The sequence below is a fragment of the Syngnathus leptorhynchus genome, chromosome 11 (genome assembly GCF_054491065.1).
Source record: "Syngnathus leptorhynchus isolate UIUO chromosome 11, UIUO_Slep, whole genome shotgun sequence".
Classification (NCBI taxonomy): domain Eukaryota; kingdom Metazoa; phylum Chordata; class Actinopteri; order Syngnathiformes; family Syngnathidae; genus Syngnathus; species Syngnathus leptorhynchus.
Window position 1 is genome coordinate 6,264,823 of NC_141205.1, and position 262,213 is coordinate 6,527,035.

The window sequence follows — 262,213 nt, forward strand, 5'->3', positions numbered from 1 at the left end:
TGGCATTCAAGTGTGTGTGTGTGTGTGTGTGTATGTGTATATATATATATATATATATATATATATATATATATATATATATATATATAAAATGTGTGTGTGTGTGTGTGTGTGTGTGTGTGTGTGTGCGCGTGTGTGTGTGTGTGTGTGTGTGTGTGTGTGTGTGTGTGAATGTGTGTGTGTGAATGTGTGTGTGTGTGCGTGTGTGTGTGTGAATGTGTGTGTGTGTGCGTGTGTGTGTGTGTTTGTGGCGTAGGGCTGGGTGTGAGGGTGTGTCCTTCCCCCAAGCCACAGCCAGGTGTAAAAACTCTCTGAACCAAAAACATAAAAAGTTTATTTCTATCAAGGCAGGGAGGCAATACTTTTACAAGCCACTGACAAGAACTGACTTTTTTTTCTCTTGAATCACCAACACGCCTTTGTGTGTACATTTGTCTTCCTGTGAGTGTGTGTGTACGTGTGTTCATGTGCACATGACAGACGGTGTCTGTTTACGTATAAGTGTGCTTTCAGTCTGTCTCCTGAGCCAGGTCTTGGCAGTTTCTTGCATGTGTTATTAGTTTAATTTTTTACTCTCTCCTTTTGGTTATTAATAATAACAGTTAAACAGCTTCCATATGTTCGGCCCGGTTGCCAGGCTGGAAGTATGCTCATCGTGGCTCGGCCTGCACAGCCTCTTGTAGGGGAGGAGCGCTTTCAACTCTGGAGGTCAACCAAATAAGAGCAAAGTGGCCTTTTCGGCCCTGGAGCATGACCAAGCTACTAAACTGTCCTAGCTTATACACGATGAGGGTGAACTAATACAAAGCTCAAAGTATGGCTGTGTGTGTGTGTGTTTGAGTGTGTGTGTTCTGCTGTGGGCTGAGTCTGTGGAGTGAGACCTTCCTGTCATGCCAAACGAGCTGTTTTGGAAACCACAGGGAAACTGCATATGTCCATATAATGTAGGACGCGCGCGTGTGTGTGTCTGTGTGTAGGCCTATTTGCCTTCAATTAGCCGCTTGGACTGCAATGAAGCTCAGAGTACAGTGGAAACCCCTTTTATATTGTCAGGAAGGGAGTTTCTCTATTTCTGGCCCTTCTCACCTCATTGGAGTCTGTAAATGCTGAGAAACCATTTGGAGTTACTACGTCTTATCATTTGACATGTGATTGTGATGCTAAATTATGTAATGATATAAAGCAGTCCTGGGTATTCAGTCATCGAGCATTTATGACTCGGTCTATACCCTTGCGAATTAATAGAAACGTTAGACGAGTGTTGGGAAGGGGAGGTTTTCTCATTCCACCGCACGGTTTTGCACTGAAGAGAACCATCTGGAAAACAACGTCCTTCCTGGGTTTTCTAACAGGTCGCTTTTGTGAAAAATAGGATGAGGAGAAAAAAAAAGAAATCTCAAATCGGCAAGCATTACAGCATATTTTGATGTTCCTTTTGGAGTTTGTGAGTTTTTATTGCCTTGGCTCTAGAGCACGGTCTTTCCTCTCTTTAATGGTCAGTCTGGGCCCAAAGGCACGGCCATTTTAAAACCTCAGCTCTCTAACTGAGACTTTATATTGCGGAAACATCACATTAAAAAAAAATGTTGCTCGTGCTTGGTTGATGTCGGTGTCCCAGATAGCAAGAGATTGAGGTGCCACTCTCGGGCAACCGGTTTGAAGTCGCTCTGAGTGGAAACAAATGGTTGCAAAGCCGGTGAGGGAGATGATTAATTCCAGAGAAAGCAAACCCCTGTGTGATGACGACTCAGACGAACGGGGCAAAGACTTGGCGCGGCATCGCCTGTTTGTAACTCGCTGTAAAATTGGGAGGCTTTAGCAAGATTTGACTCCGTCTGCACCCCACTTATGTTTACCTCCAGGAAACGATGATCCACTCGCCGTTTCCCGAGGCGTCTGCGCTACAGCAATAATAACAATACAAAATGCAACTTGAATAGTCATGGCCTGTCAATCAAAGTAAAATGGATTTGATTTGAAGGCGCACAAGTGATGATGCCTAGTGGACAGGGGAGAGCCGGGATCACTGTGGTGACCCAGGAGGAAGAGCAGCTTTGACCAGCTTTAGCTTGGCTTTCAGCTTCAATAACAGCCCCCTGAAAAAGATTGTGTAGAAAATAAGCCCCGCCCCTCCCCTGTGAAGCTGTGTCTCCTGCCGATCCAAAATCAGAAAGCATGCAGGCCTGTAGAGAAGCAGCTGGGTGTGACGGGCTTTTCTCTGCATCTTCACCCGCTGTACCCATCCCCTTTTGCCTCCGTCCCCCCTGGGGGAGGAGGAGGAGATATGGATAAAAGTACGTTTCAGCCCCTTTTCCCTTCAACCTTACTGTACTTGCGGTGCGATTTGCGCACTTTCTCACTTTAGCTGGGTCATGAAACAACAGGCCTCTCACTTCTTGTTTTCCCCGCAAATTCCTCTTAGTCAAAGTGAAGAAATGTGATCCCACCTGCCTCCTCCTTCTCCCCATAGGACAGAACCCCGTGCTCGCCCCGGGGACTGTTTACCGATGAAGGAGGGAGGGGTGAGGAGTGGATGGTTGGGGAGGTGAGGGGGCGAGGGGGGACGTTTGTTTCGTTTTGGCCATCAACAATGGACCTCAGTCAGTGCTGATGGATTACTCCAACATATGGTACCCACCTGTCTTTTCCCTCCCTATTCTAGACTTCACTTTGTTTAGATTACTTTGCTTCTCTCTCCCTGTCTCACCCAAACACACTGGATGGATTAGAGACCAGATTCATCACACACATGCACACACGCACACACGCACACACACGTGCACGTGCACACCCAGACCTGTTTGCTTTAGCAACCTGAACCAGACGCACACGGACACCACACGCACACACAGTCTAATGGAGTGAAAAAGAGATCACCCGAGGATTTTTCTCGTGCGTGATGGCCAAAATATTCACATAAACGCTATAAAGGAGCAATGTCAAATTCTTGGCCTCACAGGTTGTTATAGTTCACAAAAGGTAACAAAATAACTAACAGTAAAATTGAAATAATAGTTTTATTAGTATTGCTAAAATGCTAAAACATAAAAAAAACTTGCTTTAAAAACAACTTTAAACTAACTGAATTAAAAAAAACAAGTCAAAACAAAATGAAAACTGATGAAAAATCCCAAACTCCAGTCATTGACTTGACACGCACACACGTGCACTGCTAAATGAAACGTCTCCTTTTCTCAAAATGGATCTTTACAGACCCTCTTTCACGCCCTCGTTAAGAACAAACTTAGTTGTCAGCCGTTTTTCCCGAAACCTTGTTGCAAGGTGCGACTGGTCCTCGCCATAGCCATGTGCATGTGTATGTGGGTGACCCTGCTAAATTAAAAAAATGCACTGTTATTAAAGGCTGTGTCAGAGGCGATGATTTACAGAAGGGAGCGATGACAAGTCAGAAGAACACACGCACGCGCACACACACACACACACTCGGGCTGTGTGCTCTCAGGCCTCCAAGCTGAGCGCTGACCTCGTCACCCCTCCTTCCCCTTCCTCCTCCTCCTCCTCCTCCTACCTCTCGCACGCTCATAAAACCTGTCTGACACCATTGATGTGTGTGTGTGAGTGAGTGTGTGTGTGTGTGTGTGTGTGTGTGTGTGTGTGTGTGTGTGTGTGTGTGTGTGTGTGTGTGTGTGCGTGCGTGCGTGCGTGCGTGCGTGCGTGCGTGCGTGCGTGCGTGCGTGCGTGCGTGCGTGCGTGCGTGTGTGTGTGTGTGCGTGCATGCTCCTCGGCAGCACAAAGACTCTGTTGTTGGGCCTCCCTCTTAGGCCTCTCTCATATTTTCTTTAAAGGTGCAGTGCGCCCCCAGGAATGCCACAGGGGGAACAGAGAGTTCGGTTTGGGGGTGGGGGTGAGGGGTTGGGCGTTTAGGAGGAGCTGGTTGTGTGTGTCTGTGCGTGTGCGTATGCGTTACAATGCTCCAGCTCACCCAAGTCACAGAGAGAAAAAGAGAGGGTGAAGATGAGAGATGATGAATGAGTGAGGAGGCCCAACAATGAGGAAGGTATTTTGCTTGGAAAGTGTAGCTGTATTCAAAGTTGTTTAGGGTCTTGAAATTTTAGCATGATTATATGTAGCATGATTTTCACTAAGGGTACAAAAACAAACAAAACATGTCTTGTACTAAAACGTCCTAAAGGTTAAAAAGACATTGCATTTGTGTGTATGCAATCGGCCCCATCCATGGCCTCTTAATAAGTCACCGAGCAGTGCGTCATTGTACTGTTTGCCAACACTAAAAGTGTAGACATATCCACTATAGAACTACAGCCAACTTGTGTTTACTCTTAACACCTACACAACTGTGGAATTTGGCAAATACAGACTCTATCTTCAAAAAATGTGTCATCTTTACTTCCTATTTTGTGTGGATATGTGAGTCAAGCAATACTTTATCTGGCAAATAATTATGGAAAGTATTATTTGTTTTTAATAATAATAATAATAATAATAATAATAATAATAATAATAGATTTTATAAATACCTCAATGCCCACAGTGGTGGTAAAATAGGACTTTAACTCACTTGACTTTTTTGTCTTGTGTTGCCTATCAAACTTTGACTTGTGAATAAGCGTCAGATATACGACCGCTTGAGTGAAATGAAAAGAAAATGAACAACTTCAGGCGCAACATACAAAAACTATAAAAGTATTTTTTTTATATAACACAATGCTATTTTTTTTCATTATTAAGAACATTTTGGGCCTGTGAAGTGAAAAGAAAATGAACAACTTCAGGTGTAACATACAAAAACTATAAAAGTATTATTGTATATAACACAATGCTATTTTTTTTCATTATTAAGCAACAGTTTGGGCCTGCTGGAACAGATTCATACCATGTCACTTCATTTCAATAGGGTAAATTGATTTGATATAGCTACAAGAAAAATTAGTCTGATATATTATTTTTATTTGATGTTTTTATTACCTAGTCACGGAATAAATGACACTTGTAAATCAAGGCAGCGCTACATTTAAGTTGCGGGGCATTTACATCAACCTCTACATAAATCCACTCTACCTTAATGCTGTTTGAATATCCAATTTTTTTTGGGTTGTAATCATCACATGCTTTCTAGAAAGGCACCCATGAATAGAGGCGTAGAAGAGGAGACAGGCATCAGCTCTGCTCTGTTCGAGCGTTTATGAAAGCCATAAATGCTTCTTTAATATAGTGGTAATCAGGGTGGTAATTTGGGTGGAATTGTCCTTTATTGTTGCCAGACATGGCTTCCCAACTCCTGCCAACACACACGCATAGACACACATCGAGACAAAAAGCGCACAGCCGCTCTCGGGCAGACATGGTGTTCAAGGCCTAATTCACACCACATGCCAACAAACTGGGCGGTTGTGTGTATATGTGTCTGTGTGTCTGTGCTTGTTTTAATGCTGAGGTCAAACCAGTAAATGGGAGGGGGTTCCCGAGATTTTGCTTCAAGTGTTAAAATTCATGCGTGTGTGTACGTATACAGGCGCGTCCACGGCCACATCTGTGTATGTGTGTTTTAATTGCGGTCTCAGCAAAAGTCGCAAGTGCGCTCCATCCAGATGGTTTCCATCATGGTGACTGCACAGAGCATTTCTGTCTCTTTCAGCTTGCCTCTAATCTCTCACTCTGTTTTTGCAATTAGACCTTACTTAATGTGCCAGAGTGTCTAATTTGACAATTCATTAAATAGGTGACATTATACAGTAACTCTCTGCTGCACTCTTTCACCAAAACATTCTTCTCCCTCTCGTTGTCAAATTGGAACTCATTTTTGGCCGCGGGCGCTTTGCCTACGCCGAAGAACATCCCGAATCGCCGCGGCGGTTAATTTGCGGCGTCGGCGCGTGCACACGCAGACTTTCATAAATCAATATTTACTAAGCAACCTTTCCCCTTTGAGTCAGAGGAAGCAAATGTGCATCCTGCTGTCTCCCCTAGCTAACCCTCCATCACGAGGTTTGTTTGTGTCTGTGTGTGTGCGCGCAGCTCTCGTGTTTTGAAATGGGTGTTTTCTTGTTTTGTTTTCTGCACGGTTCAGACATTCCTGCAAAAAGACCTTTGCCTCTGGAACAGATTTATCTTGACAATAGCACGTTATAGGAAAATTTGAACACTACAAATGGCCACATTTATGATAATGTGAATACTTGCTTGTGGACAAATAGGTTGGGGAAAAGAAGTTGGTGTTTGGAGGTTTGACTGGACATCACTGCAGGGCAGGGAGGTGGAAGAGGAGGAATCGTGGCGAGTCGCATGGCTCTTCAATGTGCATCGGGGTCGCCTTACATCACTCTGACATATAAACACTTTGCAAGTGACACACATGACCATATCCTGACACACTTCTGCCTCAGAGGATGTGGACAACCCAATTGGAACAGCGAGACACCAGAAGAGGAGGAGGGGGGGGGTGCAAGAGAGAGTGAGACAGTCCCAAATATTGGAAATAGGACATTTGTAATGAGTTTGGAGGATATAAGCCACTTCAAGACAGAGTCGACTGCGTCATAGAACGGACCCGTTGGTATTAGATTGCATTTTCTTATGGCGGAGGTTTTGGTTTGTATACATGGATACGCTTTAAAAAATACTAGATTACAACATCACGTGCGAATGAATTACAAAAGCCGAATGGTATGCCCTTAAAACATTCAACCTTTATGCGCCACCATTTATTCCCATGTGTACATGTTGCCATCATGTCTGCTCTCCTTCTTGCAGGCTCTTCAGGCAGCCAGACAGTTCCTCCTCCAGCAGGCCTCTGGACTCAACTCCCCCGGCAGCAACGAGGTCAAACAGAGCCCCGTGCAGGTCAGAACATACTTGGACACACTCACTAGCACACAGATGTGCAGAGGTCTGTGTCCATGTCAACTACACAGTGTGATATAGGCGCATATCTTTCCTTCCTTATTGCTCGGGCTTCCTCCTTTTTATCACCTTTGTCACATTGGGGCAGTTTGATTTGTAGCCATCATTCACATTAAGTGAAGAGACAGCAGTTAAAAGTAGGAAAATGTCATAGAAAAAAGTATAAAAATTGAAAGAAAAAAACCCATTATCATCAAACTTAAATGCATTTGAATTTCATATCGTAAATGTTTGTCATTGTTTTTCCGCAAATTAATCCACATGATGATATTAAATGAAATCCTCGTCAGGTAAAAGTATCAATACAATAAAATACACAGAGCCAATCATGCTTTGTATCTGAATCAGAACATGAAAATAATGTTATTCAAAATATAATATTTTCTGTCGTTCAGTCACAAAAGGGATGTCAATAACCTGAAATGACACTTTTGGATAAAAAAACATTGATGGAACCCACGTTGACTTGACCTGCCTCATGTGCACATTCTGATGTGGGGTGTTACCTTCCACTTCCTTCCCTCGCTTTTTCTCCTAACACACACACACACACACACACACACACACACACACACACACACACACACACACACACACACACACACACACACACACACACACACACACACACACTAAAATCCCCTCCTCCCCTCCTCCCCTCTCTCCATCTCTGTCTTGTTTGTCTTGTTTGTTGGTGCCTGGCCTGTTAGCCTCCCTGCACTATCCAGGGCACCCGAGCTACATCTCTGTTGTCTCAGCTGTCAGCTCAAATGGTCACACACATCCTGCCAATGCACTCTAGGATGTGTGTTGGCAGGGTATGTGTGTGTGTGTATGTGTGTATCCTTAGTGAGCAAAAACAAGGTACATAAAAAAATGGCGCTATTTACTAGGCACCACAGCAAACTGGACTTCCAAGGTTGTAATTTGTTTGAGGCGTGGTTTTTGTAAACAGACAAACCCTGGGAAAAATGTTTTTTTTTTGCATTCAGCCATCCGGTAAGTTTGAATGTACTTGCAAATACATTCAAACGTATTTACCAGTCAAACAATTGCAGTTCCACACTTGCGTCAAATGCCTGTAAATTAAATTGTATCAGGGTGGCCAGGCACAAAATGGCCGCCCTCACGTTGTTCCTGGGGTGCTCTCTCACATGCAAATGAGTGTCAGACAATAATTAGATCTTTAGGAGCCTGATAATTAGATCCCCCCCCTTCTCTCAGAGGGACAGAGAAAGGGGGGAAGACTTCTTGTGTCTTGACTTCTCTGAAGTCGTGGTTTATGCTGACAACAACTCTAATATAAGCCCCCCACCCCTTAGATGTGGCCCCCACCCATTCTTCATCACATTTCTCCTCTTTTTCTTCATTTGTAATGGAAGGGAGGACCTGGACTGCAAGCGAAAGAAACTCACAAAGATCCTATCTGCTCTATGATTGGTTGTTCTGAGATGGTCTTTGTGTTTGACTGCTTGTGTGAGATATTATCAATCCACTCGGCGCGTGCGTGCGTGCACGCGCGTGTCACTGTCTTGTGTCACAGCCACGAGGAACTTGACAATAGCTTACGTCTCTCGACAGGCAATTGCGAGAACAATTGATGGTGTCCGACGGAAGTGCGGTCCAAGTACAATAGTGTGATTTCAGGTTTGAAGAGGATTAGATTAAATTAATAATACAATCAACGCATTGTATGATTGTGCTGCCAGTTTGGATGCAGACTTTGCTCTATTAGTCATCATTTAAGACACTTGTAGTCATTGTGTTAAGAAATGACAAGTTTGAAATGCTGACGCAGCTTAATAACATATCACGGCATTGTGGTTGGACTTAAGTGTCGCTGTTATCGTAATTGCCGGTGGCACGGGCCCAATTGGCCGACACAGTAGCAACTGGCGGCATGATGCTTGGCGCTCGCTCATATGGCGGGTGCACATATACCCACTTGGCACGGCTCGCCGGGGCACACTTAACACGCCGCCACTTGGCATGCACACATACAGATTAGCGCGTGTGTTTGGCGGCGGCCCATACGTGTGTAATTGAATAGCGAGGTGTCCTGTTTTCATGTATTATTTAATTAGGAGAAAATGTGAAAACACTCATTAGAGGAATGTTAATGAATTGTGCTCTGAAGAGGCCTGGAACCAGCACAGCAGGTTGTGAGGAAGTGAATCATGTTTGTCCAAAGCTAAGATTTAACTTTTTTTCTGATCATCTGTGATGCTCCCGCTTCGCACCGATGCACATGTGTGAGAAACTCAAGCACACATTGTTGGATAGTCTTTATAGTAACCAACAAAAGTATGTGAAAAGATGAGTGCTTTGCCTCTCAGAGTGGGACTCAAGCAGCCCTTCTTTCCCTTCTTTCCCATTATTTCCTTTTAAAGTGTTTTTCCCAAAGCACTCCTTTTGTCCACTCACTGAAAGTGTTTAGTCGACAGTTTCTCTCATTTGATGTTCGGGGGGAATTGCAAGGGTGTGCGTCTGCGTCAGACAGGCGGGGACAGAACAAAGCTGGGGGTGTGCGGGGTCCTGACAGTTTGTGGGAAGAAGTTGGGATCGGACTCGGCTCTGGCCGGGATGAAGTTGAAGGGTCTGCTTGTGAGCGCTGGAGTGTGAAACTCTTATTTTGTGATTTGAAACATGAGTGAAATCAATAATGAAATATGGTCAATAACAGCCACTCCTCACACTTCCCAACCAAGCGGCCCAAGTGTGTGTGTTTGCCTGTGTGTGTTTCTGGAGCTGTGTTGTCATTTTTATTCTGAGGCACTGGGGCGTTAGATGGACGGTAGGGGAGGGGAAGGGAGGGAGGGGGAGTGGCTCGATTTTCCACTTGAACTTGATGCTCTGTCACTATCCTCTGAAGTTTCTTTGATTTTCATTTTGCCCGTGCCGTGTCAAGGAGACTATTTGGCACGAGTGCGTGTCTACATGTGTACGACCAGAGCGTAGCGTTCACCTCCCAGCTCGTTAATAGGCCGCTGGAGCTCCTTGCACCCCTCCCCTATCTGTTCATCCATGTGATCTACTCATCCACCATCTTCAAGTTCTTTGTTGCTCTCAGTGGTCTTCCTATAGAAAGTCTTTCACACCTGTGTGTCTTTTAATAGTGACAGATGCGGCATATTTTATTAGGACTATGTGAAAGCTAAATAATAACTCACATGACATCGTGTGACACATACCTGCTACCTATGAGCAATATGCCAATTCAAGAGAACTATCGCCAACATGTAAAAGTTTCTCGGGATATTTCTTCTAACCCCCCGACATAATATGCACAATTTTATGCACTTTGAACTATCATTATTACTTATCCTAATTAAACAGTATCCTCCTTGGGGATACTTATTTGGCTTTCCGCCAGTATGAGTTGTGTCCTCCTGAGGGAAATACAATTTCGGTATCCGAGGAGGCGGGATGATCAGAACATCCGTGACTCTGCTCACCTTAACTTTGCTCATCAGTCTCCCCCTCCCCAGACTAATGTGGCCCCTGGCCCCAGTGTGGATTAGTGAGTAGGGGTACTCACCGCACACAATGGAAGGCTTTTTAATTCCAGCAGCGGTCTGACCCTGAGCTCCAAACACTCTTTACACAGTAGGAACTACTTCAGTTACTTCTCCCCCCCTCATCGCCTTTCTACTTCAGTCCGCTCTTGTAGAGCCCTTTTTGCTTTCAAAAAGCTTGTCACCCCTCCACACCCTCCTCTTATAACCTAGCGAGAGGGGTGGGGGGACAGGTTGTTTACCTGGGGAAGGATAGCTTTTGTAGAAACAAGTCCAAGTTCAAAAAGAAACATGGAGCTTCAGCACACAGCTTTGTGTGGAGACTTGATTTGGAACAGGGGCAACCCCCCCCCTTCCCTTGCGAGTATCCCCTCCGTGACAGAGGAGGGTCATGCATGCATGCAAACAACACAAGATTCCATGTTGTATGCACAAGTCAGGCTTTCAGGGACATCAAGGTTTGTGTGTGACAGCGAGAGTAACAGAGAGGGGAGAGGTGGTAATGCTCGGTGACAGGGATAAACAGCATTGCTGGGGGGCAGGGTGGGGAGGGGGGGACTCCTAGCAGGGGAGCAAGAGGGGAAGGAGGAGGTGTGTGTCAGCCTCTTTCTTCCTCCCCCCCTTGTCATTTTTTCAATTATCCCTCTCTCCTATGTGCCCCTGTAGACCCAGAGGCAAGGTGCACATCATTTAGAGTGAGCGCCTGTTTGGATGGTGATTATGGCACCTCTACTTGCTTGACTCAGATTTCCCTCTTATTATTATTTCTTTTTGCATTTTGATGCATTCAATAGCTGCGATGTAGACAACCGTCTAATTGAATAGATAACTTTTATTACATTTGCCTCACTTTTGGTGCAAGCAGCAGAAAGTTCAGTTCACATGAATGACCACAAATTTGTGCCCTGACTGACTTGCAACAAGTCCAGAGTGCAAGAAGGCTAGGATAGGCTCAGTGGACCCATTTGGCAGAGTTGAGCTTTTGGGTGTTTGTTAATACGTCCAAGAAACCGCAATTAGATGAAAGGTGAAGACGATATCCAAAGTTCAGCCCTTCCTAGGAGATATTGCAGCCTGTCTGTATATAAACACTGCTTTTTAATATCAGACGGTCGTCCTCGCCAACTTCCGAGGTTTCATCTGAGATGTAAAGCGGGGCTTTCCCTCATTCTTGTTTGAATGGAAAGTCATCAAGGGAGAAGAGGAGAGAAGGATGGATCCCTCATTGAAATGCAAGCAACATCCCCCCTTTTCTCCTCTCTCCTCTGGGGACTCCCTGCCTTTCTCCTCCTTTCTGTTTCCCATCTTTCAGACGCTCCCTCTCTTCCTTTGTTAATCAGTTAAACTCCCTCTTCAAACAACCCCTCTAATTACTCCTCCACTCTCTGTAAACGACAGGGCTGTCTCTTGCATCTCGTCTCCATCTCTCCCTCGCTGCCCCCCCCGCCCCTTCCCCAGCTCCCGCTCGCTACGGCAGGGGTTGACCTCTGTCAGCCACCAGTCGGCCCTCAGCCGTGTGCTCCTGTGCACGTGGATGACTGATTCCTGCATGTTAATGAAAGGCGCAAATCACTATGGTGTTTTTATCTCTGTGTTGGCACAGTCACATGACTACAATTTACCGTTGGGGGAAAAAAAGCTCGTCTCTAACATATAATCAAACTAAATGAAAAAAAAAGATAAGATGATGTTCCTCATTGAGTGCCTGTTGGTTGCACTTTGTTTTACTTGATGAGGGATTTCTTCATTTTTCAGCCCTCATTTTGTCCCACTGCCACCCAGCCCCACCTTTCTGGCACTAATCTACACACACATCTCCCTCTTTTAAATTAACACACAACAAGAAAAAGGCAGGGGGGCAGAAAGGGGGGAAAATTAAATGCATTTAATAAACGGCTGACTTCAAATCGCCCAGCTTTTCAGCCTCCCCCTATTCAACAGCCCCAATGAAAGGGAAGAAATCATTCAGTGGGAGAGACAAAGCCGAATGAAAATATAATTCTGCATTGTGAGGCGCTTTTGTCCCGGCCCGTCAAATTGTTAATGGCAGGGCTTTTGTTTTGAGTCGTCGCTTACCGCCTGGCGGTGTCGTATGGCGGTGGCATCGCGTGGCCCCGTAATCACCACGCTTTGTGATATTAGATTATAGGGGCAATTAATGGCATCAAACCGTAACTGCTCAGCATTCAGGTTGTCACACACGCATTCAGTCTTCTGTACATCATCACACATGACTTTCGTATATCAGTACCATTAGCCAGCATGGGGAAAAGGTGCAATAATTATTATGAAAAAGTCAATGGCGGTGTGTATAAAATACAATGTAGGAGTTGTCAACATGAAAGAAAAGGATGCGCAAGAGCAATTAATTACAGCTTTTCATTTGGCAGCCTCCAATGACAAGACCCGGCGGAGGAGGCGCGCTGGCATGATGCCAAGTGGCGGCCAACATGGCTTCTACCTTGCTCCCCCCCACCTCTCCTTCTGCGCATTTTACTTTTCCAACTGCCACCGCCCCCAGCCCTCCGTTATTAATGCCGCCTGCCTCTGAGCTCAATCACAAATTTCCCAACACAGCTTATTCATGATTCCACCAAGATGAGTTCAGCTCTGCATGTGACCTACAGGAACAAACCAAAAAAAAAAAAAACTGCCCATACTGGTGAGTTAAGGCTCCCAAGAAATGGGTTGATAGGTTAATTAATGCTGGTACTTCATGTCAGGCTGAGTATGTAATGTCATGCAAGTGTAAAAAGAAGTCAAACACAGGAAGGGTTAAAAAAAAAAAAAAGGCAAAATAAACTCTCCCTTAACTTGAATGTCACATCACACTTTATGGGGTCACATAATGTTATGATTCTATTATGATTCTATCCAAAAAGTCCAAAGCAGCTCTTCACCGATCTGGCATTCTCGTGACCGATGAACTGTTTGACTGTGATGGTGACAAATAATTCTCCGCGGAGTGGATGTAGATAAATGGCCAGTTTGTGAGGCGATAAGTCATGCTTGTATTTCTCTATTAAAGCGCCTTCACTGCTTAACAGGCAGGATTATTTGTATTGCTAAGGCAGCAGTATAGTTTATTGACGTGTAGGCAGTGAAGAAAACGTGATTCATCCCTCAGCCTGTTAGGAGAGACTCGACATCCATTTTGGCAGTCACTAAAATCTGATTTGTCTTTATTTCCCTTAATTGTTTCCGCTATCATCTGTCTTTTCATTTAATATGTAAAGCTGTTTTTTTACACGTTAATTTAGCATCTCTGCTCAGCCCTCATGTCTGACTGAATTATGTGATTAGTTTTTTTTTTCAGTTGTAATCAGATCAGCAACTCTGCCTATTTCTGTGTACATTTGCACGCTGCTTTTTCTCCTTGCTGTGTCTGTCTGATGAGATACGCATCTCACGATGACAACTGAGATGTTGTTGCATGTCTTTCCACAGCCAAGCTTGAATATGCGGGAAGTAAATTGCAAGCAACCGTAATCATGTGTTTATGGCAGGAGATAAGATGTATTTATTATTTTGGAGATGAAGATTGCCTATCGGAGCATGTATATCTGCTGCTGTCCCATGAATTGTCTCAATTATTTTCAACAACGTCAGCGCAGTGAAGGAACGTGTCAAGAAAATATGCGTGAAGTGATGACTTTATTAGACTTTGTGTTATCTAGAACCCACCTTTTGTATTTTTTCTTCCTGTCTCAATTTAGAATATTTATTTTATATTTCATACTAAGTGTTGTTCTTTATTGTCTGACACGCTGACTAGCATATTTTTTGTTTTTACTGGCGTATGGGGCAGTTACGGTTCAGCCCCGTAAACTCTGCCCAGCAACAAGTCTAAATTGTGTTTTACTCGTAAATGTTGTCATAAATGAATTATTTCTGTTTTTGTTTTACTTATTACACTTCCATTAAAGGTGACATTGGAGTACCTTTTTTAAAACTTTAAGTACATTTTAGCAAATTAGCTTGTTAGCTTATAAGACAGACAGACATCCTATGAGGAAAATTTAATAATGATTTAGGATCACGTAAAATTATAGCTTTGATTGTGTTGTCCTACTTTGATAAAATAATCAACTTTTGAATGTGTTTATTATGTTCCTGTAGGTCCCTGTATCCATGGCTATGATGAGCCCCCAGATGATCACTCCGCAGCAGATGCAACAGATCTTGTCGCCCCCTCAGCTCCAGGCCCTGCTGCAGCAACAGCAGGCCCTCATGCTTCAGCAGGTGAAACACATGCGCCAAAGTGCACAAACACACACACACGCACAGGTGGTGTCTGGTTGGACTCACCCCCACAGCAACATGTTTAGATGTGTCTGATGTTTCATTGTGCACTGAGACAAACTTGGTGTGCTTGCATCTCATTTCATGCTGTGAGATCATGGAGGGTAAACAAAGGCAAACATTCTGACTCATGCACATTTTTTTTCAAGTTGCTCCTCTTTAATATTATTACTACTGTGGATGATGTTATTATAACTAAGCATGACCCCACCTGTAGGCACACACATGCAGTAACTATTTTAAGAATGCCTCATGTATTCAGTGCTGCCATGACAACAGCCAGCAAACAAATAAACACTACTCATCTGCAAAAGATCTCTCAAAAATTCAGACACAAGATGTGAGTTGTGATTCAGAAGTGTTTGTGCCAATGGAGCGGCGCAGTAAGCCCTCCATTTACAATCTTATCGGATCGTTCACTGTAATATCCTTCATCTGCATCATTTTCAGTTGCTAAAGGACATCTACAAATCACATGATTTGTGAGCATAATGGTGGCCAAGAACCTTCTCCCCTCGTCTCTGACAGAGAAGTCAGGCTAATAAAACCATCACGTTTAACATCATTTTCCCCCTTAATTAACCGCAGCATGGACTTGCTTCGAATCTATATCTGCAAGCTAGCACTTTGGCGCCGACTGACACACACACACAGAACGAGACAATCAGCTGACATATCACTCAACAGAGCGTTAAATTTCATAACCCCGTGGCAATACAGCAATGTATAAAAGTGGTTTACGGTCCACTACCACATCATATTTGTGTGTATATGTGTGTAAATTAACCTTTAAATTTCTACATCGCTACAACTGCTCTGCTGGTTTGTTCACGAAGGCAAGGTCATGGTAATAGTCTGAAGAGGTGAGTGCCTCACTTCCATACTCTTAATGCATAGAGCCACTGAATCAAATCATTAAAATACCTTAATTATCACTTAATTATTCCCTCAACTCACCATTCGGCAGTCGAGTGAGTGCGTGCGTGCGTGCGCTTGCGTGTGCATTTGCATGTGTGACGAGGAGAGGCATCAGGACTAGTGAGGCAGAAAAGAGATATTAACCCTGCCTGAGGAACAATAAAAGAGCGGCAAGAAAGAAAGAATGAAAAGTACTGCGTCTTCCAAGCAAGCAAATTAAAGATAAGAACGTACGTCATTGTTGAAATGCAAAGTAAATTATGCTAAATTCAAGCTATGGCCGGGATAAGACCCAAACTGGGAAATGTAAAAATGGCGTATTGCACACAAAAGGAGAATTACGGTTAGTATGTGCACCGGTGTCTAGTCGGCCGCATGGTGGGTCAGACGTATGAGAGACGGACGGCGGCAACTGCCGCTCTGTGAAGTCATTCTCTTGTGAGAAGCCTCTTTGAACATTTGATGCACCATGAAACAAAGACAAACTGCAGAGGCGATCTCAAGAGGATAACCTCCCTTGCACACTTAAGCGCACACTGTGGTCAGACTTTCTCTGCTCGCCTGGTGTGCGAGATTGTAATCTTAATGGAGCGGCCTGCCTAAATGACTGATTACTAACACAAATGCACAGACAGGCTGTGGTCAGTCAGGGGAGACAATGCTTGGGTGTTTGCAAAGTGTATTTTTTAAATGAAAGGATGGTCCCAGCGGAGGGGTCTGTGCTGGTGATAGTGCCAAACAGAGCTGACTTTTGTGCAGCTGGCGCAAGATCAATTCCCACTCAGGGTCGTCTGGATGTTTTCAGTGGACTGCATCATATACTTTTTTTTATTATCTCTCCATTTCGCTTCTGTGCAGTAAATGTGACACTTTGGTGCCGTGAGTGACAAAACAAGTAAATGCCCCACTCACAAGTTTTAATTGATTGTTTGACAACAAGGTGTTGTATTTTTTTTTTACTGCCGCAAATGAGTTGTTTTGCTTTTTTGTGTTATCCTTTAGATTCAAAAAGTGTTAATTTAAATAATAAAAGATACAAAAAAATACCCAGCAATATACAAAAGAACAATCTCAAAACTAAATTATTAAAGGAGAACAAATTCAAGTTCAGTAGCAACAATTCTTTAGCTAATGTAAAATATCCTGCAGCAAATAGGAAAGTTGAGGATGAGATATGTCTCTGATAATGTGCTTTGCCTTGGTGACACTGAAATAAAATGCAGTTAAATTTCATTTCATCAATTTGTTGCATGCCTCTGGATCCAAATGCTTATATTTTTGCCACCAAATAAAATTGCGTAATTTCAACACATATGAAGAGCTAGTTCCCCTATCTAAAGAATGAATTATTTTAAACGAGGAGCAGGGTTGACACTCCATCTTTCTCCAGTAGGAACTTGAAGTTCAGTGCTTAAGTAAACATGTGGTGGAGTCCCACCTCTCAGCAGTGTCATCTGGGATCACCCGCAACCCCCTGCGATGATCTCATGAATAAGTGGTGTAGATAATGACTATCTGTGTGTAATACCCTCAGAGGGATGTGGCCCTGCTCACTGTTATAGACCCTCTGGATGTATGTAGAAAAATGAATGAAAGACATCTGCCACCTTCAAAACGTTTTGCCCTCACAGTGGCGTGCGTGCAGATGCATTTTCCGCCACCGCTGGATCCTCGGATGCAATGTTTAATAATTGCCTTGCAACAAGTCAACACACGTTATTTTATAGCAGCTCTGCCATGTATGCAGTTTGTCGTTAGACCACACACTGCCACGATAATTAACGAAAACAACCTTGGCATGCCGATGATTCTTGGATTGTTGACGTTTGGAGTTTTGATCGTCTCGTCTTTGATCTTCTCCTTGCAGCTACAGGAGTACTACAAGAAGCAGCAGGAACAGTTGCATCTGCAGCTCCTGACTCAGCAACAGCAGCAGCAGCAACAACAACAACAACAGCAGCAGCAGCAACAGCAGGCCGGAAAGCAAGCAGCAAAAGAGGTGAACACAAAGTGCACACTCATTTCATTCAAGTGCACTTTGAAATATACAAGTGGCCTTAAATGCATCAAAAAGTGGTTGACACGAGAGCTTGCAGAAAGGAAAAAAAAATCCATCAAGTGTCCAACGTATTGACTGTACGGTAGGCTACATATGTTGGCCCATCGTCATCTTCTTTCCTCGTCTTCCTTTGTGGTTTGCGGTCAGCTCATCTCCAGGCAAGCATTAGCGAGCGCACGCTGTCATTTTCTCCGCCATGTCGGAGCGGCGTAGGAGTGCCGTGCCAAAGCCCTCATTTACATGCATTCGACGGTGGGCCCGAGGTGAAATCTCCATGTAGGAGGGGTCTTCCTCGCTTTTAATTGTCAATTAACCCCGTCAAACGCCGGAGGCCTCGCCTGCTTTCTCGCTCTTCTTCCTTTTGCTTAGATAAATACAAACCCGCTGCTTTAACCACAGCTGCAAATCACTTCTGAGGATCATGTCACGCCTGATCAAAAAGATTTCCTCTTCATGGGACTAGATTGCATTGAACTGCGCTCTTTGTCTATTTTTCCAGCTTCAAAAAAAGTAAAAACATGCCAAATATTTTGGAGAGAAAAATGATACATTCATGCAAAAATCCAGAGACTGAACTTAGTGCCACATACTTCATCTGCTCTTTTTGTGCCACATACCAGAAAAGCAGCAGTGACTCCAAAGAGGAAAAAATGTCATCAGGATCATAGAAGCAATAATGTAGCATATTCAAAAAGTGGTACATTCATGCTTATTCTGGCCGCTCGATATAATAAGCTAAATTGGCAATAAGTCCCTAACGATAATAGCAGAAGAGAAACAGAATGCACATCGGAAAGTATTCACCATCCACGCTGTAATCTTCCCTCGCTCTTGTCACATTTCATTGAAGTTATGGCTTTAATATTTCGAGCTGTGGTTAACTTCTTTTAAAATACATCCTTCCTGACATCATCTGAGCATTTTTCTTTTTCCCCATACAAGACAGGAACACATTTTACTAGTCCCTGACTAACAGCGGTGAAATTTGTCGACTTAAATCAAAATTGTGCCTGCGTATTAAATAATGTAAAATGTTATACGAGAGCTAAAGTTTATGGATTATGAAAAAAACAAAACACATAATCCACATTTTGACTAAGAGGTTCAAACTGAATGTTGGATTTTAGAAGTTGAAGAGGAGTTGACGAACTAAGAAGCAGCATGCAAATCATCAACTTGCCCCTCAATTTGCTAATTTAACAAACCTGAAAACAAGTGGCAGCAAAGAGGCACAAATTAACCTGAGACTTTCTGACAAAACCCCAAGAAGACACGTCCTACATTCCATTTCTTCTCCCAAAGGACTCAAACCGGCACACCTCGCCGACAGCGGCCAATCACGTGGAGCGTGACCAAAGCAAAGCAGTTGTGCTCAACTGCCATGTTTGCTCTTACATTCTCCCCCCTCTTCCCAGCCACTGTCCCACTTTTCACTTTTATGTTGTTGTCCTGTAACTACTCGACAATCACTGGTCGTCCACGTATACACTTGATGCACAAATACATCTACTGGCGCCCAGCAGCACTGCGTGCACTTTAGGTTGCAAGTAACAACAAGCATTTACTTCAACAGATCATGGCCTATGTGTGGAAAAGGAATTTTTAAAGGCTAACAAGAAGATAGTAGGAGGCGGAGAAGTTCGAGCAGAGGGAGGATAAAACCTTTAATCACTGGAGCTCAAGTGGCGTTGACTTCTTGACCTTTTCCCTATTTTCTCCTCGCCTTTTTTGCGCATGGAAGTGGTGCATTCCAAGACTATGAAAGTGTCAGTGTTTTTGTGCGTGCGCACATTTGGGACTGGTCGGGAGTCAGCTTAATGAAGTGACTCTGAGCATCGCAAGAGATGTGTGCGTCTGTCGGTGACCGTCCATTTGTGTGTGCGTGTGTGTGTGTTTGTGTGTGCATCTGTGTGACTGGCAGGCTCAGACAGTGTGTGATGTGCTCATAAATCACACTGACAGCCTGTTACAGCGCTAGCTTTGGCCACTCAGCCACAGCTAATGTAAACAGAACACAGACACACACACACGTGCACACAAATGCACACACGCAACGTGCGCTTTAAAGAAGGACATATCTCAGGAGAGAGTGAGGGACAGAGGGGGGCAGAGGAGCAAATGAAATGGACAGACGTGGAAAAAAAAAGAGGGGCAGTAGAGCTGGGCAGAAAAGAAAAGAGCGGAAGGAGTTTGCTTATGGAAAAAACATGCCGCCATCGAATATAGGAAGTAAATGTATTTATTACAAAACAAAAGTTGCACTTTTCCTGTTGTCCTTCCATAACTTCACATGCAGTCAACGCTGCCACCACACATTCCCTCGCCAGGCTCCAGTCTGAAAGGAAGTGACCTAGCTGCCCTTCCTGTGAGTTGCACTCTGTTCATGCTGCCAACTCACTCTCTGCCCCCCCCCCACACACACACACACGGGGCACACAATAAGCAGGTCCTCAAGCCATATATATATTTTTTTTCTTCCTGCAAGTTATCTGTGAGAGATAAAGCTCATCACTCTGGGCTTGGCCTGCAGGGACTTCAAACGGCTCAGCACAGTGCCGCTCAAGTCTAGCCTGGGAGAGCAGGAAGGAGGACATTTATCACTTTAACACACACACACACACACACATGACCTTTGCCTCAGTCTTTTTTTCCCCTCTTCATTATGGCCATTTGATGACATGACAAAATAAAATCTCTTTGCCTAATATGCCTTTCCTTGAATTGAGTCCCAAAAGCAGGAAACTGGAGTTTTAATATATTTTTTCTTTCTTCCTCTTCCCCCGGCGTGCAACAGCTCAGCAGTAAGCAGCTGGCCTTCCAGCAGCAGCTGATCCAGATGCAGCAGCTTCAGCAGCAGCACATCCTTAACCTCCAGAGACAAGGCCTGGTTCCCCTGCAGCCCACCGCCGCCATGCAGTCTCTGCAGCAAGGTACGCCGACGCAACCCTTGTGAAGCCTGCTAAGTTCATCAGGCTGTAAAAGATCAAAAGCCTATTGGTGGCTTTTGGGAAGGTCCTCATAATAGGGCAGATATGCTACTAATTCCCCAGTGCGAGGTGTGCGCACTTGTCATTAGCCAAGGATATCATCAGAATGCTATTTTTATCCCACAGTTCCTTCAATTTGTCTGCTGATAAAAGTCGGCTGCTCCGCCCACATGGACCACATTCATTCATTCATATATTGCTCATAAATTAGAAATTTTTTACCTTTTATTTTACCCACAATTTCCTGCTCAATTTTTATTGCATGTTACAACTTAAATGAAAAAATAAAACTTGGTGTTCTTTTATATACAATTACTAGGAGCAATTAGGATGATATAAAAGACACTTTGCACTTAAGAGGGTCTTTTTTTACAACACTGCATTTTGGTATCTCCCTCTTGTGCTTTCCCTCTGTATCCAAAGTGGAATTTCCCTGCAGTGTGAAAGAGCCGGCCCATTGTGACGGCTCAGCCAGGCGTGAACCGAAGCATTCCTCGGACCAGCCATGCCACACAAACACACACACACACACACACACACACACACACACACACACACACACACACACACATGTATACACGCGCACAAACGCTTGAGCACAAACGCGAATAATTAAACACTCACACACAAATGAACACACTAGTGGACTGCCTCAAAAGGCTGTTGTGTCCGGCTGGTAAATGGGGCGGGGGGCGCAAGAGGGCATCTCAAGAGCTGTAATAAGATAGAAAAGCTGCTCAGATAGCTCATCGACGTAACTGTACAAGAAAAAAACACTCATCACATTGTGGTTAAGCCAGCAAAGAAACTGGAATTGAATATAAGAGGCATAAATTGCAGGTTGTCTGGGATTTAAAAAAATATTTTCATATTTTGAAGCATATGTCTTATCTTCAACATGAATGTCTCAGTTCAGTGAGTATGTTGAAGCCAAGCGACTAAATAATTGAAGTGACTTACTACACCCTGCCAAGTATTTCTGTTTTAAATATACTGTGGCAGTGGAGGGGATATATTTAATAATCATAAATAATCCTAAAAATTATGAACAGCAGCAATGAGGTTAGAATTTTGCTGTTCCTGCCCCTACTGGAAGGCAGATGCATTTCTGATCTTATATGTGTATTCATTCTTACTATTTTTTTCTACAAATGTCTTAAGTGCTCAGCTATGAATGTGTTAACGTGCTCTTCACTCATCAATAGCTCACTTGCCGTGTTTTCTGTTTTCACAAAGCGGTTGTTTAAAGTTTTTGGGCCGGCCCGATAAGTTAAAAAGAAGGAAACGCTCTGCATTTTTTTACAGTGAGGGTGTATCCATAGATTGATCGGGTTTCTCGGGGTAATAAGTGCTCACACTGAGAACTCTATACCAACAAGAGGCCTCATTCCTCAACAGTGAGAACTTTTGTTTTGGCGGGAGCGCTGGAGAATGCATTCAAAGCAGACATAATATTTGTATTGGTGGAAGGTCGCTTGCTCTGCGTGTATGTGCCGACGCGTATGTGTGCGCCGGGTTACATTGGAGTGAACTGTGGCATTATAAGCATCTCTCTTGCTTTGAAATTGAAGCAGAAATAACAAATCTGTGCGCAAAGGGTACCTCGACCCAGTTGAGACAAATAGTGCCAGCGACGAGCTCGAATCGCCATTAGCGCTGGGAATGCATGTATAAATTAGCTTTTGGTTAGCTTGGGCTGCCGCTATTGTCCTCTCGCAATAAATCTCAGGGGCCCAAACGGCCGCATTGTGATTTTAATGAGTAGAAATTAGAAAGGGCTGTCTCGCTCTCTCATCAATATCATATTAACCGCATTTCTTCTCAATTCAGGTCTCTCAATTGCATACATTTCATTAAATAACGTCATTGTGATCGTCTTCATTGTCTCCGTTGGGCAGCCATGTGTCCGTCGGACCTCCAGCAGCTGTGGAAGGAGGTGTCGGGCGTGCCGAGCAGCGACGAGGCCTTGAAGCAAGCCGAGGGCCTGGACTTGAGTACCAACAGCTCTAATTCTACCTCAGCCTTCCCCAAAGCGGCCGGTGCTCACATGCCACTGCACAGCCTGCCCAATGGACAGAGCCACACCCCAAAGAGAGACAGGTACAAGATGCGTTGACGTTTCACGCTGACCAGACACAAGATTAGGTACACCTGCACAATGAAACTGTTGTTTATTATTTTAAACACATCTGATGGAAGAATAACAATTGTATGTATCGAAAAAAGTAGCGGTATCGGTACTTGGTATCGGTATTGGTAACTACTCAAGTTATGCTTTGTGTAGAGGTAATATATCTCTCTTTTGATTGACAGCTTCAAAGTCGTATTCATTTCACAACATCTTGATTATTGCGCTTGAAGCCATCCAAAATTAGATTCGGTGGGTGTACCCAATGTCGTGGCTGGTCAGTGTTAGTGTCCTTCCACTGTGTGACCTGTCGTCTTTCTAATTCACACACTCCCTATATTTCAATTTCCTGCCTTCCTTTTCACTTTTTAGCCATTCTTCCCTTGCGACACACGCAACACACCACACGGCACCAGCGTGTTAACTCATTTGATAGAGAGTGTGGCTTAAGTTATGTATGTAGTGTCGGTATGCCGTCAACCACATGCTAATAGAGGAGAGGATGAACGGAAGCAAGGAAAGACGGCGCAAAGATTGAGATTGATAGAAGGATCTATTTCTGCTGGCAGTTTGTCGACGAATGAACACACACGCACTGCATTCAATGATATCAGGGTGATGTGGTCCCATGGCTTGCTCATGCGCTTGTCTCCGTTTTTAAGAGCCAGACTGTTTGAGTGGATATCCTCCTTCACCAAGGCAGACAGTGGCGATGACCATGCCGCCCCATACTCCAAAAGCAGCCAACCCCCCATCAGCCAGTGAGTAGCATGCACGCAACACACGCACACGGCCCACACCCAGGAAGTCACTTTGGATGGAAGATGAGTGAGCTGCGGGGAAATGCTCTCATTGTCAAAGTCAAGTCAAAGTCAAAGTCCGCTTTATTGTCAATTTCTTCACATGCCAGGCACACAAAGAGATCGAAATTACGTTTCCCACCGTCCCACGGTGACTAGACAGTACACAACACGCACATCAAACAGCACAAAGAGTAAAAACGAACAGACAAGAGCAACAAATAAGTAATAAGCAAATAACCCAAATAATAAACAATAAATAAATAAATAGACAAATAAGAGCAGCAAAATGGAGCAAGCGCGCTAATATCTGTTGTATCCAAACAGTGGATGCAGAAGCAGGCAGCATTTGTCGGTTAGCCTGCTAAGCTAATGCATGGCTGATGTGGAGGAAAATGTGGTTGCCAGCAGTTTGTCACGGCTGCTGTCTGAGCAGCTTCTGAGTTGACTCAACCACAGCCAACACACACACACACACACATACACACACACACACCGCCCCAACCCCTGCATGCACATTAGATCAGGAAGAGGTGAAAAAGAAAAAAGAGAGAAGGACGGAGACATGTTTCCATCTGCGAAACAAATGGTTTTTGTTAGACGACCTCATGATGTTGATTTGGTCGGATCTTCATTCCAGTCCTCACACACACACACACACACACACATGCACGCACACATACACAATCCTCATGTACGTATATGCATAGATGACAGTTGCCAGAGAAAGTTTAGATCCACATCTGCTCCACACCAATATGCACACACATTCTACTCTACAGTATGTCGTGTTTGTTTTACTACCACACGCTAAAGCCAAGCTGGCCCAGTTACAGCAAGCACACGAGCGCTTACCAGAATAACCATCGTTCGATGGCGGCCGCTGCTAATCAGTCTCAGAACGAGTTGGGCCCGTGCCGACTCTGCGTCAAGACCTGAAACACAAGAGCCGACAGCAAAACGAACACACTCACGCACACACGTGCGCCGCATGCACGCCAAGGACAAACAAGATCATGGATTTGAAAATATGCTTCTGAGGTTGCTGGAGCAATCGCCTTCTTCTTCGCCTGGCTTCTGTAACTGACCCCACTCTGCTCTATCACGCTTTTCGCCGCACTTGGCTCGGCGAGCGGCACAAGCTAACCACACTCAGATGGCGGTGTTGTTGCTACTGCCGCAAACAGTTATTCATGTGTGGTCGATTGACACTTTCCTGCTCTCCATTCTCGCCTTTATTGAGCCCGTGTTGAGTCGCGAGACCTAACCGAGCTCTCTACCCGCAGCCACGAGGAGCATGCCGGCTCCCATCCTCTCTACGGCCATGGAGAGTGTAAGTGGCCCGGCTGTGAAGCACTGTGTGAGGACATGGGACAGTTCATCAAGTAAGTGTCTAGAAGTTCTTCTTCAGCCATATCAGGCGCCAGTATTGATGTTGATTTAGATTTCAGGCACTAATGTCTCCTTCCAACTATTCTTGGTTGTTATCTTCCAATTTAGCAGTTGCTCATTTCTTTTCTCATTAACCACAAACTTTGGACCACATCAAAACAGTCTTCCATTCTATCTTGAATTGCAACACGTTGGCTGTCATTTACAAAGGACTCGATTTGATCCCATGTATTAAAAGAAACATGACTTCTCATCAGATTGAGATTGTAGAAAGATGAAATAAAGCCCCAGTGGAATGTTGGACGTCACTCACTGATGTATTCTAGCACCTCTCAGTCTTCAGTTGCCATTGATTGCATCATATTCAATGTTAGTCTAACATAAGTCGTACACGTGTATACATTGACACCATAAAACTTGACTCAATTAACTAGCAGTAAGAAAAAAAAAGTGGGTGGTGGGGGTAGCAAATGTGAGCTCGTAGATGACTCCAATACTCTCTTTTGAAATTGCTCATGCTGTCCAGATAATTCCATCTCTTTTAATGCCATAAAAGGGACCACATAAAGTTGTCATTCATTTTCTGATCACAAGAATATTAATGGAGGCCAAAGCAGACCAAAAAATAACCCCAACAGATAACAATCGTGTTGATGTTGATATTGACAATTTTTATTTCTATAGCTACAAGTAAAGCTCCATTTTTTCCATCAGTGTTGTGGTCCAGTCCCTCCTGTTGCTTGTTATTAGCCAGTATGAAGTCAATTGAGGGTGCTGAGTCCGGCCTTGACACGCTGTTACTTCCTCCTCACACAGCGGACTTCCCATAGCACTAACAAGCTCTTAACAAAGCCCCCTCCCAAAACAAACTCGCCCTCATTATGTTTTTATGGAACTATTAAGCTATTTGAAAAAAGCGTGAGGGATGATATAAATCAGCCAAGGTGATGAAATCGGCCTTATCGTTAAAGTGTGATCGCGATGGCATCGGACAAGCAGATCAAAGCTCGCAGGCAGGCTGGGAAAGTTCGAAGAGGAAAGCTGTTGTTTGGTGTCTCATTTCACGTAGCCTCGGGCAGATGGGAGGAAAGGGAGGAGAGGGGGGGGAGGCTGAGTGAAAGTGTGCAAGAGAGAGAGTTGAAGATGAGAAAAAAGAGGCGGTGACAGATAATGCCCGTAAGTCCGACAATGCTCCCCCCTTCCAGCCAGTCTTTGTCATCGCCCCATGAGGGTAGCGGCAAGAGCAGAGGAGGAAGACGCTCCCCTATTTATCCCCCCCCTTGTCAAAGTTCTCTGGTCTAGCATTCAAAGTGTGGTTGATGGGCTTGGGTATGAAGTGGGTTAAAGTCTCGTCTGCCGGGAGTAAACAGAGCCTCTTTGTGGGCCACATCCAAAAAGAAAATCTGCTACTGTTTATGTCCCATGGACAGACAGAAGGGATTTTTTTTTTCTTAGAATTAGAGTGAATCATTGGCATTTAGGAAGACGTGGGAGGGGGGGAGAGTGGACGGAAGAGTGAGGAGAGTAAAAAAAAAGGGGGGAGAGAAGTGAGATCATGTTTTTTGTTATTATTATCGTGCACTTGTGTTGAGCCTTGGATTAGCCATGCCATGACATCATTGTTTTTGTTTCATTTCAAGCCTCACTCTGATATTGCCTAACTTTCCGAGGTCTAAGTCAGAGACTCCACACGCACGCACATGATCATTTACCCAAAAACAGTGAGAGGAGTGCTTCCTTCGGATTAACACCACATGATATCATAAAAAGTCCCTCTGGAACACGGGCACACACACTTGACGGATATGCGCTGGCACAAACACGCAGTGGGCGGGCGGCAGCAACCTGTGAATAACCTTGGTGATGACAGAGGAGAGAAAGGGATGGAGGAAGGGAGACAGGGAGGGGTGCAATGGGAAAGATCAGAAGGTCCCAGGTCCTCCCACAGCGGAGGAAACAAACAGCACCGTCACTCAGCTCAGTCACATCCGAAAAGGCATTCATATGAAGTGGAGTGAAGTTTAGCAAGAAGCGCGTCTGAAGATAAGCTTTCGGCCGATAACGCATGAGCTCATATCCAGGTGGTCGTCTCGGAACACGGCTCACTTAGCACCAGTCGAGTATACGCACACACAACACAGCTGCCGCGTCTTTCGGCAGACAAAATAAACCACCAGAGCGTTTCGGAGACAGTTCGTAACGCTTAGCTAAATAAATCGTGATAGCTCTCCAAAGTCTTTGCCGATGAAGAGCGGCTTTTGCTTTCGTTCCAGATATGACCTAACCCCATCCAATCTTCTTTAGGCACTTGAACAACGAGCACGCCCTGGATGACCGCAGCACCGCTCAGTGCCGAGTCCAGATGCAGGTGGTCCAGCAACTGGAGATACAGGTGGGCCTCTTGCTCGCTCTCACGCACGCATGCGTTTCATTGTCACCGCTTCCCAAACAAAAGCCCGACCCGACTCTTTCCGAGCTGGTCGATGCCGCTAACTCGTCTGAGCCCGAGAAGCCGTGTTTATGGAGAGAAGCGAAGCTTGTAATTTAAAAGGAGCAGTCGGCGGGGAAGCTGCCATCGGCCGCTCCAATTATAAAGCTGCTCTGGTCACCGGCGAGAGCGAGCAAGGCGATGAAGGAGCGGAAGGAAAAGCAGAAAAGAGAGGGAAAAAAACACATGAACGAGAAAGCAAAGGGGCATGTAGCATGGCCTCTCTTCACCTCCAAATGGTTCATTCATGCCACAATCTTGACACCACTGAATGCACCAGCAAAGTCTGACACAATTTAAAAAAAACAAAATCATGTTCATATGTGCTGTCTGAACAAAAATACTTGGACACGTGGCCTTCATGAAATAAAAACGACAGAAGTTGCAGCCCCCTGTAAATATATATGGACAAAAAATGTCTTTGTTTAGTTTTCAATATATTATCAGACACGACTGAGAATGTAACTCCTGCAATATTAGTTACATTTCATTACTGAGAAGATTGCATTACACACACACACACATGCAAACACACACACACACACACACACTCACTCACACAAACAGTGACTCCCAACACTGGCGGTAAACATTCTTTCTTTGAGCCACTGAGACCTTCACTGGGGAATACAATGTGACAGAGGAGCAGGCGGCGTCACATCACATTGGAATGTCCATCTTTATCTCACTGACATGTCACTTCATCCCTCGACAGTCTCACACACGTGCACACACACTTGGGCCCAATGTAGACATTTGAAATATTCAGTTTATGTGTTAATAGTGCTAAAAGTACATCAAGGAGCAACACTTGGAAGTCAGCCCCCCACACACACACACACGCACACTAAAAGAATATCCAGAGGCTATAATGGTACCCATTTAAAGGCAGTCAACAATGTCAAAAGGGAACAAGTGTTTCTGCAGGCTAGTGGAAAGCATGAGAGTGCTCCGCTTGCTCTCGCGCTTCTCGGCCCAGGTTGTACTTCCATCCGAAATATTGTGTCAATAAAGCTTTGTATTTATTTGTGAGTAAAAGTGCATAACCTGCATGGTGTTTCTCACAGCTGGCAAAAGAGAGCGAGCGACTCCAAGCCATGATGACCCACCTGCACATGCGCCCATCAGAGCCAAAGCCTTTTAACCAACCCGTGAGTTCACACCTGCACACATGGATTATTATGATGACATTTTCCTTCACCATCTTTCATTCACCAATTTACATCAAATGGGGTATTTGATCTATGAAGCTTTCTAGGATACCAAAATGGTGACATGTAGCTCGCCATTTGCGCCCTCTGTTGACCAGTGAGGGTCAATGATCAGTCCGGTACTCCTCAGTTTTGTTCTTTTTTTTAACTTCTTCATTATTTTTATGCAATATTTAAATATGGTCTGAGAGAGAAATAGCAAAGCAGGTTGATGAGACCTCAAAATTAGATATGTGTGTGTGCAGTGTGTGTGCAGTGTGTGTGCGCGTTTGACCATAGTGCTTGGCGCACTTATTAGTCATCTGTCTAATGAATATTTAATTATTCAGATTTACGAAGAGTCCTATTAAAATATGAAGATGTTGAAATTAATTGTCAATTAGAGGAAGAGTGTCATAATTTGACTTGATGTAAATGGTGCAGCTGAGTGGCGCACAGCTGTGTGTTTGTGTGTGTGCGCGTGTGTGTGTGTGTCTGACGGGTTGTTGGCAGGGGGGATCAGCCGCCATTATCATCTAATGGGAAATCAGGAAGAGGCGTGTTCTGTCGCCGCTGGAGTCGAGCCTCCGGGTCAGGGATTGGAGAAGGAGGGGCAAGGGCGGGACGTCGGGAATGGAAACAGAGCTTGGCCTCAATTAACAGGGTTCGACTGTTGCCGTGGTGATTTGGAAGGGTTGGAGCGTTAATGAAGTACCTGTTAAACAGTCCCGCCCCCCTCGAGTCGTCTTAAATGGTGGCGAGAGGGAACAGAGGAAAGCTGAGGAAATTCACCCCCCCACACACACACACATCCATGCAGAGGTTTTAATTAGTCCTAAACTAGTCGTCCTAACCTCTGTCCCAGAGAGACGCGGATGTGGTTTTATATATATATGTGTGCGTGCACACAAGGCCCTAATTGGACTGTATTCCTCCGTGAAGACTTGGCCACCGCAGCGCTGTTTCTGTTTGTGTTCTTTACAAACATGCTGGTGTGTGGTTTTGTTTTTGCAAGTAGGGTTAATTGCAGGAGTGTTTTATGAATAAATGTGACTGTGGCTTGTGTGTGTGCATGTGTGTGTGTGTGTGTGTGGGAGGCCAGGGATTTCAAACTAGTCGAGGAAGCTGCTGTGTGACACTCAACTTATATGATGGCTTCCTTCTTTGACGGATTTGAGGTCAGGGTTCTGCGCAGGTTCTTTCACAACAAACGCCTTGCTTGATTTACTGAACTGCAAAGAATGCAGGAATCCAAGATGGTTGATTTCTGAATCGATTCTGTCGAGCGGTTTACATAAGTGACCTAACCTCCATCTTTGCAGTTGAACCTGGCTTCCAGCGGCTCTCTTCTAAAGCGTGACAGCGACGTCTACCCGGACGGTCTTCCTCACCCCCCCACTTCAGCGGCAACCCCCATCACTCCACTGCGCCAGGGACCCTCGGTGATCAGCTCCTCCAGCCTTCACACACACTCCCACGCGCACGGCGTCGGGCCCATCCGCAGGCGCAACTCCGACAAATACTGCACCCCTATCGCCTCGGGTAGGCTGACGACCTCCGCTCATGATTTTATTTGGAGACAATTTCTAATGTCTCTCGACCGTGTTACTAATCCCAACCCAGAGCTGGCTCAGAACTGTGAGTTCTACAAGAACGCCGATGTCAGGCCTCCCTTCACTTACGCCTCTCTTATACGTCATGTAAGTCTCCTCGCTTCTCTTCTTCCTCTTATCCGTATTCCATCTTAATCTTCAACCGTCTTTCCGGGCCTACAGGCCATTCTGGAGTCACCCGACAGACAGTTGACTCTGAACGAGATCTACAACTGGTTTACACGAAAGTTCGCCTACTTCAGGAGAAACACAGCCACGTGGAAGGTAAACCTTTTCCGACTAAATGTAGTAAGGAATTTGAATGGCAGCTCCTCCAGAGAGAGTGAGAATGTGACCGTGAAGTAGGGGGCATCTAGAGACCCTGACCTGCTCCCTCACAGTCCCAAAACCGAGGCGAGAAGGTGCAAGCGATAAGGGTAAAGAGATGGAATATCATCTTTAAATGTAGCCTTCATAAATATATAGACCTTAAAATTTGACTCCTCTTTGGCTTTATGGATTTATACAGCAGCTCGGTGAGTCAAACAGGGCGGCCAAGATGTATGTCCCTTAATAAGCCGTTAAATTTCATGAGGGGAGCAGCAGTGTCAAGTGAGTGGAAGTCATTGATCAGAGGAAAGAAGGACCAGAGAAAGAGCAAGGAGGGAAAGTGAGTGAGAGAAATAAGGGGAAAAAAGCTTTTATCCCATAATTGTTACATTTGGGGCACAATTCAGAATGACTCAGAAAAAAACAAATCCTGTCTGGTTACATCTTATTAAATTCAACACAAGACTCAGACATGGAAAGGAGAAGGTTTTTGTATTATACACAATTGAATGGTTTTTTTTTTCTTGTTGTTTTTTTTTTTTTTTTTTTTTTTTTTAATTAGGCGTCCCAAGCCTGATGGATGAGTGACATGAGTGTTGTGACCCGCTCTAAATGACTTCTAATATTTTAACTGGGAGAATCAGGCTTTCATCACGGAGACAAATGCAAATAACGCCTTTATAGCACCGTGTGTGTGTGTTTGTGTGAGTGTGCGTGGGTCTGTGTTTTCCCGTGTGTGTGTGTGTTTGAGTGAGAGTGCGTCGTCAGGGTGGCAGGCGGAGATTGGGGTCAGACTCATTTACAAAACTTAGCATGGTGGCTCAGGGGTTGAAGGGATGCGGGGGAGAGCGGGTTCCTGCGCTGATTATGGCTTGTGTAATTATGTGTGTTTGTGTGAATGTGTGTGTGAATGTGTGTGTAATTACGGCAACGAGTGATGCACGCCTGGCCTGTCCCTCCCTCTCGGCTTAGAACAGCATGTCAGAGAGAATATGCAGGATTTAATTATAGACGAATTAAAATTGGTAATGAAATTGGGCATGAACACACTACAAATGGCAGATGAAAAGGGAGGCCTGTCCCTGGGGGGGCGGACCCAGATAGCCGCGTGTCTGCTCCAGTGTGTGTGTGTGTGTGTGTGTGTGTGTGTGTGTGTGTGTGTGTGTGTGTGTGTGTGTGTGTGTGTGTGTGTGTGCTGATGCTTGATGATGACGGATAAGAAAACTCTAAGATAAAATAATGCTGCCTCGCACACATTATTCCGAGCACGCTGCTAGTTTGTGTATAAAAAGAGATTTTCAAAATGATCTCATGTTCTCGCATGTAACTGAGAATATAATATTGACATTTGTATTTAATCGTTGTGAACTGTTGTGATTTTGTTCATTAGTAACATAATATGACTTTATTTTATAATGATAATGTGATGGTGATGATAATATATTCTAAGGAACACAATGTCACACAACACAGATTTTCTTTCACATAATTCACCTCTATTTTATTCATGTGGATATTTTTATTTTTATAAACCATATGTACATCAATATGAGGAAAGTTACTTTGAAAAAATAAAAATATAAATGGCCTGCACTTGAAAACATTTCATTTCAAATATTGTGTATGATTTTCTTGTAAATATAGAAACAGTTTAAATTAAAAAATCCTTCAAAACATTTTAAATGAAATACAGTAAAATCTGTTTTCTCTTTCCTCCTTTCCCAGAATGCTGTGCGCCACAACCTGAGTCTGCACAAATGTTTTGTTCGTGTAGAGAACGTGAAAGGAGCCGTGTGGACCGTGGACGAAGTTGAATACCAAAAGAGGAGACCACCAAAGATGACCGGGCAAGTACACACGTGAGCATACACACACACACACACACACACACACACACGAACACACGTGCTCTCGTACACGTTTTCCTTGGCACACTCGAGGTTGATGTGAGCATGAGCTTATGGGTGCTGGCGTGATGATTGCCTAAATGGAACTACATTTACTGTATGTGCATGTGTGTGTTCCTTGTTAGTCAACACCATTAGCAAGCAGCTGCATGTGTGAGATGCACGGGAGTAACAAACCTTGTTAGTGAATGCAAACAGATGTTCTCTCCAATTGCCAGAAAAACTGGGGTTAATTAAATGCGCAAACACAAACACACACCTGCACATCAGCTAGCAGACAGTCTGCTATTGTGTGTGTTTAAGCATCTGTTTACAGTGTGTGTATGTTTCTACTGAGATTGATTCTAAGCTTTGCATGAGGTGGTGACATTTCCACATATGTGCCCAATCTGGCATCCTCATGGTTCTTTTTTTTTTCTTCCCTGAATGTGTGTGTGCGTGTGTTTAGGAGTCCCACTCTGGTGAAAAACATGATTTCAGGCCTGGGCTTTGGATCCCTCAATGCGAGCTACCAGGTAAGGAATGCCCTCCCACTCCATCTTTCTCTTGCTGTGCCGCATGCACCCACACACACGCGTACCAGCCAATCAAAATCAAGGACACTAATATCAATTCCCTTTTATAATTAGCAGATTCCCTAACGACATTCGCACCACCTCCCTCGTCTCCCTCATGAACCTCACCTCCCACCCTCCCTCGCTCACACAGGCGCCACCCCCACTTCCACGCACACACAGCACAGCAGTTTTGCACAAGGCGTCAAGTAGTAGTCAATTAAGGTTACTGCATAAAATTATGGCCCATGGCAGCAGCAAAAAAAAACAAAAAAAAAAACATCCCGAAGCTGATGAGAGTTGCCCACATCTTTTGTGTATGCGTTGCCGGGTGGATGTGAGGTCCGAGTTGTCTTCTCCAGCAGTAGCTGGATGATGATGATGCCAGTGTGGGCTGACAGACGCTGCCCTCTGTTGGGGGCACTTGTTCCCGCTCTCTGAAGTTGACGCTTCACGTGTTTGTGCGTGTGTTTATGTTGAGGTTGTGGCTCAGTCTGCCTCAACATGCCTGTTGAGACTCTCGGGTTAAACTCGCAGACTTTTGACAGCCTTCTCCGTGCACTTCGTGTGGAATGTACTGTGTCGAAGTGCCCCCTAGTGGTTTGCCAAAGCATCATTTAGAGATGATCCAACACACGGGTATCTAAGTTGTTACTTCAAGGGCTACATTTGGAAAATAAAAGTTGAAGGTCCACAATTTTTACCTTTGATTCATTTAAACAAACCCATCCCGATGAAGCAAAAAGTCAAGGATTTTCTGTGGGAACACCAAATTGAGCATTTTAATTGTTTCCAATGAAGTGAAGCTATGAGGATGATACATAAGCTTTTTTTTTTTTTTTTTTGTGGGTGCAGGCGGCCCTGGCAGAGAGCAGCCTGGCTCTGCTCAACAGCCCTCCCCTGGTGACCCCTCCATCTGCAGCCAGCCTCAACATGCTGCACGTGGGCCATGATGATGTCAGCTCCACAGTGGAGCAGGTCAACAGCAACGGCAGCTGCAGTCCCACCCTCAGCCCTCAGCAGTACAGGTACACACACAGTAACACTCCAACGTGATCAATAATGAGCGTGTAGCTGTCAATTGCTAACATGCCCCCACACCGGCAGCCACGCGGTGCACGTGAAGGAGGAGCCCACCGAGATCGAGGAGGACTGTCGGCCCGTCTCCCTCCTGGCCGGCATCACACACAACATGCCCTTGCCGAGCGACGACCGTGACCTGGAGGACGACCTTCCCGCCGACGACCTGGAGTAAGATGGCTCCGCCGGACGGGATCGAAGGGGCGTGGCTTAGTCAGAAGAAACGATACCAAGAAGAGAAAAAAAAAGAAAACGAGAATGTTTTTTATTTTTATTTGTCGTTCTGGGCAAGCAAACCGCGGATGACATTGAGAAACTCCAAACAGGGTTTGAAGACCTCCGTTACTTTAAGTCTGTGGAGCACTGCTTTAACTTCACATCTCTTTCCACAAACACACACCTACACACACACACACACACACACACACACACACACACACACACACGTATACACCTACACACTGGCGCACTCCTTCACTAGTGGAAGCCTCCTTCAGCTTCGTGGAGACCCCAAGAGCTCTTTTTCCTCCTCACTCAGGCGGCCCGGCTAGTCGCGCAGGCCCACAACTGTACATGCGCGTGCGACCATGTGTATATATACGTAGATCCGGAGCATTCGCCAAGGGAGGAGAGTGCAGTATACCTCTCCATCTACCAAACACACTTTGGAGTCAATCTTTCATCAGATCCAAAGGCAAACGTTTGGCTTTCAGGATGGGAAGTGAGGAAAGATGCTTTCAAAGAAGAATACCTCGAACTGTGCCAACCCAACTCACCGTCTCGACATTTGTGACCGGGGGGGGGGGCGTGGCCCCTCTTTGCTTGTGAGATATTAAAAAAATAAAGAAGAATAAGAAAACATTGTCCCAGCCACCCAAAAAGACTGCAAGAAAAGGAACATCCATTGCCGTCTCTTCTCCTTTGTTTGGGATGTCGAGATGAGTTTGGAACACTCATAGAAGAAAATAGCCGGGAAGTGTCTATAGAAATATTGTGACTTAAAAAAAAGGAACCTGTCAATGACATGGAAAAAAACATGTGGTAGCTTTATCATTTCCTTTTTTTATTGATGTTATTAGTTGTCTTTATTTTTGAGGAGCATTATTCCCATGGTGGTGTTTCTTTTTCCGTGTATCTTTTCTGCCAATGCTGGTTTATTTTTGTATTGATTTTGTGTTCGATTTGTTTTTCACACCATTTCCAAAATGTATGGGGAAGAAAAAAAAAGAGAACCCACAGTATTGTGCCCCCCTCCCTCCTTTTCACTCCCAAGTGTAGCAGGCTAGAAATTTGGAAATAGCACTTAAAAGTTACCATTATCCAAACTAATTATTTAACAGCATTTTTTTTGTTGTTTTATTATTTTGCATTCTGTCTCATTCATTTATTTTTGGTTGTGTATTTAGTTGAGAGATAATGCTTTAAGAAAAAAAGATCTATAAAAATATATATTAATGCAGTTAGAGAATACCTCATTCTACAAAGGTTCCAATTTGATGAAGAAACAAGGGGGGGACTTCTTTGCGCGGGAAACCAAAACGTGGCTCCATTCAAAGTTCTGTGCTGGTGATTCGTTACTGTGTCGATGCTGATTCAATGTGTGACGATGTGTTAAAGGAATATCACGTGAGATTTTTTTTTTTTTGTATTTGCAGCATTGCTTTCTCCATAGTGCCATACCAAATTTAACATTTGTCATTTTTCAAATCTATTACCTGCTTCTTACTCCCGTCTTATTTTTGTTACAGGTAACCAAAGAAATGTTTAGAAAACCAAAAACCCTGTAGTTTGTTTCACCCCCCACCCCTTTTTTTTTATTATTATTATTATTATTTCAGCCTCCTTTTTGTTCTTAAAAAAACTGGCCAAAAGACAACAAACCAGGAGTTTGAGCTATTTCGTTTATTTTTTTGTTTGATGTATTGTTTGACGGTTAAACAGGATTTACAGTGCTTACCATTCCCGCAAACCAAAGTGTGAGAAGCAAACTACGAATTTGAAGTAAAAGCTTTTTTTTCCCAGTTACAAATTGCTCCTATTAGGTATGAGGCCAAATATACAAAGGAGTATTAAAGCCACACCAAAAAGAAAAAAATACCAGAGGGGAAAAAAAGTCCCATTTTTGTTTTGTGTGTAATTTTTAAATTTTAACATTAGTTAATATTGTTAAATTACTTCTGGTTCACAACAGAACAAAAATGACTTTTCCCCAAAAAAGACTTAAACATTTCACAGTAAACTGTCTTGATATCCTGATGATGTGACAAGTCATTTACGTCAACATTCTAATTGTTACGTTTTCCTCTTAACATTCTCCTATTTTATTTTCCTTAATTTCTAGTGTGGCCTTAATACTCCTCGGTACAAATACATAAGTATTAACATGCACAGTTCCTCTTACTAAGGCAAAAAAAAAAAAAAGCACTTAGAGGTGACAGCGTGACTCTGCCATGCTCAGGCTAACGTGTGTTCCAAACACAATCGCAGGACTAAGTCATTCCAAAAATGTGTAGCGAGGAATCTTTCCATAAAGAGGGAACAAATAACACTAAAACGATTCCAACGTAAGAGGACAACAACCAAGGGACGTCATCTATAAAAAAAAAAAAAAAAAATCACATTTTCATTCTTAACTTTTGCACTTGACACCATTTTCTTATTTAATTGAAGAAGCAACTTATTTCTTACAAAAAAAAAGACAGACCAAAAAGAACACTACCTCCTTTTGGAACTCTCGTCTAGTCCCCCCCCCCTCCCCTCCCCTGACATTATTCCTCACTAATAACAACATGTGGACTCCCCTGTCACATACATGTGCTTCAGCCCAAAAACAAACAAGACGGACTGTAAAGACTACCTCGCCTTAGCTGCGACCTGAAGCGCTCTCTGCAGCTCCTACGTGTCACTGGCATGATGGAGAACCCTCTGATTGGGCCAATGTACTGTTGCAGGGAAACTGTTATCAGATGTGATGATAGGCAGAATTTAACACACACGCACGCACACACATGGGTGGCACAGAAGCAGGGCTACATGGGTTTGTGCAAACAGCGGCTCTGACCAAATATCCAAAGACCTCCCCCCACCAAAAAAAAAAAAAAAAAAGCAGTAACCACTCCACAAGAGGACACACAAATACACACGCATCATGGCTCCTTCAGTCCAAACAAGAGGAACTGCTGCATTCAGTGGAATATATAGATGATCTTGTGCTTTAAGGTACACCTGTAAACAAGGCGCTTTTATAAAGATTGTTGACAGGTCACCGCGTAACATTTCTTGGCATAACACAATGTATTCTTGTATATTAATGATTGACTTATCTCTCCGGGGCATTCTTTCCTTTTTGTTTGCGCTTGTTCATTTTCGGTGTGTGTTTCCTGCACCTGTTTAGCTATTGTAAAGCTTGCAGCTCTGGTTCCTATACTGTACTGCTAATGCTGAACTATATGTATTTATCATATTAAGTACTGCAGGTATCTTGGTTTTGATAGTTTTCTTTCTGTTTTCATGTTTTCAGATCTTCATAAAAACGTCTGGAACGATGATTTAGTTTTTTTTAAATGTATTATCGCGAAAAAAAAGGTTAAAAGAGTCAAAGTTAGAGCAGTGGTTTTAGGTAAGATCTGTTTGTATATTTATCTTAGCTAGGTCTATTTTGATACTTTTTTTGTCTCTGTACTGCATTTATGCGTTTTTAAGGAAAAAAAAACACAAATGGATGAACTAAAAAATTTACGTTATGATGTATTGATACCTCAGAAGGACTTCTTTTTTTTCTCAATGACAGGACCAAAACTTTTGAAAAGAAAATGAGTGTAAGAATATTTAGCCTCTCTCCTGCTTTACACAAATGTGGACTGTCCGTTGGTCCTTTCAGGTGCCAATATTGTGTCCCTCTGACCCCTGACCCTTGTCATTCCTTAGCTGACCTCTGCCCTCCAGAGCTGTCAATCATTCGCGGGCGGGAGGGGGGGGTGCCAAGTCACACACTTCCTCTTTTAATCCCGCAATGGGTTAGGGTTGCTTGCATTGTTGATGCTCATCCTCCTTTTTTTTTTTTTTTTTTTGGGCGTGGTCACGGTACCATAATGTAGACCGGCGCTCCAAGATGCAGCTCTCCGTCTGACTACCAAAGTCCAAAACTCCTGAACTGTAACCAAACTGATACCTTAACCAAACCGAAAGCGAGCTACTTCCAAAAGTCTCTATCGACGTCACAGATCACCTTCACTGATAGCTGTTCTCTCTCGTACGTGTGTGATGTCGGCCTCGGTGGCTTAAGCGGAGCCCCAATTTGTCACGTGTGATTGGACGCTTCTCAGTCTTTTAAAAGGAAGGGGGGGAGGGGACGGGTTGGGTTGGGTGAGGTGGACTGTCCAAGTGGAGTATACTAAACAAGTCCGAATGACCACTTCAGCTCTCCTCTGGTTAAACCTTAGGAATGTGTGTACATTTTCAGCAGTGACTCTTCAGTGTGTTGTGATTTAATTTACTTTATTGCTTTGCTTAATTTTGTTGCTATTTTTATTTTTATTTTTGCAAGTGTCACCAGACTTAGAGGCGGGGGCTGGGTGCAGGTGGCTTTAAGACATAGTGAAGCCTCCATGCCGGGTAGCCATGTCGATGCCAGTCACTGCCCTTTCTTTCATGCTGTATAAAACACACACACACACACACACACACACATGCATATATCTGTGTATTTGTAACCTGAATCTTCTTGTGTCTGTCCATGCAGACAATAAAAAACTGTACAGTAGGTCTAGTTGCATGTAATCTGTACTAATTATTGACAATGGCATTATAAAATGCAATAAAATACTTATTACACTGTCCCATTTGGAGTCTTTGTTACTTTAGGGATTAATAATTAATCATATAGATAAACTAAAAGTATCAGGTAATTATATTTGATCCAATATTTATTTAATTAATCACTGTAATTAATTTTTTTATTCTAGGCAACAACTGCTTTTCTTTGTTATCTTGGTCATAGCTGTGTCTAAATCATTCTCATTTATGATTTACACACAGCAGTATTAATTTCCTTATAATGTAGATTATACATTAAAGGTAATTTTTTGATTTACCGCATCAAGAAATTTACCCAGTTTAGTGAGTCATACAAGTAAAAACATGCCTTGAGATGAGTCGATACCAAACGCTGAGTCAAGGAGAGTGTGTTGTGATACAAAGAGCAGCCGCCAGGAGGAGTAAACAAACCGGACAACACAAGCAGCATGTCACAAACATGCAGCCAGCTACAAACAGCCACTGACAGCATCCTGCCAACAGGGTGAGCCAGAGAGTTCACAAGTGCATGTGAGCGAGCTGGCAAGGTGAGCTCCTGCACACTTTGGGACAATGCTGGGAAAATTCAGTTCACCAATTTTAAAACGAACTTGGTCAGTTCATTGTTCATGATTTATGAACTAAGTTTATCATTCCAAAAATGAAGAGCTCATAGTTCTTTTCTTCTCACAATTTAAAACACAAACATTTTTTGGTATTTTGGCTGTAGGGATAGGGCCAGGGTTGGTTGATTAAATAAATTAAAATAAATAATTGTAAATTAAATAAAAATGAAATTACTAAAACAACAGAAACAATCTCATTGAATAATTTGTGGAACATTTCTAAAATTCCCAAATTCTCAAGGGACGATACCTAATCATTGCCATTAGTCTTCCCCAAGGACATGTGACTCGGTTTAAGCTGGGTTTGAACCGCCTACCTTCCGGTTTCTGAACAGCCTGAGCCATTTGTGATTGGAGTTGCCAAATCCTTTTCCCCCGCCATCTCGTTTACAGTGTGTTTAGCAAGGTTTTAGTTTGAAGTCTAAGAAGAAAAGCTGGCATCCTTGAACCAAAATGAACTGCCATTCAAAACCGTTCATTTGTCCAAATAATAAACGTGTTCATGAACTTTCATTGAACGCGTTCAGGTACAACACTGCTTTGCGATGGAGTAACAGTGACAAGCAGGTGAGATGGTATGATGGAGGTGTTCATGTTTCAATCTACTGTAGTTCTCATCACCTTGCTATTGACTTCCTTACTTTCCTTGTGCTTTCTCTTGCTGCAAGTTTGGCACATGCCCTCTAGCTTATCTTTGAACCTCGGCACCGCACTCTGCATACATTGCCACAGGGAGAAGGGGGATAAAATGGCTGCATGTTTTTTTTTTGGGTTAAGTTGAAACTTTGTTTTACTTTTAGGAACTTCTTTAAGTCATCTGGGAGGAAATCCACTCAATCCTGGCACGGAAATGCAGGCAACTTTGACTTTTGGGAGAAGTCTGTTGGAGACGTGCGTGCAAACACGTATACGGGACACCGTGAGGATATATTCTTGCACAAGGTGAGCCAGGGTGCAAAGCAACATAAAGAGGTTGTTCTTAGCATGTCACGCTGATGTTTGGCCGTGTTGCTCTGGCTTTCTTTCGGAACGCTCATCTGGACTGAGTAAATATTAGGTGCGAGGGTATGGCTGTTGCATTTTAGATGCATTTCAGCCATGATGCGGGGCCCAGCATCACGCAGAGCACTGAGGTCCAGGCAGACCCGATGAGTCACTAAATACATTGAGTGTAGTGTACATAGAGGCGTGCTGACATCTTTTCTCTCTCTTTTTACTCACCCTGTCATCCACTCCTTTCCCCTTCTCTCCGTGTCTGTGGTGTGCCACAGAGGGCTGGCCTCCAAACATGTTGACTCACTAAAAACAACACAACATAGCGAGTTGAACTACAACTGCAGGCGTCCGCACGTCTCTCTCTCTCTCTCTAATAAACTCCATTCAATAGACTGTATATAAAAGGAAGGTTTGACGTTCACATATTCACCTGTTCAACCAAGTGTGGCATTTTTTTAATTTATTTTTTACCAATATATTGTTTTTCGGAAAAAGACACAACTAAATCAAAAGAGAACAAAATCAGCTGAGGGTTACAACAAAGAAAGTATTTAGAAATAATTGTGTTCCTTGTTTTGTCCTTTGTTGAATTTAGTAGCAAGGTACAGCCTTCTTGGTTAGAGGCTATCATTTGAGGATACACAATCATTTCAAATCCACTGTCTTCATACAATGCCTTTCATGAATGACATTCAGAACACTCAGACGCTATTAATAACATCTCCACCTCTCAGTCTATTTAACAATGTTGTGCGAAAAGAAATAAAATAGTAACAATGCAAATGTATGTTATTCAGATTTACAGTCAAAGAGACACAAAGAAATGAAAAGGACAGATAGACCTCTAATATGGTGTGAACCCAATGTTTTAATAAGCGTTTGCGAGCTGCCCTCTGCTCATGTGATGTCATTTTCAGTCGACAGCAAATGGTAAAGTGTGTTTTTAAATGTCTTACATGTACATACAAGATAATGATGTTATCAGTTAACTGCTAATGTTTTACTGCTCAAAATGATGAAATCCGTGCACTTTCCACAAAAAAAAAAGCCTAAACGTAATGCTTGGATTTTTTTCCTAGGTGTTCCAAGCATATTTCTGGGGGTGGCAGTGCCCCCGCGGCCCCCCCATCTAGCTCCGCCAATGTGTATATGGTAAAAAAATAAAATAAAAAAAAGCTCATTTATAAATCTGTGCTAAAGCAGGGGTTTGAAAAAACACTTCATTGGTTCTCGTAAAGGTTTTGATGCAAAAAAAAAAGGCACATCATAGGAAGGGTCAAGAAATGGAGAAGACAGATTCATGCAAATACACATTGACCATTTTAGAGAGGGAGAGAGAGAACAAAAGCATCTTTGTGAGTGATTGGAACCACATTTTCAACCTCCTCCTCCTTCTTCTCCTCCTCTCTTCCATCCGACCGCTCTAAACGACTGTTACAATCCACGTCTAAAGTTTATAATCATTCTGCGTGCACCCATGTGGCTGCAGTTTGACTTGTTTGCACACAAACAAACCTTGTGTCAGTCAGTTCTTGCGCTAGTGTAGCAGTAGGGCAGTGGAGCAGCTCAGTCCACCTCCCGGTGAGGTGAACTTCCTTTCTCCCACTCTGTTGCCCTGCTGGCTTTTAGCACAGTGGAAAGCCTCAGCAGAAGCGTCGCAGGCCCAAGCCAAACAACGAGCACATCTGCATCTCGTGTGAAAGGTAGAATGGCTTTAAATATACCCGAGCGTGGCACGGCTCCCTTTGTGAGGACAACGTGCCCTTGTACGCAACGCAGTAGGGAGCAAACCATCTTCTCTTTTATATGCATCTGTGCTTAAGAGCCACTAAGAAATGCGAATTTAAGTTTAAATTGTAGGTTAATTTTAGAATAAACAAGATTTGGACAACATTACAAGCCATCATGTGACTTTGAATCTATATGCTAACTATACGTTAAATGAGTGTTTTCATGTAAATTGTTTTGAACTCACAGGATTTTGTGTACTAAAGACGCACTTGTGTAAATAAAAACATGCTTACTGTGACAGCAGTCGGTGCTGATTCATAATTGCAGGCTGATTTGATAGAAGTAATAGAGGTGAGGAATGTGGAACGATACTGTCATATTTGCCTGCTTGGTGCGCTCGGCTGCTGACTGCTTCGGCCCTGTTCACCCCCCAGAAGCACACCACCTCTGCATTTAATTGTTCTGCCTGTCACTACTTTGCTAGCATATACTGTAGAGTTGGCGCTAAATATTTTTTAGACAAATATCGTGACAGTGGATCATTTAACCTCAGCACACCAAATCTTGCACAAAACTCAAAAGACAAAATGGTTGGGTATGGTTATACAAAACAAACCAGTAAACACCTCGTTGTGAAAAGCTTTACAGGCTCAAACGAGTGACTGAGAGGCCAAATTAAAAAGGAAGCCAACAGGTTAAGAAAAATGGAAGCTGTCTGAAAGGCCTCCAAAGACTTGCTGCAGCAGATTACCCTCCCCTCCCTTCGCACATCAATCCAACAATGCAGGCTCATCATGTCAGGCGTTGACATGAGCCGACTATCCCACGACTTGCTTGTTTGTTTAATCTCCTGTGCGGGCCTGTGCTGCAAATATGTGCAACAAATTGTCCTGCAAAACAAATCAAAGAACACGTCTAGCTGTTGTTCTCATCTTATACAAACTTGTATGCGTGATGTCACAATATATCACAGCTGTCATGTTTTTGTCAGCTCTCAACAAACTGTTGACTTTTAATAATACGCTGTAAGTCAACTTGACAGCTGTTTTTCTGTTTTTAAATCACATCAAAATGGAAAACATAGTAAGATTTATTCTACTTGTGTTTTTGGTACAGAGCATGTCAGCGCTGACCATTAGTAACACGTACCAAGGATGACTAAGCGCTGGCAAATGCTTAGTGATGCTGTGAAACCAGCTATTGTTTATGACCTTTTACTGGAATGAGCGAGGAAGATTCCCAAAGGGAATTGCAACAGATTGTGATCTTAAAAGAGCAACGATGTGTCTTTGGTATCTTTGCTATACGACTTCACTCCAGCAAAGTGTACAAACCAGTTGAACGTGTCTAACTTTTTAGATTTGAGGGGAAAAACTAAATATCTCAGCAATGACATACTATCACTTTTGTTGACTACCGTGGACACAAAGCTATTGCTGAGTTGTATCGCTGTATTGCTGTACCTGTGTTGTTGCCATCAGTGCCAAGGTCTATTATTAATGTGAAAACATGTGGTTACCGGCCTCGTAATTCTCTGGCATGAAAGCTAACCCGTAGTGCGAGCTGTCTGCTTCGGGTTAAGAGGTAATTATATGACGGGGTAGTAGAGCTCAGCCCAAGCACTTTGTAGCCTGGAGGAAGCACAATCACTGCTGCTGACTCCACAGCAGTTTCCTGCCCCCAAAAGCTGCGCGGCACACTGGGACCGTGAAAGTAGCGCATGGGACAGACACGAATAGTCCGACTTTCACTCGCGTGAGAGCAAGAAAAACTGCAGTCACAACTTTTTCTCTCTCTCTCTCTCTCTCTCTCTCTCTCTCTCTCTCTCTCTCTCTCTCTCTCTCTCTCTCTCTCTCTCTCTCTCTCTCACTCCACTTTTTTTTTCGCAAAAGCGTCGCAACATCTGGAGGACGAGGAGCGAGAAGGAGAAACTTTTCAGGGAGGCGGAGAGCAAGAGGGGAATCTCGAGCGGAGAAAAATGCACTGAAAGTTTTTTTTTGGGAAGGGGGGTGTGCACGTACCCGGCGTGCAGTGGATAAGATCCGTGGAAGTGTATAGATAAGAGTGGAGGGGGAGGCGAGGAGGGGGGGAAGGAGGTCTCGGTGGGTGAGAGAAGTCCACCTGGAGAGGATAGAGAATGAATTAGCCGAAAGCTCGGCTATTCCGCAACCCATCCGCACACAAGGTGAGTGAGTTTGTGGTTGTCGTCTTTGTTGTCGCAGTTGTGCAAAAAAGTTGTGCTGATGAAAAGTTCTTCCCTGTCAAGTCCTCCGCGTGCAGGGACTCGTTAAGGGAAGCAGACGCGTGTAATTAAATGAAAAGCAGCACAGTGTTTACCTCGCAACTATCGTGATAACACGGCAAAAGTTGCTCGACTTTCAAAGTTTTCTCTGTGACTGAAGTCTTTTGTGGGCTTGAAACTTTGAGAAACGGTTTCAGTTTCCCCATTGAACTTTATGGTGAACTTTTGTGTGCATACTCTGAATGCGATCACGTTTGTTCGGCTGTTTTGGGGCAAAAAGTTGTCAAGGTAGTGAAACAGCGGGAGCGCGCAAACAGCTGGCCAGATGAGCGGCACGCGCGCGCTCCAAGCGCACTGGCACGTGATTGAACGTGATCTAAAAAACGTGATCGAACGCTATCTGTCAGATCAGTCTGCAAAAAACAACAACATTATTTTGCCCTCATAACTGTTCTTGAAGAAACTCAATTTATAAGTCATCTATGTTTGCTCAGTCAATGTTTGCACTCACTTGAAATATTTTCAATAAATATTTGACCTACTTGTTTGAAATGACTGATAGTGACATATTAAGCGACTAAAAGTTAACATGATGAATGAGTAATCTGATGAGTCAAATGTGCTGACCCAGCATTCTCTCCTTATCATTGTCAAAACACCACATGTTGGAATGTCCTATTGACTCAAAACCTGTTTGTCATCTGTTGAGATTCCTTTCTCCAAAGTGTTCAATAGCTTATGTGCTATTTTAATGAACAATCTCATTTTATTTTTCATTTGAACGAGCCTCTAAACAATCTTTTCAGAAATGCTGCTCATCTCAGATTTATAGATTTTAGAAACAAGTGTTTTATATGATATCTTTGACTATCTCCAGGCGAGCTCCTGGGCCCCTCCACCTCCTCGGAAAAGAGCCAGGCCTACGCCCATGGATGAGGAGAGGAGCGCTCCTACCATCTCCCCAGAGCCACCCGATGATGGGGACCCCAGTCCCGCAGCCTACCTGCCCAGTTTACATGTAAATGCTAACGTAGAGATTGAAAATAGAACTTTCATCCCAGCAACAAGTCGAGGTAAGGGAAAGAACACTTCCATTTGACAAGTTTGAGTATAAGCGGATTTTTCACGAATGTATAAACATTATAAGGCATCACAGATTATTTGTGGTTAGCACATCTGCCTCACATAAAAATCAAGTTGTGGCCATGATAGGGTTTTTTTTTTGTTTTTGGTGGGGGGGAGTAGTAGCTACTCCTCATAGATGACAGTCAGCGGCAACAGTAGCTTCCAGATGGGTCCGTGCTTCCTTGGCTGGCATGTAGGTTCTCGGAACACAGAAGGTCGCTGATGGGGAAATTTGCGAGTGACTTTTGCCTTCTGTGTGATTGGTCCTGGGGTGGCTATGCTGGGGGGGGGCGTGGTTGGTGATGTCTCCTCAGATTGAGTTGTTGTGCATCAACAGGTCGAAAAGTTAAGATTTAAATGTCATGTTGCCATGACATCCCACAACAAAACTATTCATTGAAAGGCTTTTTTTTTTTTTACTCTCACATTATCATTCCTATTTGCTCATCTTGTACTGGCTCCTTTCTGTCTCATATTCTTACTGTGGGATTAGGGAGATTATAATCTTTGATGATAATACCTCATGGAAGTTCTTTTAAAATTATTTAAAAGAAAAAAGTAGGAGGGTTGCCTCAACATGTTCTTGGAATTAAGCCGCCTTCAACTGTGCAAACTCAGGAATCCAACGCAAAGTAGAACTGGGCTTCTTCTATTGAAGTCGGTCTGCCGGTCTGCCTGACTGCTTGTGTGCATGTGTGAGTTGAGGGCACGTAGGTGAGCCAGGGCGGGGTGGAGACGACTGGTCAGGCTACCACAGAGGCCAACAAGGGCCTGCTTTCACTAAACCCCACCCCTCCCATCTGGAGAACGCTGGACTCTGGGGCAAGACAACATGCACGACTACATTGAAAAACACATCTGACAGCGCACACCAGCAATTTTTTTTTTGGGGTGTTTGCGTGAACAGCTCATGGCACATGACAGTGCGTCTCTTTGACTTCCTAAGCGGTGAAATATTTGTTCACCCGTTGCACTGATGTCATGCTCATAGATGCAAATATAACAAGGTCAAGAATCGGTCTTATTTTAATGCCACACAATTTGAGAACTGAAATGAGACATTTTAAACCAAAGTGTCCACATCTTAATGACAAATGTGACCAAGCATGCACGACAGAGTGCAGAGAGATCTCTTTGAGCCATCTAGTCGTCCGCGAATTGTAAGTCAAGCTCCCCTCAGCAGCTCCAAGGCCACGCAACGGTGCTGTGTTTTGACAGATGTGTGCTCCTCACTGTTGGGAATCTTGCTCTGCCTCAGACATGAAGATGCAATGAGGCTATCTGTTTATGTAGGAAAGCCTCAGCCCCATATGCTAAGCCATCATTCTTTTTTTTAACCACTGGCATCTCTTTTTCTTTTTTGCCTCCTCTTCAGTGTTTTTGACCCACTTTTCTCAAGTCAGTTTATCTTTATCCGAACCCACTAATGACTTGATTTGTGTATATATAGCCGATGAGCGTGTTGTTTTCAATATAAAGGAAGTCCAACTGCGTCATTCTTTTAGGAGTCAGCACCAGTGAATTTTATTGCTTCCTCTTCTTGTTTGTAGATGAGTGGTTAATATGCTCAGATTTCACAGTTTGTAAGAATTTTGGTAAACTTTTTAGAAAAAAAAACCTAACCAGCAGACACTGATCACAGCAACCACCTTGGCCTAAATCATAGGAGTCAAACTCCAGGCCCGGGGGCCATATACAGCCCGCCACATCATTTCATGTGGCCCACGACGACAAATTGTGCATCGACTAAAATTACAAATTGGCTTCACTTTTAAAAATAATTGAGATATTGCTTGCAATTTTTATTACCATTCGTCTTGTTAAAATATTTGAAGTTTTACCAGTAATCTCTGATTTCAAAACAAGTTATTCATCAGATTGTTTTGTATGCTGAGAAACTCAATTACTTGCCTGTATTCCATCATAACATGACAACGTACAGTAATCGTGACAATAAATAATTTCCTTACTGGCATTTGATCTTGTTTGGCCATTCACCGCGGTCTACCCGGTGTTCTGTAAACAAGAGCAGATTTGGAAACAGCTTTTGCACTAGTCTGTTGTGGAGTCATCAACATTTAGGTAGTGTTCCATTGATAATATTTATTCAGCTATTATTTAGTATTTGTCTTTCCAGAAACAAGCTGCAGTTTAAATATTATATTATTATATAGTATATTTTGTTTGATCGACTCGTGTTTGTTCCAAATCACAGTTTGTCTCTCCTGTCCTGTGTTGGAATGCAACTATGTGCCCGCTCGTCTCATTTTAGTCACAGAGGTTCATTGAGGCCAATGTCTAATTTAGTTTCCCACTGAGATTGAAATAACCAAGGTGCAATTTGGGGCATTTTTACAGGATATTTGAAGTACAGTCCCCCCCCCCCCCATCTCCTCACCACCTCGCAAACGTTTGCAAAAGTGTTGCTCACATTCACAAGGACACGAACACACATTTACCGATGACTGACTGTGTCAACAGGGTGTGAAAGGCCAAAAGCCAGCCTTTCATGTAAAAAGCACTCGCTGCAAGAATTTGAATTCCTTTTCACTGAAGCAAATAAGATTTGAATGTGAAGGTGAATCCAATCAAAAGTTGTGGAAGCCCGGGAAAAAATAATTGTCAGGTCAAAACATGAATGGAAGTTTTCCACGTTGAATCAAGGATGTGTGCTAGTTTATAAAAAAATTTCAAATGCCCTTTACTCGCCCCCCCCCCCCCCCAAAAAAAAAACTATATCTAAATTTCCATTTAAGGCTGTCCTTTAAAACATTCAAGAAATGTTACGGGAAAACAGTGGTCAAGGTGCTGGTTGGTTGTGTCTCCTTGTGATAGTCATTCCGTTTCTTCTATTCTTTTATGTGCTATACTTGTAAAGCCATTTTGTGTAGCCCTATCAAATTGACTAGGTCCTAGTGGGAGTTGTGTTTTTCGTTTTTTTTTTCTCATCTTGATGCCACGTCTCTAACGACTTGTCGAAATGAGCAAAAATATCTTAAATGTAATGAGGTCAATCAAGTGCGACAGTGTAACGCTTATTAGAGTGTAGGAAAGAGACAAATCTCTGGGACACTGTAACACAATTAACGTTTAAGAGCAGACAGTTTTTGTTTTTAATGAGCTACTATCAGTGTCATTCTTTTAAGGTGTAGTCTTTCCTTTTGGACATATTCCAGTTATTTGCGTGTGCGTGTGTGTGTCTGTGTGTGTCTGTGTGTGTCTGTGTGTGTCTGTGTGTGTCAGCCAGATTGCACTTAAACAATTAGTTCCACTTTTCTATTCATTGTGCATGTGCTCCTGCATGGATCTGTTTTGTTTGTTGTTGGATGGAGATAAAACCATCCCCGCCAGAGTTGTGTGTTGCCTCTTGTTACGCTTCTTCTGGTCAAAAGGCCCAGACTTTGTGTGTGGTTTCAATCAGTTCCAGTTGTTACCGCCGGCCAGGCAGATTCTACATTGCTACTAAACATCTCTGCTTTGATACTCTCCACCTCTTTCCAGTATCTTTGAGTCTTCTCTCTTGCACTTTATTTTTTTGTAGCTGTTAAAATGCACAGCAAGCTGATCATTTAAAATAGCATTAGCTCAGTAGCCTCTGTGTGTGCGTGTGTGTGTGTATATGTATATGTATATGTATATGTATATGTGTAAGTGTCATCCATATGCTTTTGCTTTTGTCGCTGTGTTTACCAGAAAAGCAAAATTCCTCTGCGTTGCCCTTCAGGGACACACACGCAAGTGCATTGTAAGCGCACACATAAACACAATATGCGAACAAACAAATGTCCATAATATTCCCCAAAACACATGTAAGCACACAAGCCGGGTCTCTTCAGACCTTCTTGATTGCTCTGGTCTGATTCAAATTAGAGGCTCATCATTCTTAGATCTCACTAATGGCTCTGAGGTCGGGCGGTTTGGCGGTTTGATGCCGGTGCCAATGAATAATTGGTTGAGGGCCTGCTTGGATGGCACTAAGGGCTTTGGTGGGAATGTGTTTAGTTGTCAGGAACTCCAAAACAAAGCCTGCACACTTTTAACCCCTAATACTCTTTTGGCGGCACGACTCGAAATGAATCAGTAGGCTGGCTGCACACGCTCGCAATGGATCGGCTGACCAGATGATTGACATACATGATAAACTGTAATGTCCAGATGTTATTCTGATATTCAGAAAGCAGGTGTATACACTCACTGGTCGAGTCATTAAGATGAGAGCTTATGTCACCGTTTGGCAATGTTGAAGACCCGAGTGCAGGAAAACGGCGAAAAAAAAGGGAATTGAATTTCAAAGGAAGTGCAACTGTCGGACTGCTTCAGCGAGTGTTGATTCTAGCTACAGTGGGTCTGACATGGGCAACTAGCAACCCATGGGCCGTATCCTTACCGTGGTAGTGGTGGTGGTGGGGGTCCAATGTGAATGTGATCCAACTTGTAATGATTCAAATCACTGATTTGGACATGCTTAACAGCTACCACAGCTGAGGGGCAGGATACCATTTTGGCAGGCATTCAATTTTCACAAACTGTTTTGTTGGCCTAGAGTGACTCTTAGTCCTATTGTTTTAAACAAGGCTAACCTCCACGTTATATCCGATCCGCACGTTTACTTGTCAGATTTTTACCCGCATTTGGAAGAGGCCTGCTCTAGATCTGAGAATATCCGGTACAATGACCCACATTCAAATTGTGCCACTTGGGACCCAAAAAACTGGAAGGAGTTTGTTTGTCATTTTACATCATGTCTTTTCTAGCACGTCTCTTTTACAGCTCAAACTGAGACGCCTTTGCAAAGATTCGACAGAAGTCTGAACTTATTTTTAAGGCCATGCCAACTATTAGAGGGACTGTATTTAAAGTCAGTATGGAGGGAATGTGAATATGCGGGTCAGAGGCCGGGGACAGAGACGGGAAAACAGATAGAAAAGTGAACGAGAATTGCTAAAATAAATAAACAGCACCGGGAAGTGTTGAGTCCATGCACAGGACGTGGTTTGGCTTGTGTGCGTATATATGCATGCGTGTATGTGTGTCTATCAAACCCAGCTGGCAGCCATTTGCCTCGGAATGAATCCGCACCTCTTGGAGGCCCAAGCTTGCCCTGCTTTGAAGGCCTCTGTGTGTTATACACATATATGTGCATGTATATGTGTATGGGTGTGTACATAATAACAGCTTCATTAAAGCAGCCTGTGGTGTCAGAGAACTCATAAAAAACCCAGAAGTTCTGTGTTTATTTATTTATTTTATATTACATGTCTATTATATGCTCCTCTCTTAAATGTTTTTGACGCATATATACTCTCACGCGCATACTTAGAGAGCCACAAGATTTCAGGTTACGCAAGCGTGCACATAGACCCCCGAAAAGTCCCAGGGGGGCTGAGTATAACGACTTCCAGATGCAGGTTGAGCACAAAAAACACACCAACGCAGACACACAGACAAATCTTCTGCTTTGTTGAAGTCAGCAGAACTCCTTTTGAAATTAATGAAGTGCGTGTGGATGTGAACAACAACGAGAGTTGACATGTTTACACAGAGGGATTATGGCTTGGTCAAATATTCATACAGGAAATGATGGAGTGGAAATTCATTTCAAAATAAAGTTCACCGTGTGGTCGCCGATTATATATTTTTTAATGTTATCTAAAGCGCTTGTGTCTGTTTTTTTTTCCAGATGTGGCTAACACCTACACTGAGCCCCTCATATTGAGGTCAGATGTCATCCCTGAGAGGACGCAAGATGACGACGGAGGCCAAAGCCAAAGCAACCTCTCGCACGCTGAGCTCACAACAATCAGCAGGAATATCACATGTGAGTAAATAGCACACTCTCACGCACACGTTCGCACACGGACGCACAAACGCAGGGAGAATCGTGTTTCCATTACATATCACCAGGTCGGATGAGTCACATTGTCCTGACCTTTAACAGGCCTACAAAAAAAAATCCAAATTTTCAGCCAAGTAGGTTGCGTTCTTGATTTTTGAACACAAGCAAGCCCAGGTCAAAAAAAGCTGAGTTTAAATTCTCTCTTCTGCTTCTTGTCATGATGAGAAAATGAGTGTTGTTGTTACCTTGACGACGGCGGACGAGTGTGGCTGCGACTGAGAAATTTGCTTCCATTTGTCAATCTCATTTAATTGTTCACGGTTCACGGGACATGATGTTATCAGTCAAATCAATATGAATACTAATAAAATATTAGATTTAATCAGTTGAAAGCCACACGGTCTCGTGTCACATTCTCTGCAAGCAACCTCTAAAACTTTTATTTTCAACCTTTCTAAAGAAGACTCTGTGACGATGCATGCTGCTTTCCTTGTTAATTTGAATGGCGCATATGTTTTAGCTAAAAAGAAAAAAAACATTCTTTTTGAGCCGTGCTCGGGACTTTCCTTAGTTGTCTGGACTAAAACAATGAGAGGAAAAAATAAACTGTGATATCAGAAAGATTTGTTGAATATCAAACACTGGACAACTCGTGTGAACAAATGGGAATGAACTAAAAAACCTGTCTTTTCCATTGCAGGAATTTTAGCGCGCTTTCCCACCTACCTTGTTTGGTTCGAACCAAAATAGCCGGTGTGAAAAGTGTCTGAGACAGCATGTCTGGACCAAAGAGCCAAAATTTGATCCGACTAAAAGAAGTGGTTTGGGGTTGGATCAAATTGTGTTACAGTTCGGTCAGCTTCTTCTGCAATTGAATAACAAGTCTTTCTGAACAATTCGGGCTTTAATGGCTTCATCCACACACATCTTAGCTACATCCTTGAAATTGATACTTGTTCTATTCTGGGTCCTTCCACTAGCACCTCTCCACTTCTGCCCGTCCATAACACCTGGAAATCCCTTTTCTTGAGTCATATCGTTATCAGCCGACACCACCCACTTCCCTCCCTCATATTTTATGTCCGACGTGTCAGCCAGAGTCTGTCTCTCAGTCTTTTTGTCTGGAGCTCAATTACGCCCCAACTGTAACAAAGCCAAAGTTGCACAATTATACCACCATAAATTTGTGACAGTTTGAAACAAGGCAAACATTAACCCGATTGTGCCATTTAGAAAGTTGTGGAGCCACAAAGTCTCCCGATGATCGCACTTGTGCTAGCTTCACATTGTCTAAAATCGACATTTCCTGACGTTTCGTAACAATGACCAAAAAAAGCAAATGAAGAGTGGGAAGACCATTGAGCAAATTGTCATACGAGCTTGTGTTAGAGAACTTGGAGCGTTTGTTTCCTGGAATCCAGTAACGGGTGACGTGCACATGCAAACCTGCCCATTGCTAATAGCTACTTTGTGGCAACGGACTGACCCGCAGCTCAGTTCGAAAGCAGAGAAGTAGGTGAATGGTGAGTGGGTGAGTGGGTGTGTGAACGTCTGCCGTGTCTGTCTGTGGTTTTGATTCTCTATCTGTTCTGTCTGCCATATTTGTGTGTCGGTTTTAAGGCCCACAAAGGTGCTAGTTTGAATCATGTGCTTTCTTCCTCACCCTGTTGGGTTTTATATGGCTGTAAAATCTATGGAACCTGCTGACTCCATATGGTAGGCAGAGAGTTATGCAACATGGGTTTAGTTGGAAGCTTTTACCATTCTTCACACGTCACTGTCTTTAATACTCTTAGGTTGTTCAACTATGACACAAATACAAATTAGGGGCCTGGTACTCACATGCAGTCATTCAGGATGGTTTTTGGACCAATTTTGAGGAAGCCGCGGGAAATAAAACAAATATGTCACTTACTAATATTTTTAGAATCAATTATTGATTACACCGTCAATTCATTTCATAATCAGATACATTTTTGGGCGTAAAAGTATATTAAAAACATATTTCCCTTGATTACTGCTCAATATAAATTTATTATTTTGTTTATTTGGTATGATTCAGTGATTTAAAAAAAACTGTTAAGCAATACCACATAAGTAGGATTGATGCTCATTGTTTTCTAGAGTAAAAGCAGATTTTTGCAAAAATCTTATTTTAATTAAATCAGTCCTCTTTCATGGAGGGCTAGAGAAACCAAAACCAATACTAATGAAACCAGAGCCTGGAATCAGAAGATTTAGTCTTTAGTTTAAAATTGTCTCTTCAAGATGACTTCAAACACATGGCGATTAATCTCAAAATCGGTTTGTTGTTGCGTAATTAATCAATTATGTTGTCGATTAATTAAGATTGCCAAGAATTGCAAATGATACAATATGATCATAAACTGTCCTAAATTCAAACAACGTTTAAGATTTGAGAACTTCTGTGTGCACCAGGCCTAAAACACATAAAATGACTCAAGATGTGTGCTGAGCTCATGTCTTTGTGAGATCCGCTTATTCGTGTGTGTTTGTGTGTTATTTGCCCAGAGTGTGAAGAAACAGAAGCCAAAACAGAAGGTTTCTCAACCCTGACATGATGACATTGTAGCACAAGCATGCGCCTGGCGCTGGGCCTATGACGAGCCGTCTGAGCACAAGACGTCGCGAGAGCTGTTAATGTGTGTGTGCTTAATTGCGAGTTAGACTAACTCTTCATCAATGATGTCATAAACCTGCCGCTGTCTTTGACGTCAGGGTCGCAGCGGGATCTGCTTCCTTAACGGCCATGCCTCACCAAACACTTGGCATTCATCAGAGACTGTGTTTACGACGCAACTTCATAATGTTCGGTTTTGGTTCCGCTTCGATTTTGGTTCCTCCCTGACTCATGTTGTACTTTTGCAAGATGTTTTTGTGCACTTGTTTTGACAGCCCAACAAACAGATGGCCCTGGAAGTATGATGTTTTGAACAAAGATGACATCAAGTTATCTTTTGTTTTATGCATCTTGTCATCACGGGGTGTGCAATGTGTCATTATTGGTGAGAGATTTAGCAGTACAGTGATAAAGCGCACTCAAGGGAGCAGCAATCGCTCAATTTAATGAGTTCCAATACAAGAACATTCTGCCTTTTCAAAAGATGAGCTGGTTTGCGCCTACCTTATTTATCTTGCATTATTTGGTATTGAATTAATATGTTACCCTTTCACTATGATGTCCTCACTGTTAAAATCTCTCTTACTGTATGATTTTAAAATCACTTGATTAATAGCTAATAAATGCATCGCAAAACCAAGAATGAGATCTCACAATTGTGTGTTCAGGTTATTTGGAATACTTAAACTGTTCGTTCAAAAACCTGATTTAACTATGTATTGATAGTTTTTTGGGTCACTTACAAATATTATCATAAACAATCAAATCTTTCATCAGATTCTTTCATCAAAGCTGTAGCAGTGAAGAGGAGACCTGGTGGCTCACACTATCAGAGGAAAGTAGAAAGGAGGTGGAAGTTGTGGGTGAGGAGGGGATCGGCTGTGACTCATATTTAATTGCACATTTGACTTAATAATATGCGTCATATGATATGTGCATCTTTTGGAGGACTGGGAACGACAAACACTGCAGTTTCCCAGTCTCAACGTGTCAACGCCACACATTGCCTCGATTTTGCTGTTATATTTAACCAGTGCTGAATCATTGCGTGGATGAGTCACCTCCACGCAAGTTCCTCCTGCTCCAAATATCTAACGTACAAATGCCGACCCACTTCTTTTGCTTTCCTCCCTTCTCACGTTCACCTCATCCCATTTCTTTACATTCTCAAGCTCAGACAAAGAAACCTTGTCTATTTTTTTTTTTCGGGCCTTCACGTGTTCATGCATGCATGCATATATTTGTGTACACAAGTGGGTCTAACCTCAAGCTCTCTTTGGAGACAGTCCGGACTCCTGAGCTCAGAGTTTGCCTGTTTGCGTGCCAGATTCTGCTATAATCATGCTCTCCTAAACACATGCACTAACTCGGGAAAACTGCAATCCTTCGAGGACAATGCAAACCTCCACCCAGCAACATCTTGGTCAACGTGTGGTGTTAAAAGCACTATTTTAAAAAATGCTTAAACAGGACAGACACAGAGAAGTGATGTTGGCGGGGACGCTAGATGGACCGTGGAGGGGGTGTTGAAAGCGGAAAGGACGAGTCGAGCGGTCCTTGCTGACTTTCGCAATCGTTTATAGACGCTAACGTTCCTTCTAGAAGGCTACATGCACATACTGGCTGTGTGACTTGCCAAACATCTGGAGCAAAGTTAGAAAACGCTGAATGAAAAGAATCTTAAATAACAGCGGATTGGTTGTGCGACGTCGGACGTGGGCCAATTCAAACAGTCCTTGTTGGGTTATCTGTCTGGGAGTGGTTATCGAACAGACGCTTTTATTGCTGGTCGTGTTCCTTAGCCAGAGTTTAAGACCACACTCTCAGCGTGTGTGCATGTATGTGTGTGTGAGGTGCAGAGCAATACTTTGATTTCACTTTCTCTCTTAGTCTGCCGCTGTGTCTCTTCAGGCCTCACCATGTCTTTAGACAACATCTGCTTTATGGTCAAGAAAATATTTAAACCTTTAAAAGGCGCTATGAAACGCTGCCATTAAACCGAAGATTCGACTTGATTCTTCTTTTTCGCTTGTGTTTGGCTTGGCAGCAAAGGTGTGTTTTCTCACCTCCTTGCCGCTTCAGCATAGACTCCAGAGATGAAACAGACCACGTTATAAAAATCCTAATTGGAAAAAGTTGGCGCAGAATGTTACGTTTAATCAAAACAGTGATTAGTACTTTCGATTTTACTGTTGTTGTAGTTATATGCAGACAGTCCTTGTGGACTTGCATTGATGTTTTTGTGGTGTGTTAGCATCAGTTAGCACCAAAGTAAGATGGGGTAGGCTCCAGCCCACCCGCAATCCTAGTGACGCTAAGTGCTATAGAAAAACCAATGGATCCCGTTGTTCCAGTTGTTGACATTGGTCCTTGTTTTGCAATGAAGGTTACAAAAAACTGTACAACTCCAAAGAAAAAATACAAAGAGTTCATCCTGGCTACACTGAGCTCTCAGGTTTTGCTGATGTAACAAGTAACGTCATTCATGACTGTGGTTTAGTTTAGTGTGGCTTTAGAGACCTATTTCTCATGAATATTTACGACGAAATCTGAATTGTCCACTTCAGATGTGTCTCACTATATACTTATTTCTTCATCTCTTATTTTTCTTTCATCAAAAGCATGTCAACAGTTTTTAATTCACCTTAAAAGTAAAGTACACTACTCAAGGGAGAGCTTCTAAAAAAAAAGGGAGAAATGAATTGTGTGACTTGAGACAAAATACAATCTTGACCGGGGAGAGGTCGGGACTGCTGTCCAGCAAACTCTTCTCCCGTAACCACACATTGGACCAACGCACACAGTGTGGTTTTGTATTGTTGAAATATTCATGGCCACTTGTACCTTTTGGCATTAATGGAGTCATCGCAGATGGTCCAAGTTACTGACACAGTCTTACGACACGACAGAAGTTTGGCTTTTGACTATGTAGCTGACTAGAAGCCACAGTGTCCACACCGAAATCAACTGACCACAACACATAGTTCTACCGCACGATGGTCCAGCCCAGTTGCTTGACGTTACTTCTTGACTCGGTTCAAATTTGACTTCCTTTTGGAGCTGAGGAGTTTTATTTGGCAAAGGATATAAGTATGTATTGTTCTCTTTGATAAAGTGTTGCCAAAGTAATCTGGGAGGCCCATGCGCTTCTATTGGCAATTGATGAATAACTGCTCTTGATGAAGTGAAGTGGTGTCTTAAGGACCGTACATCACGAGCGTTCTGTTAAAGCTCGACTCCTTTGCCTTTATACATTGAAATTATCTACGTTCAATGAATCGCTTAATTTAATTATGCACAATAGAGCGGGGCACATTCAAAGCCCATCTTACATTTCTTTGGATGAACATTAGAATCAGTCTAATTTAATAGAATGCATTTTTCAGAAAACTGCTGATCCTTTGCTGCTAAAGGACAAGATTTGTTTCTGCGATGTTTGACACCTGTTTTGTCAAGTGAAGTCGTTAACATTAAAGCTAGATAATTGTTCAACAGACGAGTCAAGGTTTGTCTTATGCTGAAGTAGAAGCGTACTCATAAACAAATAAGATGTTCAGCTACTGAAGTAAAATCACTGTTGCCTTTGTGCTTGATTTTAAACTAACTTGAGAGACACTACCCATGTGCACATATTCTAAGACCAAATAAAACAATTGGAACGCACATACACAATCCAAATATTAAAATCACATGCCTGTAATAACAGCAAAGAAGTCGTTATCTCGTAGCTTCATGATATGAGGTCAGTATCAGCTAACAGTAACTCTTTTGTTTCTTTACAGGTCAACCAGCAGCCAGATCCACACCCATCCACCCCACCCAGCCATGTCGGACGCAACCCGGCAGCCAACTACGCAACGGAACCAAACCCCACGTTCACACACACTCCCCTCAGTGTACGCATCCCACGCCTCACACACACTCACTCCAGTCTGGCGGGGACAGGAACGGGTGCCCTCATCCAAAACTGGGCTCCCTCCCAAGAGGAGGCTCATCCACCTCCTCCTCCTCTTCGGCAGGGGCTAGGAACAGCAAGAAGTTGCAGTCTAACCCTTCCATCACCTCCCAGAGCAGCAAGAGGAGCAAAGGCAGCTCCAAAAGTAGCTCAAAGAGCAACAGCTCCCAGATTCCCACAGAAGCACAGGATGGTAAGATGCACACACCAGCGAGAATCTTAATCATAATAATAATAATACATGCAGCAACATGATTCTGAGTTGTACCACCCTTTGGCCATGACAACTTTTAATAGTTGAGAATTAACTCAGTGCATATGCAACATTTACGTAATGACAAACTGCAGGACTATGGCATTTATCATCATAACATAAAGGAAGAACGTTGCATTTTCTTGGCAGTGCAGCATGCCAGTGGTTAGCGTTGTGGCCTGACAGCAATATGTTTCTCAGTCTTTTATTAAGACTATGCATTGACTTCATGGGTACTACATGACTTAATACAAGAATAATAAAAGGTATCTTGAATACATTGACAACTTAAACCGTCTCGTGAATGGTGAAGAATAAACTATTGTGGTTAGTCTGACATGTTCCAAGTTAGTTCAAGATGTGACTAAATCGTACCATGTAAAATTTTGTCTTGTGGTCAGAAATGAATTCATGACTTGTTCAGTTTGTTCTTGGGCACCTAAGAACAGACTGAAGTAGGACGGTCTGTGTTTTCTAACCCTCAAACCATGACTTGGTTGTAGATTACAAGAAATGTTGTCTGGCTTGGTTCAATGCACTCTGTACAAATTGTACTGAGCGTTTACACTGTCCAGCTCTTCGCCATGCTAGCAGATTAGCACCAGGTAGATTTTTTTTAACTCACTTTTTGGAGGTATTTGACATAATACAGTAGGTCAACTGGAAAAATCCCAATGTTATTGTTTGCCACGGTACAGCGGTGATTGCTAAAACGTGATCTGGTTTGTTTTATTGCAGGGCGTGAAGGTGGAGAGGGAGATAGCATCAGCTACATAAATACTGTGACGTCATAGAAGCGAGACGTAATGCATACAGTGTTATTATCCAATTAATGCAGGAAGGAAATATAAACACCAAACAGCACACTGCTGCTTAGTAACATTATCCATAAATAAGCAGACACCCCTCTGTTGCAATCGACAATATTTAAACATTGTTTTTTTGTTTTTTACAGTCCACTGATAATGCTGAAATATTTCTCTTTCCACCGATTAATGGACAACAGTTTGTTTAGCTTCTCCCCGCTCAAAAGATATAGGCATTGTGCCAGATTTAAAGGGAGTGAGAGAAACAGATGATTCAAATCAGCCGTGTTCACGCCCACAGAGGCGCAGACCTCCCTCTTTTGAATAGGCCTGAAAAATTACCAGTCACTGCCCATTGTACCAAATTTACGTAAGAAAGACCTCACATGAACTAATATAAATTAATGTAATCTTAGAGTAATTAGAAACCTTCTAATAACGGCTAACACATTTGGAGCAGCATCACATACAATCATTGCAAACAATAACCTCATTCAGATATTCTCTGTTATCTGTGGCAACAACAATTTCACTTTCTTCCCTCTCCAACTTGCACTTAATTACGCTCCATCTTTTCCAATAGACCTCATTCTTGCCCCTCAAAATGATTCTAAAAGATGAACTTTGTTTCTCCTCAGACTGCTGCGTGCACTGCATCCTGGCCTGCCTCTTTTGTGAATTCCTGACGCTGTGTAACATCGTGCTGGACTGCGCCACCTGTGGCTCGTGCGCCGGCGACGATTCGTGTTTCTGCTGCTGCTGCGCGTCCGAGGAGTGCGGCGATTGTGAACTGCCGTGCGACATGGACTGCGGTATCATCGACGCCTGCTGTGAGTCCGCAGACTGTTTGGAGATCTGCATGGAGTGCTGCAGCCTTTGCTTCTCCTCCTGAGGTCACGACGCCCAGGGGGCGGCGCGACATACTCGTCTCCATCTTATCACCGTAGGAGCGACTTCAATCAGCGTCTTGTCAAAGCTGCAAAGTGCTGCATTCAGTCTTTGTTGTCAAAGCTTGGCCAGGACTCTGCGGCTCTCACTATATTGGCTCCATCATACAATAAGTCTCTAACAAAAGACTCTGAGAGCAGTCAATGGTGAATTCCTCCCTTTTTTATGGATCAAACCAGACAACAGCAGCCCCTCCTGCTTTGTGCTGGCCGTTGGGCCGGAATTTCAGCCGTCATCCACTAGCGTGCGTAAGACTGGATAGTTCCGACGGAGCCCCTCTTGTGGTCTAAGCGACGGGAGTTCTCCGAGCATGAAAAATGACCTCCAAAGGCAAATGAGAAAATGGATCCATTTAACCGGATTTTAGTGTTTCTGTTGATAAGAGCGACGGCGTAATGGAAAAATTGAAGCTCAGCTCTCTGTAGAACCGTCTGAGTCTGTCCTTGGCAAGGTTAACGTCTTCCAGTTTGATTGCCTGCCGTGGCCTTTGCGACACGCGCGGCCCGAGAGGCTGATGTTGGATCCATTGATGTCTTTGTCCACGGAGAAAAGTAGAAAACAGAGAATAATGGTGGCTTGTGGCAATATTACAGACGCCTTTCCTTTGTTCGTAAAGTGTCTCATTTAACGGACGTAATCGGCGAGGAATCATGAGAGAGTCATTCATCAGCTTGCAGATGGAGCGAATCAAATCAGGAGCATTAGCGATGGACATCAGCGGGCAACGCTTGATGGCATTTCTAATGGTCACATTCTCTGCTTAACATGTGAAGGGAGAGTTGGCAATCAAACGTCTCTCTTCATTTCAGAGTTCACATCGTGTTTACTTTTACATTGATTTGAGGAGCTTCGGCTTTGTCCGCTGAAGTCTTCCTCGTCCAAAAATCGAGTCGATGAAATAATGGGCAAAATCTTTCTTGAATACATTTCACGTGAACAAATGCCCTTCTCGGCTTAGCTCACCGCCTGCGTTTCCGAGTAGATTCCAAATCTCTATTAATCCTTTAAAAAAAAATTTAGAGGGGAGGAGGGGGTAGATTTTAGTTAAGATATTTGCATTTCTCCTCCAATGTGAAAATCACATTTCTGTGTTATCAGGTTTGGCCAAGCTAGCTGTAGAGCTGGAACTGCCGAACATCTAATTGAATTCCGCCAGTGACAATCTCATACGGCATTATGCTAAGTTGGATCCACCCGTCTGTAGTATGAATGGTACGCTTTTGATAACAGGCCCCAACTCTCAGACCATCACACATACACACTTTTGCTCGAGCCAATATTTTGTGCTTTATAAATGACGTTATCCATATCTCTCTCTGTCACGTAGCCTCATATTTTGTGCAATTTTGTTCCATAAAAATATCAAAGTTTATTTTGACTGGAACGTAGTTTCTTGATTTCTAAACGTGTATGTATGTAAATAGACGGGTTGGTTTTATGTTTCATTATGTTGGATTCAAACCCTATTTTAGGGGCTGAGTTTGTTACGACTACACAAAAGTGAGGAAAATCGAGTTAATAGCGGCAACGCATGAATGCAAGTTACTGGAAATGAACAAGTGGAACTGGGGAAGATTTTATCACAAAGAGTGTCTCAAATTTTCCGACATGTTGAAAATGATAATCCTGGAAAGAGATTTATGAAGGGACAACTGGATCGTAGAATACTACAGACAAATGGATTACAATCTCATAGTTGGGGTAAAACAAAAATATGAAAGCACTTTAATTGGGAACGGTTGCTCTGTCGCCAAACCAACCATATCACAAGAACTGTTTACGGACAGCGCAAAAATCAAAGGAAAATAAATATCAGTCTTCTTTTTTCTATCAATTCTGTTAAGACTGGTTGGTTGGTCTGGAAATAGAGAAGTCAACCTGGAAGTGGATAACAACAACAAAAATGTCATATGGATAAACATATATTCTTGCTATTATTACTGGAAAGAGATTTTATGTACCATATCATTTTTTTATTCTCTGGTCCATGTTCCATCATTCCCATTTTTTTGCCAAACATTGTGTAATTTTGTGGATTTGTAATTATGCGATACATTTTTTTTCTAAAGTGATTTATATATGAGCTTCCCCTCTCTGCTAAGTAGTTATAAGCCTATCACAGTTCAGATGAAACGTTACTTGACTGTTATCCACAATAATGTCAATTTGTTTACAACAAAGCAACTTTATGTTCATTTCAATTGCTGTCTTGGAAGTCGCATTCAACTTTTTTGTTATTACTGAATAAACAATGTGAACTCCAGAAAATATGGAACTTATTTTACTTTCATAACACCAAAATAGCCATCCAACCATCTCCTCACATGCAAACAGTAATGTTGCTCAATGCTCATCCTTTTCCTAGCTCTTTCTCTCTCTCTCTCTCTCTCTCTCTCTCTCTCTCTCTCTCTCTCTCTCTCTCTCTCTCTCTCTCTCTCTCTCTCTCTCTCTCTCTCTCTCTTTCAAAAACATATTTTAGTATCTGGAGGTTTTCCCGTAACCTCGGCAGATTAGTTGTCTCTTCAGCTGACAGAAAGAGGAGAAAAATGTCAGATATACGAGAAACGCCGCAACAACTGGCCTCGTGCGGAACCGAATCCTTTAATGTGTTGTTTTTTAACGGCTTGCCAAAGTCGTTGAGGAGGAATGTGTGCTCAGGCCAAGATATTAATGTGTGTGGATAAGTTCAGGGGACATTGGTTTTTACAGCTTTTTTTTTTTTTTGCCTTAATCCTTCCTTCATTTAACTGTGGTCTGTTGCATCCCGTCAGGAGCCAGCAGTTGTGTCTGGTGAAAAAAAAAAAGCACACTGTGCTCTATGCGCGTGTGTTGATGTGTGTGTGTGTGTGTGTGTGTTCGTGTGTGCGTGTGTGTGTGTGCGTGTGTGTGCGTGCGTGTGTGTGTGTGTGTGTGTGTGTGTGTGTGTGTGTGTGTGTGTGTGTGTGTGTGTGTGTGTGTGTGTGCAGACCTTTTGCTGTGCATTAATATGAGGCGTTGGAACATCATCACTTCGAAAAGATCTTTTGTAAGGCTCAGGATAGAAATGATGGAAAGTGGTCTGCTACTGTTTATTGATGTTTGTGTATTTGTGTGTGTAGACAAAAGTGTAACTAAGGCAATGACACAGAAGAGGAATGAAGTCAAATCAATGGCAATAGAGATGCAGAGGACATCTTTGGACATCTGCAAATGTTTTGCAGGAAGCCGTGCTGCAGTCAGCCCTCATTTCCTTTTCCATGTACACACACGCACACACACACACACAATCTAAAAAATGATACACATCCCATGCCGAAATTTCACATGCACAAAGCGGGCACAGGGGACAAGTGGCTATTGAATATTAACCATGAAATTACAAAAGCTGCATTCTAATGAAGGTGATGAGGTCAGACACTGGGATGGGAATCATAAATTAATACTCCTCTCATGACAAGTCACTCGCCCTTGGCTCACACCAAATACCCCCGCTCGTCTTACTCCTTCGCTGGATTCGAAAAAAGACACCTCGAGGAAGAAATGGCCGATTCATTATTAATATCAGGTCACGGCGGCCATCGAATATCCCTGATAGTGGTCACACGTGACTCTTGTATGTGATGACAACAATGTCACCCAGCTTTGTTTTGAGGGACCTCTATTAGAGTGTCAACTATTTTGCAAGCTTCTTAATTCATTCGTCTGCGCTATCGTTGCTTTGCTGACATAGTGAAGATGATTGGAAGCGACTTTTGAGGCCCATGTACATACGTACGTACGCTGTGTGGTAACTCATGTGGTGACTGATGCGAACCATATGTTTGACGATTAATATGGTATATACAGCCATGCCTTGAGATAGGAGATATTTTTATACTTGTCTGAGACGAATGTTAATTAAATTAAAACACAACCTGTTAAGGTTTTATCGTGAATATTTTCAAATGAACACATTACGTATTTGACCTTAAAAGCATGTTGCGTCAATTGGATAACGCCAATTCGAGGTCAGAATAATGATGTTCATTTGACCCCAAAATGTTTGCAAATGTTTAATTGCATGCTAGTCAGAGTTTGGCGTGCCAGACTATGAGTCAGCCCTTACAAAGAAACACTTCTTCCTCTTTCATGGCTTCATGTCAGCCAGAGGAAACAGGAGATTGTGGTTGCAAACTACACTTTATCATTACTTTTGTAGTTCACATCCAAATCTGTATGCCAAACAAAGGATGTATTCAGATAATCATTTTGTTTGGGTTAGATCTCATGAAATGCATTTTCCTTTATGTTAACACAATACAATCAACTTTTTGACACATTTTGCCTTCCCGATGATGCTCGATGGCTTTTTACAAGCCGAAGCGGAACTAAATCACGGCTAGCAGACAAGCTTGGATGGATGACAAAAATGTGTGTTTACTGTATCGAGTTACTGCTGCTGCAGAGCTACTGAGGCAACCGCAAGCCAGTGGCTTTTCATGAAAAGCACACACATACACAAAGTGTACAGACGCACGGGCAGTGGGCCCGAGAGTGGGCGGAGCGACCCAGATGACCGTTTGCGTGTGTAAGTAAAAAGTATCAAATGGCATCTGATGTGCGTTTGACGCAGGAAGAAAGAAAAAGCTTTCTACAGCTGGCTGTGGAGGAGAAATTTTGTATATTTTGATGAGGGAGTAGCTCCTCCCTCCAATTATGTTGCAAATATCCGATCCCGGCAAGGTTGAACAAAAACCTTACGAGACAGTGACCGATAGATTCATGCCGATTCTGTGAGAGCATCTGTTAGATAATGAATCAGTGATAAAAGATTTTCCAGAATAAAGTCATTTTAATATCCAGGCTTCGGAGGTAGCAGAGAATTTTGTGATGCTGATCTCGGGTCAGTTGGTTCATTTCCCTGCAGGTGTTGCTTTATCTCACATTATAGGAAATAAAAACTGTATCTGTGGTCATAGAAGCTATCTGAATTGTATCTGGAAGGTGAAAAGAGCTTTCGGGGTCATAGTAAACGTCACCGATGTGAATGATATGGTTAAAAAAAACAAAATTCCGACTCCAGTATGTCTTTGTGACAAACTGAAGCGGAACTTTATCCAATTCAAAGCTGAGTGAAACCATCACTAGAATGCTTGATCCATCCCAGACGCTTGACAATGCCAAACAGAAAGGCGACCAAGGCAAACAATAAAAAGCAGAAAGTGAACGATGTTGAGGGCTAACTCTTCCTCGACTCTATAATGACAAACACACACACACACACACACACATATATGTCAGACTTGGGAGCTGCACACTGAGCAGACACTGCCACTTAAGAATTGACTTTCATCTGTGTGGGTGGGAGATGCCAAACACACCGAGTCCGCCAGAGCACTGCCCAAAGTCTGCATTCTGCGTGTGCTGAGGCTGCGAGTTGAGTATTTTTGAACAGATGACTCACACATGGACTTGCAAGTTGCAAATCTACTGCTTCAAGAACTACCAATGCTGGTGCTGTCTATTGGTAAATGGCCATGTTGATTTTAAAGACATTCAAATTAATTATTATAAGCGCACTCAAAAACAAATTTCAAATCAAATCACTCGACAATATTACCCTTTATAAAAGAATACAGTAGTCTTATGGTTAAAGAGAATTAAAAAGTATAAGACATATGAAGATGGCTCAGCTCATAAGTACAGCACTAATTTTAGTTTTTCTTCCCAGGGGATGACTATTACTGTACATACTGTTATCTTACCGTTCTAAATGTGCTTCTGAATACTTTTTGTTGCTTAAAGATATCAACAAAGATACTATTTGTTAGCCAGTCGATGGAGTATCTCCATGATTTACGGTGTATTGATTTAGCGGCTTTTGAGACAAAGTGATGTTGTTGTGTTAATTAAATGAGTGAACTTGGTTATCATTGAAGGTACAGCACTAAAAAAGGTAAAGATTTAATCAACATGGAGGTGAGAAACATTTGGAATGACATGACCTCACGGTTGGTCTTAAGGGCCCAGTTATGCATCTGGCAGTCATCCAAACCCTGGTGGAGGCTCATGAGCGTAGTGTATCAAGGATAGCAACTCAGAGTAACTACTGAGTATCAACTGGGACCCACTTTTATCCATGGTCATGACATCACGACCCCCTTTTAATAGAAGTCAAACCAAGCACATCCATTTGAAAAATGGATATTCTTCAACAACTCTTTAGCTTCTTGTGACTTCAACAATCGATTGCACTTTATATCCCGGATACAAGCTCATTCCACGTGCTAAGGCGTATCGCTGTGCTGTTGACTTTTGTACAGGATGCTTGAAAACCCCAATTCAAATCTAAAATATAAACGTAAACAGAATGTATTTACTTTGGCTGGAAACGGGAGATCAGAGAATGACAGAGGCAAAAATGCTGCTTGCAATCATCGGGGGAATCAAAAGGCAGTTTAGCTCGGTACAGAGATGTTGACTTGTGGCTGTGTGTGTGCGCATTTGTGTGTGCATGTGTGCATGTGTGTGTGTCCGACAGGCTGTTGGCGGGTCACACAAAAACAGAGCCCCTGTTTTTGATTCAAGCTGACTCATGCCACCTTGACCAAACAGGGAGCACAGACCAGAGCCTTGTCCACACACACACTATCACACACATACACGCGCACACACACACATACTTCTTCTGCATTTCAATTTGGCAAAAATGGAGACCCTTTGCAAGCCACCAGTTTGACACTTTAGCAGAACCTAAAATTGTGCAAGAAAAAATAAACATGTCCCAATTATAGTGAAACTGCCCAACAAAACTTCATTGTTCCTAGATTGCCAGTAAACGTGGGGGAACGGAGTGACATATTTTGAGGCTTTGAGAAAAGGACTATTTTTTTATGCTATTTACAGTCAGCCCTTAAAACCGACAAAGAACCTGAGTGCTGGCACAGGAAGAGGCGCCCTGTCCATATAAATACTTGCATCCTGTCCCGTGTCTGACCGAGCGCCCGTGACCCTTGTGTGTATCATACATGTGAGCATGAGCGCAAGCCTCAGAGGAAACACAAAGCGGCATGGCGGTTTCACTTCAAAAGGACATTGTCCAAGTGACCTAAACGTCTGACCTGCAACCCAGCGAGGCAGCGGGCGGCCAGCAGGAGTCCTATTATGGGCCCCGCCCCTATTAAAGCGCTCTTGTTACCATGACAACCTCAAAAGCTATTTCCTGTCAGTGCCTTTCACCCTTGTGTGGTTTTCCACCTGCATGTGGAACTGTGAGGAAAACGCAGCACATCAGTAATTCATATAACCCCCTCCTAGAACCATGGTGGGGTGTCAGCAAAGATTGCTGCGGCCGATGTGCCGGCAGACAAGTGGATGATGTCCTTTCACACACATCAGTCTGCAGGTAATGGCTGCTGAGCGGCCGCAGCGTCGTATGAGGTGGAGCAGAATAATTGGCGCAACAACCGACGGCCTTGCCTCGTCATCTCCTTCTGATTCTTGGCCGGCGCGCTCATCTCACTGTAGCGTGTCGCTCATTTCACACTGTGGTTCTTTCTCCGCTATCCAGACCTGCTAGCTGCCAGATTGAGTTGAAAAGAATAGGATCCAATTTTTTTTTTCCAGATGTGATGAGAAGTTGTAGGATTGGATATGTTTGTCTCTGCTCTTTGCAATGGCGTCACTTTAAATCAAACTTGAAACAATAGCAGTCATGGCGGCATAATTAGGATGACTACGTCCTCTTTTCAAAGGACATCTTATTTTCAGCAAAAAAAAAAAAAAAAAAGGACGGCAGCTAGGATTTTTAACTGATAACGACTCTCCACCTGTCATTGTTCTTAAGTGTGCACAGAGGTGCCATGTCAGCTGCTTCATGCATGAGGAAATTTTGCAGGCCTGAGAGGCATATCGCTCAATTACACAGCTCCGCTACTCATGTACTACTAACCACAGATTGACTGCTCGGATGGAGATATTTTAAATGTTCACACGCACACACATACATGCACTTTGCTTTGCACATCAAGACTTTGGTTCAACCTGTCTGCCTCTTTGTCGTGGAGTGTTTGTGTGTGTGTGTGTGTGTGTGTGTGTGTGTGTGTGTGTGTGTGTGTGTGTGTGTGTGTGTTCCCTCAGTTTGGCCTCACAGTGGCCAGTGCTGACCCGCTAAGGAGGAGAGAGGAAGCGAGAGAGAGTGGGTAAAGCCAATTAAAAGAAAGATCACTTGTGTGTCTGCTGGAGTGTCTCTGAGAGACTCTCACGGTTAACCTTTCCAGCTACTGGAGTGAACAAACGAGTGAGAGGATGGAGAGGAAAGGCGGCTGGGGAGATCAGGCGTTTCGACTTTAATGGTCCCTCAGTGTTGGAGTGAGGCGGCTTAATTTGCCTCCCTTCTTATGGTGCTTCCAGGCTTTTTTTTTTTTGCTTCTGTCAGATCGGCATTCTGCAAGAAACTTACGCATGAATAATAGAGGCCACTTCTTGGATGGGGTGTGTGTATTAGCAAGACATATTCAGGGAGAAAACTGCTTTCTTTTGCAGTTGGCAAATTTCGTTTGAAACTTTTACCTGTTAGATGACACGTTTTGGGGGGAATGACGTCAAATCACGCACGGGTTGTGTGAGTTGGTTGTGAATGTGTGTGTGCACGCGCCTTACGTGCCGTGCATCAGAGCAGGCTGAGACAATACAAATTGGGCTAAATTAATGGATATGTGCGAATGTGTGCGCATGTGATTGCGGGGGCAGGGTGGCGACTGACAGTGTGTGGCGGCATAAATTGGGGTTAGATTAATGCAATGCAGATCTGCCTCTGTGCTCTGACCCTCATCAGGGCAGAGATGAGCTTTGTGTCTCAATTAACCTTGGCAGAACACGCACGCATACAAATACACACACGCACACGCGCATCAAGATGCTGCATTTAACACAGTACAGTACAAATGCAGAGAATGGGATGCAATCAAGGAAGATCCTGATGGGCATCAAGGGAAAGCTTCAAAAAGTGCGGGTGTGTACGTGCCTATATTTGGGGGTGTGCTGTGTATGAGATAATATAAGATAGAAAATTATTCTCGCTCCTCTCCTGCGTGGATGCTGTGTGTTCTATCATCCTCCCATATTTCAAAAATATGCATGTTAGGTCAATTGAAGACAATAAATTGTCCTTAAGTGTGAAGAGTTGTGTATTTTTACGTCAAATATGTCTAATATCTTCAATAATAAAGTGCTGATTTCACATTACGGGGCTTTGCATCGTGATCGCAAGGGAGACAAGTGACGCAATGATCATGGATGTCTGAACACGTGTGTGGCCGGCCTCCTGACTGGCCCAGCTGTTTGGCTAATTAACACAAGTCTCATCTAGGTGATTAAATAATCAAGTAATTAATTCATTAAACAGGAGCTTTGCACCGACCGCCTCTTATGATCTTGTCAGTGAGGGAGGGGTGAGGGGGGGGGGGGGCAGCAGAACAGACTGCAGACACACAAGAGAGACTTTGAAGAAGACAGAGCATTGGTGCGCATTTTATCCATCATCCCCATTGTCCCAGGGCTTAAATGGCTTCATCGACCCGATGAAACAAGGAAGCGATGATCATAACTCCAAAATCCCAAAGGTGGGCCTTCTGTATTTATATGTTTCATTATCTGAGAGGGCAGATGGAATTAAAAGTGCAGCGGAAGGAAAACCTGTGTTCAAAGCAGTGATAAAGTCCAAAGAGATGAAGTATGGTACAGGTGTCAAAGTCAAGGCTCGGGGGCCAGATCTGGCCTGACACATCATTCTACGTGGCCCGTGAAAGCAAACTCTGTCCGTCAACTTCCATGACCCTGTACTAGAATGTAGCAGCGCTTGGATGTTGCCTACCACGTAGCTCCGACCTATGAAGCAGGAATTGTTAACACATGTACTAAACAGCCAGTACTTTCCAGAAATTACTACAAGCCCTTAAATGTTTCAGTCAGCCTCTTGGAAGCCTCCTTGACCAGTTTGCTTCTCGTCTTTTCAGCAATTTTTGGAGGGACATCTGGTTGTTGTTGTTAAGTTTTGCCATATTTTCTTCTCCACTTGTGACTGTCCTCACTGTGCTGCATGTTGTCCACGGATTCCTTTGAACCAGTGAGAGTGCTCTGATGCTACTGAAGCTCTCTGCACACCATGGCTTGTGCTGTACGATTTGACTACCGCATTATTTATTTTTACTCACATTCCGAATAAATGTATTTACGTATGTATCTATTTACTCATTGAACTGGGCTGTCCCATTAATAGTGGACAAAAGTTTTGGAATTATTTTCATTGACCTCAAATTTGTACGTCACAAAAAAAAAACTAGCATTTGAACAGGGGTGTGAAAACTTTTTTTTATGAATATTATATTTTATATTTATTTTTACTCCCCCATCCGAATAACCTTATTTTTTTTAATCCGTTTTTTCTCATTAATAGTGGACAAAAGTTTTGGAATTATTTTCCTCTGCCTCAAATTTTTACATCACAAAAAAACCTAGCCTTTGAACAGGGGTGTGCAGACTTTTCATATCCATTATACATCTTACAAATGCACGCACACACACATAAGGCCAGCCTTCCGCAGCCCTCATTTTAAACAGTCCTTTAGCCATAATCATTTTCATATAATTCACTTTCATACAATTCCTTCTCCTAATCATTATCAGGCCCACTAACGTCTTAATGACTTCATAAATTTAAGCTATAAAAAGTAATGGAGAAAGACAAATGAGATAATTAGGAATAAATCTTAGTGGAAAGCCATTTATCAAAACATGGAGAGGCCCGGAATATTCCCCACCATTAGCCGCTGCTGTAATTAACACGAGCTCTCAGTTATGAAGGAAACCTGGTAGCAGAGATATTAAGATCCAAAAGCCTCACTGTTATTAAATTGACCGATGAATCTGCGACGTATAATATGATGTGGATTATTAGGATCCTTTTTAATTAAAAAGAGCGTTACCATTTTTTTAATACATATATATATTTAATTTTTTAACGCTTTAATGGTGGCTTGAACTCATCATCTCTGTGGTTATGCTCCAATGAGACGGAGAGAGTTGAAGAAATAAGCAAAGAGAAAGAAAAGGAGCGACCGAGTGTGTGAATGTGTGTGTGTGTGGTTTTTTTTTTTTTTTTTCCTGGAAATTGTATTCTGATTCAGCCATCAAATGCATACACCGAATAGATATTATTAATTCTAATTATCGTGTAAAATGTGATGTAATGCTTTGCTCTGATTAGTAAGAGTCCTATTCAGCATTTTAGAGTTTTCATTATTAAGAATGTACTGTACTTTTGAAAACGCACACACAGACACACACACACGCATGCACATATTCACACATCTTCTCCTTTGTCCTCCAAGAACACTAAGCCTCCACACGTTCAAAAGGATGTCATCAAAAAGTCCGAGATTTTCTATTATATTTCTTGACCTTCAATCTGGTTCTGGTTCAGCAACAATGGCTGCCTTTAAGACTCATCAGGTCTCCATTCGATGTTCATTTTCATCTGTTCAAACTGCGACTTACTCGAGAATGATAATAAGAATGTGCCACACTTGAGAGAATAAAATGCGTTCACTGTGTTTGGCCCATTCAAAATGAAGACAGATTTTTAATATATGAGGTTCCCCACCTAACTTTTTTTAATTTTTTTTTTATACCTGAATTCCAAATGCATGAATGGTTCCATTTTTAAAGGATGCTCATGTTGAAGGACTTTAAGGGAAATTAAAACGACGACGTCTTAGCTTGTAATGGCGATTGTGTGAGATGCTTTTGAGGTGGATGTAAATGGAAATTATATTCCTATAAATGACATGCCAACCTCCAATCGGTGACCAATTAATGACCTTGGGGGGGCATCTTGTGACACATCAGCTGCACTAATTTATACTTGACAGCTCCCCTGGTGCGTGGCGCCATATGTATGTGTGCATATGAGTGTGTAAGGTCCCCCTGCAACAGTTGAGCTCATTACCATGGAAACCAGAAGTGTGGGTGTTTGTCACCGGGGGCCTCGTCACGACACGCTAGAGGTGTGTTCCTAATTCCGCTATCACTCTTTACATTTTGTTTGGGGGTTTACTGTAATGCCCATGCTCATCCCTGAGTGCACTTTTGTCTCCACAAGCTTTTAGAACTCATCTGTCACTCTCTGTGCAACGTTTGTGTGCGTGTTTTCAGACTCACTCACCACTAGCTCTAGTTAAGCCATTAATTGAAAAAAAAAAAAAGAGAGTAATTAATCCTGAGAGGAAGGACTACAGGACTGCGTGGCCTGAAAGAAAGCAGCACAGTTGTGGACCAAGGGCTGTCTGTTTAATGTGACCCAATACTGCCCCCTGTTGATGCTTTACTAACTATGAATCAAGCCATCATCCTGCAGAATGTACATTCGGTCAAAACTCGGTCAATAATATTATTCCATATGTCATTTTTCCACTGTACGAACCAGCAATTAGATGTTTTAAATACAATAAATTAAATGAAATCTATACAATAATATATACAGAAAGATAATGTTGCCACCTGAACTGAATGTTATTTTAGTTTGCGCTTTCTTACAGATTTGCGATTATGTTAAATAAATAACAAAATAAATAGAATTAACAATATTGATCATCATAACCTGATGACATATACTACTATAAATGCAAACACATATCCTCAATCAAAATGCTTTCGCCTATTTTTGTGATTTTTATTTAATTGATTCCTTTTCAAAGAGACTTTTGTGATTTCAGAAGCTCAGAAAGTAATTTAAAATTTTAAAGAAGGTGAAGAAGCATACTAAAATCAGAAAAGGTAGGGGGCCTGGCTCTGCTCCCATGGTGCCCCCTGTGGCGAAAAGGACAATGAAGATAGGCGCCGGGCCCACTCTATTATTCTAATCCGTGGTTGTGTCTCGGTGACCTTTACAGGGATGATTGTTTCTCATTTAGAAGTGTAAGGTGTGATCTTCCCACCCGTTTGATCCCACTCACCTGACCTTTGTAAATTGCCTGTTAAGCATATCACGCCTTGACCCTCATGTCTCACACATTGCCTATTAATACACACTGGCCTCAGAAGTATTTAGACACTTTGAAACACTCATACACACTGCCCACGCCTGCACACATACTTCAAGTGTTTGCCGTTGGGATTCAAATTGAGGTGCGTATATGTATTTATTGTTTTTATTGATATTTGTGTGTTTTTCGATGGGACATTTAGACACAATTAGTTACACTTGAAAAACCTTATACTGTTTATTGTGACGCTCCATCATATTAAAGTGTCTTCATTATTTTGCTTATTTTTTTTATTATTACAAATAGTTTATTGATATGAAAAGTAAGCATTTCATTCGTAAATCATTTTTTAAAATGATTATGACCCAATCTCATTGAATGTGCAAGTGTTCACCGAAGTGCATGCGGCACAGCATATGGTTCCAGATTGATGGGCACACATAATCTTGCCTTCATAAAGAAAAATGGGGGTGAAAGGAATGGCAGAAAAAAAAGAATATGTAATTGTCCATTGTGCCCAGTACCTTTGTAGGCTTGCTTTTAATGAGGGCCAGAGCTGAATGCAGCAAGGTTGATGAGAAGAGAATTAAACGCCCTCAGCTTGGTGTCTGCAGCACCATTACACAAAGAAGGTCTAAATTCATTTGGCCTGGCCACCATTCTAATTAACAAGTCAATGCCAAATAGGAAGAGGGAGCGGGAGCATAGCGTGGTTTCAGCCTAGTGGAAAAATGTCAAAAAGATTGGGCAAATTCATCTTTAATCACACAGCGTGGCGTGCAATTTGCAGCTGCTCCTTTTCCCCTTTCGCAGTCTTTGTGTTTGTGCCTTCCTTCTCCCAGAACTTCTCCCGGCCCGTGTTGCCAGCCGCCGCCGCCGCCGCCGCCGCCGCCGCTGCCGTGTCCCGCGGCTCTCTAAAGCTGTGGGCTTACCAGGGACATTTCCCCTGGATTAAAAAGATGATTTCATTAGCCTCCTCTGGTGTCAGGTTTCATTCCAGGGATTAAATTCTGCAGATTAGAAACCGAGGCTATTCTCCGGCATCTCATTAATATCTAATAGTGTAGAAAATGTCATTTGGAAAGCCGGCCTTTCTGATTACTAAGCAAATGTATGCTTTGCCATTTAAAAGCATCAGTTGAGCCGAGATCAGTGCGTGTGCACAGGGGTCGGCTCACATCCCCGGAAAGAAGCACAGAGGGAGCACGAGTCTCCAAAGTATGTGCTCCAACTTTTAGCTCCCTGCAGCCATTCATTGTCTTAAAAGAGATAGCAATTTAAAAAAAAACGACAAAATTGCCCACCTTTATGTTTCACCTGATCATCAGGGAAACAACCCCACACCCCCCTTCTCCTGTCACATGGACAACACGACGAACCTCGTCACACCGGGCAGGGTCGGGTCGGTCCCCACAGAGGATCGCTCGGAGCGCTTGTGCACCTCCCGTCAGTCACCGTGGCCCTCAGCTGCCTCCTTCCCTGATGGAGTGTGGACAATGGGAACAAGGTGGGCGCGAGGGGAGGCCGCTGACTTAATGAGACAATTTCTCAGATAATAAGATTGCTAGATATGCTAATATTTCTACCTTAAGGAGATAATTATGATGTAGAAGATAGAATATTTTATCTTAAAGGGACAGTGCGGTGGTCCCAAAACTATGCAGATTTTTTTTTTCCAAATGCATGGTATGAGTGGAGGGGGGGGGGGGGGGGGTGAGGCGGAGTGATGATCAGTTTTGGAGCTGTGGGACAGTAGCAAAACAATGCCAGCAGAGCTTGAAATGCTTTCAGTGTGTTTTTGGGGCTGAGGCTTTGATCATGCTGAGCATTTGACACAAGCAGGAGAGGCAGGGGACTTTCAGCCTTCATAAATATTTATCTCATTACTGCGGGCCAAAAATCACAGAAGAAAGGATGAGTGATCTTTATTGTTAATTGAGCCAATAGTGTACTCATTTGACGTTTTTTTTTTTAATGGGAACAACAAAAACATTGTCCCGTGTCTCTTGTGTCTTGCAAACTTGGTCTTTCCTCCTCGGGGTCTTGTAATAATAGTTCGGATTAGAATCATTTTGTTTTGGTCTTTGGAACGTTGTTATTGACAAGCCTGCAGTTCCTCAAATGCAACACGTGCTGCCATCTTGCTTTCAATAACTGGAGATGAAATGATAAAAATGTGCTCTTGAAGAATAAGCCTGGTGATTGTGGACTCGACTCAACAGCCGGGGGCCAATTGAAGGGGGGGGGGATTTGGGCGGGGGCGGGGGCGGGGGAGGGGTAGGGCAGCGAAAGACCTTAAGAGGAAGATTGCCCAAAGTCTGTCACTTTCTTTCCTTGATTGCTCTCGTTCTCTCGTTTGCTCACTTTCTCTCTCTCTCTCTGCACTACGTTTTACCACTTTAATTAGGCCAGAGCGAGCTCAATCATGTAATTAAGAGCTCAGATGGACCAGAAAACAAGTCAGCCATTAGCGACGACCAACCCAGATTATCCAGAGCAGCTGCTAAGCACACACACATGCACACGCAAACACACGCGAGAACACACCTGTCACCAAAATAAAAAAAGAATTCTTTTTATCCATAAATCTTAACTTTCTCAACTGAAGGAAAATGTCCTCGATCTCACTTGTGTTTTGGGGGAGAAATTTCAATGTCAGCAGCAGTGACAGGGGTATCCTTGATGTTTTTACTTCTAAAAAGTCAAAAAGAGAGCGTGACAGAGTAGCACTTTTATTTGTGTGCAGATCCATAACTTACTAATCTCTTCATCAAATCACGTTTTCATTGTGTGCAAAGCAGCCTTTGCCTTTGTGTGGGACACAGATTTCAAACATCTACAGTGGAAAAAATTAATGTTACAAGCAACTATTTGGAAAATAAACAAAGTGTTCCGAAATTTGGAATTCAGAATGTAATGAAGCTTCAGTTCTGTGAGCGTCTAATTCCACAAGTGGCAAAGATGAACAGAGAGACAATTTTAACATGCACATGCTAAAATGCTATTTGGGGTATTCACACAAGACTCTTGGGTTATTTTTAGTTTAGTTTAGTATCAGTTAAAGTTTTTTGTCATTTATTTATTTATTTTCAATATATGAAACATTTTTTTCAAGTATGGATGGGTCAGAAATTAATTCCTACCATAGTAGTGAATGAAAAATAAAATAATTTATGCTCACTGATGACTTGGGGGACTTGGGATGTTCAACTGCATCTGTAAAGATTCTTGCATCCCATAACTGCATGTGCGCAATCTGCCTCATATCCCCTCTTCAAATGCAGTTGATTTAGTTAGAGCCCATTCAGAGCCTCTCGTGTAAGCTATCATGTTGCACTGGCGTGTGAACAACTATTTCATATTCACAGAAGGCCTGTCTGCGGGGAGTTGTCAATTGCACTCTGGCTGCACGCCACATTACAATGCAAACAAGGTTAGTTTTCAACTGGCTCATTTGAATACGCTCAACAAGGAAACATATCAGGTGGTGCTGCTTCAATGGACTTTGTATTGCTTCCAGGAGAGGCGAGGGGAATGGAGACGCGGGGAGGCGGGCGGCTTGACGCGATACCGGAGGCCGATAGCGGCGGAGGAATGGCAGTTCATTTGAATATGGCACCCCGAGCCACAATGATTATTATCATCACCAAATCAGGCAGATAAATGAGAAGAGGGGCTCCAAAAATAGCGTTGAGAGCCTTTTGTGCATAGCAGGTAGGCCCAGTGGGGAAGGGGAGGGGGTGGGAGCGCTAGCTCATTATCCAGGGCTGGGCAGAGGGAACGGAGGGATCGAAAAAGAAATTGCATTAATGTGACCATGGACAGTCTTGTCATAAGCGCACACACATACGCACACACATTCTATATGTCTCCTATATGGGCCGTTTAATTTGACTAGCAGCGGGAGGTAATTTAGCCGCACCGCTGTCACCCGCGACGAGGCCACAGATAGAGGCGGCAATGGTGAGAACAGATTGAAACTAGTGAGGCTTGAGACCTTTCCCACCATTCTAACCCTGCACACCTTCGTCTTGTCACGTCTCTCCTTCCTCGATTTGCTCACCGGCACAAAGTAGAGGCACCTTTTTCTCTCTTAACTGTCACACATCCTGCATCCATCTCATGTCTTCCTACTTTTGTTACTGACTTGGAGCCTTTGCTCTCAAGTTTGCTGCTGCTGGTGGTGAGTCATCCCCGCCACTCATTCGATTCATGCAGCTCCAGGCTCTCGTCTCCCCGGAGAAATTACCAGTCATTTTAATCGGACCTACGTCTCTAATTCATTACACAACTGCTGTCCTGACACACACGCACACACCTGCACATAGTCACCTCCATTTTTGGTGTCAAATGCCACTTAACATGGCTGTCATTCACAGGGAGTCAGAGGAGAGCTGAAGGAGAGAATGAGAGGGCTAAATGAAGGCTATTTAGCCTCCAAGTAATATCTCATCACTTTAGCACACCAACTATTCGTTCTCCACTCTGTCTGTGGACCTCCCCGCTTCACTACTGCTCTCGTCTCAAGTATAGAATAACATTCAGGTTCTTTCTTCAAACCAGGGGTCAGCAACCTTTTTGAATCTGAGAGCTACTTCATGCGAAGGGTTGATACACACTTTTGAAATTACGCCTTTGCTCCAAATGTCGTTAATTGTGCGATTATTCATGATTGATGATTGATGGTCAATAGCAAATTTTATTCAAAAGTGGATTTATATGTAGATAAAGTTTTTTTGTCGCGGATGTCTTTTTGTTTTTAAGTTTGACCTATAAAAGCTTGTGCAGTACAAATTTGTAATTTATAGACCTTTGTGGTCTTTTCTGAACTTAACCCTAGTTGATAAATACTATTATTATTATTATTATTATTATTATTATTCATAATAATAAAATCTGATGTGTCATAAAAACAATCTCAGATTTGAAATCAGTGCTAAAAAACCTCCAAATGTTTACATGCAGTGTGGATAAAAAAATACCAACATTATTTGGCCAGTGTTATCAACAATGACATAAAAAAAGATGAAATAAAAAAACATCACAATAGAACATTATAAACTCTGCAAGTATTCACATCTTCAATTATCGCATTACAAAGGAAATAAATGAACATCAACATCGTGCAGGTAAACACGACAGTACTCAACAGGACATAACTTTTCCTCACGATAACTTAGCACGTTGGTAATGGGACCTAACACAGGTCACTGAGTTCACCACGGCAAATTTTAATTTCCAGACACTTTGCCAGCTGTTTGAGTCTAGACTCCTTTTTATTAGAATACCATTAGAGTACACTATTTTGCAGAACAAACACTCTTTTTAGTTCACTACTCTTAAAAAACTCAAACCAAAAATCCATCCTTCCACCTTCTTGTTTAAAGATTCCTTAAGAGCAAAGCAAGGTACAGCATTGACAGCAGGCTCTAGTGATTAAGTGCTTTCATTGGTTAATTAGCCCCTACAGCGAGGCAAACAACCACTGACTCACCAAGTGATCAAAGACACAGCCTGTCAAGAGGCTCCAACTCTTGCAGTACCTGTGGGACACTCGCATACATAAACTTGCACCTGTGGGACGGCTTCTCTGCCGCACACAAGCGCAGTCCTGTCTTTTTACCTGTGGGAGATTCCCCCTGTGCCTCCTCCTGCACAGTCGCACGCAGGGTGACACACTTAAAGACAGACATGCGATGTTGGGGAGTTCACACCAACACAGAACTTGTGAAGGGAAGGAGACAACAAAAACAGAATCAAAGAGGGAGGTTTGCCAATTGGGAGATTGCATGGCCTCTTTAAAGCAGGCTGAGCATGTGAGGTTCACCACAGTGCTTGCAAAGGGCACCAAATAAATATTTTTAAATTAGTCATGAATTTGGCCTTAGCACCATAATGTCATTTTCCACCAAAGATAGCTTCTGTACAAAATTCTGCAACAGGCAAATTTACAAGTGCCAGACAGCAAGATGAGCTCCTATTTCTTAAAGTAGCACATTGGCTAAGCTTTATTCTTTTTACTTTTTTTTAATTATTTGTCCTCTTGGTGCTTGCCAGTATGGCGGATCTGGTGGACAAAAAAATAAAATAAATAAATATTACTGATTATACAACCAAAAGGGGAGGTAGGAAATGACAAAGATGATGTCTATGGAAACCTGGAAGATTGAGACAAATCTGGGTCAAGTCTAGACTCCCAAAGTCCTGAGATCCTAACGTGACAGCATCCAAAGTACAAAAAAAAAATGTAAGAAAATGATCAATTAACTTTGACAACAGCAAAAAAGTCAAAACGCCCCCCCCAAAAAAAAAAGTAAAATAATTTCTAGGACTTGTTGTGTGGGCATATTGTATTTGAGCAAAAATTAAACACGTGAATCAACTTTGTGTAAGATGCCAGTGGTTACATCAACGTCACCTGTGACAAATTAATGGTTAAAATTTCAAGCCTGTTGATGGACACATAAAAGCGTAGCCATGTGAGCGCCCGTCGCTGGTCAGTACCACTAAAGAGCAAAAATGGTTCTAATTCCAATAAAGATAAAATCCAAGGTCACACTGTGAACTTCCTCGCCATCAAAAGACCACAAAGACTGTATGGGAGAGTGCATAATATCCTCACAGCTATTTTTACCCTCAAATTAAAATCTATGACATGTTGAAATGAGTGCAGTGAGCAAAAGGGGTATTCAAAGCAGACACTAATGGCGCTTATTAATGGCATGAATGAAGTCTTGACAGGTCGTGTGTCATTCTGCAGGCAATGCTCCACTGGCATAATGGCTAATGTAAGTGGGGATAATTATATATATTATACCCTGTCTTGTGGTATTTTGGCAGGAGTATGAGGAGCCAGGCAGTTAGAGAGGAAGAGTGAAAGTACTTGCTCTTTTTAAGATATGCACGCGTGTTTGTGGATAGGCTTCAGCTTCATTCAGCCAGGTCATGAATAATTGTGAGACAACAGCACCAAACTGTGGCTGAACGTAATGCTTACAATGCCAACGGAAAAAAAAAACATTGTGCTTAATGGGGAAGACATTATAGCACATTATAGGGCGAGATTAAAATGAATAAAGAAATAAATTTGAGATATTTTGAGATTAAAATTAGAAGATTAAAATGAATAAAGAAATAGATTTTAGATGTTTAACACCTTCACGTGTGGGAAATGTATGTTGGCTGTGTGCATGTGTAGATTTGCTTCGGCTTCCTCCAGAAACTTGCATGTTAAATGAATTCTAAATTGTCAATAGGTGTGAATTTGAACGGTTGTTAATCTAAATACACCCTGCAATTGCGAGCTGCCAAAAAATCGGATTTATCCAAAAAGTTACTTGAGAAAACGTAAAGAAGCAAGTGGCCGTAGTGGTGGTTGTCACTGTGGGGATGGTAGAGGTGATGTTAATGGTGGGTGTGTTGGTGGGGGGGCCTAGAGTAGGCATGCCTGGGTGGATTTTGAAGTCTCCTGTCTCCGCTTTTGGCAGCGCAGAGGCGACTAATTGGAGGCCCGGTGGTAAAATATGTTCATTAATGCCTCTGCCTTCAAATACCTTCCTTCATTTATCTGCGTATTTATCCACTTTCCCCCCAACGCCACCACAGGACATGGGAGCAGGTTCCACACCAAATAAGAGTAAGACTGAGAGCCATGGGGGGGGGGGGGGGGGGGGCTAACGTATGCTCAGTGGGAATTAACAAAGCACGGAGTAATTAAATCTAAATTGACATTCAGGTAATTAGCCCCTTGATTAGGAGCAATAAGACAATTAGCCAACTAGTCTTTGCTAATTGTTAATTAGTATAAGCAAAGTTATTGTGTTAGTGCAAGAGGGAGGCATGTAAAAGAACAAATGTTAATCTGTCTCTCTTTCAACAGCCTTTCTGGCTATTGAGCTGGCAGGCAGCTTCATTGTCTTTGTCTCCATTCACAGGCAAGCGCTGGTTAATTAACTGAAAGTCTTATCCAGGATGTGATCAGAGAGCAGGCTGGCACATCTCCACTTCTACTTCTACCCGCACGTCTGTCCCGCGCCCGAGTCCGCCGATGTATCACACGGAGGCCGTTTGTTCCGAAGTGATGACGATGTGATGTGGATTAACTACAATCAGAAAGGCAAGCGGAGGGAGCCACCGTGCTGCGGATCAATCTGAAGGAGATGTAATTCATCTAAAAAGGCTTTAGTTGATGAGGGAGAGGAACAGAGTGACTTATTAAAGGACGCAGGGAACTAGATGGAGGGATATTAAAGACACGGCAGGAAGTTAGATTTACTTTGGCCACAGGTGAGATATGGCCATGTTTTTTCACAAAAATGGCTCAGCAAGGTATTAAACTCATGAAAGGAATGAGGCAATTTGACCAAAGTAAGAATTGAAATATATCTGATCAACTCTGCATATTAAACAGAAAACTAAGGACGATAGTACACTTTAAATAGAAGTTGTCATGTTTAATTGGAACCTCTGCTTCTTTTTAACCAGAAAAACAAATTCAGGTGTTGTCTCTAAAAGCTTTCTTTTAAATAAATGTTCTCATTATTATTACAATACTGTACCACTCTTGTAAAAAGATGACTTTGAATACAGATACAGTACCTCCACTCCGTTAGGCAGCATTACTTCCAATCGGATTAACTGCTCCCTTTGTTGGCTGTGGCCAAGATTTGCATTTTGCTCCCATTTTGCCTTCAGTAACTGGGAACCAAACATAGCATTAGTAATACAAACATGAAACATTTCCAGCAAGAAATTCTTCCGATTGGGCCAACTGCGAGAAAAAGCTAGAGGGCAAAACTAGGCGCTTCCCAAAAAGGAACCAATAACATTATTGTGGAAGATTAGACATAAACTCAAATGGGAGTGTGTACATTCAAACTCTCAATTTCTTCCTTAATGAAATTTTTTGAACGAACATAAAAATGACCAAATGTGACAGTGTGTGTATGTGTGTAGGTGTTATAAAGCCTGTCTTGTGGTGGCTCCTGCCGTGTCCCACCCAGTGTGCCTCTAATTGGATCCTTATTACCAGGCCAGCCTCCATCTGAGGAATGATGGATTCATACCACGCAGAATTCCATTAATCATTCCTTTTTCTCAGTCCACTCGGAGAAGAGGGCAAATTCATTTCTTTGCCTCGCCGAGCGGGTCGGCATAATGAATATTCATGAAAGGAAATTTGGGGTCATGCCTAATAAGGGAGGTAATTTGTAATTTGTCCTGTTCCCGCTCGGGTCTTGTTCGGGAGGTTAACCTAAGGAATAGTCACAGCCATGCAAATAGGTGCTGTTGGAAAAATCCCTACATATTTTTGCTCTGCCACTTTACAGTGTGCACAACAGGCGGCTGTTTACTCTTGTATTTTTTTCAAATACCATATTATTAGCAAGACTTTGTGATGGATGTCAACATTCAAAATACAAAAATGTCTTGTAACCATTTTCATCCCAGCCCAATGAAGCCACTGTCCACATTCAAATCATAGTCATCAGCTCTTCCTCGATGAATCATGTCGCAAACCAAAACAGTAGCACCTACCGTGACACCTAAAACATGTTTCAGATTAACTAAACCAACAAGTCTTACCGCATGTTGTAATTAGTTTCTTGTGCAGTATTAAGGTGGATTTCAAGGCTCACCTTTTTCCTGGGTTTGCTCATGTGAAGTTCACAAGCTGATCCCGAAGGCACTGTGATTTTAGTCGACAGCAAGTGGCAGTGCAAGACAAAATGGCCGCCGCCTGTCAAAGATAAGAACAGTCGTATTTTTCTGCTGAATTCATGTTCCACAAAACAACATTTTAATTGGAACACGGTATGCAGAGTCCATAAAACTTGTGATGAAGATTTTTAGACTTGGCCCCTTTAAGGCATAATTTTTTAAAAAGGGGGACAAAATCAGACCTGTGAGACACTCTTAAACACTCAAGTGTCATGGCATCACCCCTGAAAAATCATTACTTAAAGCATCACTTAAAGTCACTTAATTAATAATTAATCAGTATATTTGGAGTGATTAAAATTCATGACTTGGAAGTGAATCATGCCCCCAGTACCCTCAGGGTGTCCAATCAGTGCACGGTGTGCGTTAGATCTGGAATGAATTCTTAATTGTACCTGGACGCTTAGAGAGGTCAGGTAACTCCTCTGGTGTGTGTGCAGGTTAAGTGAGGTGGCTCGTGCGCACACACTTTCTGTCAGCCAGTCATAATTTGTCTGTCACCCTGTCATCACCTCCTTGTCATCGCTGCCCTTCCTCTTTGTCTCCATCATCCACCTTTGCTGGAGACACAAAGAATCATTAAGTCATCATGATTGAGACGTCGTGTCCAAGCTCTGTCAGTCAGTCAGTCACACACACACACAATCAGTCTGCCATGTATGTTCAAAGAAAGAAAATTATAATTAATTCATATAGCGACACATCACTCGTACATGCATCGTATGAACTCCAATTGATGCTGATTTTAATGCCACATAATTAAGTATAAAATGCTCCAAACGTTTATTGTTATTCAAATGTGTTAGAGACAATTAAATGATTAATCAGTTGTGCACAATTGTTTTGTTGTATTTACTTGAAATGTATGAGGTCAGGCAACATTAACTTCATATTGTGTTGAAATAATACAACATAATTGCATGCAAATAGGGCAGCATGAAAAGTTAATACTCATGGAATAAAAATAATCAACATGCTGTTCTATTCTTTTTTGGATCACTTTTTTTGTATAATTGTTATTTAAATCACAAAACCAATGCCACAATGAAATGTGTGTATAATAGTTCCCGATATAATCCCTGTAAAAGTAACTATAACAGGATAATGGGATTTATCAATTTAAAGATGTATTATTTATGTTAAAGCTTGGCCCTGCACGGATGACCTAAACATTAAAACGCTTCATCATCAATAATTTAACGGTCCTTGAGAAGGACTAGTCTCCATAATGCATGTTTTCACTTAATGTAATGCTGCCCCAAGCACAGGTTAGTAGTGTTAACTCCTATTTTTGTTACACGTTGAGAATTGGGATACAAAAGCTGCAAAAACAAACTGTGTGCATGTTACAGGATGCACCAACCTGTATCTACAGACACCAGAGATGTAATATGACCCCCAACCCACCCACCAAGGTCTAAACACGGACCACAATGCGGAGGTGAGCAAAGTGGCCAGCGGTGCTCTGTCCTCTCATGTATTAAACATCTCTCTTTGTGCCCCCCTCCCTCAAGGTTCACAAGCACCCCCAGAGACCAGCGCACTCTTTTAAAGATATGTGCTCACTTAATCACTGAAGAAAAGGGCCCCAGAGCTAGCCTAATATTATAATTAATTAATTCGATCAAAAAGGGGGTATTAAATTTCCTGCCTCTTAGGATAGCGTGTTGAATACATTGACCTTTGTAGAAAAGCCTCTCACTCAAATCACGCTCACACACACACACAACTTGTTTCCTTTACTTCCATTTCCATGTCAGTCCATCAAGCTACCGTACACTCAACAGTAAAATTTTTTTTTTCTGCGTCTGACTTTTGTTACCTTTTTGAAACCCATTTTAGGTGCACATTGTGTATCAAATATGCAATTCAGTAAAATAACAATGATATGACTAACACCTGATTTTGCTACATGTAAATCCAATATGCAAGAGAAACTGACCCGGGACACAGGAATTTCTACAATTCATTGCAGCTTGGAACTTGTCACAAACCAATCACAATTGTATAGACAACTATTTATATTCACATAGAGACTTACGACTAATTTAGAATAATTATTAAACCTAACATTTTGGGAATGGAAAAAAAGAAACGCCAACTCCGATCAGAAGGGCCCAAGCCAAAATCTGAACAGGTGTCCCAATACCACAAAATGTTTATGTGAACCGGTGTAAAGGTGTGTGTGATCTCCATACGCACACAAGAAAGTTTTCTTATTAGTGGAGAAAGTGGGGAAATAGCAGTCAGCTAAGTCGGCGTCTATCTCAACTCCCCAGTGTACTCTCAGTCTTCACTAACTCTGACTGAAGTTCAGAGGGGTTAGGTGGTATACTCAGGAGGGGGGGAGACAAAAGGGAGGAGGCGGAAGGAGGGGGGTTAAGTAGGATTGGAACAGTGGCAGTTTTAAAACACAACTTTAAATCTCCACCTACGAGAGGATGGGATGCGGGGGGGGGGGACAATGGCGTCATATGGCTCGTCGTTATCTTCGGGGAGACGGCGGTATGAGACTAAAGAAGAAGCTTGAAGAAGGGCATAAATGTGATAACAGCTGTAGGCTGTATAAACTTCTTCTCATGGAGTGATGCGTATATAAAAAAAAAAAATCTAATCTTTGCGACCTTCACATCATAAATTCACTGAGACGTACTCTTATTCACAATCTCAACATTGCAATTGAATTTGCAAGATGGATGAATGAGTGGCTGGCGCAGAGAAACAAACAGCAACAGAACAAATAGATGTTAATAAGGAGCTTACAGGCCAGAATAAATCCTGTGTGCCACACCATTAGCTTGCACTCTTCCATCAAGGACAATGAAATTAGCCATCATTTAGCCAGTCTTTGTCCCATACATAAATTTATCGCTGGAAGAAGGCTGCAATCAGGAAAAGGTGCGGTAAGAATACATCTTTCTCAACAGCCAGAGAAAAGATGGAGTCTGTAACCTTCAAAAGGAGACAAATTCTGCCAGATGCATTATTTATCTTCATAATGACGAGCTGAAATTAGCAGCCGGCACAAAACTAAAATGATGGCGGCATATTTGTGTTCCCTCATTGATCATTCGAACAAATCAAGCTGGATGAATACAATGACTTGCTTTTACAGATGACAGACTTTTCTTCCCAGCAACATATATTAACATGCAAGTATTTTGTAACCTTTACTGAGCCAAGGCACATATTTTACAGAAGAAGAAGAATCTCAAGACACAACAATAAAAGTCAAAACGTTTTTTTCTACCATCTTGTAAAAGTGCATTAAATTTTTCTGCTTTTTACTGTTATGTTGCTGGCATAGATAGATAAACAAATTATATAGATGGGGAAAAAATAGGTCAAACTGGATTATTTGCTTTGCTACACATTTTCATCATTCCCTGCACAGTAATTTACCAAAGGATCAAGAGGCCTCCACAGATTCTTCCAAACAAAACTCATCTAAGCAGGCCTTGCTTGAGGTTCTGGGACACAAAACGGACTTCACTAAATTGCTCCCAAAGAACTGTCCAAAGCATTTTTGGGAATGATAAAGATTTAGATTCTCAAGAGGACGGACTAATTGTAAATGTTTGTCCATTGCTGTCACAACAACCACAACGTTAATCAGGCCTTGTTTATCATCTCCTCAATGGGTTTGGCTTCAGTTGTGGAGCACTAACGTCCCCTACTGGGTATAAAGAGTAAAACACAATGGCACTAACTCGAAAATGCATGGACTTCATTTTGGTGCAAAAAAATTCTATGCAGAGAGTAGATATATATTTGCTTCCATTTTCAGCACCGGATAGCTCCCTTATGATGCCAGCACACGTCAGCTCTCTAAACAAGGAGAAGAGACTGACTCTGACCACTGACCACTTTCAGAACGGCTCATCTCATCACCTGCACACACATGAAAAGAGCAACCCCTTCCTTAGGCACTTTTAATGACGGGGACATTATTCATCTCTCCAGCCAATTTGAGTTCCTTTTTCTTTCAGGAATGGAAGCACCGGAGGTTGAGGGGAGTCAGTGAAGAGTATTAAATATGTAGAAGAAGATGGACAAAAGGAGCGGCAGAATAAAGAGGGCAGCGGAGGTGGGAATGAAGAAGGACGGGAGGTGTGCGGCGTTGGTGTCGAGGTAGTTACAGTGAGAGAATGTCAAGACGGCAGAAAGAAAAGAGAAGACGCTTCGCCTCGGTGACGGGTGGCTTCATGTGCTCTCAGTTTTGACCTTTCAAAAAAGGACACTTCTTCTTCCACATTTAAATGTAGAGCCAAAGAAGCTCAAACGAGGAGGGCTCAAAAGTGACAATGTCAAATATGGAACCTCCCATACAAGAAATTCACGTAAAAAAAATCAAACATTTTGTGTCAAGGAACTGATTGAGCTCAGAGTTTCATTTGGACAAAAATAGTGCTTTGATGACTTTTTTGCAGCATCTTAGTGTCAAGGAACTATGTTGATGTGAGTTGAAGAGTTTCATTCAGACAAAAATAACAATTTGTTGTCATCTGGTGGTACCTGCAGGCAATTCTAAAGTTTTTTAGCAATTTGAAAGATTCGTTAACTAAACGTGCAGATTGTGCCATGTCATGGATGATGGCAGTTTGACCTAGGAGGTTTCACGCCACTTCATTTCATTTTAAAACCTCTGCAGCAATTAACCAACCCTGGAAACTTCAATCCAACATTGGTGATGAAGGATGGCTCTCAAATCAATTTTGCGTCACTTTTTTTGGCTACACGACAATGTACGGCCGAGAAGCCATAAATCGTGTCTCCAATCTTCATCCATTATTTTTTTTGTTGCCCAGGAGAATCTTCCCGATACAGGGGAGATCGTAAAACTGGCCGTGATTGGCGGCAACTTAATGGAGGAGGATGAATCAATGAGTAATATCAGCATGGCAACACACATAAACCTCTATCAACTTCACAATGTCACTCGTAAAAGTTTGCTTTACATCCCTTAAGACTAAAAAGAGATAAATCCATCAAAAAAAAGTCTTCCCAGTTTTTATAGTTCCTTTCCTTCCTTTCATCAATCCTCCTCATCTCCATTTTGATGTGTGTCTATTAGCAGGAGGTGAGGCCTTGCCTGCTCTCACATCCAGGGGCTAAATTAGCTCAATCAGCCCCCTTTCACCTCTCTCGCTTGGGCTTCCAGCAAAGTGACACACTGCTCCCCTGAGAAGAAAGGCGGGAGGGAGAAAGGGAGGTGGAGGAAGAAACACCAAGCCCAGTGGCCAGAGGAAGACGATTGAGCAAATGTTGGAGGGATGAAGAATTGTAATTTTGTGATGCTTAAACCTCCTGGAGGCCAAGGCATTAGAAAATGACATTTTCAACCATTTGCTGCAAGCGTAGGACCACACACACACACACACTCACCGAGTGCAACTAGAGTGCCAACGTCTCTTAAGTTGCTCCTTCATGTTTGATTTGTCTCAACCTTTCCCCTCGCCTCTTCTTACTAAACAGCCTCCCAAGTATCAATGGAAGCGCAAGGCAGGCACTTCTGCCACAAGTAATAGCGGCGTGTGAATGTGTGTGTGCCGGAGGGAGATCGGAGGTGGTGATCGGAGTGAGCCATAAGATCTACTCCGCGCGGCTCTACAGGGATTTATTAGACCGGGGAGTACATTAGCATCATAAAGACCCTGGAGAATGGGCCTGTGGATGGGCTCCATGCACGACACTCACATGCTCTCAGTGCAGCCATGTGTGTGTGCGTGTGTGTCTATGTAAGGATTAGAAATAAGATTACCTCTATTTAAGTTAAGAAGGACTATTAAATAGTTTATGGTTCATCCTGAAGAAGACTTGGACTAATACATCACAAGAAGATTGAGGGCAAAATGGACAAAAGGTGGTGGAGGGGATATTGCATTTTTCTTTTGGAGGGTTCACTGGTTGTGATGTCCTGCTGCAACATTTTTATTTTAACTGGTTGGCACAAAACATATTTACCGATACTTCAAACAATTTGGGGTAACATATTCGGGTATTGATGACACTGCTCCTCAAAATAATCACTTTATAGTTCATAGTCTTCAACAAACCATAGACCTCTAGTGTCCCCTTGTGGATATTATTCTAATGACATGAATCAGAAGGTCTCTAAAAATTGGTTTTAGATACAAATGACTTTACAAGCTCTTTGAAGTCATTTTTAAGCTATTTTAAAAGACGTGGGGACGATTAGTTGAACAATTCGTTTGAACGAATCTTTTAAGTGAACTGATTCTAAAGATTCAGTTCACTAAATAGAACTGGAATGCACATCACTACTGTGTTTAGTATTTTTGTGTATCAGAAATCACAATTAGGAAGACACAAAGGGATGCATCAAACCGCAATGATTTATCCAAATAAAATAAATTATATTAAAAAAATGTATTCTTTTTTTTACCTGTAGCATTGTGCTACCACTCACAGGACAGTCTCTCACAAACAAAAATTGGTTAGAATAGAATAGAATAGAATAGCACTGGGTAGCACGTCCGCCTCACAGTTAGGAGGGTGCGGGTTCGATTCCACCTCCGGCCCTCCCTGTGTGGAGTTTGCATGTTCTCCCCGAGCCCGTGTGGGTTTTCTCCGGGCACTCCGGTTTCCTCCCACGTCCCAAAAACATGCTTGGTAGGCTGATTGAAGACTCTAAATTGTACCTAGGTATGAGTGCGAGTGCGGATGGTTGTTCGTCTCTGTGTGCCCTGCGATTGGCTGGCAACTGGTTCAGGGTGTCCCCCGCCTACTGCCCGATGACGGCTGGGATAGGCTCCAGCACGCCTGCGACACCCGTGGGGACAAAGCGGTTCAGAAAATGGATGGATGGAGAATAGAACAGAATAGATGTGTGTGCTTCACTTTATGCCATGCGCACAAAAGAAAAACAGACACAAACACTTACGCATACTATGTCACCATACAAATAAGACAACTGAAGCAAATGAATGGATTCTGGTAAAACATTTTTATAACTTATTTCAAATCAGGACATGCCCTCTGTGTATGATGCGCAACAGAGCGCCCTCTAGTGGAACAATTCTTTGGAGTGTTGGCAAGGTTGTCAACAACAGTCAAACTGTGGTTGAAATGGGACAAGGCACACCTCCGGTGGAAAAACAAACATGGTAAGGCATTGGTAACTCTTCAGCACAGAGTTTAGGTGAAGTCAATCTTGCAGTTTCCATGGAAACCACAGCTACAAAGAAAGGGAAAAGTAAAGGCACAGCAAAACTGACTTCCCACTGACCAGAAACACTGGTAAACTTTACATTCACAATGTGAGAAATTTTAATTCAATCAGATCAAAGAATCACCTTTCATCAAATATTTGGCTTCAAAAGATAACAATAAGAAAAATAAAAGCCCAATTGTGCATATTAAAAAAAAGAAGAAAGGAAAAAAAAAGGTATCAGACTACAAACCTTCCTTGTCAGTAAAAGTTCCCAAATGGCTCTTGGCTTCATCTCGAGTAATGCATGGGTGGCTTTAACTGGCTTGAAAGGTGACAAGATTGTTTTGGGTGGAAAAAAAACAAAAATAAAAATGCATGAAAAGAACACAAACAAAATATTTAAAAGCTGCTTATGGCATAAAACGTCAAAATAAAAATAATCATTTTTGTACAAAGTCAAAAACAATAATATAGTTTCCAGTGCTTTGGGGAATAGAATAAACAACAAGCTACAATAAAAAAGCTATAATTAGGGATGGGCATAAAAGTTGTCGTGATCATGAATTTGGTCGATTGTGTGGAATTGATTGTTGACTTATTGCATCTTGAGGCTTTTGACACAATATGGAGTGCACTACTTGGCTACAAGCAGCAAAGGCGTAGGAACAACATGACATAACTGTGCCATGGAAAAATGAGTTGTGAACATTCACAGAGCAATTCTCTATCCACAAAAAGAACAAAGAATCTTTTAACTGAGTGTTCACTGTCAATCAAACAAATGTAGACAAATGCCATCCCTATTTATAATCCAAAATATCCCCAACAAGATTTCTTTACCATTTCATAATGCCAGAATGCTCAGGCTGCCATGATAACAAAATGGACCAAAAAAGATGTCCTTTGTGTAAGTGTGTGTGTGTGGAGGGGGGGGGATCTCACATCTATGTTAACTGAACACCTTTATGTGTATGAAGCAAATGTGATCTGTATTGAAAAGCCACCTCGGCGTGAGGGCCAGTACCACCTAAAAAAGTTCCCATCAGCACTTATTCAACTTGACCCTGCTTGTAAATTCTGTTACAATACCTGAGTATGATAGAAAGAAGGCGGCGTAGAATGTGGCACTTGTGGATGTGTGAGATGACAAAAAAAGGACACTGAAAGTGAACATTACAAAAGTCACACCCGTAAAACCCACGATGTAAGTGTCGACAGGTCAAGGTTTTCATCCTGTGGATAAAAATGACTACCACCTTCCTAAAAACAACATATTGTAGAATTTTCTGACATCAGTATTAGTCATGTCTCATCCGCTTTTTGTGATTCTTTTTGACATGTACTGGGTGCATTGTGGGACTGGCGCTTCATGAGTTCCAGTCATTGTGATGATTTTCTTTATATGCAGTTCATAGTGGTTTCTCAAAGCGTGTGCTTCCAGGGGTGTGCGTGCGTGCGTGCGTGTGTGCATGCGTGCGTGTGTGTGCATGCGTGCGTGTGCCTACAGTATGTCACCATCATCTATGCTGAAACTGGATCTGCGGCTGGAGTCGACAGAGGCCTCCGGGGACATCGTGGAGAGCAGCGGGTCGCCGCCGATGGGGGACAGGGGCTCATCCATCATGAGGAAGCCCATATCGCTTCTACGGCTTTGCACATCCAGTCCTCCCAGATCGCCTAGCCCCGACATGGCGTCCGAGAACGCCGACATCCCGTCGCACAAGTCCAGCGACTGGGCAAAGTCAAAGGGCTGGGAGCTGCCTACGGCCGGGTACTGGATGGGCGGCTGGGGCTGGAGGTGCTGTGGGAGCATGGCCAGCTGCCTGGGCTGCTGAAGCTGAGCCTGGCTTTGAGGGTGCAGGTGGTTCTGCGGGAGGAAGTGATGCTGCTGGGGTGGGGGCGGAGCTTGACTCTGGTGTAGCTGGTGGTGGGGGGCTTGTGTCTGAGTGCGGGAAAGGTTCTCCTCAGGGCTGGTCTCTTGTTTTATATATGGGGCCATCAAGTCAACCGGGTTCAAGCCAGATGGAGAGTTGCTGGGTATGCCATGCATATGAGCTTGCATCTCCAACTCCTGTTAACGCCATCGGTATTAATTAATTATACTGTGTACAGTGTCGGAATAGAATTGAGCAAGTTACCTGAATGCGAAGCATCAACTGTTTGTTGGCCATTTCCATCCTTCTGAAGTTAGTCTCCGCCTCTCTGGTCCTCTGAACATCTTTCTGCATACGTTTGATGTAGTCCACCGACGCTCTCAGGATGGTGCCCTTGTTCCAGCGAACATCGCTATGACACCCGTAGACGCAAAGTAAATGTTGAAGTAGCTTCCAGTGCTATTATAATGTAGTGCCTGAAACTATTTTATTTCATCAAGTAATCGGGCTTGTAAAATGATGATTATCTTTAATTAAGTTAACCACATGTGATTAACCTCAAACATTATCTAATTAGCTTAAAGAGAAACGCACAAACATTTAATTGCTCTTCTAAATATATTTTTCTACTTTATGCTAATTACAACACAGGCAACCCGCCCTTCCCCTCATATTATAGCAAAGCCTACTTACAGATCATTGGTTTTGGGAATCATTGTGCCAAGCTCTTTAATACGATCATTGATGTTGAACCGCCGTCTCCTTTCAACTGCAAATGAATGAACAAAAGAAGGAAAGACAAAAGAGGATGACTAAAAAGACACAATGGAGAAAAAGAAAAGATCACCAAGAGAGAGTCATACTTGTAAACAGAAGCTCACACAGTCACGGGCAATTAAATGTTCTTCAGTGCCAGAGCAGCAAAAAATAAATAAAATATGGCTTATCCATTCACCCACTCATTGCACAATGTCTGCTAAATCAGCGAAACTGGATATATAACTGTACAATATTATCGTTTATGTCCGTGCGCATGAGTGTGCGTGTAAACTTGTGCAATGCACAAAATAACAAGATTATTACATTTAGGGAGCTGGACGCGGAAAAGACTTACTGAGATTGTGGTTGTCTTTCTTTTGTCTCTCCTTGGCCAGAGCTCGGGCTTCTGTGTCTTTGCAATAACAAAAACTCATCAACGAGTGGCTGACACAAACACTATATGAGATAGGTAAACCTTGCACACATAGAAAAATCATTTCTATTCATAAAGATGCATGTAAAAACGAACGCACCTGAAATTTCCCGTTTGACTGTCAAGTTGGCAGGGCAGGAATTGCTGGTCATTGCAATGGCTGGCCCCTTCATTCCTGGACCCGTGTACACATCCAGGTGGCTGCTGGACAGAGGGAGCTGAGGAAGAGCAAAACAATCATGAAAAAACATGATGTCAAGAGTCGCATCAGGTCAATTGCAACAAGTTAAACACAGGTCATAGAGCGTAACTCCAGATTATTTCTCTATGGCTCTGAAACGACTCATTTATGGCCAAACATCCCCGCTTGAGTACCTTTATAAAGTCAGTGTCCATGTTTAGTGTGCTGTAAAGAAGAGACCATGCAATAATATCACACCTTAAGGACTCCCTGACAAACAACCAGCAATGATTGACTGCCATCCTCTGGCCAGTATCTTATCTGCCACGCCGCCTTTATTCTCTCCTCGGCACTGCGAGGAGACCACCCCAAACGCTCATCAAGGTCGCAACACTAACACTGCGATGGAGGAACCAAAAGACCAGATTTTATTTGAATCGATTCATTTATTGATTTACTTCTTAATGTCTTGTTGTTTATTGCATTTTACACCCTGGCCTGAGGGCAGATAGGGCAGCGCTAATGAGGCCTACAAGATAAAGAAGTCAAAAGGAAGCGATAGCTTATCGAATGGCTACTGTGCGAGCTCGCACATCATAACATCACACGTGTGCACAAACACACACAAACACAAATTCCTCTGCATGCAAATTGCAGGATGTGAAATTGAAAAAAAAAATGAAATTAAGCAGTGACCAATCAAACTCTAGATTTCAGAAATTGTATTTAAAAGGGGCACTACATGGATCAGTGTTTCAGTGTACTGGTCTTAACATCCACCCCAGAGCAACTTCCTCTTATTCAGTGGCTTTTACTAAAGTTTGAGATTCCAAGAATTCCAAATGTATGCCTCTTTTAATCCCCATCAGGATTAGCAGGTGATTCAGTGGTTCACCAGTTAAAAGAATATAAAAGAATGAAAGGAAACCTTTTTTATCCAACTGCATTTTAAGTATACATATACATATATAAATATATAAATATAAATAAATAAATATATATATATATATATATATATATATATATATATACACACACAGACACGCGCACGCACACACTTGCATAGACACACGTCCGCACACATTCTTACATAGTCTTTATCTGTTTGCAGCAGTTCATTGAGTGCACGGGTTTCACCCCACTAGACACATCAGTGTTGAACAGTGTCCTAATACAATCAATCTATCACTGTGACGTTAGATTACACAAATGCACACAGACAAATGTGGCTCACTCAGATTAAACCGATTTAGGTCAGAGGAATTTTCAACTCCCAAAAACTTTATAGTGGGATTAAATCAAACTTAAAAATGCCTTCCACCCCCACACTCTGAGCGTAATCAGCAGCCTGAGGCCAGTAATTAGAGACGTTGGTCCCAAACGTCTTCTTTCACCACGAGCGCCGACAAACTCCATCGCAACAGTTCAAATCAATATCTTACCAACTGAATTTGTTGTCCTTCAATAACTTCCACAATGGCATATGTCGTACTCATCTCCTTCATCCTCTAATCCGCCAGCAAGGTCGGAGGGGTCCTTTCCTCCTCGCTACAAGGCAGACTGTGTCGGAACACTACCTCAGCAGCACTGATCCAATTTACGTGGAGATACTCCTCTCCCCACCACCAAACATGAGTGAACTTTCCCCTAACTGGACTTTCAGCCTGTTTTCCTTTTTGCACAGATTGCCCCCCGCCCTCCTCCTCCCTTTTCCAAATATCTTGTGAACAAGTTGAACTCTAACTGCTGGCAGTTTAATTGTTAATTCTTACTTTGACCCACCCCCCCAGTTTTCAATTGACATGTTTTTGTTAGCTTGCTCAGCACATTACAATCAATATGACTGTTTTGTGTTTACGCAAGAAAATGTTCTTGCTATCTTGAATTGTTGTTTGGGTCTGGTTACAAAATATAAAAAGCATATAATATGGCAAATTGAAGTTGACTAAAATCAGATTTTCATTTCATACACTGTTAACCTACAATATATGAACACCTCCTGTTGTGCATCTCTTATAAAAAAAAATATATGGAACAAAATTATATATGGAGAAATACTCAAATTGATTCATTTGTTGTTACTGTGTAGTAATTTGGGGTAGTTGCATAAAAATTAAAATAATAACCATTATTACGATTATTTAATTTTAATTTAATTATTATGCATACAGGACAATCACATGGAATCTCTGAATATTTAAAGGATTCCAGTATGAGAAGATTTTATTTTGTCCAGATGGAAGGACATTTCCAATATGTCAGGAGGAGCTGAAGAATGAAAATTTTGAGAAAACTAATGCTTGTAGATGTACTCACTAATTGACGAATGCAATAAGATTGCATGAAAACATATGTCATTCAGACTCAACATTCACTACTTACTGTGTTGGGCATCTGGACGGGGTCTATGTAAGCCTGAATATCATCGTAACTGGACTGCATGCTGATGATGTCATCAATGACCCCATCCATCTGAAAAAAAGGTGGGACAACCTATATGAGTATCATTACAGCCTGTAACGGTCTAACTTTAAACAAGTCCTGCATCGGAGTCATGTTTGTAACGCCTCTTATACTAAAGTCTTTCAGTTCCGTTGACATGTTGAGGTGAACTCACCTGCGGGCGCATGTTTCAGTCTAGAGTGGACTTCAAAGATGACTTCTCCATAGAGGTTAACTGCTTAGACTATTTGCTCTCAGTGAGACTGACAAAACAGAAGCCGAAAGTTCCGCTAAGAGAGAATTTGGTCAAAGTCTGCCAGGTTCAAAGGGCCTTGGCATACTAAACTGTCACTTGTTAAGTTGTAATTGCCGCTACAAGGCCATAATGGAGCATTTAAAGTTTAATAAAAGACAGTGTCAGTTAGTCCACGTTTATTCACCTACTGTGCGCACGGCAATAACAGCTTTTGGAATGCCGCTACAGCTTACCAATGAAATCATTACGACGTGTCAATAAAATGTGACGATAATGGGGATAATATTCAATCCTCGTGATGTTATATGTATGCAATAAGGTCGTTTTTCAGTGGTATTTGTGAATGACACTATTTGACACGACCTACAACAAATGACTACAAGCTTACGCAACATTCTCGCCCCTTCCCACCTCTTGCTCAGGGTTGGATCCAATGTTGAGCATGGCCATGGGGCTGTTGGGTGCACTATTGCCAGTCATGAGCTGCTCGGTGCGCCTGTGTGGAGAGTGGAGCGGTGGCGGTAGAGACGCTGAACCCCCAGTGGGTCCAATGGCCGCAGGGGGAGAAGGCGGTATCGGACCCGCTACGGCGTGAACCATCTCGACACGGAGAGAGCAACCAGAGTGGATGAGCAACTTCCTTTCTAGCTTTGTGATATTATTTATGATGATGACTGAGAGATACCTGTTTGGTGGCAAATGTAGTGGAGAGGTACTCTTTCACCTGCTGCCTCTGAGACTGACGGATGTGGTAGTCTGTAGGATTCTCAAGGTGGGTCTGGACCTAGAAAGAAAAGGAAAGTCTGTTTTTGATCTTTTTTTATTTTTGATCGGATTGGCAAATGCAGAGTGACCAAGCAGCAAAACAGTAAGCAAGCAGAACCTTTTGGGATTTTGAACAGCTATGCGAGCTGATGTACAGTATCTTTGTTGAAAATGATCATATGCTGCAGTCCTACTGACCTTAAGAACTTCCACGGGCACCTGCATGCTTTGGTAATTCTGGGGGGTACTAATGGCTGCAGTGGGGACGGACGGTCCGGCCATGCGGCGTTGCATGTGGTGCAGGGCCGCATTTTGCTGCTGTTGCCGCTCACGCTGCTCCTCCTGCTGCAGCTGGTCTCGCATCAGCTGAGGAAGTAGATATGTATAATCACCGAGCTCGAAATCGTTAATAACTGCTAATTTACTAAGTGAGCCATTTTTCGAGTTTGTTCCGATGGAAAACAACAACGGTCGTGTCTTTTACCTGCATACGCAGACCGATGCGTGAGGCCATTGCTGGGGGGCGAGGGGGCAGGGGAGGGCGAGACGAAGTCAACGCACCGCAGTCCAGTCCGAGAGGTAGATGAAGCTGTGAGGACATGCAGGGTGAAAAAAATGGGGTACTTTCCAATGCAGCCGTGTAGGACGGATGGCAATAGCAGCGTGTAGTCAAAACCACGGCTTTATTCTTTTGACAAAGCAATCCATATGGATTGTGTTGAAACAAAAGTAATCACTAACAACAAAGTGTTTGTTGATACCCCCCAGGAAAATCACGTGGCATCGGGTGTGACTAAGAAAGTTTCACTTCCTTTCCCCCCCCCCCCAGGATGATTAATAATTTCCCCAGCAGTGTGCCGTTATTGCGGTCAGTGCATCTTCCTCACACTTCTGACTTTACAAGTTTCAATATGAGCTCTTGCAGCTTCCTGTGCTTGTGTTCCTGTTCTCCAGGAACACCTGCTTCTTGCCACATTCCAAAAACCTGCTTCAATGAAGACTTTCTAAACTATGAGTAGATGTGCCTCTAAGTGTGGTTGATGATGATGATCGCAACACATGTTGACTCTGCTCATGTGAGCAAAGGGGTGATGGGGAACACCCTGACCTCTTTAAAGCATCTATTGTCTCTCACGCATAGTCTTGCAACACGCAGAGACAAACATTCAGTGAGGAGTCCCAGTTCCCCTTCTGCAATGACGTGTTCATATTTGGCATGACTAAGCCCGGCTGGAATCAACAAACGGTGTGCTAGGAAGTGACTGATGGTTTCGTTTTCCTTGTCTCTGTGTTGTTTTGATAGCCACAGAAACAGTCACATGAGGTTCTAAACCACCAATCAGAGCCAGACTCAGACATTGGACGTCCGCGATCACCAAGAGGCGAAAGACAGGGGGAAAAGGGACAAAGACAGAGAGAAAAGGTCATTGTATGTGAGGTACAATAAGAATGGCAGCTCCTATTGAGAAAGGCTGAAGCTGCCTGTTGTCCAAAGTATACATTTCAGCACCAGAGGGGGCATACACTGCCCGCTTTGTGCCTGTTGGGTCACCCACAAGAATGCAGAACGACAAATTGAAACACATTCAAAAACAAATGATGAAATTGAAAAATATATACGTACATGTGTGCGTGTGCGTGTGTGTATATATATATATATATATATATATATATATATATATATATATATATATATATATATATATATATATACATACATATATAAATATATATATACATATACATATACAAATATATATATATATATATATATATATATATATATATATATATATATATATATATATATATATATATACATATATACAAATATATATATATATATATATATATATATATATATATATATATATTTATATATATATATATATTTATTTATTTATTTATATACACATATATAAATAGATTTTTTTTTCATAGAAATTATAACAAATTAAAAAAAAAATCTAAACAATGATTTGCATTTGACACAAAACTGAAGAACAGGATAACAAGACAAAGAGAAACAATTACACCCAAGAGAAATGTAATCCAAATGCTGTCCAACACACATTATGTAACTCTATGTTCATCTTCCGACCCTGACTTGTAGCATCATAGCCGCGCACACACAAGTGGGCTCTCACTTCCTTATCTCATATGGTGACACATGGCTACCAGGCAGTAAAACATCCCACGCAGGCCCTCCCATTGCCAAGCATCCACCGGGGGAAGCAGGCATCTGTGACGCAGCGCAGGGACAGCAGGACTATTGTATGTTCGACGCTGTGATGTCACAGGCCCCAGTACTTCAAACATTGAGCGCCAGTGGGAAGACGCGGAAGGGAGGAAGCCGGCCACAGAGGTCAACGCAACAGATTAGTCACCAACATGCGTGTCAACAGAGGTGTGCAGACCATGGACGCCTTTGAGGCATTGACATATCTGATAAGGAGTGCTTTTCTCCCGTCAAACCAATACATGGCATGTATTTGAAAGTGTGCACAGACACACACTTGGGGGCAGTGTGGGGCCGTAGCACCTGTGCTCACAGATATGGTGTTAATGTGGGTGTGTATTTTTAGACGTGTGCTATGCCAATGAAGGACCTTTGGCAGCCAAAGGCACAGGGGTAAAAAGAATGAGTGTGTAGATACCAAGGTGGAACCTCTCAAAAGGCGCATGAGCAGTACACATTAAACTCAATTGTAAAAATATATGTTTGTGTGTGGCGTGAGATGAGCCTTGGAGCACGAACACAAAATGTCTTCAGTTACAGGTTATGTTTGGGAAGATTATCTGACTCGACTGGCACGGCAAATATGACTTCACAAACACAAACATAGCCCTTGGTGACAAGAACACACCAAACATTCTAGATGAACATACCTCATATTCATGTTGTAAACACTTCATCATTAAATTTTAAAAATATATACCGCAGACACATTTACCTTGTTTGAGAGGAAAAATTTTTGCAAACAGGAATGTGCTCCGCTTTTGCTGCTGATTACATGGCTTGAAGCTGAAGCGTGATGATGGCCATGATGGAGAACAGGGTTGATGGGATGAAACAAGAACAAAGAGAAAAAAAGGACAGAAAAGATGTTCGGTTATAATATGGAAATGTATAAACAATTTATTTATTTACCGTTATCCGTAATAGAAGGATAGTAGAGCTGATGCAAGAGCACAGATTGGCAAAAAGCGATGTCAACAAGTGACATGTTAACAGTGGAAGCACCAAATTAATGGACAACGATTTTCAACTGGGTATCTACTGTCCACACACAGTATCAAGCTCTTCTAATAACGTATGACCTAAAAGTGGTACATTTGTTGCAAAATGGCGCCTATACCATAACAAATAGAAAGATGCACACTTCAACATTCATTATCCAGATGAGCATTTATGCTACGTAAGCAGCATACCAAGGGCCAGCATAACGAAAAATGTAAATTAATCTACCAACATCAATCAGTGAATCGTATTGTCTGAATGCACAACAAATTTTAGTCCGCCACGGTTGAATGTGTAAACTTTGGTCCCCATGAAGGCACAGGAAAGACAAAGATGATCATCATCAACTCAACAAAGTGCATCACTTCCCTTTTCTTCCCTTCAGGTATCACAACTCCTACTTTTGTCAGAGATGAAGCAACTTCCTTCCAGACAACACAGTAAAACAAAAACCATTTTTATATATTTTTTCCCCCTTCCCTGATAAAAACTTTCAGGACTTTTAAAACAGGTAACATTGATATTCTATTTACTTTTTGACCATGTGTATGATTTAAATGGAATAGTGTTTCATTTGAATCCCTAAAGAGGAAACAACTATTCCTCGAGGCTAACCAAACTGGTTGGACAAAAATCATTTTGCGAACACCTTGCGCACAGGTATTTGCACTCAGATCTGCAGATACACAACCTGCTGTTGCATAAACGCTCTTATTAACACATGTTGTACATTTGAGTATGACAAAATGTACAGTACAATAGCTGAAAAAAAATACATATTGGTCACAGAGGGCAGGTGGACATATCCAAGTGAAAATCTTGAGACCAACACAATTATATGTGTCCATCTAGCATTACCAAATAACAACGGATAATGGTATGGCAGTTTCAAAATGCCTGATTAACTTCACTAGGAGCACAAAATCAACTTTCATGTCAACTGCAGAATATAGGATCTCAAATACTTACCGGCAACTCTCCAACTATCTCCGAGTGAACACATCCATGTGAAAGCCGCTCCTCCACGTGTGAGCTTGCCGAGCCTCACAAACGACTGCTTACAAAAGCAAGTTGGGCGCTCGTGTCGCCACCCCTCCTTCAACTGGAGGAGTTACAGTCACGATTCATCATTTTCCCTCATCCCTCTCTCCAAACACTGGCTCAGCTTCCTCCTCCCACTCTTACTATTCCCCTAAATTAGTCTGATAGCTGGAGTCAACAACGGCAACAAGAGGAACCTTGTCTTGAGAATTCATTCCCTTCTTGCGACTGCAGAAATTTCAAACGCCTTCCTTATGTGCATATGACATAATGTATAGGACACGCCTCACAAAGACAAGCAAGTGATTCAGCAGATTTATTTAACGACACTTCCTGTACATTTTTGAGTTTAAATTGATTTTTTTAAGACAATAGTGGTCTTTAATGACAAAGATGAACTGATACGTCTGGTTTACAGAGCCTTGTATTCTGATTAGAATGAAACAGAGTGACTAAAGGGAATGAGGTGCTCCCTATAAATGAAAAAATAAAAAGGCAGAATCTGAAAGAAATTCATTCGGGTTCACACTATATTCCTATATATCAAGTATACGGTTCAATCTGAATTTTATTTCTCTGAAAAATGGCTGTTTTGATTCACAGTGGCACGTGGAACCGGCAGATATAGATCATGTCACGTGTAAATAGTTGACCAAAGATCTTCAGTTTGATCAGAATAATAAAAAACAAATAGCACCAGTAACCGTACAAACAATGACATGTTAATTGGACACACCATTTAAATCGTCACAGTGAAAGGTTGGAAAAGTATGAGAACTATTCAGGTTATGACTTCCCCAAGAAGTATTTGGAATCAACTAACCAAGAGTTCAACTAATGTGACGAGACGATGTGTTGTTGAAAGCAACCCGTCCCTATGAACTATTTGATGTGTATAGCCATCGATGGCAGTGAATGAGTCAAAACACAACAATATTGAATTTGCCATTCACACATCTACGCAGGATGGCCAACTGAGTGTCATGCTCATAAATACTGACAACAAAACTGCACGTAACCTGCCCACGGCATTAGTTCCCTTGAATTCACAAAAACATCGGTATCTAAGTGCCCCTCCACGAGAGATTGGCGCCTATCACAACAAAGACCAACATTTATAGGCCGGCCCGCATGGTTCAGCGGTACACGGCTGACAAACATGCCTTGTTTGTACACAAAGCAGTCATCAGCTGGGCCAACTCCAGTTCTCATAGTGCCCGCAGTGTATTTACAGGGTTATTTTGGTCGAGGGGCAGGACCCCTCTCGGCCCTCGGTTTATTGGCTGGGAAACCTACATTCCTCTCGAGACCAGCCAATCCGAAAAAGAAAACGGAGGCAGACAAGTTACTCATAGGTGGAACAATGAAGCCACAAGAAGGACGTTTGAGTCTCTTTGGCAAATGGTTGCTTGCCCGGTGCCATTTCACAAACAACATCAGGATGTAATGCTGCATTAACCATTATGATATTAACCGACGGTATCAATTCTAATTTCGTGGCTGTTTTATGGAAATATCAGGTACCCTAGAAATAAGAGGACTAATAAGAACACACTCATAATAAGTAGCCAATTGATGTTTGCTGCCCAAAAATATTTTTCCATCTCGTGTCCATTATTAACTGGCTATGTAAACAAATGGAGAACTACAAATGAGCCATAAATGAAGGAGACCACGCGCAAGAAGGAGCAAAGCCACCCTGCAGCATTTCTCTCTGCATGGCTGAGCGTCACAATGCACAACAAAATGGAATGGGAGGCATTTGTGAGATCAGTTGCCCGATAAGGGTCACACAAAATTAATGCCAGTCTCTCTCTCTATCTGCTGCTTTCTTCCTCAACACATTGAAAGTTAATAGCCGTTTAGCGCAGCGTTGCACTCTTGAACCATTAAAAAACAAATAACAGAATAATTTGCATCCTAATCACAGACACAAAGCCTTTCTAAGCGTGGGGGTTTCTGACAAAAGGCATTTTTAAATGACTAAATCACTCATTTACGGAATTACAGTTTTGAGGAGTACTAATGGGTGACGCACGATCGCCATTTCCAGAAACTTGGATGTATCGCCTTTTTGGTAATAGATAGTATTGGGAAAGCCAATCATTACATCACAACTTGGGTGCTTTTCAGTGATGGTTTCCTATCAATATTCATTGGCCTTGTCATCTCAGTCATTGTAGACGATAAGTCTGGGACACATGATAAGTGAAACCAAGTATTTCCTGATCTAGCGACACACACCCATGATTCATCAGTGGACCATTTCAAAAGAGCTGATTCTTCTGGATTAGCGCTTAAGAAGGGACTTCAATTACTGTTAGTCAAAAATAGGGAAAATGTTTTTTTTTCCCCCTGTTGATATCTGAGGAGACTCAGGAATGGCAGGGTATCATATTTGGCATTTAGAGAAAATAAGTGCAGGTCTATAATGTGGGCCTTGAATTAAATTAAAGAACAAGTCACAAACGACCCCTGCAGTTCATCCAAACAACAAGCCAGCTGCAAAGTGTGTGTGTGTGTGTGTGTGTGTGTGTGTGTGTGTGTGTGTGTGTGTGTGTGTGTGTGTGTGTGTGTGTGTGTGTGTGTGTGTGTGTGTGTGTGTGTGTGTGTGCGTGTGTGCGTGTGTCCCTCAAATGCATCTCAGACCCCATCATCTCTCACAGACGTGAAAAAAACCAACAAAAAAAAAGAAAACAGGTTGTGTAAGAGCAAAGCTACAGACTGCAAGTCAAAAGAGGATATGAGACAGAAGAAATGAGCTAAGATGGGGAAGTGGAGTCACACATTCAGCACATGCCCCAAAATATCCCACCCACACTCACCTCTGTTCGATCATGGGTCGTCTTGTCAAATATCACATGCCAAGCTGTTGTTGCACGGGTGTCTAAGAATCACCGTTTGGAGACATTCTCAATGTTTTGCTTCAGTAAAACCCCGTAAATAGCGGAGGCGCTTCCTCGCCACGGTCACGACGCGAAAGAAGACAGTCCCTATCCATATGGCGGACGGAGTTGTATTTACACACACCCGATGCTCTTTCACACTCGAGTACATCGGACTAAGCTGGCCTCTGTGTGTTTGCACGGATGCTTCTGTTTACTTGAGGAAAATTAGCCCCATCACCAACACTTACGGGCAAACACAAAGCCAATGAGGCTGAAATATGAGCACTCAGACACGCACGCTTTTCCATATGTATTGCACACATGCTTGCCCTTTTTTTTTTTTTTTACACGTTTGACATGTGTCACATTATGAGCCAGTGCTTGGCAATGATACATACCGGGACATATGAGTATGAGATGAAAGTTATGTGGTGTCGTTATTGCTGCTCATGCAAAGGCAAGGATGGAAGATTAAATTGCATTTGGCAAGAAGCTTGCATATTATAGAATTAGACTGGATAGACTCTATTCTGTATTCACACACATCCATCTGTTTTTTTTGTTTTTTTCATAATCTACGGAATTCCACATATTAAGTACAACTCCACTTTTGCCCTTGTTTTAAATGATAATGTCATGAGGACTTTTCTTTCCTGCAAATAGACCTCAAATGGAAAAAAAGCAAGAAAGACATTTTCACCATTATGTTAAAACCATATCGTATTCTCAGCAGAGACTGGCAAAAAATGTTCGCAAAGTTCAACGGTCACGGAACAAAGTGTAATGTCAAAAGTATTGTTGGTGTTATGTCAGCACATGAGCTGATGAAGGCTGGATATAGCTGGACCACTGATGAACACAATTGGAATGCAATACAGAGATGACCCATTATTCCTACTGATTTTTTTTTATTTGTCATATTCCATAAATTGCTATCATTTCCACTTTAAATCTCCCCTAAAGATGTATCACGGTATTATGATAAGAACCAGGATGACAAATTATACCCCCACTATGGTTCGTGATTGAAGCCTTAAGCCAAAGAGGAGACCTGTATGGTACCTTCAACATGTGATGTTGGCACCGCGCACAATTTACCGTAAACTGAAGTACTGTTCTTGAATAGGCAATACAGTTTATGTAATCACAGCTTATACATAGCAACACAGCCCGGGTCTGAGGTGTTGTTACTGATACTGCCTTGGCTTCAGCTCAGAAATGGCAAGCGCGGCTGACTCTCAACGGGAGGGAGCAAGACAAATTATTTTTGATCTATGATATTTTTAGAATAACAGACTATAGCGATATTTTTAGATGATCTTGATTGGTTTTTTTTAATGTGCAATGTCTGAAACTAAAGGCATCTTAAAATTATTGAACTTTTCTATGCGCAAATAACATCCATAAAACATGTTCTAAAGAGAAACGCAAGCCACAAAAAAAAACCTCAAATGTAAGATAAAATACGCTTTAGTGGAGTTATGCCGGTAGTAGTGTTGTTCTAAAAGTGAAGTGTTGGTGAAATGTCACACTTACAGCTCTGAAGGTCAGACGTTGCAGAATAGCTTGGCGACAACTTCTCTCGTGCACTCCTCGGGGACGCAAAATCTGCAGCACGAAAAAAAGTGTTGCGTTTGACTAAGTAAACGCCTCCAAAATATTTATGTTTCTCGCCACTTCCACATGTTGCTACGCAGCGTGCAATGTTTTGACCGACGAGCTGTGGTGGCCTCTCCGCACGTCTACTGTCACCTGTGCTGTCACCAATGGCATCGTTTCTGCGGGATTGTGGGTAATGTAGTTCTCACGAACAAACAGCAGGAATTGACTATTATTAGACAGTGACGGGAGGTTTGTTGTCAACGGAATAGGTCATCCAACTAGAGTACTAGACCAAAAACAAATGCGCAACTTGATTTATTTATGGATTCAATTTTAGATGCCCCTAACGTAGGTACGTAATGTTTCCCTTTATTGGACTGCTAGGGGAAAAGAGCATGAAAATGAAGCGTTTTTCAGCATGCACTATTTCTCTATATAAGGTTACACTTAAGGTTATTTAGACTTGGTGCACATGAATGGGTGTATTTTTGGCAAACATTGTGTTTTTATATTCAGCAGACCGTGATGTACTTCATGTTGTTAGAAGCACATATTGTACTGATAACAAATTAGGTGTGTCTAGCTGGTTGGGAAACGGAAAATATGGAAATCGGGTGTGCTTGCAGTACTACGTGTTGCCACAAGAGGGAGGTAAATACCCGTTCAGTGCTTTTTCAAACAAAATATTGCATAAAAAAAAAACTCAGTATGGCAATCAGAGGGCCATTTCGCATTTTATTAACTCCAGGACAATTAACCAATTGAAGAGTAAATAGTTGATCCACAACTAAAGCAGTCAATTGCCATCTACCACTTTTTTTTGTCTGTACATGTCTACATTGCACATTATCAGATAGAGATGCCACGTCTTATTAAAGCAAGAGAATAAAAAATCTGAGATGAATCTTTTCTGAGGTAGTGCCTTCTCTCCACTTCCAGTCATGATCAAGTATGTGATTTGTACGATGAAACATTCAATATGGTTAACACATGAGTACATGTACTACAGAAGTGGAAGGAAGGGACAAAGTTCACACACATTAAGTCAAGTTTTTTTGAGTGCAAGACCAAGAGATGCAAATGTTCTCAGTGGCAACTTGTCACAATGCATTCTAAGTATGTCTCTGATTAGATCATCTAAGAACCAAAATATGGTTGGACAGAAAAATACATAATTGTGGCTGAAAAAAACCTGCATTATATACACATTCAGATGGCAGTAACGTGTGAAACAAGTGCAAAAAATGAGGGACAAATTAATTGGAAGGATGCGAAAGAAATGGAATGATAGTGTAGCACATTGTAGCTAGTTATGTCAGTTAGGAATATAAAATTTGAAATAATATCGCAAAACATTTTACTGATTATTATAGTGTAATCATTTGACTCAAATCCAGCTAAATAATTTTTTAACCAACAGGCATATTTTTTTATGCTTAAATTGTGAGGCCTGATTAGCAACCACGTAGATGGTCCAAAGCAGAAGTCAGTCTTTAGAAGTCAGCACATGTAGTAAGGAGTTTGGAACAAATTTCTCTTGGGCAAACAGCATGATAACGATCAAGATTCTGAGTGCAAGCCTTTCACTGTGACAAAGGGTACTGTGGATGCCACCAGTCCACAAGCCTCACACTGTGAACTGGATCCAGCACAACCTGTGTGCTGCCATAATCGCCTCTTTTCTTTCCTCTTTGGATCGGCGAGTCCTGGAACACGAGACGAACGCGGTGATGGCGCATGTCTGTGCTGACATTGATTGTGAACTACAAAAACAGCAAACAGAGCAGAGTTCATGACATAAATACAATATGATAAATAAAAAAATTGACAGAGATAAATCTCACGTTTGAGGTCTAACACTTTCCCATGTTTTGTAGCCATTATTTCTTATAACTACAGCAAAATCTAAATATCAAGGTAAATATAAAAGACACGAGATTATCAGACCCACCAAGCTTAGTGTCATGCCCATGACCACAGGAGTGAAAATGAAGTTGAACGTTGACACTTGGAGCATGTAACAGTCCGAGTCTGAATTGGTGTGGACGTCTTCATACTGCTTGGGCATGCGCAAGGACTTTGCACGGCCATTCTTCTTGTTTTGTTGCTTGGGACAAAAGATGATGATGAAGTAAACTGCCAAGCTTCAGTGTGGCTGTTTTTGATGTTACCTGCTTTAAGAACTTGAAGTTGAACTCCCACAATCCTTCTGGTCGCGTCCCAGTCATCTTTTTTATCCAGAACAATAAACACTGCAGAAGAAAATCAAAGTCACATATTCACTCCAATGAGAAACTGTAGATGCTAAAGAACCATACACGACAGATGATTTAAATGTTCAATCAGTTTACAATCTTAACAAATCAGCATTGACCAGCATTCTGGTGAGGATCTACATTTGAGGGACTGATCATGAAACTAAACTAAAAACAAAAATTACAAAATCAGAAAGGTCTTTAGCCTCTATGAGCAAGCCTACCTTGGAATTGAGCAAAGATGTGGGGGTAGATTCTGGGAAAGCAGGAATTTTGGAGACACGTGAGCTGAACGGCTCATACAAATGGAAAAGGGAGCGAATCACACGAGCCCTGAGGCTGCACATCCTATCAATGCAGTCGGGCTGGAGCCAAAACGGCAGGTCAACATCCATCCGGTAGTGTCTTTAAATGGAAGGAGAAATAAAACATCAGGTAGGTTATACCTGACCCACAACGCAGCCAATACTCCAGAAAGACATATTTGAACTACCCAAAAGCAACCTAACCCAAATTCAAATATCAATCGGCCACTTAATATTATGAATGTTAGGGTCAAACAATCTTACCTTCTGTACAGCCTGATCCAAAAAACAGTGGTGCATGTGACCATCCATGCATTCCTACAGATGAGTGAGAATCTGCATACATCTTCAGGTCGAATATAAGAAGAAAGCATCAGCCAGATGTCCACCGGATAGTCCTGTCCATCGCTGTTTTCACAGCTCTCTGGAAGTGTGCAAACATTGTGAATAAGACAAAGCCGCTTCCCACTTTTCCTCACACATATTGTGAGATCATACCCTTTCTCCTCTTGCTCTTCTTCTTGTGGATTACTTTAGTTTCGCCAACGCCATCTTCCTCTGCATCCAGGTCATCGCTGCTGTCCAAACTATCTATTTTAATGTTCCCAGCAGAAGAAAGGACTTCTTCCACAGCACCGTGAGATGCTTCCAGGCCACAGAGTAATTTGACTGAAAGGTATAGCGGTGAAGCCGATTAGTTCATATATAAAAGGGGAAAAAAGGTGTGCAGCACTGTGTAATTACCTTCTTTTTCAATTGCATTTGCAACGGCCTTTTTCACCCTACCAGACTTCACAACGGCCGGATCAGAATCAGCATAATCGGCCACAGTCACTGAAGGGGGAGTAAAAACTGCATAGTCACGCAGCATATTTCTTAAAGATAACATGCACAAGACCTCTGAGATATGTTTAACCAGTGAGCCGCTTTAGATCTAATACATGTTAGAACATACAATATCTCTCTTACGTCATCCAAATTGGCCAACTGCCTAAAAATCAACCATAAACGTTTGCATACACTGTAAATTCTAAATTAAATTACTTGGCATTAAGAAAACGTAATGGTCATAAAAACTCCGAAGTGCTGAAGCTAAGATCGTTTGCTGAATCAGCGCTATAGCGGCGGACGAGCTAGCTTTGTTGGCTATTGGAAAAGTCAACACAAACCCGACCTACCCGATTCCGAACAGACGTCCACAGCCCGAAATTTCAGCCGTTTTCGGTTCCCTTTCTTGGGCATGTCGTCACTAATGTTCCGTGGACGCTTAACGTGGCTGCGAATCCAGCCATGGCTCTATGGCAAGCTGGAATAAGGAAAAACAAAAACAAATGAGAGAGATATTGAAAATAACCCCGCCAGGATCTTCAGCCATCATGGAATGACGTAATCTCGTAAATATCGCGAGAGTACAGTTTTCTAATTCTGGTAGTGGTTCTGCTTTCCTGACATACAGTACCCACAAATTCAAACCTTGTTCATTATTATATTATCTCTGTTTATTTAATTAACCTTTTTGCATTGTTTGCCGATGTTTGGTCCCTGTGTATAGGCTCACATTGGCTCGCTTGCGAAGATAAGCGGTGCAGAAAATGGTTGATGGATTGATGGATAAAAGTCCTAACAATGTCTTTTATTGGGGTTCCATTCCATTTAAGTTTAAGAGAGGCAGGCTCTCGCTTATCACACAATAAACACTTTACACAACTTTAGCCTAAAGGAACTGTTTTATTGTGTTTTATTGCTATATTCTAGTAAAGACAACAATCTGAGGTTGTCGACGTTTCCCACAAAACTGTATACTATATGAAATATATGGCACAAGTTGGAAAAAAGCACTTAAGACTTGCAATATCTTCGTTTTATGTCTTCCGCATGACAGAATGTCATTTTCATGGGTAATCCTGCAGGGAGCGCTGTGCATCCAAGTGTGCAATCATGCACAGTGTTAATTACTGAGCGTGTGGCGGTGATGGAGCTACTGGGTCATAATCATGCAAATTGCACTATATTGCACCCATGAAGCTGCAGACAAACGTGACCTTATAAGTGTGCAATACATCATGTAAGGTAGACGGGTTTTGTTGATGTGTGTTTAAGCGGTGATGGTGCGTGCTTGTGTGATGGGAGGGGGGTGGAAGCGGAGAAGGCGGATGCAGATACAGTAAGACTCGATCACTCTCTGTCACACGCACACACACATTGACTGGCTCCAAGAGCACATCAGACGTTCTGTCACGGTTCTATTCTGGTATTTTGGAATTGTTCCGATGATCGCCGCCATGCTCGCGGACGCCGCCCCTCCGAGCGGCGGCGCGCCTGACCTGTCAATCACGTCACGCCGGGTTTGGTACATGTGAGCGAGGGAGTGCATGGCGCGCCGGTAAGGGCGGATCTGCACACGGGGAGAAACGACAGTAGATGTGTTAACGAGGATGGAAGGTCGCCAGTTATTGCGTCATTTGGATCACACTGAATAGGTAAGAATTAAATGCACTATTGAAAGAAGACGTGCGTGAATATAAAGACGCGCCTCCACAACTGCATGCTGCCTTTTTTTTTTTTTATGCTTGTGGCCTCCAATCAGATGCTTAATGCTTAATTCATATGTAACACACGCACCCGTCTTGAACCGACAATCACGTCGCCTGTGCATCCAGCGCAGCAGAGATGATGTGCGAGGTGATGCCGACCATCAACGAGGGGGACTCGGCCGGTCCCCCGAGAGGACCCGGCAGCGTGCCGAATGGTTCTGAGCAGGAGGCCAACTTCGAGCAGCTGATGGTCAACATGTTGGACGAGAGAGACAAGCTACTAGAGTCCCTCAGAGAGACCCAGGAAACCCTCATCCAGTCGCAGACCAAACTGCAGGCGGCGCTGCACGAGAGGGACGTGCTGCAGCGTCAGATCAACGCAGCCTTGCCTCAGGTGAGGAGCAGCCGGTCTCTGCATGGAAGGGTCCAGGTTCCTCACATTTATATTGCGTGGTATAGCTTATTTGACTAGAGTCCGGTTATTGGGATATTTGGGTTGGAGAGGCGTTATCACTCAAGATGAGTGGCAGTCTTCATATTGTGAAGAAAGATTACTATCATAGTAGCCCTGCTTTTAAAGCATTGTGTGAAATACTCAAGGCCAGTGATCAAGATGTATGAAAATAGGTCAGAGGGAATGACTGGAGTTCTTCTGCAGAGACAAATTCACTTCCCTCTGGTGACCACTTAAGATTGGGGTACATGTTAGAAATTTAGGCACATCTTGGGGATACATGTTGAAATTATAAATGTACAGTAGCACATCAAAATATATTCACTGACATTTTGGTTTTAACCCTTAGCAAATAAAGCAGGCACGGAATTGGCAAACACATCCCACGTGTACAATGATGTACAATGGCAAACAAACATGTAGTTGGTGACCAATTATTTTTTTTTCTCCCTCGAGAAACAGCTTCATCGCTATTGTGAGTAAATGAAGACAAACACTGCAACTGTTTTGCTAATACGTATATTTGTAATCACCACAGTGAACTGTGAAAAATGTAGCCAGTAGTCATAATGTTGATAATTTTGTTACTTTGTGTATGCAGATGTTTCTTCGGTATGTAGTTTTGTGAGTTTGGGTAGATAAGAAAACCATATTTACAATTACAAATGAAAAGGTTTGGAAAATCTTGCAGAAAATGGTCTTTCTCAAATAGAATAAAAGTTATTCAATTTGCAGTTGAGTCTACCAATGAGACATCTAGTATATAACTGTATTATGTCAGATAAATCTCTGAGTTACTTCTTGTGATGTTGCCGATGTAGGTCATGACTGGCATCATGTTGCCTCTTTAATGGGTTGCTGTTTTTCAGCCCTTGATCACACTTTCTTGCAAATGCAGCCAAGCTTAACGAACAAGAAATATAGAAAAGTGGGTTTGCTACTATGAGGCTTTGGCCCACATTTTGCCGGAACCCCTGCAGAGAAGAGGCTCACCCACCTCATCATTATCACATTCACTGCCAGCCCACTTAAAATGAAACCCTGATGTCTGTAACCGTCGATGGAAGTGAATGAGCGCCTATGGTGACCTGGCATATCTTTGACGGTAGAGCTGAATAAGCGATGTTGCAGCCACCGAGCATGGCAACAATGAGGCCTCAGCACAAAATATTGTGTTATCCTCTCCGACCCTCAGGTCTAAACGTGTGGCGTGATGTCACACCGAGCATGACGCTGTGTATGTGTGTGTATGTGTGATAGAGAGAGAGCGAGAAAGAACCATGCTGGAGATGACAGCATCCTTGCAGTCGCTTGTGGGAGAAACATGGCTGCTTGCTAGTGTACATCGCCCTGGGCTGCTTGCTTCCACACATGCACTTACGTGTGTGTGTGTTTATGGGAGAGAGACTGTGTTTTTGTGTGTACCAGAGATAGAGAGAAAGAGGATGGGAAGAGGCTGTCATGCTTGTTTTCTAATCTTGCTTTAACGTGATGTGTAATTGTAGCAATAATGCAAGTATTAGTTATGATGTCATTCACCTCAGGGACATTACACATACATTACAACTGGTATGCTTGCTTATAAGACGACTGCGCACACACACACTTCAAAATCAGGACTTGAAAACACCAGCGTAAAGATGACGCCAGGTAAGTTTCTCAAACATCAACTTCAGCGGAAAAAAATGGGTCGTGATTTGTAGGAAGATGTTTATTTATTTATTTTGGATTGACAAGCACTTCTTTGGAAAACGTATTTGTTTGTCCATGTTTGCTGATAAATTGACGTCTTGTAAATTTATAAGTAATGCAAATCATTTGGCATTTATTCCAGGTTTGCTGTGCTTTGTTGGAGCAGGGACATGTCTCGCCTCAACACATTTAAATAGTGTAAAAAAGGAGGATCGGATCACAGGTTTGGAAACACAGAATGTATTAGAGCGGTGCTGTGCTCTTTGCCGTAGACGACGATGCCGTGTAACCTTTCGGTCGGAAGTGTCATCTACACCTATTGCATCCATGTGCATGCATGTGTTTGTGTGTGATTTGACATTTCTGGGCCAGTGTGCTCCAAAAGAGTCAGGAAACACTGAAGGCAGAACTTTACACAGACACAACCATACAGGGGACAAAAATATTTGTTAAATTAATGCCTTTGCTCAAACTGATCCTCCCTCCCAACTGAGGCAGATGTGCTAAACATTAGTTCAGCATGCCTCATTTATAGATATTCATTCTTCAAACATGTTACGCAAGCTACACGAATTCCCGCTCTCTTGAGATCAGGCTATATAAATAAAAATGATAGCCCTGACCAAAATGTTTCAGGTGCTGTATCATTCGGGTTTGCTCCACCCTAAAGTTTCTCATTTGAGTTGAAACTATTCCAACCGACAAGCCAACCGGTGTGCTTGCTGAGATTGAGGTTGGCACCCTTACTCTGACGACACCCATTTTTAATTGTTTTATTTTCAGTTTCATTTAAAAACACTGTTTAGGATTTTGGGTTTTCTCTTGGTACATTATTTGTTGCCATGGCAACATTTTGAACCTGGAAACATTTGAAAATAAGGCTATTTACGTTTCTGTGCTGGGCAAAAAAACAAGTGTGAAAAAGGAGCACATTCAAATGTGTTGGATGCATCAAAAATGGATGCAAAAATTGTAACCGGTCGCAGATACGTGTGCTGAATTGATATTTCCACATAACCCACAATTAACTTTTTTAATAATTTGATACCCCCTATTAGTTTGGAGTGTTGATTATGTGGCATTAGCTGGTTTTCAAGTGTGGAGCCCTGTGGGTAGCCTTGAGATCGGAATTAGCAAGAAACGGTAAGGCTGCTTTTCTAAATATTTAAAACCCACATGCTGACTTTAGAAGACTCTTCAATCCTATTTTGATAACGCAGTAGCGCAATTTGTCACTTTGGTATAGAAGGCAATTTGTATCGTTAAAAGCTGTGTTGCCAAATACGGTAGTGGCAGGGTGACTTTGGATCACTGGGTTGTTTTGTCTTTCGTTTGTCACCATCTATAGTTAGTTATTTTGCCAGGCAACTTCAGAGTGATGACAGAATTCGAAGGGAATCCTGCGGCCTGTAGTTCACACTCTTTGCCGTTAGTTTTACAATGCCAAATCTTTCACGGCTCCAGAGCGAAGATTTATGATGGAGGCGGTCCCGTTTTCACCTTTATTCCAAGAACGGCTAACCACATAAGTTAGCAGCGTTCAGCCGTGTGTTTGTGTGTTGTGACACCTGTTCCGGTCAGATGCAACACTGGCTATTTTTTGCCAGCGTACAAATACACAAAGAGGACACACACATTCACACACGTACTCACGCACATACGTTGCTGCCATTCCAAAACAACAACCACCTCTTGTATGGAATTTTAGTGGCTGTGCATGCAATTGTGCATACCCTTTTGCCTGTGTATCATTAATAACACACAAATAGCAAGTATATCTACATCAAGCCAAGTGAGGACCGTGCAGTGTCTTTATTTGCTTGACTAATGTTGGTCGCTTGGTGAAAAATTATATAATATACATATTGAACGATGATGTGGTGCATTCCAATTAGAAAATTATAACATTAGTCCTGGAGCAACAAAAGGTGGTTCTGTTTATTTATTATAAATATTAAATACGAGCTGCAAATAAATTCCCTAGTTTGCAATGAAACAGCATCTCTCACCTGGAGGAAAAGCATGCATAGCTGTTGCCGTGACGATGCAAATAAAAAAAATTAAAAAAAAGCAATGCACCCTCTAAGCGTACTATTTTTATGATGGTTAGGCTGGTAAATGAGGTGCATTTATTTTGTACCTTAACTGTGCTCAGAGCGTACTGAGTCAGAGCTAATTCGAATTACAGCATTTTAGCCCTGATTTTCCACTTGCCGGTAGCGTTTTGAGCTGGCAGACAGGAGGCACATTGGCCCCGGCTGCATTGACATGAGACGAGAGGCTCTCTGATGCGTCAGTGACACAATCCAGATGTCACAAGAGGTTTAGTATCCGGATCTAAAATGTTTAGGCCACCGTAAATTACGATTAACCCATGTAAGTTTTGTCATTTTCATTCTGAGTAATGCATTTAGCAGGTTTAATATCGGCCTTGTTTTCTGGTGAACTTAGCTACAGGCGACTGTGAAACAACAATAATAGCAATAGCCTCTACTGCAATTGTACAGGCACACACAGACAGACACACACGCACACACATACACACATATATACGTACGTATATATAACAATGGCACAGGATAAAGTGTTAAAATGTGTGTGGCAAGGGAAAATTATAGGCTTCTCATTTGGCTCTGCAATGCAGTTCCTTCTATTGCGATAAGACTTTGTTTTGCTGTACATTATCCAGACTGTCGATTTGATTCCCACAGTAGTACTGGCAGGCAGCTAACAGCTAGAAGCGACGTTTGGCTAACATGGAAACAAACACACATGTCGGTGCTTGGTAAGGCTGCCAATACGCTTGACAGCTTAAGAAAATGAGTTTTTCTTCTTAAATAGTACTAAATGAATGGCAGTATTCTCAAACCCTCAGAGGGGTAATATCTATTTGGTGTATTTTTGGAAAACGGATGTGAATGTTGAGTGACTGATTGGCAGAAGAGACACCATCCCCAAAGAGATGCACGTTTGGGAGCCTCTGGCCACCATGTGAACTCATGTCACAGAAACATTCTCTGTTTCCAAATGTTACAATGTAATATTGATATGTCAGATTTTGTGAGTGAGCGAGCATGCCTACAGCAAGTGTTGTTTACACTTGATTGGTAGAAGTAGCCTGGGACAATATTGGGGAGGGTAAGTGAAGTCACTCCAAAAATGTGCCCGTCCTCATTGGTGAGCTGCCGATTCCCAATCTTTTTGCTGTGTTACATAAGCACCAAACAGGGGAATTTGGGTTGATGTGGAGCAAAGTGGAGCGTAAAGTGAGCAGCTGAATGCCACCAAGAAACCCTGTTAGAGGAAGAGAGGGAGACAGCGACAGAGAAAGGACATAACATGAGAAGTCAAGACAAAGGGACATGAAAATGTTCTCTAGGGTATTCGTTTTGCATTTTTAGGCTCGTTTTAGGCTGTTCTAACATCGATGTTTTGAGTTGGGACTTTCGGTACTTGTCAGACACAATGTATAGTTTGCATTCTGTGGTCCCTGGCTTTCCCTGTGGTTGGTAAGTGTAGTGAACTTGTAACTGTGCGTAGTCTGAGTGTCTTGGCGTGAGTAGTGGCCAACAGCAGCACCTTGACAGCATTGTCATTTTGTATTTGTGTGTTTGATTGTTCAATAAATGGCTGAAAGTGCCGAAAGGGGATCACAGTACCTTAATGGCTCCATTTATTTTTATTCCACTTAAGCAGGGGCATCATTGACTAGTGATGAGACTCCACTCTTTATACCTCCAGCAGCAGCAGTCGACTAACGTCACATTCTTCTCTCTCCAGCAACTTGACAGCTTTACATAATGTCTTCTTCTCAGCAGCTCACAATTTTTTTTCTCTGATTGCTAGCTATTCAGTTTGATTCAGGACCTCCTTGAAACTCTGTCCGACCAGGTCATGCAACCTTTAACGCCCCTGAGTGCTAACGGATTATAATCGTGGATTGCTATCACCGCCATGCTGGCCCTGTCGCACCATGACTTCGGCGCACAATCTTTTAGTTGCATCCATCCTTCATTCCTTCCGTCCCTGTGCCAGTGCCATCTGGCTCTCAGCACCAGGCACATTTAACTCAGTGGGGTGCCAATTTGTCCCCTCTGCATCATGGGAGATCAAGGGAGAAGTGAGGACCGTGGGAGAATGATAAACAATATAGATTTAAAAAGGCTGAACAGTAATACTGTAAATTGAATGGAAACAGTCTCCGTAGAAATGAGACATGCCCTAATTATGCTGACAACAACTGCCATGTCTTCTGCATACTGAAATATACTGTTCATAAAGTGCATCTACAGTACATGCACACACACATGAGAGGACATCTTTAAGACCCAACATTTTTTTTAACCAGTAAAATGTGGCATCAGAGGTCCGTAGTTGAACCGTTAAAGGGATTTCAAGATCTTCATAATGCTAAATGCGCTCCATGAAATACAGTTTGTCAGAGATGAAGCATCCCTCCCCACCAACCCTGCCCACCCACTAGCCCCCATTCTGCTACCACACACAAACCACTCTGTGAGAGCGTGACATGCAAGTTAAATAGAGGATTTAGAAGAAGGACATAGAGTTACAAGACATACAGTTTAGCTAGTTAGCGAAAGGCTGACATTGAACATCTTTTGTTGGTGGATGTATAGTGACAAACATTGCTCTTTCCACGTCACATTATATTTTATGTCTGGTTGTTTGATAATTACATCACAATGGAGATTTTGGTTTGCAATTTGTGTGCAACTGGCTTGATGCATCCTTCTCACTCAAGCCGCATGGGAATGAACTCGCACGATGACTTGCTGCTTGCACACTAAAGTGTCTCTCCTGATGCGAATGAGATATTAGCCGCTTGAAAGTAGAGTCATGGCCGGTCACACACCAAATTAATCCGTGTTCTGAGGGTCGTCTGTGATAAATACAAGATGACATGAGCTGACTTTGCTGCAAAGACCTCGCTATGGTTTTATTTGAAAACAACTTTGTGCACTCAAGTCACTCAATTTCCTGAAAAGCACTTTTTGTCATATTTGTTAAAACTGTCAATATAAACCTCACAGTACCACGAGTGAATCAAGGTAGGAAAATATCAGTACTCTCTAGCTCCTTTTGATAAACACACAGGCAGACTCTGTGAAAACGAAATCTCCACGTCAAGCAACAGTGCTGTGTTCTTTTGCAAGCATGCAAGCTCGCACTCTCGGTTTCTCTCGCTCTCTGCCTTATCAGCAACGTTGGCTGTAAGCGTGCGCGCTGAGAGGCCTATTAGTTAGCTATCGGTCTGTCAGATAAAGCTGCATATCTCTTTGCTCACTCACACGGCTTTGCTCCGACTCCATAAGGTGGGCAGTCTACGTTCGTGTGTCAACGTGCGCAAAGATGTCCTTTAGCTATTACGTGTGCAATGAATCGACCCAAAATCAGCTCATTACACTAAGCGCCATGTCTCCATCATAGCCTGAGAGCAAATGAATTTCTGGATGTATGTTTTGCAAACACACACTTTCTCTCGATGGAACAGGGAAAGTGATTCTCCTTTCCCTTGGTTATAAACCAATCAAGTTAGCACTCGGACTAACAAATTTAGCATAACATTGCGTCCATTGCGTGGGGTTTGTACTCATCTCTGTGTGAGAATCTCATTAGAGTTTGACTCCATCAACATGTCCACTTGCAAAAGAGCTCAAGTGTAAATGAGCGATGAAGGGGAGGAGCCTGTAGTTGCGTTACATAAAGGTCACTTGAAGCTGGCATCTATCGCCCACCGACCCTCCTATCCAAGCAGCTTCCAACACACACACTTCCGCAGCCATCTTCCATGTTTCCTCCTCATCCATATCCAGTTTCCCCTTGCACCCTTTTGTCATTGTGAATTGTTCCTTTTTGCCGACTCCAGTTTCTGCGCTTCTCAGCTCTCAGTCTGCAAATACTAACATTTCCGCATCTTGTGTCACTCACCGGATAACCACTCTAGTCTTTCTCCTTTCCGTGAGAAGACTAATGGGGGGTGGGTACCCTCGAGGGAGCGCACACACTCAGTCCCTGCAATCTTGTGTTTTAATTGCTCTGGTCTGGATTCTGACATGAAATGTGAAAATGTATTTGTCTGTAACCGCATAGCGACATCACACTGTTGATATGCATGGAGTAAATTGTTGCAGCAGATTCTCCCATTTAAACAAACAATCCACCTGAGCCTTTTCACATTAACACTTAATGCTGCACTTTCTCCTGATTGCAAACCTTCTTGTAAGAGCCGCTTAAGTCTGTCCTGTTTGGCTGATTTAGTGCGCTTAAAACGACAAACCCTGGGGACAACTCTGCATGTGTGATTCAAATCTCTTTATTTTTCATTTTTTATAATAATTCAAATCAGATTTTTTTTTTTTTTTTTACTAACATAAAACATTAGCAAGAATAATAAAAGCTGTCCTTGCTTCTGGAGTCAAATATTGCCTATTTGTGCCAAGTCAGCACAAACACCATATTCCATCATCTGTCAGTGTTGTCAGGTTATTTTTAATCCCCTCATTTGTCATAATCAACTCTTCTTTCCTCTCTGTCTCAAATTACACCGATTTACCGTATGTTGTTATCTTACACACGAGACGAGTGCACAAGATCCCAATAGGAATACACCCATCATCCAGTTGGAGCATGTTTAATGCTGACCCAGTGGGATACAAGTCCCTTCAGACTCTCCCCCCCAGCCTCACCCCAAGGGCACCGCGGGGTCAGCTTTCGCAATCACACACATTAAGCGCACACAATACACGTCAAATCATCTGGCCTCACACCTCCCGTAACATCAAACTGTCAATCAGGCTCCATCCGTCAATGTGCGTGTGTGTCCATGTGCAGACCTTTCTCTTACCACCTCAACCTCTCAAAGCGCTTCACATTTGGTTTCCATAGAAACGGGATGCTGGGGGTGAATGTTGACTTCCTGACACCTTCTGTCTCATGGGATGCCAACTGTCAGCAACACTGTGCAGTTAATTTAAGCTAGACGGCATGTGATGAGGTAACACAAAGCAAACGTGTCTGTTTCAAAGATGCTCTAATTTTTTTGCACATATTTTAGTGTGCGCGTTTGTGCGCTTGCGTGTGGATCTGGCACATGCAGTTTCAACCTTGGTGGTTGGTTCTGATCGGCTGCCAAAGCTGAGCCTACTCAGTGTGTTAGTGTGTCTGGCTGGAGATCAGTGTGAAGGAATTCCCTGTTCAATGCAGTAGGAAGGATGAAAGACGTGCTTAACCAAAGACAAGAATGAAAAGCTTCTGTACCGTTTGTTTCATTTGTCTCACTCGGTGAGGAAGGCAGGACAATTAACTTCAATGGCGGTAATCTGGTGTGTGCTTGTGGGGTCAAGATGGCTAACAACCTCATTGCCAACTCAAGACAATGATGGACCAGAATGCAACTTTGAGTCCCTGCATCACAACATACCACACCCACTGTTGCCATGGTTATTGGCCTTGGCAGCGGGCAGTGTGTGTGTGCATGTGTCCTAGTGAGTGGTGTTCCTGGATGACATCATACAGTAGCTTGCTGAGAGGTTCGACTGCAGGCATCTACAATATTTATAGACCCCCCCCCCGCCTTAGTACAGATGAGCTCACTCCGTCACTGTGTGACTGGCCCGGCTTGGCACATCTACGACCAGCAAAGTGGCCAAGCAAAGTCATCACGCAAGCTAAGCCACACCTAAATTTGCCACCCTTAGTATGAGTTCAGGTGCATCATGCTTACATGCACGAAGTAAACTCTGAGGATGGAACAGTTCCATGCAGTTGGGGGATTATGAAAATGAAAATATAAAACAAAACACAAACACACACACACAAACATTTATATACCCAGAGAAAATGAGCTGCCACCGCATGAGTCATAAGGACTCATACTGGTTCTTAGTGAGGGATTAAACCAGCGGGAAAATAAGGGGCCGCTACAGTAACGACACACATTTATGCAAACACATGCGCACTGAAATGACCTCGTTCCCCCTAAACATGTGCATACCACTCTCACAGGCTTTAAATCCCCATTTCTCAAAATAAACAAAATCATCTCCATGGGATGGAGTGTGTGTGTGAGTGTGTGTGTATATGTATGTGTGGAATCCATCACCAGATCACAAGGACCCAGATGATTTATTTATGAAATGTGATTTTTCTTCTGCTGCTTTCTTGCCTTATGACTCACATGCACGCGCACACACCAAAAAAAAAAAAACGATTTGCTTCTAATCTGGTTCATAGTATGACGGCCATTCTGTCTGTCTGTCTGTCTGTCTGTTTGGTTGGTTGTGCTCCAAATGTATTGGTTCTGTAGACACACAGTACGACCCAGAATAGTAGCCGCCAAGCCCCAAATAATTGCCGGCTTCATGATGCAATTGGATAAATATTTGCCTCACATCCTTTTTTTCCCCCCTTCGAGCAAAATAGGTAATGTCACTGTCACAAGGTGGCAAATTGACTTTCCTGTGACTGATACCAGCACTTGAAAATATCTTGACTCTAGATCCATCTGTAAAGTTGAAGCTTATGGCGGTGTGACATTCAGAAACAAAAAAGCATCTTATTGTAAATGTATAAGACTGTATTAATATGAAATGTTGCCCAAGTCCCAGTTTAATATGCATCCCTCCTTTTGGCTTCAATATTTGAGTCAGGCATCCCGCTGTGTATGTTTGTGTGCGTGCGCATGCATTTCCTGAGCGATACAAAGACGAGTATTTTAGGAACCTGTGTGTGATAGGAAAGTATTGCAACACACACACACGTCTGTCGCACGCTCGCTGACACTCCCTAAAGGCTGTGATGTTGAATGTGCACATTTATGAGGTTCCACTGGCACGCCATATATTTCGAGAGGAGGCAGAGCAAAATGAAGTAAGATCGGGGAATATGTGATGGATGAGTAAAGCAGAATAATTCATTAAACGGCTCCTGAGGGGAGGAGTCGCAACACATTGAAAATGTGTGTTAATAAGCGAAGCTGGGTTTTGACTATATTTTTTTCTGTCCCTTACCTTTGTCGCCACAGTTTAGCCATTGAAGCCTTACTCGTGACTCACACACACACACACACACACACACACACACACACACACACACACACACACACACACACACACACACACACACACACACACACACACACACACACACACACACACACACACACATTTGTGTTGAGTTACATCCTGCCATTGCAGTTTTACAGCGTGAAGGTCAAGGGCAGCATGCCTGACCTCCACACACACAAACACACCTCTTCCTGTTGTTGCAGTGTGTGAGTCGATCATTAAGAATGATACAAGAGAGGAGACACATTTGGAGGAGTTTGCCTTATTTACTCTTTGATTCAATATAATTCCCATTAATATGTAAACAGCTGTCTGCTGTTTCCTTTGTCTGACATGATTCACTTTCATCTGCAAAGCACACAGATTGAACGAGTCAGTCTCATGTGTACATGTGTGTCTTTTTGTGGAGTCTTCGGCGCTTGCCGGAGACTGTTCCTCGGGTGCGGTGCTACTGCATATTTAAGCAATCAGCCAGACTTGTTTGGATGCAACTGGGTGGCGAACAGGAACCGTTTGTTTGTAAATTAACAGGGCCTAAATTATGTAGTTTTATTTAGATGCACAACAATGAAAGGTGGTTATAAATAGAAACATTTCTGGGACAGACTATTTGTTGAACGTCTTGGCACAGATTTTGCTTGTGTGCATCTGTTGCAATGGCTGTATGGTCCCAACGCCACGCTGGGATGGAGCAGGACACGGAGAAGGAGAGACTGAGTGAACTGAGCGGTGAGGGCGACAGGGGAGGGAAACAAAGCTGACATGGCTGCTTTAAACTGGCGGGATGGCTCTGGAAACAAATCATTCTGCATGGCAGAAGGATGAAAGCAACAACCACTATGCGGGGAAATTACCTTGGGCTTTTCTTTTTAATGCACTGCATTACTTAATAGCGCTTTAATGTGATAATGGTAATGTAGCTGCTTTATTAGCTGTTATTCATAGTTGTTCTTTGCAGAAGATAAAGAATACACATGCCTGTGAGTATTTATTTTATATATATATATATATATATATATATATATATATATATATATATATATATATATATATATATACATGAATATTTCTTTTTATGTGTTCAGTATAATATTTTTCTATTTGTGTTGCAGTTATTTATTTATTTATGTATTTATTTATTTATTTATTTATTGATGCACCAATGCATTATACCACATGGTCAATGGGTTGGTAATGAAGATGATGGGGGAAGGGTTTTGTGGGCTTGTCCTCTGACTCCCATGCTCTATATATATATATATATATATATAAAATGGCTGCTTTCCATCGGGTGAAGGTTCAGCTGAGATTGTGACTGCATGAAAAAAGGGTCTCTGGAATGGATCAAGTGTGAAAGGAAAGGTTGTTTGGTTTCGAGGAGAAAGACATGAGATAGACAATACTGTGTGAACGAATGACATGCTAGAATAATAGAGAAGCAGAGTGCTTTCATTTTGGTGAATTCTCAAATGTCAAAACTTTGGGCTGTCACAAGCAGGTGTGCATGGTGGCATGTATTTTTTTCCCCAAACCATCATCCTTTTTACACATGCTGTTTTAAAGTGTGGCTTTGTGAGTACCTTGCGGCCAGTAGGAGCCACTGTCTCCCTGCAAAACTAGACAAGAGCAGTTCCTGGTCCATTTAGTTGCAGAGTGGAACCACACTGAGGCTCCGGGGTACACTGGGATGCTGTCAGCTCACGGTGGAAGTCAGCACAATCACAAAAGGACGTTATGCTGTGCTGCGACTTGTCTTTCTCACTAATTCACCCTGTCTTGCACAATCACATACCGCTTTCTCAGCGGAGGTCCCTTGTTTCCTGCAAGGTGCAAGCAAGTCGGCTTGTTGTCTGGAACTATTTTTGCTTCTTTTTCTACAGCACAGCAGCATTTTAGAAGTTATGTTTTGATGAGTATTTAATTAAAAGCTTGGATGATACTAACAATTGGATATAGTTTTGAAATGAACACAATATGAATCAAAAGACAGCAATGTCAGTTATAAAAATTGATCCTGTTTTCATCACGTCATTTTACTAAAAATGTGGACAATACGCTTCTTACATCATTAAATTCATTTTACTGCCATTGTTTGTACTCGCTGTCGATTATATCCCTCGCGGCTAGTTAAAGAGTAATTGAAATAGCCATATTGTGTGTTTATCAGATTGGAAGCTATAAAAGCGGTGCGTGTTAACATGAGCCAAATGCTGAGCAGAAATGGGCCGTTCGCTTGGTTGTCAGTATCTTTGTGGACTCCAGTTTGTTGTAATTGAGGTATTTTAAGATGAACCCTGCTTGAACTTGAAGTACACCCAACACAGCATCCCCAGCTAGCCCGAGTTCTCTCCTAACTAAGCTCAAAGTGACACGCGTTGTTTGCAGACATTGGCTGATTATTGTTGAGACTAGAACAACTCCGCAAGCGCTTTCAGACTGCAGTCAAGCACTTTGAAACTCCACTGGGAGTGGAGGGACATTTAGAAATAGACAAAAATCTGGAGGCACAGCAATGTCATAATGGATGAAAATAGAGCTCTACAATTTGGGTTAAGTGAGCAGTGACTTGGCTTTTTATAAAGAGGAATTAGTCATGATCATTGTGAGTGACAGTTTCAAATCATTTATTTTTAAAGGTTAGATGTTGTATAGTTGTTGTCACGCACTTATCTTAAAAAACTATATACAAATGTTGCGCTTACCTTGTTGAAAATGGAGAAAGAATGTCCAACATGGAGGCAAGCAGGCAGAGGTAGAGAGGCGATGGCAGGCAAGCAGATGGAAAATCGATGCAGCCAATCCAAATTGTGTGATCCAACTACGGCTAAATAACCTGAATATGATCTTTCAACATAAAAGGTTCTAAGAAGTAAACTCAAGTTCATTTTCCAAGTTAAAATTTCCTAAATTCCAAAAGATACAAGTTTGAAGTGGCAAAACAAAAAAAAACCTATATCACTACTATCTACCTTTGCCAAATTTAGACTGACTGAGCAGTCATCTTTACCTGATCAGGTGCCTGATCAGGTGACTGACCAGGTGACAAAAGGCTGTGTCAAAATAAAGGTCCATGACCCAAGGCCAGCCAATCTTAACCAAAATTAGAGTTTGAGCTAAGGAAATTAAATTGGCTCCAACAATCTTTTTTTTTTTTGCCTTCTCTACTCTCATTTTTGTGCAATTCTCATCAAATTGTACCATTTGGCGCTTCGATTGTATCCGTTTATGTGTGCAAGCATTAGTGTGTGTGTGTGTGTGTGTGTGTGTGTGTGTGTGTGTGTGCGTGCGTGCGTGCGTGCGTGCGTGCGTGCGTGCGTGCGTGCGTGCGTGCGTGCGTGTGTGTGTGTGTGTGACAGAACAGGTGGCTGGTGCTTTCCTCCATCAGCTGATCACTGCCCCCCATCCTCTCAATTTTGTCTTTCTCTCTGATCAAAAAACCTAAATGTACCTCAATCCCCTTTGACTCAGCCTGCCCTTGTTTCACTCTCTCTCCTCGCTCTCTCTCGCTCACCCGTTCTCAGGGCAGCCAACAAGAATGTCGTAGCGGTGTCGGGAGGGTAGAGGGAATAACGTTAGGGAACAGCTTGTAAATCCACTTTCCACTATCCTCTCTCGCTCTTTCTCTCTCTTTTCATGGGGGTTGTGTTTGAGCGATCTGCTATGTTGAACCTCCATCATGAAGCCAACGGTGAAGATCCACCTTCAGAATGGGACCCACTTTAATACCTACATGTACCAGGTAGGGAATGGCGTGCAGAGTTTGGATATGAAGCAATGAAGGATGATCTCCAGTGGAAAGAAGTCACATGTCGTTGGCTGTATTGATCTCACTTCTGATACTCTTTTTTTTTAAGACTGTCACATGGCCTCTTTTTGTCCTTTTCTCCCTTTCCCAATTTTCCCTCCATGCTTTAGTCAGCCTGCCATGAAATGATTGAAGTTTCAAAGAAATGCAGAAAGAAGTTGCTCCACTAAGGCTTCTCTCTAGTTGATGTGGGTGCTTGTGTCTTGTCGTGTTCCGCTTCAACAAAATGACAAACTCAATATGTCGCGCAATGAGTGGGATTCTTTCTGGCTACGTGTTTGTTGCACACAAACCGATGCACAACAAAAAGTCTTTGTGTTTCTCCTCTCGGCCGAGGAGAGGAAGACTTCCCCTCGTGACCTCTCTTTCCCTGTCCTTCTTTACGCTGTCGGTTTTGTTTAATGAAGGAGCGTTGGGACACATGAATGGATGCTATTCTGGTCTCAGGCCTTCAATGCCTGCAGAGGTGAGGCTTTGACAACTCGATAACTTCTGCGCATTACGTGCTTGACTAAAGCAATGTAGTTACAAGGGTAAGAAAGATTTTAATTCGACACCAGATGAACACAAAGTATTATCCTCACATGAAGTTTGTTTTGTCAGAGTTCTTTAAGTCAATTTAAGTCTCTCAAGTAACCTAATTCAGCATTTCAATAGACTCTGGATCATTACAATGGTTTAATAATGTACATATAAGTTGATTTGTTTTGATATTCGGCTTATACACCACTGACTACTCCTCATTCATCAACAAATTACAACCTTTGTACTTTGACTGACGAGCACTCACAGTCACATTTTTCAGTCAATAATGCCTCCAATTCATCTAACATATTGGAAGCCGGAGAACCAAAGGAGAACTTTCCTGAGTTTTGAATGCGACATTTTCTTGTGAAAAATGTAAATGTTGCATCCAGTTTCTCCTTCTTGCATAGAAAGTGTCTCATTGGCCTTGTAAATTTTTTGGATGTGTGAACATCTGCAGTCGTTTGATAAAACTTGCTGTTGGTATCCTGCTCAAACACTTTTCTGATGCTGTGTTGCCATGGCAATGGAAGTGTGCAAGGCAGCGGCGTCAGAGCAGCAGATAACTCACTACCTATTCACACCCAGGAAAAGTGTTAGGAGCAATTTGTTGTTTCTGAGATGCTGTGAGAGAGAAGAGTCTAATTTATTTACGTGGGTTGTATGAATCATCTCTTGACCTTTATTTTTCTCTTCCTTCATTCAAGTTAGTGGCGCATTCCCAATTCTTTTCTCATTTTATTGTGGGGTTTTTTTTTCTGGGTGGCTGTTTGGTATGATTGGATGAAGTCAGAGGTAATTCTAGAGCCCTAAAAGTGGTGCAGCGGCACAAGAGATGGCTGATTTTTTTTTTTCCACTGATCATATTTATTATGTACTTTTGCCATCATTTTTTTTTCTGGGTGGCTGTTTGGTATGATTGGATGAAATCAGAAGTCATTTTAGAGCATGATGTCAATTTTAACATTTGCCAAAGTTTTTTTTTTGAAATTGCAAACTTTTCCTTAGAAGTTGACATAAGCACATCAAAGCACTGAAGTTGTTGTTATGTGGAATGAAGCTCAATTTAAAACAGAATATTCTGAACTTTTCAGGAAATAAGAAATGCCGTGGTGCAAGTTCAACTCCCCACACCTCTCAGCAAATGAGAAAAAAAACATAATTTCACCAAATACAAAATACTTTGTACGTATATATAAAAAGAAAAAAATAAATATATATATATATATATATATATATAATTGTTATTTTTTTTTGAGGGGGGGGGGATTATGTGCCTGATTGAAGCTTTTTTTTTTTTTTTTATCCAGCTGCACTCCAATTTCTCTCTCTCCCGCTCTCTCTCTCACACTGCACACACACCCTCTGACACACACATTTTTTTTTTTCATCCTTTAATCCCAAACTGCTTAAGGAAGCGAAAGCGAGCAATCCTTTTACAATGTCTGGGCTCAGCAGTGTTCGCTCCCTGCTTGCTATCTCACAATGTGGTTGGAGGCTGAAGCCCAGAACCTTCTCTCGGTTCGGCGTGATATAGCCTCTGACAGATGTCGACGTCGCCTTGTCAGCCAGCTACGCTTGTTGTGAAGTAGAGGAAATATCATTGGAGCGCACGTGCTTCGAAGGGGTTCCGATTGTCATACGCACAATGATGCATCTTTGTGCCAGAGGGAAAAACCCTTCTGTGAAATTAAATGGAGATTTTTATTCCTCCAGACAGTGATGCATTGTTTTATGTTATATAGCGGGATAGATATTCAATTATGCAAGACTCCCGACAAAATGAATTGTTCATACCTTTCTGTGCTTATTTGTGTTTTGGGAGAGCACGTGTGGAGTGCTCCCAAAAGGCAACAGGATGAAGGGATGAACTCGCGAGTCAGTGGCCCGTCGAGCCTTTTTGCAGTGATTGAAAGAGACGGTGAGCGCCAACATCTGTTGGTGGATTTGGATCACCCCTGTGGAATAATGCAAAGTCACTCAAACATGCTGACCTGTTTTCCCTTTCCCCACTTCTATCCCCTCAGTCACCTCATCCGTGTGTGTCCCCTTTTCGACTGAATTACGATGTAGTTTCATGAATCTAAGAAAAGGGGTTAGGCGTGACCTTTAGACTGATAGATGGATGGATTAGATGGGCGTATAAATGTCAAAGAGGCTTTTGACAGATTCATTATCCAAATTTAAGCATAGCGAGAGTGCAGGATACATTCTACTCCTCCTTTTATCACATTTACATATGAATTTAATGGCACATATGTTTATGAATAATAATAAATAATACACAAATAGAAACTACTAATGCGAGGCAGTTACACATGCCATGCGTGTTTAGTTCTGCCAGCGTATTATCATTTGCACAAATGAAGCTCAGCAAAACACCTGCTCGAGTAAATAAAAGGCTACTATTATAAAATTCATAATGCATACAGTTTAAATGGGAGACATAAAACTATATTTACAGCAGATTCTGAATGACTTGATGACCTTAGCAGGAAGGCAGGTCACATTAAAATAAATCATTACCATAGAGGGTGAAGGTATATGAACTGTAAGGTTAAGGAAGGTTAGAGGTAATTTAAGGTCTGGGTAAACTCCAGGAATTGATTTTGTATATGCAAAGATGTGTGTGTGTGTCTCTGTGTGTGTGTTTCCTGAGACATGAAGGAAAATCAGTGTAAGTGTTGCATTGTGCTCAAGCCACAAAAGCACAGCAAGAAACAAAACACTGAAACAAATAGGTCATGAGTGTATTTTCCATTTATGTCGCATTTGAGTCAATAGGCCCAATCTGGATGGGTGATGGGATCAAACAATAGAAATAATAATTCTGGATGCCTTCTCAAACTATAAGTAACAATCTTGTTTGCAAAATGTACGTAGATGGTCATAGCACTAAAGGACATTGTCACAAGATGTTGAGAGGTGAAACAATCTTAACCTCAGATGCATGTGTGTTATGTAGGAGTTTGCCACACTTACCAAGGAGCTGAACATTTGTCGAGAGCAGCTGCTGGAGAAAGAAGAGGAAATATCGGAGCTGAAAGCCGAAAGGAACAACACCAGAGTACGTGTGCATGAGTGGTTTTGTGTGTTTGTGTCTGTGTGTGTGCTTATGTCAGCACATGCCAGATTGAACATAATATTCGCTTTGATTTTAATCCACAATACTCTTATGTGTGTGCTTCCATACGTATTGTTAGGATAAAAGAAAAGGTTTAACGTGGATTTACTGTGTGTGTGTGTGTGTGTGTGTGTGTGTGTGTGTGTGTGTGTGTGTGTGTGTGTGTGTGTGTGTGTGTGTGTGTGTGTGTGTGTGTGTATGTAGCTGCTTCTGGAGCACCTTGAGTGTTTGGTGTCTCGCCACGAGCGTAGTCTCAGGATGACGGTTGTGAAGAGGCAGCCCCCCCCACCATCTGGAGTCTCCAGTGAGGTCGAGGTCCTCAAAGCCCTCAAGTCGTTGTTTGAGCATCACAAAGCTCTGGATGAAAAGGTGAACCATTTCAAAGATTACTAGGACACTGTAGTACAGAGTGGAAAAATGATAGTATTTGTACTCCATTACATTCCCAGACTGGTTCATGGTAAAATAAATTATTAGCCAAACTCAATAACACAAATAATGTTGAAAATGCTGTGTGTGTGCGCGCTGGTCAGGTGCGTGAGAGGCTTCGCGTGGCTCTGGAGCGGGTGTCTACCCTGGAGGGACAGCTGTCAGCTACCACACAAGAGGTGAAAATCTGTACACAAATTTAGTACACGGGAATTGTGTGTCCTGATGTCACCGTTGATGCTGATTGGAATTTTTGGCACTTGCAGTTCTTGAGAGTTCACATTATGGATTCACTCAGAGGAGAATGAAATGTGATTTTTATGTTTTTTTTCTTCTTATTTTACATTACAGTTGAGTATGGTGAGACAACGGAAGGATGGTGACTCGGTGGAAGGGACAGATGGATCCAAACCTCCATGGAAGGTCTTCCTGACTGCGTGATTGTTTTTCTGCTCTGTGCTTTATTTTGTCCAAAGATTCATGACTTCAAAGTGATTTACCTTCAAATTGTTTGTATTCGGACAGACAGTTTTTTTTTGTTTGTTTTTTTTTAAAAGAAAAAGCTTTGGCCTTCTGCTTCAACAGCAGGGTGATTTGTCATTAAAAAAATATACACAAACAAAAATACAACCTGAGCAAAAAAAAAAAAAAAGACCATCATGGGCACTTTGAGTCTGTTTGGAAGGTTTGATTCTCCCAAAACAAACTAGTGAGAGAATCACCTGGTGTGTTTAATTGCACCACTTCAAACAGTTTGCTTGTAGTACTTTTTTTTTTTTTTGCGTGTCTGTGTTTGTGTTCATGATCCCGGCAGTAGAGTCCAAATAATTTGGGCTGCCCACTGTGTTCCCTGTCTGAATATGTGTCCCTTAAGGTCTGCTCAATTAATCAACTTCTCTTTGAGCTGTGAAGAGCCAAGAAACATCAAAACAACAACATGGCAGCGTAACCTCAAACACCCATCTTTGCATAAATTCACCACAGTCAAAATCTAGGTCATCCATTTTTATCAAGTATATTTGTTGTCAACATTAACATGTTCAAAATTGCACCACACAAACCAGAACTTATTTCTACCATCCCAATGCGCTCACATTTCCATTAATTGCGTGGGTTTACCTTGCAGAGACTCCCCAACGGCTCCATAGATGTTCATGAAGATGGCAACCGGGTGTCTGAGCTTCAGGAGCTCCTGGACAGAACCAGTAAAGAACTGGCACAGACCCGCGAGCACTCCTCCTCCCTTAACGGTCGTGTGGCCGAGCTGGAGGCCGAGCTGGCGAGCGCGCGGCGGGAGCTGAGTCGCAGCGAGGAGCTGTCAATCAAACAGCAGAGAGAACAGAGAGAGGTGAGAAGCGTCAACGTAAAAATCCATTATGGTGTTGTCGTGGAAACGAGGTACGATGCGAGCTGAAGCAAAATAAGATAAAAGGTTAATAAAACATTGTTTATTATGCTTCACGGGAGGCTCATTGCAATCAATCCCGCTAAAGTTGTGAATAATGAATGTTGAACCTTGATTGTCTGACCTTGAAGGTCTCATTACTCTTACACAATGGATATTACACATCATTTAGATGAACTCCAGCCAATAACGAGAATAATTGATACAATGTAGCCTATAAAAATAATTGAAATACGATTCATGTATAATTAATTAAAAGTGGATGTTGGAAATTTGTACATCTGAAATGATTATGTTGTCAATCCTACTTGTATTCGACCCACATATTACACTAAAAGCCCTTTTGGGTTTGTGGTTGTCTCGGCTTGCAGAGAGAAGACATGGAGGAAAGAATAACAACATTGGAAAAACGTTACCTTGCCGCCCAGCGAGAAACCACACACATCCACGATCTCAATGACAAGCTGGAGAACGAGCTGGCCACCAAGGACTCCCTGCACAGACAGGTAGCGTGATGGACAAGCACTGTCCGCTTAATATGAATAAAATATACACATGGCCAAAGTTGCCAATCATATGAGAAACAAACTTATAGCTAATGGCGAGGGGATGGGGGGGGGTTCATAGCATTGGAGGTTCATGTAAAGTGTCGGGTGAATCGGAGTTCACGTCCCAATTGGGAATTGAAGCAACATCCTCCATATCCTTGCCCTCACTCTGCACAACTGTCTCCTGTACACTGTGTGTGTGCACGCGTGTTTGTGAGTCAGAGTGAAGAGAAAGTGCGCCAGCTGCAGGAGATGCTGGAAATGGCTGAGCAGAGGTTGGCTCAAACTATGAGGAAGGCTGAGACGTTGCCAGAGGTGGAGGCTGAGCTGGCACAGCGAGTAGCAGCACTGTCCAAGGTTACACACACACACACACATGCATAAATACTGTATACATCAATGCACGGTCATTGAAACTTGATAAGTACGAGAACGTAAAGAGTCAGCAATTTGCAAACATAGAAGCAGTCAAAGATGTGTTGTCAATTTGACACGCCGTCGCAAAGTGTGTATGTGACAATTTCACTTTGCAAGGCCTTTAGAGAGCGACCTGTGTGCAGATGCATGAATAAGTGTCTCCTCTTTTTAGGCTGAGGAGCGCCATGGCAACGTGGAAGAGCGGCTCAGACAGCTGGAATCACAACTGGAGGAGAAGAACCAAGAACTAGGAAGGGTCTGTATGTGTGTTTGTGTAAAAGAATGTGTGTGCGTGCCCTGCAGGATCTCTCTGACCTCTCAGTGTGTGTGTACGTGCGTGCATGTGTGCTGACTGATGCTTCATATTAGTGAGATGCCTCGCCTCTATGCTCCCTCATGCATACCCTAACACACACACATCATTTTCCTGGTTCATTGTTGCATGAATTTGAACCAAATCCACATATTGTCCCAGCGACTTGCCCCCCCCAAATATGAGTGATTTGCTGCTATCTTTAGATGAATTCACGCTAGGCAAATTTTTCCCTCTCACTGCCATTGTTCGTCTATATTTAGTCAGCGGCGCTCTCTGAGAATTTGTCTTTTGTATGTCTCACTTGATTTACTTCAATATCCTTTTCACTGTCACATAAAAATGGTTGTAATTATAAAAAAAATAAAAGCATAAATAATTCAAAGAGAATAAAGCGTGGTCTTGTCTGCTCTCATCAGGCTCGTCAACGGGAGAAGATGAATGAAGAACACAACAAACGTTTATCTGACACCGTTGACCGTCTCCTCACCGAGTCCAACGAACGGCTGCAGCTCCATTTGAAAGAACGCATGGCTGCACTGGAGGACAAGGCGAGGCCCATGCACTTTGTTATGAATATGTCATTTTTTTGCACTTAATTTTGACAGAACATCATCATCTTTGTGTCTAGAACTCTCTTATTCAAGATCTCGAGAATTGTCAGAAACAGCTGGAGGAATTCCATCACACACGGGTCAGTGTTCTTGAATCTTGATATGAATGGAATTTTTGGGGGGGAATAATTGGGTATAATAATTGGAATAATTCATCATTTAGTCACAGAAAGGAATCAAATACCGCATATGATTGTTTTTTTGTATTTTGTATTTATTGTATTGTATTTACTTTTTTAAGAATTCTCTTTCCGTGCAGGAACGTCTGATTGGCGAGATTGAGAAACTGAGAAACGAGATTGACCATTTGAAACGTCGCAGTGGGGCATTCGGAGACGGAAGTTCAAGTCACCCTCGGTACGCAATCTTATGTAGTGATCAGTTTTCCATGACAATCTAATGTCACTTGGTGTAGCCATTTTATACTACTTTGGTGACCTTATTCCGTAACATGATTGATTATTTATGTTTCCCTAATATCACCTCAGGTCTCATTTGGGCAGTGCAAGCGACCTTCGCTTCTCTGTGGTGGAGGGTCAAGATGGCCACTACAGCACGACTGTGATCAGGCGGGCCCAAAAAGGCAGACTCTCGGCACTACGAGATGACCCAAACAAGGTGCAAATAACATTTGGTATTTTGCCCAAAGCATCACTCTGAGCAGGGTGGCCCAAACAGTTTACATATTAGTGTTCTGACCACATTTTGTTTTGCTTTTACGTTTCTACGTACTGCCTGATCTTTGATGAGGAGCTCCACGCAGGGATCTTCATGCCTAACTTCATTCTCTACTAACCTCTCTTTATCTGTCCCTCACCTGCTGACATGGACATGCTCTCTAATGTAAGTCCCTTGTTCATTCATATTCATACAGTAACTACCCGAGTCTACCAGTTCATTTTTTTTTTTTGTTCCATCATTATTCATCCATGTTAGTGTGTTTATTTGCTCAATGTGTGTGTGTGCGTGTGTGTGTAGGTTTGCGGCATGTTCGAACAGGACTACCCTTCGCTGCGAGGGAGCGTCAGCCACCTCCTCGGCAGCGACATGGAGGCCGAGTCCGACCTAGACGACGACGTGAGCTCGGCCATGCTCTCCCCAAGCGGTCAATCGGACGCTCAGACCCTCGCTCTGATGCTGCAGGAGCAGCTCGACGCCATCAATGAAGAGATAAGGTGACATTATGCAGTGATGGAGAGGAGACACTCAGCTAATATTTCTCGTGTGGGATGTGCAGGATGATCCAAGTAGAGAGAGAGTCGACTGACTTGCGCTCGGACGAGATCGAATCCCGCATGAACAGCGGCAGCATGGATGGACTCAACGTGACGCTTCGGCCACGGGCGCTGCCCACATCGGCCACGGCCCAGTCCTTGGCGTCGTCCTCCTCGCCGCCGACCAGTGGCCACTCAACGCCTAAACACCACGCACGCAACACCAGTCACCATCTGGGCATCATGACTCTGGTAAGAATCACACACACCAGTTCCTAAGAGAGAGATTTATTTTTTTTTAATCATGTTTTATTTCCCGGTAGCCAAGCGACTTGAGGAAACACCGGAGAAAAGTTGCAGTAAGTCCACTTGAACATTTTGTCCTTGCTTCTTTTGTCTCTATGCTGCCCTCTTGCCACATCCATAAATGGCCTTTTCATCCAATTTCTAATTTTCAGTCACCGGTGGAGGTGGACAAGGCGACAATCAAGTGTGAAACGTCGCCCCCTTCCTCGCCACGCAGTTTACGTCTAGAAACCAATTTCGCCCAATTCACCGGCAGTCTGGAAGATGGACGAGGGTACAAACACTTTCACTCAACACCAAGTGATGACGATTAGCTAATTTACGATCAAGTTTAATTCAGATTCTCAGAGAACTCTGAATCCTGATGCTTGATGTCCAGAAAAAAAACTAAGGCCGAGCTAACTCTGAGCTGACATTATCATGCCTCATTTGAACTGATTGCAGAAAGCAGAAGAAAGGTATAAAGTCATCGATTGGCCGATTGTTTGGGAAGAAGGAGAAAGGGGGTCGAATGGAGCCGACCAGGGATTTTGCCAGGGATGGACAACCACTACCAGCGTTAACAGGTAGGCTCACACCTTGATCTGATTATTTGTCAACTTTTATCATTTTGTCTGTAAATGTCTTCCAGACTTTGACATGACTGTTGGTGACACTATGACGTTGGGAAAACTGGGCACCCAAGCAGAACGGGATCGCAGGATGAAGAAAAAGTAAATGCTTACGTTAATCTCCTGACATTGTAGAATTTTTTTTCTATGTGTACATGTTTGATAATCCTTTTTTTTTTCCTTTGTCTTAAATCCCAGACATGAGCTCCTGGAAGACGCCAGAAAAAGAGGCTTACCGTTTGCGCAGTGGGACGGCCCGACGGTTGTTTCTTGGCTAGAGGTTCTGATTTCACTTCTTCTGTACTAGGAAGACATTTCTCCTGTTACGTGGACACCACTTGACCGGTCCGTTCCTTCTCCAGCTGTGGGTGGGCATGCCAGCTTGGTATGTGGCAGCATGTCGCGCTAACGTGAAGAGTGGAGCCATCATGTCCGCCCTGTCAGACACAGAGATCCAGAGGGAGATCGGCATCAGTAATCCGCTGCATCGACTCAAACTGCGCTTGGCCATCCAGGAGATGGTCTCCCTAACTAGCCCTTCTGCACCTCTCACCTCCAGAACGGTAAATGCACATCACTGTCAAATGGGCATTTTTGTTTTGAAGTAAATGTGCATACCACCACACAGTTTTTATTTTCTCAAGATATATGTACACAGAAAACGTTAGCGTCACCATCCATTTACAACTTTTGGTGATAAGTTGAGAACGCCTCCCTTTTTTGGTTTACGTACCTTCCCCGGTGTTGGGTCTTTTTCTGCTAATGTGAATCGCATGGAGAAATCAACACAAAAGAAATCCATTTGAGTATTTATTCCATATTATTGATATTAGATGCTCTACGCCCAACATGGTTCACTAGTTGACATCAACATACTCTAGTTTTACTTGAGAAACACTCAATGTCAGATTTGCTGTGTTTTAAGTATCGGTGAATGATATCGGGAACCTCAGTGAACACCCGATACCTCAAAAAACAAGGCTGAATACCAATACATGTATCGGTACTTGCCCGTCTCTGCTTTTTAGAGCAGCACAGTAGTTTACTAGTATGGTATAATAGTCCTAGATTCTACGACGACTGTTCCAGTACATGGACTTTGACTTAGATGTCAAAGATATTGAATAAATGTTCAAATGGCTTCTCGTACAACACTCGTGGTAGCGTAGCCTGAAATACACTCCCTCCTTTGGCATCACTCAACACAATAAATGTTTGTTTGTGCGGTTGTGTGTTTGTTTGCGTGTGCATGTGGACGGGGTGGGGGTCATCATGTGTGAAAATACACACTGGCTGTGGGTTTGTTTGTATTTGTTTGTTTGTGTCTGCGTGCGTCCTCTGAGCAGTCCTCCGGAAATGTGTGGGTGACTCATGAAGAGATGGAGAACCTGGCTTCATCCACCAAAGCGGTCAGTACCATCTGGGTGCTCCCCCTTCCTCTACCCCACTCGAACCAAACACGCTAACACACCCCCACTGTCTCTGCCACGACACGCATATGTCCACGAAAAAAAACGTACACAAAAAAAACACTAACGCCTCTCTGTGCTTGTGTTGGAACTTGTGTTGGTGTTGTGCGTTTGGTTGTGGCGTGTGACCTGTGCTTCACGTGATATGTGCGCTGGGGTCCATGTTTGTGGCAGTTGTGTTATTTAATGAGGCATTTTCGTGCAGCAATGTGATTCTTAATCAGCTTGTTCTTTCAACTTGTTTATTGTTCCTGCCATGCTGCCACTCAGGCGAATGAGGAGGGCAGCTGGGCGCAGGTGAGCTTGCTGCTCTGACAAAATGTGTCCAATCACATTTTCACATAAATCCGCTTCCCCCGCACATGAAAGCAATTTGGCACCTCTCAGCTCAGGGAGTGATAGTTGCCAATCCACTCTGCTGTGCAATTTATAATTTGTTTCTAAATACAGGGGCAGCTCTAAGCTGGAGCAAAATGTCTTTCAGCAAGTTGGAAGTTTAATGAATCGGTTTTGTTGTCCAATTGGAAAAGCTGTTTTCGTAATGTTTTGAGTAAGAATATGCAAAAAAAAAAAAAAGAAGTTAACCACCAAGTTAATATTCAGATATCAAAACTAAAAATGTTAAGATAACGTTTTACATGTTGTTAAATTAAATGAGGTTTTTTAAATTTGCCCAAATCATTTTGTCAAATTTTGTACACCATTCAAATTTTAATTGAATGAAGACAGAAATGTTGACATTTTTTCATTGGTTCAAAAGGGAAAAAAAATCCCTTTACTAAGTCTTTGTGTGTTTAGATAACTTTTAAAAGCATACCGTTTTAATAAAATGCCCAAGTTCCGACAGCAACGTTATTAATAGTTTTGTTGATTTTTGGGGGGGTTTCTCTGTCGAGTCAGCACCCACGCTATCTGGACCTTGAACCTGTAATAGCTAAATGGATTGCAAGCATGAATAATGGCATTTGCCATGCTTGCATTACCTCTGCTGGCGTGCGAAAATGTTTGTGACTGTAAATAATAAAACAAAGAAAAACCACATGGTGCGATATAACCCACATTTTGAGGTGAATCCCCTCAAGCATCTGTTGCCAAGCACACAGGTTGTGATTTCTTCATCACACTTTCACATGTTGAAGTCTTTAATTGTAAAAAATCAATAACACTCCTCTCTTCGCAGACGCTGGCATATGGAGACATGAATCACGAGTGGATCGGGAACGAGTGGTTGCCAAGCCTTGGCTTGCCTCAGTATCGTTCCTATTTCATGGAATGTCTGGTGGATGCTCGCATGCTGGACCACCTGACCAAAAAAGACCTGAGGAGTCATCTCAAGATGGTGGACAGCTTCCACAGGTCTGCAGCATGAATATGTAGCTTTTTAACATGAGAAGGAGGTCAAGGACTCAATCACATGACCCGACTCGAGTCATTCTTGGCTCCAATTTATGAATTTCATAGATTGATGAAATTTATAAAAATCATGAATTGATTCCAAACCACTTATCCTCACGAGGGTCTCGACATGACTTTGACTATATGACACCCCCCCCCCCCCCCCTTCCATCTGCTTGTGTGTTCACAAGGGCGAGTCTGCAGTATGGGATCATGTGTTTGAAGAGACTCAATTATGACAGGAAAGAATTGGAGCGCCGGAGAGAGGACAGCCAACACGAAATGAAAGGTAAACTTTACATCAATGAGAGGACTACAGCAAACACGTTTTCGCACATTGACAGCCTTCTGGCTGCCAGTGTACCACCTAGTGGAAGATATACAGACCAAAGCATGGTAACAGCTGCACTTTACATCTGTCACATAGTCAAGCCAAAGAAGGCCAAAAATCCACACACACACACACACACACACACACACACACACACACACACACACACACACACACACACACACACACACACATGTACACACACAGAGTTGTGATGCCAGAAGTATTCTAATAATGTTAAAATGGGGCTGTCACAGAAAAGTCATTTTAATCCAAATAGAACAATCAACAGGTTGCTTTTCTGTTAACTTGATTATTTCACAAATTAAATGCAGCGTTAAAATAACCATTTTGTCCACAAAACACACACAGTCACGGAGCCTGCCCTCTCACCCTTTTGACCTTAAACCGTGGACATGAACTTGATTCAGCTGTCGTTCAAATCAGACCTCTGGCCTGTTTGGACACGCACACACACACGCCGCCTGTTCCAGCGTGGAAAGTTTACCGACAGCTGGACTGCAAACCAACAAAGGGAGTGTGCCAGGCACTTGACACTGCACGGACACGCAAATTATCTCTTTATCTCGCTCGCCCGCTTTCTCTCGCCGTCTCCCTCTAAGCTCTCTCCGTCTTTATCGTGGCGCCCAAACGCATTTGCCAAAACCTCTCTGTATGATCCTGTTCCAGTACGCAAGTATAATGGAGTCACTCTTCTCCACTTTAGATGTGTTGGTGTGGACCAACGAGCAAGTGATCCACTGGGTCCAGTCCATCGGTTTGAGGGAGTACTGCGGCAACCTGTTGGAGAGCGGCGTTCACGGAGCGCTCGTCTCTCTGGACGAGACCTTCGACTACAGCAGCCTGGCCCTCATCCTGCAAATTCCCATGCAGAACACACAGGTGCTGACAGACAAAACGTATTTTATGAGTCAGCGCACGGAGAAGGAAAATACGTGTCGTTCTTACGGATCATGGAAGAACGCAATTTGTAATGATGAGTTGAATCCCACATTTCTTTGAGTGAAACAAGCCTGGATGAAGCAGCAGTATGTTTGAAAGCATACTTGTTGGCTTTATTCTGCCAGCATTTCCTTCTGCTCCAATTGCTCTCTGATCCACAGTGAATTCACCTTAAATGATTCCCCAATCGCATGCTGTAGAACAAATGACTCTCAGGAGTGGCGTCAAAAATAACTTATGTAAGGGTGCCGTTGTCTTTTCAGGAGATTTTTTGTGGCTTTGATTCACAGAAAGAAAAAGTCACTGTTGAGTATATCTGATGTCACTGTGTTGTTTTGTTTTTCAGGCACGGCAGGTTCTGGACAGGGAGTTCAACAACCTGCTAGCCTTGGGGACTGACCGACGACTCGAGGAGGTCACATAACATGTCTTGTCGCTGATTCGATTCAAATGTTGTTTACGATTGCCTAGCCTCGTCTTCTTCGCGTCCCGCAGAGCGGAGACGACAAGTCGTTTCGCCGCTCTCCATCGTGGCGGAAGAGGTTTCGGGCGCGAGAGGGAGGGGCGGGGCTGGGGATGATGGCGGGCTCCATGGAAACGCTGCCCGCTGGCTTCCGCATGCCCTCCATGTCCATGCCGCCCTCAATGAACCTCATGCCCAAAAAGCAGCTCCAGCCTGAAGGTGCGGACTGAGCACAAGACACAAACTTTGGGACAGGAGTGTGCATGTTGTCTCTACTAACTGCATGCTATGTTCTCTTTTGATAACCACCATGTGCCAAGCTCCGCCCCCGGCATCCCCGAGGCTTGACCCCTCAACAGTGCGGACGTACTCATGTTAACTCACTTTGGCTTACTAACTGGAGCCCTGATGTTAACAGGTAAGCTTCAAATTAAGAGAAAGCGCAAAATTTATATGTATAGCTCATTAATTTTTCAATATTTTGCACTTGAACAATGCACAATAACTTTTGTGCTAAATATTTTTGTCAGTATAAGGCTTAATCCCAAAAAAATCCCCCAAAAAGAGCTAAATATCATTAAGTATATAGCTTCCTTTACTACAGCATAACCATGAACCGTAAATAGAATGAAAAATATTTTACCTTTGAAATACTAGAATTTATTTATATGATGGTAAATGTATTGAATGAAAAGCATGATCGCACGAATTAAATTGCAGTACATTTAAACATTTAATAATAATAATAAAACAATAGATTATTCTTGAATTTATGCGGTATTGTATTCCGCCCTCGGCGATGAGTCTGACTTTCTTTACCAATTTTTTGTCCTCCAGTGCATTGTCATTACCTGTACGGACACATGCTTGCGGCCTTTTGAGAGTCAAATGCCAAATTTGAAGAGAGTGCTACCTGGGGTGCCAGTGAGGTAGGGGGCTTCCAGCCCCACCTCGCACCTTTCCTTCGGACACGTGCAATACCGAGGCCAGGTCTGACCCTTGAACTCTTGAGAGCGGCCGTTGGCGTCGCTCTCGCTGCTGTAAAGGAGACTCGCCTCTGGACTTTCCCGGTTGAACCCAGTGCTCCCAGTAGCCTTGTCATTGTAGATGTTGTGCCCCCCCCCGCCCCCAATCTCAGCTGTGAGCCGTCGTCCTCCCGTTCCCGAAGTCTCAACATGGCCGACTCACTACACGTTACCCTTCTATCGGTTATGCAAGGTATTACTCAATGATCGTATCTGGACTGTATATAAAATGGATGACTACATTTTCTATAAAGTATATAAATATATATATTGGAAATATATATGGAAAAGTGATATAATGGCTGTATGAAACCTATCGCCCTGTATTCAATAGTGACTGTTCTCTCACTTTTTCTTTGTCTTAGTGTCGGACCTTGTGTGTCATTTGCTGGTTGATGTAAGTGTGTGAATTATCAGTGGGCGGAGCTTACAAGGCCTCACAGGTTCATGGGTCCAATTTCAGAATTTCCCTTGCGTCCCTCCTCTTTTGACAACATGCTTCCTTTTCTGTGTGACACTGTGTCACTTAGAGTAGAAAGTATGATGTTATATGAAGAGCGTGCGTGTGTGTGTGTGTGTGTGTGTGTGTGTGTGTGTGTGTGTGTGTGTGTGTGTGTGTGTGTGTGTGTGTGTGTGTGTGTGTGTGTGTGTGTGTGTGTGTGTGTGTGTGTGTGTGTGTGTGTGTGTGTGTGTGTGTGTGTGTGTGTGTGTAGGGCGAGCGTGCGTCTGAATGATACAATCATCTGATCCGTGCTATGTGGCTGTTCGGTGAAAAACACTGTAGCTCCTCTCTGCTGCTGCTCTGCATCATTTCAGTGATATCACGTGATAATGTGAAATTGCTCCAACCGATTGGCAATTCATGTCCAATCGCTTCCTGTTTAGTTGCCATAGAGACGTGCCAGTCAGTACTTTCGGCTGCCCTCATTCAGTCAGAACACAACATATGAACCAAGTGAAGTGTAGAATGGGTGCAAGATTTTTTCTTTCTTTATTTTTTTATTTATTTTTCCCGAGGTGTCTAAAAGGTGTAATGTGCTATGTGGCAGCTATGAGTACTGTGTCTTTCTTCCAGGAGTGAAATATTGCTGACATATCAAGATTTTATTATTTGGCTATTCAAAAAAAAAGTACTGTATCGATGACAATATATAGACATGAGTAAAGCTGTTTTTTAAAGAGTATGTTTTGTATTTATTTTGACTTTTCAAAATGTATTTGCTTTAAGAGTAATGAAGTGACTAAACCCTGTGTAGTCTGCGGCTTTCCTAGCCAAATCCTGATTGTCGTCATGCACCAGTTGCAGTCTTTCCTCACAGTTTGAATGAAGCTTGGACAAAATGTCACTGAAAGACTTTTGCGCGTCTGTCACGGCATTCCCCTTTGCAGCACCCTTGTTTTGAGCCTCCTCCAGCTGTTGCCGTAGCAACTTGCCTTCACTCTGCACTTGGGGTAAGTGTTCCTGTGTGGCCTCCTGGTGCGCTACGTCTCGAGTGAGCAGCTTCTTTTCAGCCAGCCTTGAGCTCTTGATGAATCGATGACGAGGCTGAAACTGCACATTCATTGTTCCCAAAAGTTGGTATGATCGGTGGCAGTCCATATGAGGCATTGTATTGCTGTTGTGATGTATCTTGCTGCAATAACAAAGGTTGACATGACCAGTCCAAACGTGGAGGGAGGCAATACTTTCCAAAGGTTGAGGTGCATTCATTCACAGATATTGGAACCTGCGGGTTCAGCGAGGTGTGCATGATCTCAGGCCTATCCCCCTTCCTCTTGTAAGAAGCCATTCCATCAGATCACTTTGAATGGATACTGCCACTGCTACCAATCTTTAGGACTGCTAGCTGAGCTGTCGCCTCGGCTAAACCGGTGTTCAACTCTAGTTGTTCCTTCTTTCTCTTCAAGATAAGCTCCTGCTCCTCCAATGCGTATTTCTACTTCAAAGCAGCAACCCAGAGCCAAGAGTGCATCTCATCGTGCCTCTGCCTTGCACCAAACAGCTGAATAAGTGGACGAATGACTTGAGCCATAGTGCTGACTGCACATCTGAGACGCTGTCATATGGTCAAATGTCATCTTCCTCTTCTTTCCTTCCAAACGTAGCTCCTTTCTCATTGCTGTCATTAACTTCCATTGCCGCCGTTTGAACTTGAGTTTGGCCTGACAAACCATCATTTTGATTTAAGTCACCACAGACTCTGGTGGTTGGATCACAGCTGCAATAAATTCAATGACACTCAGCATTTTAGCATGATACCAAATATCATATTTGCACCAGCAGGCAATAACCCCAATAAAGACATGTGGCCCTGATGTATGTTTTCACATAACCCATTAAAATTGCAGAACTTTGTCACCCGCGATCATATCAATCGATGAAAATTATTTTTTAGATGCACCAGTTTGCAGTGTTCCATAAACGTCTCTCGGGGACCAAAGCAAATTTTGTTTATTCTTACCAATGCATTGGGTTTTAGTGAATGTGTGCACACCCAAAAATAACCAAAGGCCATTCAAAAACAAACAAACCATGACTAATCAAAACCTACCCCAATCAAGCGTCGGCCAGTGTCTTAGTGCTGGTGCTGGTATTCCTTTAGATTTCCTCTGCATCTGATGCCACTCCAGTCTTCGGCAATCCCCAAACGTTTGGCCTCCTCACATCTGGAATTTCCAAACGAACGCCACGAACAATAATCCAAAAAAGAAGAATATCTTGACCAGTTGAAGTGACTAAACCCTATGTATAGTAAACAGATTGAGAGTTCTGTTGGTGGAGGACTAAAGCATACTTGCAGGTTTATTTTCTTTTGTGGTCAATACAGTAAATAACTCGTAACATAAATCTAATGTTGTGCTTGACATTTCTCTAGGCTGGATAAATTTATTATTTGTGGAGCAACAACTTGCACACAGCACACCGTAGGATTGCATTGAGGACATTTACATTTACTTCAGCAGATGCAACACATCTGCAATCCTCCTGCCTGATGACATCATCACAGTGCGCCACCCCCCTAATTATGAGAGCACCCAATTAAGTCAACAGCTAACAAAACAACCACATGTATTTTTTGCTACAACACTGGTATTTTCTCGGCATTGGGCACAGTCAAAAACCGTTTGCTTCTTGTCAACTTCACCATGGACTTTACAGGTTTCCCAGTATAATGCATGGTACTGCATGAGAATCCCTCTAGTGGCATGGAGGTAAATTAAATAAATGCAAAAATGGCTCATACCACAAGTAGTGATTCCTGATAGTAACAGTTTGACCTTGAAACAAATTAGTTCTCTTATATCATAATATGGTTCTAGTTTCTTTTTCTAATGCAAAAAAATAGACCACGTTTGGCCTCAGTGGTTCTGCTGTATCAATCAATACTACATTTGTTGTATTCAAAATGGTCTTTATTGCAAGGACTGGTCAGGAAACGTAACATTTCCAAACATCTAAAATACACAACAATCTTAGTTATAAAAGTCAAAATAAGTTAGCACAAAAAAAAATACAAAATAAACTGGCAAAACCACTCTGTAGAAAAGGGAACATATTTACATCACTAGCATTTGTAACCAGTTTAACATTAAGCAGATCTTGGTCAAAACTGCCATGGTACAAGTTGGCCCCGCAAATAAAATCATGGTTCTTTGTTTGCATAAAAACACACACAAAACAAGAATGAAAGATCAAGGAAAGGTTTGGAAAAGGAAAGCTTAAATTAAGTAAGGAGAGAAACTAGGCCTTGTTCATGCAAAGTCTTTTCAACTGCAGGCTTCCAACTTGGACTGTGGTTTAAGGCAGGGAATAAAGGAAATAAGGCCAAAGGTGGAATTCATTTTGTCTAGCAGACCCTTTGAAACATTAGTAACCATCAAGGTGAGGTGTGAGTTAAATATGAAAATAACAGCCCGCTTTTCCAATCGTCTCATAGCTTTGTATCTGAGGCACAGGGTTCTTCCTCTGGATCTGCTCTGTGGAAGTTCTCATTTGGGAATGTCCATAGGAAAGGTCACTGCCGCGTTTGCTGCGGCCATGCCCTCCACAATGGAGCTCAGGGTCTGAATGGTGGCCTGCTCGGGAGAATCGGCGGCACTCAGAAGATCTGGGGAGAGTCGAATAAGTGTGAGTAAGCATTTGTTTGTGTGTCTTAGGGTTTGAAGCCTGAAAATCAGGAGGTCCCCATAAAGCCTGTTTTCTGTGTGTGTGTGTGTGTGTGTGTGTGTGTGTGTGTGTGTGTGTGTGTGTGTGTGTGTGTGTGTGTGTGTGTGTGTGTGTGTTTTGGCATGAACTGGACTCACCCTCGCTGCTGTAGCTTTGCGTGCACTGCTCCGGGGTGCTGCTCCACTCGGGGCTACTGCAGCAGGTGCTGCCCGAACTGGGTTCGCTTGACGACGACACCTGTTGCCATGGAGACGAGCACAAGCAGACGTCGCTGTCAGTCACAGTGTTATGACACAGCGCACCAGGACAGAAACACCGGAGCCACACACACGCACGAGACCTCACACGAAGGCAAATGGAGATGATGAGTTTAACATTTTTCAACATTTAACTGACACCGAATCTCGAAGGTTTGGAAAGTCCTCTCAACACGAATCAAGAGAAGAATTTAGAACTGTGATGTCATATTCCATGACGTGACTCATCCTTTACTTTGTCGTTCAGTTTGGATCGCAACATTCCCTTTCTGTGCTACTTACTCGAGGTTGGTTCTGTCCGGCCCGATAGTGCCCTATCTCGGTGTCCTGCTGGTTGAAGGAGGACACCAGGGCCTGCAGCCTTTCAATGTACTGAATGGCACTCCTCAAAATCTCCACTTTGGGCAGCCTCTGGTTGGGGTTCATCAGGGTGCTCCTCTTCAGAGCGTCAAAAGCCTCGTTGACCTTCTTCAGGCGTCTCTTTTCCCTCAGCGTCGCGGCTCTCCTGCGGTCCATGGTCACCGTCTTCCGTTTGCACAGCTTACACGCCCACGGCAGGCACTGACCCGGGCAGTGGGGCTCGGAATGAGACGACAGGCCGGACGGTGAAGGTTTTTCCTCCGTTTGAATCACCCCGACGCCCCCGGGGAGAGTCCCGCACAAGCCCATGACGGAATTCTTGTCCTGGAAGCCGGCTTGGTCGTACGCCCCGGGCAGACGAGTGGGGAAGTAGTTGTCTCCTCCTTCGTAAAAGCGTTGGTCTGGGAAGAAGTACGGGTTGGTCTCGAAAAGCTCCATATTGGACAACGTTGTGATGCGTGAGGATCCCTGGCTTCCCTCGGAACCGTTCTAGTTAGTGTTCAAGTCCTGTGCCTGGAGCGTGTAAGTCGGAGTGTACGCGTGCGTGCCTGCCTGCCTTCGTCCTTGGCCTGTGTTTGTGATGAGTGGAAGACGTGTGGGGAACAACTGGTGTGGAACAACTGTAGGCTGGCATTTAAACCCCTCTGCCTGCTGCAGGATCACCGGGTTAAATTTAGCACGAGCCCCCAGAAACCTGACACGACGTTTAGCTGTTGCTGCACATCTATGCTTCATATCTCAGTCAGGGCCTGATCTCTGGAGCTTTCTAGGCCCGTGCGTGTGTCTATGCGTGTGTGAGTTAAGTGGGGGTCCTTTTGCTTGCGTGTGTCTCAAGAGCCCAACATATGATCGAGTTGCTGGGGAAATGGGAAAGAGAACCTTGCATCAAAGTTGCCCGTCTTAATGAGCTAATCCCTGCCTCACGTCTCCATCCATAACACTAAACATGAAGTCCCGCACAATAGAGGCGCTGAGTTGGAGATGGACAGTCTGGAGCTGGCAGCTGTCACTTGGGCCAATGACATGCAATGACAAAAACTTGTTTGACTCAGAGTTGTTTATACGGAGGAAATGAAGACGAGGATTGACGTTTTCCAAAAACTAGGTCACAAATGAATCCTTCACTTTAGGCCAGGACATCGGAATGATCGACCTGGTTAGCACAGAATAGATAATCTGTCAAATAATTAGTGCCTGGTTATCTTTGGGTGGCAGCTACCACTGAGCTAAACTAAAATAATATTATCAAAATAATAATATCAAAACCAATAAAAACTAACAAACCCGCTCAAAAAACAAATTCAAACTAACCAAATAAAAAAAATTTGGGAAAAATTAAAACTATGATAACCTCATGATGAAAAGAATATCAAACAATACTAAACCACATAAAAACATAATTGGGTCTTGCTTTTGCTCGCTTAGTGTGACATTGTCGTGACCTTGAGAGAAGCAGACAAGCCCGTGCAGGAACCGACAGAGCTCAACGTGGAGTTGTCACCTGCTCCTCTTACTCCGGGAGATCCGGGAAGAGTCATGAAATGAACATGCAGAGGTGGAAATGTTCTTCCTTGTCCTGACCTCCTCCTGCCACTATTGAGAGTTGATCCTTCCAGGAGATATCTGACCTCATGGCTCACCGGCTAATTCAGACTAGCTTCCGCTGGCATGGACACACAGCCAAAACACACACACACTCACTGGGAGAGTGGACTCATTCCAAATGTCAGTAGTCACTTAGCCTTTTATATTTAATACAGAGGCGTGATTCGTGGTGGAAAGTCATAAAGTATAAAAACTTCATTGTTGTCAATTTTGCTGGACTATGCCTGAGTTCATTCATTCATTCATCCATGATTGATTGATTGATTGATTGATTGATTGATTGATTGATTGATTGATTGATTGATTGATTGATTGATTGATTGGCATGGAGTATTAACATTTTGCAATCAATAATGGGAAGACTTAGGTATTAGATATTGCGGATCCATGGCCTTGGTTAAAAGTATTGTTTCTAGATAAATTCCCATTCTTATTCCTAACTTTGATCTGAAGTGTAATCACAATTACTTCTTAAAAGCCATCATCAGAAATTTCATTTGCTTGGAACCTGAAACTGACACAGCCTGAACTAGGAAAATGAATCAACATGTATGTCATGGTCTCACTTGCCCTGGTCACATAGCCTTCAAATCTCTCATGTTCTTATTAGGAACGGCCAAGTAACCTAAACAGCAGTTGCTTTTTTACGCTTGACATTCATTGAATATTATTGGCTGTATCGGTTGTTAAATCTGCAACCTCCAATGGCAAATAAAATGACGGGCAAAAGTTAGAGCTCGCAGGCTTGAGGCAGAGCTGCAGTGGCCTGTCAGGTTAATCTGTGATGGATGGCCACTGATGGTGGAGGGAGCACAAAGACGCCTGTGTTGGTCCGACAGGAGTCTCAGTCACTCATACGCGTCTCATATCTTAACCCATTGTCAGCACAACGACGGACGTGTGTGCGTGTGTTTTGGTGTGTCGGGTTGGCACACTTGTGCCTTTTGCGAGGTTAAATCCCTCCTCAGCAGTTTTCGAGTGAACACTTGACATGCAATAAATCGGAGCGGGGGTGTCGGGGGTGCTGTTTTTTTACTGTTTACTTTGCACACAGTAAATGAATCAAACCAGACGTAGTGATTACTTTACCCATTGAAATAATCAGAGCTGCTATTAAAAAATGTCGTGTTTATTCATGAGGGAAAACATCTCGATATAATGGTATTGAGTATGCTCTAATGACATTATGAAAAACAATTAAAAATAATTAAATTATTTTTATCACAAATTTTCCTTTGGGTGCCAATCATTCTGGTTGGCACTCTTTGACCACCTGGGGGCAGTATAAGACAGATGGCTGTATTGTACGATAGGATCAGCTCCTCTCTTGGCTACTCGGTACAGCAGTAATATTTTTCATTTTTGTAAAGGATAAGGAATGTGTATATATAAAATCCCCAAAATGCATTATAAATCATAATAAATTAAATTAGGTGCTGTGGAAATAAATTAAAAGTTATTTGTGAAATAAAGAAACCCAGTCTCACTGACATAGTGCAAGTCAAACAGATATGAGCTGGTTTGTGTTATTATACATCAGTTTACAATATTGTAAATGTAATATACTGGATATATTGGTAGGGTAGTGTGTTTGTGTGTGTGTGTGTGTGGGGGGGGGGGGGGGGGGGGGTACCTCGGATTGCCCTGTCACGAGCAACACTGTTCCACTTTTCCTCAGTGACAAGAAACAGCACATTGCAGGACAGCTGAGCAGGAGGGTGGCAAGGGGAGGAAAGGAGAAGTATTAGTACCCCCACAACTTTTCCCCCCAGGTTAGCCTGAAGATAATCACTGACCTGCATGCCTCATACATGGAAGTGGAAAGTCAAATAACAAAACGACAAGTGCCGAGTAAAGGTGGATAGAACCTACTGTCACATCTAAGACTGGAAGAGACGAAGGCTTCATTTGTTCAATTACAATGCCGGAAAATATTTGCAATATTATGGGATTGCATTCTTTTGAATGAAAATGACAGAGCCTGTTCAAGGTCATCGGGAAGCTGACGTGTACAGTATCTCACATTATGCAAATGTTTCCCTTTCAGGTCACAATGACATGAGGACCTGGACAAAGAGAAAGATCATTCCTGCGCGTCTCCACTCGCGCCGTCCGGAATTTGTGTTGAGTTATGACCGCTTATATAAGCTGTCCCATTTGACTGATGTCTAAAGGAGACCTGATTCTACTGTACGATGGCTCGGTTGATTAAAGGGAGAATACTCCCATTCATTGGCTTTTCGAATGAAGTGGCCCACCTGTGTTTTCACAAGGCTCTGGAGGCCTGGAGAAAGCTTTGGAAGTCAGGGAGGAAACAGTAGTTGTGTATCCCCGGCCGTGCTGCTGCTCACTGGTGCTTTTATCGCACAGTAATCCCGACAACAAACAGAATGGGCGGCATGTGCATGCGCAGCTGTCGCAGTCTTAGTGCAAGTGGTGTCAGGTTAAGTCACAGGAATGGACGCCGGACCATCCGTCGCCCTTCCCTCTTCTGGCATGCCACTCGTTGGAAGGCATCAGCACATAGGAAAGAAACACACATACGCACACAGAGACACACACACACGCGTTAGTAACCCACTTCCCACAAACATGTTTTGCAGGTCATGCATAGCACAAGTTTATGACAACAACTTGATATTCAAACAAGCATTCACATAACACCTTATATGTATGTGTTGATATACACACACATTTACTTGTAGAGTAAAACATTCACAAAAAAATGGCACAATTATACAGATTTTATTTTGAAAAGCTCTCTTTGTTCCTTACCCTGTATTTCCATCTTTGGTTTTTTTTTGGGGTGATTCCACTGACCTTCTCCCATTTCAGCAGGGGGACAAATTTAGCGGCCTGGTTTCTGGAGCGACTAAATAGTCAGACACAACAGAGGGACTGTGTGTGTGTATGTGTGTGTGTGTGTGTGTGTGTGTGTGTGTGTGTGTGTGTGTGTGTGTGTGTGTGTGTGTGTGTGTGTGTTCCTTAAAGCTCATATATTTGAGGTCATTAAACGAGTGATTCCCACTCACTGAACAGCCCTTTGGTGAGTGACTGTCATATGTGCTGCTGGAAAACTGTCCAATTTAATTTAATTGGTCCAAAAAAATAGATTATTTTTAGAATATTTGTTCAGCTATCTACGCCAATGACCTAGAGTGACAGCAAGGAACAATTAAAATGTTCTTCCGCAAGATGAGTGAAGGAGGCATAATGAATCTGCGTATTCACTTTTATTTGACATTTGTTTGGTGTTGTGCCGTAATGAGTACTTGCTCTCCTACAAGTTTATGGAATGAGAATGTGCACAGATATTCTGGGATGTTGGAATGGACGTAGTGTTAGGGTGTCGCAATGGAATCATCCAGAATCCCCCACTCACTGTCTCCCACTCCCTGGGCGGTGCCATTCTACAAATTACCAAGCTGTACTGGGTGCCAAGTCACTAGTGGCATGCCATTCTTCTTAGATGCTGTGTGACGCGTTTGACGGCGTGGATATGTGGATGGGGAGTTGTGGTAGGGCAACAGCAACTCCTCCACAACGATTGGTGCTGCTTTGTGTGTATGTATGTTTATGTTTATATATATATATATACACACACACACGTATAAATGCAGAGGTCACAGGGTTCACTTGATGGACGGGGCTTCCATGGAGGACAGAACAGTGAGTAAGCAAAGAAAAGAGAGACACAGGTGCTGCACACAAGTCAAATAGGAGAAGACAAAAGACAGCTGGCCTGTCATATAATGACTTAAACTTTGGCCATCGTGCAAACACACACACACACACACACACACACACACACGAACATGCTATCGGCTATCCATGTCAAACAAAGCTTAGTGGACATAGAAAAAGAACATTGATACATTTTCGATAGTGCTTGTCCTTATTAGGGTTGAGGGTGAGCTAGAGCATCTTTGGGATGAGAAACGAGGTACACTCTGGCCGGGTCAACGGCCAATTGCAGTATGTACGTGTTTACAATATCAATCTGTCATAATCACATTCACACATTCAGACAGACATTTGACTTCTTTAATAGATTTTGTTTATTTTCTTTACTCATTAATTTGTGAATCGATTTACATTAAATATATAATAGTAAAATGGCAAATTCGAGCTTGTAAATTGGTTTACTACAGTACAATTAAATTGATTGCATGCAATTAAAAATCAAGCATGCAATATTAATTTTGAATGAACTATTCTACACTAATGAATTTTTTGTTTACATTACTTGCATATTGCCCAGAAAGACAATGTACTGCCTATTTCAATATTTCTGTTGACTGGGAGAGGGTGGATGCCCTTCCGCAGGTGGGTAACCCCCCTCAATTTTACATGCCACTGCCTTGAACACAAGTTTGCCTCCATTGTGTTTAATTGTAGATGTTTATTTGTCAAGCGACAACGCAGCAAGCCATTTTCATTTCTTGCATATTACAAACTCAAAGGTAGCATCACTGTCCCATGCATTGTCATCGCTATGGACATGCATCGGTCTACATTTGCTTTTTGTTAGTGCTAATGTACAGCTTGTCCACACCACCAAGGAAAATATATCGCCCCCTATAGGCAGAGAAATAAAGCGCAAACAAGGAGACAAAAATCATCAACTTCACTGAAGCCCGGTGACATCTGTACAGCTTATGTAGAAGGCTCAACATCATCACTCAAAAAGTAATGTAAGTATGAAGTTGTACTTTACAATCTTCCAAATAATGCAAAGGCATGGTACCAAAATCTAAAGAAAAAAAACACATGGCAGTGAAAAGCTCCTATCAACCCCAACTTCCCTCTTAAGCCTTTTGATTTTACTACAATTAATGCATTTTGCCTACTAAAGATTTTACTTCGTCTACTCTTAAACAGAAAACGTGCAGGCATTTCCTTCAATTTAAAATGATCATAAATAAATACATATTCAGGTTACTGGGGGTCTGGTCAAATAAGGCCACCCTAGGAGAAAATGTTAAAACTTCTGATATCATTTTGAGCAATTAGACAGTAATTGGATATTTTAGGCTTACATACAAAGAGAAAGCTGAGGAAGACGATTGTAGTAAGAGCATCGTAGTTTCATTTCATTCCGCAACCTTGTCTTGTACTTGCATCCTTGACCCACACGGAAGATTGAAAACAAACTGGAAAGAGGGGTGGAAAAAAAAGTCTTAGATTCTTCTCTCCACAGGCAATTTGTGAGGAAAACTAAGCAAGACAAAAAAAAAAAAAAAAAAATACTTATTTTTAGAGAGCACCATTCAAGAGATCTTATTTTACAATAAGGGCACAAAATTGCTGCGCGCCCACTCTCATAAATTAATATATATCTCTGCTCTTACTGATACTTTGTGAGAATGTGGCACCAGACAAAATATGACTCCGTCTATCCTTCAGAGGAGCCAAAGTGCTAAATGAAGATGGTGCTAAACACATAGTACACAGAGTGCATGCAAATGAGAGAGCCGTTGGTTTTCTACACGACAAATATCTTGACGACTTTCTGGATAATCTTTCCGCATCCCGGGCAAGGAGCCTGGAATTTATGGAGCCTCCTGGCACAAGGGAAGCAGGTGAGGAGGTGGGCCGTGCGTCCGTGGATTATGTTGCCATTGCGAGGTCTAACCCCACACAGCTTGCACGGCTCCAGCAGGGCCTCCGGGGGGCATTCCACCTCCATGCCCAGACTCTCTTGACTCTCCCCGCCTGATGCCTGCTCGTCCCTGTGGCCGGAAGGGCGTCGGGCCGTCGCGGCGTGTGGCAGCGGTCTGTCAGCCGTGGCATGGGAGGGCAGAATGACCGGGTCGGAAACGGTGCGGCTGCAGTCGGGGACGTCGATACCAGCGTCGCTGTCCTCGTCCTCGCGGTGCGCGCTCAGGGAGCTGAACGCCGGAATGTCGGGGACGGAAAGGGAGTGGGCAAGTCGGGGCACATCTTTGTACCAGTTCTTGCGCAGGGCCCAGCAGCGGACGCAGTACCTCTGCAGGGGAGAGTTGTACTTCCTGCATTCGCTGCACTGCCACGCATCCTGCCGGTGAGAGTACATTTTTCACTATACCTGCTATTTAATTTTTCACTTTTGCTTGTTGATTTCACTTTTAATTCGTTTCTAGAGCAGGTTTCGTATTATTTTGCGAGTTATCTCTTCCAAACTGAGTTTGTTTCAAAGTTTTCATTTTAGTTATTTCATTAGTTTTTGTTAGTTCATTCAAAGAAAAAAAAAAAAGATGATTGCAACAACAAGAAAAGGAAAAAAGGCATGTTTTCCAAACCTGTGTGGAGATCTCGGTGTCTGTGTCATCACTGAGACACTGAGAGTCTTCATCTGGCTCCTCCTGCATCTGAAACCCACAATGAAAACAATCCATCTGTAAACTACAACTACGACTGTAAAGTGGTGCCTTGAGAGTCCCATTTCCCAAAAGAAATTTTGGCAAATAATAGAAAATAGGGAAAGACCTCTCGATCCATCTTCTCCTTTCCTCCCCCATCCTCCTCATCAAGCGGAGTATCTCCTTCTCTTGCGCTTCTCTCCTCCAGCGCAGCCTCCTTCATCTCCACACTCACTTGCTCACTCTCGCCTTCCGTCAGGAACCACAGGTCCTCCGTGGTGTCCGACACAATGGCTGTGTCCTCCTCCTGTGCGTCAGACAGTTGACTCAATTGGTCCGGTGCTCTTCAAGAACGGACAAACGGCACCAAGTGCCATGGCGGTGTTCTTACTTGGTTGGTGTGAATATCAGTGGAGCCATTGCTCCTGCGGCTGTAGTTGCTGCGGAGATTGCCCAAAAACCACCAGGGCAAGCCAGAGAGGTCCCAGTCATCAAGACTGACATCTAATTTGGGTCGTTTGCAGGCAGTGTGTGGCAAACCTTCAAGGGAGTCTTGAATGGGTTTGAAAATAAAATGGCTTTTAGTGCTCTGAACAGTATCCCTACGCTCCCGTGCACACAAACTGTTTGTTTACCATCATCGGGATCTCGAGGTCTTCTCTGGGAACAGGTCAGCAGGGGAGGCCTGTCACCGGCAGCCTCTGGTCCTGCTTTGACCAACATCTACAGGGGGGGGAGAGGGGAGGTGGGAGGAAAAAACCCAAATTAGACCACAAAGCTGGAGCTGGTTTACTTGGAGGATTCGCAGCTCTTTGTCATGAAAGCCTCTGATTACGGAAGGGAGAGAGACACAAGGCAGAATTTCGGTGACAACAGGGACACCAAAAATGAAGACAAATCAAGAACAAGTAGGCAGGAGCACACTTATGAATGAGTGAAATGAAAACAGACCTGTTATTTCATTCAAGGCGATTTTATATCAAATGTATTTACTATTTATTCTCTATCTCACATTCTAAAAGAAAGACGTTGCAATCCTGTAGCAATAGTTTTAAAAGAAGAAACGAAATCAAGTCATGACTTGAGGGGAAGTGAAGAAAGAATATTTTGAGAAGTTACACAAAGATAAACTAGGAATCAGGACTTTGATGCGATTGCGTAAAACGCGTAAACATGATGTTAATGAAGCTTTTAATCTGTAGGCAACATTACATAGCTCATCCTATGCCTAATAAGCAGACAAAGAGGAGATGCGAGAGGGTTGGGGGAAACACAAAGGGAAGGAAGAAGAGGTTTTTGGGTTCTCATGAGGCCACTTTCTGATTGGGAGCTGCGACCCTCCATTGTGAAGCAGAGAAGAGAACTCTGAGACAGACAGAGACAGTGACTCTGCCCCCCCATCCACAGTGGAGCCGGTGGGGTGCACTGAAGCGGCACGGCCTTCCACCAAACCAGACCGAGGATGGGGCTGTACAGAGACGGTGCCACTCTGTACAAAAAGGACACTCACGAAGACAGCAGCCCGTCGCACCTCATCTCGCTACACAACATCTGACGAGGGGATTAGTAGATTCGCTTTGCTGTCAAATTCATTTGTGTGGACAATTTGCAGTGGAAACACATTTGATTTCAATTTGGGTTAATATAGTCATTGTCGGGCAGAAAAATAATTTGTCCAAAGATGGTCAATTTAATCATTCTTAACAAATTCCTACCTTTGGCCCAAGATAACGTCAATTTTAGTCAACGAAAATGCAAAATGTTTGCTACCTGTGATGGAGTAAAGTGGTGGTTATGGACGTGAATATTTTGTCCAAGGTCTTTCTTAGAGTCCTACATTTTGTATTATCGTATTTCTGCATTATAATCCAAAACCATCCAAAGATTAGACTGCCCATTCTAGCATATGTTTAAAACTTAAGATGCTATCAAAATGGAGAGAAAGTTAAGTCAAAGTAAAAATTGCGCTAATAGCACATAAAGAGGTCCACTAGGTTTGAATGTGTGGGGGGATCAGTATTGAACATATTGTGTGATGTGTGGAGAATACCGGCAAGACACGATTAGTTGAGGTTGTGAATTGAATAACATAACAGAGGTTGTAAATTTCAGATTGACCAGTTAACACAATTCTGTTACAATCATTCACGCTAGTCAGTATGAGCACTTTGCACTCAAGTTGCTAGTTGTGTGTAGCAAGGCGAGAAAGGTCGGGGACTCCGTTTCTTCTAAGCACCATGTTTCAGTTTTACCTGACCACGATCTTCCACTCCGCCCTCAACACACTCATGGCCCACAGAAAGATTCTCTGCAGCGTCTGCATTTCAGATAAGACACAGTAACAGAAACAAGAACACCACGCACTCTCACTAAGGCCTTCTTTTGTTGATTTGTAGCAAAAGGCATGGAATGCCATTCTCATTCTTCTGCCCTGACCCTAAATAGACATGCATTCATCACAAGCACACTTTACACTATGAGGGGATATGACAATCAATGAGATATCGAGTTAAACTGTAATTAAGAGCAAAGGGGGAAAAAATAAACATCAATAAGACAATGAGTAATAAGTAATTGACACTTTTCTGTCACTTACCAGCACTACCAAGTATGACGACGTATTTTTTGAGCATTTCATACACCGGGCTGTCAAAAAAACAGACACAAAACAAAGGAAAAAATACATTTAATAAAAAAAGGCTAGATTTTGAACAAAAAGGCGATTGCAAATATGTACCTAGGGTTCTTGACAGAGAAGCTCTCTACTTCAAGTAGCTCTCCCAAAGGGTCATCCTGGCAGTGAACAATGTGCTGCCTCTGTTTGTCGTAGAGCTGCTTACCCATAATGTACTGGCCCAAGTAGTGCATTACCTACACAAACAGAAAACGTTACTAAACATTATTATGTATCAGGACATCTGCAAAGTTATGATGGCAACACTTGACAGTAGAGCAAATTATTGCAAGTGAGTGATATAACAGGCTATATATTCATTATATTTTACGATAAATATTTTTTCAATCTGAACATATTGGAGGTGCTAATTTATGAACAAGAATATTATATTACTATTTGATAGTTGGGATTAATACTGTAGTGTCCCTACTCTTTAAATTGAATATTTCACTTGACAGCTAACCTCTTTGAGTGTGAAGACATCCTCCTGGGCTCCAGCAATGCGCAGTATTTGCAATAGTGGGGCCTTGGGTTGGACCTGGAATACATAAAACAAAAAAAGATCAATTATGTATGTATATAATAAGTAAAGATGCATTTTTAATCTGGTGGTGTTGATCCAATGTACCTGATTTCCCTCTCCAGGCAGTGCCTTGCATGGCGTGCCTGAGGCGGAAGCCTGGGCTGATAGGGAGCTCATCTTCAACTCTGAAGAACTTGATCAAACATAAGTAAAAATTAGGTACTGGTCACGTTGCTGTCCCGTATAAACGAAATCCACAAAAACCACGTGACAAAAACCATTGATAGCCACTGATCACATAGAACAAACCTGATTTTGGTCACATTAATTGTTTGTCTTTTTTCTTTGTAGTTTTTCTTAACAAAGATATTTTGTGGATGCCGTCACAAACACCCAAAGCACACAAAGCTTGATCGAAAACAATTGCATAGTAAAGACAATACTAACACTTATCAGCATTATCGTCAGACAATTATCCAATTTCTACAGTGACATCAAAATACGTAAAACAAATCTAATCAAATAATGCAAGTTGAAAACTACAGATAGCTACTGTTGCATAAAGTCACTCAAAAGAGTAATTTAGACCGGTTACAAACCTGCCAAATGTTACTAGCAAGCGTGTCAATAAATGTAGCTAACGTTTAGCCTTCTGTCCCGTTTCCTGAACATATGTTAGTTAAAAAAATGATCTTACCAGAATTAACTAGCATCACTTTAATGCCATTAATTTGCTCCATACGTATTGTTGTTTAAAGCCGCAAAGTGCCATTTGGGGATTAAAATAGAGAGTCCAAATGCTGGGGTTTAGACACTAGCTAAGTGGAAGCTAATCAGTTAGCCCAACTGCTTTTCAAAATGAACGGAAGAGTTTCCGGAAGAACTGCTACGTGGCGGACGTAGCGCCCCCTAGTGTTTCGGGGGCGCAATTGTGATTCATTGTTTGGTAAGTGGTATACCATGAGCTTTTTCCCATAATGTACAATGACTGCCTTGGATCAAGCAAATGGGCGATTCATTATTAAACAGCATTGCATATTAAACATATAAAATACCAAATTATGCAACAAAATAACAACTATGTCACTAGCTTCATTCAGGATTTATAACAGACCAAGCAAAATCAGAATACAACAGTATGTTAAAGAGACATTTAATTCATCAATAAATTCATTAAAAAGACACATATGTGAATCAAGCTGTACTATGAGATCATTTCAATTCAAATACTCTTCGTCCCTGGTCTTATCACAGCAATGTCGAGAAAGCATGATGACATTATTCTCAACTCAAACATACAAAAACAAGAGGAGTATGGTACCATATTATGTATGTGGCAAGAAGGCTTTTTTTTTTTCACAGATGTGTAGATACAGTGCAAACATATTAATGATGAACTCCAGTAACTAGCTGTTGGGTATAAAGAGACATCAAGCATGTGTAGCTGCTCTAATAACTGACAAACAGTCCTTGAGAATGTGCCTGACTCTTAGGCCAACTCTATAGCATATAGCTTATCTGATGGGATAGAAGAGACAAGCTTTGTCCGTACATTAAGTTATGATTAGAAGATGCGTGTATTTTAAAAATATTGGCTGAAAAGGTATAATGACAAAAATGGTTGAGACTTGCTTATTTTGTTGTACCTGCATCCACTTTAATACTTTGACTTATGTGGGGAAATACAAAAAATATATATATACAGTTAATATTGACTTGGTGTATATTTAAAAAAAAATTCAAGTAAAGTTTTTGCGTTAGTATTACCTTCATGTTTGTTAATTGTTGGGCTGCGGTGGATTTATCTCTACAATTAGAAACATAATAATAAAAGTGCTTTGGCAATAATTCAAGTCTTGTTTTCACTGCACAGAATGGGGAGCGGAAAATATCTGTGACATTGTGGTGCTTCACATTCCCTACGCCCTAAGAAAGATTTATTCCAAACTTTACACTTGACTGTCAGATTATGACCATTTTGTTCTATTCGGCTCAACATTCGAATTGCATGGTTCTCTTATATCACTCAAAAGTTTTGTGAATAAAAGTCAACTAAACTAAATATTTGTTATGCATAATATTGGAAGAATGAAATGTTATTTTAATAGTCTGTTTCGCCTACATTAAGGATACTTTGTTTTGGGGAAAAATATATGTAGTAGTTTTAGCTTCATATAATACAGGCAAACAGTGTGCACTAAAAAGTTGGCATCTAAAGTGCGTCCCCCAATGCGATTATATTTTTTTTTTAAAAAGGTTCGCTGTCTACAGTCAAAAGCGAAAATTCATGACTCGGTGGGAGAGGCCATTTAAATACGTCTGCTCACAGATGTTATTCAAAAAGTGCTTGTTTCGAAAAAAATTATAAAAATAAAACAGCTTCGCTGTAATTATAACAACAACAAAAAAACAGCATACATATTGCAGCCCAATTGAGGTGAAACTGCAAAGTGAAACGGCTGGCTACTGTACTCGACTGAATTAATACAAAAATATTTTGAAGACTGAAAAAGTAATGACTGTATATAAAGGGTTTCTTCAGTAGCTGTACTCTATTACTTGATTGTTCTATAACACTGCAAGTTAAAACATCTCAAACTCCTTTGCAGTGCATTGTCAAATGCCAAACACTGACGCCGACACCACATCCTGACAAAAACAAGAAAAGCTCTCTTGAGACGCCTTTCTTTTGTTCTGTGCTGAGTTTTTGCCCCATACCCCTTCCACATTGTGTTTCTTTGCGATGGTCTTATCTTTGTGAGAACCTCAACCATATGAAAAGTCAGCCTGCTGCAGTTTCATCCTCTGGCCACCAAGGGATAGTGAAAATTGAGAAGCAGATGTTAATCAGCATGAAGACAAGCAGGCATCAATGAAGCTCGGAGGGGGTCAAACTTATTCTAAGAGGTCCTGCCAGAAAACATAAAACTGTTATAAAAAATAAATATATACATGGCATAAACGGGACATTTCACATTGTCTGATACCTGATCTGAATCCTCATTCAAATGTGCTGCTCCATGTGTTCCTGTTTCCATGTACTGAGCGTCAACATCGTCAACTCCTTCTATTTTGTTTGCTTCAGCGTGTTCCCTCATAACGGAATAGCGGTGCACAAGAAACCTGGACAATGGCATCATCACGTATTAAATATGTGTGCAAATATGACATGTAGCAGAAATATAGCTGACTGACCGTCCACCACAGACGTATTTCTTGACCACCCAGACAGCCACGACGGCGCTCATCAGCAGCATGGCGATAACAACCACGGCTATGATCGCAGCGTTTGATGAGCCGCTTTCAGTCTGACAGAAAGGCAAGAACGCAATGTGAATACTACATTTTTCATGGCACGTTGCTTAACATTTAAAAACAAACATGCTTTTACTTAAATGAATGCTAAAAAAACAAAAAAGGTTACAAAGGCTCAATTGGTAATAATTCATTGAGTGAGTGCCAAAATTGGAGGAAATGATCACATGCATGCTGCATGTAACAGATTACAGTATTTTGATTTTCATTGTGTCTACATTAAAAAAAATTTTTTAATGAATGCCACTTACCAGAGAAAATGGATGAAGAGCATCACTGGTGCACCTCCGTTTCAAGTCCGTCTCTTTTCTGACAGGCTGGAAACCACCAGTGCACTGATTTCCCGGAATCTTCCGGTAACTTTAATGCAAGTATGGAAACATTATATATTGAATGATGTTATTTCCTTTTAGTTTTGTTATTGAAGAAAAAAAAAAAAAAAAAAAAGAGATACTCACCCACTGGTCTGCAGCTCTTCAGTGGTTCCGTTGAGACAGAACTCTAGAGGATGGCCCTTCATCTCCTCCTGCTCCACACACTCTGAGCTGTTCTCAGGTCGAAAGTATCCAAAGTCACTATGGGACAGAGCAGAGTCAAATGTTTCCCAACTGTGCAGCAACATATTGAAACTCACCATAACCCATAATGATTTCCATAAAATGGGGCATAACTACACAACTTTGTCAATAGGTGGCGCCATACCATACCATTGATAATCATCCAGTGTACAAGCACAAGGTGACAGATGCTGCCTGCCACTGAACCGCCTCCCGTTCCAGCAGGCCGAGTCTTTCCTCAAACGTAGGAAGGTCTCCTTGTAGCCCAACACACAGCCGTCGTTGGTGCTGTCAGGGTCGGCAGAGTGAGCCAACCACGTCACGTAGTCCTCGTCATTACCTACATGTATGTACACGTGCGTTGGCGGAACGGTTTTGCCCGAGCGACTGCCTCCTTGAGCAATTCTGTCACAAAAATCACTCACAGTCTCGGGTGAGGAAATTCCTGAAGTCAATGGTGATCACCACCCATTTGGTGTAGTCATTTCTGTAGCCCCACAGACTGACATTCAATGAGCGGGAGCCTGGCTCGCTGTCCATTCCGCTGAAGTGGAAGTGGTCATTGGTGAAGTTATAGGTGCGCCAGCATCGGCCTTCATCCGTGGAAAACCTGCATTGGATGGGGGTCAGATCTAGAGTGACTGGTCCTGCGAACGAATACAATTGCTGCACCGTATTTTCTCCTCACTTAATTTGATTGACAGGGAAGTTGGTGTGCTCCACAGCCACGAGAAGAGCCCCCGAGTCCAGTATAGCATAATGGTGAGGACCGCTAAGGGACAACAACCACGAGTATCCTCCGTCGTCAGACACGTAAACGTTAGGCGCGACAATCGACTCGGCATCCCCCACGCTGCCTAAAGAGAGTAACTAGGATGTAAAATAGAAAAGAAAAAAAAAAAAAAAACATTCCAAAAGTTGTGCGTTTGATACCATGAGCGAGAATGAGGCCCACTGCGCTCGGCTGCGAGAGCGGCAACATGGGGACGTTCATCCTCATGGCTGTGCTGTAAGTGGCGTGGATGTGGAGTCGACACTGTCGAGACACAAGTAGAAATGAAACAGGACGAACGGTTTGTACGTGCGCCGTCGACATTCGGATCCTTTATATGCCGCCTTACTCGGTTTGGCCTGTTTGTGGCAGTATGAGTGTCGCAGTGGCTGTTTTGTGGTCGACGCAATGGCTGCCATCGCGCTCCTTGGTCAAAGGTGATCACTGTTTCCACTGTTTCGTCTAAAGAGAGACAAATTGTCATGCATGTTTAACTTTATCACAAAATCAATAGTACTGTGCCTTTTCAACGAATTACGGATTGTATTGTAGATGTATTTTGGGGAGGAAAAAAAAAATCAATTTTGGGAATGCCCAAAATATGTCAAAATTGTTATTATATATAATATTTATTATGTTCCTACGTTTAATAGATCTTGCATGCACACTCCCTCCCACATGCAATAAAATGAGTTGGCTTACCCTCTGTGAGTATGCTGGTCATGTAAACGCCCCGGAGTGACGCAATGGTGGTGAAGTCAGTGTCGCTTCCTGTGGTAGTGTAGAGATGACGTTCCAGAGACTTGGAGAACACGGTTCCTCTGTCATCAGACACATAAATTGTTCCAATCCCCGAGTCTGGGCGACAAAAAACAAATACGACACTTGGATGCTGTACTGCGTTGAATGATTCTCGCTCGTGGTCTCACAGAGCAAATGGATGTTTTCTTCTCATTTAATCAAAATTATTCATCGGCAACATTATTCTGACCTTCTGGGTCATCCACATGCATGAATATCATGTTTTCATTGGCTGCCAGGATTGAGTAAAATTGCTTGTGGGTGACTGCAGGAAGCTGAGCTATGTTCCAAACTTCTCCTCCATTCATCGAAACATGGATCTTGCGCTCTGTGCCCTTAATAGAAAGAAGAAAAATGATGCATGAATAACTTGTGAAACTGATGGCAACGGGACAGATAGTGTAGATGCTCACCTTTCCAGTCATGATGGAGGCAAAGACAAAGCGTCCCCCCAGCACGAAGGAGAAAACTCTAGTTGCGATTGTCTGGAAGCTTTTGCCGTAGTCTACCGTCTTCCTTAACTCCAACGATCCTTTGTCATCTGGCAAATATAAGCGTGTGTTGATGTGACGTTGTGACGCTTTACTGCACGTGTGTGACTGCAACACTTACTGCACGATCCGTTGTAGTTAGTCGTGAAGTAAATGCTGTTCTTTGCACCCCTGTACAGAAGAAAAAGGAAGAGCTAACTCGAGTCATTTGGCACTCGTCTACATTGAAATCAGAGCAGATTATATTTGTGGCTTCTTTAAAGCCAAATGACCATTCCAGGCTGTTGTCCAAGTTCTGTCTAAGTATAAACAGGGAAAATGGAACATCTATAAATTGCAAAAACTGTTGCTGGCTCATGACGCTACCTAACAGAAGCATCCGTTCCCTTGTTTGGCACGCTATTTTTGGGGTCAAAATGACAGCTGCGGTCAGACAGTGCTATCGTAATGCTCCCACGATGCAGCAAATACAACCGCAGGTTGATATCACAACCTCGGGTGCACAAAAGCAACCGTAGTTGGCCGAGCGCTGCAAATTGTGTGCAGCTGGAATAACAACACAGGACAAGAAAAACAGCAACACAAAAATACAAGAATGTCTCAACAAGATAGCCACTATGGTTTGAAGATTGCATTCGTAATAAAAGTGACAAACGCATACTTGAAAACACAACTGAAATGTCTTATTCGTCCATGGACTCACCAGATGATCAGAGCGGTTGAATTATTGTGTGTCTAATTAAATAGTTTCTCATTAACTGAATTCTGAAGAAGAATTCGTACAGAACATGAACTTAGGTGAGTAGCATGGTTTTGTGTAACTAATACAAACATGGCTCAAAGTGCCAATTTGCAGGACAATTCTCACCATCTGACGAGACAAACACTGTCATGAATCTTCCGCCAGGTGGCGCCAAAGTCCTCGGACAGCCACAAGTCCAACTGGCAGGAGTAGAAAGAGATTATTATGCAATTGTCATCTCATGACTATTCAGTTGAATCTAATTGAGGATGTGTTATTTTTAATTGTCTTTGAAAATAAATGCATTGCTCAAATTGAACACTCATGCTCCAATTTAATAGTGGATGTGATTGTTGCTACCCTGATGCTGAGAGTTAGAAGAACGTTGCAATCGCCAGGGTTATACAGCATCTGAATTAAGGGCTCAAAAGGTAGGTCCGATGTCTCAAAGGTCTGGCTGAAGTCCCGCGAACGAAATAGTCGAAATCCCCCGGTTTCGGACACGTCAGCCGTCAGGATCACCTAAAAGAAAACGTGCAAAAGTGTATGTACTGTATAGGTTTGCATTCATACAGAACATTTGAAGAAAGAAGTTTCAGCCAATTTCAACCCAAAATTAAGTACTTTTTTTTTTTTTTTTTTTTTTTTTTTTTAAAGAAGCACCTTGCCAGAGTGATCTGGGCTGACAGCAATGCCAAACTCTGTCTGGATGAAGGTGTGGTTGATCAGGTGGGTCACATCTGTGAATGTCTTCCCGTAGTCTTCACTGACAGATACAAAGTTGCATTTACATTAATTCACTTGCGGCAAACAACAACAATAACAAAAAAGATCCTGAGTGTCCATTTTTTAGTGCAGCTCTCACCTCCTGTGGAGGTTGGACTGGCCAAACCGCATCATAAACAAAGGCACCCGGAACGTGGTCAACACCAGAATCACCTGGCATGGGGAAGAATATAGTTCATCAAATACAAAAAATGAAAAACCAACTCTAAGCAGACTCACCCCGGATTCATCTCCCACCCAAGCAAGTGACAGGGAGCCCATGGTCCTCACTTTAAAGTTGAACTGCAGGGAGAGAGAAAACATCAAATAAATCATGTACAGCCATCATTTTTGGAAAGCATCTCAAGAACATGAGTGCACAGCTCAAAGAGAACAGGCCGGGCTACGCAAAGTAACTCGGCTTTATGTTTGTTAGAGTGTGTGTGTGTGTGTGTATGTGCAAGCGTGCGTGCGACCCACATTCGACAAAATGACAAAGCTGCAGCCAGACAAGGAGACAATTGGTTATGTTCCAAGCACAGCGGGAACACAGACGCACTTGCACGCTCCGCTGCAGGCTGCACCGATTACGCTCTTCAGAGCGACTGTAAATGTTTACAATTCAGACATTTAGTCGAAGAGGATTTATAGTTCCATGACTTCACAGTACTTTGTTGCATAATGTGGGATAATGACCATCTTGGTAGCAAACAACATCCTAGTTTAATCATCTAGGAGTTGTTCAAGTGTATGTTGAGGATTCAAGTAAAATCTGGCTATGATGAAAAAAAAAAAAAAAATGAAATTTAAAGTGCAATCAGTATGTTTATAGAACGCTGAGTCAACATGCAGACTAAAACAGGTAAGCCAGTTAAGAGCTGGCTAAATCTCCACTCCGGGATCAGGCTCCGCCTTTTCAAACTATAAACACTCGGTCACAGATACTACAGTAGAATTTAAGGATGGCAACCCCAAGAGGACAAACAGAATCTGCTTCTCATGTGTTAAATACTGCCAAATCATTTATTTCCACCCAATTACTGATGTCAGTCTGTTTCTTTACCAATGTTCCCGACAGTTGCTGCTCACAAGAACTTTAACACGTTGGCTAATCCTTATGAGATGTGCTTGAAAATGAGCTTGACTCCAACCATTTTTGTGGCCTAAAAAAAAAAATGCCCGTACTCACACACATCACACAGTGACTGCTCGGCAGTGGGAGGTTGGCCGACCAAGTCGTTCTTCAGAGGTCGGACGCTGACACAAAGAGCTACTTGTTCCTGCTCTCTCTGCTAGCGTTGACCTTCGCGCTCAGCCGGTGTTTACGCACGTAAAACATCAGAAGAGGAGGTCGAACACTGGCCTCTGATCTAACACACCGACGCGCTCAAGTTGGACCACTTTACGCAAAGTCAGGACGGGGTCCACTTGTGTCATTTCACACAAACTTTCTGAATGGACTTCAAAAGAAAATCAGTCCATTGAAAGTACACTGCAAAGTGGGAAGTGATGTGGTTTCATCCTCAATTGATGGAGCAGTCGCAAGATACGGGAATTTAGAGAAAAATAAATGAGAAAAAAAATGAGTAAAGCAAATATTTATTTCACTTAGCTTTGAAAATTCTATCATACCTGATTTTGATATTTAAAAAAAAAAACAGCTCAATAGCATGTTTCATTTTTAACCCACCAAGGAAACTTCACTTTCTGTTTTTGAATGACTGAATCCCAAAATAAATACGAAAAGTGAAATCACTAATCCAGACAAATATACCGACACAACATGACCATTAAATTATATTCATATAATTTGCATCGAATCTGTTCTTCGCTAACAACATTGATTTTATTTATATCTTTTTTTTAAATATATATATTTCTAAGAGTGAGGAGAGCATCTTTCTGAATGTTCTGAACTCCCACTGCAGTGCCACTTTTGAGGAAGTATGGCTGTAACTCATTTTCCCATAACTGAAGTCATGCTGTTCTTTAAACTGCTGGAAACTCAGCTTCAAACGGCTTGACATTTTCAAATGGATAAATCCGATTTCATGGGTTATACGTTTTTATCTTCATGTTTGGATTGTTTTAATTGTAAAAGCCTGGAAGGAAATAGTTGAGTTGTGCAAATATATTCACAGTAATGCTCCTAATTACAACCAAAAAAAAAGTATGACGTTTTGGAAGAGACACTAAACTTCCATCCATCAATCCATGTTTTACTTTTTGCAAAACTTATTCCAAAAGATGCTGCGGGTGATAATTAGCATCATTAAATTGAACAAAAAGAGCACTTTTCTTCTCTATACTTTTTCTTTCTCTTATTTCTAGTGCTTTTCTTGCTGCTCCAACAGCTGGCTGCAACCCAGCTTCACCTCTGTGCTGTTTTTTTTTTTTTTTCTCTCCCCTCAACATTTTTCAGCCAGAGGGGATAGACGACGTGCTTGGAGAAGGAGGGGGCAACAACAAAGCAGAAAAAAGCCAGGCTGTAAAAACAAAACAAACAAAAAACTAGCCAGAGTCCTTTTAATGAAACCCACACAAAGCAAACATTCTCAGGATAAAATCATTTAACAATTAGCTGTTCAAATTTCAGCATTTCACCAGTATTCAGATCAAGCTACTTTTTTTCCCCCACAAAAGAATGATTAGTGGCATATCAAGGACCTTTTCCTGGCGTTAATGGAGAGTTTTTTTTTTTTTTTTTTAAAAGTCTTTCCTCCAGATGCAGTCACAGCGGGATATCTGTACCTCCCCAGCGTTCAGACTGCAAGTGAATCCCACTCATCCTAAAATGCATCCAAAGTGGAATTGTGTGCCTGCATGTTGCACATAAAGACAAGGAAAACCACAGCCAGAGTCTGTGTGCACTCATTCCTGCAGTGGAGAGGAAATGGGGAATAAATCCTCAAGTCCAGGTATCCCAGACATAGCTCGCTCGGGAGCCTCAAGGAGAAACAGCTAAAACTAGGATCAAGTGACCAAAGAACTATTACTGTTCAGCAAACGTCAATTCCATTATCACTATGACTATTGTCATCTCAAAACAAATTCACTGAAATCATATTCCTATCTATGATTTTGCTTGGTTAAAAAGGAACATTAATCTGTTTGTATTTGTAATTATCTGATGGAAAAGAAACATTTGTGTGTCCATTATTCTTATTTTTAAGATACACGTGGATAAACAGGAAGATAATCCAGCCAAGTTGGACCAAAAATTCCTCTGGACATTGAGGCCAATCAGTTTGCGCTTTCTTTTGTAACACAGACGATATGTTTGGCTCACGCGAAATAATAATGAAGGCGCGTATGATTGAAGACCGAGGCAGTTCAGTTGGTTTTGGAAGAACAATGAATACCACCAATGTTGTCTTTTTGTCTCGGTGCTTCTTCCAAGAGCCTCCAATTACCGAGAACGTTTGTGTTGTCAAAACTCCATGCACCATCCCTATTTGGCTGCTAATAGATGTGATGTGAACCAATGACCTACATTGGCCACTGTATTAAATACACCGGCACAAGTATTCAATTTCCAATTATTAGTTTTGATTGACACCAAGAGAGCCTCCACCCTCCAAAGGCAATCACAATCCATTGAGTGACACTGAATGGACTTCTAATTTTAATACAATTTTTTTTTAACACATTGAATTATTTATTTAGTTTATTTGCTTATTACTTATTTATCGCTCTTATCTATTGTCTTTACTCTTTGTGCTATTTGCTTGTATGTGTTGTGTGATGTGTCTAGTCACCGTGGGACGGTGGAGAACATAATTTCGATCTCTTTGTGTCTTAACGTGAAGGAATTGACAATAACGCAGACTGATTTTGAATTAAAGGTGAATATCAAAGGCTTTTGTTTTTTTCTGTATGCTCCACTTAAAAGTAAAAATTTATTGTTGCTAAGCTCTTTCATTAAACAAGAGGATCATATAATACACGGCTGCATCTCTTTTGGTCATAAATCATTGTTTCATTAATAGCTGCGGTGGACTTCCCATCAGGTGAACACAGGCTGATGGAGATGAAGTTTTTTTTTTAATTAAAAACAATCATTTGGTGGTAGCAGCATTGTGAAGAAAATACTCCCAGTGGACCCGAGAGAAAGCAAGAGAGGAAAAGAGCTTTTATTCAAACTACCAAACTGTTCAACCTTCTTCATGGTGACACCAAAAGTGAGTAATTGACAAAAGACACACCTCTGCCAGGTGCAGTAGTACTGCTGTCAGTTTCAGCCGAGGAGGGTGCAAATGCAATACAAGGGTTGAGATGTTTAATTTAGTTTATCTAGCTCATAAATGGAAGAAATTTCTTAAATTTACTTCGTAGCGTGTAGGTAACATTACGATTCAAAATGTTTGCATGAGTGATCAATTAAAATGGTGCATTATTTTCTTGGTAAAAGCAATTTTGTGGTTTGTATTGACTCGTGTGCAGTTGTGTCCAATGTGCGGGTATACTTAATTAAAAAAAAAAAAGTTAACAAAATCTAATAAATTGCAAATTAAGTACGTATCGCACATGTATTTTCTTCCGCAGACTCAGCTTGTGCATGAACTTTCGGGAGGGATAATTATAGACGTTTAAAAAAAAAAAAAAAAGGTGACTTACAGTGTTGTTGTTTAACAGCGCTGACTCGACTCCAGGAAAACTCGGGCATGAGTGTTCATTCAGTTCTGCCGCGCTGCGTTCCGACATCTCCAACTTCTCCCAACTGTGTCGTTCTTCATCACTCCTCAAATCTCTCGGCGGCCTCCCCACAAACGACTTTTGTCCTTCATGGAAATGTCTCGCCAGCGTACACGCAAACAATCCCCATATGAAAATGTAAGCCGCAGAAAGCATGTTTAAATCGTCTGGTCAGTTTTGCTTGCGCTCATTCACGGTGCCTCATTAATTCCAAACACTGACTCCGCGTGCCGCCCCTCATCCCCCAGAACGTATCTTTCATTACCGTCCCCTCCACGGCGGCGTGTGATTGGCCAGGACGAGAATAACCCGCATTTTCATTGGACGGCAGGGTTCTTCCTCGACTACTTAATATCGTGACTTTCCTGGGGTTTTAGCGCCTCTTAGCGGTCAATCTAAATTCAGCAAACCTTTATGTCCCCCCCCGCCCCGAATTTCTTTCTGTGAATATTTCCCCACTTTTCTTCTTGTGAATTTTACGATTCCAGGAAGCACTAAAAATGAAGTGCTCTACAAGGATACAAAAGTCCACAAAACTTGAGAACTGCCTCTGGCATTTTCAGGATGTGGAGGAGAAAGGGCCTATGACTGAGATTAAACTAGAATAGCAACATCTCACCTTGTATTTTTTTTTTTTAATTGTGTGTGCACAACTTTAAAGTGTGTTGTAGTTTCATATCACTGAGTAAAAAAGTGATCAAAAAGAAATAAGCATCTAATTTAGTGTATCAACAAATTTGGAGCCATTGCAAGTGATCCTATTCCTATTTTATCTTTTCCAATAATTCTTAAATTTCATTTTCACTTTGCTTGAAACGTGGAGAGAAATATACAGGCTTCCAGTAACTTCAGAACTGTAAAAAATTTTAGAGTTATGAACTCCCAGAAATAAAGATGTTTATATGAGGAGAGGCTCTTGTGGAGTTCCTATCAGTTGTGGGTGGAGGGTAAGAAAACATAGGCCTAGTCATTTAAATGTGGAATACAACAGTTTAATTGAAGTACTGATTTTTAGAAAAAAAATCCCCCTCCCCCTGTTTTCTTCCTGCCGATTCCAGACGCTGATAGGCAAGAAGTCCATGAGCACATCTCATCAACAAAAACCTCTGGTGTAATCCAAAACGATCTGGGTGCAGCGAGTTGGATGTGCTGATGGAAAGTTGTGTTTTGTGGCCCGAGACTGAGGCCAGGTATACTTCCTGTTCTCTGGTGCCTGCGCTGAAAATCATCTAAATATCCTTGATCACATCCTCCAGTTCTTCTTTGGAGTACATGTGGAAGGTCTTTCCCGGCTCCACCGTTGCCAGCTAAAGAGGAAAACAACCTTCCTCAAAATTTTGAACTACAGCAAAACTAGTAGCCAATGTGGTCTATGTGGATGTCGTGTGATCAATTCATGAGTCAAATGAGGCACACACACACACCTCAATGTTGGTTGCGTTGAGCTTTTCCTCCATCACCTGCTTCAGAATTGTGAGAGATGACTTGATGGCATCTTTTAGCGTCATGGACTAGAGGATTCCAACACAAGAGGCAACTTTGAGTGATTTATCTTCTTAAACTGAATAACCGCGGCCGATTTAACGACTCTACCTTGTGGTAGACTTCTTGGAGGGAGCTCTGTGCACCTTCAGACGCTGAGCCAATTGCTCGGGCGTCACACTGCACAAAGGTTCCTGAAGGGTCCATGTGATACCTAGATTAAATGAAAGGGGTCAATGTGGCACTTTTAATACTCGGATATTTTCAATGTGCACAACTAGTAAAAATGATATACAATTGAGGTCCTTTTTCATCCACCCCTCCAAAAAGAAGCGCAACTCCAAATGGTCGACTCTGTCGAGGAAGCACAAGAGAAGTTCAACTGGCACGCCTCACATTTAGAACAGACGAAGAGCAAAGAGACTGACCATCGCACCAGGGTCGGCATCCTCCTCCCCAAACTGGAGCGCCAGGTTGGAAACGGCCTGGGTCACGCTCTCCACCGTCATGGTCTCGTCGTAAGTGAACCAATGGTTCTGTAAATGAGTAGAGAATTCAGATCAACTCCAGCTGGTAAGCAAGGTAAGCTGAAGAATTCGATACCTGTGTTTCCACTCGGGCTTTGTCAATTAGAGTCTTAGCGTCAGCTATCAAGCCGCTCATCGCGCAACCTTTGAGACAAGACACACAGCAAAAAAACAAAACAAAATTAGCGTTAATGTAACCTTACTTTCTGCATCGGAAGTGAGCTTGGGCATATTTAAAATGGTGCATCGCTGGTGGTTGTACGTCAATAAAGTGGTTTCCCAACTTGAAGTTTACAGTGAATCAGCCTTAGACTATCCTCTACCCATCCCTCTTGAAAACATACTTTACAACTATACCTGTCAATGTCAGTGAACAAGTTATATATATTATTCTAGGTTATACAGTGGCAACAGTTTGACACTGGAAATTATTATGTGACTTTCCATTGATTCCCATTATTCAAACAGAGAAAACAAATACTTTCTTGAGAGGTTCCATTCTCCTGCAAAAAGTAAAGTGAAAGTGAAATTCATACTACTACTCACCAATGTGACTGTCGATCTCCACAATCTTCTCAATGCTGTTGGGCTCCATCAATGGAGAGGTAATCCTCTTCTCCACAGCCAGACACACCCCCTCCGTTGTCTGGATACCAATGGCTGTGGAGCCAAGCTGCAAACAAGATGGGAACAATAAAAGACCCATACAAAAGAATTCTGACCAAGTAACACTGACTTTATTGTACTATAAAATATTTAGGAGGGAGTTCGATATAACACTCACTTTTATAGCCTCAATCGCATATTCAACTTGAAATAACCTTCCTTCAGGAGAGAATGTGTTGACGCCTCTGAAATATAACAAATCATGAATGGTGATTATTATACATTACCAACTATTGCTGGGAAATAACATTTGGATTTATACTTTATGAAACTTCAAATGCAAGGTTTGACGCTTGTCAGAAACGTCCAAAAACGAAAGTGAAATAGACCAAGACTTGACAATTAATTGCCAAAGTAGGATAAACTTTGTACACAGAGTAGTTGGAATGACTACATTCAATTCCACCACTACAAAACAAGACATGATTGTTTTCCTTTGTGTTTGTTCACTAGGAGTAGCAAGAAGAAACAGCTAATAAATGACAAAGCAATTTGTATTACATCGCTGTTTACACCAACCTGTCATATTCTGATCTCGTCAGGAACATCGTTCAACTTTGAACAGGAGTACTACGAATAAACAAGAGAAAACAAATAAGAATACTACATAATGTATTTGTATTTAAGTTCGCCGTGACAACAGGCTAGCTATAGTTAGCGAGCATGCTAGCTATCCCTCGTACAAAACAGAAACACTGGATAGATTAAATATCCATCAACTGTTCCCCAAACAGTATTGTGTATGATTAACATAAGCACAAAATAACCAAAGCAGACTATGCTTTTATATCTTTGTTAAACTAATTTACCTTGTGTTGAACAAACCCTTGAATGAGTTCGCTAGTTTCTGGTAATCGTTGAGTGTGTAACACCGGAAAAAGTCCGTGTGTTACAAAAGTGTAATAAAAGTTCCCTTACAACGTAGTACGTATAGTGAAAATAATTTGATAAAATCTTATACTACAAACTCTAATAACTTTATAAAATAAAGTTTATATGCGACAAATACGTAATTTAAAAGCTACGTTTTTTTTACATCGGTAACCATAGAATGCCCGTGATGAATTTTAATATATTTTTCTTATAGCAATAACCTTTCATGAAAACCCTGCTCAGGGACCCGCTAATGTGAAATAAATACACCTCGTTATAAATTATATGAAGTTTTAAAATTCGTACAAAAAATGTATACTATTTATTACATTATTTATTTTTTTATTCTTATTTTGAACAACCAGACTGCCACACGATGGCACTGTTTCCCCGATTCCAACAAAAATGGATGGATGGATGGATGGATGGATGGATGGATGGATGGATGGATGGATGGATGGATGGACGGACGGACGGACGGACGGACGGACGGACGGACGGACGGACGGAAAAGTCACAACAATAAGAAAAATCTCATCATTGCTCATTGTTTTCCACTTTATGAATCTAACTGAAATGCAGCAAATCTAGGGAATTTTTCAAAACTCTTTTATCACAGCATTTATCTTGCTGCCTCATTTTCCTGCCAACAATACTTCAGTACTTATTTTTTTCCACCAATACAGTTCCTCCAAAACTAGAATAAAGTACCTTTTCATTCTTTACCAAAAAAGGGGCTTTTCATGTACAAAGTATTCCATGACTTGACTTAGTGGGTCCTACAGTAGGGGAAGTTGAAAGTAAAAAAAAAAAAAGTAATAATAAAATAACTCCATAAACACAAATGAACCAAATGAAAATGGCAGGATTTTCTTTGGGATGTCTCGGGTAGAATTCTGAGAGGAGGGGTTTGCTTGTGTCAGGTTTCATTTCGCCGGATGGGAACAGTTCACTTTGGTTCTGTGCAGAAGTCTCCACTACAGCTGAGTCTTTTCAAACCTTAAAAAAGAAAAGTGGTGTTGGAATAAAGAAGACTGTTTATTTTTCCTCACAAGGACAGTATTCAACCTGAGAAACCGTACTAAATAGAAGCAACATGAAGAGTCACCGGGAGATCTTTTTTCAGTCTCTGCTCTTAATCCACAGTAAGTTTAGCTGCTGATGTCAACAAATTTTATTTGTTCCATTTTTACTGTAGGTAATTCTCATTATTTATTCTCACAATCTCTTTGTCTTCTACAGGACATACAAATGGCTCATTAATAGCTTCATGATCTCATTTTAGACTGCAAACATAGAGTCTTACTGTTATACTGAATATGACATTTGATATGACATATTAACATTTAAGCAGTAACTAGCAAGCACAAAAAAGCTAAATGTGGATTAAATATGTACAAAGCAGCAGTTACATTTTGTTCAGTTGTGTTTTAATAAGTTTCACGAAAGACGTATTGTCATTTAAATGTCAAGATACAAAGAATGAGGAACTAATTTCCTTGAGACATTCCAATAATGGCCCCAATTTCCTCATACTGTAAATAACAAATTGTGATGTGATTAACTCTGTTTGTCTTTCAGTGTTTGTGGTCTACTTCTTCACTGCAGGTGTGTAACAGTCATTCGTGTGTATGTGTGTGCGTGTGTGTGTGCGCAGTTATGTGCATGATTGTGGTTTTTAGCAGCGGTTTTTCAAAGTGTGTGATGTGGGCGCCAGAGGATTTAAAGCAAGACACAGCAGATTGAGGGTAATAAAGTACAAAAATTGGTGTTATTTAAACCCGCTGACCCAACTCAAGTTAAAATGAGCCTCTTTTTTTTTTTTTTTCTGTCTGTCTCTGAAAAAATGTCGGAAAAAAAGTCTTCTGGAAACACCACCCTCAGACAGTGACACAAAAAGTGCGCGATGAAATCATTCATACTGGACTTACTGCATTTCAATTATAAATGAGGGAAGACTCAATTTCCCACACTTTGGAAATACTTGTTTTTTTTCCAATATCATTTTTTAATTGAATGTATCTTCTTGTGTGTGACCTTTCTGCGGCCCTCAGTGGACGGCCAGTCAGATAGCAGCAGCAGCGTTGTGGTAGCTGGTTACAACGTGAGCGCCCCTGCTGGCTCCGTCGTGACGTTACAGTGCGTCAGTGGCCGCATGGTGTGGACCAGAGACAACCATAGGGACAGACAGAGAGTGGTCCACTGGGACGTGTTCCGGCCCCACGTGGACGACAGCATGGAGAGAGTTCTGGACATGTACTCTGCTGGAGAGCAGAGGATATACAACTCCTACAACCTGAAAAGAGTCGGCCTCACCCAGAAAGCCTTCAAAGATGGGAACTTCTCACTAATCATCAAAGGTCACACTCCTAAACCTTCTCATCTAGCTAAATGGAAATTCCTACGAAGTTTATATTGGCTGAACTGTTGTTGCTAGATGTGACAATGAACGACAAAGGCCTGTACTCTTGTAACCTCCACCACCTCTACTGCCACTTGTACGAGACGGTCCGAGTGCAACTGAACGTCACCAAATCCCGTATGTCGCCATCTCCGATCCCGAAGCGTAAAATGGTGACACGCTGTGACCTTTTCTGTGCACTCTTCCAGGTCGTAAAGAGCAGCGCTACTGGGATGGCCACAAAGTGGTGTTCGTGGTCCTAGTGGGGAGCACTGTGGTGCTACCGTGCATCAACAGGAGAAACGTGTGGACAGACTGGGGCAATGAAGAAGAGAATCAGCAGGTGGGTGTGATGTCATCTTCCACAACAGGGGTGGACAGAGTACTAATCTGTCTTGCTCAGCGTTTACGAGATGAGTCAGAAAAGTTGCTGGACTGATGTAATCCCCTGGAGTCTTTCATGTGGTCCTGAAGCACAAAACTTTTTCCAACCCATGATCTACACCGACTCCGAATGACCACAAAAATTTGCTACCCCCCCCCAGGTGGTCCACTGGGACCGTCAGTCCTCGGGAATCTACCACGATCGTGCAGATCGTTTGGTCGATCTGTACGCCTCAGGGGAGCAGCGTAGTTACGGACCCTCGTTCCTCCGAAGGAAGATGAACATCAGCAACCAGGCCTTCTCAGAGGGAGACTTTTCACTCACCATATCGGATTTACAGGTAGAGTTTGTATTGTATGTGTAATCTCATAATGAAAGCACATTTCTATACGAACGTTACGTAAGAATTGACTTAATTGTTTACATATGCTAACTGTTTAGGTCACTGACCAAGGGATGTACTCGTGTCACCTTCATCATCATTACTGTGGTTTACATGAGAGGAGACAGTTTCAGGTCACCGTGGAACCACCGGTGATTCACGCCACAATTCCAGCTAAAGCATTGCCCAGTGCTGACGAAGGTAAACTATAATTATAATTATTATATATTTTTTTCCTCAATTGTTTTTGACAGTTTCTTTTTTTTTCAGACGAACAATTAGTTAAACAGATAAAAAAAAAACATACACGCACTATAATTATAAAAAAAAAAATTTCCTGAATTGTTTTTACAGTTTCTTTTTTTTTTTCAGATTAACAATTAGTTAAAGAGATAAAAAAAAACATACACGCATTTTTGGAGGGGTGAGAATATTTATGAAGTAAACCTTGCTAATAGTTTTTCAGACTGCTGCGAGGAAAAAGCGCATTATAATTGGTTCTACATTCACTTAAGTTATCAAAAACTAGAATAACATGTCTTCATACTCCAACTGACTGTAAAACATTAAGTAAAGTCAAAGTCATTACTCACTCAAGTGTACACACTCCCCTCACTCCCTCAAGCTTTCTCTAAAACACACACACGTAAGCACGCCAGGTCACTTTAAGGACTTTACCAGACTTGATCTAAAACTATCTTGAGTCCAATTAAGCGCAAAAAGAAAACAAAAGTTCCTATCTGTTCTTGACCTCATTTTCTTTCTCCGCATCTGTGATTTCGCCTCTACGTGCGAAAGACCCTTTTCTGTTTGTTTCATTTGTTTTTCTTGCTCTCTCAGCTTGTCTGACGCTAAATTCCCCGCAAACCACAAACGCACCACCCAGTCACCATGTAAGGCCCTCGCTTACCCTCCGTTTAAAAAAAAAAAAAAAAGAAGCCTTTTTCATCGGGGGACTTTTAATTGCCTTCTCTCATTCTGAGTCTGTTTGTATATTTGCCTGTGTGAGTTACAGGATGTGGCGTTGTTTTTCATGCATAAACAACATTCTTCGGTTGATGCTCACATTTCTGAGTTCACATTTCTCAGTATAAAACAGAAGAAGAGAAGAAGGGTGAAAGCAGACAGTTTGTTTTTAGTCATAACTGATAATGGTGGATGTATAAATGTGGCAAAATCATTTAGAAGGTTTTGGAGAAATTCCTGTGGTTAAGTGTGTGTGTTTGTGTGCAAATGTGTGTGTATACGCCTGTGCGTGTCTGTGCCAATATGATCTCAATCCAGTGGAATTTTATCCACAGGAGTTGAAATCCATCTCTGCCCTCACAATTAATCCTTCTCTCTCAGAACTACAGAAGAGCCTCCAGCACTCTTTTAAAAAGAGTTTTTTCATTTATGATTTAATTAGAATGGAAATTTCTCACCCCGGCCTCCTTTCCTCCAAAGGATTACAAGAAGATTTGCACAAAAATAAACAATCTGTTCCTGGAACAACCTTAATCCTTTTACAGGCTAATAAATTGTTAGCATAAGTGTGACATGAGTTTGAATGTAATTGGTTAATCCCCCTGTTATAGGAGGGTGTGCACACTTTTGCAACCATAAATCACAGGAATTATGAAAAAACTTTTCAAATAATTTATCTTTCTAATCCAGGCAGATCACAAACATCCATCCATCTATACGTGATATAAAAAAAAAAAAAAAAAAAAAAAGACAGATTATCTTCAGTCTTTTTGCCGTCCGTCTCTCTGACTGTCCTCTACCATGTTGACTTTGGCTTCCATCAACAGCCTGGAAGGCTTACTGGATTTTTTTTCCCTCCTTTAGAATCCCACATACTCAGGTTTATTTTCCTGTCTTCTTTAGTCAGGAAAGTATTTTTGGTAGGAAAAGGGGGAAAAAAAGGTGGAGTGTGTTTTTCATGTGTCTAGCATCTGGTGAAAAACAGACAGGGGAAAGAGAGAGAGGTGAATTAAAGAGAGAATTTAATGTAGGTCAGTTCTTTACTTCATCATCCCACTAAATGAAGAAGTGGACAGACCAGCGGATACACAAACATAAACATATCCAGTGTGTTGCAATCTAGGATCAAGTTAGGAATTTTGTTGGGAAGCTCCCAAGAAACAAACAGTTCAGTATGTTTCCGTGCGGCCTTCCTTCACTGGCACTCATCATCTTTTGATGGTTTTACTGGCGAGAACGAGTCATACGGCATGACTGTTTGCTTTTTGGCTTACATACGCTGAGTGTGAACCTTTTTCGTCCGACTGGAAATGAGTTCACCATTTTAGTACAGTCAATGGACTAGAGAGAAGATGATGTTTGGATTTAAGTAAACCTATGACGAAAGTAAAATAAACCAGAAATCTTTCATGTTAAAATGGTGAACAGATTTGCGATGACACACTCACTGCTTGATGGGACGATAAAATGCTGAAAGGTTGTTTTCATCGCCGTTCAGATGCCGACAAAGTGGAGTCACCGCGAGTCATCAACGTCGTCCTCCCCGACCACAGACAGCACTTTCTTCTGCCTCTGGGCTTCGTCCTCACTGCCTTCCTCCTTCTGGCGTTTGTCGTCCTCATCATCATCCTCATCACACGCAGACGTAGAACAACAGGTCTGAATTAATATCAATGATTATTGTGATAAAGTAAAAAGTGGCTGCTGACTATAGATTGAAAGAAATACAATATATTTAATTTCTCACTGTGATTTGGTTTTTTCTTCTGCTTTCAGAGGTATACTCAGTGGGATCCACAAGGTCCAACCGAAGTCGATGCAGCTCCGATGAGTTTGAGATGGAAGTTGCAGAGACATCGCTGCCCATCCGGGAGTCGGATGAGAGACTCGGTAAGTGAAAAGGAACCCAACATCGTCTTGTTGTTTCAGTGAATATTACATTATCACCTTCCTCCCTCCTGTATGATTTGAAGAGTTCAAAAACAACCTGCTGAAAGAAGTCAACATGAACACACAGAGGAAAGTCATTGATCTGGATGAAGGTAAAAAAAAAAACATGTGAAGAGAAAAAGAAAGAAATGATTTGAATTGAGTGTTTAACCTTTCAGAAATGCAGAAGTGTCGTAAGTGAGAGAAGTGACTATCGGGGTCACTGGCTGGTCCAGAGGCTGCTCGTCAAGCCCACACTGATGGAAGTTTTGGCAGGGGAGATTCCATAGAGATGCATGTGTGACCAAGCCTTCATGTTTTTTTCTCAAGGCACAAAAAAAAAAAAAGTGAATGAATGTTTTGTTCATCATGTCACGGTCAAGCCGCGATACTACAAGACACCACAGTGCCACCTTGTGGTTATTAAATGTAGGTGCAATACTGTATTTTAAATGACGCCTGACTCGGTTGTAAATAGTGAATCAAGGTTCTATTACAGCGTTGATGTATTTGTCCAACTTACATTCTACTGTTGCTTTATTTTCTCTGGACTAAAGGTACATTGAGGGGCTTCTTATAGCAGATAGTGCTCTTCCAAAATGTTGTTCAGCATGTTACGGAAGTAGTTACATGCCTGCATAATCATGCAATTGTTTTGAACATGTATTAAAACATTTTTGTCTACTTTTTACTTTATTGATGTGCAAAGAAGCATACTAAAAAAGGTCAGACATCATAGTTCATTTATTCATTCCTTTGTGTCACAAACAGTCCCTGAATTCAAGACAAATGGCTTTTATACACTGCCGTTTTGTGTACATTTCTCCTACAAAACATGAAACTGTTTTATATCATCTCAATCTAAAATTGGTAGAAAGCCAGGTTGGTTTCGGACAAAATGGGCCACCGTGTGGAAGGAAGCAGCTGTCACGTGCTCACAATCGCACGTAAGTAGCTACAACATTCAGAGTCAAGTGGAAACACACACTCGCAAAAAAGGAATTCCAGCATCACATGAAAGTAGCGAGTTGAAAATAGGGCAGGATTTTTACGAAAAGCGCATAGGTGGGGCGCTGTAAATTCTACTTGAATTGATCATCATAGTGCTTTCTGCTGTAGTTGAGTAGGTCGCATAACTGGCGGGCATCTCAGCGACAGACAATCAATCAACCGACGGAATACAGAATTGATACTCCAGCAGCAATTCATTCAATAAGATGAAGCGCATCATTTTACAAAGAGCAGCTCATCTTTGTATCCAGACAACCATTTACAACAATCTACCATGTGTCCGCCGCAGTGTGACATGATGTCACTGAAGAAGTTGGTGTGCTGTACAAAGTGTACCAACATTAAGTGCTTGCTTTGTGTTGGGATGCACAAACGAGGGCAGTAATGTCTTTGTGCGCACAGTGCTCATGTTCAGCGGGTGCCAACGATGAGACCCACCTTCCTAAAAAGAGTCTTTACTCCATCGAAGGGTGTCGCTTGATACTTGGACCGGGCCGGTGGGGTCTTTGTCCTATCACATGGTGACATCTGACCTACAGGGCCAGTTTGAAAGTATGTTCTTGTTCAGGGGGCAGGACAAGGAGAGATATATTTGAAACAACACGGAGAAGTAACGTAGTCCTGGTCCCATGACAGCAGTCGCTTTAGGCTGACGGAGCACGAATACCTTTAAAAATCAAATGTCCGTGTCTCTTGCCCCCTATACAAATCAAGCTAGGCTAACAAATGGAGAATAAATCCTCCGGCCCGATCAGACAAGATGCGTGGTGGGAGTTGTCGAGAGTGGATGGTAGTTTGGGGTCAGATTTCTCAAGTGTCTGCAATGGAGTCTGGCTCCAGGACCTCCAGAGGGGACGAGCTGTCGGGATCTGGGGGCGGAGGTGAATGGGCTGCTCCCGTACCAACGTTGCAAGTTGCACAACCCTGAGGGACACGAGAATATTTAGATGAGCAACGGAACATGAATGACCATCAGCTAGTTTGCCCATTCCCACCTGAGTGTCTATCTCTTGCGGGATTGTGTGCTGCTGGATCCAGGGATGGACAAGGGCCAACTCCTCTCGCTGATCTTGGCTGAACCACGGCTGGAGAGGCTGAAGCACTCGTAGCTTCTCCTTGTCCTCAGCCAACACTTCACTCTGGTCCCTGCAGGAGGTAATCAATAAAATACACATCGGGATGACAAGACATCGATAACACTAGCAGAGCCTTACGATATGAAAAGGTAATAAATGTTATTTTGTTAAAAAAAAAAAAAAGCATCAACACTGGAATAAAAAGGGTGGTGGGGGGGTACTGTTTGTGTTTACCTCGTATGGATCTGGTACGTCATCATGACATGCTCTGACGTGTGCTGGATCATGCTCCACAGCGAGCTCTCCACCTGATTGTCGAAGTTGCGTTGGTGCTCTGCTGGAGCTTCCTGGCTCTTGCGGGCTTTGCGTGATGTGTCTGAGGAATCGTTACTGGCAAAATATTTGCTGCTGTTGCTGCTGCCTGTAACCGCAAAGAGAGCGGGACTCATTTAGCTTCATCTGCTAAGTTGTTATGTCTGAGTGGAGCGTAATACTTGAGTAGTGTACTCAACGGAGAAGATTTCGATATATTAGATTTAATATCGAATGCTTAAATTCTCTTTATGATGGATGACAATCAGATCAGCCATAATTGGTTTGAGGAAAAGCTCTATTCATGATTTACACCTGTGTGTGAAGTAGAGGTTCCATTGGACCCAGATCCTAGTGAGCCTCCAGACTCCCCCGATCCAGACCCGGAGGCATTGGAACCAGTCCCTGACCGTGCATCTTCTTGCAGCAGGAGATCAAGTAGCTCACTGGATGTGGACTGAGCATCTTGGTTCCCAGAATCACTCGGGGCATCAACCTGGGGAGGAGAAAATGTTTGGTCAGAACACAAAAGTGGACCGAGTGATCTATGACTGGATCTGTTCTTAAGGTAATTGTCTTCTTTGTGATGAGAGATATTTTATTGCTGTAACCTCGTTGTCAGCTTGCTCATGAAGGCTTTCTGCTAGGTTGTGTCCGGTGCTGCTCTGTCCACTCGGTTTGGGCAGCTCCTCCTGAAGCAAGTTGAGCTGAAGTGGAGAACTTGAGCGCGAGCTGGAGAACAATGCACGCGGGTCTGCCGTCTCTTCCTCCTCCCCGACCGAGGAGCAGGCTCTGGGGGAACCCAGGAGGGGCCCGGGAGATGTCTGTGCTTGGGGCACGGGCTGGGCTTGGAACTGGGGTGGCTGGCCTTGGAACTGGGGTTGCACGAAGGGAGCATCGGGGGGGAATCCTGCCATGGTGATGGGTGCCTGGGGCAGCATGGTGACAGTGGGGGTGGAGAAAATGGGTGGATAACCTGATGTGAAAGTTGGGAAATTAGGCAGGATGACGGCCATGACCGGTGTCATGAAAGGATTGATACTCTGGGCTGGAGCCATGGGCTGTATATTGTGAAAATTGGGGATACTCTGCACATTTTGGATGGGTTCCTTCTGTATATTTTGCATGCCCGGCAAGGTCTGATTTTGCTGCACGAGATGGAAATTGTAGTTGAACTGGTTCTGGTCAGGGGTTTGCACCACCAGGGGAGGGGTTCCGGGTAGCTGTTGCAGTCGTGGCGGTTGTTCTGGGGCGGGCTGAGTAGCCAACATGGGAAAGAATGGCGCTTGAAGTGGAGAGGTTTGATTGTAGGGCATTGCCATCTGTGGCTGGGAGGATTCAGAAGAGGGCCACGAGGAATCTGGGACACGGCGAGTAGGTCCGGGCGGAGAAGCATAGCTGTCTGACGAACACACCGGTTTGGGGCGCCTAAGTCTGGGCTTTGCTCTTCGAGTGCGGCTAAGCCCACCGACGTTCATTGGACGTGGATATTCACCTAAAATTTTATATCAAATAGGGCATTTTAATATGCACAAAAATATTTGTGTATGATCAATTCATGTCAACACAAACCTCTGTGTTGCGAGTGAGCCATGGAGCTGTTGTCCAACTGGAGGTAGAAACTGTAGGGACTCTGCAGAATGCGATTGCGGAACCGGTCCACATATTCTTGCTCCTCCTTCTGCGTGTGAGCCGAAAGCACCTCCTTGGTGAGACCAACAAATCTGCGCTCCTCAGTGGCCAGGCTTGGTGTAGGACGGACCGGGGCTGGTGCAGCATCAGTGGGCTCGCTGCCCATTGGCACATCCTCGAGGGCCGTAGCCTCTGTTGGGAGGAACCATACCAGTGTTTTATGACATTACATCCACATTAGAACACGTCCATTATGTATTATATACGGAAAGTTTTCTTCAAACAGGACTGGGGCTTTGGTATGTAAATCAATAAAAAAACATTAGGATGAGTTTGATGTGAAACAAATGAAGCGCCCCAAGCGCGACACCATGGTTTGTTGATCAAGCGCACCGTTTTAATTTGCTCTAACTACAATGGCGAGTTCTTTAAACACATATCCGAACAGAGCGTGCGCTGCACATACCTGATTCAGGTTGGGGCACATGGACGATGGTACTGCTGTATGAACACTGACTGGTGACAGAGACCACGCTCATTGCCTTAGTGGACATGGTGATGTCTGTGAGAGGAGCTCCAACAACTGCCGCGGTGCTAGGCCCGACCGACACCTCGCTTTCCAACATGGCCACTGGACAGGGAGAACACGTTTCAGGAAAAACAAACAACATCGAACAAGCAAACTTGAGACGTGTGTTTATTACCATCTGAGGCAGCTTGAGTCATCTCATTGGCTCCGGCAGGCTTGTCGTCCTCCGAGGTGGAGGATGACGAGGAAGTGGCGAGGGAATGACATTCACTTTTCCTTTTCAGAGCTGGCCCCGTACAGCTCTCCAAGTATCTGTATGACAACGGCCAAAGACACAGTTGAGAAACAGATGGACAAGAGTTTGGGCATTTGATAACGATGACACAAGATGGTCACACATGCCTGATAATGTTGTCCACACAGTTGATTTGCTGGTAGGAGGGAATGTGTGTCTGTTTCCTGCTTTCTTCAGGTTCCCCCACCTCAGGATTGGAGGTTACTGGAACCAAGTGTGCTGCTATGAGACGAGAAGGTCATTTCAACCCACATTTACAAGGACCACAGATGTTGTTCATTTCCATTACCTGGGGCGGGTTTACCAAGACGACCAATTTTGTGGCTGGAATCAAAATAGGGCTGCTGCCCCCAATTCCTGACTCTGTCCACATCGGCACAGATTTGCTGAAGAGTCATCTGCAACGACACAAAGATGCAATGTAATTCACTTTGGCTGCAGCGCTGACACTTCACAGAAAGCATGTGGTGATTATGTGACTTACAGGCTCTCGGTGTGAATCCTCCCACAAGTTACCATTGCTGTCGCTCGAAGAAGCGACGCTGATGTAATGCTCATGAGAACCGTTACTTCCTAAACTTCCATAACCACTGGAGCCGTTGGTATGGACAGGCTGGGGGCAGAAAGATCATTAATGAAGGTGAGCCCAAAAAAAAAAAGAATTTCTTGAGCAAGCAATATTATGAACTCAAATATGTAAATGAGGAATATTAAGTAATATCAATTAAAGAATCACCTGCAAGAAGAGTTTATAGATCTTGGCTTGCAAATCTTTAATTTCTTCATGCGTCACAGTTAAATCTACTTTACTGGGAGAAGCAAACACGTCCTCGTTCAGTGGAGTCCTAGTTGAAAGGCACACAAGCAAAATGATTAAGTCTTCAGCCACTGAATTCTCCAGCTGACAACGCAGCATGGTTATGAATTACTGCTTACGTTCTGACTTTGTCTTCAGTCATTGAATTTTCCAGCTGACAACTCAGCATGGTTACGAATTGCTTTTGTTACTGCTTACGTTCTGACTTTGTGGCGTCCGATGATGAAGGCCACCTTGCGGCTCCAAGGGTTGATGAAACTGGACCAGCTGGTGTCCAATGTGATGTAATCTCCATTCTGACAGCGCAATCGAACCGGCGAGTGTTCGAACGGTGACTGACCCGCATACTTCAACACTACGTGATAAAAAGTATCATAAAATGAGGGGCGGGGGATATAAGAGCACAAAAACTAGCAGTTTGAAGTTGTAGTCATCCAGGATTGGTACCAGAAGTCAAACTTACCCTTTCGGTGCATAGACAGCAAGAGGGCGTGGTCTTCTGGATGAACGCTGGTTAACAACGACGTGCCGATCAGATCTTGAGGGAAGTATCCCAGCAATGGCACCGCCCTGTGGGAGGTCACCGAATGACCTTAAATTGACTTGATGCTCACTTGTATTCCTAACTTGCAGATGCGAGCTGGTAATGACCTGTCATCCACTTCGAGGAATACGCAGCCAGGTGAATGTGTGGTGGTGAAGATGCGCTTGTCCATGGGGATTCGAGGTGCTGGGGGAGTAAAGAACACGCACAATCTTGAAGCAAATGAAGTACCTACCGTCATTTATTCGCACATCAAGCATAAAATTAAATCATTTGAATGCAGCAACTATGGAATTAATGATCATCACCTTCATATCCTGAAATGATGCGTTCAGCCAGGGCCAAGCAGCACAGCTCTTTCTCCTCCCCGCTGCTCCCAGTTCCCTGCACCTTCAGCAGGTAAGGCGTGACACGAAACGGGTTGTAGCGCATCTCCCCCTCACAATCCTTGCCACCTCTTAGACACAAAGTATGCAGTGGATTCAACACATTTCTACAAAAAAATAAAATAATCATAATTTTGTTTTCATGCTGACCTGATTCTGCAGAAGAAAGACTTGACCTGGGCAGAGTCAAATAATACCCCCGCTGTGGAGGTAAGCACAAAGACTTTTATTTATGTTGCTCTTAGCATTCAGTAAGATACAAGCAGTCCAGTGTAACCACCTTACATTTGGCAAACAACCAGTAGTTACAGAATCTCGCAAACCTCACTCACCCAAGCTGTCCGGATAGACAGTACACTGTACAATTCCATTCACAACAGAGTGACCAAACAGATGAAATAACTTCCTACAGTGTATTAGGAATCTTCATCAATATTTAAAAGGTTATTCCATGATGGATGTTCTATCTCACCACAATATAGTCATGTATTTGGGTTTGGCAGAAGTACCAAGAAAAATCAAAACAATATAGTAATATAATACTAATACTAAAATATATGTTTAAAAAAAAAAAAGATTGGAATACTTGTGTCGCAAACACACCTGTGTGCGAGTTGGTCCAGGGCGGCAGATGCGGCTGTGCCGTATGCGAATAGAAGACTTTGACATCCTGGTGGAAGAGCAACTCCACAAACTTGGCCGACTCGAGGAACTTCCTCTTGCAGCACAGGATGCTGGGAGCCTGCTCGGACGCGTGCAGAACGCGGCCACTCGACAGGGAGAAGACCACCACGAAGGAATCCTGCGTAAGGACACAGAAGCGCACGCACACACACACACACAAGCAAGCCAGGTCACACGCACACAAAAGCAGTAAAACACAAATACACTCACACACCCACCCAGGTGTAAGGCAAAAATAAGGAACACATGCAAATGTAGCTGCACTACATGAACAACAATGATGAAAATATCAAATCGGGATGGGTTTAGGAAAACGGTTGATTGCGTGGTGTGTCGTCAAAGTGTAAGGTTGCAGTGAGAATAATGTTCAATAAATAGCGAGTGATGGCATGTGTACCGTGTTCTTAAGAGTGTGTTCCGAGGTGACTCTTTCCAGCTCTTCGCGGGTGCAAACGGTGGCATTGCTCTTCTCGTCGTGGCCGTTTCGCATCAGCAACTTGTAATACTCGCTATTGGCTGCAGAGAATGACATTGTTGAGTTATCAACACAAGTTCCTCTGGTTGAGAATCTTGGGGTTTCCCTGAAGAAGCAGGGTTACCTTGTACTTGCTTGACACACTTGAGGGCATAATGCAAGGCCTCGACAGTGCTGGCTTTGCTGCGGCTGCGTTTGTCAGACGGAAGCCGCTTCTTCATCTCAGCTACTGTGTTCTTCATTTCTTTGTGGACTTGACCTCTGCTGCCATCTGCATTCATGCTGCTGCACAGAGACAAAAACACACAAAGGCAACGCAGGGTTGAGATCATCAAATTTAAATATTTGTGGTGTCGAATAATGTCTTTTCTTAAATGTCTAAATGTCAGAATACCTCTTTGTGGAAGCCGAGGTGGATTCTGTGGCGCTTCCGGTGCTGTGATATTCCGGGGAGGCAAGGTCGTGCGATCCACTAGTCATCTCCTCGTCTTCTTGTGCCACCTCTCCACAAACGTGAACACTTGTAGACTGAACCTGTCTGACCCGCTGCCCTGTTGAAGACTGTATCACGGGCTCCTCTCCATCTGGGCCGCTGTCACCGGCGGGCATCTCTTCACTTTGGTCACACATTAGTGGTAATTCCGACAATCGCCCTCATCAGCGGGGGTCTTCATATGATCAAAAACAGGAATGGGTTCCATAGGGTCTTTTAATTTTCATGGAATGCCAAAGAGGTGGTTTGTTTTCAGTTCTGCAGATTTGGAGGATAAAAATCTATTTTAACAAGACATCACATGGTTTCTAATTGATGGTGAGCAACAAATAATTGGATGGCATCAACTCAAAGTTTTTGCCTCTTCAAATGCTGCAGTTTGTTTCTCATGTATATGTAGGTCACATTAAAGGTGGAAACACGTGGGGTGGTCTTTCTTTACATTCTAAAAACTTGGCCTTTTAACCAGGGTGTGTAGACTTTTTATATCCACTGCAAGCTGAGAAGCTCAAACAGAAGCCAGTGGAAATATCCTGCATAGACTCTGCAGGATTACATAATCAGGGAGCTCAATTTGGAAGAGTGGAAGCCATCTTGACATATTGCAACTGTTGTTTAAAAAAAACTTTTTTTTTTATTGTTGTGTGGGTATAATGATGATCTGACCTGACCTTGACAACACAACAGACTTGATAAGACATCCTATTTTATGATTATAGTTGGACATGGTGTTAAATTAGCAAACATCTTTGAAGCAAACTATAAATTAGCGCACATCCAAACATCTATGTATTTTCAGGCCTTATATAATAGATACAAAATGTAAGAACGAACTCAGAAGACTTGAACACATTACTAAAGTTACAATTTAAAAAAAAAAAAGTTTAAAAAGGGGAAAGTACAACGTTTTTTCTGCCTTAAAACGGTAGTAAACAGATTTTTCAAAGAGGGAACACTTTATGGTGACAAGTCAAAAACAAACTTGACCCTCTATTGACAGTTAATGGCCCCGTCACAACATGCATCCGTTTTCTGTACCGCTTTGTCCCTACGGGGGTCGCAGGCGTGCTCGAGCCTATACCAGTGGTATCAGGCAGTAGGGGACACCCAGAACCGGTTGCCAGCCAAGCGCAGGGCACACAAAGACAAACAACCATCTGCACTCGCACTCACACCTAGGGGCAATTTGGAGTGCTCACGGCCTACCATGCATGTTTTGGGGATGTGGGAGGAAACCAGGGTGGCCGGAGAAAACCCATGCGGGCACGGGGAGAACAAGCAAACTCCACACAGGGAGGGTCGTTGGTGGAATCAAACCCGCACCCTCCTAAGTATGAAGCGGTCGTGCCAACCAGTGCGCCACCGTCACCACATTAAACCAGATAACCTTAAGGGGGGGGGGGACCGCTAACACCATTCACTAGTTAACTAGCAATTATCTTTGAGCTACTTTTGTTTACGACATATACAAATGTACTTTTCCAGCGATAATATGCGAGAACAAAACAAATCGTAGGAGTGCCTTTTAAATCTCGTGAATCATTGAAAAACGTGACATGAAAGGGAACTCCAGATGACTGCTAATATCAATTTTATATCAATACCTATATTGAGTATATATCAATTATAACTGATATGGTTTAATAGCAACAGCTTGTTACATTCCGCTGGGTTATGGCAGAGATGTGACTTAACGTTAGCTACTTATCGGCTCCTCGCCGAAGACAATCGACGGCCGTTACAAGAGCTCGATCGACTACGTTAAAACGATCACTTTGTTTCCCGGGGTTCGCCAATACATATGAAATAAGGACCATCTGACAAATATTATTTCCGAGATTTACTTTCACATTTATGTGGATGATGTGGCTTGCTAGCTTACCTACTAGCAATAGCCCAAAACATACCATAACCAAATTTTTGTGAAATATTTTACCTTTTGCTCCATACGCTTGCATCCACTTAAATGTATTTCCCCTATGAACGTGTCTTCTGGTCGTAATTCAACTATTTATTTTTATTCGAACTCAGCTAGGCTAAGTCTCTTAGTGCTCCCGTGCGCTTGACACATTTGTGCAACGTGAGTCCAGTTGAATATAATCCCCGCCCAGTGCACGATGATTGGACAAAGAAATTCATGTGTTCTGTGAGTGGCAGATACGATATTAGTGGGCGTGTCTACAAATTGGTTCGTCAAACAACGGTCGTGGTTCACGTGGACCTCCATGTTACACAACAGAGGGAAAACAAGTACGCAAATCAGAGCAGGCACTTTGCGTTTTGCCTCTTCGTCACCGTAGGAATGAACCCTTTCACATCGCTGCTGTTAAAACTGTGGTCAAATAAAGCAGTAAAAATGAGAAAGATGATGCACAATACTTTTAACAATGTGTATGAATAAACAAAAACAACACTGGCACTAAAATCCAAGTGATAAAGTAATCAGGCAATATTTAATGATTTAATAAGAAGCAACAGCAATCATCCAGTGTTGGCACAATACAGGTAATTCTCACACTGTCACCCCACCCAAGTTTTTTGAACAAATTCCAACCGCTAAAGTGCTTAGCAGCAATGGACACAAACCAAACAAAAAGAATTTAAGGTTAGCTCTGTACGAAGTTTCGAAAAGCATAGCTGAATAAAACGACATTAATTACACATGTATGCACTTTATTCGGATGGGTTACATCTATGTAAAAATACACTCGTGTAAGTTAATTGAGCAAGTGAGCTGCAACAGTCATTCGGAAGGCACAATAGACTCCATCAGGTAGATAATTATACATAATTTATCAATCCATTGGCTTGACAGTAAGAGGAAGTGCGCAAAAACGTTTTTTCCAATCGGGGGCCAGTTCAGTCCATTGAGGACCACACTGAATACTTAAATAATGTTTACCATGTGAGTTAAATGCTAACAAATGACATTACAGTCACCTTGCCTTCTAGAACTGGTTCTGAAGTTTCGTTTAAATTGCATGGTGAGCTATCGTGGCCATATGTTGTTTGGCATCTCTACTGTAGACATAAATCCAAATCAAAACACAAATTACCTTTAACTGCACACCAAGTCATTCCTGAGACAATGATGCAAATGGATATAACATTATGAACCGAGGCATAAACATACGCTCCTTCTAAGTTGTCGATTTGAGATGATCAATTTAATTATTTCATATATTTCACAATAGAATTCACTATAACCAACATTTCCCTAAAGGAATTCATAAAGTATATTTTTCTATTTATCTAGCAACCAATATGTTTGCAAAATAAGTTCATGAGCATTCAGCCATGCGTATAAATAAGTTAAGGCATGCAAATTGAACAGCTCTGTGTCTTTTGAAGGCACAAACAAAATGCAGAACAGGAGGATTCTTACAAAGTTGAAAAATGTTGAATTTGCTTCAGCGGAGGGCAGGAACATTTTGGAAAGTACTTCTTATGGCACACACTTTGAAGGCTAGTTTTCAAACGTAAAAACAAAATACAAGAGGAGTTTACAACTATACGCCACATCATGTCATTAAAGGCTTTGGTGTATGTTTTGATAAAAGTGAGACTGAAGAGGCAGAATTTTCTGTTCACCATGTGACATTAGTGTAGTTTCGGTCAATTAGCTAAGTTTCTGTTCATGTGTGTTTCATACGTGGCATTGCACAGGTCGGGCTTGTGAGTAAGCCCATAATGTATTGAGGCACATGTTGGCACACATACAAGATAAGGAATGAAGACCCCTCCCCTTCAAAGGAGAAGAAAATGTGAACTAAGAAGCCACTAATCATGTGACCTCTGCCTTTCAATGATGCTTGTTGCTCATCTCCTCTTCTCGATGCCGTTTTAGGCTTGGGACCAAACTGAAAATAAAGCAAGAGCATGAAAGTTAAATCTTCTGAAATAAACGTGTAAAATGTAGGAGTGCAATTTTTTTGGGGGGGAGGGGGCAAAGGTGACATGTAGTGTGTATGGCATAATACTCACTAATAATGATGACCACGATAATCAGTAGGACAGCTATCAGGATGGCCCACATCTGGAAGGCAGATAGGCAGAGAATATCAGCACGACACTCAGCTCGACTTGATTTGAAGATGTATTTGTTTAAAAAAACCAAAAAAAGTTACTCATGCTTTGCAACACATCTATCCAAATTATACCTTGCAGTTTTTCCACCAGTACTTCCTCTTCAGTTTGGCAGCACTGGTCTCAAACTGGGATGCTCCAGCTTGGAGTGCATCTGCTCGGTCGTCCAGTTCCGATAACTTCTGGTCCCGTTCCAGCACTTTGTCCACATTCACGCGCATAATATCCACCACCTGCAAACGCCACATATGATCCGTTCGTTGTTTGTGGGCTACAACATACAAGTTGAATCAATGTCCACCATTTCATACATGTATAGCAGCTGAGAACTAAATGAATATTTAAATACCGTTGTTTGCTGTTGAAACTGTATACTGATGTGAATTATTCAAGACACAACCATTTTTCGAAATCCGTTTGAATCAACGGAATGGAAAACAGAACATTTTTATTCTTGATTCATCAAACGAGACAGAAAAAAAATGGACAAAACCATCTTTTTCTTCAAAATAGTTAGTTGCGGCCCGTAAAAATCTTTTCAGTCACAGGGAACGGACTTTTAAACCCACATGTTCCACTGATCCACAAACCTTACTATTGCCACTCCCCTCAGACAAAGAGCTGCAGAGTGCAGAGGAGTGCACAAGCATTACATAAGCAGGGACTGATTATATAAGCCTCCGACGACCAATTGGAGGCTCCGTGAACACGCTTAAAGTTGACGCTCAGTGAAGGAGGGGCGAGTTTGAGCATTTTAAAAGGAAATGGGAAGGGCGTGTTGTCGTACGTCATTTCGGAGCAGTGCCTTTTTTATTTTTAGGCATGTGAATGAACATGTGTTTGCGGGCAGCACATTCCTCATAGTGGCGATCCAGAACAGACACGGACGGCGAGGGTTATGTAATTCGCTGTTCAAGACAAACATCAAGAAGCAGTGAGTCATAAGGGGAGCCAGGGGCAGTGAGAGGGAGGGATGATCAATAAAGGCTCCGTACAGACGTCATTTGCCCCCATACATAAACAGAACTACAAGAAAATATTTTGATTTGGTTAGTTTGTCAACAGATGGGTGCTTATAAAGGTGTTGTGACTATTACTTATTCAATATGGAATATAATGAAGTGCCTTTCATAAGCTTTAGTGAGCGCAAATTTGGTGCTTTTACGATGCAACAACTGAGTTTGAATAAAATTCATTCATGAACTTCAAACAATTTCCTGCGAAGAGGGATCACTTATCTGTAATCTGTTAAAGATCTGTTCCACAGTCAAACTGCTGACATCAAACCCTTACTCATCACACAAAACTATCTCAACACGTGTCATGCATAGAATCAATGGCAGTTTGAAATCCGGATATTAACATGACTTTAGAAAACACATGTAGACTATCACAATTCATCTACACTTACAAACAGTTAAGTAATGAATTTGAGCTATTTGAATTTAAAGTTGAAATAAAAAAATTAAAATAGAGTGCATTTGTTGTCATCAAGAGTCAGTGACAGTGATCACTCAACTATTGAAAATTGATGCAGTGAACAGTATGATTTAAATAAATAGATCAATCAATAAATAGATAAATAGTGCAGAGTTATCTATCATACCTCATCGACCTGGGCTTGGGTCTGCTGCAAACGTTTGTTGCTCGACCCTGCACCAGCACCTTCTGGAACTGAGCCTGACCTGGAGAAACATAAGATTTAACATATTTGCATAAATCTGTACATAAGTACCACTGTTCTAATAAAAAGAAAAAAATGGAGATGCCTGTCAAAAATCATCACAAGCACAGATTAACAAGTAAACTTGTGACATTGGATAAGGCCTACATGCAACCGGTACCATGTCACTGCATTCCTTCTGCGCACCCACTCCCACTGATAAGATAATGTCATGCCGAAAGAAAACCAAAAACACACAAACGATTACAAACCATGTAAACATTTTTACATTTTGCAGCTCGTCAATCATCTCATCGTATTCATAACACAATTTGGCCTGAGCGAATTTAGACCTAAAACTATCCGTCAAAGCCATTCAAACAAAACTTTTCCCAAATGCCGTGCAGTCAGTTTCATGAGACGATTGACCATTAGACCAATTACTTCATTTCTTGTGGTAACAAAAAAAAATAGTAAATGTAGATTTTACGTTGAGAAGCTAACTTTGGGTTAGCAGCTCGGGATGCTAAATTCAACTCAAGTGAACTGCATTAAATTGAGAACAGGGCAAAGAATAAAGTCGTTAAAAACTATTGGTAATACATTGAGAATAAATGATGAAGTTACTCGGATCAAATGTAAAGTTTGTACAGTTAATGCAAACATGGGGGGAAATTGACTAGTTGACGAATTAGCACTTGTTGCATGCTAACAGCTAAATTTAGGGCGTATGCTACGCTCGACTTTTGTTAAACAACCACATTGAGTGTTCTAAACTTGTTTGATCCAACAACTCGATCGTGTTTATGCGTGCACATACTTTAGACAGTTAAAACTTACATCGTGAAGTGAAAGTTGCTTTATCGTGCACCGGATGTTTCTTTGGAGCGTGTTCTAACCCGTAGTTGAGCTGCGTTGTGGGAAGTCGGAAACTCGGAACTTTGGCGTTCCCAGCGCTCAGCGAAGTGAAACTGGACAAACTAATTTTGAAACTGTCATCTTGGCAGAAGTTAACTAATTAGTGTAACTACCGTCGTGTGTTTTACCTCTAGAATTAGACAAAATAAACGGTAAATATTGCATGTGACGTCACATTGTTGACAAAAAAAATACAAGTAAATGTTTTCAGATGTGAAAGTCGATCTTTGGCCACTGAATACGGGATTACTTGAATGCAACGTGAATAGGCGACGTACTTCCGCCAACAATGAAGAGTAACGGCCACATAGAAAACAATAAAGCACTTTAAAATAATAACAAAAGTGCAATATTGCAACAGTCGTTCACCCAAAGCATCACTTTAATAATTTAGCATATTAAGGAAAATTGAGTTGTACATCCAATTCAAAGACGTGGAGAAAAGACGCGTGATGAGCATGTGACATTATGAACCAAAGAAAATTGTATAAATTTGTAAATAAAAGAATGTTGTTTTAATTCAATCAACATTTGCATATATACTCGTGCCATTATAACTGCTTCCATCTCATTTGATACATATTTGATCAGGATGTTTGCTATGAACATTCGCCATAGGTTTTCTCTTTCAATTATTCGATTATTAGTTATTATTATTATTATTAGTCTTATTTCTTCACTGCAAAAAAAATGTGATTCCACCTTACAGGTCTGTATGTAGGATTCTGGCAGACATTGAAAAATAAATCATGACCGGAATGTGAACAGTGAGGCTGCATTCGAATCAAGACGAGAAATAAAATGGACAATGCTCCCATCTATAGGACAGATATTGAACTGCTTGGGCTCCATTTTAGATTACATCGGACGCATGAGGCGTGCAGCGATTTCAAGATTTGTGATTTTAGTAAATGTGCCTCCTTGCAAGCGAGTGCTTTAAGTAAAGAAAAGTTGACTTAAAAAGTACATAATTTAAATTTTATTTCCAAGCAAAACAATTGAAGTTCTTTCAGTTATTTTAATTCTTCACTTTTATATCTATTATAAGTTTGCTTTTCATCAGTACGGTTTTGGTTAAAATTGTTTCGTTAACGACATTCTTTAAATGTAAAAAAGCAAGAGCAAACAAAAAATTCCGAGCCAGCCAGGAGTCGAACCTAGAATCTTCTGATCCGTAGTCAGACGCGTTATCCATTGCGCCACTGGCCCGTTGAAATGACACGATTCTAACTTACAATATATAGGTAAGACTGTGTTCTATCGCGGATTTGATTAAATTGCATGACTAAACGGTGACATCAAATGCCACCATCCGATCTAGTTTCTTTTAGGAAGTGGGTACTTAATGCCAGTGTACTATAAAGTCATTCAAAATGAATAGAAATAAACATAGTCTCAAAACCTTTGCCACAAGAGGGAGCCATTGACAACTCCAGTTCACTGACTGAGTCGTTTAGTTTAGTGTACAACTGTATTCATTTTAAAATGTCATTCAGTCTTCTAACATACGTATGAGATTAAATGTGTATTGAAATCAATATAATAAAAGTCCCACGCAATGGTGTGTGCACTGGTTTTCTTTGCTCCGCCTAAACTTGTTAGAAGGGATTCTGTTGCTGCAGATTAGAGGAGGTTGATCCTCCTCCTTCAAAATTACAGGTATCACTTCTGCAGTCTCCCGCCTGCAGAAGCTCAACAGTGGAGTTAACGCTTGTTTTATTTTCCCCTCCACGTACAAACCACTTGGATGAATCGTTGAAATAGATTATGTCCACAGCCTGAGCGCACTGCCCTTCCCTTGCAACTTCCATCAATCACCAGTTCATCTCCACTTCGCAAAATTCGCGTGGGACCATGTGGATTATTTTGGTTTTTCTCCTGACTGCGGCTGAGGGATGCCAGCTTCCCCACGACTGGAGACCCCAGACGGAGGCGTGCCGTGCCGAGCTGGCCGAGATCATCGTGTTCGCAAAGGTGCTGGGTCTGCACAAGGAGCCGTACAACTATCTGCCGTGGCAGAGCCACACCGATCTGCTCTACTTCGCCGAGATCGAGCTGCTGTGTGACCAGGCGTGGGGAAGCATGCTGGAGGTCCCCGCGGGCTCCAGGTTTAACATCACCGGCCTGGGCTACTTCTCCTGCTTCTCCTACAGTGTCACCCCAAACAACAATTATTACTTCTTCCTAAAGTGAGTAATCACCCCCCCCCCCTTCTCCGTAATTGCTTAGGTGCTGACTGACCGGGTCCATCACATAAGATCTAAAATGCACATATCTACATCAGGGGTGTGCAAAGTATGGCTGGCGGGCAACATATGACACGCACCAATCTTCAATCCTGCTCAATAATCATTTACATAAAAGTCCTGTAATATATTATAAATATTTCAATTAATATATGTTAAAGAATTCCGAACTTGGAGAACTGTTGTCCCTTGTAGTGGTCCATCAATTTAAAGATATAAGTGATAATACTACATACTATGTAATAGATCATAAGTATTGGTCTCAAGTTCACATTTTTTCCCCAGTTTGCTTTAAATGATCTTTGACCCGTGTTGCGTTCACATAATCTCCCAGTGTAGGGTCTCTTTGGATTCATTCCAAATGACAAAAATATGCAAGTTAGAATTCGTTGAAGACTGGCCAACTAAGTTTCCTCCTCAAGTGTTTAACTGCAGACATTTTCCCTTTGCCACAGTTCTGTAATCATAAGGCACAACAGTTCTGGGAGAATGTCCTTTGGACAGAATTTTTGGCGAGTCATATCAGCTCATTGTTTACAGATGAAAAATAAAGCTTGAGAAAAAAAAACAAAAAACACTGTCCCTACTGTGAAAGATGGAAAACACTCAATAATGTTTGGGGGCTGCTATACTTCATGTGGCTCGGGGTTTCCTGAATATGTGCAGGATGTAATGAAATCTCAAGACCAGCAGAGCATTCTGGAGTGAAATATGCTCCCCTGTGTCAGAAAGCTTTCTCTTAGCTGCAGGTCATGCATCTTACAATGGAATAATGACCCAAAACACACAACTAAAAACATGCAAGAATGACCAAGAACAAAAAATTGGAACACTCTGAAGAGCTAAATCATATTAAACTTATGTGGAAGGAGCTGAAACATGCAAGTTGGAGAGGAAAATTCATACTCATGACAATAGTGAGGTTTTCTTTGCACCATTCTGCCTGAAATTACAGCTACTTAGTGACACTGCCTGTTTTTCTTTCTATGTGGGAGATTAGGTAATTTGAGGTGCTCATTTATTTGTTCAAGGGTTTTATGCAAGTGGAGTTTAATTGGGGCAGAGTGTCTATTAGAGCGCTGGTCACTATTTGAGGAAGTTTGGTATATCAATCACGATGAAAATGAGACGTGTGCTCGGCCCAACACAGACCGTAGCCAAATATTGGAACTGGAGAAGACTTTCACTAAGAATATCTGAAGAATGTTGTGGTATTCAGTCCAAACATTAAAGTTGGTGGTAAATATATTCAAGTAATCTTCACAGTGAGCTGTAATATATTTCCTTGAACTGAGTTTTCAATTCTGTTCTACAACAACTCTTCACGTTTGCCATAAACACGAGACAGAATTCTCAAAGGACACAATCAGTAAAGAAACCAAAACAGATATTTTCTCTTAATGTGATCCCTTATGTGTGATACTTTCCGCACACGCTGAAAACCAGCGTAGCGTGTCTGTTAAAACTTTGCATGCATGCCGATGTAATTATAGAGACAATCAGGATATCAAAAATTTGATAAAGCCCACAATTTGTGGACCCGGCACTGATGAGAGCCTCTACTTAGTGATAGGGAGCATGTGCTAACCATCACTAACAGTTGTTACCAATTACCTTTTTTTTTTTTTACATACATAGATGAGATGTCATATATTGAGGTGTGTGTGTGCGTGCATGCGTGTGTGTGTGTTGGAAAAGCATTCCTGGTGTGTAATGTTTTGCAGTCCCACATGAGGGTCTGCATAAAGCCAACAACAGCATTACTTTTCTATATAATACATCTTACAGACAGACGTGTGTGAACACGCGGTTAGACTTTGCTTCCCCCGGTTGTGTTAGCCAAAATACTTTTGTCACCATTTATCAGGGATAACAATTCAATTTTGCGAGCAGAACCTCACAAAAGTGAATAACATGCTCATGTAAATTACTTGTTTTTAAATAAAATAAAAATAACAAACAATGACTCAATATTGGATTTTGCCAGAAAACAGACAAAAAGCCTCCTAGGTTGTGGAATACCATTCTATAATCTAATCAGAATGTCAAGTTGTATCCGATTGGCAGGAGGAGAATGAAAAGAACAGCAAGTGATCCAAAGCATACCACATCATACTTGAAAATCAATGATCACGACAGATGTATGGCTGCTACGGAACGACGAAACTCGCGTTTATTGATGATGTGACTGCTGACAAAAATAACAGATGAGGCTCGGGCTGTTGTTCCTTCTGCTCAGCGGATGGTTACGTAAGAAGATTGATACCACTTGTATGGGGCAATAGTTAGAAATCGAGTCACTTTGTTAAACATGAAATTGGGATCATCTTAACTTGAAACAAAGCTTTCTTTGTTTCAACCTAGAAGTGCAAATCAGGACAAAGCAGCATTAAAATGGAATTTAAAAAAATATATTTTCGTACTAGCATACGAGTGTCTGTTCCCACTACTATAGAATTGTCCAAAATATCTAGTAAAAAAATTCAAATGGAACCTAAAAAGTCTTTACCAACCCAAAGAAGTGAGTTTCAATATTTTAGTCGAATTAATCAGTCTTCCCACTAACATTTGAATTTATGCCAACATAGACTGAGAGAAGAGTTTCAGCTTCAAAAAATGATTAAAAATGTAAAATTCAACTTAATATCTACAAACAATGGAAGAGCGTGACTTTTTATTTCACGAGCCAACAAAGACAACGAGGTAAAGTTCCCATTCTCATCATGGTCTCCAGTCATTTCCTGTCCAACAAAACCACAGAGAGATAAAAATAGTCAATCAATCATGGGCAAAAAGTTCCCAGGACAGGGCGAAAGAGAGCTGAAGTCTCGAGAAGAATGCAACTGGCAATCTCGCATGGGATTTTAAAATGAGACAGATTGAGTGTGCTGTCTGGTTCTCATGTGCACTGTAAAAACATTAGCCTATATGTTACCCCTTCAAGATTCTGTCCGAAAAATAACAAACGCAGCTCATACAGATGGGAAACACTGACATGATGCCAGACCAAAGATGCTGACGAGGCATTTTTGGGTATTGCGCATGCTGCGTTTGTGTGTAACCAATGCTGTGAAGTCATTTCTCCACGTCTAACCTTTAACCTTTTCAACACACACATGCGCCAACTCTGTCACTTGTACACCAAACTTTTGATGTGCTCCCGGGGAGGCGGGATGGACTCCAGATGTCCGTACTCCCTCGTACGTCACGTGGTGCTATACGTTAATCACACTCATGAGAATCTGCTTCGGTCAGAGAGAGTTGAAAAGTGGCCGTGTGTTTTACAAAATATATTTTCTTATCTTGCCATGTAGGATGGATGAAAATTACAATATGGTGCCCCATGGAGTGAACTTTCAGGATGCCATCTTCCCAGACACGGCAGACAACCATCGAATGTTTGCCAGCTTGTTCCAGTTTGCCAACTGCACACCTGGAACTCAAGTTCACAGCTACACACCCGAGTGGGAGGCTCAAGAGGATAGCAGGGTACGTAGATGACTGCAAAGCTGAATATTCTGATTCAGCACATTGGTTGGAGGGAACAGAATGTAAGAAGCCACAATTGCTTGGATTAATTTGGGGGCAAAGATTCACGATTATATCCTTTTTGTTTGAAGATGGAAAATCGCTGCAAGTTTGACCAAAATCTGGGAAACAGACATTTTCTGAGGTTTGGCTAGACAAAAGAAGCCACAATATTTTATTGTGGAAAAAAATTCACTTGAAAAAAAACATAAAACGAGTCATTCTTACAACCAAGGAATTGAGAAAGATTTGAAATCTGTTATTCATGTATTTTGCATTTTGTTGGGTTATTTGTTGTGTATTAATAGTTTCCACTGACTCACCACCATTTTTTTCCCTTTGGCACAATCCCACTCATTTTGGTCTTCTGTCTGTTTCCAATCATTTGACTTCCCATGAAAACAACTTGTACCACGGGAAAAGTGTATTATAAACACGGTTTGCATTTCCGTTCATAGATTTAGGGTTGGACAGGGCTTGTGATTGCAATTACAAAGTGATATTTAGATATCTACTGTGGTTTCTTAAATTATACTCCGGATTATATTTCCTCCCTAGAAAATAAAAGCAGCCTTTGCTCAGGTCACAGTTTGTACATCCAAATCGTTACAATTCATTGTGCTGGCCTCGGGATGTGCTTCTAAGACAAAACTACGAGGACTAAAATCCAATTGAGACTGTAGACATCTTGTGTTTGTTTTAAAAGTTGTGCTTTGGCATAGCATGACTGTCCACCTTTACGTTATAAAGTTTTATCGCCTTTTCGCATCCCAACAGGGTGTAAGTAATGCCACATGGTGTGTGGCCACAGTTATATTGAAGGAGGAAATGTAACCACCAGTGATGTGGCCCAGCAGCCAGCGGCGTATTTTCAACATTTCCTCCAAACTTTCAGCAGTTGTTATTTAAGGGCAGGCGGTTGACATGCTGGCCCACATGGAAGCATTAGCATCCACAGAGGAAATCCATACTCAGGCAGAAAATCTATATAGTCTGAAGCATCTGGAGGTCTTTTGTTTTTTTTTAGTACTTTACAAAAAGGTCTGGCCTGTTCAATGGATGGTTGTCTGAAAATAAAACCACACTGAATTAATTCTATGTCTTTCAGTGGTGCTTGTTTTGTTTTTATTTACTGACCTCCAGTTTTTTTTTTTTCTGCAGTTGTTGTGTTCCACGGTGCAGAAGGCTCTTTTTGAGGAGGAGGAGAAAGTGAGCACGCTCTCCGAGAAGGTACGCTTGCTGGAGAAGGCCAACGGCCATTTGAGGGAGAAGGTGAAGACCATGAAACGCCTTCTGCGCCAGGCCCAACGCGGGACGGCCAAGGAGCAACAAACGATCAACTTCAAGCAGCTGTATGAGTCCAAGACTTCCCGGACACACCCACATCAGGACACCGCCCAGGACCAGAAGGAGCCTCCCCTCAAGAGAGTGCTGTCAAAAAAGTTTAAGTAGAGCTAACTTGAATGTAATCTGACTAAAGCTGATGTAGCTTTCATTACATTATCCATTTTCATCTGCTTATTCTATTAAAAAAAAAATCTGTAAATCTCTGATTTAAGTGCTTCATGGACAAACAACTTCAGCTCATGTGTCCACCGTAAAAAACTCAGATATCTCATATCAAATATTCCAAATGAGCAATTTTACACATACCCAAAGAGCCACATATGATGATGAGAGAGAGTTTTTTTGGACTGCATCATTCAAACTATTAGTCAGAGTGGCATCAGATCAAATCAAGAGCTTCTGATGTCCAATGACAAATTCAAGTTCAAGGGATGTCAAATGAGAGGCTAGTTTTTGAGTATAACACATAAATACTTGAGTAAAGCATTTAAAAATACTGTCAAACGTGTTTACTCAAGTAAGCGTATTTGGTCATGACTGTATGCTGGTCATGCAAATTAGTTGTATTGGTTGAATTGTTGAGTAGATAAAAAGGTTGTGATGTTTGGAAGTACATGTTGAAAGGAGCCCACGTGACGCTTTGTTTTCTTTTATTGCTTATTTTATTTTTGAAACTATTTATATTGAAAACATATAAGGAAGCATTTGTACCTTTTTGTACTCAAATATATCGTGGCCATTTTATTTTTTGAAAAGTGCTGAGCACTAATTAATTTCAAACAGTATTTTTTTTTTCTCAAATTTGTCATTTAAAATGTATATTTTTCTTTTCTATTTTGTATTGTGCTTGGCTGTTTCCGCCAGCATAATTATTTGAGCGCACTACCCCTGCTTTGATTGTTGAAATGAATAAATAAGCTTTAACATCACACTCCGTGTTGTTTTTCCATTCATCTACATTTCCCACACGCCCAGTGCGTTCAACTATTAAGAAATATTTAGCTTTTATGTCATGAACATGACATAAATAAATTGACGAGCTTGGGTCCAGATTGTGCACAGCTGTAAAAGCACACCCATATGTAATAAAAGTGTCATCCTACAAAAAGAAAATGTTTGCAAATAGGTTTAGACTGAAGGTCGACGCTCTCACAAAACAGCAGCTTATTTCCTCATCTCAACTTTCTTTACGATTTATCATAGCTGCATTATCATCTATAACCTGAATGTATCTCACAGCAAAAAGAGTAACGGCTTGTTAAAAAGGGTCATAAATTCCAGTGAACATTTAAATGGATTTCATAACTTCATTCCTAAAATGACTTTTGGCACGAGCATTGTGTCACCACTGCTAAAATGGAAGACTTTCAAATTAATGGTTCAAATCTAAAGGGAAAAAATATGGATAGTGTCGCGCAAACCTCTGCCGAGGAACGACATATATTGACAAATTATTTTCTTCTATGCAAATAAATCCAAACACTGTGTAATGAACTGTTTAGCACCTCATTGGGAGAAGCTTTATCTACTATCTTGTGTGTCTACCCACCCACAAACAAACAAACATAGCTTGTCGGATGAAAACATCTGTCTCAAACAACCAGAAGGTAACTAGGCCTTACTTTGACCTCCTCTGTTAAAAATGTTTTCCACTTCAGGTTCTGTGTACAAGCACATGACCTATTGAGATTTCCAGCATGATTTTGAAGACATTTGACGTGAACCAAATGGCTTCCTTATGCCGCTGTTTTGTCCGGCTGAGAGTTGGAAGAATGAGAAGCAGGCTTAAAATGGGAAGAAGGACAAAAGGAAACATTCAGCAAAATGTGGAGGGATTGTGCTCGACTAAAGAAAGGGACATTTACAAGCCTTTTACTAACTTCTCAGTGGAGGATTATAGATATCTCTCTCCTGCTTAGGTCTTTGTTCTGCTTGTTCCAACTTCACCAAGCTTGCCTGCAGCCAAGTGTCAAAATCTCATGGAGGTGTGCCAAAGATAAACACACACAGCTTTCTCAACATAAACCTGCAGCCAAGCTGCAGAACACATGTCAGACGATTCCGGTGGTCTCCTGCACTGTATATACAGTATATAAAAAAAAATAAATAAATAAAAAAAATATATATATATAATTAAATAAATAATTTGAAAAAAATTATTGTCGCCTTCCGTCTCGAATGTCTACGCCTCTCTGCTCTCATTCTGTCCTCATTTCAGAAAAGCTGGCGGTTGCCCGGGCAACGTGGCTTCTGTTCTCATGGAAATCTTTCCACATTGTTACCATTACCGTTTGACCCGCTGTCATTTGAGTGATACCTCACTCTTGACGTCCACGATTGACTTGCGTTTTGCCCTCTGGGACCTCCATAGTCAGATTGTCTGCATAATAATGTCGTCAAAGATTCTCGGCTCAGTATATTTAGGTTACAATATCAGTGTTAACATTAAACAGTAAATACATGTCAGCATGTCATCTATTAAAGGATGCATTGTTCTTCATTCATTTATTTTTCCTTATGCAAAAGAGACTCTCCTTTGTTCCTTTACTTTCCACCCCTCACCAAACACAGGCTTACGGAGGAATGGGATTTGATGTGTTTGTTGACAGAGCTGTTGAAGACAGACGGAAGCTTAACCTTGTTCTCTATTTAGTTTTCCATCCGTGTTTATTTATTTTTTGGGTCGGGGGCGACAAGCGACAATAGTGTCAATAAGTATAAACACCTGAAGCACAATTACCGACTAAAATGTCTCTGGTTTACAATTACGGTCAGACTAGTCAACTGATTTCCACATGAGGCCTCAAAAAAGGTTCACTTTGCTAATTTATACCAGATGGATCCAGACTCCCAGAAAGTCAAACGCTCATGCAAATCACGTCGTTACCTATCCATCCATGTCACCATCTTCAAATACATGTGGACATGACATGTAGGCAACCAACACTTGGGGGCAAGTTAAAGTTTCCACTTAATGTAAAATGCATGTGTTTGGACTGTGGGAGGAAACCAGTGCACCCAGAGGAAACTCAACAAGTCAAAGCACCCCCCATAACCAGTTAAAAAAAAAAAAAAAGCCTCTTTCACATATTTGGAATAATCATCTAAAGATGTGTTTCCTTGGGCATCCTGTTTCATCCCACTCTCATTGACATACTTATCTGAGAACGAATGAAAAGTAAAACAAAGTTTAATATTGAATGGGTTAAAATTGAATGGAAATGAAATGGCCATTAAAAGGGGCATGGCGCATTAAATCAACACAGCATCATCTCTACTTGCAAAGAAAATCCTTTGAATGTTACATTTATAGTAAGTGAGTCTAATTGTTGGAGAAATTTGTGGTTCCTTTCTTCTTGCCAGCAACACTTTTCTACGTGACACTTTCATTATGTTGTTTATATTTCCCCTTCCTTTAATAATCCGTTTCCTTGCTGTGACTATTTTGTGCGCTCAAAGGAAAACACGCACGGTGAATGAATTGTTCCGAAAACTGCGAGCTGTTCATCCCAGTGAAGTGGAAGATGATCTCATTGTATAATTTCAAGTCTCTCACCCTCTACTGGGCTTCAGCACCTCAGGGACTTTGTTTTGTTTATGCTCGAATAACCTGCTCTGAACCAGGCCACAGGATACAGGAAAATCTGACGCCAATCATGAATTGTTTTTTTTTTCAGTTTCAGCCCAAGCAAAACATTGATTCTTTGAGCAATCTGTGTCTTCTCCCAAAACAAAAAAGGACTGCAGATAAAAGTTGGGAAGATGAGTGCATGGGAAAGTTGATAAAAGCCTCATCATCAATCATTTAATCATTAAAAGATAATTGTTATTATTATTATTATTATTATTTTATGAATTAATCTTCAAAAAGTTCCATATATGTATAGTCAAACAAAAATAATATAAAACTGAACATATATACAAGGCATCTATGAAAAATCTGTTTGACAAAAAATCAGTTTACATTTAATAAATATATATAAATATATATTGTAAGTTTGATGTTACTGATGACTTTTTTTTTTGGAAGGGGGGGGGGGGGGCTTTGGAGAGCTTTTATATGCTGTTGCATTGACACCCCTAACCCTGCACGGATATTTGGTCTGGTTCCACTTCGAGACAAGATGTGCGAAGCAGGCAGATGCGGCAACTATCAAAGGCATTCTTCATTAATTTATAACTTCAGTTGATGTGAAACTCAAAACAACAGGAGGTGAGAAACTCTCCGTTTCTGTGACAACAAACACAGCCGACAAATTAACCTCCGGCGAGCGCTGACAGACTTCTGCTGACAGATGTCACTTCAACCTGTACACAATATTTCATCTCAGCTCAGCAGAAGGATGAAGGTTCATAAGCAAGAAGAGCTTCCCCTGCAGAGATGTCTGTCTGTCATTGACCCACACGCAATTTCTTTTTCGGTTGTTTTTGGAAAATGAATATTTCAGATAATGCCATCTTGGATCCGGGTGTCACATTTAATTGCCCTCGCAGCTAGCCACACAATTGAATCCAAATTAAGACAAAAGAATAGAACAGGACAGATGGCTACTGCATAGACAAGGAGTTTAATGTATTTTTCACTTACAGCCACTTTTCCACAGCCCATGATGCATTGCATCTTTGTGTACAATTGAAAATACTGTTAAAAAAAAGACAACATATTCATGGTAAAAGCACTGCTTTGTATGACAAATCTATTTCAATGAGAAAACTTCACATTAATATTTTCCCTTTATCTCGGTGAAGAGCATTTCTAATGTTGTAATTGAAAGCAGATATAGTTGTGTATGTTCAACCCTGTTGTCTGCCACAAAAAGAAAACAAAAAATCCTACCATAGCAAGTTTAGTGGTGAGGTCATGGCTACATGGTAATGCATGTCATCATCATTTGCTTCATTGAGCAGGAATGTTCAATTTTTCTTTCCTTATTTGGAGTTTTTGGCCCACTTTTCAACAAGGGGACACCATATGATCACAAAATAGATTTCTGGGGGGGGGCTTCTGATTATGTCATAATAATCAGCAGATTAATTAACTGTTTAGAATTCAAACATGTCAGTTATCATCACTGAGGCTCAGCCTGCACAATAAAACACTGGCATGACTACAAGAATTCCGTAAAGTTCACTATCCATCCCCGATTGGAGTACTTTTGAGAGCTACAGAAGCAAAAAATTCACTTTTGGAAACACTGTAAAATACAGTCTACATTTTACAGTTACTGTCCAAAAACACAACCACATTACCTTACCTGACGAAATGCTGAATAAAGCTTTTAACATTTTCATTTAGAAGCAATACCGTTATTTTCTTTTCATCTCGCTAGTTCTCTTTAGTGCTCAGCTCATGACAAATATACTCACAACAGTTTTGCACATATGTATGTTTTTGGGGTGCATTTGAATTTCTTGTAGATTACATTACAGGATTGTCTACAACACAAGAGAGTGGTGAGGAAATAAAATGAAGAATGACGCATTGACATTCTTTAATGTAGTTCTTAGTCTACTTTTAAAATAACAGATGACATATGATTACAGTATACATTGAAGATACTTCTTTATCTTCAGGCTTGTATAATATCAACTCTGATTACAATTTGCCTGGATTAAAAAAAAAAGATAAAAAGATCATCACCACAGCTAACCTCGAGGGAAAACAAAACATTGTAAAGCTTCAAATGCGATAAATATAAAACATAAAGACTGTGCAGATAGACACACTTGAGAAGCTCCCACCTAAAATCAATCCATCAAACTGTAAACCCTAAAGGCACCATAGACAAAGATAAGATCCCTGTCTTCAAGTGGTTCAAGAGGTTGAAAGATTCCAAAGGGGAAGCCTTTGTCGCAGCCGCAAGGAAACACCAGATACTGTATATATATTTACCATCTCATAAAAGGCTACATAGGGACGGATTGGAGTTTTGCATAAAGGTCACAGATTGTCTAAAATGGTCTCTTTATAGACAGATCTGTGCTGACTTTGCAGTACTATATCCCGTTACATTCAAAAAGACTGCAAAAAGATCTCGGAAAGGCTTTTGCTTATGGCACCCCCGTCCTCGACGACAAGCGAAAGAGAGCATCTTTCAAAAGATAAAACATGCTCGGGGGAGTTCTCTTCTGATCATGCACAAATAGCACAAAACAAATAGCAACAACAGCAAGCACAGGCTGTGTCCAAATAATAGTCTCAGCTCTGTCCTGCTTTGAAAAGAAAAACTCCTCCTCCTCTACTCTGAATTGTCTGAGCACCAACTACCCGGTCCAGTCTGCCCAACTAGTCATCATAAACATCAATCACCGCTTCCTGATTTTCTCAATCTCCTTTCTTCCCAGACTGGACATACTTGCTCCCCCTGCAGGCGAGAGGTCATAATGACGCCTCATTCCTAACCAGACACGAGGAGGGTGTGAGAAAGTCGCAACCTCTGGTTTCACCGAGGGGGGTTTGAAAATGGAAAAAAATCACTGGGGTCGACAAGGCAGTGAAGCGGCACGGGGATCACACCCGGCTGGTCGGATGGCAGCGGTAAGTACAGCTGGACAGAGGGTCCATGCCGTCCCCGTCCAGTGCCTGGGAGCATCCCGTCTCCCCGCAAGATTCTAAACGAAAGCAAGATCAAACATCATAACACCACCTCCAAGATGTTTTTTTTAGCACACTATCACAAATTTAGACCGAAAAAACCCCATCTATTTTTAGTTCAGAGCAAAAGAGCAACTTCTATACCTGCATTTTGAGTGTCCTCCCCTGGGAGAAGAAGGTGCGCTCGGCACGGACTCGTCAAGGTGTCTTGGTTGGGTCCTTCATGGTTGGTGCCCAGTTGAAGACGCCTCATGTGGCGGACCACGGCTGTAGCGTTGAATGCTTGCTGAAGCGGGACATGAAGATTAGATCCAAATACAACCTGTCGTCATGCAAATAGAAAATGTCTTACCCTCCATTTACTTTTAGCAAAGTTCTTCTTGATCTGCGCACTGACAGACTCATGAATGTTCTTGTCGAGAGCGGTATCTCCGGCAATCCTGCAGAGAGAAAACATATCAGTTCGACTGTGTGTCTGCATGTGCCTGTACTCAATTAGAAAGTAGTAATTGGTGTCAAGGAAGAATTCCAGTTGCTAAATGCGAATGAAAAAGTTGTAAGAAGTACCAAGGGTGCTGTAGGGCCTGCTCGCAGGTGTAACGTGTGTTGGGGTCTTTCTCCATCAGGTGGATTATGAAATCTTTAGCTGTCAAGATAAAAACAAAAGAATTAATTATTCTGATGCCAAGGTCGGGATATTATCTAAGGTATCTGAGGATTGCGGTGAGATGCTGTATAGCAGTTAAGTCCTCAATTCATTTCTTTCTTTGGCATCTCAACTTACGAACAGTCCAACGTTTTAAAATCTGTGCTCTACCTGAATCTGAGATGTCGTCCCAGTACGGCGAATCAAACTCGTATTCCGCTTTCTGGATCTGCTCAAACAGTTTGGCGTCGTTCTCGTCGTAGAACGGAGGGTAACCGCACAGTCTGGGAGTTGATAAATTAACAAATGTTGCTAAGTGACACAATTGGTTCCCCCCCCCCAAAAAAAACATGGAACAAATGTCTGCGCACTCACAGAATGTAGGCTATGACTCCAATGGACCAGCAGTCTACTGCTTTACTGTAGGGTTTCTGGGCCAGAACCTCCGGAGCTGAAATAAAGACAATGAATCATTTGGAGAAAAAAAATCCACTTTCTGTGTTGATTTATTGCAATACAATTTCAAGATATAAATCTGTATCAAATAGTTGAAGCCCTCAAGGGTCATTTGCAGACTTACCGACATATCCAGGAGTTCCACAGGCTGTGGACATCACACTACCAGAACCCTCAATTTTAGACAGACCAAAGTCACTGATCATGATTTTGGAGTCTTCTTCCATGCTGTAGTAGAGCAGATTCTCCGGCTGTGATGCAAAGCAGACATGGAGAACATTTCATTAAGTCACTCTTGTCCTGAATACATAATTTGGAAACTCAGCTCTGTGACCACAGTGCAGTCATTTAAAATCCCAATGGAGGGGTTGTGTTGCAATTAGATGAAGGACACATTTTTCATTAAAACAATAAAAAAAAAAATAAGAAAAACCTTGAGGTCTCGGTGCACGATTCCCATGTCATGGAGATATTTGACAGCATCCAGAATCTGCTGAATGAGTTTACTGGCATCTTTCTCTGTGTAGAAGCCCTTCTCTATGATGCGGTCAAACAATTCCCCACCAGACACCCTGAATGGACAAAAGAACCAGACCCACATATTTGGATGCCCAGTAATGTGCATCATGCAAATAAAAAAAAGAAGACTTTATACTCGTATAAAATATTTGAGCGAAAAAGGGAGAGGGGGAGGGGGGGGGAGTGTGATACTGCTACCACAAAATGGCCAGTAGATGGCGACGTAGCTTAGTTTACAAATTTGTATTTCCTTAGAGCGATTAAAACCCAAATATCCAAATGTCTTAAAATGTACACAAATGTGAAACATGTCTATACTACGCTGCAAAGAAATATTTAAATATATATATATATATATATATGTAGTAAAATAAACATTAGTTGTTACCCTTCTAGCCACATTGATAATATTTCTGTATTAATAGTTGGAACTTGGCCTGATTCAGTTAACATAATAAGATTCACGACTATGCAAACCAGGTCATGCTTAAATTGTTGAGGACTCAGAAATATTACAAGGGAGTACAATGACCTGGAATAGAAAAGGAATCCATCTTTTCACACTCCCTCTCTTATATACAGCTGCGGTTTTGATGTCTGGCATCAATCATGGGTACTTTCTGAAGGCTAATTAAATCAAATTCCTGATCCTTATCCATCCCTTTTGTCATCTCCTCTCTTTCCCCTTGACATTTCAGTCACTAAAGTGGCTGACAGGGTGCAGGTGTACTGTGAAGGCAAAACTCCCCACCGGTGTCCGTGAGTAAGCGTCATGCATGTGTGCGTGTAAGCAAGGGAGTGCAATTAATGGCATGTGACAAGCAATGTGTGGGAGATGGCACAAAGCGTGAGCTCCAAACTCACACATATGTGAATACTCACAGTTGCATGACAAGGTAGAGGTGAGATTTACTTTCAAATATTTCTTCCAGAGTCACAATGTTGGCATGTTTAATTCTGCAAGGAAAGTGTCAAGGTTGGTTAAAAACATACAAATAAAATGTCTTCCTTCAGGGGCAGCCAATGTTAATACATATAATATATATATAAAAGATGATATATACTTTAATATTAATATTGTACAAAAATAGACAAACGAGCCAGGGCGGTGGGAAAAATGTGTATGTAAATGAATTTAATACATACAATAATTATTTATTGTTTTCAGTACACGTATAATCAATTTACCAATCATTTAATAAAATGAATAAAAAAATATATATATATAGGAAGAAAAAAAATAATACAAAAAAAAAAATCCCCAAATTTCGGCCAATGCTTCTGTGTATAATTAATGTGCTAAAATTCTGTTCTAATATTGTTACACTGTGAGTGTCCAGTTGACGTGAAGGGCACAGCTGTACTGAAGGTCTAAACTCCTGCTGGATTACAGTGATGACTAAAACAATGCGGCTTCATTCATCCATCTGTTTATCTGAGCGCGGGAGGATTGACGGACCCCCAGAAAGGATGAATGTCGGATTAAAGGTGCGCAACTCTCGGACATCTGCTCGCGTGTGCGTGCGAGTTCCGTGGTCCACACCCACGTTTGCATTTAATAACGCCGTGTTTGTGAGCGGCTCGTTTGTGTGGGCGAGGGATGGATGCGGCGTCGCTAAGGCTGACACTGGTCACGATAACTTGAGGAGTGGGGGAAGAAAGGAAAGCTGGTGAGTCATCTGCTGACCTCTGTCAGCACCTATGGCTTCTCACGTCAGAGCGCACAAGTCAGCAAATTAGAGAAGAACTGTGACACATGTTGAAAGGAACTAGGATTTTTGTGCAGGCTCGAACCACTTCATGTAGTCTTCATAATGTTTTCCCCACTTTGTATGTTACCAAGGGGAAAAAAAAGAGTCATCAAATCCTCCAATAAGTACACACCAAGTCCCACAGGGCAAAGCTGTTTACATCAGTTAGCTTCATTTGGTCCAAATTGTAACAGAACCGCTTTCTAATCCCCACCTGTATCCCCTCAACCATCTGTACCTCGAGTACTTGAGTTGTGTGTCTGCTGTAACCCAGGCAACAACAGCTCTAAAAATAACTTGGGAACCAATGCAGAAATGCCATTTTCACAACCGTCTGTAATTCTGTCTACATTGAAAAGAAAGTATGTTTGAAACACTCAACGAAATGCAGGTGGCCTTTGCGTGACACTGAACATCTTGAGCATTGTATGAAGATCTTATCGTATCCAAATGATTGAACTTACTTGTGCAGCACTGCAATCTCATTCTCAATGCTGTTTTCTTTGCCTTCCAACGCCTTCTTGGGGATGCACTTGATGGCCACCAACCTTTGGGTCCTCTTCTCCTCTGCCAGGACCACCTCAGAGAAGGCTCCCCTGAAAAACCCCGAGAGCATTTTGATGATGAATATATGGTCGCCGACTGATTGTGTCAATTCAGTCTGCATTCATGGATTAAAAATACCAAAAAAAAAATACCACTTTAATGCCACAAATAGAATATCAATCAATGCAGCACTACATATTGATTAAGGTTAGCGAGATAACACTAAAGAAATATTGCGGTGTTGTGACATGTTGAAGTGCACTCACTGGATTTATTTCCTTCCCTGCTGCATGGTAGCTGCTATAGATTCTTTCTGTACTTGTTCTCTTCCTTAGGAAACCAACAATAACAAACAAAGCACGACAACATTTTCCCATGACCCGGTGAACAGCAGCGGGCACACATTTGTGGTGGCATTTTGGCATAGCTCCAAAGTGTCAAACTTAAAGATATATTAAAGACATATTTCATGGAAATTGGGAAAGCGGTTTGATTGGATTTCTCAAAGTCCCGCGGATAATTCCCACAACATAAACTTTACAATCCTATCACCAATGAAAACCATGTAATGAGATTTACGGGTTGCTCTAGCTGAAGCCATTTCCTGACCATAACAACAATCACCACAGGCCCCACTAGTCACATGGACAAGAGTCAAAGGGCTTCGGAAAGGCCGTTCATTTTGGCACAAATCCAGCGGCGTGGAGAGCTGCGCATTCCTTGGCAGCATCTGGAGGATTGAGTTGATGTTCACCATACGGCTTTTGACACAGCAGAGAGTAGCGGCCAAGTGTCAACTCGTGGTTCACACAAACTATGAAGTCATTTGGGAACATTGCGGGTAGCTTTCTTGCTCTGACAAAACGTTTCGAGAATTTTTTAACAGCTATTATAATACACACCCCTGATGTATCGTCCGACCAATAGCGCAGTGTCGTGAATAATAATAATAATAATTTTCTTTGGCTTTTTTGCACTTTTCTCCAAAAACAGACATGCACGGCATTAATGACAATTTACAGTGGTTAACAAGATGAAAAAGGATCAGCGTCATCTGCAATCAAACGTTATCAATGTTTTACTCAAATCTATCATCATTTTGCAACCTTATTGTAATTTATCCCTTTGGTAAAACAGCCAATGCAATTACAGCTCACATGGGATGGATTTTTGAGACTCCAAAACCCGGGTAAGGATTTTTTTTATTCCAAATAAATAAAGTCATTAAAAGGCGATTTTAAAATGTATTAAAAAATAATAACATTAAGAGGTCAGTTGAGTTTAACGAGCTGGTTACAGACATCGCAATATGACCAGTGTTCAAGAAAAAAATATTAGGGTGTGCTCAAATATAAATCTTTTTGCCACAATTCTAAAACTATCTGTCATCTGCAGACAGTGCTGCTGTGTCAAGATAAAGTCAAAAGAGTTTAAGTAGAGATTAAGTAAAAAGATTTGCGTGCTGCGTATGGTGTTATGACAAATAAAATAAAAAAACCCATAAAGCAGATGTATCATCTGTGCCAGTGAGAAGTTGGTTAAGAAGCCTTGCACAGTTGACAAAGTGTTGCCTGCGGAAAGGTCAGAGAGACAGTGCAGGACCATCTGGTCCAATCAAAACTGAGAGAGAATTCCAACTGGGATGCTGGCCGGGACACAAAAAGACCATCCTTGGCTCTGTGGGCTGTTCAAATTGAATCACTCTTTTACTCTGAGCTTTCATATTTGGAGTATTTTTAACAACAAAACTGCATAAAAACAAAAAAATGTCCCCATATGTTAGCCCATGTGTGATTTTGTCTTCTACTTGCACATACGTGTGAATTGCCAGTCCAAGGCGTGAAAAAAAAAAAAAATCAGCTGGGATAAGCTCCAGCTCATTGCAACACCAAATGGGGATCAGCATTTCAAAAAACACACACATAGATTGTTGACAAATATTATTATTTTTTTTGCTGATTCTGAACAGGGGGATGGGAAGCTGTGGTGACAGAAATTCCTCACACTTCCCACTTCTTTTATCACAAACATATCACTCCATTTGTAAATTTGAAAGTGAGAAGAACGAACAATCTCCATACAGGCATCTGGAGTGAAAAATCAAATTCTGTGAGTCATTCTTCCTGTGAACACCTTTGTAAATATATCAATTGGTATTATAAAAGTGTAAATCTGCTTTGACAGTGATAATAGCCAGTGACAGACACATGGGGCTTGTGTGACCTCATTCTTTACATTGCAAAAGAGTCACTAGAGAGTGAACACCCATTGTCATGGCTTTTGTTTGGCTTAAACCCCTTAAAGTGAAAATAAAAATGTCTTGTAAATTTGCCACACTAACAGCTTTGGTCAAATCTGAACGAATCAAATAAAAATGACTGGTCTGAAAATGATGAAAAAAACAAAAATCAAGACCTTTTCACAACTCTCAATTGCTGATATTCTGAACAACCTAAGAATTGATACATTTCCCAGGTCCATTTGCAGAAGCTCTGGAACATACATTATGATACTCTAGTGTGTAATTAAGTTCTGAAACAAACAAACTTCCATTAGGATGTCTTGTATTTAAGATTAGAGTACCTCAAGAATCAATAAGTCTGTTCGTTAATATGCAGGGAGCTTGTAAAGTAGGAAAGAAGGGATATAAATATTACTGATAGACGGAGGCAGACTAGGTAGATATCAACCATTCAAGTATATATTTCAAAATGTTTTCGGGATATTTTTCCAGGAGCAGATGGGAGGTGCATAAGCTGACCGTGTGTGTGTGTTTTTGTTTGTGTGTTTTCCAGGAACTGGCGGGCACGGCCATGCTGAGCTGCACTGTTTTGAGATACAAGCTTCTGCTTGAATTAGGTCAGGGAAGGGCTGAAGGACTGTGGAGTGCAGGAAGCAGGGATGAATTTTCTGGTTCGGGACCGGATAGGAAAACACTATCAAGTTGTGTTTACATTTTTGGATGCTAACCAACAGACTTATCAATGCTCGAGTGTGAGATGAGCTCACAGTCAGAGGCACAAGACTAATTCATCGCTTTGGCTGAGACGTGGAATAACATGTTGTCCTCTGCTTTGAAGTCCATGACACTGTTTATGCTTCTTACTCTGTAATGGAGGAAGGTCTTAGCTGCATCTTGCAATTGAGATGATAGAAGAAAAAAAAAGACAGTGACGTCAAAGCAAGGCACAGAAAAAAAAAAAAAAAAGAGATATTCTAGTTTTGGGGTTAGGTCAGGTGTCTATTTGGGACATCAGTGGGCCAATAATGGATTGAGGACAAAAAAAAGAGGAGATATAGTATTTAACATTGGATAGAGAGAAAGCGAGAGCGGGAGTGAGATGAAAAATAGATGAAGAGGGACAGCTCTCATGCTGAGAGACTCATCTGCTCCATAAAGGTATCCGCTGTTCCTTTTGAGTCCAATTTTTTTTTTTTTAATAAAACCATTGCATCAGGTCCCTGAGACTAACGTGCAAAAAAAAAATGCTCTTCAAAACTGGAAAGTTGTTCGTCGATTGAAATCATTGATTAGCAAAGCCGCTCCAAGTTATTTCGAGCCTTGGTCTCAAGAGGAAGCAGCGCTGTATATTGAATCTGGGTTTGACATTCTAAAATGATCTAAAGGCACTTCACATATGCAGTAGTTTGGTTTAGCATTCCTTTGACATTACAGCAGCAACTATTGCTGCACTCGTGTCTCTGAAGAAGCTGAACAGAATACTGTACATATTCATCAAGTAAATGTTTGTGCAGAAGTTTATTCATGACCAACATGGAAGGTACTATGGCCGAAATCCAGATATCTTTGCATGGAAATCTAATTTGTTTGAAGCAAAAGAGTTCTGAAAATGATGGAATACATTATGGAATTATATCTCTGTTTTCTTACAGTAAAATCTGTCATTTTCAGTATTGATACTTTCAAGTTATGCAAAGTTATGCGTGTTGAGATCCTAAACTAAATTTGCAGACGCTCGGATACGTGTCTCACACAAGCTTACACAAACGCTCACAAAACAGACCGAGTTGTTGAACATTGTACTCAGAAGCCGAGTGCTCTCAAAGTGCTGAATTGTTTTCGAAATCAGTGTAATTGCCGAGAGGGGAACAAGTGGAGCAAAAGGTTCCTCTTTTCACAGCCAAATAGTCCCGACAGCACTTTCCACATCACATTCTCGTAAACATAGAGTGGAACCCCAGAGGTCAAAGGGAGTCGTTTCTGTGACAACGATCTGGTTAACAACTGCATTCAAATCATTTAACAATAAGCAATTAACTTGAAATGACAAATGATGACGTTTTTAAATGTCGCATCCCCAATCCATCCCATGCATCCCACGTTTCTAATTTAAGTCGCGGGTGTTAAACAAATTTTAGGCGCAGGCTACGTTTTCCCTCAAAACCATTCAAATGTACTCTATAGTTATCATCATCTTATTCTTATTTATTATTTTTTTTATAGACAAAAAATTGATAACTATTTTGGAAATCTGGAGTCAAATATAGTAGCTTTTTCAATCATTTTTCAATCCATTTTAAAAAGAGGGTTCAGTGACACACACGCACACCACTCAAGGCCAATAGCCGAGGCCACTGTGTCATCATTCTACCACAGACAGTCAGGGGCCGATCCATCAGGGCTAATGATTTTAGGCCATTGCGTCACTCTCTCCACATTTTCCCCTTCACTTCCTTCCATCCATCCCGTGGCCCCCATTGCTCCATCCCTATACGCTTTACAAAGTATCCTGAGCTGAATGAAGTTCTCGTTTATCCAGGAAATGGGTAAACCCAAGCGCTTGTTCTCGAAATGAGAACATGTTTAAAATGTCAACACGGCCTGTTTGTGCAGTTGGGTAGAGAAAACCTCAAAGTCAGTGGGAGTAATGGGAGGAAGTTTTGTAGCTGTGGAATTGCAGCTCGCATAATGTTGTACCCTGACAAGAAAAGCAGGTTTGATATGATCAGAAGACTAGAAGTGCCTTTTGAATGTTTGTTTCGTATCAAACAAAGCACTCCACAGAAGTTAAGAATAGCTAATACATAAATAAATTGTCTATAACCTTTCAGATTTCACAAATGATCTGACAGCCTACTAAGCAACATGCACAAAACACATCGATATTTGAAATGTTGCCAAGGAAAACATGAGAAACAAAAATCCTTACGCTAAATAACCTGCATTTTAGTGTACTGTATGCATTATATGGTTTCCTCCAGACCCTTTTCTCATATCCATGTGATATTTTGATATTTTTGCCATAAGCAATCAACCAAACAGGGGTCAATGACTTGGTGTAATTCCGATATAGCAGAGAAATTTCTTCCACGCTAGGACACGAGGATGCAGCTTCCGTAGCACACTAGGTGTCAAACCAAGAACCGCTCCCAAGTCACAGACGCACGAAAACAGAATAAGAACAGATTAACATAAATAACAGCAAAGAGAAAACTGAGAAGGCCAAAGAGGATTTGATTTGATTGCAGTGCCTGTGTGCATTATTCATCCCCATCTGTTTTGCTTACAAAACCATGAGGCGACAACTTGGGAGTCAAAGTAATGTCCCAATGACACTGGAATTGGGAGTTTCATTTTAATACAGATGTGTCGTATCCACTCATATAATGGGTAACTTCATCGTGTACCTCCATGAAATGTCAATCACATGGCTGTTTCGCTCCCTAATGCTTTGCTCTCTCTTCTTTGCCAGAAACATACTAGAACATCGAATCAAAAGCGTGCCGTCTATTCTACTGTATTTACTGCTGTTCTTTTCTGTGCATGTGAGCCAGAGTTTTGCAATCTCCGAATGCACACGTGCGCCCAGTGGATTATTAATAGCAAATCAAAAAACTTTGTTTCCATAGTGACTGTTTGAGTCCATTCTGGAAAGTGTCTCCAGTTGTTACCAAGACAACAATCCGGCAATAGCGAATGAAGGTGGCACACGGTGATGAGTAATACGGTGAGCCAGGATTCGTTCCATAAACAAGCTCCTGGAACCGATCGGATACAGGTGGAGAGCTGGGCGATGGGAATGAAGGGCGAGATGGAAAAAGATCCAGATCAGTTATGGTTAAAGACCATGTTGTTTGTAATTGTGTGAATGTTGATTTTAACAGGACACTAGCATGATTTAACTGTGCACATAGTTCAAGTTTTCCTTCTTTAGAAAATTTGGCAGACACGCACACCACCTGCGCCACAACTTAAACCTGCTTCCAGCTGGTCTAAAGTCTCGTCTACAAAAAAATGATTTCCCTATCTCAATTTAGTCACAAAAACAATATTGAGTTTCACTTTAGTATCAACTACTACCCACACAGCACAATCTTAGTCAAACAGGGACGGATATGGGTGTGTGGGGGAAAAAAAAATTACCTCAAGCAAACATCTTGAATAAATATTCTGACGTGACGATCGGCAAGCATGACAAAGCAATAAGAAGAAGAAAAAAAAGGAGGAAAAACAAGTTCCAAATCAAATACCAGCAAGATCATGAGCCGCTGAGAGCCAGTATCTTGGGGTGAGAACCAGTACCATTTGGAAATATAAACTAAATGATCTTCAAGTGAAACTGTTACACAGTGTTGAATGATTTTTTTTCCCCTCTTCGCTGGAAGACCAAAATTACATTTTCGCTTTGAAAAATTGTCCTGTATAGCTAAGTAGGCCCTTTCCTCCCATGGATACGAAACTGCATTATTAGCTACTGGAAGCCTCTGAGATGCAGATGATGAGTTCAGAGTCTCTAAATGACATGCGCTAGATGATCCCAGCATCCACTCCAAACAACAAGCACATCCTCACGATGATACACTCACTCACTCACTCACACACACACACACACACACACACACACACACACACACACACACACACACACACACACACACACACACACACACACACACACACACACACACACACACACACACACACACACACACACACACACACACACACACACACACACACACACACACACACACACAATGTTCTCTTAAGAGGTTTAATATAGATTGTAAAAAAAAGCAAACAGGGCAAATGAGACACACACTCACATTGACTCACACACTCCCCGCAGTAATCCACGGCCAAATGCTCCTCTCATATCGCAATATTTAACCTTGCAGTGTCTGTAGCAAATGATGTCATGCACTGCTAAGTGCTAAAATGAGAGTAATTAGAAAATGATTCATATAAAATGTCATAACATTCGTGAAGTTGCCTTCCGTTCACCTCATTTCTCTTCTTCACCTAAATGTTGAGAGATCAAATTGTTTTCAATGTTTTACATGTCGTCTGACAATATGGCAGTCCCCTTTGGAAGTCATATTGATAAATAATTCTAATATAAAATTTGAGCGTTCCTCACACTAGTTCCCAAGCAGCAAGGAAAACGGGGAGGATAAGCATGGCTGATAGGCAAATTTTTATTTTTGTGAATTTTTTCTTGTGGGTTGATAGTCCCTCAGAAAACATTCATTCGTCATTTTTGTACACCTGGAGAATCTATGCTAATTCAACGTAGCAGCCTAACCAGAACTGTTATCCAAGTGAAGTATATTGTGTTCATTTTTCATTGTCACGGACGTGTCTTACTCGGCTCCAGGGTACAGAGCTGTCATGGCTCTTTCATAACAGTTTAAAGTTAACTGCATTTCCTTAAGAGGCTTTCTCAAGTTCCATTTACAATTCTTTACAGGCCGACAGCAGAGCGACAGGCTCTTCACGTGACTCTTTGCGTAGGGTTTGTTGACATTGTGTCATCACCAGGTGTCATAAAAAGGACATCATAAGCTTGATTTATGAACATGCTGCAAATCCAATGAAACCTATTTGAAGTCAAATAACTTGGAAGTGAACATACCATTGCATTGAAAAGTGTGTTATATTTGATTAGATGGAATAATGACAACATTTATGTGGATTCTACCAGTCCATAACATCTCTAAAAATTCTGTGTGGAAACATTGAGATTGCAGACAAACTGACAATATAATTGGCACAGTATTCTAAATTCAAACAATGAAACATTTAAAGCAAATAAAATCACAAACGGCACTTACGTTCCGAGGATATCTTTGAAGTCATAATGCTCCTTCACATCCGTTGTCTTCTTCTTCCAGCTATGGCAGTCGTCACCCAGCGGCATCTTCTTGTTGTTCCGGTCAGAAACGTGACTACGGAACAAGAACAAGAGGAGCAGGGGAAAGAAAAGTGATCATTACTATCCAAACTGTTCACAAGTGATGTCGAGAAAAAAAAAAAAAAAAGTTATTTCCAAAAAACTTCCAAATAGTTTTTTGAGGTTGTGTAGTGTGTTTTGTGTCATTCATGTGACGTCATCAGTCCCATGAAATATATGCAGTGATGTATCTTAAACCAACTGTGGCTAAAGAGAAGTAACCAAAGAGACTACCGATGATGATGGTGATGGATGAATTTGCTCTGGAGGCATTGTGCTGTTGTCCTGTCAATAGTTTGATTTTTGGGCTTTTTGTCCTGGATTTGCCAGTTGGCGTATGTTGGAGGGCATACTTGCCAATGAAATGCATCAAAAATGGGACACCACGGCATTTGTGCACTTATGGGAAAAATCCACTCACTATGAATATAAAACGTCAAAAACATGATGGTGATGGTCTTATCTTTATTCAGACACTTACTCATTGCCTAATTGGAATTTATGACATCCAAAGGTTAATAAGTAACCTTCAGATAAGATTTTTCTAAGAAATTGTTTGGCAAATTCTTTGCAGAGAATTTTAGCATTCCTATGTCTGTCCCCGTCATACGGTTTGAGCGAGAGGCTGCCAAAGACATCATCATATAAACCTTCAAAGTGTCTCGAACTCAAGACCTGGCAGACTAAAATAGCTCAGTTCATATCAGCGTTCCTCACGCCTCCTCTGTTCCTACTGCCAGCAACTACTTCCCTGTCAGGCCATATAAGATGATGTAACGTTCCGTTTGTTACAAGGAAATAGCTCCGTAAATCATTTCCAATTAGCTCATGTGGAATAGAGCGATGTTTCATGCAAAGCTGTCTTCAATGATCTGCCAGTAGACATGAATGGAGTATATTCCAGCAGAGGTTTACATATTTCATGTGTGTGTGTGACACACACATTGGGTGGCCCTCTTGCTGCCTTGGCCAAGACCTTCTATGTGTCGTCATAGAAACCCAAAGGGAGCCACGCTGGTATTTGAGAGTCCAAATAGCTTTAGTGTCTCACAACAAGGGGCAGCTGTGATGCAAATCGTACGGTCCCTTCGTTGAACGGACGACCGCACGATGTTAAGTTCTATGCAACCTGACTTGACTTGACTCGTGTGTTTGCTATACACAATATGAACTTTGCATAAGTCATCCAAAACAACCGCACAGCAATCTGTCAAGTGTTACGTCAGTCAGGGCGTGCTGTCGGAAGAATTGAAACAATGCGATTGTCTCGTTGTCCTCGAGCGAGAAGCGAACGTTTGATAAGAATCTAAAATACTAACTGCACAAGGAACTTTCTTTCAATGAAATATGGAACCTAAGACATTTCTACAGTCACGATTAAAGTGGAAGTATTGTGACAAGTGCAGCTATATAAATGTGAGAGATGATTTTGTTTCTTCTAATGGCCTGCGCCGAATAAAGTCTTTTCTATTTCAAATGCATCATAAAGCTCAGTTTTGCCAATCCTGAAAATGTTGCGGGAAAGCAATTTACAACGTCACATACGGCAAAAGAAAATGAGATGTAATTCTAAGGTGCGCCATTAGCTCGTTCGCGCGGATGAAGCACCAATCGCGGCATGTTAGCGAGTTAAAATCGCATTACATAGCGTCTCAGAAGACTCGTAGTCACACAAACCGATGATGCCATTTTAAGTCCCTCGTCTCTCCATTTGTTTGTTCCTGATGCTGCTGCTTGAAATAACATTTGTGTGTGTAAATTCTTAGAATCCACTGACAGTTGCAAGACAGGAAACCAGTAAAAAAAAAAAAGAGGAAATGACATCCAGAAGAGGACTTTTTCTGAAAGTGAAATGTCACATTTTACTTTGGAATCTGTTCAACTCTATTTGAGTGTTAATTTTAAAAAATGAAAAGAAAAAAGTACTGAGGAGTAGATAGCAGACTACAATTAATAACTAGTGCAAACTGAAAGTAAAATAGTTTTGAAAATGTGGGAAAGAAGAGGAGAGACACATGCGGGTATCATGAGAGAATTAATCATGTCCTGCGGTGACATGACCTTCAGTTTGTGGGTGGAGGCACGTCGCTTGCAATCAGGGGGAAAACTTCAGGTCAGAAGATCCACAACGGCAAAAAAATAATCGTCTTCGAGTCCAATATAAACGACATGCAACACACAGCCTTGTTGCAGGTGGACACAAAGAGAGTGACGGTACTCACTGGTTTCCCATTCCTGTGATGAGCATGGACAGAAGAGACAAACACACATAGACAATAACAAGAACACAATGACGTGTGCGCTGTTTGACTGAGAACAACATTGTTACACGTATTACATCGCCGACAGACAAAGCAAATATTAAAAAGCCAAATGTACAAATGTTGACCCGGGCGCACCTGTGTCATGTTGCTTGTGGCACATTGTCAAATTGCAAGGAAGTTTTAAACATGCCTAAGTTTGAAATGAGTCCCTTCTGGAAGCAGTTCCACTTAGAAGGAAGCTCATTTGCAGTTAAAAGTTTTTGCCTGACTCATTTCCTCATTCAGCGTCTCGGAACTGTCATTACAATTCGACGTGTTTGGACAGCTCTGTAAAATGGCTATGTAACTAAAGCATAGTGAAATTTTACATAGTGTTGAAAACTAGTCCAATATTTAGCCTGACATAACGGAAATGTGGAATTTATTTATATGTACGCACAGGTTTCGACAAACAATACAATCACAGTTTTGTGAGTAAACCAGTATTACAAACGACTTGATCAGCCAAATTGCTAGCGGAAATTTGACTACCAAGTGAGTTTTGGAAATGGCGCCCCTCGAGTGAAATGAAAAAAAAAAGAAAAGGAAAGGCACAGTCACCGATGCACATTTAGTTGTTTATTGAATGGGACAAACAGTCAAACACAAATATGAAAATGAAGGACTCGCAAAGAGCATGGAGATGTTAAGACTGAACTGATCACAAGGGATATTGCCATCACACTGACTCCAGGTTCATAATGTCACTCACTAGGCCACGCCCCTTTGTTTTTATTTATATATATAGAGATCATAGAGTGCTATTTTTCCGATCCGCTTGTGCCATCTTGAGACTCTAGTGCGCAACTAGTGTGTCATATCTAAAGGGAGTATAAGGAGCTGCTTTGATGGGCTATGATTTAAGCCGGCTGTGATCACTACCACAACGACTGAGCCCTCCCTCTCATCTGCCAATTTGCCAAGATGGGTTCTAACCTGCCTCCACAGTAGAGTTAGGCCACAGGCCGGATTTACGCTTGGCAAGAAATAAGAGCACACTCAGGAAAAGTTGAGAACCAACATTAAAGGATTAACTAAGTGTGTTTTGCTATTTCTGTGTTGTTTTTAAGTGACCCCCCCCCCCCTCCCAAAAAAAGCACAATTCCAAAAGTAGTGTGAGTGTCATCAAGGGGAGTCTAAGAAGAGAAGAAGAATGAAAGCCGGAAGCTCCAAAAGCAGAAAGCCTCCCTGTTCTATTGTTGTTGTTCTCCAGATATGTTCCGTAACGATCACCTCTTTGACAGGAATCCAAATGTTTGATGATTCTGACATGTTTATTCTATAAATAGGGGAGTAGTTTATGCCACCTATGTTGGAATGTAAACAAACCTTTCAATTTATGTTATGCAAAAAATAAAGACAGTCATATTGTCTATCATGTACCCAGGGTCATATTGGTGCAAAAACTACACATTTATTTAATAGCCAGTGACAAACATGACATGCAACTGCAATTTGCATATTGGCATGAAATTCCTGTTGGTTCATTTCTGACTCCTGTCAACTCGGCACCACCGGTGAAATTCTTGCAGCTCTTCTACAAGCTGCAAATTTGCTTTATCAATAAGGGGGAAGTAAAATAAAAGAGACTCGAGGTCATGCCGGACAGCAGTAGAAAGCACACGCCAGGTCATGATTACAGAGAAACCATGTCAGCAGACTTGAGGATTAATAAAGCCGCTTATACAGTAAACTGTATGCGAGAGCTCCGTCCAATCCCCGTGCAGAAATTAAAGTGAAACCAACACGCGCTTTCTCCACATGCCAGTAACTGATCAAATATTTTCCCAGCCTAAAAGAGTCTCAAAGTAACGGCGGTAGTCTGTCCTACCTGCGGGATACAGCAAAAGATTGTCCGGTGACCGAGATCGGCGCGCTTCTGTCCACCACAAGCCGCCTCCTCACGCTTTCCTCTCAGCCAAAGGGAGGGGTTCTACGTGACGTCATAAAGAAGCAATAATTAATAACCAATCAGAGGTGGAGCTGGGGCCACAGGTAAACGCTACGCTATTGGCCACCTCGACCTTTCTACCTGTCTTTTTTTTTTTTAATCTACCAGGTATGAACGAGAGGTCAAATATTTGGTTTATCCCATTAATCAACACCAATGAAACAGTTTATCCTGTTTTATTGCATTAAAAAGATATTAATAGTGATGTTATCAAAATGTGAATTTGGTAAATACAAAATGCACAGGCTGCTAAAAGTACCTAATGAAGTGATACGTATCTTCCTGGACCCATCTTCTATTTAGCTGCTGCTTGGTTAATGTGTAGCTAACGTTACATGCTGTATGGCACTTTGTTGTCATGGTTCAAATGTCTACATTAAGCAGGGATGGGCAAACGTTTGCCAATTCGAAATCAATGTTAATATATTTTTCTCAATGTCATTGTACGCTGCAGCCCCATTGGAAATATATATATTTTTATGGGACACTTAATAAATATATGTCATTTTGTTGTAATGGATCGAGTATCCAAAACATATCACCGTTTTATTCACAATATTCCTCATATTCGCAGAAATGTGCTGCATAAATGACGCTTGCAAATGCTGCCATCTACTGGCCAGAAAAAAACTTGCCGGCAGTTAATTTTTCAATCGATAGGTGGCAGTAGCTTCTACTGGGGTGCTTTACGGACCTGCCCTCGATCGTCTGCTTGTTGCCTAGTGACTCTAATGATGGTTTCCTGCTTTTCAAAATCCAATCTCCCCACTACGACAGTGCCCAACTTTTATAGAACACGTTTCATGATTTTTGCAGACCTTTTAGTTGCCCGATGGATCGCATAAACACTTTCGGAGCGAGTGTTGAATAACTTCTGTGTCGTCCGGCCTGGTTATGAAGAACCTTGAAGAAAGATGGATCATTATATTTTCATCAGGGTGGTTGGGAAAGGGAGCTACGGGGAGGTGAACCTGGTGAAGCACATAATAGATCGAAAACAAGTGAGATGCGTATTTATTTGGAAATGCGAGAAGGATTATTTCAGTGCCTTTGGATATAGCTAGCGTATTGTAGCAGCTAGCCTTGAAGTGTTAAGTTTGTTTACATGAAATTTGAGAAGGCTGTGGAGCGAACTGAGCCTTTTTATATTAACAGTATGAACTACAACAAAGCAAGCGTTGTAAGCACCAAAAGAAATACAAAACTGTTACTGTAGTAGCTGTGAACCAAGAAAAAATATACCCGACAGGTATTTTTAAAAGTCATTTTTGCAGCAGTTCGGAGCATTTGATCAAACTAACTAGTATTAAGCCTTCATTAACATGTTCACAATTTTCCAATTACATTTTTGTTTCAAAGCTTTAAATTATCATACAGCCTTGAGATTACAAACATTTGTGAAATGTGTAAGTTATTGTCGACAATTACTCACAAATAATTAAATTTAGTATCAGATAAATGAAGTGGGACAGCATAATGTTTTGCAGTTTTGAGTGTTCAAATCTTGGCTCTGACTTTTTCACAGTTTCACTATATTTATGTGTCAATAAATGTTATACCTCATCAATGTGAACTATTGCCCTTTTCCCCGTTTCCTACAGTATGTCATAAAGAAGCTGAATTTAACCACCTCCTCAAAACGAGAACGTCGTGCTGCAGAGCAGGAGGCTCAGCTTCTGTCCCAGCTGAGACATCCCAACATCGTAACATACAGGGAATCCTGGGAAGGAACAGACCTCCAGCTTTACATAGTGATGGGCTTCTGTGAAGGAGGTGACCTCTACCACAGACTCAAACAGCAAAAAGGAGAGCTGCTACCAGAGCGGCAGGTCGTGGAATGGTTTGTCCAGATTGCCATGGCACTCCAGGTATATTGCATATGAAGCTAAATCATGAATGCAAGTAAGCCCAAACTCACTTGTTTTTCCATTCACTTTCAGTACCTTCATGAAAGGAACATCCTTCATCGGGATCTTAAAACACAGAATATCTTTCTGACAAAAACCAACATAATCAAAGTTGGGGACCTCGGCATTGCGAGAGTATTGGAGAACCAGAATGATATGGCGAGCACACTTATCGGGACCCCTTACTACATGAGTCCAGAGCTCTTTTCGAATAAACCCTATAATCACAAGGTATTGCCTTGATCTCATTTTACTGTTGTCTACTAAAAGGCTTGATCATTGTTATTTTATTTTTTCAGTCAGATGTGTGGGCCCTGGGTTGCTGTGTGTATGAAATGTCGACACTAAAACACGCCTTCAATGCCAAGGATATGAACTCATTGGTCTACCGCATTGTGGAAGGAAGGGTAGGAACTATTTTTTTGTCTTACTATGTATAGATAAGAAAATGCCAAGCTCAGATTTTTAAGCGTCAACTGTAGCCATAAATCCGCGGTGAGCGTTCAATTATTGGTTTCTTCTCTCAGCTACCACAGATGCCAAGTAAATATGACGCCCAGCTCGGAGAGTTGATCAAGCGCATGTTGTGTAAAAGGCCAGACGACAGACCGGATGTCAAACTCATCCTTCGGCAACCTTACATCAAGCGACAAATTGCCATGTTTCTGGAGGCCACCAAGGAGTAAGTTAGAAAGACAAAACAGGGTTGCGCTTTATCTCCCATTTCTTCGTTCATACTTTTGCTTTGTCGCTGTACTCAACCCTTGCTTTTAGAGAAACGTTGATAATAACCTCTTCTTTTTGTTTTTTGCTCCTCAGAAAAACGTCGAAGTCAAGAAAACCAGTTGCTGGTGGCAGCAGTGACATCAGAAGCAACGATGTAGCCATTGCGGCGCAGCCTCAGACAAAACCTGAGCGACTTACTCCTCAGCCGGAACCCAATCCCAGGTTGAAACAGGTCGGTGAATGTATAAATGTAAAAATAAACAAACAAGCAATTAAACGTGCAAAATAGCTAATTAGGTGCGCCTCCTAATCAATTTTTCTGATTTGTAATCTTCATCATGCCAAGATGTCATATACTTGAACAGTTTGGAAAAGATCATCTTCCTTTCCAGCGAGAGGTCACAAAGGCATACTTATTTATATAAATTGGGTGTGCGCCATGACCTCATCTGTCTTTGAACTGGACTAAAGAGTCATTATCATCATAGACAGTTTTTGGCGAATGTTAATGAGCTCATGGACCTTAATTTAGTATCATGATTCAGTTAGTAAGGTAATAGTATAAGACATAATATCATGTATAAATATTTAGTCTGTAAGTTCAGCACCGTTTCAGCCTCCATTGAAGAAAGACAAAATACTGGTCTTTACTGACTTTTTAGAACATTTATAAACATTTTACAACTGAGAAAGAAAATGAAGATATTTTGGGATAACACACAAAGCGGTTCAGAAAATGAATGAATGAATGAATGAATGAATGAATGTGTTTTTTCGTTGTTTTGTGTATTCATTGTACAGAAAGACAAATCACAACTGCCCCCAAATCACAATGGTCCTACAGACTGCAACCCAGTTCCACCCAGGCAATCTTCACCCGATGTTCTCAAAAGCAGCATTACATCCATGGCAACCATCAGCAAAATCCAAGTTGACATGTATCCAGAGGAGGATGCAGATGTCTTACGGAGGCCATTCGAGACACCTCCATTAGCTGCGGCACACCACCAGCTTGAGAAAAAGGAACCTTCTCCCCCTCCTACACATGCCAAGCCCCCACTAAAGCCGCCGTCAGCAGCTGGCAAAAGGGGAGCGGATGAGGGAAAAGTATCGAATGGGTTTCGTCCATTTCAGGACACCTATTCTGTCTTTGATAAAAAGATGGCAGCGAACGATGAAAAGGAGGACACGATGGAGCTCCTTCGAGAAGCTAACATGCAGGAACCAAAACTTGAAGTGGAGCAAGGAAGTGAGCTTGAGAAGAGATCTACTCACAGAATCCCCTCAGAAAAAATGGAGATGAATATTGAGTGTAAAGGTGACTCAGTGAAACCTGTCAATGGAGCTGGAACACATCAAGTAAGTTGAGTTAACAATCGAGATCTCGCTTGCATCCTCATGTTTTGTTATCTTTTCAGGACAATTTGGAATCTACAGAAAAGCTCCTCCAACCATTCCCTCCAACAGTTGTAAGAAAGTTGTCCATGTTCTTTCAGCTTTAATAACTCTATTAGGTCTCATGCCTTCACACCCCCCCCCCCCCCCCCCCCGGTGACAAAATTTAAGTGATCATGAAGACAGATGTTCATGTACTTGAAAGTCTGAACTAATTGTTTTTGTTAAGGAACCTTCTGAACAAGACTTTCCGTTACAAATCAACAAACAGAATGTAAGCAGTGCTCCGGTTCTCACAGCCAAAGAACCTGCTGTCTCACTTGAGGTGAGTGGGAGGGACACAAGACACGCAGATGGGGATCAACAGAAGGTAACAATAGTCAATTAGTTCCTGTGAAGAAAGTTAGGTAAAAAATACTTTTCCAACCAGATGCATCTTTTATCATTTAGGCAAAACCTCGCCGGCCCCTGCCTCCTCGTCCTATCGAAACATCGTTAGAACCTAGGAAGAGAAGCACACAGAGCAATAAATCAGAGAATGAAATATTGAAATCTTGTGGGGACGGATTATTTAATTTGCCAAAGGTAAAATGATGATTTCTTTTTTATTTTATTATTCTTTTATTATTTTTTTGAAATATTTTTGTTTTTTATTATTAAACTTGTTTATTTACAATAGGGTTGCGGGAATATACATCTTTTCCCATCATGATTTTTGGTTTTTAGGTGTAAATGTTGAACACGAATTGTCTTTTGAATATATCCGCCCTGCACCAGTCAAGGGTGTATCTGGTTTCTCACCCAAAGTCAGCTTACCTGCAAACCGTGTATGGGACGGACAATTATATCGATGTATCCACACAATAAAACGAAATGTTAACTTTCAGGAGCGTCCTCTGTCTGCTCGAGAAAGAAGGAGACTGAGGCAATCCCAAGACCCCGCCTCCCAGCCAGGTAGAGTCCGAGTTTGCCAAAAGATGACGCACAGAATTCATCATGGTGAAATTATGATCATTCCTCCTCCAGTTGCTGGAAGGTCATCTTATGATGTTACCACTTCCAAGGCCCAACACTACAACATTCCAGTTTCCAATTCTGTTTCAGACTTTATTACTCAGTCCAATAAGGTATGACATACACTTGAGGTTCCTTCAACTTTGAAGTTTTTTTTTTTTAATAATAGAAGTGGCAAATATCCCAATTTTGCTGTGATTTATTAAAGCTTCAAAAGGATGAAGATGAGTATGCCTCTTCCACAAGCTCCACAGAGCATGCAGAAGGAGATGGCAGGGAAAGGTGAGCCAGTACAGCAGATAAGGACCTCAAAAGTGCCGTCCTGTTTCAAGATCAACTCCACGTGTTTTCCGTGCAGGAGAGCCGAATCCAAAGACATGCAGGATTTAGTCCACATGATGACCCAAACCTTGAGGATGGATGGTGGAAACGACGTGGACAAACATGAACGTGGCTCTACGTTGTTGCCAGAATTCAAACTTAACAGGAAGTACAGGGACACCCTTGTGCTCCACGGCAAGGCTCAACAGGAAGCGGAGAACTTGTCACTCGGTGAAATCCCAATAGGTCAGATGTTACCATCATACTGACATCGTCACCGTTGTGGTGTGCTTAACTAAATATTTTCCCTTCATAAAGGCGCCAAGTCGGGTCCAGCCAAGATCAGGAGGGCCATCGAGCTCCTGAGAACTAATGTTGTGAAGGGCCTGGGGGTCAAGCTCTTGGACAAAGTCCTGGAAATCTTGGAGGAGGAGGATGACGATAAACGAGAAGTATGTTTTTAGGAATGTTGCAAATAACATCGGGCACATTGTGTCTATATTATTTTTTTTCCGACTGTGCAAAGTTGAAAACTAATCCGATTGGTTAATCCGAAAAGTGTCGAGAGGACAAGAGCGTCACTCTTTTTCACCCCTTTCTCACTGCAGCTGTGCCTTCGACGGCAGATGGGTGATGACAAGTATCACGCTTATGCTGTGATGGTGAGACAGCTGAAATTCTTCGAGGAGGTGGCCTTCGATGTTTAGAAAAAGAACTTCTCGAACAACTGACTAGAGCTTTCACCAATGAAGCGAGTGCCACTTCCTTTCTACAGTACATAAAGATTCTCATTTGTCACCTATTTTTACATTCACACCATGCAAAAAAAAAAAAAAAAGTAATGTACATAACTAACATTATTTATATCCTTAGCTTCTAGTTTCGTATTTTCCATTGTCTATGCAAACACGTAACGTGCTGTAATCGAGTTCTTAGTTTGTTAATTTATTGCGTGAGCCAGATACCAGTAATAATTATTTTTGTCCTATTAGTCTTATAGACATGTATCAGATATTAACAATAAAACTATTTCTGATAAAGCCTTTCCAAAAATACTGACCTTTTCCTTCATGATTCTTGTGGCAATTCTGTCATAAAGCCATAGAATTATGCAGGTGCCTCATTTCCATGAATGGTCAAAGTGCCTTTTTGACAGCCCTCGCTGCTTTGTTGTGGATCTGTTATGTACATTTGTTAAGCATTTTCGATCAGTCAAATTTCCATGCTGTCGTGGCCATGTCAGAATGCTTTCATTGTTTCATTCAACAGAGACAACAAATGCACCATACACAAATTGTATTGGATTTGTATTTCGGACTGTAACATCTGGGGCTGTAAAATAAATCCAACAAATATTTCCAATGTAAAAAATGTGTCAATTATAAGTAGTTATTTATGCTTCTTTTTCTTTTGAGTCTCCTGAGACTTTTGGCTGGGCTCCCCACAGCTCTCTGGTATAACAGGCTGCCAAGGTAGGGGATGCCTTCTGTACATTGGCCATGGAGGGAGGGTCAGCTTTAAAAATAAAGAAATCACATATCAGCAATGCAAACTTTTCAAACAAAAAAATAGCCTCAAAACTTACAATGCATGAGACAGCAAATCCAGTCATGACTATGAGTACAGTCCATCCAAATTGTTGAATGATAAGCCCATACACAAATCCAATGACCTAAAAGGGAGAAACCAAGCAATTGAATAAGGTTAGAATGATGGCTTGATGTATTTGTGTGTTGATATAGTTGCATAGTTACCGCAGAGACGAGGATTATCCCTTGGAAAATCTGTTCGGCCAGTTTCTGGCCTTTATAATCCTACAACAAATAAAAGCAAGCAACATCACAGTTCAATCTCATAACATAAAAGCAGGTGGTGAATCCTTATTGTAATGGCTCGAGCGGTTAAGATCGATTGTAAACATTATTGTAATTAAACAATTTAATAAACACGAGTCAGGCCGGTCAACGACAGATAGATTTTGTTTTAAAACTACATCTGATGACTTTGATCGATGTTATGATGACGAGAATAACGTTGGCTAGCAGCATAACAAGTAGCATCAAAAGTTTGGCAAATGCAAACAAAATAAGGAGCTCAGACTGGATCGTGCCGTGACACAAAAGCATAGACGATATCAAATTTACCATATGTGTGGGAATTGAGTCAAATATTGACAGCATATTGCCCTTTAGATCCGAACAGCCAGCGCAATGAAATTTCTAGCAAGCAAAGATGCGTCACATAAAGAAGGACCCATCTCAGGGCCCTTTTATATGACGTCACATTAGACGCTTCCGGTTCCGGTTTCTGCTCCGTATGCAGCCAGTGTAAATGTTTGCAGATTTTGTGATTGGTACTGAAAGATTTGAGCACAATAAATTGTGTATTAGATAGGGCAAAAAAAGTGCATCTTTTTAATATAATTATTATATATTTATAATATACAAATAATATACATATAATATACAATTATATTTATATTAAATATTTTCCATTTTCTCAAAATACTATAAAACACATTCCAAATAATTTTATGTACATTTTTTTGAATAATTTTAATGAATAATTGCGAGCAATAAACATCTGCTACAGATGTGAATTTGTAGTTTTGTCATTTGCAAGAGTAAATCTTTCACGTACATGCGGTAATCGTTTTTTTTTTTTTTTAACAAAGCCATTTAGTAGGATCTGAGTGAAGGACAACAATATCATACATTTGGGAACAAACTTTCTTTTTATTTTAAATTGCAAACTGCAACATATGAATTATATTATTTAGCCATAGTAGCATAAAAGTCATACCCGTGGCGAATAAATCAAACAATCTGTGTTAAATCTAAATCCAGCATATGTTCAACCTTAATCTTACAGGGAAGAGCTCCACCCTAGAAGAAAATGTACATTCCTTGGATGTCGGGAAGTTCTTTCTGACTTTGTGAATATCAATTCTAACAGAACATTGACACCCCCCCCCCAAAAAAACAACAACATGATACTGACAAAATCATGTCAGGAGAACTGTAAAGGGACAACAAACAGTATATTCCACCCCACATACCAATCGGAATCTCTGAGACCTTCCTCAACTTTGTGTTTACTTTTTACCTGAACTGTTTTGGAGCATCATCAGACTCAAGAGGTGAATTCTAAGCAGGGTTTCACTTTGACAAGTCATTCTATTGGGATTTCTTGAAATTGAACTGGGATCCATGTATTCAGTTATTGCTTTGATGAAGACGACTCAAAATTGCACATTGTTCAGAAACGGGCTGGGGGAAAAAAAAAAACCCTGCTGGATGTGATATTATTTGACTTCTGGATTAAAAGTCCCTGCACTGTTCTTTCTGGAACGTTTTGGAGCGCATAAGCTTGATTGGCTGAAGCAGCAGCCACGTGGCAAAAAAACGTGTCGTAACGTAGAAGACGAGTGATTAGCACCGTGTTCATTAAGGGCTAGCCACAAGGTAAAGGGGAGCGGAGTTCAGGTGTGCACGTCAAGTGCTGCGTGCTGCAAATCAACTGCTGATCCTTCAAAAAGTCACTTTTTTTTTTTGGTCTTCAGTCCCCTCGGTCAAAATCTGGCTGTGTGCAGCTTATGCAAATATAGTCTTCTGTCTCGGCACGCTCGGCAGACAGTCCCACGCAGACCTGGTGGAACCACTGATTGCAGCTGCCGTCGCATTGGACCCAGTTTAACTGGAAAGACAACAAAACAAGATCTTGATGGTAAATACGAGATAAGTGCTGGGCTGTGCGGTGTGCCTGATAGTCAAACACACCTCATCTCCTTCCGGCTCTCTGCACCACGGCGCGGCGCACAACGAATAATCCTCATCGGAATCGGACGCGGAAGCGGATGCAGCAGGTTCTGACGCTGTGTGCGTGGGGGAGCAACTCCTCCTTCTTTCTTCACTTCGGTCACGTCTCCTCTTTGACTTCTTTTTGCAACACCTCTTGGCCTTCCCGGAGTGCTGAGAATCTGAGCTTTCCTTGCGTCGCTTGGTCCTTTTGCTCTGAATGCTCGGCGCCTCTTTACTGTGATTTGAGCCTCCACTCTGTCAAAACACGTCAGATAAATTGGATTAATAAATTGTTTATTGTATTAGGTTAAAGTTATAACACATAACTCGCTGCAGTACAGCACCAACTATTTTGCTGCAAGTATCGGGAGGATGGTATCGACATCCTCCACAAGAACCTGATTGATACCTTGAAATCAAACCAGTACTTGCCCATTTCTATTTGTGTCTATTGTTGATGGAAATCTCCTCGTGAGTCCACCGTAATCCAAAAATCACTCGATACCTTTTTATGGTGTTTCGTAGTCTCTCTCCGCAGCTCATCATCTTCTGTCCTTTTGTTACAAGGAGATCTCTGAGTGGGCAGAGGAGCCAGAGTGTACAGCAGGTATGTATAAAGTTGCTCGGTCTCTGGAAGGGTGACCTGCAGGAGGAACCCCTCCACCATCAGCTCCTCCAGCTCAGAGCCAAGTCCTGGGAAAGGCATTTACAATTGGCACCAGACAATAAAAAATTTTTTTTTTTTAAAAAAAGGACAAAACAATACACCCGCAGTTTGATCAAACTAACCCTGTAGTGGAACGCACTGGTGTTCTGTATAAAAAAAGGCATTCTTTTGGAATATTCTTGATCTGTTCTTCCCCTGAAAAATAAACACACAGAATATAGCAAACCACTCCACATGCCCCGATGATGTAAATCGGACCGACCATTTTTGACACTTCCTCCAGCAGTCCATCTGTACAGGCCTGTTGAACTCTGTGCTGCCATTGCACCGTCCGCTCGATGAGGAAGCGCAGCGCGTCTCCTTCGGGCAATCGGACCCGAATCCTCTGCAGTGACGCCAACAGAGGCAAGACTTTGTCCAGGGGTGGCTTCCTTGAACGCTGGCAAAAGGGGCAAAGCCAGACTTGGCCGTATGTGAGGTCGGCGCTTGCTACGACGCACCCACTGTGGAAAAGCTCGCGACAGAGTTCGCATTGCACCATGGCCCCCGAGGGCGCCTTATGGCAAACGCAAACGCTAAGTGCACAACAGTTGTCAGCAGGAAGAAGCTTGGACTCGTTTGAAGCCCTCAGCGCCAACAAGGTTTCCATCTCCTTGTCGCGGACATCGTCAAGGGTGGCCATCTGTCGCCAGAGAAGATTTTGTTGTTCATAATGTGTGAGAAGATTTCTTCCCCAAGCAAGCGTCATTAAAATGCCAGTCTAATTACTCCACATCAGAAGTGACACTCACAGCAGAGGCGGAGCTTTTGCTTTCCGAAAGAGCCTTTTCCACATCATAGAGCGAGTCCAGCTTTACGCCGGGTCTCTTATTGATCTGTGATCCCTCTTTAGTTTTCTTGGCTCTCGACCTCGGAAGCCCAGCTCCTACGTCACATCTTGGACACAGAACCTGCAGATAGAAAAATAAATCAATCGTCATACCATTTTGGTAAATGGTCAAAATATATCTTCAATATTTAGCCAGTGGAAAAACGACCATAAACCCAAAGACTATTAAAATGCTTGACATACCTCCAAAAGCGAAAAGGGTGAGTTTTTGAGCAGGAATGTTTTCGCTGCGCTTTCCTTCCACGTCTGCACGTCGCTAATTAGAGCTTCCAATCGACTGAGAGGGTCGAGTCTCACTGGAATGCCCTCTGCTCTGAGAACCAGCTCAGAGAGGCTTTCGAGCAGGGGTATACGTCCCCCGAGCTGAAGGCGAGCAATGGCGACGTTTAGACGGCCAGCCGGGTTACTCTCGGTCAAACATTTCAAGAAGTGTCCACTTTACCTGCAGGGCTTCGGCTTCATGAAGCCATTTCTTGGCTTTGACCACTGCATCCTTCAGCTGCAGGCAGTTTGGCAGATAAGCAGGGACATTTTCCATTTCTTGTAAAGCCGCATCAAGAGTTTCTATACTGTGATGGGGACTGCGAGAAGACATACAGACGCATGATCATTCATTCATATCAAGTCATTTCTTTTTCCCTGTGTCTCCTGTGCCAGCCTTATCAATTTAACAAGATGATTTCTTAAGTTTATTTTGTGCAGAATAGTAAGCGAGTGGTTAGCCTGGAGGTATTTAAAGATGACTGGAATGAACGTAGGGCTTCCAAGTCACAACTTGATATCTTGGCAAGAGAAAAGCGGGGAGAGAAAATGAATAATCTTATGAGGTCCTAAAAGGGAAAACTGTGGTTAAAATGAACTTGAAAATGTTTCTCGAAAAGAAAAGCAATGACTAACGCTACAAAGACTCATGTGAAACCTAAATGGATATTTGGTTGCATCTGAAAGTTATCTAACAGACAGTCACAAGTGCCTATAATGCATTTGAATATGTGAAATATTTCATGAGTGGCGTAACAATACCACCCATTGCAAGGGTATTGAATGGCTGTGAACCTGATATGTTTTTTGCTTGGAAACACAAGCGCGCCTTTGTCCTCACCTGGCTTTCATGAGACCGAGCATCCGCTCCTCCAACTGCTCGGACACCGTCAGGAGTTCCTGCAGACGTGCCATAGCTCTTTCCACAGAGCTGTGAGGCGCTAACCCGACCCCTTGGTCGATCAGCCTCCTCATGGTGTCAAGGCAGAGGTTGTCCGGCCTGCTGTTGGCTTGCTTCACTGTCTCCAGCCAGCGGGCCTGCTCCAGCCTCTCCCTGAGCTGAGGCAACTGAGGGAGCTCTACGTCAAGGCCCAGGCTCAGATCCAGTAGCTCCTGAAGCTCGACCGAGTTAGGAGACTCATCCGAGAGGAGCCTTTCGCTGCGCTGTTGGAATTCATCGACCCTTTTCAGCAAGTCCTGAAAGCCACATGCAATTGTGATTAGAGTTCAAAATACTAAAAACACAGTCGGGCTCTACATTTAAAATTGTTAACAACCTTCAGTAGAGGTGCCTGTCTGATGTTGCACGGCAGTTTGTCCAACTGTTGTACAAACGATCGAAGCTCATCCACAGTCAACTCATTCTGGCTTTGAGACTTTCCCCCACAAGAACGATACCTGCAACATTAGAAGAAGAAGAGTCACGATGACTGAATCTTTGGATGGACGGACACAGGTAATGAAGAGCATGAAACTTTGAAGTAGGAAGTAATGACTGGTCATGTCCATTCAGATTAAAAAAAAAAATAATAAAAAAATAAAAAAATCACACTGGTACACAGTGGCTACCTCGTCTGCCTTTTCCCATTGAGAAGTTGTTGGGCCACCACAGCGACTTTATCAGCTTCTACAGCAACAACACGCAGCTGCTCCAAGAGGGCGGTTTGTGGGAACCCTTTTGTCTCCGCCTGCTCCACCAGGCTGTGAAGCTCATCCAGACCTAAACAGACAAAGACTATTCTTTGAGCACACAAAAAATTATTCTGGGTAATCCTCTGTTTTAAATCAATTTCACCTTTTTTGTGGCTTTCTTTCTTCTCCAGAATGCCCTGCACAGCACACAGCCAGTCTTTATAGGACTCTGCACGCCGCTTCACAGCTGCCATCATGGGGTATAACTCATCCAGTGTAAATTTGTAACTAGGGGGTGGGGGAAAAAAAAAAAAAAGAAGACACGAGATGAAAAAGGCAGGCTTCAAAAGTAGTATTTCCATTAATAACCTCAGTGCAAACTTAACATCTTGGTCTTTCAACACTAAGCGTAGCTTTAAATAAATATAAAACACACAGCAAAGATGACTCATTTGGATCGTGTTTGCCTATCTTTTTTTCAATAATTGATCTTTTTGTAACACTCACTGGAGTATTCGGTCGCTCAGTGGACAGGAGCACAAGTCCTGGGCGTGGTACAGGCAGACCACCTTGCCAGGACTGCAGACACAAGTGATGCCAGACAGGTAGCAGGTGGTCCAACACTTGCAGCATTGACGTTCCTCATCAGGGAGCAGCTCATAATCGACTTGCCGGGTTTGCACCACACCCTGGGGATACAAATTCACAGTCATTAATGCTTAAGACAAAACAGAACAACTGTGAGGGAAGGGGGGGGGGGTCCGTTGGGTCTTTGATAAATACAATGTGTTAAACCCTTATTTCCTTGAGACAGAAACAAAGTCATAGACTTTGGTAGGACCAGATCCTCAAACAGTTAACGAGGCAATTAAAAACTGTGGATGAAAATGTCAACCTCCTCACCATCTTGTTGGTCTTTTCTCTAAGCTCCTCTTCTTCTTGGATCATGGCGGCCATCTCCTTGTGCACGGCGGACGCCAGTTCCACATCCACCGTATCTGCCTTGAAGGCCATGTTGCAGACCATTTCGTCGTGGGAAAAGACGCAATACCGGTTCAACTGGCGGTAGTGTTTCACACAGCCTCGCCCAACAGGCATCTAACAAGGAATTGAAAACTCTGTTAGCTTTTCAACACAGACTCCTCTCTACATCTTGACAAAACAAACACTGAGTCCTCCTTAAAATGCAATATTTGACCTTCGAGTCAGTGCCTTACCCAGTCCATGGTACAGAAGTTAACCGCTTCAGCAAAGTTGAAACCTTGGTTGAATCCGCTGTGGTACGCTCTGGGGAACGTGATGACAAACTCCCCCGCACATTGGTTTGTGCGATAGATCTACAAGTAGAAAGCCAATAAATGTTTCATGTGAACTCTTCATGGAATTGGATTTATTTAGGTGCTCATTGAGTGTGCCTTACCGGGACGCCATTGTTCATCAGCGTGTTAGGATTCATGATGGTGACGAGTTGATGGAGGAGGTCTGGCTGAGACTCAAACAGCTCAGGAGCGAGTTTTTTCATGACCCCTTCCAAGTGCTCTGCGGCGTAACCCGGCGCCCCATACCAGGTCTTCGGCTCACCCCTGCACAGAAATAAAAATAAAACGCATGATCATGAAAAATGCTCAAAAAAAAAAAAAGGGACTAATATATAAAAATGACTCTCTTCAACTCCACACAGTACTAAGAAAGCGTACCAGTGCAAGTAGTTGATCGAGTAGCTCCAGTGGTCCTCAATATGCCAGCAGAAGGAGGAGAAGCACATGCCCACATAGAGCCAAGGTAACTTCATCCCGCAGATGTCGGCTGTAATGTGCGTCAGCACCGAGGCATCCAGCACTGGCATGTTGTTAAGATTCCAGCCACTTGTTAGGTAATGCTGTAAAACACAGAACATGAGTCTCAAAACCATGGCCAAGCCCACCGTCATCAGTGTATAGTGGTCATTTTTATGTTTTACACTGTTTATTCAGGAAAAATAAATCAAACTTTTTTTTTTTTTTTTTTTTTTTTTTTTTATCGGATTTTTAAAGTATGATTAAGATCAAAACTAGAAATCATCGTCGTCATAGTAACTACAGCTGGTACCTCGTCCTCAGGAGACACTTCAAAATGGCTGTTCTTCAGGGGGAAACCACTCCCAAACTCCTTGGAGGCAATGTCTGCTCCATATTCGACAGTCACATCCTCTTCGATTGTGCTGACGAGACGCCAAAACTCCTTCTCCACCAGCTCGGTCGGAACCATCTACAAAATGTCAAGAGATCAACATTTTGTCTAGTAAGGAGATTTATACATATAAAAAATTGCGCTCAAGATAGTCAACTGAAACATGAAATTCGATTTCATAGCATTATATGGTTGCATGGCGCTCGTCTCAGTTACAATAGTCCCTGTAATTTGCGTGTACTTGTATAAACAGACAAGACCGCGCCAGCGAGGATCCCCACTCACGTGAACGGGCATGTTGAAATAATCAGACTTAAAGGAATCAGCCATGTCTCCAAAGGTTTGCAGGGTGTAGCTCCTGCTGGCCTGCTCAAAGCCAAAAGCGACCTGAGGTTTGCCGCATTCCTGCAAAAACAAAAACAATTTGTGTTGTTTCCATAGGCGAGCCGGGTATTGCGTCAGGATATGACTCCCCAAAGGTCGAGAGGAGGGCCCCTTACCTGCGCTAGGCACCTGGGGCATCGCCAGTCTCCCTTGGGAACTTCAGGAAGTGGGGGGATGAGACAGAAGATGTGGTAGCTGTCATCACAGCCATCACACAACAGCAGGCGGTCCTCCTCATTTCCGTTGTGACACACCAGGCACATGTATTGCTCCACCTGAGTAGTCCAGGAAGAAAAAAACATTTGCGTTAGAACAATTCAAAACAAATCCAAGTAATTGTTGGTGCATTGCAAGATATTTACTTTACTGCCTGTGCCATTTGACCCAATTTCTTCACAAGCTTCTGTGACTTTACATTCCATGGTCTCCTCTTTAATCGACATGCTCACTGGAACACACGGATGAATTAGTCATTTTGATTTGCAGCTTCATTTACTTCTCTTTGCGACTTTCGTGGTCCTTGCCTGGCTCTGGCTCCGTCTCCGTCTTGGCAACATATGTTCCCATTCTCCTTCTGAGATTAGGACGAGTCTTGCGAGCCTCCTCAGCTTCGCTTTTAAAGTAGCCTCTCTGTGGAGTTTTGCAAAGTAAAGAAAAAGAAAGACGTGACACAAAGAGGATGAGGGAAGGCTTAAAACCCACGAAGAACTACACAGGCATACTTCAGCTCTCATCCGTTTTGCACGGCGAGCGATGCTGCAGATCTCCTGAGGCTGCACGGACTGGCGTTGTGGGAGGTCATGTGGGGTGTAGACCTTGTCCTTCGTGTCGTTGGTCAAGGTGGCTCTCTGCAAAGACACAAGTTGAAGGACAGAAGGCAATGAATATAAATGGTGACCTCCCCCAAAAACAGAGTCACAACAAAAAAAAAAAAACAATTGAGTGGGACGTACAGGCTGATTGTCTCCGGTCTGGAATAAGTTATATGGGTAGAGGATCCGCTCATAGTGTGCCCGCAGGTGGGAGCCCACCGCCTTGCCTGGAGCAAAGCCCATCTTGACGGAGATTTTAGTCCAGCGCCGCTCTCTGCAGACGGCATCGAAACCTCCCTCGTCATTCACCAGCTGGGCGGCAAAGTAACGAACGTAATTTAATTTTTATAAGGTTAGAGGGAAATTTTCACATTCATGTGTGTGTTTCAATGTGGAATTTGCAGACACCTTGTTGAGCTGGTAGAGATCTAAAATCTTTCTTTCCAAGTGAGGGATTTTCAGCGTGCATCCTTGAAGCTCCCAAAACTTTGCTATTTGATCCAAAAAGTTCAGCTTCACTCTCGTCTGAGCCTGAAAACATCAAACTCGAGTTAGTGTGCATACTAACAGACGCAATTCCACGAACATACCTCCAACTCGTTGAGCCGTTGAATTCGGGGTGTGAATTTCAATCTTTCAACGTCACAGGCAAATGGTGGCTGCCATTCCTAGAATGAAAAACATAATAAAAGGAGATGAAAATGTAACACTTTTTGCATGCTCCATTTGAATGTTTTCAGAACAAGGCTGTGTGAACAACCTATTATTTGGCTTGAACAATTAAGTGGGGCAATTTGATCTGTTATAAGCTAACACTCCCATTCGCTAACGAGGTCATCTAAATCTATTTTACTACTGACAAGACCGCGACTATTCTATCTGCAAAATACTTTACACTAGACCACACAACTTCCTGTAGAATGTCACATACATATCTGTTGCTGGTAATTGAGTTTAGACACAGGAAGACAACTCAGTATCACATGAATATGCGACATGCTCATTTGTCCACGCACTTATTTTGCCTTAGTGGTTAACTTGTGCAACTTTGTATTATGGCAAATGTCCATCTCTGTTCTAACCCAGATAGACAAAATGCTCCTTTACTCACATATGAGTTTAGAGGGTCCCCAATTAGGTAGCGATAATGGTAGCCATGCTCACTCTGGTCTGGTGACAGTCAGCGGAAAAAAAGTAGTCACATGACATGCAGTTGGAGGAGGGTTGCTGAATAATTTGATCAAACTACAGTTATTTTATTTCCGTTTTAAGTAACTTTGAAGCATAAGCATATCAAGTTTGGCAGCACTGGGATTTTATATGACTATATCCAGTCTGGATTGGAAGCACAAACTGGGAGTTTGAAGGGGCGTGTCACTGTTCTGCCATTTTGAAGGCAACACAGGTTGCAGTCATGGTCTATTTGTTTTCTGCCAAGGCTCTGTTCAAGGTAGAACATATTTTTGGCAGATCATCAACCATTTGTCAATGACGGGTGTGGTGTGGGTGCTGACATTCCCAATCAAACGATATGCACCACTACAAAAAAAGGCATTATTTTTTTCCTCGATCTATCTGTGTGGCCAAATGGTGGGAGAGCACTATCTTTGGAGTATAGGGATTTTGCTTTTGACACTTTTTTTCACATGCTAAAACTAATGTAAAATTGTTTAACACATCATATTGTTTTATACATGTAGTATAACTGATGAATTCTTAAAAACTGATCTGCCCCAATAGAACATTTTAAGTTCTTGAAAGCAAAGAAAGCTTCCACATGGTTAATCCAAATTGCTGACTAAAAGCTATACAAGTAGTGACCATAATTTTTGTTAATGAATTTTACACCTAATTTCTCTGGCAAACTGAAAAGCATCACAACAACAACAAATTCATTGTTGCATATCTTTTTAAGAATTTAATAGAGGCTAGTAGGCCTCAAGGGTCTGACAGTCCTATATTATGCATACACAAAGTGAGGACCTTGAACGGGCTAATAAAAGAACATTTAGCAATCCTTTGAAAGCATCAATGTGATCAAAGACTATCCAACATCATCTTTGCTCAACTGACTTAAGTGAACAAAATATTTATTGGCTATACACCAGCCATTTCCTGATATAACCTCATAAAGAGCCACCCAATTTGACTGTGATACACTTGCATTTATGTCCTCGAAATAAATACAACTACGTTCGCATCCTGGACATCGCTATTTATTTATTCGATAAAGGCAAGCGCGTGTATATTTGTTAATTCATTTCAATCCGATTTGGGCCTTTATTTCATTAGTAGGCTAATGAGGCGTGGACACACCCTTGACAAAGCTGTGGCTTTAGCCAAACACAATGCATAACAAATAATGTTAGCTAAATGACTTGAAAGATCAAGTCGTGCTGTGTTTAAACATTTGGCCAATAATCAAGTTAAAAGCTAGTTGCGAGTGAAGCCACAATTACCACTCAGAACAAAGTAAGCAAGATGCAGGAGGAAAAAACAAACGACACGCACTTCTAAAAACAATCGTCGAGTATTTAATGTATCGCGCAGTATGTATTAATGGGGGGGAAATGTGTGGGGGGTTTTTTTTTTGAAAAAAAAAAAAAAAAAAAGAGGAACATTGCGGCCATTGTGATAAAGCGTCCTTTTCTCTCTCCATAAACAGTTGGTTCCCGAGCACGTAGCGATGCCAGGACCGTAGCTGTACACCGGACAAGCGATTATTTGAAAACTAAAACAACACAGGCCAATTCCATCGAATTACAATGATTAAATATATTTTTGAAACAGTATCTGCCAAGAAACAGTACTGCAAGTCCACCGAGATCACTTTGCCATAATGTAAACTATCAGTTATCTCTGTATGTATAAAAAACCCCTTAGCCCTTTAAATTCGATTTGAGGAAACTCACACAACATTGTGATCGAATGTTGAACAATTTGCAGCGTCGAGATTAAATTTACATTTGGGTGTTTTTGTGCTGAAAAGGCTTGTGATCGGTTGGTTTTGAAGGTTAGCAAACAGAACACACAGCTAGCTGACAATTCAACTCTCGAGCCCCCACTCCGCCATGTTGAAAGCTGTCTAAAAAACACAACTTTGACTGCGACTTGACGCTCTTCCCCGGCCAAGTGCTTACACCAAGATCGCGAACACATTTATTGAAAAACATGCCGAACATTAAGGGAGGCTTACCGGTGGCGGTCGGACTTTACAGATGCCAGTTTTCTCTGCAATGGGTCGTATTTTGTTGATGTACGCAAGAGGGTCAGCAAATTCCTCCCAGCTGGGCTCAAAAACAGGACACTCCGGGGGAGGAATGAACTCATTCAGCTGTGGTTGACTCATTCTTGCATCTTTGTTGTGATGCTCGTTCAGTGATACTCGATGGGTTGCCGACGCTCAATTTGTTGTTTTTGTAATCCAGATTTCAATCCGTATCCATTCTCCACTCATTCAACTCAAAGGCGAATTATCTAGTTGTAAGCGATAGGGCGAAAGAGCTGTGCTTCCGCCCCTAAAAGTAGACACCCAGAAATGACTTGTTTTGCACGTTATTGCACACGAAAAACATCACAATCATACGATATAATTACTTTCGAGTGTAATTTGTCTAATTTAAATGATAACAATTCATGCTCATAATACATCTATGAAAAAATGGGCGGTATGGATTGCATACTTTAAACATCACTTCAGGTTATTTCCAAACCGTACAGAAGCCACTAAAGGGAACTTTACTCTTGGTTAGTCTTTTGTACGCAACATATTTCTATTTAAGGATTATCGGTTCCGTGGTTTTCTTACAAGCGATTACTCCCCCGTTGCGTGGGTTTGATTTATACACCATGAGACATAGCGGCTTTGTCACTTTACGAGGAAGCGCGATGGGTTGGTTTGGCACTAACTCCGCCCGGCTGGACCAAAATAAATAGAGAACACTGGATGGTACACAAATCGAACTCAACTAACATATCAATCCGCTTCGACCGGATCGTTGTTTTTAAATGGTCTAGTGCAGCCCGATCCATACGTACTAAAGCTGTTTCTTTTAATATTTGAATATGAATTAATATCAAGACCTGGAGGTAATTTAAATGTATATATAAACCACATGCACATATGATTCACATATTATTTCTAACATTCAAACACGGACAGCTGATTCGATCATTATTTCCTGGTGTCATTTAAGTGGAAACACATTCTATTCAAATTAAATTCCACTTTCTGTCAATCAGATAATGGTCATCTGTTCCAGACAAGCCTGAGCTTCGTCTTCTTCCTTGTGGCCGATTGGTGGAATTCAGCCAAATGGGCGTAAACTAACCTTTTGATTGACAGCATCACAATAAGCAAACGACAACAATGACCCACACGTTCAGATGAAAGATAACAGCCAAGACGCTATAATGACGATACCAAGCTGCACACAGCTTACACGCACGCACTAAACAACAAAAAGGAAGCCTTTTGTCATATTTGAAATCTTAACAGTAGCCTATTGGAGGAACATTTAGTAATAGCTCGAAATGGAAAAAAATGAGTGCAAATATTTACCAAATTCCTGGTGAGATACACTCACTGCATCCAATGAGGTTTAATAGTTCTATAAACATGTTTGCATTGAAATGTGTGTGTAATTGCCACAATATCATGACCACACTGGCATACAGGCACTGGGTCTGCCATTGTCAAGGGTATGATTTTTATAACAAGGTTATTATTGTGGTTATTTTGAGTGGCATAGAACAGTACTGCATCATAATAAGAGTGGTCTGATTGAAACACAAGAGTAAAAAAAAAAAACAGTATAGTTTAACACTAGTGTTCCAGTGTAGCATCAAGTAGTCGTAATGTTGTGCCTGGTCAGTCATACAAGTTAGCTTGACCCTCAGGTTACTCACAAAACATAATGATAAAGATGAGAAAGTTGAATATTTTTATTATAGCACAACGATGGTCGATGATACAATGGTCAGTGAGAAAAGAAAACAGTAGTGACATGTACAGTATGAATCCAATGTGTTTTGTGAAGTGTCAGCGCTGACAGTAAAGCCAGCTAGCACGTAAACTGTATTTATTCATTTTTATTTATTGTATGCATTTGTTTCGTGATGCTTCAAAACTAGGCATGATTCACTCTGTCTAATGCAACATAATAACCTATCTTATCATCCAAAGAGTGCCAGCCGATGGGTCCGATTTCACAGTCTGCGCAGATGAGATACTTGATTCTCCCGACATCATTAGTGAAGCCCACGTTCTCAAAATCAAACATATCCCCCACTAACCAGTGGGCAGTCAGTGTGTCCCTGTCCACGGAGCCCTCTGCACCACTGAGGCTGTTCTTTTTACGCATGGATGGTAGGATAAGCTGAAATGACAAAACACAGCCTCAATCAAAACTTGATCCTTCAAGCGTTATGGGAATGGATTTGTACAAAGGTTGGAATGACTTCACAAAGTTGCTTCATCACAACAAATAGTACATTTTTCCCCCTTATACAACTCAGTGGAATTTTGGACAGAGACAGAGTGCTCGTAATTTTAGTCTTAAAACCCCCCACCATCCAGTTTTTTTGCTTTGTTATTCATACCACTAACAATTGGCTTCACACACAGACACAAATGACCAAAGTAGAGCCAGTGTTAAGAGTCACAGTGGATAATGGCTATCATAAAAAGTCGACACACCCCTGTTTGAATACCAGACCTAAACCTTGACAACTCAACTGAAATGTAGAAATCTTTTTGAGAAGGAACAAAACTACTGAAAAGCTGAGAAAATCGGTTTGCACAAGTGTGCACACCCTCATAACACATTCCAACTCTTATAAAAAAAGCAGTCAGCAGACACCTCATTCACAAAATACCCTCAGAGTTGTCCAGCGCCATCTGGACAGATAGCCTTGGGGCACTGAGAGAGGTTTTGACTATAGCGTGATTGTTCGGGTCTTATCTGAGGACAATTAAAGCTGAAGTGTGAGAAACTATTGTCGAAATGCTCGTAGAACTCCCCGACTCAGCTTCAGCTGATAAACAAACTGTTACGGGTTTCTCTCCAGTGGGTTATACGATTTATTTAAGACAGTTTTTACACCAGATGTCCTTCATTGACAACCAACCCATTTTGTGTCCATGCATGGCTGGTAATCAAACTAGCATGTGCCGCTCCATCACAACTGATAAATATCAAATCATATCCTCTGTATCAAAAGACAATTTATTTCTGAGGATTCTTATATTGTTTTACCTCTTTCTCTGCTAATACAGCCATTCCTGGGGACAGCACCTTGGATCCACATCGCTGGCATAGAACAGACTTACTGTTCTTCCCGTCCTCGGAAACCAGGTTGGATCGGTCCACGCCGTCTTTAGTCTTTGTATTTGGGTCCATCTCGAGGTCAAAAACTGCAGACAAAAACAGTTCAGTGCAGGGCGTGTCATTCTCTTGAAGGTTAATGCACACACTGAGCATAGTCGGTAGAGCTTTATTTGTTGCGTGCAGATGCACGTCAATAGTATATAATAAATAGTTTCAACCCAAATTTGTAAGTGTGGGGCGAGGTTGACTCAAGTAAAAATGACAGAAATAGGACTTACCAGCGTTCCGATCGTTTACAAGTTGGATGCGTGTTAAATTTATTTGTTAAATTCCCTCAAATGAGTAAGAGAAACATCTTTGTATTAGCATCTCAGTCGATATTTCAATACAATGCTTCCTTGTTCGTGTCACTTTGATTTCGTTCCCTCGAGTTTGCATAGCGTATGCTAACGCTGTGATCAAGTAATAATGCAAAATAAAAATAAAAAATCTTCAAACTATTCTTAAAGAAATATAAGGAATACGCACCTTGGCAAATTGAGGGGAAGATGACCAAGTTTAACTTAAAAATAAGAGATTAGGTACTGCAAAGCATTTTGGCTGGTCTTGGACTCTACGGTCCATTTACTTAACGGGCTCGTTCAGAAAACAATCGACTTTGTTTTTAGTTCCGGCACTACATACGCGTTTTTGTGTTCCACACAATACATACCCATCTACAACTTACACCAAAAACATCACAGGAACAAAGGAAATGAAAAACACAAATTCGTAAATAATCAATGGTTTCGTGGATTAATAATCAATTATAGGTCCGTGATAGCTCGCAACGTGATTGGCCCAACCAATAAGGTCATACGCTGATTGGGTGGCGATGTGCTTACTTTTAATGAGGATATCTACCAATCACATTTATGTTATATTTTATGTTTCTATTAGACTTAGTTCACACAGGGCAAGCGCAAGGTAGGGGAATCGATACCTGCAAATATTCAAAAAAAATTTACGCTCATAATTCTTTTACGCCACGGACAAGTGAATAAAAAAAAAAAAGACAAAAACCTATTGGAAACAATAAGCAGGACACCTCTGTACATGTGGAAAAAGAAATTTATTACAGTATTTTCCCCCAAGATTACGATTAATAAATAGTTGCCTACATTTCAATGAAATGTATGATTTCTCACTTTCTACACGACATAACACAAAGTCAAGAATACACATTAGTCTGTAATAAAGCTTGTATTAGTTGATCTACAAAAGGTAGTCTTAAACAGCAGTTGATACAACCTGTCCATGGGGTTGTAGTTCAATAATGATTTGATTGTATATGGCAAAGAAATCAAGATGAGTCTACATCTGGAAATCATTGCGGATTACTTGACTGTTCGGATAGGCCATTTTATTTCAAACATTTCCATTGGCCTAAGGCACAGGAATACTAAAATTTTGTACCAATCACACATTTTAAACCCCATCTGGTAATTAAAAGTGTTGAATTTAAGAATGCAGAGGAGGTGGATTTGTTATTTACACCTCAGATTGCATCTGAAATCTAACGTAAAAGGAAGCTTGCAACTGACAAAAACATAACTTGACCCATTCCAGATCTGTACATTGTGTGTAGCCTGGGACCAAAATCTACACATCACAAAAGAAATCATCCATTGTCTGGGGGGGGAACCCGGCAGGGAACTTCTTTACATTTACAACATCATCCAGTCATTCTTTTCGCACAACTGCTACAATTTTTTTTTTCCTCTGATGTGAAAGTTGGTCTGGGGATCTTTTCTCTGAGGAATATTTCAAATAAAAATAAATAAATCATATAATATAGAAAATGGTGTCATAAACAAATGCCGGGCATATAATCAATCCAATCTAAATGACAAAACAGTGTTTCTTTCAAGACTATTTTTCTTTAGTGAGAGTTTGGTGCATTACCACGGCTTTCAAATTCTTACACTGTTTGTGGTAGTACGTCATATTTCAACCAAACCAAAAGAACCATATTTGTTAGCATAGTAAATGTCTGATAACAGCCTTACATACTATATGTAACATTTCAAATTCCTACAAATGCACGGACGCCCCTTCATATGTACATTGACCTGGATTGTTGTTCTGCACCTAAATAACTGACTGTACATTCATCCTCAAGCTTGGACAAACACAAAGTGGGAGAAAATGATTGGTTTACAATGTGTTTCCACTGCTACAGCACTTTTCATAATACTCTTCTTACCCTTTACCGCACGCATGCTGTCAGACTGACGCCAACATCTTAGGGACCCCAAATAAGAGGGAGGTAAAGTATTCATGACTTAATTTGCAAATTTCAAGTTTCATTATTGACAAAACGGTGATGGTTAACGATTCCCTCGGGCGCTCGTTGGCCAGTTAATGCTACTTTATTGGAGCAAAAATAAGCCAAAGCAGAAAAACAAAACACCACCAAAGCCCTCACATCAAGTGAGGAAACCAGAAGTAAATAACGAGCAAAAAGTGACTATAAGGAATTCCAGCAGCATTTGTACTGTGTTTCTGTGTTTGCGGGGAGGGGGGGGGGGGGGGAGTTATTAAGAAAACAAGTCACAGTTCGGCCGCTCAGAGAAGAGTGTCATCTGTGCATCCTCCCTCCAGGCCGTAGCGGAACTCTTGCAGGTTAGAAACGCCATAGAAATGGATGAACGCTGCTGCCACGACCAGAACATGAAAAATTTGATGGGAGTGAAACTAGAAGGAGAGAGACATTATGAGTGCAAACAAAAAGTTGCTCGTTGTGTAATATAAAACTATAGTTCACTTATTTGCAACATTACACCACATATCTGCATCACAGAGTATTGTAAATGATTGAAGACAAGATGCTGGAAATTACATTTCAGGGTGGAATTGGCACTACTGTTTTGCTTCTCATTATGTGACAAATAAATCATAAACACACCCGTGAGGATATCGCGGCTCGGCTAATGGATGGACAATACAATGGTATTGATGTGTGGGACTTTGCCACTAGGCGGCAGTATAGTCACTTGGTCAATGGGGGAAAAACAATAAATAAATGAAAAACAATAGAGTAGATACTTACCCATATGTCACACTTGCCAGGAAAAAAGCGTTCGGGGATCCTGGCTGCATACAGACCAGCACCAGTGATATACATGGCCCCCATCAGGTAGAACCAACCCATCTGGCCAACAGTGGTGGCCTTAACAAAGCCCTCCTCAATGGTGAAGTGCATGGTGGGAACAATGCCGCTAAGTCCCAGACCCATAAATACGCCTATAACAGGCCAAAAGAGAAAACAAAATCATTTTAACCATGTCAAAAACCCAATTTCCACTTTACGTGGAAGACATCCTTACAAATAGGGACACGTAATATTTCTGCACTATAGTCAAGGATGGTCTGACCTGCTCTTGTGGGTCTGTGTCGAGGTGTTGAGAACCGGTCCCACTGGGCCACTATAATGGCGGCAATGCCGAGTACACAAACAATGGTGAGGTAGATAAGTCGCGGCTGAGGAGAACAATAGAAGGAGTAGTACAGCCAGGGCACGAAGGAACCCATGATGAGGAGCGCGATGCCTGAGTAGTCAAGCCTGGGGGGACAAATGAAAGATTTATTCCATCTTTTCTCATACACAAACTGTGCACCAATTCTGTCGCTGACAGATACCGAGTCAACTTTGAATGCCACAGATGTATTCCGTCAACAATGTTTATTATTTTGGTTATATATTGCAGTGCTTCTAAAATATGAAATATAATTTTGGATCATTGCGCACAAGTCTTAAGCCACCATAAGATTTTTTTTTTTTTTTTGAAATGGCATATGTAACTCGCAGACCACCACCAAGACTGAACTATTAATAAAAATGAAAACAATTAAAAGATTTGTATTTAGGTTTGTATGTCAATCTGCTCATTAGCTTGAAATCTTTATTATTACTTCATCGAGAACTGAAATGCAAAGAAAGGCATTTATGAAAAAATGCTTGAGGACTCACTTGGAGAAGGTGCGGGACACTTTCTCGGAGTGGCAGTAGACGGTATGAAAAAGCCAGGAGAAACTGAGGCAGAGCACAGCTCCCAGGAAGAACATCCCGAACACCACTTTTTCTTGAAGCGGGGCCATGAAATACATGTTGGGTCGCAACATGGTTAGCGTGCCCAGACACAGGAATAATATCAGCCCTGGAGGAAACCAAAACAGTTCGAACATGTTCTGTCAGGCTCACGTGTAAAACAAATATTTTCACACTTTGACCATGATATGCAAAAAAAAAAAAAAAAAAAAAAAAAAGACAAAAGAAGAAATAGACGTGTTTGCATCCTGACCTAACAGATGGGTCCAAATGTTTCCGGTCTCGGTGTGAATTCGGAAGATGCTTCCAAAGCAGGCCCGGAATGAAGGCATGGGGGGGCGATGACCATGCAGGAGGTAATCGTTGTCCTTAAGCCATTCTGGCAGGACATGGAAAGGGATGACTCTCCAGCGCCCCTCCCAAACCTGAAAAAACCCATCATTTGATTAATACATGTGCAAGCACTGTGAAAAGTGATCATCTGCCCCAAGCCCATTTTAAATTCAGCCGTCTCAATCACTCTTCCTCAGCCGCTGCGCACACACATTCTTCACTGTAACTTGTAACCGACCAATCAAACCTCGGCGAAAGCGGTGGAACCCGATTTGGAATGGACGCGGTGAATAGGAACACGGAAGTGACAAGAGGCTGCGAGCTGTTCCCATTTACATATTTTGGAACCAGAAGATGCTGTTTCTGACTAGTGGGCGGAGCCATGCGTATTACAACATGTTTGCCCTAACTGACAGGCAGCCACGCCTTAGGACATTGTGCTCTCTTGTCTATTTTGCTCGCACGTGGCTTTTCATAGTTTTAACGGTTCCCATTTGAAAGAATTGGCGTTATACTTCAAACAATGGTGTGTTGCTACTGCTACCAAATAATTTTTTGGGGTGACAAATGAAACGTCACACTTACTTTGTGTACAAACTCTTCCATCTTTTCCATGGCGTGGTGCGCCTGGAGGGGTAAGGTTAGAACCTCTCCCACCTCATCCTCATCCTCATCTTCATCCTCATCCGTAAGCATGGCTGCTCCCTTTAAAGAGAGGATTACAGAAGATGAGCTGTAATAATTTTCTCGGTTTGGGGGTTAGTGGGATTAGGGGAAACAAAAAAAAAAATCCTACCTCTGAATGGACACCTTTGGAGGATGGTGGGCTAACCCCTTCCTCCTCCACCAGTGGTCCCAACTCCATTAGCTCAACATCATGGACATTGCAGTCCTCTGAGATCCGGCAGTCTGCATCACTTGCAGACCCGTTTCGGCTTGACATAGGGAGACTGCCTGATGACCCACTCTCAGTCCTTGTATTCTGCTTCAAACTGTACACTTCAATTTCCTCCTGAGACAAATACAAAGAGCAAACATCATTGTTTTGGTGATATATTTGACAGTTTTCAGTCATAGCACAGAGAGAGAAGGGCAACCAACATATAGAGACTGTTACTACCGTGTTTTCAAACATTCGCAGAGACATTATTTGTAACAAATAAATACAAATATTTCCACCAACTATGTGAGATTGCTTGATTGACCTTGTATGGTTCGTATTGAAACAAATATTTGTGTGGTGCAATGCAACGTCAACTACTGCACTGGAATTTATATCAAGACCCATTCATTTACGAATGTATTTCAGTGATTGCATTGGCATACTTTAATAATCTAGTTGTTGTTACCCACAGAGTGGTTTGGGAGTAGAATTCAAGAGGTATTAAGTTCCAATAAACATGTAGCAAACATTCAAATTGACAGCAACGCAAAAAAAAAACCATTGTAGATGAATTGGGTTCATCCTTTGACACCTAGATAGAAGTTTCATAATGAACACGACTGATTGCAAAACTACGAGTGGAATATTTTACACAGTTGCGATTAAGGATCAAATCTGAGATGACAACCGAACAGAACGTTCAGACTGTGAGCAGTACAGCAAACGCTGGCGGGCAGACAAACAACGGATGTGACTTAGCAAAGCGTCAGACCCAATTTCAGTACGGAAACAAAACAAAACGTAAAAAACCAAATGCAAAATAGCGATGGTTTGATTAATTCAAGCCCCTTCGTTCGCTTACTGTTTATGTCAAGGAGCAAATCCTAATTTAGCAGGAGTTCAAACAAATGAGTGATGACAGATCGTCCGTATTTCATGTCGCTAACATTACCTTCAAGCTAGCGCTGAGCTGGCAGACAGGCGACAAATCGAGACAATTGTTTCATTCGCCAGATGTAAAAGAAAAAAACATTTGCAACCGTAACTGCCCGAAAGAAACACCATTTACCTGACAAGGTAGTCGTCAAACCAGGAAGGTGAATTATTAATCGAAAAAAACAAAATACGATCCTTTCCGGAAGTTGCGGTCTCTTCCGGATAGTTAATCCGTACCCTTCAAAACAAAGGTATTCCTTATTAAAGCATATATTTCAAAATATAAGTGCCGGGTCCTACACGGTATAAACGCATTTATTTAGAAAAAAATCCAATGACACACCACCAAATTGTGCTAAAGGCTTTCTTTGATTCGTTGACTACAATGTGACTTCTGTAAAATCATGTTGCACAAAACAAAAATAACTGACTGTTCTACAGTAATCTTATATTTTTCTCAAAGAAAATCTAAACTTCTCGCATGCAGATTTAGTTCCATCAACGAGCACTTCAGCAGTTTATTTTTGTAGAGGTAAATTGAGCGATGTTTTTTGCTTGGACACAACTACTACACTATTGGGTCATCATGTTGGTGAGACAGCAACACAAAGCTGGTGATACTCCACAATGTAAGCACTGGTAAAGATTGTTCAAACGTCTTTATTCCGCAGGAAAACATTTTTACATCTGCAACAATAATACAATTTGAGTTCCATTTTAAAAGATGACAGTAAAAATGCACATAAGGAAGCCCGATTGTAGTCTCTTATATTAACAAACTCACTCAGCAACTTCACTGATTTCAAGTCTGACTTTGGTGGATTTTCCAAGTTGAATAAATAATAAATCACTACATAACAGTGAGGGGCTTTGGAGTGAGTGTAGTTAAACCCTACCGACTTCTACTTTGTGACACACTGGCAATATTTCACATGAAGTACACAATAAGGCTACTAAAATTTGGTCAGTTCCAATCGCACGTGTTTTCATTTGAAATGTACAGAACATAGCTGCCATGCATCAAGTCTTTTCAACCATGTTTGTAGAGAACAGGCATAGGAGTAAATAATTGCAGGTCAACAAGACTATTCTGCCAATTTAAGAACATCTGGCAAAAGTGGCATTCTGATTGATCCAGCAAACACAAAAAAATACTCTACATACAATTTTAGGACACATCATTAATTCATGTGATCTGGCTCATATTCTTCATACATATATAAACTTCAGCAATCCGTAACTGGAGACACGTATTGCTAAAATAGTGCTAAAAGTTATTCGGCCCCTTCAGTTCATTGTTTGTAATCATTCATGTCCATGTTCCAAATTTGTGACCTTTATCACAAAACATTACAATTTGTGCTGATTTGGTCATTCAACAGCAAAGTCCACATCAAATTGGTTTCTCTCACTTAGTCCAAAGTGATTCCGTGTCCATCTCACCATGTCATACTTGACTCATATAGTGAGTGCCATCATCTACGAGCCAACGTCCTTGAGAGTCATCGGTTGGTAATTGAAGAGCTCTTCTTGGGATGGCCTGTGCGTGAGTGGAACATACAGCTCGTTGAAAATACGATCAAATAAACATTCGGGCGTGATTCAATTCAGAAAGCGCTTGCTGATTCAAAACAAAACAACCAAAGTTCTGCCTACCTGCTCCTGGTACTTCTGATTTGGATAGCGAATTGCCTCCAGAGCCGCCATGTTTTTCACCCTGACCGCTCCCTGTCTGTCAAGGGAACGCGACCTGGGCGCTTTGAGCTGACTGCGCCGGTGCCACGACTTCAGCTGTTCGTTCACAACTTGCTGTGGCAGGCAGTTGGAGCGGTACTGTGGATGATCCCATTGTGCTGGAGTGGGGGAGTGTCTGCTATCAGGAGCCAAGTGCCTCGGTGCTCTCTGCAGGGGCACACAAGGCTCTTTGTAGCGATACTCATATCTGCTGGGGGAGCAGGGAGGCTGATGGCTGTAATAGCTCCAAGGCATGTCCACGTACGGAGAGTAAACCGCTTCCTCGTTGTAATAGGCTTTGTGGACACCCGGGTTGAGCATGTGTCTGGGACTGTGGTAAAACCCAGCATGTGGTGAGGCTTGAGCTCTACCAAATGGAGCAGCGAGCGGGGAGGAGGCCTGATAGTGTTTGGGTAAATCGCAAAGACGTTCCTGACTGGGGGAGCTGCTGTAGGATGCAAACGAGTGCTCAGAGTTGCTATCCTCGGAACCCGCGTGGTTTACACAGTTAACCGTGAGCGGAGAAGCTTCCGATGGGGTTTTGATGTAATCGGTCAGTCGCCTCCTCGGACCTCTGGGGCGACCACGGTCCTTGTCTTGCTTGAGTGAAGAGTCAGGGTTGGATAACCTGCGCAAGTCACACAAAATGTTCGAATGTGTTGAACTACAACAAAAATGGAATTCATGATATAAAATATCGAATATAAAAAGTCGAAACAAATACAAGGTGTCTGTCGTATCATAATTCTTTGCTGTACCTGAGGGAGAGCTGCCTGTGTACTCGCTTCTCTGACATGGAAGACGTGCTATTGGACTGTGTACGGCTCAGTTTCAAATGGGATAGTTGCTGTGGCAGAGCTGAAAGTGGCAAGCAAGCCTCCAGTGGCGGCAGTAACTCGTTCTTGACTGGGCTGGAGAAAAACATGTTTCACGTCCTATTTTATTTGCCAAAACATATCATAACAACCTGAGCCACGTAATTTGCCTTCTTTCACAGTTTGCCTTTAAAATTCAGTGTTTAGTTTTTATTAGAGTTCTACAAGGCGCTTACGCCGCTGTGACGTACAGATCTTTACCTGTTGGTCATTGTACCATGTATTCACCAGTAGATGGCAGCACATCTTATATGACTAACTTTTTTTTTTTATCACAATAGAAGTGGTAACAATGGAGGATAATTTCACCATGACTTTTGACTGAGATTGTTTTTCTTTGTGCACCATTATAATAACTACTACTAACGATAACTTGTAATAAAAGATAAACACCCAAACGCAACAAAATGTTCAACAAACTTATACTGGAATATTACAGATTGGCACACCAAGTCAACAGTGGTAAAAACATTTCACTGGTAAAAAAACAACAACTAAGTAATTTATTTAAGAACGGCAAAGTTGGAGTCATTGTAGATTATTTTATTTTTTATCAGCTACCATTATTCCAAACTATAAAGACACACGCTTACAAAAAAAAAAAGTAGCTGCACACTCTCTCTGTATTGCCTTGTCTAAAATAGAAACTTGAGAACTGTGTCATGATGGATGGTCGCTATTACCTGGCTTTGCAGGAGGAACGTGACTTCTTGCTCTTCTGGTATGGCTGATCCAGGCTTGTCTCCGACCACGGGGAGTGCTGGAGAGGAGGCGGGTCGTATGAGGCGGGGCTCGAGGTAAAACTCATGGATGAGTCAAGGCTGGGATGAGGAGATGATCTTGGCGTCAAGGGCAGGTTCTGAGGACCCGCAGATGGTGATCGGTAGGAACCGTCTGTGTGGGATTGAAAAGACGCAGTGGCTGGCTGTGAAGAATCCATCCCTCCGGAATATGGGAGGACTGTGGACGACGGCTGTGACGACTCACTCTGCACTTCTGCAGTCATTACAAATAATAAACAGTTAAAAGTGAACACACACATACACTCACATATTTCCATAGATGTGGACCTTACCTTCATCTTGAACCACAGAATCAGACAAAGAGCTGTCATCAGACACAGCGAGATCTGACATAAAAAAGTAAAACATACTTTAAGATAGAGCAATCAAGGGAATCAACAAATGTGCCAAATTATTATTTTTAAAACTTTTTAAATGGAGTTATTGTTCTTTTACATCACAAACAGCAATATTTGTTCCCAATTTGATGCTGCATATTGTTTGCGTGCATTGTTTGACCTTGGAGATGGTCTGCATTGACTCACCTTGTTGCGGGATATTAAAAGCAGGAAGCGGTGAGGATCGGCCGTGCTCCAGCCGCAGTTGGAAAGCAGTATCTTGTAGCTGTTTGACTTTCTTCTCCTCTCGCTTACACTGCTCCAACCGACTCTTCCGAACGGCCTTACTCAGGTGGTTCTCCTCGCAGAGCTTGCGCGCCGCCTCGTAGATCTTACACTGAAGAGCCAACTCGGCATCCACAAGATTTAGGGCCGACTCCTGCAAAGACGGAACAAAACGTTATAAACATTTTTATAAAAAAAAAAACAGACTGTCACGCATTCAATCAATGTGTTCTTTTTACCTCCACTCCCCGAGGGATGCTTTGCTCATCGAGCATGAAAGCAGCTCCAATGCGTCTACGGATCTGTGGAGGCTTCTCTCCTGGCAGCAGAGGATAATCTCCCGAGAGCCGGCCTGTCAGCTCCTTAACACAAATCAAATCACAAATCAGAACTCTGCAAAGAGAGTGAACCAGACATAAAAGCCCATTTATGCACGTATGAAATGGTAAATACAAATAGCAAACACAATTTCTAACAAAAATGCCTGCAGGCGACATACGACGAGATGGAAGCGATACACAAACATCACGTTGCTTTCACATGTTGAGACACATAAGTCTGGGAGTGTGTTGCGCAATTCGGCACTCGCAAATTCTTCTGTTCTCACCTCCGGTGTTGGGGTACCAAGTGCATGACGACACACGGTGTTATGATTTCATCATCTCGTAAAATCACATCTCTGAGTCACTCCGATGCAGACGGCCAACTAGTTTACGCGTTATTTTGTCACAGTGACGAGTCAGAACGCAGGTAAAAGGTGCGGCGGTTCCTATTAGATCACCTTAGCATGTCCCGACACGAGTGCCCAGCCCGAGTGGTAGCAGGGAAGAATGAGCACGAGTGGGACTTTGAGAAACAACACTTTGGCGCAGACTCCCTAATCTGATTATGTGTCCAGTTTCAAAATTTGTCAATAATGTGGAAATCGCATTCTTGAATTGAGATGCTATTTTCTGTAAAGCAAAAATGCAACTGAAAAAAAGAGCAAATAAAACGTCTAGAACGTCAAAGTGAAACAAAACAATTCCATCTAGATCAGCAACAATTTTTATATCTGCGCCGGAATGAATATTTTATTATTTTGACTGGGGGAAAAAAAAAAAAAAGAATCCAACCTTCACACCATGGCTCTGTTTCATTTTTACAGAAATGGCCTATTCCCCAACAACACGTAAACATTGAAGAAAACAAACTCCTTCGATGGTGTAATAATCGTGTCATAAAAGGTCAAACGGGGCGAGCCCTTCTCTTGAACCTTCTCTTGGATGATTCATACTTTCCAAAAGAGCCCCATTTTTTTTCTCCCCAAATCTCTATAATCCGGCTGAATGAAGATTGGTAGGTCTTAGAGTTTTTAGTCTGGTAAATCTTACAAACTGCCACCGTATTCTTGTCATGTGGATAAGTGGAAAATTAGAAATACTGAAGTGAAAGTGAAGCCTTTCTGGAAAAGGGAGTACAGACCAAAAGTAAAAAAAAAAAAAAAAAAGAAGACACAAGTGAGCTTTTCAAATCAACCTCAGAAGCATCTCATGTTATTTTAAGGAGTTACAGTAAACGCGCCATCAATCATTCCAAGTGGAACTCATTGCACACAGAAGGGCGATGACGAGTATGGCACAGTTCCAGAAAGATGGAATAACACCATTCCCAATGACGTACCGACTGCTAAAAGTTGAAAAGATTTCAACAGAACAAAAGGCTTATGATCATTTGACACAATAGTGATCCAAATTGCTCACCGCTTCACGAATGCAGAGTTTCTTCAGCTCCAGGAGACAAAGCTCCAGACGATCTTGAAGTGCCTGGTGCTTAAGCTTCACGGCTCTCGTGTGCGTGTTCACGTCCTTCGTATGTGATGTCGGGCTGTCTGAGCCTACCGGGAACAACCGCAAAGGAGGAGAAGAAAACATGAATGAATTTGTATTTTGCCCAAAAAAAAAAGTTTCAATATTACAAGGATGAAAACATTGTTAAAAGAATGAAGAGAAAATAATCAGAAGAAAGTTGCAATTAATAGTAATAAAGCCATAAAATCGGAATAAAGACCTTACTCAGCACTCAATAAATTATTTCAAAAGCAGTTTTGACCTTACTTCATAATTAACTGTTTGGTTTTACTTGAGGTTCAAACTCATTTTAAAGTAAGAGTCATCAGGGAATCTCTGCCAAGGCTTTAAAATCTGTCACAAACAATGAGAAAATGATCGTAAAAAAGACAATATATTTTAGGCCGTCTTTTAATTAACAAAAATAAAACAAACAAAAAATAATTCACAGCAATAAACTAAAAAGTGAATGCAATAAAATGTTCAAATAAACAATAAATCTTCCATGACATGAGAATTGGCAATAAGTTTAATATTACACAAACTGCCAACAAGTCTGCACAAAAAAAAAACATTTGATGAAGTAATCAATCAACAGAGTAAATACAATTTTGAGATTCCACAGTAGTTTTAAAAATAAACTGACTGTTAGGGCAAAAAAAAAAAAAAACAACGTTTTTGTTACAATGTGTGTGACTATTGACAACCAGTGAGTGAGTGTTCAGCTCGTGCTGTCTGTCGCCTTGGAAACTAATAACAAGAGGATTAGTCTTCAGGCCGGGGGAGTGTCTTGGTTGCAGAATGCATTGAACAGTGCATACCTTTAGAGATTATTAACAGAATCCCTGCAGGTACTGACAAACATCCAATGTGTCAACAGGAAAGAAGTGTGGCAAGAGCTGAGAATTCTTATTCCTTGGCCATTGGTGATGGATGGACACTTTGTTATTGTATGGCGCGGGCACCACGCGCTAATAAATTAAGGCCAGAGGAATGTCACGCGGAACACAACTAATCAGTGTTATGTTTACAGCGAAACCAACACTGCGGGTCTGTGAGGGAAAGCAACATTTTGTTTTGGATTTAAATGACTTTTAGAAATGAAAGTTTCTTATTCAACAAGTGAATAAGTCACCGGTGCTCTGTGGTTTTCCAGCTGCACAGAAACGACGGGGGGGGGGGGGGGGGAATACCATGCTAACCGCTAAGCTAAATGTGCAAATACTACAGCCACACAGTCACAGTCCAAAAAGTGTATTAATATATTAAATAATTATAATACCAATGTCATTTGCAACAATCAATCAATCAATCACTCATAAAAAATTAACTCTAAACTCTTATGAAAGATTTCCAACGCAGCAACAAATCCCACCACCAACCAAAACCCCATTATTGTCAGCTTTATTATTATGCTTTTATATTTTGTAATACAACAATCAATTTGAGAGTATGGATGCACATAAGGTGCAAAATAAACTCTTCATAATGAAGACTATTAATGATGCAACAAATGCATGAGTGTGTTGCAAATGAATAATGCTTTACCAGAATGAAGGATGATGCCACTATCAGTATCGCTGATCTCGCCGTTGCCTTCCATACTGTTGAGGTTCTACTTTCCAAGTTGAGTCAGCTTCTGATTGCCATCGTGTTCTGTAAAGACACATTTACAATCACTCAATAATTTGGAGAACAAACACAAGAGCGACTGAGTGACGCACAGAAGTCCAAAGGACGAACATCAATAGAAACTCAGCAAACCACTACCCGTCCTACTACTATTATCCAACCATGCAGCTAAAATGACTCAGGTGTGACCTGCCACTTTGACCCCACACTCACGCAAGTGGAGTCATATCTTACAGCAGAGCGAGCGTGTAAAGCCAGGTCTGCCTTGTTTCCTGTGACTGCTCTGTTGTCATACGATGCCAGTATCACAATTCCTGGTTCGATTATTAACTACTAAAAGGGATCAGCGGAATGCAGCGGCATGGCAGCGGTGCATTCCGACGTGCAGAGGAGGTTGGGTTCGGATAGCCGTGGGAAGCCAAGGAGGTACGAGTTGAATGTTACAACTTGTTTGCACACTGCGCGGCCCAATGCTGAGAAGTGACTCCTGTTATCAAGCTGGACATGACTGAAACATGACACATCCTGCATAATGCTCATATGACTGGGACTTGCTTAGGCTGCGCACTGTGTTGCTAAACTACTTGTAACAATGATGACTACACAGTATTCAACACATTTTTATTTTAACCATTGCTAGAGAGGCAAAATGAAAAGTTCCTGGTGTGTTCAAGGCCTTAAAAATGGAATGGGTAGACTGAAAGAAAAATAATAGCCACTCCTAAAAATTCAACCTCCAAACAATTACAGTTTTGTTTTTTTAATGCATGCATTAAGAATGACTGTCTCTGTTAGTCAGTGTTGTGACTCTTTGCTCTGCATCAAAACAATGATTGGTGTGGCAAATAATGAAGCAAAAAGTTATTAAAGCAGTCCGTTGGCTAAAAACACAAAAATACATTTCTATTCATATGCCTGTTTACAGTAAGCGTAGAATACAATATTATTGCACATATTACAATAAAAATGTTCATATCAAACTAAAATTTAACTATTAAAAGAAGGGTTTTAAAATGTATTGTAATACAGTTCCAACTCAATAGTGGAAAAAAAACTAAGAAAAGTTTTTTTATCGAAAAATCTTTGGCAACTGTTTAACCACTTTTAAAGAATATGCATTTTTCTTTAACAGCTTTCCATCTTATAGCAAGTTTTAAAGCGTCTCTTATATTGGCAAATAAATCACGTGTTCAATATTTACAATGTCGACCGCATATTACCCAGAACAGAGCCAAGTTCTTTGGAATTCAAATAATGACTTAGAACTGCATAGAAGCAATGTGAGTCACAAACTGCAAACTGAAGCCAAACCTTTTCTGAGCAACAGAAAAAGCCTTTACATTTTTCATCATCATAAACCATCATTCAAAACTTACTACTATCAGGACCGACTATCCCGAACCATAACCACATGCTTCAGATGCGAATTGTACTTACTTCAGGAAAGAATTGCTGAACTCCAACGTGCGAACAATTCCTTCAGAGTGCTGATAGCAGACTGGCCAGTGTGAAGTATGGACAGCAACGAGAACCTGGCCCACAGAAGAAAGCGCTGCCTGCCTGAAAGGGAGTGGCCACACGCAGAGTCAGTATCATATAACTCCCATCTGACTTTCGAACTGTGTCAGCAACAATGAGCAGGTCACCGGGAATTTTATTGCAAGTATATCTGCGCTTATCAGTCATGGTTGAAGGGAGGCCAATTCGCCTAATAGGAGTGCTTGATTAAAAGTATCACGGAAACTGTTCTCAAGGATGGCAGGAGAAGACATAAAGAGTCAAATTAAGGGGATTGTGGTTACTATTATTAACAGTGATGTCGTTATAACAAATTATAAATAAAGAGTGATTGTAGTGCCATCTTCTGGTTGTTCTAATGGCTCGCTCACAAAGGAAGCAGAAATTAATACACGTCGTACCTTCCTTCCTTCCTACAAGGCCATTTTTGTGACTTCCGAGGGGGAAACACATGCTGGTGGGATAGTCTGCGTGATTTATAGAGAGCCACAACAGCACCTGCTGTCTCACCGCATGGCATGCATTCATTGTGAATCTCAATATTCATTCAGGATTTTCAGGAATGTCCTCGGTGTCCAGACACATATGCACAGGAAAAAAATGTGACACGGCTCCGGCTAACAGAGGCTCAGAAAAGATGGGGTGGGGGGGTGCAAATGTTTCACTGTGTTAATGACTTCCACGAGGGAGTTATGTTTTCATTGTTGCTTGGCTTGTTTGCTACTTAGCGTGCAAAAACAAATTAATCACATTCCACCCAAGCAAGAAACAACAGCATCAAAACAATGATTGGTGCTCTCTAATATCTATCTATTTATCCATCCATCCATTTTCTGAACTGCTTTCTGTACGTACATTTTTTTTTTTTTTTTTTTAAATCACCTTTTGTCCAATTCTGGCATATTTTACAGATATGACAAACTATACCTGACATAAATAAACAAATAAATAAATAAATAATAATAAATAGATACATAAAATATAGATTTTTTTTCTTAATCTATATATTTTATCACCAATACTGTTGTGGGAAGAGCTGCTGAGAACTCTGAACAAATTAGCGCTGGACTAAAATCCAGGAATGGAACGAGTGTTTGCTGATATAATCTGGAGGCATTAGCCAAGAATTGCTTGACCGGGTTATTTGTAAATCAGCTAAAGATGTGATTACAATAAAGTATGGCTGTAAAAATGCAGGAATTTTGTTTAAACAGGCTGCATGCCAGGCAGACCTAAAAAGAGATAAGAAAT

At 42.0% G+C, this 262,213-nt stretch overlaps 20 protein-coding genes and 1 non-coding gene across 44 annotated transcripts in view; 6 read left to right on the top strand and 15 right to left on the bottom strand.

The window, feature by feature from the left end:
* The window catches only part of foxp4 (forkhead box P4), a 139,902-nt gene extending 100,940 nt beyond the window's left edge, over window positions 1–38,962 (top strand). For 4 of the 8 annotated variants that reach the window (XM_085923456.1, XM_085923455.1, XM_085923457.1 and 1 more), the window contains 15 exons: window positions 6,733–6,822; window positions 14,517–14,639; window positions 17,485–17,616; window positions 20,471–20,606; window positions 22,562–22,763; window positions 23,454–23,552; window positions 24,878–24,976; window positions 27,288–27,375; window positions 28,539–28,622; window positions 29,984–30,361; window positions 30,437–30,538; window positions 32,309–32,430; window positions 32,939–33,005; window positions 33,900–34,072; window positions 34,152–38,962. In XM_085923456.1, coding sequence (XP_085779582.1) covers window positions 6,733–6,822; window positions 14,517–14,639; window positions 17,485–17,616; window positions 20,471–20,606; window positions 22,562–22,763; window positions 23,454–23,552; window positions 24,878–24,976; window positions 27,288–27,375; window positions 28,539–28,622; window positions 29,984–30,361; window positions 30,437–30,538; window positions 32,309–32,430; window positions 32,939–33,005; window positions 33,900–34,072; window positions 34,152–34,299 — 2,043 coding nt within the window. In that variant the 3' untranslated portion in view covers window positions 34,300–38,962. Of the gene's footprint in view, window positions 1–6,732; window positions 6,823–14,516; window positions 14,640–17,484; window positions 17,617–20,470; window positions 20,607–22,561; window positions 22,764–23,453; window positions 23,553–24,877; window positions 24,977–27,287; window positions 27,376–28,538; window positions 28,623–29,983; window positions 30,362–30,436; window positions 30,539–32,308; window positions 32,443–32,938; window positions 33,006–33,889; window positions 34,073–34,151 lie in introns of all 8 variants that reach the window. The other 4 variants (XM_085923459.1, XM_085923458.1, XM_085923462.1 and 1 more) reach the window with 4 other exon arrangements.
* Window positions 38,963–44,069: 5,107 nt separating this feature from the next.
* mdfi (MyoD family inhibitor) lies at window positions 44,070–62,339 on the top strand. The gene is made up of 5 exons (XM_085925175.1): window positions 44,070–44,456; window positions 45,391–45,586; window positions 51,319–51,456; window positions 57,898–58,263; window positions 59,768–62,339. Exons 2-5 carry the CDS (start codon window positions 45,442–45,444, stop codon window positions 60,019–60,021), a joined length of 903 nt encoding a protein of 300 aa, XP_085781301.1. The 5' UTR covers window positions 44,070–44,456; window positions 45,391–45,441; the 3' UTR covers window positions 60,022–62,339.
* Window positions 62,340–89,757: 27,418 nt separating this feature from the next.
* Window positions 89,758–105,593, bottom strand: tfeb (transcription factor EB). Of its 7 annotated transcripts, none has more exons than XM_085924973.1 (12): window positions 105,389–105,593; window positions 99,637–99,707; window positions 97,167–97,271; window positions 96,881–97,048; window positions 96,603–96,701; window positions 96,329–96,517; window positions 95,602–95,691; window positions 93,139–93,256; window positions 92,961–93,017; window positions 92,542–92,615; window positions 92,111–92,269; window positions 89,758–92,043 (listed from the first exon to the last, which is right to left on the bottom strand). In XM_085924973.1, the coding sequence occupies exons 3-12, from the start codon at window positions 97,194–97,196 to the stop codon at window positions 91,474–91,476; spliced, it is 1,554 nt and encodes a 517-aa protein (XP_085781099.1). In that variant the 5' UTR covers window positions 97,197–97,271; window positions 99,637–99,707; window positions 105,389–105,593; the 3' UTR covers window positions 89,758–91,473. The 7 variants fall into 7 exon arrangements, with proteins under 7 accessions (XP_085781099.1, XP_085781095.1, XP_085781097.1 ...); XM_085924969.1 differs by lacking the exon at window positions 105,389–105,593 and adding an exon at window positions 100,893–101,646 and having other exon boundaries at window positions 92,961–93,011; XM_085924971.1 differs by lacking the exon at window positions 105,389–105,593 and adding an exon at window positions 100,893–101,646 and having other exon boundaries at window positions 92,111–92,258; window positions 92,540–92,615; window positions 92,961–93,011.
* A 546-nt stretch (window positions 105,594–106,139) lies between these two features.
* tmem183a (transmembrane protein 183A) lies at window positions 106,140–109,381 on the bottom strand. Its single transcript, XM_085924094.1, has 8 exons — window positions 109,193–109,381; window positions 108,759–108,848; window positions 108,513–108,683; window positions 108,279–108,438; window positions 107,934–108,114; window positions 107,626–107,706; window positions 107,406–107,561; window positions 106,140–107,217 (listed from the first exon to the last, which is right to left on the bottom strand). Exons 1-8 carry the CDS (start codon window positions 109,254–109,256, stop codon window positions 107,038–107,040), a joined length of 1,083 nt encoding a protein of 360 aa, XP_085780220.1. The 5' UTR covers window positions 109,257–109,381; the 3' UTR covers window positions 106,140–107,037.
* Window positions 109,382–110,249: 868 nt separating this feature from the next.
* Window positions 110,250–141,925, top strand: ppfia4 (PTPRF interacting protein alpha 4). 3 transcript variants are annotated; one of them, XR_015067603.1, is made up of 31 exons: window positions 110,250–110,494; window positions 110,675–110,942; window positions 129,076–129,177; window positions 129,439–129,603; window positions 129,768–129,842; window positions 130,015–130,086; window positions 130,790–131,011; window positions 131,440–131,574; window positions 131,839–131,973; window positions 132,206–132,289; window positions 132,766–132,897; window positions 132,978–133,040; window positions 133,220–133,317; window positions 133,449–133,578; window positions 133,939–134,135; window positions 134,198–134,426; window positions 134,498–134,533; window positions 134,633–134,754; window positions 134,925–135,046; window positions 135,112–135,193; window positions 135,290–135,371; window positions 135,454–135,654; window positions 136,438–136,500; window positions 137,741–137,916; window positions 138,147–138,244; window positions 139,014–139,189; window positions 139,596–139,664; window positions 139,745–139,931; window positions 140,033–140,130; window positions 140,550–140,930; window positions 141,103–141,925. XR_015067603.1 is itself a non-coding variant. In XM_085924668.1 (30 exons), the coding sequence occupies exons 2-29, from the start codon at window positions 110,685–110,687 to the stop codon at window positions 140,089–140,091; spliced, it is 3,570 nt and encodes a 1,189-aa protein (XP_085780794.1). In that variant the 5' UTR covers window positions 110,250–110,494; window positions 110,675–110,684; the 3' UTR covers window positions 140,092–140,130; window positions 140,550–141,925. The 3 variants fall into 3 exon arrangements, 2 of the variants coding, with proteins under 2 accessions (XP_085780794.1, XP_085780795.1); XM_085924668.1 differs by having other exon boundaries at window positions 140,550–141,925; XM_085924669.1 differs by having other exon boundaries at window positions 133,960–134,135; window positions 140,550–141,925.
* Window positions 141,926–144,158: 2,233 nt separating this feature from the next.
* On the bottom strand, window positions 144,159–146,014 carry myog (myogenin). Its single transcript, XM_085923993.1, has 3 exons — window positions 145,445–146,014; window positions 145,043–145,142; window positions 144,159–144,846 (listed from the first exon to the last, which is right to left on the bottom strand). The coding sequence occupies exons 1-3, from the start codon at window positions 145,958–145,960 to the stop codon at window positions 144,728–144,730; spliced, it is 735 nt and encodes a 244-aa protein (XP_085780119.1). The 5' UTR covers window positions 145,961–146,014; the 3' UTR covers window positions 144,159–144,727.
* Window positions 146,015–152,340: 6,326 nt separating this feature from the next.
* mdm4 (MDM4 regulator of p53) lies at window positions 152,341–157,550 on the bottom strand. The gene is made up of 11 exons (XM_085923992.1): window positions 157,366–157,550; window positions 156,774–156,861; window positions 156,609–156,683; window positions 156,206–156,339; window positions 156,065–156,114; window positions 155,721–155,785; window positions 154,104–154,191; window positions 153,860–154,020; window positions 153,596–153,775; window positions 153,409–153,477; window positions 152,341–153,164 (listed from the first exon to the last, which is right to left on the bottom strand). Exons 2-11 carry the CDS (start codon window positions 156,843–156,845, stop codon window positions 152,613–152,615), a joined length of 1,446 nt encoding a protein of 481 aa, XP_085780118.1. The 5' UTR covers window positions 156,846–156,861; window positions 157,366–157,550; the 3' UTR covers window positions 152,341–152,612.
* Window positions 157,551–157,805: 255 nt separating this feature from the next.
* Window positions 157,806–169,075, bottom strand: LOC147049112 (sortilin-like). Its single transcript, XM_085924713.1, has 20 exons — window positions 168,729–169,075; window positions 164,352–164,414; window positions 164,212–164,285; window positions 164,010–164,112; window positions 163,707–163,868; window positions 163,473–163,546; window positions 162,726–162,775; window positions 162,527–162,654; window positions 162,304–162,448; window positions 162,015–162,170; window positions 161,662–161,774; window positions 161,474–161,576; window positions 161,229–161,397; window positions 160,966–161,150; window positions 160,691–160,880; window positions 160,442–160,558; window positions 160,235–160,343; window positions 159,864–159,976; window positions 159,656–159,791; window positions 157,806–159,578 (listed from the first exon to the last, which is right to left on the bottom strand). Exons 1-20 carry the CDS (start codon window positions 168,960–168,962, stop codon window positions 159,564–159,566), a joined length of 2,439 nt encoding a protein of 812 aa, XP_085780839.1. The 5' UTR covers window positions 168,963–169,075; the 3' UTR covers window positions 157,806–159,563.
* Window positions 169,076–169,782: 707 nt separating this feature from the next.
* psma5 (proteasome 20S subunit alpha 5) lies at window positions 169,783–172,418 on the bottom strand. The gene is made up of 10 exons (XM_085923914.1): window positions 172,291–172,418; window positions 172,001–172,051; window positions 171,600–171,666; window positions 171,362–171,488; window positions 170,892–170,959; window positions 170,717–170,824; window positions 170,584–170,642; window positions 170,400–170,502; window positions 170,231–170,317; window positions 169,783–170,113 (listed from the first exon to the last, which is right to left on the bottom strand). Exons 2-10 carry the CDS (start codon window positions 172,027–172,029, stop codon window positions 170,036–170,038), a joined length of 726 nt encoding a protein of 241 aa, XP_085780040.1. The 5' UTR covers window positions 172,030–172,051; window positions 172,291–172,418; the 3' UTR covers window positions 169,783–170,035.
* An 860-nt stretch (window positions 172,419–173,278) lies between these two features.
* mxra8a (matrix-remodelling associated 8a) lies at window positions 173,279–179,368 on the top strand. Its single transcript, XM_085923414.1, has 11 exons — window positions 173,279–173,499; window positions 173,936–173,962; window positions 174,409–174,714; window positions 174,792–174,893; window positions 174,965–175,098; window positions 175,301–175,480; window positions 175,582–175,723; window positions 177,987–178,145; window positions 178,265–178,378; window positions 178,462–178,530; window positions 178,597–179,368. The coding sequence occupies exons 1-11, from the start codon at window positions 173,451–173,453 to the stop codon at window positions 178,617–178,619; spliced, it is 1,305 nt and encodes a 434-aa protein (XP_085779540.1). The 5' UTR covers window positions 173,279–173,450; the 3' UTR covers window positions 178,620–179,368.
* On the bottom strand, window positions 179,144–188,782 carry per3 (period circadian clock 3). 3 transcript variants are annotated; one of them, XM_085923413.1, is made up of 22 exons: window positions 188,608–188,782; window positions 186,573–186,929; window positions 186,303–186,463; window positions 186,101–186,219; window positions 185,623–185,821; window positions 185,170–185,221; window positions 184,942–185,090; window positions 184,741–184,819; window positions 184,553–184,659; window positions 184,288–184,444; window positions 184,009–184,117; window positions 183,757–183,885; window positions 183,562–183,670; window positions 183,380–183,476; window positions 183,153–183,289; window positions 182,915–183,079; window positions 182,389–182,640; window positions 181,428–182,311; window positions 181,132–181,312; window positions 180,739–180,925; window positions 180,424–180,574; window positions 179,144–180,352 (listed from the first exon to the last, which is right to left on the bottom strand). In XM_085923413.1, the coding sequence occupies exons 2-22, from the start codon at window positions 186,806–186,808 to the stop codon at window positions 180,239–180,241; spliced, it is 3,774 nt and encodes a 1,257-aa protein (XP_085779539.1). In that variant the 5' UTR covers window positions 186,809–186,929; window positions 188,608–188,782; the 3' UTR covers window positions 179,144–180,238. The 3 variants fall into 3 exon arrangements, with proteins under 3 accessions (XP_085779539.1, XP_085779537.1, XP_085779536.1); XM_085923411.1 differs by having other exon boundaries at window positions 183,380–183,491; XM_085923410.1 differs by having other exon boundaries at window positions 183,380–183,494.
* A 314-nt stretch (window positions 188,783–189,096) lies between these two features.
* Window positions 189,097–193,612, bottom strand: vamp3 (vesicle-associated membrane protein 3 (cellubrevin)). Its single transcript, XM_085924871.1, has 6 exons — window positions 193,467–193,612; window positions 193,261–193,400; window positions 192,364–192,442; window positions 190,832–190,990; window positions 190,656–190,707; window positions 189,097–190,531 (listed from the first exon to the last, which is right to left on the bottom strand). Coding segments are annotated over exons 2-6 (309 nt in total). The 5' UTR covers window positions 193,263–193,400; window positions 193,467–193,612; the 3' UTR covers window positions 189,097–190,514.
* Window positions 193,613–194,474: 862 nt separating this feature from the next.
* On the bottom strand, window positions 194,475–194,547 carry trnar-acg (transfer RNA arginine (anticodon ACG)). Its single transcript has one exon. It is a non-coding gene; the product is annotated as a tRNA-Arg (tRNA).
* Window positions 194,548–195,089: 542 nt separating this feature from the next.
* Window positions 195,090–201,378, top strand: ccdc3b (coiled-coil domain containing 3b). Its single transcript, XM_085924383.1, has 3 exons — window positions 195,090–195,527; window positions 198,899–199,073; window positions 200,274–201,378. Exons 1-3 carry the CDS (start codon window positions 195,193–195,195, stop codon window positions 200,562–200,564), a joined length of 801 nt encoding a protein of 266 aa, XP_085780509.1. The 5' UTR covers window positions 195,090–195,192; the 3' UTR covers window positions 200,565–201,378.
* A 3,630-nt stretch (window positions 201,379–205,008) lies between these two features.
* On the bottom strand, window positions 205,009–223,436 carry camk1b (calcium/calmodulin-dependent protein kinase Ib). Of its 2 annotated transcripts, XM_085924308.1 has the most exons (13): window positions 223,302–223,387; window positions 221,390–221,402; window positions 219,049–219,162; window positions 210,891–211,022; window positions 209,558–209,632; window positions 208,590–208,728; window positions 208,281–208,407; window positions 208,076–208,151; window positions 207,872–207,984; window positions 207,622–207,700; window positions 207,407–207,494; window positions 207,199–207,340; window positions 205,009–207,071 (listed from the first exon to the last, which is right to left on the bottom strand). In XM_085924308.1, exons 2-13 carry the CDS (start codon window positions 221,398–221,400, stop codon window positions 206,971–206,973), a joined length of 1,197 nt encoding a protein of 398 aa, XP_085780434.1. In that variant the 5' UTR covers window positions 221,401–221,402; window positions 223,302–223,387; the 3' UTR covers window positions 205,009–206,970. The 2 variants fall into 2 exon arrangements, with proteins under 2 accessions (XP_085780434.1, XP_085780435.1); XM_085924309.1 differs by lacking the exon at window positions 221,390–221,402 and having other exon boundaries at window positions 223,302–223,436.
* Window positions 223,437–224,106: 670 nt separating this feature from the next.
* Window positions 224,107–230,298, top strand: nek4 (NIMA-related kinase 4). Of its 3 annotated transcripts, none has more exons than XM_085924888.1 (16): window positions 224,108–224,422; window positions 225,023–225,289; window positions 225,362–225,559; window positions 225,628–225,735; window positions 225,856–226,010; window positions 226,148–226,286; window positions 226,856–227,413; window positions 227,473–227,523; window positions 227,679–227,819; window positions 227,900–228,034; window positions 228,337–228,403; window positions 228,476–228,576; window positions 228,672–228,745; window positions 228,822–229,030; window positions 229,103–229,236; window positions 229,393–230,298. In XM_085924888.1, the coding sequence occupies exons 1-16, from the start codon at window positions 224,336–224,338 to the stop codon at window positions 229,489–229,491; spliced, it is 2,523 nt and encodes an 840-aa protein (XP_085781014.1). In that variant the 5' UTR covers window positions 224,108–224,335; the 3' UTR covers window positions 229,492–230,298. The 3 variants fall into 3 exon arrangements, with proteins under 3 accessions (XP_085781016.1, XP_085781014.1, XP_085781015.1); XM_085924889.1 differs by having other exon boundaries at window positions 227,679–227,774; XM_085924890.1 differs by lacking the exon at window positions 227,900–228,034 and having other exon boundaries at window positions 224,107–224,422; window positions 227,679–227,774.
* spcs1 (signal peptidase complex subunit 1) lies at window positions 230,066–231,067 on the bottom strand. Its single transcript, XM_085924891.1, has 4 exons — window positions 230,929–231,067; window positions 230,539–230,598; window positions 230,370–230,456; window positions 230,066–230,299 (listed from the first exon to the last, which is right to left on the bottom strand). Exons 1-4 carry the CDS (start codon window positions 230,962–230,964, stop codon window positions 230,174–230,176), a joined length of 309 nt encoding a protein of 102 aa, XP_085781017.1. The 5' UTR covers window positions 230,965–231,067; the 3' UTR covers window positions 230,066–230,173.
* A 320-nt stretch (window positions 231,068–231,387) lies between these two features.
* Window positions 231,388–243,247, bottom strand: kdm5ba (lysine demethylase 5Ba). Its single transcript, XM_085924263.1, has 27 exons — window positions 242,595–243,247; window positions 239,989–240,066; window positions 239,807–239,929; window positions 239,540–239,710; window positions 239,309–239,434; window positions 239,111–239,216; window positions 238,949–239,034; window positions 238,703–238,861; window positions 238,488–238,607; window positions 238,122–238,280; window positions 237,731–237,912; window positions 237,454–237,616; window positions 237,251–237,370; window positions 236,937–237,131; window positions 236,541–236,722; window positions 236,197–236,321; window positions 235,971–236,121; window positions 235,679–235,799; window positions 235,243–235,598; window positions 234,583–234,721; window positions 234,324–234,503; window positions 234,043–234,201; window positions 233,514–233,933; window positions 233,374–233,446; window positions 233,090–233,277; window positions 232,564–232,839; window positions 231,388–232,480 (listed from the first exon to the last, which is right to left on the bottom strand). The coding sequence occupies exons 1-27, from the start codon at window positions 242,745–242,747 to the stop codon at window positions 232,343–232,345; spliced, it is 4,449 nt and encodes a 1,482-aa protein (XP_085780389.1). The 5' UTR covers window positions 242,748–243,247; the 3' UTR covers window positions 231,388–232,342.
* Window positions 243,248–244,327: 1,080 nt separating this feature from the next.
* On the bottom strand, window positions 244,328–246,463 carry rabif (RAB interacting factor). 3 transcript variants are annotated; one of them, XM_085924515.1, is made up of 3 exons: window positions 246,256–246,463; window positions 245,656–245,799; window positions 244,328–244,776 (listed from the first exon to the last, which is right to left on the bottom strand). In XM_085924515.1, exons 2-3 carry the CDS (start codon window positions 245,797–245,799, stop codon window positions 244,528–244,530), a joined length of 393 nt encoding a protein of 130 aa, XP_085780641.1. In that variant the 5' UTR covers window positions 246,256–246,463; the 3' UTR covers window positions 244,328–244,527. The 3 variants fall into 3 exon arrangements, with proteins under 3 accessions (XP_085780641.1, XP_085780639.1, XP_085780640.1); XM_085924513.1 differs by having other exon boundaries at window positions 245,656–245,813; window positions 246,256–246,451; XM_085924514.1 differs by lacking the exon at window positions 246,256–246,463 and adding an exon at window positions 246,006–246,233 and having other exon boundaries at window positions 245,656–245,813.
* Window positions 246,464–247,112: 649 nt separating this feature from the next.
* adipor1a (adiponectin receptor 1a) lies at window positions 247,113–252,206 on the bottom strand. Of its 2 annotated transcripts, none has more exons than XM_085924511.1 (8): window positions 252,103–252,206; window positions 250,947–251,162; window positions 250,736–250,855; window positions 250,071–250,242; window positions 249,740–249,926; window positions 249,144–249,331; window positions 248,819–249,012; window positions 247,113–248,463 (listed from the first exon to the last, which is right to left on the bottom strand). In XM_085924511.1, the coding sequence occupies exons 2-8, from the start codon at window positions 251,091–251,093 to the stop codon at window positions 248,335–248,337; spliced, it is 1,137 nt and encodes a 378-aa protein (XP_085780637.1). In that variant the 5' UTR covers window positions 251,094–251,162; window positions 252,103–252,206; the 3' UTR covers window positions 247,113–248,334. The 2 variants fall into 2 exon arrangements, with proteins under 2 accessions (XP_085780637.1, XP_085780638.1); XM_085924512.1 differs by having other exon boundaries at window positions 251,986–252,127.
* Window positions 252,207–252,609: 403 nt separating this feature from the next.
* Window positions 252,610–262,213, bottom strand: part of inavab (innate immunity activator b) — an 11,605-nt gene continuing 2,001 nt past the window's right edge. Inside the window, exons 2-11 of the mRNA XM_085924933.1 lie at window positions 260,882–261,004; window positions 259,361–259,468; window positions 257,726–257,859; window positions 256,223–256,345; window positions 255,906–256,137; window positions 255,654–255,707; window positions 255,262–255,574; window positions 254,462–254,614; window positions 253,626–254,331; window positions 252,610–253,509 (exon numbers count right to left, since the gene is read on the bottom strand). Of these exons, the coding sequence (XP_085781059.1) occupies window positions 253,417–253,509; window positions 253,626–254,331; window positions 254,462–254,614; window positions 255,262–255,574; window positions 255,654–255,707; window positions 255,906–256,137; window positions 256,223–256,345; window positions 257,726–257,859; window positions 259,361–259,415 (1,863 nt within the window). The 5' untranslated portion in view covers window positions 259,416–259,468; window positions 260,882–261,004 and the 3' untranslated portion in view covers window positions 252,610–253,416. The remainder of the gene's footprint in view (window positions 253,510–253,625; window positions 254,332–254,461; window positions 254,615–255,261; window positions 255,575–255,653; window positions 255,708–255,905; window positions 256,138–256,222; window positions 256,346–257,725; window positions 257,860–259,360; window positions 259,469–260,881; window positions 261,005–262,213) is intronic.

Coding starts and splice junctions, on each gene's coding strand:
- camk1b (XM_085924308.1), bottom strand. Junction 211,023..219,048: donor TTCAAAGATATCCTCGGAAC/GTAAGTGCCGTT, acceptor GGGGTTTTTCAG/GGGAGCCTTCTCTGAGGTGG. Junction 207,495..207,621: donor CAGGCCCTACAGCACCCTTG/GTACTTCTTACA, acceptor TTCTCTCTGCAG/GATTGCCGGAGATACCGCTC.
- psma5 (XM_085923914.1), bottom strand. CDS start 172,029: ATGTTCCTGACGAGATCAGAATATGACAG. Junction 171,489..171,599: donor ATGCGATTGAGGCTATAAAA/GTGAGTGTTATA, acceptor TCTTGTTTGCAG/CTTGGCTCCACAGCCATTGG. Junction 170,960..171,361: donor GGAGATCGACAGTCACATTG/GTGAGTAGTAGT, acceptor CTTGTCTCAAAG/GTTGCGCGATGAGCGGCTTG.
- per3 (XM_085923410.1), bottom strand. CDS start 186,808: ATGTGTGACCAAAGTGAAGAGATGCCCGCCGGTGACAGCGGCCCAGAT. Junction 185,222..185,622: donor CTGGACCAACTCGCACACAG/GTGTGTTTGCGA, acceptor TTACCTCCACAG/CGGGGGTATTATTTGACTCT. Junction 184,820..184,941: donor CATCATTTCAGGATATGAAG/GTGATGATCATT, acceptor TTACTCCCCCAG/CACCTCGAATCCCCATGGAC.
- rabif (XM_085924515.1), bottom strand. CDS start 245,799: ATGGACCCAAATACAAAGACTAAAGACGGCGTGGACCGATCCAACCTG. Junction 244,777..245,655: donor CTGTATTAGCAGAGAAAGAG/GTAAAACAATAT, acceptor TTGTCATTTCAG/CTTATCCTACCATCCATGCG.
- nek4 (XM_085924888.1), top strand. CDS start 224,336: ATGGATCATTATATTTTCATCAGGGTGGTTGGGAAAGGGAGCTACGGG. Junction 224,423..225,022: donor ACATAATAGATCGAAAACAA/GTGAGATGCGTA, acceptor CGTTTCCTACAG/TATGTCATAAAGAAGCTGAA. Junction 225,290..225,361: donor AGATTGCCATGGCACTCCAG/GTATATTGCATA, acceptor ATTCACTTTCAG/TACCTTCATGAAAGGAACAT.
- ccdc3b (XM_085924383.1), top strand. CDS start 195,193: ATGTGGATTATTTTGGTTTTTCTCCTGACTGCGGCTGAGGGATGCCAG. Junction 195,528..198,898: donor AATTATTACTTCTTCCTAAA/GTGAGTAATCAC, acceptor CTTGCCATGTAG/GATGGATGAAAATTACAATA. Junction 199,074..200,273: donor AGGCTCAAGAGGATAGCAGG/GTACGTAGATGA, acceptor TTTTTTCTGCAG/TTGTTGTGTTCCACGGTGCA.
- spcs1 (XM_085924891.1), bottom strand. CDS start 230,964: ATGCTGTCAATATTTGACTCAATTCCCACACATATG. Junction 230,599..230,928: donor ACTCAATTCCCACACATATG/GTAAATTTGATA, acceptor TATTTGTTGTAG/GATTATAAAGGCCAGAAACT. Junction 230,457..230,538: donor GGATAATCCTCGTCTCTGCG/GTAACTATGCAA, acceptor TCTCCCTTTTAG/GTCATTGGATTTGTGTATGG.
- mxra8a (XM_085923414.1), top strand. CDS start 173,451: ATGAAGAGTCACCGGGAGATCTTTTTTCAGTCTCTGCTCTTAATCCAC. Junction 175,724..177,986: donor ATTGCCCAGTGCTGACGAAG/GTAAACTATAAT, acceptor ATCGCCGTTCAG/ATGCCGACAAAGTGGAGTCA. Junction 178,531..178,596: donor AGTCATTGATCTGGATGAAG/GTAAAAAAAAAA, acceptor TTAACCTTTCAG/AAATGCAGAAGTGTCGTAAG.
- kdm5ba (XM_085924263.1), bottom strand. CDS start 242,747: ATGAGTCAACCACAGCTGAATGAGTTCATTCCTCCCCCGGAGTGTCCT. Junction 239,711..239,806: donor ATCTCTACCAGCTCAACAAG/GTGTCTGCAAAT, acceptor TTTGCCGCCCAG/CTGGTGAATGACGAGGGAGG. Junction 239,435..239,539: donor AGACCGGAGACAATCAGCCT/GTACGTCCCACT, acceptor GTGTCTTTGCAG/AGAGCCACCTTGACCAACGA.
- mdfi (XM_085925175.1), top strand. CDS start 45,442: ATGGATGAGGAGAGGAGCGCTCCTACCATCTCCCCAGAGCCACCCGAT. Junction 51,457..57,897: donor AATCAGCAGGAATATCACAT/GTGAGTAAATAG, acceptor GTTTCTTTACAG/GTCAACCAGCAGCCAGATCC. Junction 58,264..59,767: donor TCCCACAGAAGCACAGGATG/GTAAGATGCACA, acceptor GTTTCTCCTCAG/ACTGCTGCGTGCACTGCATC.
- vamp3 (XM_085924871.1), bottom strand. Junction 190,991..192,363: donor CCCAAGCCCAGGTCGATGAG/GTATGATAGATA, acceptor TGGCGTTTGCAG/GTGGTGGATATTATGCGCGT. Junction 190,708..190,831: donor ACTGGTGGAAAAACTGCAAG/GTATAATTTGGA, acceptor TCTGCCTTCCAG/ATGTGGGCCATCCTGATAGC.
- myog (XM_085923993.1), bottom strand. CDS start 145,960: ATGGAGCTTTTCGAGACCAACCCGTACTTCTTCCCAGACCAACGCTTT. Junction 145,143..145,444: donor CCGGACAGAACCAACCTCGA/GTAAGTAGCACA, acceptor CCATGGCAACAG/GTGTCGTCGTCAAGCGAACC. Junction 144,847..145,042: donor GCAAAGCTACAGCAGCGAGG/GTGAGTCCAGTT, acceptor GACTCTCCCCAG/ATCTTCTGAGTGCCGCCGAT.
- adipor1a (XM_085924511.1), bottom strand. CDS start 251,093: ATGTCAAGCCGAAACGGGTCTGCAAGTGATGCAGACTGCCGGATCTCA. Junction 249,927..250,070: donor CATTTGGACCCATCTGTTAG/GTCAGGATGCAA, acceptor GGTTTCCTCCAG/GGCTGATATTATTCCTGTGT. Junction 249,332..249,739: donor GTGTCCCGCACCTTCTCCAA/GTGAGTCCTCAA, acceptor TTGTCCCCCCAG/GCTTGACTACTCAGGCATCG.
- mdm4 (XM_085923992.1), bottom strand. CDS start 156,845: ATGAGCTCCCTATCAGCCCAGGCTTCCGCCTCAGGCACGCCATGCAAG. Junction 156,340..156,608: donor ATGTCTTCACACTCAAAGAG/GTTAGCTGTCAA, acceptor CTGTTTGTGTAG/GTAATGCACTACTTGGGCCA. Junction 153,776..153,859: donor CTGATATTCACACCAACCAA/GTAAGAACACCG, acceptor TCTGACGCACAG/GAGGAGGACACAGCCATTGT.
- ppfia4 (XM_085924668.1), top strand. CDS start 110,685: ATGATGTGCGAGGTGATGCCGACCATCAACGAGGGGGACTCGGCCGGT. Junction 135,047..135,111: donor ACCACTACCAGCGTTAACAG/GTAGGCTCACAC, acceptor AATGTCTTCCAG/ACTTTGACATGACTGTTGGT. Junction 138,245..139,013: donor CAGCCAACACGAAATGAAAG/GTAAACTTTACA, acceptor TCTCCACTTTAG/ATGTGTTGGTGTGGACCAAC.
- tmem183a (XM_085924094.1), bottom strand. CDS start 109,256: ATGCCCAAGAAAGGGAACCGAAAACGGCTGAAATTTCGGGCTGTGGAC. Junction 108,115..108,278: donor TGGATCAGGCTGTACAGAAG/GTAAGATTGTTT, acceptor TTCCATTTAAAG/ACACTACCGGATGGATGTTG. Junction 107,562..107,625: donor ACTTCAAGTTCTTAAAGCAG/GTAACATCAAAA, acceptor TTTTGTCCCAAG/CAACAAAACAAGAAGAATGG.
- tfeb (XM_085924968.1), bottom strand. CDS start 100,926: ATGTGTTCACTCGGAGATAGTTGGAGAGTTGCCG. Junction 99,708..100,892: donor AGATAGTTGGAGAGTTGCCG/GTAAGTATTTGA, acceptor ATCACGCTTCAG/CTTCAAGCCATGTAATCAGC. Junction 95,692..96,328: donor GATCCAACCCTGAGCAAGAG/GTGGGAAGGGGC, acceptor CCTTTTTTTCAG/ATGGATGGGGTCATTGATGA.
- LOC147049112 (XM_085924713.1), bottom strand. CDS start 168,962: ATGCTTTCTGCGGCTTACATTTTCATATGGGGATTGTTTGCGTGTACG. Junction 162,171..162,303: donor GCATGTGGATGACCCAGAAG/GTCAGAATAATG, acceptor TTTGTCGCCCAG/ACTCGGGGATTGGAACAATT. Junction 160,881..160,965: donor GAATTTCCTCACCCGAGACT/GTGAGTGATTTT, acceptor ACATACATGTAG/GTAATGACGAGGACTACGTG.